The sequence below is a fragment of the Notechis scutatus genome, chromosome 5 (genome assembly GCF_049901735.1).
Source record: "Notechis scutatus isolate UNSWTSFEM ecotype Mainland chromosome 5, rNotScu1.2, whole genome shotgun sequence".
In the NCBI taxonomy this organism is placed as follows: Eukaryota; Metazoa; Chordata; class Lepidosauria; order Squamata; family Elapidae; genus Notechis; species Notechis scutatus.
The window spans coordinates 93,499,682-93,788,039 of record NC_142013.1 but is presented as its reverse complement, the minus strand read 5'-3'; the positions used below and the strand labels follow the sequence as shown (position 1 = coordinate 93,788,039).

The following is a 288,358-nucleotide window of genomic DNA, read 5'->3' as shown; positions in this document are numbered from 1 at the left end:
AAGACAGACCATTGATCTGCTAGTACAGGCGTTCCTCCATAGCCATTTTTCCCTTACAAGAAACCTAGGGTTATAATATTGCCCCCCCAAACTCCTGTGACAATGCCATGACAACATGAGTTTGACACCCTTGCACTAGAAGTTGGGGAGATAATAGAGTACTGGGAACAATCAATTGATGTGTCTTGGAAGGTAGAAGCAGCCATGAGGAAAAACCAGATCCTGAAAAGAAATAAGGTGCAATCATTGTTATCATCAGGAAGCCTGTGAAAAGCAGGAAACCAGACATGAAGGAGAACCTTGGATATAATAGTTCTTGAGGCAGGAAAGAAATCTGACTCATCTGTCTTATTTTTGTTTCCATATCTGTTGATCCAAGAAAACATGAATCTTAATTTTGCTCTGTACAAGATGAAGATGGTATTAGGTTAGAAAAGGTTGATTGCAGGGGGAGGTCAAAAAAGTCAATATGGAGGGAGCAAGAAGTATAAAAATGACAGGAGCAGGGTTTCATTTAGCACAGGGGTGTCAAACTCATGTCATCACAGAGGCATCACATCACATATCGGGACTGTTTTCCCCTTCGTTAGACCGGGCATTGGCATGGCTGGCACGTGACACATCCGGCCTGCGAGCCAGGAGTTTGACAGCCCTGATCTAGCAGTTCCTATCTTGCTGATTTGACACCATCTCCGGATGGACCTGGTTGAGCAAGGCTTTGAGTGAGATGCCAGGAACCATATCCTGTAAAGTATCAGGTTTTATTCCTATCTAAATATAGTATATAAAATCATACATTACAATATCCTACCTGCAAATGAATACTTCAGCTTCAATCATAACAATACAAGAGCACACAATAGATGTGTAACCTATACTCAAGGTTAACCACACCAAACTTGACTGCAGAAAATACGACTTCAGCAACAGAGTGGTCAATGTCTGGAATACTCTACCTGACTCTGTGGTTTCTTCCCCAAACCCCAAAAACTTTAACCTTAGACTGTCTACTATTGACCTCCCCACCTTCCTAAGAGGCCTCTAGGGGGCATGCATAAGCGCATCAATCGTGCCTACGTCCCTGTCCTATTGTTTTTTATTTTTCATATAAGTATCTATCTCATATATTCAAAACTATATTTATTCTTATACCTGTATCTTGTAAGCGATTGACAAATCAAATAAAATGTAAAAAAATGTAAAATATAAAATTACTAGCTCGATACCCATGCTTTGCTACAAAATATAAATATAAAATATAAAATGCATAAGTGCACCAACATGCCTACCGTCCCTGTCCTATTGTTTCTTTTTTTCTTATTCGTATCCATTTCATGTATTCATAACCATGTTTATACTTATATTTGTTATCTAATAATCGCTTGACAAAATAAAATAAATAAATAAATACAATATGTGGTCGGCCTTAGTTTTTGGGGAGATAAATAAGGGTGAAAAAATTCTGCCTCTGCCTACCAGCATCCATTGGTATTCATCTGGCTAGCGTCCTGTTAGTGACTGAGAGAGTTAAGGTCGGTCTGGAAACTGAAACAGTATTTGCTGTGTGAGTAAGAAGGAGACCACAAGGAGCCTGGGCAGGGCGTAGATCAATTGTTCTGTACTAAAGCTGCTTGGTGCTGTGAAACTAAAAGTGAACTTGAAACTCCTCTCCTCTGCTTGTGTTTTGCATTTGGAAGAGATTTCTTTTCAGGTGGGGAGGGGGAGTAGAACTACTTAGCATCAGAGCCTGTTAATAATAATATAGGAAATACTAATGCTCTGATGGTCATTTTAAAAAATCCTTTCTTAGTGAGCACCTAGAAGCTAAGAGGAACATACGTGCCAAATTTCAAGTTTGTAGGCTTTTTCAGTTCTGGAGATTTTGTGATGATGCATGAGTGGTATTTTGCTTTTATATATATAGATTAATAATCCAGGATTTTCCAAATTCTACATAGACTTCACTGGTTCGATATAACCATGGTTGCATCTGAATATATGTTTGCAATACACTGAGAACACAAAAAAAAACAGTATGAATTTCTCAATCCTCAGGTTGCTCATTTCTGCTGTAGGTAACACCCAACAGGTCGGGGAGAAAGTAAAACCAGAATTATTTTCCTTGCCAGCTAATTTCACATAGACAAGGAGCTGTTTTTGTAGTTCTGATGCTGCACTTGCTGTCTCAAGTGCTACAGTCCATTAAAAGACTTATCAGACAAACCTGTGCTATTCATTTAACTGGCTCTCGTCTTGTGTAACACACATGCCGGTTGCATTAATACATTATCCTAACTAAAGTAAAAGAACAAAGATTCATAATAGGCAGTTTCAGGTGACGAAATGCTTGATGCAAGCCTTGAAAAGGATTATCCAGTGTTCCTGTAGGGAAAGATTTCCCAAGGAGCTTTGCCATTTAATTAATTTTCTATATTCCATCTCCATAATACCGCCTTAGGTTCATTTTAAAGGAACTCTGAGTAACAGCCAAGAGAAGCATTTTCTATCTTGTCTCTCCTAACTGTACTCTACTCATTTATAAAGCCGAATGACCTTGACGTTTAATGCTCCAGCCTCTGCACTACTCCATTTTTTTTTTAAAAAAGGAAACAGTTTGCCTTTTAAGGTCATTTGTCAGACATCAAAACAAAAATGCAAAATTCAACTGCTTTGATAACACAATTTCAAAATTTATAAGACTATCCTTTTTCTCGATAGTTTAAATCATACATTCCGTTTTTCAAAATTTAATCATTTTTGTTACAAAGGCTGAAAACGTCTTTCTGTTCATTTATTTGAACTGTCTCTTGCATGTACACAGCTGCATCCATTGACTCCATCCTCCATCGCTGATAAAATTGTGCAGCTGAAATAAAAAGCAGTTACTGAAATTATTTCATCTGGCTTTATGCTGACACTTGCCTTTAAAATCTTAAATGGTTTCAGGCCCAGATCTCACAGAAGAGGCTATTCTCATGCCAGTCAGACCATGGTTACCCTCATATTGAGTCTTTATAATTTCATTGTGCCCTTCCACAATTAGACTGGATAGTCTCTTATATGTAACTGAGATGTTCCAATAAATTTGGAAATTTTTGCAATTGTTGTCAACTAAATAAAAACACAAAACATCTCATCACAGGACTCAGAAGACGCATCTGCTAATTGTACCAATTGATAAACTGTTTTCTTCTGATAGATTTTACTTTCTTCTGAGTCTTGTAGGCCAGAATGAGTCTGATTGCCTTCCAGATAAACAGATTTCCAGATATTAGATTGTCTGTTATAAAATAAGATAAAATATTCCTCACTAGAGGCGAGTTCAGTAGAAATAAAATTAAGGAGCCTTCATTATGTTCTATTTTTTAAAGTATCTTGCCCAGAGACCTTTATCTGGTATCACTTTAGAAATGTTGTTCTGGTAGATCTTTTATGTTCTGAAGCTGGTACTTTTCTGAGAAGAATGATTTGTTCTGATTTGAATTGCTGCTCTTTTCACATTTATATTATTTAATGCCCATCTTTTTGTTGTATTTCCAATTAGCCTGAATTATCTATATATTGCAGGGTGGCATATAATATATGCAGTGGAGGGATTCAAATAATTTAACAACTGGTTCTCTGCCCTAATGATTTCTTCCAAAAACCAGTTCACCAAACTGCTCAGAAAGTTAACAACCAGTTCTCCTGAACTGGTGAGAACTGGCTGAATCTCACCACTGAATTTATGACTTCATGGTAGACAACTGATCAAAGAAACACACAACTTTTTTCATTGGACTTAAGTTGTCTTCAGTGTCACCCCATTGGGTTGAATTGGCAGGAATATTCCATTCAATATGTGACTCCTGTTTCATTGAGTCTCCCATGTGACTCATCTAAGATGAAAGTTGTACTGAAGAAAGCAGCAAGTGGCACAGAAGACTACCAACAGGAAGCTAGACTTTGTTTCAAATGTCTGGAGAAAATGTGAAATATTTGATAAAATTCTAGAATTGAGCAAGTGAAGAAGAGAACAAACAAGGGTTTGCCAGGGGAATTTTATGGGATGTTTATGAGAAATTGTCCCTCCAAGTCCAGAGTTTGCCCTTGAGTGTCATGAGCAGGGGTGGGATTCTACCTGGTGGCACCAGTTCTATAGAACCAGTTGTTACGATTCTGTGCAGTTCGGAGAACTGGCAAATCGCACCATTGGCTGGCCCCGCCCCGCCCTGACCTGCCCAGTCACTCCTTAGCTGGCATGCGCGCCCTCCAACTTGCCTAAGTTGCTGTTTTTCCCTTTTCCCCCCCGACCATCAGCTGTTCCGACCATCAGCTGTGCCAGGAGATTTAGATTAGCTAGAAAGCAGGAAATCAATGGATTTCTTGCTTTCTAGCTAATCTAAAAGCAGAGCTGAACCTTCCTAGTTTCTATTTTTCAGTGCAGACTCAGGCAGCAGATTGCAGAAAGGTAGCTCTCCAAGTAAATCTGTGATTTGTGAAAAACTCAATCTGCCTGCCTGCTTTGGCTGATTTGGGGTAAAAGTTGCTCTCTTTTTTTAAATAAAAAAATCAATATTTACATAAATATTTACAATATTTACATACAAGCCACGCCCAGCCAGGCATGTGATCACCAAGCCATGCCCACAAATTAGGCCATGCCCACAGAACCGGTTGTTAAGAAATTTGAATCCCACCCCTGGTCATGAGCACCTGAGATAGAAACAAAAAGAAATACATTCTGGTAATTTATTAAAAAGCAAACATGAAGAAGAGTGGGCAGCAATGTTCAGCTTTGAGCTGTAATGCTTGTGGGCTGTTTCTCTTCCAACCTAAAAGCTAGCATATATTTGCAACAAATTCAAACTCACAGAAAAAAGAAATCAAAATATTGGAGCAATGAATAGCCCCAGATCAACTGAGAAGAAAGGAGGAGGATTTCTCAGTACAGTACATAAAAGGTTCCTACAGGCTTTATAATAGAAATTGACCTTGGGAGCAACTCTTCATAAGGAAGAGAAACAGAAGAGCAAACCCACTGGACGAGAGGAGAGGCAGAAGCAAAACAAATAGGAGATATCCTGCATCATAGATCTTAGAAACAGTTTTCAGGACTTTACAGATGGAACAGGCTCTGAAGATCTGAAGCAGTCAAAAGAGACACTGTGGAATGGGGACAGAATAAAGGATAGAAAAGATATTCCACTTCATAGTAGGTGAAGATTAACTACTACAGGGAATTTGCACAACTGCATACCCACCAATTCAGGTTGTTTATCAGAAGCATGGATCTTCCAGGTCTCATGGAATTATAATAATTATAATTATATAATTACTTCCTACTAATGTGTGTGGATATGTTGTTGGGGGATTCCTGATCTAATCATATATCTGTGAAAAAGAAGGAAAGTGTTAATTGAACATGAACCAGCAGTATGAGGGGACACAAAAAGGGTAAATATTTTTAGGCTGTATCAAGAAATGTAAGGTTATGGGGAAGAAAATGGATTTGCGTTGCTAAATTTTAAAAAGGATTCAAAATAATTGGAATGGGTTCAGAGAAGAGCAACGGGCATGATCAGGAAACTGGAAATCAAGAAACTGAAGGATCTGAATACATTTATTCTTTAAAAAAAGATAGCTGGGGTATTTATGGATCTAAAAGGATGTCTTTATAGAAGATAAATAATACCTATTATTTCTCCATACACAAAATAGATCTGGTTTTTCAGAAAAGTTGATTCCAATGGAAAGTTAGAAAACACAAAAAGCAGATCAATAGTGGGAGCAATTATCCTGAAATATGTTGACCCTTCATGTTGTCTTCAAGCAAGGGATACTCTCCTGTCCTTAATGCTTTCATTTGGACTCCTGCCTTTATGAGAAAGGACAAACTCAGTGGTTTAACTTTGCTCAAATTCCACGTTATTGATTCTGTGATTCCAAAAGAAATAGGAAGACTTTTTATTATGAAAAATACATTAAAGAAAGCTTTTTTCCCCTCAACACTTTGTAGGAATGTTTAAATTTATGACTATGGGATTATGGAATTAGCAAAAGGCCACCAATATCTATAACTTTTTAATTTTATAATTTCTTGACTTATATTGCTAAAGAAAATACGATTAGAGAGAAGTAATTGTACAGCAGAAAAATCTAGTGAGGACAAAAACTTTGTGTCACATATTTTTTAAGCTATGAAAATCACTCAAGGTTTTTGAAATAAAGACCTATTTATTTAGAATATATTCTCAAAAAACCCAGTTTAGTTGCAATAAATGAAACATTCCAATGAAACAGTTTTAAAAGTATCATAAAACTTCACAGAATAAATTGTGTATTCTCAGTCATTTCTTCTCTCTGTGATTCAACTGCTATCTTTGTTGGCCATATGAATGTTTCAATAGAAATTTGACCAGGTAATTTCGCCTGGATAACCTTGCATGACCTTGAAAAATCTGAACACGGTTGAATTCTTTAGAGAATAGATAGGAAAATTAGAACAGAAGATCTATATATCTACTGAGAAGTTAAAGGGGGGAAAATCAAAAGGAGACAATGGTAAGCTATTTTGGTATCATTGCCAAGAAAATAACTACAGTAGATCTGTCACTGTAGTCACTAAAAATCCAGGATGACTTAAGAGAGCCTTTATCATTACCTTTATTGAAGAGATAAAATTACACCTGATGGATGCAGCCTCATTTTATGCAATCACATTAACAGAGAATTATGTCAGTAAAAATTGCAGCTCAGGGGCGGAACCCAAACTATATACGTCTAAGACTGGTCCAGATTGGTCCAGATTGTCTACTAGAAAGTATGAAAGTTTAATCTGAACTCTCATACTTTCTAGTAGACAATCTGGACCATTTTTATTTATTACAGGTAGTCTTTGACTTACGACCACAATTGAGCCCAAAATTTCTGTTGTTAAGTGAAACATTTGTAAAGTGAATTTTGACCCATTTCTTGCCACAGTTGCTAAGTGAATCACTGCACTTGTTAAATTAGTAACATGGTTGTTAGGTGAATCTGGCTTCTCCCATCACCTTTGCTTGTCAGAAGGTCTCAACAGGTAATCACATCACCCCAGGACACTGCAATGGTAGTAAATATGACTCAATTGCTGAGTATCTGAATTTTGATCACATAACCAGGGGGACACTGCAATGGTCGTCGATGTGTGAAAAACAGACATAAGTCACTTTTTTCAGTGCCATTGTAACTTCAAATGGTCACTAAATAAACTGTTATAAATCAAGGACAACCTGTACATAACACATACATACAGTACATACAGTATGTGTGAATACTGTTTTTTTCCACAAAATATCACAAGGTAGTTTAAAAGCATCATATAATCTATCCCTATCTCTATCTATCTCTTCCTCACACACCTCAACAGCCTACACCCCAAAATACAATTCACCATGGAAACAGAAGCTAACAATCAACTTCCCTTCCTAGATGTCTTGGTATACAAAAAATCCAATGGCTCCCCAGGACACACCATCTACCAGAAGAAAACACATACAAACCGCTATCTACACGCACTCTCACACCACCACCCAGCACAGATCAATTCCGTAGCCGAGACACTCATCTCCAGAACAAAATGCTTAGCCGACAAACAACACCTAAAAACCGAACTACACATTCTCACCAACGTACTAACAGCCAATGGATTCCATAGAAAGAAGATTACCCACCTAATCCAAAAAGAAACCCCAACCAAAATCCAAGACAGAGAACAAGAGAACGGCAAAGCCCTCCTCCCATATACAAAAGGCACTACAGACAAAATCAGCAAGATCCTCCAAAAACACAACATTAAAACAGCATTCTGCACAAACAGAAAAATATCCACCATCCTAAGAAACCCTAAAGACAAAATCGAGTTAGAAAACCAAGGAGTATATGAAATCCCTTGCACCGCCTGCTCCACCACATACATTGGACAAACTAACAGAAGAATAAGTGCACGCATTGAAGAACATAAGAACTCAATCAAAAAAGAAGAACCGACCTCCTCTCTGGTCCAACACCTCAAAGCCACAGGATATGAGATTGACTTTAAAAATATTAGAACTATCGCCAAAACCGAACACTTCAACAACAGAATAATCAGAGAAGCCATAGAGATAGAAAAACGCCCACACAGCATGAATAAAAGAGATGACACCTCCCGCCTACCAGCCATTTGGAAACCCGCCCTCATGAACAGACGAGTGCCTAACATGAAGAATGACACCAGACCCACACCCATGAGAGCCACACAAGATGCCACCACCACACTTCCACGTAAAAAGCAGACTCACACCCACACAGAAGATGAGACACGACCACGGACCAGAAGCCGCACTGCAGCTACATCACTACCCACTTCAAACCCCTCCGAGCCATACATGAAGCGAACTGACCCCCACCATGAAGATGCAGCACGACCACGAACTCGAAGCCAAACAGCAAGATCACAGCTCACCAGCTCAAATCCCCCAGCAACTAAGACTAACCTGAGCACAACCAAGCCCCCACCTGAACAGAACACACCTCCAGCCAATTAGAACACGGCCAACCCCCCACCCAATCAGAACACAGCCAAGCCCCCACCCAATCAAGTCACACCCCCACTAGCAGTTAAAAGGAAGAAGCAGCTGCAAGCTCACATCACTCTGAGAAGCACAGAGCTGAAGACACAAGCCTGAAGATGATGAATGAGACTTCATCGAAACGTTGCCTAGATACTTCCAATCTTACGCGGGAGAAAGCCCGAATAACCAAAGATCCACATACAAATACCCGCGAGAACCTCAGAAAACAAATATTGTACCTCTACGGGGAGGAAATCCACCATCTGACCAGGACTTATGAAAAACTTGAAGTCCAAAGAGCTTCCATTTTATGTGACCTCGCATTCCTATGCAACTGCCGAGATCAAAATTTAATTCCCACAAGCTTCCAATTGAAATTCCACACCAACACAGCAGCCACCAAACGCATCCTAAAAAGAACAGAATTGGCCCTAATTAGAAATGAACTTCACACAAAAAGATTTCTCCTAGACCAAATCAACAAAGATCTCCTCACACTTCACCTCAGACTCAGCAACAAGATTCACCCCTTACTTTGGGACAAATCCAAACAACTCGCTGTCTGGAGACCTGAAACACAGACCACCCTCAAGACAGACACACACACCAACAAACTCAGAAAACTACAACAACGCCAGAAACCAACTCCTCCCCCCTCACAGCCACACATGAAACAAACAGTGCACAACATCTCAGACAAGATCCTCACCGAAGCCGAAACCAAGGTCCTTTCAACAGGATTCAACTTTGCTGTCGCTCCCAAACACATCCCCACAGAAACCATCATATGCAGAGTTGAAACCAGCCTGACCAAAACCAACCCTAATGATGCTAATAGAATCAGACTCGAAATCACCAACATCCTCTGCACTAGCAAACCACCCAAAAGCAACTTATCCAAAGAAGAACAAACTGCACTACTTAAACTGAAAGAAGACACCAGCATAATAATCCTACCAGCAGACAAGGGCAATGCGACAGTGGTTATGAACACATCTGACTACCAAACCAAGTTAACCAACCTACTCCAAGACCCCACATACAAACCCCTAAAGACAGACCCCCACCACCTACCTAGAAAAAACCACCAGATCCAAAATAAAAGCCTCCCCCATCAGTGAAGAAATCCAGCAAAGAATCATACCCAGAGAGAAATCATCCAGATGCCCTAAGCTTTATGGTCTCCCCAAGATACACAAAGAAGGAACCCCACTTAGACCAATAGTCAGCTCCATAGGCTTACCTCTACAAAACCTAGCCAAATTTCTCGCCAAACAACTACAGCCCTATGCAGAATCCATCAACTCACATGTAAGAAACTCATTCCAGTTCATTGAGATCATAAAGAAACAAAACTTACAACCCAGCGACCTACTAGTGAGCTTCGATGTCATATCCCTCTTCACCCAAGTGCCAATAAAAGAAGCCTTGACAGCCATCCAAAACAAATACAACCCCCCCCAAGCACATCCTAGATCTGACCAACCACTGCCTATCCAATACATACTTCACCTACAACGGACAAAAATACAAACAAATAGAAGGAGCACCCATGGGATCACCCCTCTCACCTGTCATCGCCAACCTCCACATGGAACACTTTGAAACACAAGCTCTAGAAAAATATGATCACAAACCCAAACTCTGGCTCAGATACGTAGATGACTTCATAATCTGGCCACATGGGAAAGAAAAACTGAACAACTTCCTCACACACCTCAACAGCCTACACCCCAAAATATAATTCACCATGGAAACAGAAGCTAACAATCAACTTCCCTTCCTAGATGTCTTGGTATACAAAAAATCCAATGGCTCCCCAGGACACACCATCTACCAGAAGAAAACACATACAAACCGCTATCTACACGCACTCTCACACCACCACCCAGCACAGATCAATTCCGTAGCCGAGACACTCATCTCCAGAACAAAATGCTTAGCCGACAAACAACACCTAAAAACCGAACTACACACTCTCACCAACGTACTATCAGCCAATGGATTCCAAAGAAAGAAGATTACCCACCTAATCCAAAAAGAAACCCCAACCAAAATCCAAGACAGAGAACAAGAGAACGGCAAAGCCCTCCTCCCATATACAAAAGGCACTACAGACAAAATCAGCAAGATCCTCCAAAAACACAACATTAAAACAGCATTCTGCACAAACAGAAAAATATCCACCATCCTAAGAAACCCTAAAGACAAAATCGAGTTAGAAAACCAAGGAGTATATGAAATCCCTTGCACCGCCTGCTCCACCACATACATTGGACAAACTAACAGAAGAATAAGTGCACGCATTGAAGAACATAAGAACTCAATCAAAAAAGAAGAACCGACCTCCTCCCTGGTCCAACACCTCAAAGCCACAGGACATGAGATTGACTTTAAAAATACTAGAACTATCGCCAAAACCAAACACTTCAACAACAGAATAATCAGAGAAGCCATAGAGATAGAAAAACGCCCACACAGCATGAATAAAAGAGATGACACCTCCCGCCTACCAGCCATTTGGAAACCCGCCCTCATGAACAGACGAGTGCCTAACATGAAGAATGACACCAGACGCACACCCACGAGGGCCACACAAGATGCCACCACCACACTTCCACGTAAAAAGCAGACTCACACCCACACAGAAGATGAGACATGACCACGGACCAGAAGCCGCACTGCAGCTACATCATTACCCACTTCAAACCCCTCCGAGCCATACATGAAGCGAACTGACCCCCACCATGAAGATGCAGCACGACCACGAACTCGAAGCCAAACAGCAAGATCACAGCTCACCAGCTCAAATCCCCCAGCAACTAAGACTAACCTGAGCACAACCAAGCCCCCACCTGAACAGAACACACCTCCAGCCAATCAGAACACAGCCAACCCCCAACCAATCAGAACACAGCCAAACCCCCAACCAATGAGAACACACCCCCACCCAATCAGAACACAGCCAAGCCCCCACCCAATCAAGTCACACCCCCACTAGCAGTTAAAAGGAAGAAGCAGCTGCAAGCTCACATCACTCTGAGAAGCACAGAGCTGAAGACACAAGCCTGAAGATGATGAATGAGACTTCATCGAAATGTTGCCTAGATACTTCCAATCTTACGCAGGAGAAAACCCGAATAACCAAAGATCCATATATAATGTGTGTGTGTGTGTGTGTGTGTGTGTGTGTGTGTGTGTGTGTGTGTGTGTGTGTGTGTGTGTGTGTGTGTGTGTGTGTTTTCTTAAGTTTTCATATATATATATATATATATATATATATATATATATATATATATATATATATATATATATATATATATATATATATATCTATATATATATATATTCTATAGATGATAGATAGATAGATAGATAGATAGATAGATAGATAGATAGATAGATAGATAGATAGATAGATAGATAGATAGATAGAATCTGTCTATCTATATCAGGGGTAGTCAACCTACCGCCCACTTTTGTATCTCGTTAGTAGTAAAATTTTCTCTAACCGCCCACCGGTTCCACAGTAACAGTGATTTATAAAGTAGGGGACAAAACCCCTACCGCCCACCATGAAAGTTGGAATGCCCAGTAGTGGGTGGTAGAGACCAGGTTGACTACCACTGATCTATATCTTTACACACATGTACACATACAGCTGATATCAAATTTTATTATAGGGCAATATAGAAAATTATATGGGACTGTATAAGAGCAGTGTTCTGACCAAGGCTTCCTGAGACCGAAATTAATCATATATTTAGTTCAAAAAAATTTCCTTTTATTTCAACAACTGGGAATTATGTTCATTCCCAGCCTGTAATGAGTCCCAAACACTCTCTCAATATAAGCATCCACCTTTATCTCCTTTGAATTGCTGCCAACAACTAAAGTGCCAAATTAACTGTAAAAAGCCAAATGGAGTCAAAGTCCACACAGAGCTTCAAGGTTTAATCTGAACAGAGCAAACAAAGTTACTTCCTGCAAAGGTTCCTGTCCCTTTGCTCCTCCTTATGTCTTATGGGAGGGGCCAATCATCTCCAAGCCTTACTCCCAAGTTGCCCCTTTTGTCTTAACTGTTCTTGCCTTCTGGCAGCTCTGTGCACATGCGCACCAGGAACAGGCTCCCCTTGTTCCTCTGCCTTGCTGCTGTCAGATTCTGGAGAGTCCGGAGTCAGCGCATAATTCCCAGATGGCCCTGGCCCCATCTCTGTATCGGACGCAGGACCCTCATCTGAGTCCTCCCCAGACTCCCAGACTGGCCCATGTTCCTCCCCACTGTCTGACTCCGCTGCTGTCTCCACAGGCTGCTGGTGGACCACAACACACAGCACTGTTGAGGAGTTCAGAATTAACCTTGCAAAAGCAATGCAAGAGGGGTGGTATAAACATCAGCTTACGTCTGAAAGACAGAAGGAGTTCAGAAGCAAACTCAAGATGACCCCATTTTGATTCTCTCTGATAGAAGAGAGGGAAAGAGAAACTTTGCCAGGCTTCCAAGTTTCTATTATGATATCCTGAAGCAACGAATAAAAGCTTAGGAAGCCCTGATATATCAGATTTAACACAAACAAACACTGACAAACATTAAATATGCTACTTATCATTGAAAAAAAGGCTAAATTTAAACAACACCACACATTTTAAGAATGTTTAAATTCTTTCTGGGAGCACGAGTGAGAGTTGGTATGAACTCTGAAGAAAAATATTCAAGTGTGCCCATGGACGGAGGTCAAGGGTACCCATAAACAACCATAAAAATATTATACAATTTGGGGGTGACACACTATTGCTACCAGGAAGCCAATGGCTTAACCCAGAATAAACTAGTATGATAAGCTTATGACTTGGTGTCATATATCATAAAGCATTTAAATAACCTTTATTTGAAGATTACAGGATAAACGAGAAAAGAAAAATAGCAATTTGTATTTATAATGATTAATAAGATGATCTAGTAATCTCTCCATGTAGTACTCTTGGTAGCAGCTCATACTCTACTTAAAAAAATGTTTGTGTATGGAGATATGCCTAATACTCCCTAGTCAGCTTCCAAATGATTTACTTTTCAGGCTGCAAATTACATTAATGACATAATTAATAACTCAGATATTAAAAACTGAGTATGTCAGAGCAGTATGTCATGTAATCAATGGCTACAAATCGGTTTGTCTCATATTTAATGATTGGCCGGGAAGGAGGATGAATCTATAAAAACAGAGAAAAGACAATCAATGAGGAGGTTGCATATATTGTCTCCCTTATTTGCAGAGTTGGAAACTGAAGTTTCTTTATTGTTTAACTGTTAGAGATTGGAAATCAATTCTGGAATATAAACAGAAGAGGGAAATATATTAATGGTAGGAGGGAAAATCTTATCAAGTGATCACACTTTGGAGTAAATGCTGAGCCTAGGAAATGTTTCCAGAAACAATCATTACCTACACGGAAAGCCTGAAAGTGAACAATGCTTTGAAAAATTACAGGAAAGTGCTATTTCTTCAAACTAGCTAGGAAGCTCCTGTAAATCAGCAAACTCTTTCGACAAGTCCAGTCCATTCTTCTTCATCCTTTGGGACAAATAAGACATTATGCTAAACATACATTGCCTCCCCCCAAAAATCTCCCAGTAGAACTTACTAATGTCCTGACATCACAGTCTTCTCAATTTCTACATCGCCACTTCACCTCTTTCACAACTCTTGACAAGATGTGGAAATACAGACCATAATAATTTGTTTATTTTATATGAAAGAATAATGGGACTCTTTTCCAGTTACCGTTAACTGTTTACAGGGGCTGTGAATACAGTTTTCAAAAATCAAACCAAATTTCATGCCACCAGGTCTGTGATGACAATAGTATTTCATAGAATGGACACAATCCATAATAATCTCATATAATGATTATGAAGATGGAAGAGTGAATAGTTTAGTACAGTATTCCCTTGAGCTACTAACATTTAGTAGATCAAGGGAATGCTGTATAAATATACTGTAGTGTATCTGAATTTCATAAAAGTGCTTGAAAATGTCTGTTATGATATTCTTCTTCATAAAATAATGACGTATGGGCTAGCTCAATGGTTCTCAAACATTTTGGTCTCAAGATGCTTTTGCATTCTTAAAAATTGTTGAGGACCCCAAAGAACTTTCATTTATGTGGGGTTATATTTATTGATATTTACTGTATTATAAATTAAAATGGATAAATTTTAAAATATATTTTATTTATTTGACTTCCTAGACCCCCATAAAGGGTCTTCAGAATTCTCTAGGCACCTCTAGATCATACTTTGAAAACCACTGGGCTAGATGGTGGTGCTATCAGGGGGATTCAAACATAGTTGAATCCATCGTGTAACATCCAAAGAGCACTCATAAATGTTTCTACTTCAGCTTGACAGAAACTTATTGGCATTATTTGGAATTAGGCAATGCCTAAATCAAATAAATTAAATTATTGAATACATTGCCAAAGGGCTCTATCATGTTGCCTGTGGTGTTGAATATTTTTTAAATCAATGATTGGCTAAGTGAGTTGAGAGGATGTTTAACAAGTTTGCAGAAATCAAGAACTTGGGAGCACTAAGTAACACTTTAGAAAGGGAAGAGTCAAAATGATCTAGACAAGCTTGAAATAAATAGGCTCTAATTTAATAAGGGAAAATAAATTATTGTACCTATGTAAAAACAATTTGAATGTCTTTGTGGGTTTTCAAATTAAACCTGAGCCATGAGTATGATGCACTTGTTGGGAAGACAAATGCTGACCTGGGAAACATTACCAAGAATTGAGAGCTCAGATCATGAATTCTTCCACTTTATTCTGCTCTGCCCTGTTCAGTCTCTACTTGGAATATTGTGCCCAGTACCAACCAACACAGTTCAAAAAGAACAGAGGGAAATTGGAATGAATTCCAAAAAGGACTGCCAACTTGGTGAAGAAGAGTCTCAAACCAAGTCTATGAGGGACTTTTAAGAATCCGGGAGTCAGAAAATGTAGCTGAGAGCACCTATGAAAAGACTTCTCCAATATCCACCCTGGTAGCTGGGATTTGTCTTATGGGACAGGCAGAAAAATTCTTGTGGTCAAATGTTTGTGAAGCCTTGCAGAACAATCATTAATCTCTATCAGTGCTCTCATTTTTAGTACACAACAATGAAGAGAATATCATCCACACTTTGGTTATATTACAAACGTTGTTATTTTTTACTGATTAATTACTGTATCATGCAAAGATAAGATCCCATTTTTACTCATTTACATGGTTCCCTTTTAAATTAAAGAGGAGACTTTGCTGGTTAGTGTACCATTTGGTGCAAAGTACAAATATAGTTCCTGTGACCTACTTCTAATTAGTACAGAATTGCCAATTCTATCCAAATTAGCATAGTCGCAGTCTCTGTATATGGTTATTTAGAAATAAATCCTACAAGGCTTAATGGGAATTACCTTCAAATAAATACTGTATGAAAATTTTTAACTCCAATTCAGTCAGTCTTATTTATTTCCCTCAGAATTACCACCAACTGACATCTGAGCAGCTAAATGTAATTTATGTGGCCTTGTACAGTTTGCCAAGCAAAGCTTTCTCATTGTTTTGAGCAGTTTAATACAAGGGATGCTTGCTATGGAAATATGCTATAAATTAAAATACATTTTGACACTAAGCAAGTTGATGACATTCACCATTGTCGGCTATATTTAAAAATGTAGACATTTAAAAGAATTTGAAATCCAAATATCTATTTCCTTCACCCCTACCCATCTGCAGCTCTCTCAAACGTCCACTCTATTATTTGCCTGGAATAATAATGGCGTATGTGTTTTCACTATTATTTGCTTGCCTGGTGTTCCAGATGTTATATATTTGATTGGCTAAATGGACAATTTTGTGTGTGTGCATGCTTTCTTTTAAAGCTGATTTTTTGTTGTTGTTGTTTTACATTTCTGCTATGAGGGCTGGTGTATGCGACTTGCTAAAACAGCTTTTACATTTGTGGATCACACACTTTGTTACGACACAATCAATGGGCCAAGGTGAGAAAAGCAGAGCTAAATCAGAACGGAAAGGTCAGGCTTAAAAAAAAGGGGGGGGTGAAGAGAGGCAACCATATGCCGCCAGAGCCCAGGGCGGCCCAGGATCAGTTACACACTGAGGCCTTAATGATCTCCCCGCATCAAAAGGCCTTGGCATCGTTCCTGTACCTCAAAGGCTCCTGACCTAGAGGATAATATAAGCGTCCATACAATCTCCTCTCCCTTTTGTGCCTATTTTCAATGCAGAAAGGAAGCAGCAGTGACTTTGGTATTAAGTGTCATCTTGAACAATACCTGACCGCAATAATGCAACCTTATTTGTACAAAAGAGAGAAGGAAAACGGGGGGCTTGCTCTCATTTATTTGAATGGGGAGCTAATATATTTTCAATGAGATATGGGTGGGGAGGGAATCTATTTTTCCCCTTCCTGTTTTGTTTTGTTTTTTTGAGTCCTCCCCCCCCCCCGCCACTCTCTCCCGCATCTGTAGAGCGTGGGAGCTTTTCAAAACACTTTGCAAATCAGTCCTATCCCCCCCTTCCTCATTTGTTGCATGAGCAGGTATTTACACCCGGCTTTATCTCCCTAAACCTCTTAATATAAAGAGTAAACTAGTTTGCCTGTGAGTTGCATTGACGGTCTTAAGAATGGCGGATTGTGTTCCAAAGGAGCCAAGGCCTCTAATGTTATCACTCAGCAGGAATGGAACCCATCAGAAGGCGCATGGTGTGCCATGACGTATAGCCCGTCTTAGGCCACAAAAGCAGACTTTTCTCTGTGAATTAGACAAACCACACAAAAGGCAACAATAGCTAGCATAAACACTATTTAATACTATTCATGGGCTATTGAAGAGATGGGCGTTGACTAAGAAGCACAGCAAAGCTCGTACATTGTTGTGAGATGAAAGGACGCTTAATGAACAGGAAGCATCAATTGAACAGGCTGACAGTAACCGTATAACTGAAGGATTGTGGGACTGGCATTTACCCCATGGGCCTTTACAGTCAGAAAAATAAAGAGAAATTAAAGCATAAGGAATCCTTTTTTGTGGGCACTTAAAGCCATGAAGCAGCACAAGGAAGTTTACAATTGTCTTTTCAAGATTGGTCCATGCTTTAGATTAATTATGAAAAGGGAACATTTGAGGAGGGGGAGAGAGAGTAAAGGGGGAGAGAGAAGGAACACTGGCAAGAGGTTGTGTTCCACATAATAGCCATTTTATGGACAATGCTGCACCCCGATTCTGGGCAAATCTCTGCCTTTATTTTTGTTTTTGTTGGGTGGTTTCTTTTTTTTTTTAAAGCCGCCCTTTTTAGGTAGCTCAAATGGGTTGAACTGAAACCCTGGCCTTTCAGCTGCCTCCGCTGAAGCTGCTGTGGTGAAGTTGTGTGAAAGAAACAATGCAAAAGATTTTCACAGAATTTCCAGAGGAAGCACAAAAAGGCAGCGAAGGCTTTGGATGTGATCTCCCACCACAATTTTATATCGACTTTTTCCCCCACAGCTGCAGGTTCTGCAGTTAGGGAAAAATATATATATATCTAAACTTCCTTTGGTTGTTCCAATCTGATGTTTAACATTTAATTTCTTCCTGCATGTTGTGTCTTAGCATTATAATAACAAAACGATGGACCAAGATATGCAAAGCAGCTTTCCTATTGATCAATTTACAATCATATTTCTTTTTTTCTTATGTGGAAAGTGATGTATGGTGGACAAATCTACTTCCCAATGATCTTTGTGGCCCAGGTCCTTATGTTTTCCAACACCTTCCCTTTCTGTCCTTTTATTGAAAGGAGGATCCTGGAAAGGTCTCCTCCATTCGCAATTTGAAAGGGGAGATTAGGCTATGCAGAATAGCTTAGTAGAAAGAAATAAAATTCAAAATGATTTTGATAGGTTAGGAAAAAATGGTTAAAAATAACACACTGAAATTCAACATAAATAAGTACAATGTTATTTACTTTGGGGTTAGTAAATTGAATTTTACTTAGGAAATTGAAATCAAATACAATTGTTGGGTGCAAGCTACCTGGCTTAGTTACAGCATTGGCGAAAAAATACTCAAGTATTAGACAAATATGAAACTCGATCAATGCGGTGTGATGGGCTGCAGAGAAATTGCTGCTTTTAGGTTGCATTGGTAAAAGTCTGGTTTGCAAATACTGGAAAGTAATAGTTTTCTCTACTTTGAACTGTACCAACCCAAATGTTGAGTGCTTTAGTTAAAGAAGTCAAATTAAAATGGATTCAGAGGAAAGTAACAAGGATAATGGGCGGGGTGGTCAGTAACTAAGTGGTAGAATTTGGAATGTTTAACCTTGAATACAGAAGTTTGAAGAAGAATATATCATAGTTACATATTAGTCAAACATGGTAAAGATTTCACACAGCACATTTATTTACTTAAGAAAAATTAAATGGCTATCCAATACACTCTCAGTGACTCTGGGCAGTTTACAATGATAAAATCCAATACAAAAATCCAATACAAAAATCCACAGTAACAACAATCACACCAGCCTTTTTTTTTAATTTTAAAAATAAACTTTATTAAACATTAAAAAAAATATATACATGATACAAAACATTTCATAAAATACGAAACCAAAAAGTTATACATAACCAATAAATGTAAGAACATAAATATTTCTAATTGCTTAGAAGGTGTGTTTTTATCCAACAATGTTCCAATACTTAGTTCTTATATCTGGTATATACTCCTATCATGATCTCTTCATATTTTCTCTTGCCTATCTGTTTACTTACAGGTTTCTATTCTTTATCCAATTATACCAGTTTTCCCAAACTGTAAAATATTTTGAGTCTTCCTTATCTTTTAACTTTTGGGTGAAATTATCCATTTCTGCGCAGTCGTAGATCTTCTGGATTATCAAATTATCTGTTGGCATCTCAGACCAGTCATTTGATGGGCCCAATATCGCTTTAGCATCCCCAGGTCTTTTGACAGAACAATGTCTTTCAGGGCCTTGTGAAAGGGTTCAAAGTGGAGACAAATCTTAGCTCTTCAGGGATGATGGCATGGAAACCATTTGAGTTGCTGGAGAAAAAGTAGACATACAACTAAGTACGTAAATAACAATAGCACTTAGACTTATATACCGCTTCACAGTGCTTTACAGCCCTCTCTAAGAAGTTTACAAAGTCAGCCTATTGCCCCCAACAATCTGGGTCCTCATTTTACTGACCTTAGAAGAATGGAAGGCTGAGCTGGTCAGAATCGAACTGCTGGCAGTCGGCAGAATTAGCCTGCAATACTGCATTCTAACCACTGCTGCCACCACGGCTCTTATATCTGCTAAATATGCAGGTTTTCCAATCTGTTTACTTTAGTACATTTTACTGGTTTCCACAAGGATCACTTGCAGATAATTATGTATCAGGTTGTGGTTTCAGCAATGGTTCTAGCAAAGGTTTAACAGAAAAAAATTAATGCAAGCAGAGGATACCCCACCGTGGCCACAGTACAGGAGAAGACCGTAAAGCCTCACCATCCAGTGGTGTTGTGATGGCACCCAATGGATAAACTAGGGTTGTTGCTCTTTTTGAGCTTGGATGCCAACACTGTTCCTTGTTCGTACAGAGGCAACAATGAATGACCTGAGCCAATTCGATAATAATTGCTCTAGCTCTACCATTTACCAATCAGGGAAGGTGCTTAGCAACTCCTAAGATAAAAGCCACAAAATGGACTGGTGCTTGCAATCATAAAGATGGTGTACAGCCTGTAGGAGGGGCAGAGGAAAGAAAGAGAAGAATTCTGAAAAGCGCCCAGAATGCATGACAATGGAGATGAAATATAAAGAGCCTAATTGGTATAGCAGTGAGATCCAATGCCACAAATAGCCATTCATAATCATATGCAATTAACATATCAATAGTTCCTTTTTAGAATTACAGTCCATAAGCTAACTAAGCTTCATTGTAAAGAAGCTTGGCAAGACAGAGTTATTAATTAAAATCCTTTTGAAAATCTGGTGTTGCACTCATTCATATCCTTTTCGGCCTTTTTTTTTCAGCCTGGACTCCAAAACTCAGGGCATGCTAAGCAGGGGGAAGGGGAGAACGGAGACAAGAGGAGGTCATTTTAACCACAAATTTAAAAAAAAGAACCATTAAAACTTGAACAAAACATATATTTATTTATTTTATTTTCTCCAAAATGTTAAGGTTGGGTATAGGTCATTTAATATCATTATATTAAACCCAGCCTTTTTTTAGACTGAACTAGTTATCTAAAGCAGGGGTCCCCAACTCCCGGTTTGTGGACCGCACCGGGCCACGATATGCCAGGAACCGGGCCGCACAAACAAGTAAAGCCCCATCTGCGGGATACAGGCAGCATACAAAACCACGTCGTCTCCCGTCCACAGAAAAACCTGTCTCCATGGAGCTGGTCCCTGGAGCCCAAAAGGTTGGGGGCCACTAATCTAAAGTATCACAGTGAAAAAAAATGCAAAATAAAAATGAAATTCAGAAAAGGAAATCCCAAAACTTCTAAACTGTCAAACTAGTCCTCATATAACCTTGATCTTATAAGGCCGTGGGTCTCTACTACAGGTTTTCGAGCTGTATTAGACTCCTGGCAATTATATGGCCAAATGCTCACCTTCTTAATCTCTCTCCAGTGATAATGTAAGGGGCGTGCATAAGTGCACCACTGTGCCTACTGTCCCTGTCCTATTGTCCCCATTTATTCATACCTATTTCCTGTATTCTTACTCATGTTTATACTTATATCTATTATCTTGTAAGCAATTGACAAATCAAATCAAATAAATAAATAAATAAAAGTAAATAAATAAATAAATAAAATAAACTTGTAGCTCTCCCAAGGGCACTTCTATTTTATTTTATTTTTAAATCCCACCAATCTTATCTATTGTCTCCTTCCCTCAAACATGCCATGCATAGTCATTTTTAATAGTCTATCACAGGGGTCTCCAAACTATGCTGGCTGGAGACTTCTGGGAGTTGAAGTCCACAAGTCTTAAAGTTGCCGAGTTTGGAGACCTCTGGTCTATCAAATATTTGCATCACACACCCAGAACACCTGATCAAACAGCTTATCAAAGGAGCAGTTTCATACAGGCATCAATGTGTCTTCTTGCAATTGGCTGTACAAGTCAAGTTTTTGGGCAGCTGACTCAGAGCACGAGTAAGTGTTTTCCCAGGCACAAATCTCACCTGGGCTTCTTAGCAAGGTTTATTGTAATGAAAGAGACAGGATTACAAACACTGCAGCGGTTGAATTATTTCGCATTAAAACTAATCTATTTCCTAAGATGTTAAAGAGAGCTCCTTGGCCTTAACTAACCTGAGAACTGGTGAGCAGGCAGGCCTTGTTACTAATAATGGATGAGCTTGCAGGCGTCTATTTATTTATTAAAGTTACAGGAGACTCTAGGCAACTTGCAATCAATAAAACCCCAATGTAAAACATCAAAACAATAAATACTAACACTAAAACTGGTTTAATATTGACAAAGATGGGGAGCATAGGAGCAAGATCCATACAGGGAGAACGTGGGGTCTTATCTTAATCCATTAAAAATACTCCAGAATGACATGCTTCCATCGGGGTCCCAAACCAGTTGACAAAGCCAAGTCTTCGGGTTCTTTCAGAAAGCTGAAAGGATGGTCGTGGCATCTGGGGCAGAGGGAAGGGAAATGATGTTTCGGAGGGACACACACAAGGAAGCCATTTGCTGAGGGCTTCTCAGGCTAAGAATGAATTCTTACTGCAGCATAACGTACCCTGTTTAAAATACGACCCCAACCAATCCATAATTTGAAGGCCTCTTCCTTTTTTTCTCATTTTCAAGGTCTAGCTTTTTCAGCCCTACATTACTGTGGCTTTGGCTATTTTGATTTTTTGTTGCTAAAGAACGGGGGTCGCCAACCTGTGGGCCATAGTCCACTAGCGGGCCGTAGCCTATTTGCAACCGGTCCACGTGAGTTCACTTAACAATTCCAGTGATTCACTTAACAACTGTGGCAAGAAAGGTTGTAAAACGGGGCAAATGTTCACTTAACAAATGTTTCACTTAACAACAGAAATATTGGGCTCAATTGTGGTTGTAAGTTGAGAACTAAGCTGGAAGAATACTTGTATTCTTATAATACCATATATTCATTATAAAAGTTAAACAGTTATGTGAAGAATATATAATTTCCTCTATGTATTAGCATTCATTCGTTCCTTATAATTTTTGTGGTTGTTGGTGTTTAAGTGAGATATTGGCATTTAAATATCATGTGTCTTTCATCTAACCAAAACTTTAATCTTCCATTATTTATTTATTTACTAGCTTGATACCCGTGCTTCGCTACAAAACTATGTGGTCGGGCTTAACTTTTGGGGAGGAAAATAAGGGGGAAAAAATCTGCCTCTGCCTACCAGCATCCATCGGAATTCATCTGGCTAGCGTCCTGTCAGTGTGTGAGAGAGTTGAGGGCTGTTTGGAAACTGAAACAGTATTTGCTGTGTGAGCAAGAAGGAGACAGCAAGGAGCCTGGGCGGGGCTTAGCTAAACTGTTCTATACTAAAGCCACTTAGTGCTGTGAAACTAAAACTGAAACTGACACTCCTCCCCTCTGCTTGTGTTTTGCACTTGGTACAGATTTCTTTTCAGGTGGGGAGTGGGACTAAAACTCCTTAGCATCGGAGAGTGTTAATAATATACAAAATACTAATGCTCTGATGGTCATTTCAAAAAAATCTTTCTTAATGAGCACCTAGAAGCCAAGAGGAACATATCTGCCAAATTTAAAGTTTGTAGACTTTATGGTTCTAGAGATTTTGTGATGATGTGTTAGTGGTATTTCACTTTTATATATATAGATTTGGCTATTAAGGCAGCTTGGAGTTTTAGGGGATTTTTTTTTTTTACTTTTAATTTCACAGGGTTTATAAAATCTTTAATATCTTTTTGCATAGAAATGTACTGAATCTCTTCTTTACATTGATTTTTTTCCTGATTGTATGTTCTTCAGATCAAATCTTCATGGTGCCCCTATATGCTCTTTAATTGTTTTATGATATCTAACACAAATAATATACAGTCCACTTCATCTGGAAGAGTCCTGGCTGACTGATTGCAGCAAGTCTATAGCTAGTCCAAAAGTCAGAAGGCACTTGTAGAATTGGAGAGTCTATTCAGCCATATTACCTAAGGTGTAATTGTACTTTAAGCTGACATTGTAAATTTTTATTAAACCTATATTTTGCAAGCTATATTGCAAGTCATACTCATTAATGATTGATCCTTGACTGGGACTTTTTGCATGCATAAAATGACAAACTCTACTGTTCTCTATTGCATCCAAAATCTACTAAACCAAAGTTTAAGTACAAAGTTTACCCTACTAAAGTTGAGTAAATCTTGCGTTTATTGGATTTGCATTAAATTAACTGGTAGTTGCTTATATTGTTTGTACAAGCACAGCGAAAAGAACAATGTAACATTAAACATTGAGGGATATAACTCTCCCATTGCTGTCTGGTTCCTTTTATCAATCAATCAATTAATCAATCAATCAAATTAGATAACCAATTTACATACACACTTGCCATCAAAACATACAACTGATTTATATATTTTAAATTGTTTGTTTCATCTAGCTCCTTGTCTTCTGGCTTTTTCTAAGGTCTTCTGCCCTCCAAAATAAACAAAAATCTCATTTTCCCCTCTAAAACTCTGTGACTGATTTATTTACATTTAAAAAATGCTTTGTCAGTTCCTTTACCTCTTGACTTCCTTCTTCCCTCAAATTACCATCCCAGAGCTGCAGAAATCCAAACCATCACTCAATAGCACCAAGGTGCGATTTCTCCCACCCCACTACTTTAGTGCCATCTAGAGTTTATCCAGGTTTTTGAAATCTAGTACCTCCAGATTGTAGACAACCGTACCTCAATTGAAAAACGCAATGAGCATTTAAATTGCCCCTTTAACAACTTTATGAGCGATTTGTGCTATGTAATAATAGTTGTGCCTCATTCTTAGTTCCTGGTTCTCTTGTCTCCATCACCAAAATGTTCTACTATTCTCTTCAACAATTCCTTCCAATTATTATTATTTTCATTCCACCTTATCCTCTAGAGCAGTGTTTCTCAACTTACATAACATTAAGATATATACATGTCAACTCCCAGAATTTCCCAGCCAATTCTGGTCAGGGAACTCTGAAAGCTAAAGCCCACACATTTAAAAGTTGCTAAGGCTGAGAAGCAATAATCAGCTTAATCCTGATTATTCATCCTCTCTTTGTCCCACCTTACAATCAGTCGAGATGCCTATTGAACTGCAATATACTATATATTGTACTACAGTGAGTACAAGTACCCTACCCCTGGACTGAGTTTAGCTGTTCTAAAGCAGACTGCAGACGTATAGTTGGCAAATATTCTAAGAGGAAAAGGTCTCAAGAGAGCATTTTTCAATCATAGTCATATATAGAATGTTCTAGACCAGGGCTCTCAAACTCCCGGCCCATGGGCTGGATGCGTCACACGCTGGCCACACCCACGCCCGGTTTAGCAAAGGGGGGAAAAGTCATGATACATCACATGATGCCGCTGTGATGACATGAGTTTGACACCCCTGTTCTAGACAGACTTGTTGTCTCAGTCAATTTGAGTCATATCAGATAATCAGATAATCAGAGTTGGAAGGGACCTTATAGGTCATCTAGTCCAACCTCCTGCCCAAGCAGGAGACCCTACTCCATTTCTGACAGATGGGAGTCCAATCTCTTTTTGAAAGTCTCAAGTGATGACGCTCCCACAACTTCCGAGGGCAAGCTGTTCCACTGGTTGATTGTTCTCACTGTCAGAAAGTTTCTCCTTATTTTCAGGTTAAATCTCTCCTTGTTCAGTTTCCATCCATTATTCTTTGTCTGGCCTAGAGGTCAGCTTGATCCCCTGCTCTCTGTGGCAGCCCCTCAAATATTGGAAGACTGCTATCATGTCTCCTCCGGTCCTTCTCTTTATTAGACTAGCCAAGCCCAGTTCCTGTAAGCGTTCTTCGTATGTTTTAGTCTCCAGTCCCCTAATCATCCTGGTTGCTCTTCTCTGTACTTTTTCTAGAGTCTCATCATCTTTTTTATAATGTGGTGACGAAAACTGGATGCAGTACTTTAGGTGTGGTCTTACTAAGGCTTTATAGAGTGGTATTAGTACCTCACTTGATCTCGATTGTATCCATCTGTGAATGTCAATATCAATTGCAGGCTGAGCCCAGGATTTATGTTGCTAAGTGAGAAATTTGTTAAGTGAGTTTGGTCTCATTTTACAACTTTTCTTGCCACATTTGTTAATTGAATCATCGCAGTTGTTAAGTTAGTAATACCGCTGTTGTGAATCTGGCTTCCCCATTGGCTTTGCTTATCAGAAGTTCCCAAAAGGTGATCACATGACCCCAGGACACTGCAACTGTCATAAATATGAACCACTCGTCAAGCCTCCAAATGCAGGTCACGTGACCATGGCCATGGGGATGCTGCAATGGTCATAAGTGTGGAAAATGGTCATAACTCACTTTTTCCAATGCCGTTGTCATTTCAAACTGTCACTAAATGAAATGTTGTAACTCGAGGTCTACCTGTAGCTAGAAAAAAACAGATTGGGGAAAAAGATATTTAGAAAGGGCGCTTCCCAGCTACCTCTTAGCTCTCTGGGCCTGAACTGCACTTTTCCATATTTCCTGGTAGGTAGCTAATCAGATTCTGATTCTAGTGATGTTTTTATTGTTTAAAGGAATAAATGCTCTCTTTGCAAAGTCTATTAACTTTGCTCTGTTTCCTCTTTAGTAATATTACACACTTTCTCTTGATGTTGCATTTAGGGCCCCTTGCCATAATTTCTCAATGTTTGCATCTGTAATTTTAGTTACAGCTGTATAACACTGATGTCCATCGTATATCTATTAAACCTAATCAACAGGAACTCCTAGCATGTACTAGATTGCCAGGCATGTAGAATGTTCCTTGAGCATCCATGCCAATCCAATTTTTCCTATAATATCATGCTCATATGAATTATTACTCACTCCCCCAATGACAGTTTCATGTGTGAGTTGGATTCTAAATTTGTTTAGTTCAATGTCTCAAATAATCTATATTTTATGCTATGGGTTTATATTTCAGTTTTAGAATATCAAACACAAACGTTTATGAATTAAGGCATCAATATAAGGGATTGTTTTTAGGTGAATAATTCTTTCAAGGTCCCCACTTGAAGAATTATGGCATCTGGAGTGTTACAGTGCACTTTTGTTCCTATTTACTGCTATAAAATCTTCAACCTACACACCTTATTTTTTGTCATACCATCATCAAAATGAAGGGGAAGAGAAACAGATAATTTGATTAGTGGCAGCAGAGAGGCAAAAGAAAGTTGTTCATTTTCTATTATTATAGCTGTTGTGCCATTTGCTAACCCAGGGCTGTCCAACCTTGGCCCCTTGAAGCCTGGCGGACTGGCTGGGGAATTCTGGGAGTTGAAGTCCGCCAGGCTTCAAGGGGCCAAGGTTGGACAGCCCTGTGCTAACCTAAACTACAGCACATTATCTACACTTGTGTTCTGACCAAGGCTTCCTAGACCGTAACTATGCACATGCTTGTTTTAAAAACAAGACTTATTTTATTGCAAAGCTGGGAATTGTATCTGGTGGAAATTGCGTTCAAATAATAACAGCTACCTGTCCAATTGTAACCCTTTAGGAAGACTCCATTCCTCACCCAGAGAAACGAAATAAATGAGTTTCCCTCTAATCAATGGGGTCAAGAATAGTTTGCAAGGTAAACTTAAATAAAACAATGAAAACTTTAACCAAATGGTCATTACCTGATGCAAAACAGGTTAATCCAATTTTTAGAATACGTTGGGTGTTATTATTCTGCTTTTCACCATGTGGGAGTGCCAGAACCGATGAACAATTAATGCTAGTCAGTGAAAGGTGCTCAATAAGGCAATTTTTGTGTTCTTCAAGCTCTAAATTAAAACATAAAATTCTAATTTTGTTTTGGAAGACATCTCCCATAGTTTGTCTGCGCTATCCATCCGTACTGTCTGCTTTCAGCAGGCAAACTCTTATTGTTCCACTTCCCTCCCATGTCCCTCTTTTTACAGATAAAGATCTTGATTAAATAAAATAAAGTGGTACGTTGCAGCTGAAAATCTTTACAATTTAATGACCAGCTTTTTGAATTTGTGATTAAACCGTCACGTACCTATTGATGAAATAAAATCACAAAAGGACAGTCAAACAATAGGTAAAACCTAACAGTTTTTAAATCAATACATTCAAAAGTGTAAGCTATTTCACATACAACATATGCACACTGTCCTTCTACACCAGGGGTGTCAAACTGACAGTCCGTGGGCCAGATGTGTGGCGCACAGGCCACGCCCACCCCAGCTCCGCAAAGGGAAAAAACATCGCAAAACATCACTGATGTGGCGAGTTGGACACCTGTATTCTACACAATGTTCTGATTGGCAAACATTGTGATGTCAATCATACCGAGCCAGGAACTTACATCTCACAACTCATTGTGTTTATAGAACAATAACTAAGAAACTGCAGGTAAGATTGTCCAATGAGAGGGTGCCTAAAAGTAATTCGAACTTCTGAAGAATCCCAGATACAAAACACTTTTCTGCGATTCAAAAGTTGAAATTCAGAAGCCACATGTTATCCAGAAAGATCAAAATGAAATTGCAAATCCAAGACTGAGTTGGTTCTAAGGCTCAACAGGCAACATTTATTTTGCAGCATTACATGAAGGTTTATACCTCACCTCCATTCCAACCCTTCCCACTCACCCACCCTGTCTTAGCATTTTCATCTCATAATCCTTTTTCTTTACCTCTCTAGATCCATACTAGTTGATCTGCCATCCTAGTTTCCCGCCACACCCTGGTACTTCGCTCTTTGGCAAGAGAGGAATAATAATTGGTAGTTTTTCTGGAAGGGAGGAAGAGGGGGAGGGAGGGAGGAAGGAGGGAAGGAGGGAAGGAGGGAGGGAAAGAGGGAAGGATGGAACGATCCCTTTTCACTATCTATTACTCTCCTTCACAAGTCATCCCACCTCACCATAATCCTCATGAAGATGCAACAACGTGTTTTTTTTAATTTCTACCTTCTACCCTTTTCTAAACTTTTTATCTTGAAGAGATCAAGTGAAGGGCAGAGGAAACTGCTGCTCTGTTCCCAACCTCAGGCATTGGCCTGGACTGTTAGGGCTATTGCTCAACTACAATGGAGTCCCTGGTAGATAATTGCATCCTCCATGTTGCCTTACTTTGGATACATCATACGAAGACCTACCTCTCTGAAGAAAGCTCTGATGCTGGGAAAGATGGAAGGAGGAGAACAAGAAGATGATGGCCATGAGCAGAAGTGGATGAACTCCGTTACAATGGTGATAAGTTCACCATTGGAAGACCTGAAGAATCAGGTTAGGGACAGATATTCATGGTGGAAATCTACCTATGTGGTCATTCAGAGTTGAAAGTAACTTGATGGTGCATAATCAATGAATCAATCAATGAATCAAACAAACAAACGTGTTCCCTAATTTCTCAATGAACTTTTATTTTAAAAAATCCTGTTCATATGTGCCTGATAAAATATACAATATATATAATTTGGGGGACGCGGTGGCTCAGTGGCTAAGACGCTGAGCTTGTTGATCGTTGTCGGTTGACAGTTCGGCAGTTCGAATCCCTAGCACCGCGTAATGGAATGAGCTCCTGTTACTTGTCCCAGTTTCTGCCAACCTGGCAGTTCGAAAGCATGTAAAAATGCAAGTAGAAAAATAGGGACCACTTTGGTGGGAAGGTAACAGTGTTGCATGTGCCTTTGTATTTAGTCATGGCCATAGAGATGTCTTTGGACAGTGCTGGCTCTTCAGCTTTGTAACGGAGATGAGCACCGCCTCCTAGAGCAAGAAATGACTAGCACTTATGTGCGAGGGGAACCTTTACCTTTACCTTTACCTTATATATAATTTCAGGCCATATAACTCCATATAACTAGGTCTAGGGGATAATTATCATCGTGGGCAAAAATGAAACAGGAGTTATATTAAAAGGTGCAATCTTGCAAAGATATTTTTTTCACTTCCCTCCCTCTTCATCTTAAATGTGTTGGCTAGAAGTCCATTTCCTCAGGTTGTTTGGGATCATGGCTGTCAAGCAGATTGCTCAAAGGAATGAAATTCCCTGCCTTAACTTGTCGTTTCAGACAGGAAACCTGCCACTGGCTTTATTGGCAAGGTTTCTAAAATCACCTAATTGATATTCTTCACTAATTGATATGAACAATACTTTGCAATGATAAATGATAACTGACATTTTTAAAAGTTAGTTAATGTGTCATGCTTTGTACTCTGATCCAAGCATTTTTGTTCATCGCTGTCAAAAGATTCCTCCCATAAACAATCTGGAGGACTGAACAGAATTGTTTCTCTTTGAAAAACCTGGCAGATCTGATGTTCACAAAAGATACGTGTGCAGCAAGAAATGTGTGTTTAGAGACAAGAAGAACAGAGGAGAAAATCATGCAAGAAAACCAGAGAAAGAAGAGCTGACATTATGAAGCAGATTATTTAGGAATGAGTGTATGGGAACAATGCAGCCAGAGCTCTGGATTTATTTTTTGATTCATATAAACTTAAATTATTATTGTTGTCCTTCCCATATTTACTCTTCATTTCTGCCTTGTGTTGTTTTTTTCTTGTTTCTAAGGTTTTAAACGATTTGTAAACTATCCAGAGTTGAATGTCATATAAATTTATTTGTATTAGTATTTCTGTTACTATTGCTATTAGTATCGGTATTATTTGCAAATGTTTCAAGCGTTGTTTTTCTTGACATAAAATTTGTTCTTTATGCCACTGCTTTATTGTTCCATATAAGTAAAAGAGTATTGATGTTCTATAGCACAAATTATTTACTCTTTTTACACATTTTTTTTAAAATTATCCTACAACAGGAGGTCTAAAGCAATGTGCAATAAAAGCAGAACGATAAATACATGGATGTAATAAAACAATAAAACACATGCTAAAATTACTAGAACCACAGCAAAAGTACAGACTATTAAAATCCGGAGATATCAGAATTCTTAAAATTATTCGGCCACAATATCTGAAGAAATTTATAGATCAGCATTTGCACTTGGAACAGGTCCTGCAAATGAATTAGGAACCAGTAAATGTCACGTTACACTCACCTTATACGTTCATCCTGCCTAATATCAGCATTATAGGTACAATAGTTTGTACTGATTGAAGCTTTCTTCCCCAGCTAGTATCCTTGTACCCAGGTGTTAAGTTTTATTTTTATTTTATTGTACTTTATATACTTTATTATTTTATTGTAAGCCCAGTATCACATAAAAGTGAGGTGAGTGTCTGTATAAATGATTAAATGAATAATTTTCAGAACAGATTGGTGTTGGCTGAGGAATACTGGTCTGTATATCTTAAGGTTGTCGTGTTTGAAAAACACTAGTATAAAGTGTGCAGTGATATGAAAGAGAGATTAAAACATAGAGCATAGAATAATAAGGTTGGAAGGTATCTTGGAGATCTCCTAGTTGAATTTCCTGCTCAAGTAGGAGGCCATATTATTTCAGTTGTGGTCTCACCACTGCAATATAAAAAGGTACAATCACTTCATATGTCCTGACACTATCCTTCCATTAATGCAACTTAAGACTGCGGTCATGCAGGCCACATGACCATGGAAGCATCTTTGGATAATGTTGGCTCCTTCAGCTAGGAAATGGAGATGAGCACCCCACCCCTTGAGGACATGACTGGACAGGGGAAATCTTTACCTTTATTATTATTTTTTTAAGGACTGTGTTATAGCTTTTTTTTTGGCAGTGCCGCAGCACATTGCTGTCTCATACCATGGTTCTATGATAATTTTTTGGCCTTCACAATTTCATAACAGCACCAGCAGGCAGATAAGGTTACCGTAGAATTTTAATAATACTTTGCTGTTTGATTGATTGATCTATTATTAAAGTTAGCAAGAAGGACTTTCTAAGCAAACTCCGAGCGCAGAACTTATTGGAGAATTCAAGGCTACCAAACGTCGGATGGAAATCATTTTTGTTGTTCAAACCACTGATGGCTTTGATTTTCTTTCTTTCTTTTTTGTTTGACAGAGATGGCAGAAAGTAAGCTCTCCATGTCTCTTGGCTGTCGTCTAATGGATTTTCTGCATTTCTGCAGAGTAGGTCTATTGAAAGGATAAATCAGCAATGAATGATGAATCTGGAACATTTGGGCACAGTTTCCTTCACTCAACACCCTTGATTTGAACAATTGCTGCAGATAAGTCTCTCCATTGCTTTAAAAAAACTGTATATCTTTTTTCTATTGTGCCATTTTGGAAAGGCTGGAATGGGATATGATCAGATATGCAAACCAAAAGCCCGAGATCAGTTTGTCCTCCAATCTTTTGGAAGGGTGGGGAGGAGAACAGCTGTCTTCTAACAACTTCAGACACTTTTAAATAATGGCTAGAACTATAAGATTCTAGCTTTTGAGTTGTTAAAGGAAAAGGCATCTTATAACCTTTAAGCTGTACTTTAAAAAAACTGTTTGCATTTCAGTGGCTATTTGTTATAGGCAATGTTATAAGATTATAAAGAGCAGAGATTTACATTTAGAAAGTATGGTATAACAGATTTGCAGAGTTTATTGTAACTGTAGAAGAAACTGAAATAATAGACAGACAACCATCAACAATGGTATCCAGAACTTCTTAAATATGGTTGCCTGCCTATGGGATGCATGAAAAAAAACAACGTGTAAGGACACTGACAAATGCTGGTTATTTTAAGGTTAACTCCCTATCCTATCCTATCCTGCATGACAAGTCTGGCTAAGCCAGAACATTTATCATGCTGTTATCACTTTGGGCTGCTTTTTATTCTAATGTAATTTCTGCCACCAGCCTATTTACCAAGACTAAAAGGTCACCCTGTGTAAGGCATGCTGAACTAGCCCCAAAACAAACATTAAATAAATAAACAAATAAACAGGTCTGAAGGAAAAGTTGTGGAGATCAAATAGCAAATAACTTATCAAGTGTACGTATAGGCATTATGTTAGCAACCCACTTAGATGGCTTTACACACACACACACACACACACATATATGCACACACATGCATATGCACATACACACAAACTCTATCTATCTATCTATCTATCTATCTATCTATCTATCTATCTATCTATCTATCTATCTATCTATCTATCTATCTATCTATCCCTCCATCCCTCCATCCATCCATCCATCCATCCATCCATCTATCTATATATCTATATATCTATATATCTATATATCTATATATCTATATATCTATGATATACTGTATATCTCCCCTCTTATGCTTTAGAACAAGGGTCTTCAAACTTGGCAAGTTTAAGACTTGTGGACTTCAACTCCCAGAATTCCTGAGCTAATATGACTGGAGGAGGATTTCCTGGAGTTGGTCCGCAACTCTTAAACCTGTGAAGTTTGAAGACCCTACTTTAGAACAGGGGTGTCAAAGTGGATTTCTTTGAGGGCCAGCCAGGGTGGGAGGAGATGGGGCAGACGCCTCCTACGGCACTCTGCAGACCAAAACGGGGCACGGGGGGGATGTGCCACACCCCATGCCTTGTTTTGATTGGGAAGGTGCTGCAGGAGGCTGTTCTGGCAGAAAATGGGGCATGGGGGGGGCGAGTGTGACCGCCCCCCAATGCCCCATTTTGGCTAGTAGAAGCACCACAGGCTGGTCTTTTGCTATTTCCAGGCTGAGCCTGTGGGCCAAATTTAAGCACCCTGTGGGCCAGATCTGGCTTGCAGACCTTGAGTTTGATACCCCTGCTTTAAGACATGACTGCAGTAGAATGATAACTTGCAACAAGTTGCCAGGGTCAGCTCTACAAAACTGAGCCCTTTTAGGTACCACCTAAGACTTAGTTTAAAAAAAAATGACAACTTTGTGAGCCCTATTTTGAACTTACAGTAGTTTACCCTTCCTTGTCTTCTGAAATTGAGCCTTAAGTCTGGGACTTCTGGTTTGCAAGGTTTCGGCGGCGGCAGGGATTCGCGACACCGCGCGATCCCTGCTGCGTTCGCCGCCAAGGTTCCCCCGATCCGTTTGGATCTGGGGGATATAGCTGCCCCGTAGAGGCAGCTGAAGACAGGGGGGAGCCGGAAAGGGGTTTGGGGGTGTCGCAAAAAACCCCTTTTCCCGAGGCGGAGGAACGGCGGTCAGCAATGGCTGCCACGAAGAAATCTGCAGCCGGACAAGCAGGTGCAGGAGGGAGAAAGTTTGAAGAATTGTGAAAGTTGCTTTCACAAGGTAAAAGAAAGTGACCTGGAACTTTGAAGGCTGCTAAGTATACATTGTTTCTAGTGAGAGTAACAAGCTGCGAATATTCTAAAAGGGAAAGTTTTTTTTTTTTTTGTTCCACTCTCCTTCCTAACGTGATAGCGAATGGAAAAAACTCTTTTGGCTGTGAGTGGGAAGGGAGAGGGGGAAAATATTGGAGCAAAATTTGAAAATAAGAAGATTGCCTAGAATTTTAAAGAGTTACTAAACATCAATAAGACTTCTAAAAAATATATTTGAAAGGGAACTTTGCGATTAAACTTTAACTCCAGAAAGAGAAAGTGAAGAAGAAGAAGGTATTTAAAAGAAACAGACTGTTTGGATTGTTTGGTGATTTTGGAACTTTTGAGAATTATTTCTGATTAAAACATCTGGGTGGTTGTTTGGAAAAACTTTTTCTCTACACAATGGCATCATCTGTGGACGGACTGAAACTTGTATATCAAAAATATGAAAAAGAAAAGCAAGAAGGGAAAGATGTTTTTGGCACTCTTTTTCAATTTTTAGAAATGGCGGTTTATACTTATGTGAAGCAGAATGAGCAACAGGATGATGGGGACAAAGAAGAAGCCATCTTTGATGAACAAATAACTTTGGTTGGAGAAGGGAAAAAGAAAGAGAAAAAGGAAAAGAAGACTTTAAGATCTGGAAAAACAACCCAAAAAGAGAAGAATAAGGTGAAAAAGGGACATTATGTTAGGAAACAACAGAAAGAGGGAAAGCAGAAGAAAAGGGAGGTGGAGAGACAAGGGGTTAAAGAGGATAAAGAGAAGAAGAAGCAAGGGAGAAAGGAAGGGATGAGAAGCCTTAATGGTGGGGAGCAAGATGTGAAGAAGCAAAAGTTTTTTTGAGGTAATGGATAAAACTTATTGAAATTGGGATTCTAGAAAGGTACATAAGATTGCATTTTTATATTTGTATTTAGAAATAACCATAGAAAATTGGAAATAATATGTAATTTAAAATGTGATAAAATATTTAATATAAACTAGTGAAATTTTTGTTAAGAAAAAGGGAGAACTGTAATGAAATATGATTTAAGATATGTGATATGGGGGGGGTTGTAATAATTTTTGGAAAGCATAAGTGTTCCCACAAAGGCATGCTATTTAATTGAAATGGATAAAATGTTTAAGATATAAATGATTGTTAATATTAATGATTAGATTATGGTATATTAGCGAAATTTTTTGTGAAATGAGAGATTTGAAGTAGAAGAAGGAGGAACATTGTAATGAAATAATGAGCTATAATATGTGAGGTGGGGGGGGAATAACTATGGAAAATAGGTGCTCCCATAAAAGTATGTGATTTAACTGAAAAGTAATGTGTTAGATGTTTAAGATATAAATGAATATCAATATCAATAATATTTGTATTATTTTTGATAATATAGTATAATTTTAGAATGTACCAGATAGAATCCCAATGTAAGTTATGTGTTTTATATTAAGTATTATAAATATAGGGGAAGGAGATAAAGGCATCATACTCCATTTAGTGTACAGGAGAAGTTTTTCTTCTTTTTTAAAGAAGAAAAATAAATGGATGGTTAGAAATAGAACAGACAAAGAATAATAAATATTATGATTCGAATTGAGAGGAGATAAATAAAATAAAAGTGAGAAAATTTAAAAGTGAGGAGAAGTTATATAGAAAATTGAAAACGTTAATAAGATATGAAATGGTATGTAAAATGAATATGAATTTGAATTTGTGTCTGTACCAAGAGTTATAACCCGGGACTAAGCAACTTTCAGAAAAGAGATTTTTTATGCTTTTATGTTTTGTGTTTTTGTGTATCTATGTTTTGTATCTTTAAAAATTAATAAAATTTGGTTTAAAAAAAAAATTGAGCCTTAAGTCTCATGTCCTGCAATGCTGGCCTTATTTTGATCCTTTCTAAGGCTCTCATTAAGTAAGTAGATTGCATTCATTCCCTCTTTATCTTGTAAACTCATGGACTCATAGTGATTGAAGATTAGAACATTCCAACTCCCTGCTCAGTGCAGGAATCCAGGCCAAGCCATGGCTAACAGGTGAATGTACAAGTAAACTTTGGGTTATGGTGGCAATTGGGACTGGTTTTGCCACTGCCAAGCAACGTGAGATCAAAAAACATGACATCACAAAGCTTCATTGCTTAGTGATGGCAACCCCAGTGATTGCCATTGTAATTCCGGAACCATGCAGGTCATTAAGTGGAAAAGGAACAGACAAGAAGTGTAGGAGTACCATTCAGAATAGGGGCGGGGAGGAGGGTTGTTGCTGCAGGACAGGGAATTCCTCCTTCAGTCATGTTAGCTCAGGAATTCTGGGAGTTGAAGTCCACAAGTCTTAAAGCTGTCAAGTTTGAAGACCCTTGCAGCAGGGGCTTGAATGTCATGGCCTGGGTTGGGGAGGGCATGGAGGGGGAAACTGCTGCAGGTGAGTACACACTATAAAGAGCAGATTGATGTGGGCTGCTATGGAGCACACTTCCTAATGGGATCCTTGGGGGGAAAAAACGGTAGGAGCAACTTAGTGGGACAATTTACAACCTTCTCTATTGGTTTCCCCACTGAATTTATTTGTGAGAAGCCAGGAGGGAAGTTCAGAAATGGTAACCACATGAGTGCAGCTCACTGCAGCCCAGGGGTGGGATTCTACCACCTATTTGCTAGAACCGGTTGTTAACATTCTGAGCAGTTCAGAGAACCGGTTGTTAGAAGAAATTACTGGCCTAATCCTGTAAGGAAGGCAGGAAGGAAACATTCTGGTGTTGCTTACAGAAACTGCCTCTCCATTAACCCTTATTACATTCTTGGCAGGACTAGACTTCCTGTCTCTGGAACTTCTCTGGAGTTTTTTTTCCCTTCCTTTGCTGGTACTTTGCTTGTGTGGCGTGACCATTCAAAGTTACAATGGCACTGAAAAAAGTGACTTATTACCATTTTCCACACTTACGACTGTTGCAGCATCCCCACAGTCATGAGAGGTCAGGCGAGGAGATGCGTGCCTCAATGTGAGTGATATTGAGTTGGCCACACCCAGTCAGTCACATGACCATCAAGCCATGCCCACCACCTAAGCCACGCCCGCAGAATCGGTTGTTAAAATTTTTGAATCCCAGCCCTGCTGCAGCCTCATAATTGTGAGCCCGGATCACAATCATGTTGTCACAGGGCTATTGCAATGGCCAGATGTTTGAGGGCCAGTCATAAGTACACTTTTTTCAGTGCCCTGTAACTTTGAATGGTCACTGAACAAATGGACATAACCTGAGAACTACCTCTGCTGAAATACATCCAGTAAGTGGGAGTTTACCACTTCTCTTAGTAATTATTTCTCCTGACAAACTGTTGTTGTGATTAAAATTCTCCTTTTAACAGTCAATCCTTAAGCATAAATACTGTACATCATTCCTTTATTTGGAATGACAGAGACTAGAGCTTGATAAATATGTCCAAGTTTTCAACCTTAATCCATAGTTTCTATTGGACCACTATTTTTCTCTAAACCTCTTCTAGTTTTATCTGAATTGTTGATAATGAAATGCAGTATCCAGAACTGGGCATACTAGTCAAGGCAGATGTGACTGAACCAGTAGTGGGTTTCAAAACATTTTCCTACCAGTTCAGTGTGAGAGCGCATGCGCCAAATGTGTGCTTTGTGCGCACGCAGCATTTGCAACTCACCTTTTGCTGCAAGCCCTGTGTGTAAAACAGCTGACGCGGGGCAATCGGCTGTGCCGCATGAAGCAGCTGAGGTGGAAAAGCAGGAAATAAAGGTCAGTATAGAGCCAGGGTTGGTAGGAGGGCCCAGCAGGTGATCCTCGGAGCTACCAGTTCAGTCGAACTGGGCCGAACCGGTAGAATACCACCACTGGACTGAACCATCTTGCCCATCTTCTTCATTCTTTTTAAGAGTGATGAGAAAGAAGCAATAGCTGTAGAATACTAATGTATCTATTTTAGATGTGAATCCAAAATTGCTTTAGAAATCATTGAGCAATGGAATTTGTGCTGAACCTACCACAAAAATGTTCCATTTCACACAGAAGTTGGAAAACCCATCAATTATATTATATGGAGGCTATATCATATTTATTATGTGATAACAAAAAGTCTACGTTACATAACAGCACCATTATTTTAGTACTGTACTGCACAGGTACAGTTCCCCCTCATATTCAGGGATTCCCCAAATGGGAACTAACAAGAAGGTTTTCTAACATGTGTGATAAACACAGATGGTCGCATGTGCCCACAGCTGTAATGACTCCCTTTTCTTCTTTGTGCTTCAGTGCCATCACTACCATTCTCTCTTTCATCGTGACAACCTCACCGTACAATTAACTTCAATCCCGTAAGATAAAAATAGGCTGGAAACCAGTGTTTGAGCAAATCCCATGAAGTTCCTTTGTCTGTGAAATCTCCATGCCATCTCCCTTCTAAAACCTTGGATTCCCTAAGGCTATCCGTGTTTGCCTTTGCTTTGTCTATCTTTTTCACGGCTCCCTGCCAGGCAGTTGGTCAGATTTATGCTTGTCTGTTTTTACATTGATCAAGAGCCTTTCATTTTGTGGCATCCTACCTTGCTTTTACTGATACCCTTTTGCAGGTGTTCACAAGGATAATTCGCTTTCACCTGGAAATGTTTGCTGAGTGTGTCCGGCTTTTGTGTCCCTACTTTCCTTCATTGGGAAATTCATCCCTTCTTATAGGATTGGAGTATATTTTGAAGAACAGACACTCTACCTTCTGAATGATCTAGCTTTGCTGTTCTTGTTGTTGTTTGTAGATTCTTTTTAAGAGTTAAGAGCTCCGATGGCCATTTGGTGCTATGGTTGAAAGACATATATCCCGGCCTCCGTTTGCTCCTTTCTCCATCTCTCCCGGCCTCTGCCCGTCTGCTGCTTGACTCCCAGGCAGAAAATGAATTTCAAACATCAGGGCTGGGAGACAGGGAAGCTGCAGCTGCTGAGTTGAATGTCCCTTCTGCAGCCCTGGCCAGCAGTTCTGACATCCCCTCACAAAGTAATCACAGATCACAGCATTTAATCACTGAAAACAAGCACTCCAGAGGACAGCAGTGTCAATATCCTACTCTCTCATTATCTGTTTGGATTGCACATCCACACTGTCAGATAAACAGAGTGGAAAATTAAGATTAAAAATATGGTAATTTCATTTCAGGCAGCAGGCACCACTCACTGCCCCTATTATGCTATTGATTACCTCTGAATTCAATTTTTCTTTCAATGCAAACTTTAATCTGTTTGCTACCCAGCAATTCAACTCCCCAAGGGCTATTTGAGAGTAAGTAACCATTTAATCTGATGCTAACTGAAAAATCACCGTCCTTAATGAATTGTGTAAATCATTCAGCTCTGAAGCACCTTTGACTTCCATTTCATTTTTTATTTTCTGCTCGATATAGGAAGGGATCTGCGTGTGAATAATTACAAAGTAGCAAGTATTTTTAAATAGAGCAAATATGATAAAAACCCTATTATAGTGGGGCATGTGTAATGAACAGTACTTTTTAATTTCAAAATAGCTATTCATTAAAAAAAGAATGGAAGATTAAAAAGAGAGGCTCAAAGCTCAAGGTAGAAGTTGATAGACATTGTAATTACATGGTTAATTTCAAAGATTTATATGCTGTTATGATTTAAAAGGAATTTTTATGACCTGACATTTTCATTTGAGGAGATTTTTTTTTATTTAAAATTAATCTTCTAGCTTCTATTCTTAATTATTTCTTGGCAAGGGATAAATGGGAATACAAAAAAATGCCCCATATCATATTTTAAGCAGAATAAATGAATGTGGATAGTAAAGCATCTCTCCTCACTCAGCCGGAATCCTTCTGTATCAGCATCTGACTTAAAAATGAAAAAAAAGGGGGGGAGAGAAGAGGATGGCAACATTTCAGCTGCAGCTTGGCTTGCCAGAAAACCTTATCATATATCTATATATCTATATTTCTATATTATTTTACAAGATGGGTAGCCTCCCAATTGAACCAGAATTACCGTTCCCCTTTTCCTGCCCACAATACTAACAATTATTCATAAGCGGCGTTAGGCCCCATCTTACAATGTTTTTAAAATGAGTTTTACCAAGCTGGCATTTGGGAAGGGCTTAAAAATTTAAGCAACCCTCCGATGCCTACAGGAAGCCTAAATGTGAATCAGGCCGAAGGAATGCTCAAGTGGTTATTTACAATTAAGATACTATGGGGTGATTCCCGTCATAAGCATGCATGAGGTATGCCAGCCAAGCAGCGAGGCCTACGGGGCTTGTTAACAAACCCTCACGTGAAGGCAGCCTCCTCTGTCTCCCTCTCTCTCATTTTTTTTTTAAACCCCAAACACAGGTTATTTAGTTTTGCTCTCCAGCACAGACTTTTTGCACTTAAGGCTGAGGAAAACATTAGCATTTATTATGACTGCACCTGAGCAGAGGGGAAGGCTGTTATTACGGCAGCCCCAGACCTCTCTAATTATCCTGTAATGGGTACCTGGGCAGAGCACGGCAACAGCCAAGGTGGCCCCACTGCCAGGCCCTCACTGCCATCCGAGATTTGCTGAAGCCCAGGCATTCCTGAGAAACTCCCCATGGTGCTTATTCAGCAGAGGGAGGACCGAGCAGCCGTTGGAGTTCTTATTAGCGGTGGCAGGAGGGAGCGAAGAAGGGATAGAACGGGGAAAAAAACAGGCTGTTGGTTTCTTCTTTTCACTCATATGTGGTGCCTGTTTACAAGAACTAGCATTTCTCCTCTCCTGGACTTTCCAGTTGTACATTATAAAATTAGGCATGATGGTGGGAGGATTTGCCGTGATTTGCTTTCTGGGCTGACACCACATGCTCTGAGTTGTAGCTCCTCCCCAAACTTTTAGCGGGAGTGGGGGAGCCAGTGAGGTGCAGGATTAGGGGATTGGACCCGGTCTGCAGAGAATCAGGGTCAGCCTCCGTCATGGAGGTTCACCTATATATTCTCTCACAGCCCAGATAACCTCAAGGGATCAAGGCTGAGAGGATAAAAAGAAAGAAGGAGCCCCAATGTAAAGTTAACAAATAAACCGCAAATTCAGTTGTCAAATTAGAGCTAAATGCAAGGGCTGTTTTAATTAAAACCCCAAACTCTGACTTGCATTCTAGAGGTAGAGGGTTTGGTTCCCTCTTTCATTACCACCAGCTATGGATTGATGGGAATTGGGCAGAGGTGGTCTTCAGCAGGTTCTGACCAGTTCTGGAGAACCAGTAGTGGAAATTTTGAGTAGTTCAGAGAACCGGCAAATGCCACCTCTGACTAGCTCTGCCCCCATCTATTTTCTGTCTCCCGAGTCCCAGCTGATCAGCTGGATCTTCTTTTGTTGCCCTGCACAGGAGAACAGAGCTGGAAAGCAGGTTAGTGGGGTGGGGAGGGAATGGGATCTTGCAGTAACCTTCCCCCAGGAGTAGGGAGGGAATGGAGATTTTGCAGTATCCTTCCCCTGCCACACCCACCAAGCCACACCATGCCCACCAAGCCATGCCCGCAAAACCAGTAGTAAAATAATTTGAATCCCACCACTGGAATTGGGGTTCCAAACCATTGTGGTGCCCCATCTTCCTCACTTCTGCTTTAACCAATCCATGCAGTTGGGTGGCACCGGAAGCTAAGAAGCAATTGTGACAAATTAAACTTGTGACTTTATGCATTCAAACACCTGTGACTTTTGCTCAAGGATTTCCCCAGATTTTCTTTTACTCTCTTTATTCTCAACACTACAAGCTGGTGGTAACCAGGTACTTTGGGGAGGAAGTGTGGGAAATTGGAGAGGCTGGAAAAATCTTGGAAGGAATATTAGAAGCAATTAAGGATACAGTCCAGGTAATGAGAAACTTGAGAAGAAACTATTCCCATCATAATGAAAACTCCACCTTAATGTACTAGCTGATAGATAAGAATGGATAATTCCTTTTGCAGTTTCCAAAAATCTGTATTTACTTCTAATACCAGAATTACAGACACCTGACTAACGTCTTACAGTCCTTCCTTCTTTAAACTTATCCATCTGGGTAGGGCTTGGCAGGTAGTTCTTTAAATTTAAAAATTACATTTGTAACTTTTTTTTAAAGCACAAAGTCACCGCATATAGACAACTACATACAGATAGGTATATGTACAACTTACAACCATATTTTTTTGGAACTGCTTATGTACTATGTGCTTAAGGTGGGGGAAAATGAAACTTTGAATCTGGGTTTTCCACTTAGATAGGTTTGTTGTTACAGAAATAGCTAGTTTGTATTATTATATAAAAGTAAAAAGTTAAAGTTTGATGCTATTATGTTGTTCTAATGCACCAAAGAGGGATGCGGTGGCTCAGTGGCTAAGACGCTGAGCTTGTCGATTGGAAAGGTCGGCAGTTCAGCGGTTTGAATCCCTAGCACCGTATAACGGAGTGAGCTCCCGTTACTTGTCCCAGCTTCTGCCAACCTAGCAGTTCGAAAGCATATAAAAATGCAAGTGGAAAAATAGGGACCACCTTTGGTGGGAAGGTAACAGTGTTCTGTATGCCTTCAGCATTTAGTCATGATGGCCACATGATCACGGAGACATCTTCGGATAGCGCTGGCTCTTCAACTTTGTGACGGAGATGAGTACCGCCCCCTAGAGCTGGAAACGACTAGCATATATGTGCGAGGGGAACCTTTACCTTTACTTACTGCCCCAAAAGAAGTCAGAAGTAAATGCTTTTTCTTTCTTTTTTCCCTTTGCCCCACACATTTCCCTTCCCTTTTTCCTCCCTTATTTTCCTATTATTTTCTTTTGTATTTTTGCATTTTATGTTAATAAATGTTTAATTAAAAAACCATAATTGAGCTCAGAATTACAGTTGTAAATAAGCTATTACAGTCATAAGTTGAGGCATTGCATGACTGGATTTCTTGTGATGGTTGTTAAGCAAACCAAGTGGTCTTTAAGTGAATCCATTTTCCCCGATGGGTGGTTTTTTTGCCAGAAAACCAGAAGTAAATGCCAAATGGGCAAAAAATACATTGCACATTGTGTTCACATGACTGCTAGATGCTACAAATGGAGAGCCAGTTGACAAGATCCCAAAATGCAATCACATAACTGCCGAAATCTGTGTTGCTATCATAACTCTGAAAAGAGGTCTTAAGTAACTCTGGAGAGAACTATCATAATTTCAAATGACTGGTAAACAACTAGTCATAAGTCAAGGACTCCTTCATATTGCAGATAAAAGCACACCCTCTGTGATATCAAGGTCATTACTATAGTATCCCAGGGTCCTTTGTATATGTTAGTTGCCAAGTACTCTGTTTCTCCAACAATACGGCCTCCCCCAATAGGAAGTCCCAGCATGTTTTATAGGCATGAAATGAAATTAAGCCCCTCCCCCCCAAATTAAGGCCTATATTAAAACATGCGAAATGGGGGGGATGGTGGGGGGGCTTGCCGTTAGGAAGTACATTTGTTGCACACCCGGATATGGTGCTGCCTGCGTTGACCCCGATACTAAGTGCCTCACCAACGCCGAGGTCAACATCCAAGCCATCGCTGCCCGCCCGAAGATGCAAGGGGCGGGAATTAAGTCACCCCCGAAAAGACGGCCTAGCCATTTTTTCGGGGCTCAAAAAAAAATAAGACCCGGCCTTATTATATGAGAAACACGGTAGTGAATGGAGGGGCAGCAAAGAAGTTATTCCAACCAGATCCTACTCGTTCTCACCATAAAAGATAAAGGTAAAGGTTCCCCTCGCACACATGTGCTAGTCGTTTCCAGCTCTAGGGGGCGGTGCTCATCTCTGTTACAAAGCCGAAGAGCCAGTGCTGTCCTAAGACGTCTCCTTGGTCATGTGGCCTGCATGACTAAACGCTGAAGGCGCACGGAACTCTGTTACCTTCCCACAAAAGTGGTCCCTATTTTTCTACTTGCCTTTTTGCATGTTTTCGAACTGCTAGGTTGGCAGAAGCTGGGACAAGTAACGCGAGCTCAGTCCATTACACAGTGCTAGGGATTCAAACCGCCGAACTGCCAACCTTTCTGATCGACAAGCTCAGCGTCTTGGCTATTGAGCCACTGTATCCCTTATTCTCACCATACTTATTTTCTATTAGGATGGCATTCAGCCAACTGATGCAGGTCCCCTCCCCTATTTTCTGTTGAACACTAACAGTGCCAGGCATCTGGGCCATTCCAGTGCCCATGTCTTCTTTCTGGGCTCTGACTGTACAATGCAATACAACCCAACACAAGAGGACATTAAAGATGGGACACCCACTTCTTTTCCAACTATCACATGCTTCGGTAGGTTTGTACTTGACTGCAGATGATATCATATGCAGTCAAATTAAGAAACCGTCAGCCTTCCCAGGCAGACCAGACGGAAACCACATGAGCTAATTCTACTTGATTGTAAGGCTACATTAACAGTAACTTGCATGTCTACCAATCCCCTTTACTGTGGGACAATTAGGGAAGGGTCCCTTCCGAGCCCCTTTCTCCATCCATTATGCAGCTGCAACTATGCCCTCTCTTAACTGATAGTTCCCTAGGAAGCATCTTTCATCCCCATCTTCCAAGGTTATTCCCTCATACCATTCAGTGGTGGTATGCTTCCAGTTTGGCCTGGTTCGGCCGAACAGGTAGTAAAAATCACTCAGTTTGGCCTAACCAAAGCCTCTGACAATCAGCTGAGAGGATAAAAGACCGAAAAGCACATGGGAGGGTGGGAAGGTCACTCCTAGTTTTTCATTTCTTCATCCTCTCAGTTGATTGGCTTGTTAGGGGCGCGTGCGTTAGGGGCGCATGCATGCATGTGCAATCACACACCGAACCGGTAGCTACTAAGGTAGGATCCCACTACTGATACCATTCCAGAAATCAAACTATATCCCAACTATCCCACAGGCACATGCCCTATATTCCCCCTGCCACACACACACACATACATACATATACACATACATACAGAGATTCAAAGCAATATTGTAGCTGCAGTTTATCTACTATGCCTTTCTTAGTAATGTTCCTTCCTTGATCAGAAAACAGTTCATCAAATCTTTGTAATACTGTGTGTAAAACCTGGAAGTGCAGCAGACATCTTATCAGCAGTGTCAATTCCTCACCCCAAATCACTTGCACATTCAGGTTTACATTATAGGAAGTCCTTAGAAGACCAAAATCAAAGTAAGGCTTATCAGGACTAAAGATAGGAACTATTTCTACTGAAATCACTTTGTAGAAGAGATGTTGATTCTCCTTTGTTATCTGGGGAGACATGTAGCCATAAGCCCCTTTCCATCAACACATACATTTTTCTGAATGGGCAGTGGAGTTTATAGATTGGCAAATCAAATAGATCAAGCCAGATCCCAGAGAATTGAATGATGGTCCCAATGCATAAAACTTTCACCGCATTCCAAATATATATTATTTTTGTTTTGGGGAAAGTGCGGTTGAATATTTTCAAGAGACAGACTCTTTCTGTGGAAAGGAGATAAATATCTATTCCCTGTAAATGTTAGAATTGCTTGAGAATTGGTCTATATTGCCTTGAAAGAGTAACCCCATCAAGATACATTTCTGGGTGGGGTTTCTTTTTAAGCTAAAAGAAATAGTCTTGCATATGTGTGTACTAAAAAAAATCACTTATAATCTTTTGAAATTGTAATTCTAACAATTCTATTCATATTTCATCTTTTTTTTTCTTGCTGGATATTATTGTATTATTGAAGTGAAGAAGACTATGTGGAAAATAAAAGTTACTGAAGTCTGATTTTATTTGTTCACCTTGGAAACATCAGCCTTATAGAAAGCCATTTATCATTGCAGTAATCAATTTTGAATTTCATTTCCTTATTTTAAAAAGTATGTTACTGCACAGTATAAAACAATTTGTTGTTCTCCAAGAATGTTCAAAATACACAAGCATCTAAATACAAGTGTTGCTTTATATTCAAGGTCTCAGAAATAATTTCCTTTGAATTAAGTACTTACATGATGCAGATAAGAGTACATTATTGGAGCCTTAAAGAATTGATGTTAATGCCTCTATATACAGTATTAACAATAGTTACAACTTCAACTACAGCACACTTAACAATTATAAAATCATTCAGTATTTCAGTTCAGGTACTGTATAATGTGGATTTATACTGTACTTGATTTATCATCAAAGAACAAAGTTCTAAGTAATTCTCACATGGCTACAGGGTGTTATTTTGACAATTAACAATAATATTTGAATCAATTTAAATATAAGTAAATACAATTTGGATAGGATGCACAATAGTTAAAAGAAATTCCTCTTTTCTAAACTACATAAATGCAAATGTGGGGTATAAAACAGTTACAGGAAAGATGTGAATAATTACCCTTAAAACTATATATGGGTAGGGTTATGCTATATATATACATATATATGGCATTCGGCTTTGTTCGGGTATTTTCCCACGTCATTGTAGTTGTTCTTTTAAAGTTTATTTTATTTATTTATTTATTATTTATTTATTTTATTTATTTGATTTGCCAATTGTTTACAAGATAATAAGTATAAATGTATACATAGTTGTGAATACATGAAATGGTTACATATAAGAAAAATAAAAGAATAAGAGAAACAATAGGACAGGGACGGTAGGCACGTTGGTGCGCTTATGCACGCCCCTACAGACCTCTTAGGAAAGGGGTGAGGTCAATAGTAGACAGTCTAAGGTTAAAGTTTTTGGGGTTTGGGGAAGAAACTACAGAGTCGGGTAGAGTATTCCAGACATTGACCACTCTATTGCTGAAGTCGTATTTCCTGCAATCAAGTTTGGTGCGGTTTACTTTGAGTTTGTATCTATTGTGTGCTCTTGTGTTGTTATGGTTGAAGCTGAAGTATTCATTGACAGGTAGGACATTGCAATGTATGATTTTGTATACCATGCTTAAGTCAGACCGAAGACGCGTAATTCAAGGTTTTCTAGTTCTAGAATTTCAAGTCTGGTGGCATAAGGTATTCTACAGCGAGTAGAGGAGTGGAGAACTCTTCTTGTGAAATATTTCTGGACTTTCTCAATTGTGCTAATATCAGATACGTAGTGTGGGTTCCAGACTGATGAACTGTATTCGAGTATTGGTCTAGCAAATGTTTTGTATGCTCTGGTTAGTAGTGTGATATTACCAGAGAAAAAGCTACGTAGGATTAGGTTAACAACTCTTAATGCCTTTTTGGCTATGTAGTTGCAGTGTGCTCTAGCACTTAGATCATTAGAGGTGAGTATTCCAAGGTCCTTTACAGAGCTTGGGTCATCAACAAGATCTTGACTATTCAGCTTGTATTTTATTTTCTGATTTTTTTGCCAATATGTAAGACAGAGCATTTATTTGTTGAGATTTGAAGTTGCCATTTGTTTGACCATTCGGATACATAGTCAAGATCTTTTTGTAGGGTAGCAGTATTGTCTGTGGTATTGAACAGCTTTACATCATCAGCGAAGAGAACACAATTGCTCTTAATATGATCACAGAGGTCGTTTATGTAGAGTATGAAGAGAGTTGGTCCTAGAACACTGCCTTGGGGAACACCACTATTGACAGGTACTGGATTTGATAGGACGCTCCCGATTTTGACCATTTGTTGTCTGTTTGACAGGAATGCTTCTATCCAGTTATTCAGTTGTCCAGAGATACCATAGGATTTTATTTTTAGGAGTAGTTTGTCGTGTACCACTGAATCAAAGCAGAATCTCATCTGCCATCATCAGGCTTCTGTATAATGTTCGTCTTTGAGTCAGACTTTTACAGTGGTTTCAGATTTAAATTTGGGGCAGCCTATTGCTGTGCCAGAATGGTTTTTTCTTCATCCTGATTGGTTGAGAGTCTTGGTCTGTGTTTATTGGTCTCGGAGTTTGCTGTGTTCTGCTTGATTGGTGTCTCTAATATCTTCTGTCTGTTTTTTGGCTCTTTTTGTATCTTGATTGGCTGGCAGCATTGTGTTACTTTATTGGAGGCCTTTAGTGCAGCTTGGCTTCGGGTGAATGGATGGCTATCATTAGTTAGGAAGCTGGGTTTCATCTGGGTGCCTGGTTGGGGTGTGTTTGAGCTGGAGGTATCAGGGAAAATACCCGAACAAAGCCGAATGCCATACATGTAAGTACCCGCGAAAACTTAAGAAAACAAATATCAAACCTCTACGGGGAGGAAATAAACAGCCAGATCAAAACCTACGAGAAACTGGAAATTAAAAGAGCAGGAATACTATGTGACCTCCAATTCCTATGCACCAGACAACAATACTACACCAACCTGCTTCAAATTAACATTTCATCAAAGCACAGCAGCCACTAAACGTATCCTGAAAAGAACTGAAATGGCTCTACTAAGGAACGAGCTCCACAGTAAGAGATTCCAATTAGATCAGTTAAACAAAGATTTGCTAGCACTACACCTGGAACTGAGCAGCAAAATCCACCCTCTACTTTGGGACAAGATAAAACATCTTACAACTTGGAGAGCTGAATCTGAAGGCACTTACAAACAGGAAAAACTCTTGAAAAAATTAAAGAAATTAGAACATGACAAGAAAACCCCAACAACTCACAACAACACCTGAAACAATTAGTGCACAATGTTTCCAACAGAGAACTCACCAAAACAAAAACAGATGTCCTAACCAAAGGATTCAATTATGCTATAGCACCCCAAAAAATCCCACATAATCCATCATATGTGCAGTAGAATCCAGCCTAACTAAATTAAATACAGATGAAGCTGATAAAATAAGACACCAAGTTACCAACATCCTATGCACAAGCAAACCACCCAAAAGCAACTTGCAGAAAAATGAAATTAAAGCGCTACAAACCCTGAAAAGAGATAGCAGCATAATCATCCTCCCAGCAGACAAAGGGAATGCCACTGTAGTAATGGACAGAAAAGACTACGAAACAAAATTGACAGGCCTACCCCAAGACTCCACATACAAACCCATAAACACAGACCCAACCACATATCTGGAAAAATTAACCAAGAAGAAAATTATAACCAGCCACGTGAGCAAAGAGATCCAACAGATGATCATCCCAAGAGAAAAATCTTCCAGATGCCCCAAACTATATGGCCTCCCAAAAATACACAAAGAAGGCATACCTCTCAGACCCATAGTCAGCTCCAGAGGAGCACCACTACAAAACCTAGCTAAACACTTAGCAAAACAGCTACAGCCCCATGCTGAAACAGCAGCTTCACATGTACAAAACTCATACCACTTCTTGGAAATGATCAAAGATCTACATGTGGAGCAAGAAGATCTGCTTGTAAGTTTCGACGTGGTTTCACTATTCACTCAAGTCCCGATAAAAGAGACCCTTGAAATCATCAAAAATAAATACCAACCAGCTAAACACCTCATGGAACTAACAGAACACTGCTTAACCAACACATATTTCATATACAAAGGACAAAGATACAAACAAATTGAAGGAGCCCCTATGGGATCACCACTGTCACCGTCATTGCAAACCTGTTCATGGAAGAATTCGAATCCAGAGCCCTGGCCAATGCCATCCACAAACCCAAACTATGGTTAAGATACATCGATAACACATTTGTGATTTGGCCCCATGGAAAAGAGAACCTAAACAATTTCCTAACATACCTAAACAGCACACACCCCAAAATCAAGTTCACCATGGAAACGGAAACAAACAAACAACTACCATTCCTAGATGTACTAATCTACAAAAAACAGATGGCACACTAGGACACACCGTATACCAGAAGAAAACACACACTAACCGCTACCTCAACGCCCAATCCCACCACCACCCAGCACAGATAAACTCCGTGGCTAAAACACTAATTACCAGAACCAAATGCCTGGCAGACAAGACACACATTAAGACTGAACTATGCACCCTGACTAAAGTACTGACAGCCAACGGCTTCCACAAAAGCAAAATCACCAGCTTGATCCACAAAAACACACTGAAACATAATAGAGACCCAGAAGATGAACAGACCTATGGAACAGCTGTCCTGCCCTACATAAGAGGTACTACAGACAAAATTAGTAAGGTACTACACAGACATCACATCAAGACTGCCTTAAAAAAAACAGACAGAAAAATAGCAGCCATCCTTAGCAACCCCAAAGATGAAATTGACCTGGAAAACCAAGGCATATACGAAGTCCCCTGTGCATCATGCCCAGCCACATACATTGGACAGACCAATAGAAGAATAAGTACCCACCTGGATGAACACAAAAAAAATGCAGTCAAAAAGCTGGAACACACTTCCTCACTAGTCCAACACATGGAAGCCACAGGTCATAGCATCAACCTTCAATGGCACCAAAACCCTAGCCACTATAGAAAACCCTAGCCACAGAATCATCAGAGAAGCCATAGAGATTGAAAAAAAGACCAGAAAGCATGAATAGAAGAGATGATTCCACCAGGCTGTCAATCATTTGGAAGCCTGCACTCACAAACAAAAAAATCTCCACACCACAAGCCAGGCAAACACCTGGGCACAAACAGATCCCCCTGATACCTCCAGCTCAAACACACCCCAACCAGGCACCCAGATGAAACCCAGCTTCCTAACTAATGATAGCCGTCCATTCAGAAGCCAAGCTGCAAGCCTGATGATGGCAGATGAGATTCTGCTGAAAATAAACACAGACCAAGCTACAACTTTAAAAGAACTACAATGAAAAGTCGTGAGAAAATACCCTGAACTGAAGCGTTGCTACAACTTTAAAAAGAACACCACATATATATATATATATATATATATATATATATATATATATATATATATATATATATATATATATATATATATATATATATATATATATATATATCCTACCCACACAGACACATGCTAGATAAATAAACATGAATGCTTATAAATGTTGTGCTGCCCACATAGCTTCCTTTGTAGTAGTTTTATGGTTTGCATCTATCCATTCACAAAATATATATTTACCTATGTAAGCTACATGCATTATGAGTTGTGCTATCAGAAAAAAATAAATTATCTGAGCGGTAAATGAAACTCTTCCCTTTTGTGCATTTAATGCTCTCTAATAATATGGAATGCAGCCTATTCTATTTGAAGGAAGGTGAGCTTTTTAATCAGGTCTTCCAGCTTGCAAAGAACCTGCTTTGCTGGTGGAAGGAACAGGTTGCTGACCAATTTTGCAAAGTAATTGTCTTCTGAATTCAGAGTGCGTAGCAAATGCTGCTTAGAAAAATGTGATTTTCCTGCCAGCAATATTTGCTTCTTTGTCACTTTGATTTCATGCTTCTTTCATCAGCCTTTCTTCTTACCTATCCTCCTGCTACTTCAGTTTTGAACAGCCCCCAAATAATGTTTGATTTGTGCTTTCTGCACGCATTTGCCTATTCACCCCTTTGACTCTCCAAAGCTGAGCAGCAGAACCTCAGAGAAAAGCAAATTGGGCTGGATTCACTGGCGCATTCTGCGCCTGCAAAGCAGCGGCAAAGGCTGACCCAGAAGGCATTAGAGGGCACCGTCTCCCTCAACGTGCTTTAGATGTGTAACATCTAACAAGTTGTGTTCAAATGGAATTTTCCATCCCACCATTTTCTCCACTTAAGAATCTTTTTTTAAAAAACGGTTACTTTTACAGTACACAAAACGTTAAACTCAATAGAATTAAATGTTCCTAAACATAGAATTTGCACAGGGGATTTCACAGGCAGAAAAATGGCAGGATTAATGATTTCTGTATGCTTAAAAAGGGTTCAAACCGCACTTGAAAATATAAATGGGACATAAAAATAAATAACAGAAATCTGCACAGACTCTCAGAAGCAACCCAGCTCAGAGATGTCTTACTCACGACTAAAGTTCTTATTGCAAATTGTTAACTATTGTTTGAATCTTCTGGGTGCAGCGAAATCTTGTTTCAATGCACTAATTGGGGTAGGGTCTGTTCGTGAGTTCTAAAAGTCTACAAGTACATAACTGTGGCAATATTGTTTACAACATTTAAAAATAGGTGTTCCTGTGTAGGTCGGTAGATAGATAGATAGATAGATAGATAGATAGATAGATAGATAGATAGATAGATAGATAGATAGATAGATAGATAGATAGATAGATAGATATAATTCTACCTAACTTTATTCTTTATTGGCCAAGTGTGATTGGACACACAAGAAATTTGTCTTGGTGCATATGCTCTTAGTGTACATAAGAAAAGATACATTCATCAAGAGTCAAGAATCATAAGGCATAACATTTAATAATAGTCATAGGGTACAATAAGCAATCAAATCATACTAGGAAACAGTCAATATAGATTGTAAGGATACAAGCAACAAAGTTACAGTCATACAGTCACAAGTGGGAGGGGATGGGTGATAAGGATTGATGAGAAGATTAATAGTAATAGTAGTGCAGACTTTGTAAATAGTTGGACAATGTTGAGGAATTATTTGTTTAGCAGAGTGATGGCATTCGGGGAAAAAAACTGTTTTTGTGTCTAGTTGTTCTGGTGTGCAGTGCCCTATAGCGTCGTTTGAGAGAAGGAGTTTAAATAGTTTATGTCCAGGAAGTGAGGGGCCTGTAATTATTTTCACAGCCCTCTTTTTGACTCATGCAGTATATAGATCCTCGATTGAAGGCAGGCTGGTAGTAATTGTTTTTTTCTGCAGTCCTGTGGCCACTGCAGTTCTGCAGTGTAATAGCAATAGCAATAACACTTAGACTTATATACCGCTTCACAGTGCTTTTACAGCCCTCTCTAAGCGGTTTATAGAGTCAGCATATTGTCTCCAACAATCCAGGTCCCCATTTTACCAACCTCAGAAGGATGGAAGGCTGAGTCAACTTTGAGCCTGATGAGATTCAAGCCATCAAATTGCAAGCAGATGGCAGTCAGTAGAAGTAGCCTGCAGTACTGCATTCTAACCACTGCGCCACCATGGCTCTTTGATTATAATGACATTGTTATATAAATAATGTAAATCACAACAATATATTGATAAAGTCAATTAAATATGACATTGAAAACTTGAAATTCTAGACCTAGAAAACCTAGAACTATGCAGCCTTCAGTCCGATCTAAGTATAGTATATAAAATCATACATTGCAATGTCTTACCTGTCAATGAATACTTCAGCTTCAACCATAACAACACAAGAGCAAACAATAGATACAAACTCAAGGTTAATTGCACCAAATTTGATTGCAGGAAATACAACTTCAGCAACAGAGTGGTCAATGTCTGGAATACTCTACCTGACTCTGTGGTTTCTTCCCCAAACCCCAAAAACTTTAACCTTAGACTGTCTACTATTGACCTCACCCCTTTCCTAAGAGGTCTGTAGGGGACGTGCATAAGTACACCAACATGCCTACCATCCCTGTCCTATTGTTTCTTTTATTTCTTTTATTTTTCTTATATGTATCCATGTATTCATAACTATGTTTTTTACTAATACCTATTATCTTGTGAGCAATTGACAAAAATAAAAATAAAAAATAAAAAAATTGCCATAGATGTGTGCTGTAGGCCACCCAACCAAGCAGAAGAAATAGATGAATTTTTGGCTAACCAGTTAACAAATGTATGTAGGGAACACACCACAGTAGTAATGGGGGACTTTAACTACAAGTGGGAGATCGAACAGATTCCTGACCAATCTTGTTGAAACTTTACCATCCAAAAACTAGAGGAGGAAACTAGACGGAGAGCTATACTGGATTTAATCTTTAGTAACAGAGAAGAGAGGGTTGAAGTTGCCAGAACTTTGGGGAAAAGTCCCCATGTCATATTCAAATTTAATATAATGCAAACACAAACAATAGAAGATAATCAAACCAGTATCTTAGACTTTTAAAAAGTTGATTTTAACAAACTTAGAGAAAGCTTGAGAAGGATTCCATGGATGAAAATTTTAAAGGGGAAAACAAATCTAGCAACTTGGGAAACTCTGAAAAATGTGATTTGTCAGTCAGTTATAAATCCATCTGGCCACAAGAAGAGGGCGGGGGGGTCAACCTAATTTCCAAAGTACCAGAAGGTAAAGCAAGAAATAATGGATGGGAACTAATCAAGGAGGGAAGCAACCTAGGAATAAGGAATGGTGAGAACAATTAATCAGTGGAATGGCTTAGACAACCCATGATCCATTACAGCTGCACTGGCACAGTAGTTAGAATGCAGTACTGCAGGCTACTTCTGCTGACTGCCATCTGCTTGCAATTTGGTGGTTCGAATCTCACCAGGCTCAAGGTTGACTCAGCCTTCCATGCTTCTGAGGTCAGTAAAATGAGGGCCCGGATTGTTGGAGACAATATGCTGACTCTGTAAACCGCTTAGAGAGGGCTGTAAAAGCACTGTGAAGCGGTATATAAGTCTAAGTGCTCTTGCTATTTCAGACATTTTCTTTCATAACATTCACGTATGTTCCTTGACTTTCACCATACTTTTCTCTCATCCTTGTGGATCCCCTCGCGACCTCTGCAAATTGCACAGTGTCTCTGTCATATCTCTGTGCACCCCACAAACCCTCCTTAACCCAAATGGCACGTGCACCCTTGCAAGCCCTTGCAAGCCCCAAGACGTACACTTCTGCACATACTGCAATTCCTCTCACGCATCTCTGCGCACACCTGCATGTCCTCTTTGATGAGGAGGGGACATTCCTGGAAAAGACATGTGGGAATGCACAAGAAGCACCATGCGGGTCAGGGAGGGCATGTAGGGGAGGGGTGGGTGCAGGGGTCCATGAGAAACCAGCATAACATGAGCACAGAGGTACTAGGGAGATTATACCAGGGATATACTAGGATGTACACAGATGTTCTAGGAATTGACCAAGCTGGCAGGGAGCATGGACAATAATGAAGTTGTCGGTGAGCATTAGAAATTATGATCACATGAGCAAAAAAGCGGAGGTGCTAATGCAGCTGCTGAAGTGACCACTATTTCCCCAAATTTCATTCCCATGGAAGTAATGGGTCATAGCATTTTGCAAGTTAACACATTTGAGGTACTTCAGTTCAAAATGTGTTGCCCTCTGATGCAGTTTTGGTAGTATTTAAATCTGCATCACTACTACGTAGGGTTGTCTAGTTTCAAAGTTCCATTCAGATTTCCAGCAAAGTGCAGAAATAATTCCTTACTTTGAAGAAACCCACATGGAATTTTCCAACTAAAACTGAATTGTTCAGGAACTGGGCCATTGTGTATTTACTCTTGGGCATGCCGAAGATTAAGACCCATGCATTTTAATTCTATTAATACCGTATATTCTTCCCTTAAAAAGCAGCCTCTCTGTTCAAAACGTGGTGAAGAATTTGGAAGGCAGCCATTCCTTTTACTGCAATAGTGTTTATTGTTGTTCTTTATCCTGTTCAAGACTAACAACAACTTGGCTAAAGCTGATCCACTCTGTAGGAATTTGTCAGCTGGTAAGAGGGTATGCTTGGAACTTCTTGTGCCAGAGACTTAGCACCATCATTTACTAGCTCACAGTACTATTTCCTTGGAAATGGAAGTATTTTGCATCAACAATCAATTTGATGTCATAATCACTGCAAAAACTGACATGTTTATGGGGATACCATCTGGTTACAGAATCAGTGTCAATTATTGTAATCATAAAAAGTAATCCAGATGTATATTTTAGATTTTTGCCCATGACTGGCTGATAAAAACTAGCAGAGTGGTCTAAAATCCCGAAATAACTTAGCTTCAAATCCTTAAATATCTTCAATATTTTAGTTTGCCTGTTAAGATCAGCTTGGCAGGCTCTGCTCAGAGTCCTACAGGTTTCTCTCTTATTAAGCCTCTATTTTGAAATTTTCTCTGGCCCAATGTTGTCTTTGTCCAGAAAACAACTACATCCAGGTACATACAGGACACCCTCAATCCCAGGAACTAATCAGCCTTTAGATTAGATTTACTAGATTTATTTTTTTAATGTGCCTTGTTTACATGTTTTAATTTTTTTCCAAGGCCTTTTCAAGGCTTTTGTTTTGTTATAAGTCTGTCGAGATTCTCAGTCATCCAGGTCATGGTTGTCCCAAAGGTGCTTTTTCAGGAGGCAACTAGACTTTCTTGTTTTGTTTTGTTTTTGTCTTTGAAGATGTTTCACTTCTCATCCAAGAAGCTTCTTCAGTTCCGACAAGACAGTGGGGAATGGAAAGATTTATATTCCTTTGTTTCGTTATGTTTTTCATCAACTCTGTGAATTTTGTAAAGCGCTCTATACTCTCTTGTATTTATTATTCTATCCCTACTAAGGGCCACCCAGATATTTTACAGAGATTTTAATCAAGTTTTAGACTCTTTGATAGATTGCAACACTATTCTGAATAATTTTAATTCTCATGTATGGACAAGTGTTACAAGGTCATATTTTCGAGTTTAAAATAGTGTTATATATTAAAATAGTGTTATATATGGCAGCTTTTCGTTCCACTACAAGGCTATGCTCCCTCCTCCCCCTAGTTCTATATCAGACTTGATCCTGTGTTCATTATTTCTGAGTGCTGTTTTTTAATCTGTTATTCTAATCTTGTGATAATATTCAATAAAGCAGTGATTCTCAGCCATGACATGGCTGACTGGGGAATTCTGTGAGTTGAAGTCTACACATCTTAAAAGTTGTCAAGGGTGAGAAATACAGCACTAAATAAATCTGGAGTCTCATGATTCAAACAATCATGTATCCAATTATTCATGTCTTTTCATATAGAATCAACATTTTATAGCGAGCACAGGTTAAAGATAATGAAGGTGCAGTGGAAATACATGTGAAGTTCTTGTCAATTCAGTGAAGATGGTGGTTGTAGGGGGAAAACGAGATGATGGGTAGATTTCAAGAAATGTAAAGGACAAGATAAGCAAATTTCTACTTTGGTTGCAGCAGAGAGCTGTTCATCCTTGCTGTTTACATCTTGATAATGTAAAGTTCCCATGATATCTTGTACAAGAAGAACATTGTGGGGTCTCTATAGACAGGACTCCATCCATGCTTGGCTAAGAACTAGATTTTAGGATTTTAACAGCTGCCATGTGGTTTATTACAGCCATTATAGTACTTGGGAAAATTGTGCCAGATAGATAGATTAGAAGGTGGGAAGTGACTAGCATTTGGGGAAAAACATTTTAGTCAATTAGATAGCTAAATGTATAGGCCCTGTTGTGGCATCCAATGATGCTTCACTGATGCAACAAATTATTATGAAAATTATTCATCCTTTTTTTCCTCCAAGTTGGTACTTAAGTATTGTTTATTTTTAAATAATTTATTTTTATTATAAAAAAAGAAACAAGAATTGGAAGGTGTTTTTTTTTAAATTAACAAATGTTCTCTAGACTTACTGGTTATCTGGATTTTTTTTTAAAAAAACCTATGCATTGGTTATATTCTTGTATGTGGTTTATGGAAAGAACAATACTGAGAAAGATAATTTAGAAAATGTTAAACTGCAAAACTCTCTGGTTTTAATATTTGTAAGATGTCTCCACAACTATGCATGAATTAAAGCCTCATAGGCAGAATTGCAAGAACACGTATCTTAAGAAGTTAGGCTAATAGAATATCATAGAATAACAGAGTTGGAAGGGACCTTGGAGGTCTTCTAGTCCAATCCCCTGCCTAGGCAGGAAACCCAGTTCTTCTCTCCCTCCTCCAGCCAGGCCACCAAGCCACAAAGGTTGGGGACTACTGTCATAGACCATCTAGTCCAGGGGTCACCAACCTTTTGGGCCTCAGGGACCACCAAAATCATAATTTTAAATCCCGTGGACCAGAGACCCTGGAAAAATCCCAGAAAAACTCTGCAGGAAAATTCCCCACCCCATTTTCCTACCAATCGATCGTTCTTTATTTGGGATCGCAGATAGTCTCCAGCTCCGTTCTCGGGGGAGGGAGAGACTTTTGGCTTCATGCAAGGAAAGCAGCAGAAGCAGCTGAAGTCTTTCTTTCTCTCCCCCAAACTCTGCCAGAATTGCACAGCCTCTTGGAGCAGGATGCCTTGCAGGGTCCCAAAGACTCATTTCTGGTGGAGTTTGGGGGAGAGAAAGAAAGAATTTTGCTGCATGCAGCCAAAAGCAGAAGAAGAAAGAAGCAGAAAGAAGCATCCCGGTGGCCAGGTGAGGTATGTAGCGTGAGTGGGGCAAGTTCCCCCTCCACCCTTTCCCCCTTCCTCTCATTACCTAGTGTTGTTCGCAATGCAAGCGACACAAGCCTTGTGTTCCCGTGGGCTATGTTGGTGGCACAGCCTTGTGTACCCATGCAGCCTGGATTAATTGCTTTGGGGGTGACATTTCTCTGCAGACCACCAAAATTTTCTCGTGGTCCCCGGCCCACTGGTTGGCGACCACTGATCTAGTCCCATATTCTTTGTTTTCTGGCCTTGCTCTAGCCATCCCACAAGTACAGTAAAGCTTTTAATTCTCATAAATTGGAAAGTAACTCTTTTGTATTCTTGCTACAGAGTACAGGTGGTCCTTGATTTAGCACCGCAATTGTAAAATGCATGGTTTAGCCTTATGGTCATGAAGTGGAGCATTATTTGCTCATTTTATGACCTTTTTTGCCACACAAGAAAATCACTGCAGCTATTAAAACAGTAGTGGGATCCTACCTTAGTCACTACCTGTTTGATGGGTGGTCATGCATGCGCGTATGTGCGTGCGCACCTAACAAGCCAATCAGCTGAAGGGATGAAGAAACGCTAGGAGCAACCCGCCCACCCTCCCATGTGCTTTTTGGTCTTTTATCCTCTCAGCTGATTGTCGGAGGCTTTTTTCCCCCTCCTCTCAGCTGATTGGAGGCTTTTTTTTCCTCCTCTCAGCTGATTGGAGGCTTTTTTTTACTACCAGTTAGGCCAAACAGGTAGCGACTTTTATTACCGGTTCGGTCAAACCGGGCTGAACCAGTAGCATACCACCACTGTATTAAACAAGACCTCACATAATCACAATTTGCAGCTTTACTTGCCAGCTTCCATATTAACTCACCAGTCATCATGAAGTAACCTCAAGATGCTGCAACCAACATAAATAGGAGCCGGTTGCCAACTGTTAAAATCATGGGACCATGGCACGATATTAATGGATGGGTCATAAAACATTTTTTTCAGTCCTCAAAACTTCAAACCATCATTGAACAAACAGTCATAAATCAAGGCCTATTTTTTGCATAAAACAAAGATATTAGTGACAAGGGAAGAGATTATAAATTATTTGTTTTTCAATTGAAGCAGCAGCCACAAAGTTAATTGGACTAATCAAGTATATAATAATTTAAATTTAATAAATTAACCTTTTTAAAATTGTTAATATTTAGCCTTAAAATGCTGGGCAAAAGGTTACAGAGAAAGAAGCTTTTGTTTTAAAACAATATAGCTCTTCCAGCAATTGCTCATACCAGTAGCTAAGCTTTTTATTTACCTGCACCGTTACTGCAGGAAACTATCAATATTATTTCCTGGTCCTAATAATGTAGCTATCTGATTGAGAGGGAGGGGGCATTTGTTCTTATATTATTGGAGAATTATAATGATGTTTTATGACACGAGTTTTACAACTTCTTTCAATGCGGCTTATATAACTGATCTTGAAGGATGATAAAAAGTCAAGTAATTGCTCAATTCATTAAATGTTGATGCTAATAACATTTTTGTGCTGACTTGTATTATGTTTGTATTACTGTTAGCAGTATTCTTTTTTATTACAAATTCTGTACATTCTGGTTGCATAAAAAGGCAAGAATATTAAACTCCCTATGGCTACTTTAGATATACAATAAAAAAAGGGCTAAAAGGGGCTTCACTGATTCAGAAAAAGGCCTTTGATATAGTGGAATTGACATGTTTGACACATTTTGCCAATTATAGATTTCCCCTACATATAGGAATAATTATCTCAATAAAATATTCTGCGTGTAAATTTAAACATTTCAAATAGTTTATTTCAGATTAATAATGGTGTAAATTGTTTAATATCATCTTGAATTTATGGGAAGAGATTGAATCTTGTAGGAGATTCATATTTCTACTTAGTGGACTATTTCAAGAGGATTTACCAATAATTAACAAATTTTATGAAAAGGACAAATCTCTAAATCCCTACTAAATCATGTAATTTGATTATATAATGACAGGGATTTTAATTTCCTGACTTTCAATTTTATTACATTTGATTTTTATTTCTCTGTGGAATCCAAGTGATCAAAACCAAACACCATTACAGATACAAATAAAAAATTAATATGTGACTTCTGACATCAGGAAATGGATTTATGTATTTGTTTGTCAAAATTCTACTGTATTTCTACTGTTACTTTCTATAAGAAACAGAAGTGGTGTTCAGCAGGTTCTGACCAGTTCTGGAGAACAGGTAGTGGAAATTTTGAGTAGTTCGGAGAATCAGCAAATACCACCTCTGACTGGAGATTTTACCGTATCCTTCCCCTGCCATGCCCACCAAGCCATGCCCACCAAGCCACGCCCACCAGGCCACACCCACCAAGCTACGCCCACCAAGCCACGCCCTCCAAGTCACGCCCACAGAACCGGTGGTAAGAAAAATGGAATCCCACCACTGATAAGAAACATATTAAGGTGACAGCATATTTTTGAGCCATTATGAGGCTTGCTTTCAAGATAACTGGATTTCCTTAACTAACAATTATGACTCCTTACATACTATAGTGTATTATAGGTGAGGACTCAGGGTTCCCCAACTTTCGGGCTGCAGTCCACTCCCAGTCCATGGCCTATTCACCAACAGGCCATACAAGCAGCGGACAAGCACATGTGTGTGTGCAGTTTGACTTCTGCAAACGTTGGGCTGGCATATGTGCAGTTCAATTCTTGCTGTCTCTCCCCCTCTCTGGCCACCAAGTGGCAAAGATTGGGGACCAGTGTTGGAGACGATGTTCTAGCAATCATTCTGTTGTATCACTATTTGGAATTCTGGGCTAATCTCACACCAAACCCTTTGTACTGTTAAGGCATTTTAGAATTATGTTAACAATGTCTTCCTTTTACAAAAGGGGCAGTTGAGAGCATTTATCCAGAAAGATTATGTCATCTCCATGGTAGGATTTTTATTTATTTATTTTGGCACTTTCATACTTTGGATGTCACAATATCATTTCAGGATGGTACTGCTTCCTTCCTTCATCTCTTGAATAAGGAGATTTGGCTCATAGCTGTAGCTCTGTAAGATTAATAAGCTATCTATGGTTATTATTGCTTCTTTCTCAGTTTTAAAATTAATACATTCATCCACCAATTTTGTATTTTACAAAAACAGAAGACTTTTCTTTTGCCAAAACATTTTTTAAAATAATACCACTTGCATATTCCCATGTCAAATTACCATTTTATATTATCCAAGCCCTTCTGCTGCTCCAGTGCTCCACCTCTAAGCCAGTTATGAAAGTCTTCCCGTTCTCTCCCCAAGTTATGTATCTATGAATTGTAACTTCACTTTTAAATATATTTTAAATAAACATTATTTTGTAAATGACCCAAGCAGTGACTCCTTTGACCATTGTCAGCCTTCAACCAAACTGATGGGTTTTCTTAGAGTTGCAGCTCAACACTAATGAAAATAATGGATGAGAGGTGGGACATCTGAAAGCTTCATTCTGAAAAAGGAAAGGAACTGGTAATACAATAGGTAAGGATTTCAACGGTGTTTAATACATTAGGTGATGTAATTCATTACTCCACCTAATGTATTAAAGGTATTAGATAAAGCTCTTAATCAGTTACAACATTGCTGAATCCCACAATTTCTTGGATGTTCATATTGAATAGAGAACTTGGAGCAAGACTACATTTCCCCTTCTAGCTTTTCCAGGGTTTACTGACCAAGTTTTCCCAAAGGAAAGGAGTTTCAAAAAACAGTAATTGTTTTCTTCTCAACGGACTTCTCTAAGTAGGCACTGTATCTGCATTGGCCTACCACATTATTAGGGATGTGGTGACTCAGTGGCTAAGATGCTGAGCTTGTTGATCAGAAGGTCGGCAGTTCAGCGGTTCGAATCCCTAGCGCCATGTAATGGAGTGAGCTCCTGTTACTTGTCCCAGCTTCTGCCAACCTAGCAGCTCGAAAGCATGTAAAAAGGCAAGTAGAAAAATAAGGACTACTTTGGTGGGAAGATAACAGCGTTCTGTGCGCCTTCAGCATTTAGTCATGCCGGCCACATGACCACAAAGACGTCTTCAGACAGCTTAGAAACTGAGATTTCTCACTGCCCCTAGAGCCAGAAACGACTAGCATGCATGTCAGGGGAAACCTTTACCTTTGTCTTACCACAGTATTACAGCCTTAGGCATAGGTTGGAGGCTATTTCAGAACAGCTGGCAGTCCATTATAAGCTTGGCACCTTTAGTGCTGGCTGTGAACAAATAAAAAGGTACACAATTTTGGCTGTTTTTCTAAACACTCAAGATGATTTGATGCCTAGTACTTTTGGAATAACAGATCTGAAATATGTAATTCCCAACAAGTAATCCTTGGGAAGGCTGGCTTCACAGTGAAATGGTCAGACTTTTTTTATGGTTGTAGAATTCAAGTCAGTGGTGAGATTCAATTTTTTTTACTACCAGTTCTGTGGGCGTGGCTTGGTGGGCATGGTAGGGGAAGGATACTGTAAAATCTCCAGCCAGAGGTGGTATTTGCCAGTTCTCCGAACTACTCAAAATTTCTGCTGCCAGTTCTCCAGAACTGGTCAGAACCTGATTGAATCACCTCTAATTCAAGTGAACAATGATTTCAATCATCCACATTAGAGATGTCTATTGCTCTCTTCTACAGTAACTTTGGCAGAAGAATAGACCTTCCTTTAGTCCCATCTTAATGACAAGACACCACAGGCATTATATATATATATATATGTATATATATTTCTTTTAGGGGAAGAACTGATTTTTTTGTAATTCTAATTGAGGTTAGCCTTTTAAAGTTGAATTGGGACTTCAGACCCTTTCATCCTCTGAACGAGTTTCATAATCTTATTGCTGGAGGCTCATATATGAAATTCCTTTAGACTTATTTACATGTAGCCTTGTAACACTCAACATCTTTGCTTACCTCTGAAGGTCACATCAAAAGAACTGAAACTTAGATAGCCAAGGGTTGGTTGAAAAATGACTTTGAATGATTAGGTTTATTTCAGAAGCCCTTCTGAGATCAACCTTCATATTTAGATGACCATGAGTTATATGTTGCTTATAGTGTTAAATTAAATGTTAAATAAATAGGGACATGGTGGATCGGTGGTTAAGACGCTGAGCTTGTCAATCAGAAAGGTCTGTGGTTTGGCGGTTCAAATCCCTAGCGCCGTGTAATGGAATGAGCTCCTGTTACTTGTCCCAGCTTCTGCCAACCTAGCAGTTCAAAAGCATGTAAAACTGCAAGTAGAAAAATAGGGACAACTTTCGTGGGAAGGTAATAGCGCTCCGTGCGCCTTCAGTGTGATGCCGGCCACATGACAACGGAGACGTCTTTGGATAGCACTGGCTTTGTAACGGAGATGTTCACCGCCCCCTAGAGCTGGAAACAACTAGCACATCAGTTCATCTTGATAACAGGGTTCAGATATTACGCAAGCCCCAAATCTTATTTATGATGTTGGTCTAACTTTTTTTACATGCAGGATATCAAAAATAATCTCAGCTTGGCCTGGACCAGGGATATCAAACTCATGACCCATGGGCCGGATGTGTCATGTGCTGGCTACACCCACCTCTATTTTAGCGAAGGGCGGGGGGAAGTCATGATATATCACGTGATGACAATGTGACGCCATGAGTTTGACACCCCTGGCCTGGATTGTGGCTAGTAAAAGTATGACTTCCTCAATGATCTTTCCCCCAAGTTGGAGAATTGTAACTCTAGAGAAAAACATCCCACATCACTTAGTTCCAGGTGACAACTCAAATCATATATTTCCAGTGATTTGTTGGGTAAAGTAATTCCAGGAGTAAGTCATTAGGATTTCAAACTGGTTTTAAAGAAAAATAAATACTAACTTTTTAAACTTTTTTTCCTGTGTATATTTTATTTTTTGTGTGCATATACTACTGTGGACTCTGGGGGAAAATGCAGTATATAATGATATAACAATCATATATGGCACACATACACACACATTTTTTTTAATAAAATAAGGAAACATTAATGGAACCCAATCTCTATTTTTTCAAAAAATACTATGCCAACACACGAGTTCACACACCTCTGACTTGAGAAGTAAAGGTAAAAAAAGACCTGTACAGCCTAGGGCCCCTACAAATCAAACAGATACATATCAATTTTGTCTTCCAAAATTATAGCACATTATGGTTAAACTAGTTTTCTAAACATACGTAAATCCCATAGTTTGAGGCTTGATAAAGTAGTGAACTGTCTTCTCATTTCCAGGAGCTGATCAAGAGAAAAGGGCTTTTTCCCAAATACTCCCTCATCCAAGATAGAAGGCCTACAGGAGTGAAGTCATTCTGGAATCTCCTGCTATTTAAGGAGATGTCCTTTCATAAAATGAGAAGAAATAAATTACTTAACAAAACATATAAAAACCAAACAAGTTGCCTACAGTCATGCAAAACAGAGTTAATAAGAAACTCTGATTCAAGAGTTTTGTTATATTCTGGGCATGGGTGTAAGTAATTGAGACGAGTCAGTGACTTAGTGAACTTCAACTCTTTATTAAGGATCAGAAACAAAGAGCCAAAACCCTTGGGCAGCAGTAGCCCTTTTATAGAGCTAGCTACTGATCTGTTAACCAATGACCTGTGTCCACATGCTTAACTTTTGGCCAATGAAAGATGTTAAACTAATAGCCAATCAGGTTGCTCCGTGAGGACCAATCCCAGTTTGCTATCCAAGGGCCAATCCAAAGTGCAGGATTTCAAGCCTGCTTAACATAATGTTAATAAGTTTTATTAAACGGTTTTTTGTTAGTTCATAACACCCTCCCCCTAGGTTCCGTTTGAGGGTGCGGTAACATATTCACAGTAGATATGCAGGTTGTTTCACCTGCCTGTTTGATTTTGCAGTTCCACCGGTTTTTGTCTGCAGTCCGATTCCGTGGGAACGCTATCAAGGGTTTCTGGTGCGGCTAGTTCCGTTTCCGCGCGGAGGACTCGGCGCGGCTCTCGTTGTTGTTATCCCAGTCTCCTAGGCTTACTTCCGGGTCCCGTGGGCTTGCCTCCCTCGTGCTATTTCTGGGCGGAGATATCACCCCGCTCCCTGATTCTTCTTCAGGTTGCGCGTTTCTTCGGTTAGGTTGCTGGGTCCCCGTGATTATGTCATCATCTAGCCCGTTTTCAGCCTCCTCGATATCTCCTCCCCCTTAGTTTGTGAATTATGGAAGTCACGGGAGGTGGGTGCCATTCTGGATCGAAGTTGATCTATATGGCGTTTCCAAAGCCTCCAGTCATTAGTCTGTAGGCGGTAGGATCTGGGGCTGGTGGGTTGGGTAATAGTTGCAGGGACCCATAATGGGTCGCCTGAAAAGTTTTTAGCAAACACCAAGTTGCCTACCTTGAATTCGCGGCACTTCCTGCTAGATCCACAGGGTTTTTCTGGTGAATAAGAGGGATGGAGGCGGTCGAGGTGAGAGCGAAGTCTCCGCCCCATTAGCAGTTCGGCAGGCGTCTTATTCGTGATGCTGTGTGGGGTGATGTGTTGGAGCAGGAGTATTCGGTTGAGCTTGTCATCGATGTCCCCAAAGTCCATTTTATGTAGGGTTTTCTTGACGAACTGTACCATTCGCTCTGCCCTTCCGTTAGCCGCAGGCGAGGTGAGCGCGTGGCGGATGCCCCAGTCCGCTAGATACTGTTCAAAAGCTAGGGCCGTGAACTGGGGCCCGTTATCAGAAACTAAAACGCCTGGTAACCCATGCTACGAATAATTTATTCAGTTTATTAATGACTGACTCTGTTGTGGTTGTCTTCATCTTTTGAATTTCTAGCCAGTTTGAATAGGCGTCAACTGTTAATAAAAACGTGTGTCCTTTGGTGGGTCCCGCAAAATCAACGTGGATACGGGACCACGGACCTCGAGGGTTTCCCACTCGGTTGGTGTCGCTTTAGGTGGGGCGTTGCTAATGTCTTGGCACTTCTGGCATGTGGTTACCCAGTCTGCAATCTGCTTATCAATGCCCGGCCACCATGCGTAGCTTCGTGCGAGCGCCTTCATGCGCATGATGCCCGGATGTCCCTCGTGTAATACTTTTAAAACAGTCTGTTGTAGCCTCTCTGGGACGACTACTCTATCCCCCAGAGAACGCAACCTCTCTGGGAGAAAAGCTCGGTCTGCCTATTCTTGAATGGTGCAAAATCGTCGTGGATTTGGTCGGCTGGCCATCCTCGATCGACCCAGCTGAGGACTCGTGCCAGGACAGGATCCCGTTTTGTCTCGATCACGATGTCTCTTGCTGTTAGTGGCGGCTAGTGCAGCATTTCGATTTGGAGCGTCGTGAGGGTTGGAGCTGGGTCGCGACGGCTTCTGGAAGTGGAGAACGACTCAACGCATCAGCGTGGGGAATGGCTTTCCTGGACGATGTTGCAACACGTAATTGTAGGCAGCTAGGAACTCAGACCATCGAGTCATTCTTGGCGATAATATATAGGGGTTGGCTTGTCTCCGCTATAATACCAAGCAATGGTTTGTGATCTGTAACTATCGTAAATGCTCGTCCATACACGTACTCGTGAAAACGCTTCACAGCAGACACAACAGCAAGGGCCTCCTTATCGAGTTGGCTATAGTTCCTTTCGGCCTTTGATAATGTTCGTGAGAAAAACGCAATAGGTGCTTCGCTTCCGCTTTGGAAGTACATGGCTTAAGATTGCTCCCACTCCAAACGGTGAAGCTCCGCAAGTAATAGTTAAAGGTAAAGTCTCGTTGTACTGCATCAAAACAGCGTCGGAGGTTAGCAAGTCTTTCACTTGTTGGAAGGCGCGTTCTCTCGACGTCCCCAGACCCAGGTAGCTCTTTTATCAAGAAGTCTGTGTAAGGGCTCCGCTACAGTCGCCTTCTGGGGCAAGAAAATGTTGTAGAAGTTAATGAGCCCCAGAAAGGCTTGGAGGTCTGTTCTATTCTTGGGCGTTGGGGCATTTTTAATCGCTTTTAGCTTGTTATCAGTGGGATGGATTCTTGACTATCGAGAAGGTATCCCAGAACTCCACCCTCTCAGTACACAGTTGACATTTATTTTTTTAACCTTCAGGCCGGCGTCTTTAAATTTCTTTAGAACCATTCTGAGACGCTTTTCTAAGATGTCTCTATTAGGGGCGGCGATTAGCACATCATCAAAATATGGTACGACCCTTTTATGCCTTGTAAGAGTCTCTCCATTAAACTTTGAAAAATTCCCGGAGCTACGCTTACTCGAATTGGAGTCTATTGCGCTTAAAAGCGCTTCTATGCGTAACGATAGTTTGTGCTTCCGTAGTTTCCGCATTAACGGGCAACTGTTGGTACGCTTGTGCCAAATCCAATTTAGCGAATATCTTTCCACCACCCAGGGAGTGGAGAAGGTGTTGAACCATCGGTCCGGGTAAGCACTTTGTTGAAGTGCATGGTTCAAAGTGGCCCGATAATCCCCACAAATTCTTAACGATCCATCTGGTTTAATGGGTGTTACAATTGGGGTTTCCCAACAGGCGTGGTCGGTTGGTTCTAAAATGCCCTGGGCTATTAATTTATCGAGTTGCTCGTCGATCTTTGGTTTTAGTGCAAAAGGCACCCGACGAGGCTTAAGGCGGATAGGAGCTACTTCAGGGTTGAGGTTAAACGATATTGGGGTCCCCTTGTACTTGCCTAGTCCGTCTGAAAAACGTCCTGGAATTCTTGGACGAGAGACTCCTCCCAGTCGTTGCTCTCAGCTCGGTGGACGCCGGCTACCTCGATCCCGAGCAGGGCGAACCATTGTAGGCCTAATAAGCTAGGCCGATCACGATCGACGACAGTCAGCGGTAGTGATGCGATATGGTTCTTGAATGAGACTTGACTTGGCTGGAACCAACAACTGGGATTCTGTTGCCCTGGTAATCCTTGAGTATGATCCTTTGGGGCTGAGGTCCTGTCGACGGATGGCCGGGATTAGTTGCTTGAAGGTTTTCCAGGAAACCATTGAGAGGGACGACCCGAGTCGACTTCCATCACGCAAGGTTGGTTCTCGATGGCGACCTTTACCGGATCTTCCTTGCGCCTAAGGATGTAGCGTGGCCGATGGTAATGGTTTGGTGTGCCTCTTCCGTCTCGTTGAAGAGGCAGGTGCTTTATTTCTGTAGGAGTGGTTGTTCCATTGGTGGTTCGGGTGGTTCCGATTCACGGGTGCGAATCCCGAAGACTGGCTGCAGTTATTCTCCCTGCGCTTGGGACTGGACCTCGCTTGCTTCTGCAGACCTTTGCAATGTGGCCTCTTTTTCCACAGGAACGGCAGAGTGCGTCAAGGAATTTGCAATCGGATCGTGGGTAGTTTGCCCCACAACCCACGCATTGTCACGGGAATCGTTGGTTTTGTTGGTCTCATTCGACCGAGTCGGTTGACCTCTTCCTCATCACTTTCTGATGGGGATTCCAGGTCTTCATGATGCGCCGTTGTTGAGTGCCTCTCGGGCGAGGCGAGGTGTCATTCGCGAGTTGATGGAGCGGTGCGTTGGTGCGGCGCATTCGAGCGGCCGACTTCCTGGTTGCTTCTGCTGCAGTAGCGTCTGTGATGGCATCGGCAAGATCGATGTCCCCTTTGGCCATGATCTTGCTTTGCACCGTCTGGTCATCTAATCCCAGAACTATGCGTTCTCGCAAAGCTTCTTCGAGGTTGGAAAACCCACAGAGGCCTCCCAAATTCCGGAGGTCAGCGATGTATTTGCCAGGTCAAATGGAGTGGGTGGTATAGCACCGCTGGCCATGTTGCCGTCGTTGGTGCGTGTTCAGCCACGTGCTCTGTTTGGCGCTCTTTAGTGTTCAGTCAGCTCTATCGCTTTCTTGCATCCCATCCTCGTCGCCAGTGTTATATTCTGGGCATGGGTGCAAGTAATTGAGACGAGTCAGTGACTTAGTGAACTTCAACTCTTTATTAAGGATCAGAAACAGAGAGCCAAAACCCTTGGGCAGCAGTAGCCCTTTTATAGAGCTAGCTACTGACCTGTTAACCAATGACCTGTGTCCACATGCTTAACTTTTGGCCAATGAAAGATGTTAAACTAATAGCCAATCAGGTTGCTCCATGAGGACCAATCCCAGTTTGCTATCCAAGGGCCAATCCAAAGTGCTGGATTTCAAGCCTGCTTAACATAATGTTAATAAGTTTTATTAAATGGTTTTTTGTTAGTTCATAACGTTTAATATCCAATCTCTCTCTCTCTCTCTCTCTCTCCCTCCCTCCCTCTCTCTCTCTCTTGGTTTCATAAATATTTTCTCAACCATGGCTCTATGGGAATTAGATGTGGGCGGCGCAGCCTTGTGGTTTAATTGCTTTGGTGGGGGTGCTCTAGGGGTGAGATTTCTCTGCAGCCCACCAAAATTTTCTCATGGCCCACCAGTGGGCCACGGCCCACCAGTTGGCAACTGCTGTTGTAGTCCAATCCCCTGCTCAAGCAGGAGATCCTATACTATTTCAGTCAAGCAGCTAGTCTCTTCATAAAAGCCTCCAGTGATGAAGCATCCACAACTTCTGAAGGCAAGCTGTTCCACTGGTTAATTGTTCTTACTGTTAGGAAGTTTCTCCTTAGTTCTAATTTGCTTCTCTCCTTGATTAGTTTCCATCTATTGTTTCTTGACTTGCCATCTAGTGCTTTGGAAAATAGGCTGATTCCCTCTTTTTTGTGGCAGCCTCTCAAATATTGGAACACTGCTATGGTGTTATACCTAGCCCTTCTTTTCTCTAGACTAGCCATAATCAATCCCTCCAACTGTTCTTCATATGTTTTAGTCTCCAGGACCTTAATCATGTGCACTCTTTCCAATCTCAACATCTTTTTTATGATATGGTGACCAAAAGTTGATGCAGTATTCCAGATGTGGTCTTACTAAGGTTTTATACACCATTAGTTATACTTCACAAGATCTTGACTCTATCCCTCTTATTTATGCAACCAAGGATTGCTTTAGCTTTTTTAGCTGCTGGTTCATATTTAATTGATTGTCCACTAGAACTCCAAGATTCCTCTCAATTACTACTGTACTATTGAGCCAGGCTTCACCTAATCTGTACTTGTACATTTGGTTTTTCCTGCCCAAGTGTAAAACCTTACTTTTTTCAACATTAAATTTTGTTTTGCTGGATAAGGCTCAATTTTCAAGTCTGTCAAGATCCATTTGGGCTGTTGGCTATTCCTGCCAGCTTAGTACCATCTGGTAGTGATTCTGTCCATCTCGTTTTTACCAAGAAGTAGGTTGTGTTCTACTGTTGAATATCTTACTGAAATTCAAATATACTATGTCCACAGTATTTCGCTGGTCCACTAATTTAGTCACTTTGTCAAAGAATGAAATAAGATTTATTTGGCATGATCTATTTTCAATAAACTCATACTGGCTTATGGTTAAAACTTTGCTTGCTTCTAGGTGTTCACAGATTTGTGGCTTGATATCTTTTCCAGGATCTTTCCAGATATTTATGTCAGGCTAATTGGTCTTTAGTTTCCTGGATCTGTTTCCCTTTTTTGGACATGGGAACCACATCAGCTCTTTTCCAGTCCTTAGATAGTTCCCCAGTACTCCAGGATCTTTGAAATATATTGTTTTGAGATAACATCTGCCATCTCCTTCAGAACTCTAGGATGTAATCCGTCGAGTCCTGGTGATTTGAACTCATCTAGATCTGTGTGCTTTCGGTGTTTAGTCATGCCAGCCACATGACTACAGAGATGTCTTCGGACAGCGCTGGCTCTTTGGCTTTGTAACGGAGATGAGCACAGCCCCCTAGAGCTGGAATGACTAGCACATATGTGTGAGGGGAACCTTTACCTTTTAGATCAGACAAGTGTTCTTTTACCATTTTTTTGCTTATAATATTCTTGTTAAAATGAGGGGTCCTTGATGCTCTCTGAGCCTGGATATTTTCTTGCAGATGTTTCATTACCCAAAGTAGGCAACATCATCAGTGCTACTTTGGGTAATGAAATGTCTGCAAGAAAGCAATCAAGCTCAGAGATCACCAAGACGCTGAAAATCCACTCTGTTTGCCTGTGGACATTTGAGTTACCATTTACTTGCTTGCTCTAGAGTCACAACTCTCTTTCACAACACTGCGAAGTTACTAGGAATATCAGCAACTTCAGTTGTCAGCCAGAAGTTTGGATCTAAGCCATAGCGGTCACATTCCTTAATTAGAAAGAAGAAAAAGTAATAAAAATGTAAAATTTAAAGCACAGAGAAATGTTGTTAGCACAAATATCATTTGTTGGTAGTCTCCATTTATCTTTCAATGTTTTTCATTTTGGTATATGTTACATTGGTATCAGTTGCATAAAGCCACAATTATCCTGTCAAAACATGTTGAAACAGCACATTCAGCATTTTCATAGATACTTTACATATTTGTTAGCATTCTATAGGCTATAATATTAAATTTAATCAGGTAAGTCAGAAACTCTAATTTTTATAACCTGATATAGCAAGTCTAGATGTCCTGATAGAAGGAAAGCTACTGAAGGCAATCACTCTGATTTTTTTTCCTTCCTGGATTAGCAAATTTGACTTAGAATCAGTCTGAAGTACAACTGTTCATATTAAATATCAATAAACCACAACATGCACATGTTCTTATTGCTGAAAAATATTTAGGAACAGTCTCAAAGATGTTGTTATTTATCAAAGATGTACTTTTTATTAAAATATGCAGACGGAGGCATTTATAAATTATTTAATAAATCTGATCTTAAGTGAATACTTGCAAAACAAAACTGAAGTGATCCAAATAAAGTAAGATAAAGGCAACCTCCCCACAAAGAATCAACAACTTGCTTCCTATATTTTCTTCCATTTTATACTAACATTTAACATTAATAACTATGAATATTCACATGGAGATTTCAGTAAAATAAAAGATTAGCCTTTACTGACTAAAATTTTGACTATTGTCTATGGTCAATTAAATTTTTATTGAAGAAAACTGATGCTTAAATTTATAAGATGAAGGGAATCAGGCAACCATTGTTGTTAGATATAATTGTCATCTATTCTAGACTACAGTTATGTCTTACTATTTCTAATTACAGCAAAATAGGTTACATAACTTAGTGCTCTTTGCTATGTTTTATTCATATCTCCACAACTTGTGATCAATTAACAATTTAACCTGGGCTTTTGGAAGATTCACTGACTAGATCATTTGAAAATTCATCTGAACAAGCAAAAAAAAAAAAAGAGCAAGAATAAGATGTAAAGAAGAATGGAGAAACAGAAGAACATTATAAAGATCAAGTAATAATTCTTTCATCAGAAGGCCCAGATCAAAATAAATAATTCTTCATTTACTGGAAGGTTAATTAATAGACAGCATATTTCCTGGCAGGTCATAAACTGTGCAGATCTGATATCTTACACCAGTAATCAATTAAGCCACACATTCTCCAGACAAGTAAATAAATTTGGTAATCTGATTACAACTGGGCAATATATAACCTGCCCATGGCATATTCCATTTTGTTATTAAAGGCAGTATTTTATGACTTTGTAAATACATGGTACAAAATCTTATGACATCTTAAAGACAAATGTGTTTATTTTGGTGTTGGAATAGAATAGAATGAATGAGCTGGAAGGGACCTTGGAGGTCTTCTAGTCCAGCCCCCTGCTCAAGCCGGAGAACCTATACTATTTCAGATAAGAGGCTGTCTAGAGTCTAGACTCTTCTTAAAAACATTCAGTGATGGAGCACCCACGATTTCTGGAGGCAAGCTGTTCCACTGGTTAATTGTCTTCACTGTTAGGAAGTTTCTCCTTAATTCCAGGTTGCTTCTGTCCTTGATTAGTTTCCATCTATTGTTTCTTGTCCTGCCTTCTGGAGCTTTGAAGAATAATTTGACCTCTTCTTCTTTATGGCGGCCCCTCAGCTTGAGTTTCTATGGACTAGTTCTCTCCAGCCCACACATATAACATGTTAATTTTTCAGAGACTGCAATCTCTTTGATGATTAATTTTACTTTAAGCAAGGTGGCCCATGCTGGTTTTCCAGCTCTTGCAAATAGCATGAAACTGTGGGGTTCTTGGGATTCTCTGAACTTGGTTGGGATGCACCAAGAACTTCTTACTTCAACCTTGAGCTACATGTATTCTTTTCCATTGGAACTTCAATACAAAAATGCAAGTCTCAGCAATAAAAAGTATTAGAGTTTAAAAGAACACTGCAGCATTTTATAATTTGAATACAGTGGCAACACAAACTATTTTGTGCTGCACTGCATTAAATTATTAAAAGTAGAATCTGCAGCTGTAGTTATATCACACAATAGGAACACCAAAGGAGATTTTTATAAACCTTGTAACTCCAGCCTACCTGTTCAACTGGCAGAAGTGATTAGTTAAATACCCATCTTTCTGAGTATCCATCTTTCTTGCAAGCAGATGAAGAACTTCAGATCCTGTACTTCCGTCCACATTCTTATTAGCCTAACGTGAACACTCAACTATCAGTTAACAGACAAATGCCTGATAGCTCTAGTTGAAAATTGGCTAGTTGCAAATTGGCTTCTAATGAATGTGGTCCAAAGAACAGTGTTCTAATGTGCCTATATTACCTCAGCACTCTTCTAGGGTACTAGATTATTACTGTCCATTTGTGCAGTTTATATTTCATTTATGCATAGAATGTAGAATTCACCCTAAATAATTCTACATGTGCCCTATTCTCTATAGAATACAGAATTCGTGTTACAAAATAGCACAGGTTGGTTTTGTTTGTTGAAAAAGTAATTTTTGCTGTACACATTCTCATTGTTTGCCTTCTGTGATGTGTCATCCTCCCATGCTTCTCAATCAACATAGAAGGGAATGCTGGAACCTGCACCCCAACTCATTTAGAGCAGCGGTCCCCAACCTTTGTGGCTTAGCAGCCTGGCTGGGAGGGAGTGGGGAACTGGGACAAGTGTGGCAGGCCAGTGTGTGCATGCAGCTCGACTCACGCAAGTGGTGGACTGGTGCGCATGCCCACAAGTCCTTACTGGCCCACCGCTCACACAGGTTGAGCAGTGAACATGCACATACACGCATACTCCAGCCAGCCATTCACACAACCCAATTCTGAGTGGCCTAGTAGTGGGCCGTGGGCCGGCGGTTGGGGACCCCTGATTTAAAGGGTCCCAGAATGATCTAAATAGTTCATTAGCAGTAGCTTATAGTTGTATATAATGCACTCTAAATAAATCAAACTCACAGAGTGTCTTTAAATTAATGTATTTTCAATACATTTGGCTTGAGATTCAGTAAGGCACAATAAATGTATACAGTGCACTGATGACAGTAGATTCAGAATTGAACTTTTTACATATTTCAGTTGGCAAAATATACAAACAGAAATTCTACTGAAAAGAAATACTTGTGAAGCATTGCACAGAATTAATATCATCTTCTCTTACCCTGATTTACAGGTAGATACCACTACAGTTATTTCACATTTTTCTTCTAGTGGGATTTATCCTCTGGAAATATCCATGCAACCAGTAGAAGTGAACTACTGTTGACACCAGTGCTTTGTCTCTGGTAGCATTTTACTCCCTGTATTCAAGCTATTAAAATTTAGAAAATTAACAGTGCCGGATATAAAATAGTTTGTGGTACTGAGATTATTTCCCAATTAAAGGTAAAATAAACATTGCAGTGAAGGACGTAACTCTTTTCTTGTAATAACCAAGTTGGAAAGCTCTCATTTAAGCATAACTGGCCATGGATTTACATGTTTTAAGGTACCATGATCTTGCTCTTCCCCAACTTGTTCTTAATGTGCAAAACTAGAAAACTACATTTCCCCCACCTGAGAAAGGTGTCCTAAAACTATAAGAGGTGTCCAGCATCAGGGGTTTCAATGTGTCAAGGGTACCACAGCAGTGAATAAAAATATGTATGCCATGTTTGATCTCTAAATGAAATATGGCTCACTGGCTATCATTGCACAGCAGAGGGAGGAGATCAAAAACAGAGGACAGATATTATATGGGTCTGGGCAGAGGTGGTATTCAGCCAGTTCTGACAGGTTCTGGAGAAGCGGTAGTGGAAATTTTGAGTAGTTCAGAGAACCAGTAAACACCACCTCTGGTTGGCCCCGCTCCCATCTCTTCTCTGCCTCTTGAGTCTCAGTTGATTGGCTGGTCCTTCTTTTGTTGTCCTGCATAGGAGAACGGAACTGGAAAGCAGGTTAGTGGGGTGGGGAGGGAATGGGATTTTGCAGTATATCTTTCCCCTGGAGTGGGATGGAAATGGAGATTTTACAATATCTTTCCCCTGCCATGCCCACCAAGCCATGCCCATCAAGCCACACCACACCCACCAAGCTACGCCCACAAAACTGGTAGTAAAAAAAATTGAATATCACCACTGGGTCTGGGTAGTAGTTTTTGGTGTTAAAACATCACAAACTTATTCTGCTTCTCCTTTAAAGACTGAGCTTCTAGAATACAGCAGATTTGGCTTTAAGATTCTCACTCAGGGAAGCTGATTCTGGTGAAAGTTTGTACTGATCTAAAAACAGAAATTAATTGCCCAACTACATGAATACATTTCTCTGCCTCTGCATAACAAAGCTACACTATATAAAGGACATAAGTACAAATCAGACCATGGATGATGTAACAGCAGCACATTCAGGACTCTTACAGTGCAATGTCTCTCCATTATGGCATCATTAGAGCAAATGAGGAGATTGTGAATTCCTGAGAAAATTGATCCATGGTAGAACTGGGCTTCAGATTTTGTGGAACAAGCTCCTTTTTTGCTAAATCCACAAAATTAGGCACTTTCAGATATACAATTCTTTAAAAATTTCTCAACAATATTGTGTGTAAATATAAGGAGCAAGGACTATTTAAATATATATGTGTTTTCTTCTGTGTGACAATCAATATTTCAGTGCAAAAACAGTGTGACTGAATTGGAAGATTCGTCTGTGTTTTGATAGGATTACATTTAGTTAAAGGACAAGAAAAGAGTGCCTGCCCCTCCCAATTATTGCATAAGATCATAGTGCGGTCTCAAAAATTATTAGTCCTCGAGATTCAGATATTGATGAACTGGTGACTGCTTGATCACTTGGAGTAACTTCAGGATAATTCTTCTTAAAATAAACCTAAGAAAGAAGATATTGTATGTTAGATTTATGTGGTAGCTTATTCTGAAGCCTGTCACTTAAGGATATATATCAAAGGTAAAAATACACATTTCAAATCCTTTTATTTCTTTTTTTTAAGTAATAAACCTGCCTTCATTTTCAGCAAAGCATACATATTTCAACATATAGGGTCGCTATCCCACTAAAAGTGCTAATAATTCTGATCAACAGATAACTATCATTTGACATTAAACTGATAAATAAAATCCTTTTACTGGCTCAGAAACAGAGATAAAAACAGGGTGACAAAGCTGCTTCGAAATTTAGTGTCTGCGCAAGGGCTTTCCATTTTCACACATAAAAATAAGCACAATAGATTTGGATGTGAATATCAAGGTTGTAATCCCTGCATTTTACAAACTATGATTGACAAGCATTGAAAGTTCAGGATAGATGTATGAAATATCCCAGCATTTAATTTGCAATGTGGCAGAGTCACAGAGCTTTATAGAAATGTGATCTGGGGAAAGGGTGCCACAATAATGAAAGGGAAAGGAAAAACAGGAACAATGGCTCGAGCAAGCAACTTCTCTAAAATGTAAGATGATACCAAATAATAGAATAGTTCTTGGCTGAGCTTTTCAGTTCTTGAATTCTACCAATTTCGAGCTGAACTGCCAGAGATACAGGTTTCCCGATAAATGTATAATCAGAACATAAAGGAAATGAAATCCTGTCAAGTTTCACTGTTCCACAATCATCCATGTTCAGTAGTTGTATCATATCTCGGCTCCCTGACAGATGTGGGTAACAAAATGAAATAATGTCAAGACTTGCGTGCTCTTATCGGAAAATGTGTTTGGGTGAAAAGGGGCTTCAAAGGGTATTTTTTTCCCAGAAAGGAGAATGTCAAAGTTTTATTTAAAACACACAAAATGCACTATCTTCCACAGAGCCGACATATGTTATGAGTTAGGCTTAATCAGGGGTCAAACTTTTTAACAACCAGTTCTGTGGGCATGGTTTAGTTGGTGGGCGTGGCTTGGTGGTCATGTTATTGGTTGGGCGTGGCCAACTCAATATCACTCACATCAAGGCACGCATCTCCTCACCTGGCCTCTCATAACTGTCGTAAGTGTGAAAAATGGTCATAAGTCACTTTTTTCAGTGTCATTGTAACTTTGAATGGTTACTCCACACAAGTAAAGTACCAGTAAAGGAGGAGAAAAAAACTCCAGAGAAGTTCCAGAGACAGGAAGTCTAGTCCTACCAAGAATGTAATAAGGGTTAACGGAGAGGCAGTTTCTGTAAGCAATGCCAGAATGTTTCCTTCCTGCCTTCCTTACAGGATTAGGCCAGTAATTTCTTTTAACAACCAGTTCTCCGAACTGCTTAGAATGTTAACAACCAGTTCTAGTGAATAGGTGCGAACTGGTACAATCCCACCCCTGGGCTTAATATTTATGCTTTCTGCAATACAGTGCAGGGAGCCAGTTTGTTTGTAATTTATATCGCTCGGTGATGCTCCAGGCAAAGTTATAAATAAATTGTTCTTCTCATATAAAGAGATGGGCCACGGTCTAATACATGGTCTTTTACATGTATTTGACTGAGACATGTATGTTATGCAATTTCACTGTTGTTAGAAGTCGCCTTTCCACATCTTTAAGATGAAGGCTGCATTTAAATTCAAACCAGCTTGCCAACTTTTGGTGTGTTTTTTTTCCAGGATCTTATAAGTGATAAAATTACGAGAAAGGCCAAACTATTCTTCTCATCACTAGATTTATATGGCACAATAAGGTTTATTGCTGAAATGCCATTTCCAGAACAGTTCTTTTAGGCACCGGCCCTATACCACAATGATTGGCAAGCTCAATTGCAAAATCATCTTAAGAGTGTCAAACCTATTCTGATGTTCTAAGATCTTGAGAACTGGTATTGTATGTCCCTCAGAAAGATTAAAACTAATTTTTTTGTATTTCTTGTATATATGATTTATGAGCAAGATGTTCCTAACCTCTTTAAAAGAAATAAGAATAGTGTAAATTGATGATGACAGAATGTGAGGTGTTTTTTCTTTTTTTGGAAGAAGTTCTTACTGAACTTGAAATTTAAATTTTGCCTTACTGAATTGTGTGGAATCTAAGTTTGGTGGGAGTGGAAAATTTATTTCAAATATCCAGCACTTTGAACCAAACATCTCTTGTTCTAACCAGATATCTGTTTTTCAAATATTACCAATTTCACTGAGACTCCAGAAGAGTTATTATAGTTTATTTTATTTTTATGCTATTGTATTCTAACATATTTTGGCTTCATTATACTAAAAATCAAATAGTCTTATTTTCATTTTGTGTCTTGTGTTAGTTTGCTTCAGATGGATTAAAAGGCCTAGGAGAGTAGATTATAAAAGTGATTGGAAAGTGATATTCGAGGAATATTAGAATAACTCAGGGTAGCAGACATAGTGTAGGCATATATATTCTCAGATATGATCTTAGCAGATAGGTTGTACATTCAATATTTTGTGGTTCATATGATATCTAATTTAGAGAACCTGGTTTGGTTTTACCTGAAAGGAGTATTTTGTTGGGGTAAAATAATGTGTTTTCCTTCTTACTTTCTAAATGTGTCTTTCTAAGCAATCATCTTCACCACTTCCACTCCTGCACTTTCCTTTTTTTTCCAGGAATAAAGCTGACGATTGCCTATCCTTTGTGTCTGATTTTTTTTATCATGATGTCCACCATTCTCTTAAAATCATATGCCCCAATGATTGGAGAGTCATACTGTTTATTTAGAGCCAGTTTGATATAGAGATTAAGGCATCAAGCTAGAAAGCAGGAGTCTCTGAATTTTAGTACAGCCTTGAGCATGAAATCAGCCAAGTGACCTTGGGCCAATCACTTTCTCTGAGCCCTAGAAAGGAGACAATGGCAAACACTTCTAAAGAACCTTGGAAGAAAACTATAAGGCAGTTTTGTCCAGGTAGTCTCCTAGAATCAGACACAATTGAACAGAAGAAGAAAAAATGTTACACCTAAATAGGTAGGCTGCTTTAATGGCACAAATACAGTAGCATCAGAGTACTAAGAAATTGCTAGAAATAAATTTACACAAATATATATATTATTGAATATTTATAATCAGTAAGAATTTTTTCCTTTAGTTTTCTCTGTCCGTGCACAAAACCGCAAATTTATTCATCAAATTTGATTTCATTCATCAAATTTTCCTCTGCTTGTGTACAAAAATGAAGCTTTATTTATCAAAAGCAAGGGAGCTTGATGGAGCTTCACTAAATAATCCTGGATTTACTGAGAGGGAAAAGTAAATGAGTCCAGCACCACAACTGTGTATCATCTTCTATACAAATACAAAAGCAATCCCCAATCTTTTAGTGTACTGCATCTTACTGTCAAGTATATCCCCAAGTACTTGATCTTATTCGTGACCTGAATTTTCAATAGGTCTGCCAGTTCTTCCTTTTGTCTTGATAGCATATTCTTTGTCAAGATCTTTGTCTTATCTTTATTTATTTTCAAACCAGCCACCTTTCCATATGTCTCTATCTTTTCTATCAATTTTGATGCTGTTTCTAGTGGGTCTTCTAGAATAAAAACCAGATCATCTGCAAATGCTTGCAACTTAAATTCTTCCTTTTTAATTTTCATCCCTTTTATATTCTTTTTATCTCTAATATTTCTATTTAGCACTTCCAAAGTTAACACAAACAACAGAGGTGACAGTGGGCACCCTTGTCTTGTTCCTTTTCTTATATCAATAGAGTCTGTCAGTTCTCCCTCTATCATTACCTTTGCCGTTTGCTTATGATATATAGCTTCTATTGCTTGAATAGATTTTCTAGCAAAGCCCATCTGTTCCAACAGTAACAACATGAATCACCAATTCACATTATCAAACGCCTTCTGTGCATATAGAAATATCAAGGCCATTTGTTTTTCAGGATGTGCCTCGTAATATTCCAAAGTGTCCAAAATTACTCTCATATTGTCTTTAATTTGTCTCTTTGGCAGAAATCCATTTTGATCAGGATGAATAAAATTATTTAAGTATTTTTAAAGTCTTTCTGCCAATATTGAAGCAAAAATTTTATAATCTGCGTTTAGTAGGGAGATAGGTCTATAGTTCTTGATTTGTAATGGATCGGCCTCCTCTTTTGGAACAAGTGTAATATAAGCTTCTGACCTCTTCTATCCTCTTCTTTAACATAACTTCATTCATAACTTCTAGCAATGGAAGATTCAACGATTCTTGTAATGTTTTGTAAAATTCTGCCGGAAGTCCATCTGGGCCTGGTGCCTTTCCATTATTTTGCTTCTTGAGTGCTTCATTTAACTCCATCATCGTTATATTACTTTCTAACATTGTTTCAATCTCTTTAGGTATCTGGGGTAACTTAGCATTCTGTAGGTACTGTTTGACTCTTTCCTCATCAATATTCTCTTGTGTGTATAGTTTCCCATAATAGTCTCGAATGATTTCCTTCTTCTCTTTACTACCATAGCAAACTTGGCCTTGATCATCTATTAGTTGCAATATTTTCCTTGATTCTTTCTCCTTTCTCAATTTATATGCTAACCATCTACCTGGTTTATTTGCATCTTCAAAGTAATTCTGTTTAGCACCTCTAATTTTCTGTGCTAATTCTTCTTTTTCTATTAGACCCATTTTATGTTTAGTTATATCCATTTTTAACTTAATGTCCTTTTTCTGTGGCATTTTCTGTAGCTCTTTTTCAAGTCCTTTATACTCATCCTCTAATGCCTTAGAGGCTAATCTTTTCATGGTATTTCTTTTCCTTGTATAGTCTATTATCAAGCCTCTGGCATATGCCTTCGTTGTATCCCATACATTCTGGATATATCAAACTTAAACAGCAGATAGCGCTAGATTTGGTGAAATGGGAAAATTTACAACTGTCATTAATAGGGAGAATATCAACAATCAAGATGAATATATTACCCAGAATTTTATATTTGTTTCAAACAATTCCAATTAGGCTTGGAAAAGACTATTTTGAAGATTTAAATAAAATTGTGTTGAAATTTATATGGCAAAGTAAGAAAGCGAGAATAAAGTTAAAACTTTTGCAAGATGCTAGAATAAGAGGAGGATTTGGTTTGCCTAATTGGGAGTTGTATTACCAAGCTTCAAATTTGATGTGGGTTAAGGAATGGATAACATTAAGAAATACTAGATTGTTGACATTAGAAGGACATGATCTGTTGTTGGGGTGGCATGCTTTTCTATGATATAAAGGAACTAAAACACAGGGGTACTTTAGAAGACATTATATACGGGAGTCTCTGTGGTTAAACTGAGAGAAGATTAAAAGACAATGTTATTTGAAAATTCCAGTCTGGCTATCAACTATTGAAGCATTTTCTTATCCTATAATATACAAAAAGGAACAAACAGTTAGATATGGTGAAATATTGAATGAAAGGGGTGAACTTAAATCGATGCAAAAACTAGAGGAACAAGGTATAAAGATGAATTGGTTTTCATATGCGCAAATACATTCAAGGTATGATAAAGATTTTAAAACAGAAAGTTTCTATGATAAACTGACTGATTTAGATAAGATTTTGACAGGTACTGATTAAAAGGAGATTAAAAAATTGTATGGATATTTATTAGAAATTAAACTAGAAGAAGAACAAGTTAAAGAAACAATGATTGCTTGGGGGAAGAATTTTGGATATGGGATTGAACTAGAGAAATGGCAAAAATTGTGGTCTCAAAATTATAAAATGACAATGTCAACATCATATAATGAAAATTTGTATAAGATGTTTTACAGGTGGCATTTTTCCCCGACAAGAATAGCAAGAATGTTCAAGAATAAATCTGAAAAATGTTGGAAATGTCATCAGACACCTGGCTCATATTACCATATGTGGAGGACTTGTGCAGACGCTAAAAAATACTGGACTAAAATCCACACGTGGTTGGAAACAATGACAAAAAATCATATAGACTTGAAACCAGAGATATTTTTATTGGGAATTTTACCTGAAATATATAGTAAAGATTTGAAATACCTGATTGTAAATGTATTAACAGCGGCTAGGATTGTATTTGCTAAAAACTGGAAAAATGAGAAAATATCATCACAGGAGGAAATTATTAAGAAAATATTGGAATGTGCTGAAATGAGCAGATTGACATTTGAAATTAGAGAACAGGATGATAAACAATTTCATAAAGTTTGGGATCTAATTCTATCAATGGTTAGACAATAAAGTATAGTAACGAAATATGTAGACTTTTAGAAAATACTAAATATATAAAGATGTATTCTTTTCTTATTATATTTACAAAATGTTTTTAGGATAGATTTGGGATGATAATATGAATTGTCACAAAACAAATTAAGTAAAATATTATTATTTTCCAAAGCATGAATGAATAAAAGTATAGTCAAATGATTGATTAATAATGATACCAATGTATTTAACATTGGATTGAAAATATAAGATCATATACAATCTAATTGTAATTGAAGACTAAAAAATGAAAGCACAAAACAATTTGTAAACCAACCGGCACACTGTATGTATATATATGGAAGATGGCCTGATGTTTTTATGTTTTGTTTGTTTATGTTTGTTTTAAAAACCAATAAAAATTTTATAAAAAAAACCCCAATCCCCAATCATAGCTGCTTTCTGCGAATGGGAGCATATGATTTTCCACTCTGGGTATCTATTATTCCAAATCCCAGTAATAAAGAATGAAAAAAGGCTTTATAATTGAAAAGCTACAAGAGCTTTAACTATAGTGGAGAAAGTGGGATTTTCTGAAGCCCTGAATATGCTGCCTTGTGTGGAAAGTCAATCTTGAGACAAACTTAATTACAACATTTTGTAGAGGAAAAACGAGGGTGGGGAGGGGGGAAAGTGAAGAAAGGGACGTGCCTTACCTGTTTGGCTGTTTCTAGGATGGAGAGAGCTTCAGCCTTACCCAGTTGTTGAACCATCTTGTAAAACAGGCTCTCCTTTTCTTGCAGCAAAATGTATGGCTCATCATATTCTTTCAGGCGTCCCAGATCTAAGACCTGATGAGTTGGCAGAAACAAGTTGCTTAATAAAGGTGAATTTTGGCAGCAGCAACAGGCGTCTTCATTCCACTTGATTTGCTCCGACTCTAGCACATATTTACCTGGGCTCGGTGGATACTTAAGCTATAATTAATAGGGGAAGTAAGGAAATGAAGATTCTCTATTTTTAAAAAAATTATATTTCTACAGTGGCCAGTATGCTTTAATTTTTGTAAAAAGAGTGAGGTTGCTGGAAAGGAGAATGAAGGCCCAAATCTTCATTGACAAAGTTTTGATTAGGAAGCGGAGCTTAAGGAAATACCACCAAGGTCTTTTTGACAATACACAAAGACTTGTACAACACAAAGAGACTGGACACCCAGCCAGTTGTTAAGGAGACTCAAGTGGCAATCACAATAGTCTGCAATCAAATGTTCAATCTTTCTTTTTTCAGGTGTATCTATCAAACAGTTCTAACTACCCACATTTACCCAAAAATAGGACCAGGTCTTATATTAATTTTTGCTCCAAAAGACGCATGAAGGCTTATTTTCTGGTTAGTTCTTATTTTCAGGGAAATTCCGTACTACATGTGTCCATCTTGCTGACTATCTTAACTGGGACTTATTTTTGGAGTAGGGCTTATATTACGAGCATACTGAAAAATCATGCTAGGGCTTATTTTCCGGTTGGGTCTTATTTTGGGGGCAACAGGGTATCAAGCATACCACCAATGAACAAGGAAATGCTGTTTCTCAGATGTGTAAGATTATCCCCATCCGCCACAACTTGTATGGTTAAATGCAAGAGTTGTTGAAATTATCCAGCATTGTGGTTCTGCTGCAGAGATTCTGTGCATGTTCTCCAATAACTTCCAGCTCTTAGGATGCCATCTAAAACTCACTTTTTTTTTTTTGCTATGGCCTATGGAATATAACTTCTCTAATTGAAAATCCTCACTATCACTGAATCAATACGATACTGATTTGCTTGCATGCATTGCACAAAAGTCTACAACACAAAAGTCTGTGAGGAGTAGCGGATCAAACCAAAATTACACACATTTTAAAAATTAGCCTATTTGTTTAGAGGTACCTGATATTCACTCCTTTTTGGGGGTGGTATCTTCATGGCTACCTTACCTTATGAAGCCCCCCATGGAAATGTTAGTCTCATTCATAAACTGGCAATGTTTCTAGACACCATTGTGAAGGAGTGGAAATGCCAGGAAATTCAAGGTCAGGAAACAAACATTTCAAAATCATTAAAAAAAAAACAATATAAAAGTGCTACAAAAATGTTCAGAGGTTTAATAACAGAACCTTGAATTCTGTCAAAGTTTTCATCTGCCCCATCTTATAGCCAACAGAATCAAGGCAGAGTTATTTTAAGTTGTTTCTCATGCTTTTCATTTTCTTAAGACTGAGTTAGTGTTTCTCCTCCCTTAATCATCCATTCCTTCCCTAATCTCTGCTCAACAATCAACATGTTGAAAGGAAGACTTAGTGATTGCCCTGTTTAGTGACGTAGTGATTGCTCTATTTAGGAACTGCTCAGTGTTACAACAGTGCTGAAAAAGTATGACCAATCATCTCTTGACTGTTGCAGTGTCCTCACAGTCAAGTGGTCAAGATTTGGGTACTTTGCAATCTGCAGGTATCTGCGTTCATTGCAGTGTCGCACAGTCACATAATCGCCATCTGTATGTTTCACAACTGGCTTTCAACAACAGAATCAATGAAGATGCTGGCGGCCAACTTACAACTTATGGTTACGTGTTGTTCTCAAAGGCCCATGAGGACTTGCGTAATGACTGAATGGGAAGTAACATCGTAAGTCTGTGTGTACAAGTGATGTTTCACTTATCGACCATGATGCTTAGTGATAGAGTTAGCAATTGTGGATGGTAAGTGGAGACTACCTGTAAATGCTTCTGCCTTATTTTCCCCGCAGCTCCTTCATGGAAAGCCCGCTCACGCTGAACGGAGCTCCAGAAAGATTAACTTGCTGGAATAAATGTGTAGCTTCGCCCATGTGATTTTGAAAATATATGACACAATTTGCCTTCCCCCAATGAAAATAAGTTGCTTGCAAAAAATTAAAAAATAAGGATGGTTTTCTGAAGACCCATGAATGGAGTTATGGTCATAAAAATTTAGTAGCACTTGACACTTCTTTTTCAATTACGTTTTAAAGAGAGAGAAAACAGCCAGTGAAACAGCAAAAGAGTCCATTGGAAATAACCCCCACATCCTTACACACCTCACAACAATATTGTAACATCCACACAATCCTACATATGCTGATGTGAAGTAACTCCCATTGTTTCACCTGGCAAGTGTGCTTAGAATCACAGTCTAATTAAGGTTATTCATTTAGCAATCCACTTTAATATTATATGACACTGCAAATATTCTTGTAATCTCAGGGCTACTATTCTCGACACAGATTTAAATTCCTTCTCTTTATTCTGTTTTATTTACACATACAAGAACACATTACCAATCTTAAATTCATTGCACCCTCATTGACTATGTTTAATTATAATTAAAATCACCTTTCTGAAGGGTTTAAAGATAACCGACTTTCATCTGCAGGGCATCAGCACAACAATCAAGATGTCCTATAATTTTGCAAGCCAATTTAGATGCCTTGAATGTGTAATTTAAAAAGCAAAGCCCTTTATTGAATAACCACTCCCTTAGAAATGAAAGGGGGGAAATCCAGGCTTTAAATATAGGCTTCATCTTTCCAAAGAGTGAAACGTTTTCACTTTGCATTAAATAGAGCATAACACGCTTTGCATGAAAATAAGCCTCTGTGTGGCTGCAGTGGCCACCAGTTCCTATATACATCTTTCTTAAGCTGTGCTTTAAAAAAAAATCCTGTCCTATTATTTTTGTGTGAGTGTGTTGTGCTTTCAGCAACAAAGGAGCAATGCTATTAATTACATAATATGTGGCCATATGCCAGCCTGCAAAATTGCAATAAAACAGAAAGGAAAAATATTAAACACACAGTAATCACGGGATCACCCAAAGCCTGAAGGTCTTCAAGGATATACAGTGTGAATTAGATTAACAGAGTTGGAAGGGACCTTGAAGGATCCTTGGAGGTCATCTAGTCCAACCCCCTGACCAAGCAGAAGACCCTACACCTTTTCTGACAGGTGGCAGTCCAGTCTCTTCTTGAAAGCTTCCAGTGATGAAGCTCCCACAACTTCCGAAGGCAAGCTGTTCCATTGTTCTTACTGTCAAAAGATTTCTCCTTATTTCCAGTTTAAATCTCTCCTTGTTCAGTTTCCATCCATTATTCCTTGTCTGGCCCTCAGGTGCTTTAAAAAATAACTCCTAGCTTTTTGTTTCTTCATCCTCTCAGCTAATTAGTGCATTAGGGGTGCACACGCATATGTTAGGGGCACGCAAGCATGTACATGCTCAATCACCCACCGAAATGGTAGCGACCAAGGTAGGAACCCACTACTGCAATTAACCATCCATTTGGTTTAAATTTAATTGTGATTATGATCAGGGGTGGGATTCAAATTTTTTAACAACCAGTTCTATGGGCATGGCTTAGTTGGTGGGCATGGCTTGGTGGTCATGTGACTGGCTGAGCATGGTCAACTCAACTTCACTCACATCGAGGCATCTCCTTGCCTGGCCTCTCATGACTGTGGGGATGCTGCAACAGTTGTAAGTGTGAAAAACGGTCATAAGTCACTTTTTTCAGTGCCACTGCAACTTTAAATGGTCACTCCACACAAGCAAAGTACCAGCAAAGGAGGAAAAAAAACTCCAGAGAAGTTACTGAGACAGGAAGTCTAGTCCTGCCAAGAATGTAATAAGGGTTAACGGAGAGGCAGTTTCTGTAAGCAACACCAGAATGTTTCCTTCCTGCCTTCCTTACAGGATTAGGCCAGTAATTTCTTCTAACAACCATTTCTCCAAACTGCTTAGAATGTTAACAACCGGTTCTAGCGAATAGGTGCGAACCTGTAGAATCCCACTCCTGATTATGATGAACATTGAGGGAATTAGGTATGTCTAGTCTAACAAAGAGAAGGACTGAGGGTGATAGTTTAGTACTTGAGGAGAAGAATGGCCTGACTTATTCTCCAAAGTACCTGAGGGCAGGACATGGAAGTAATGGGTGGAAGATCATTAAAGAGAGATTCAATCTAGAATTTCCCAAGAGTGAGAACAATTAATCAGTGAAACAATTAATCCAGAAATTGTGGGTGGTCCTTCCCTGGAGGTTTTCAAAAAAGAGACTGGACAGCCATTTGTCCAAAATGGTATAGAGTCTCCTGTTTGAGCAGGAGTAAAATCCCAATTCACCAAGTAGATATAGAGGAGGAGGAGGAGGCTATTCAGGGAGCTGAATATATTTGCAGAAGGAATTATGAAATGGGCCATTAAAATGGTATTGTTTATTTGAAATTGATTAGGATATTAAAAGAGCACAAAGGCACACCACACAGCAGGCACAATGTGCTATTTTCCACATAGATATGTTTTTAAAATAAAAATATGTATTTTCAGAAATATAATTTTGGCTAGCACTTTATTTTTAAGGATTAAAACATTCACAATATTTGGCATATTTTGCATATTTGTTCTGGCTGGCATCTTGTGAGTGTAATTCTGTCAACTCTTGAAAGTAAAGTTGCTTCTATTTTATGAGCCCAGGGATTTTTAGGGTTTTGGGTATGCATCAATTGACAATAAAAGCTCCCCTCCTCAAATTCCTTCCCACACCTTGCTAACTGTAAACTTCAAAATCTTATTTTAGGTATGATATCTGCAAAACACCTATCATTCTTAACATTTAATGTCATAATTCATGAAGGGTAAGCTAGATTTGACTTGGTGAATTACATGTTTAGTTGGTGCAATTTGCACATAAACTGTTCAACTATAGGTATTTTTTTCTTCTTATCAGAAGATGTAAATTTGAAGATTACAGACAGAACCTTAGAAAACACCCTCACAGATGAAGTTAGGAGGACATCTGAAGATATAAATGAAATCTTATTGATGCTTAGGTTCCCACACTGGGAGAAAGGGACCCCAGCTTAGGTGAGCTAAATTGATGACTATTTTTCAAGGATATACCTATACATAGAGCATGGAACAGTTACTGCTGTTGAGCCAGGTACCATCTATTCTACATCTCTGCATTTGATTTTTCTTGCCTAAGTGTAAGACCTTACTTTTCTCACCACTTAATTGTATTTTATTGGATAAGTCCCAAAGTTCAAGTCTGTCAAGATTGCTTTAGGAACTTGAGTTTATCTTCTAAAGCATTGGCTATTCCCCCCCAACTTGGAGTCACCTGCAAATCTGATGAGTTTCCCATTTACAGCAATATACTCTGCCTTATTTTGAAGATCACCATACACATCTTAAAGGTCGGTAGTTCGGTGGTTCGAATCCCTAGCACTGCGTAACGGAGTGAGCTCCTGTTACTTGTCCCACCTTCTGCTAACCTAGCAGTTCGAAAGCATGTAAAAAGGCAAGTAGAAAAATAGGGACCACTTTGGTGGGAAGGTAATAGCATTCTGTGCACCTTTGATGTTTAGTGATGCTGGCCACATGGCCACGGAGATGTCTTCGGACAGCGCTGGCTTTTCCACTTTGTTATGGAAATGAGTACTGCCCCCTAGAGCCGGAAACGACTAGCATGTACGTGCGAGGGGAATCTTTACCTTTTATACGCATCTTAAACAAACAATGAAATACTGTAACTATGCTACAAAGTAAGGAAATCTGTCTTGAACAATGTACAGTATTTCAATTCCCTATAGATTTGTTCATAGTGCATAGTTTATTTTGCTTCAAAAATTTAGATTCAACAATATACAGGAAACCTTGCTAAAATTTAAAATAGATAACAGCAAACATGCAAATTTTAGTAAAGAATATGGATCCTAGAGAAAATTGTACTGTTCCTTCAAATATTATTGACAAACACCATCCAAGCACTCTTGGAGCTCAGTTCTGAAGAACTGCACAGCCCGACTCAAGCAATTTGTGGTCCACCAACCCTAAAGCAGCTCAGAACTACAACTCATGATTTTTCCAATGCTCGTGGGACCTTCACTTCCCAACAAGAATAAAAAAACAGGATTTATCACATAAAATTCCCGGCCTTTTTCATTTTTTTATCATTCATAATTGTGGGTCAGGGTTTTATTTTTTATAGCCATTCCACAGACAGTATGAACAAATGTACCTGTCAACAGTGGTGTCCCCCAAGGCAGTGTTCTAGGACCAACTCTTTTCATACTCTACATAAATGTCCTCTGTGATCATATCAAGAGCAACTGCGTTCTCTTCGCTGATGATGTAAAGCTATTCAACACCACAGACAATACTTCTACCCTTCAAAAAGACCTTGACTATGTATCAGAATGGTCAAACAAATGGCAACTTCAAATCTCAACAAATAAATGCTCTGTCCTACATATTGGCAAAAAAAAATCAGAAAAAAAATACAGGCTGAATAGTGAAGACCTTGTTGATGATCCAAACTCTGTCAAGGATCTTGTAGTACTCATCTCTAATGACTTAAGTGCTAGAGCCCACTGTAACTACATAGCCAAAAAGGGGTTAACCTAATCTTACGTCGCTTTTTCTCTGGTAATATTACACTACTAACTAGAGCATACAAAAATATTTGCTAGACCAATACTCGAATACAGCTCATCAGTCTGGAACCCACATTACACATCTAATATTAACACAGTTGAGAAAGTCCAGAAATATTTCACAAGAAGAGTTCTCCACTCCTCGTTGCAGAATACCTTATGCCACCAGACTCAAAATTCTAGACCTAGAAAACCTAGAACTACGCCGCCTTTGGTCCAATCTAAGTATAGTATATAAAATCATACATTGCAATGTCCTACCTGTCAATGAATACTTCAGCTTCAACCATAACAACACAAGAGCACACAATAGATACAAACTCAAGGTTAACCACACCAAACTTGATTGCAGGAAATACGATTTCAGCAACAGAGTGGTCAATGTCTGGAATACTCCACCTGACTCTGTGGTTTCTTCTCCAAACCCCAAAAACTTTAACCTTAGACTGTCTACTATTGACCTCACCCCTTTCCTAAGAGGTCTACAGGGGGCGTGCATAAGCACACCAATGTGCCTACCGTCCCTGTCCTATTGTTTCTTTTTTTTTCTTATGTGTACCCATGTATTCATAACTATGTTTTTACTTATACCTATTATCTTGTAAGCAATTGACAAAAATAAATAAATAAAAATAAAAATAAATAAATAAATAAATAAAATAAAACTTGCCAACATGAACCTATACTGTGAAGAGACAAGAGCCAAAGAGATCATGTGATTTTCTTCAATGTATTTACATAAACATAAAGTTCAGCAGAAATTTCCATCCTCTGAGAATTGTTCTGAGGTCTGCATATCTTTTGAAAATAACTCGCTGGAATGAAATGGTTAAAGAGAAGAAGGTGGGAGCAGGCAGGCTGTATGAGCAACCTATGTGAGGTCACATCACAGATGTTGAAGAAGAGCCTTCGGCAAGGGATAGGTACTTCTATTCCAACAAATGCATATATAAATTATAATCAAAAGCTTAAACATCAGCCAAGTTTCTGACATTCTTGCTTAGTCTGAGAAAAAACTTAGTTTCAGGAACCAAAGCGATGAGAATGAAGGGAACCTACCTGTAACAACTGTTGTAAAGTGAAAAAAAAATGGGGCAGAATCCAACCATTAACTATTTGTATTTAATTTCTTTGTCATCAAATTACACCTAGATGGGAGGGCTCATATCTTCTGCACAACTTAATTTTTTGTTTCAGTAACTGCCACAGAATGCAAAATCTGCTACATTCATCATACAAATGACACCGTTCCTGAGATACAAGATGAGACAAAAATAATCTGAAATGATAGGAAGGCAGTAGTATTCCAACAGAGAAGCTGAACCAGAGAACATGATTTGAGTACTGGATTTCACATAAATGGTGTGACCTTTTCCTGAAATATCGATTAGGCTATTCACCAAATATGAACAAATGAGTCTTGAACATGAAAGTACTTAGCTTTCTCACTTAGCTGCTACCTTAGCCCTCACTTTTGGCTTCTTGCAGCTTATACTAAGAGAGCTTAATCAAAACTTAAAACAGTATCATCAGAAGGGGTGATTTAGGAAGCAAGGCTGAGGTATGCAGGTAGTGATTTCCCCTCCCTATCCCCTTTGTATGAAATGAAATTTCTCTTATAGTTATTATTGTACATTTGTCAATAATTATGAAGTCAGTGAGAGTGGAGAAAAAATCCACTTCCTTGAACTTATAGAAGTGCTTGTCCTGCCAAGAAGTTTAAATGGTCCAGTTGACTAAGCATATCTATAATTTTATAGATAATGTTTACAGAGATAAGAGTTCAGAGCAATGTTTCTCCTTCCCAGTTCAGGATAGGGTAATATTCAAGAAATTCTAAACGCCTTTGACAGCATAAATGGTTAAGCAGTTAAGATAAATTCTTATGACAGAGGTAGTTGGTACAACTTGATAGTCACAAGCTAAGCTATACCCTGAGAGGGAGGTTTTTCTATAAATCATGGGAAATTTTTTGCTGCATTGACCTCCCCAAAAAAGTAAATATATTTTTTTTTCTTCTATGACTATTTTTTTACTGCAGAAAAGTTTAATATACCTATTTTAGAGCAATAAACTTCCCTATGTCTTTCTAACCACGTAAAAAACAGAATTTTTGAAAGGTATAATTTTCTTAGGTCATTCAATCTTTGTAAGAAATTGGTGGGACCTCTGTTGTATTCCTGTGTGAATGTGATAAATTATGAAATGGAATGAAGAAAATTACATGTTTTTGTCTATTTTGTGCCAATGAGCTGTTATTCATTAGAAAACTATAAGGCTGGTTTTCTTTAAGAGGCCTGTTATTCATAAATACACAATTGATGAAAGTAATGTAGAGCCTTGATTTCAATCAATCTGAAGTTATCTATCCAAATAGATCTTTGGAGTGCTCACATAAAACACAGGAGTCTGATTATTATACTAGAGTTTTTTGTGCATTATTCTATAAGTACATCTTTAATATTATTTTTCTACATACTTACAAACTGTAGGTACTGCACCTTGAAATAAATTTAAGAATAGTATTTTTTTTAATGCAATTCTTTGATAGGAATTGGATCTGCTCACCCTTGGGATGATCTATGATTATCAGAGCAGCTTTTCGTCTTCAGTTTAAATCATTTCCATGCTAGCCTCACAGGATACAAAAGAAACTGCTTGGAAGAATAACAACTGTAGATTATCAGCCTGTGGATTTTCAATTTCTAATATCTCTAAGATATCAGAATATCTGTTTGGTTAGTATAGTTACTCCCACACAAAGGATGCTCAGGCCATAGAGTTGGATGTTTGTTTTTTAAAGTATGCATATACGATCCCTTAAATTAAAAAAAAAGCCTTTCCTGTTTTGAAATTCCACTGAAATTTGTTTAATATTAGCAATTGCTATGGGGACTAAAGCAAGATTGCAATATACCTCAGTGATTGCTACAACTGCTGCAATCCTAGAGGTTTCTCTGTGTTAGGTAAAACGTTGAGGAAGAAATTCTCCAGTGAGTTAATCAGCAAAATCCAACACAGATTCACCACACAAATTCTTTTCTTCTAGCCAGGAGATGTTATCAAAACTAGGGTAACTCCTGGGTACACCCTTCACAATATCTGTAAACCACTTCTTCTCATTCACATTCTGTGTTTATTTATAGATTTCCTTCAAATTTTATAATGTGGTTAAACTCTAGAATTTTCCTCCTTAAATAAGTAATAAAATGTGGTAGAACAGACGGGGTTTTGTTTTGCTTTGTTTTTTTGTCATAGCATAAAGGTAACAGGCCTATAACAAAATTAGTTCTGATTGAGCAACCTATCAGCCCAGCACATAAATAATAATGATCCTTGACACAACCACCAAGCTAAAATTGTGAGGAAATCAAAGGTCATCCAATCCACCAAGGCATTCCAAAAGCTTGATATAAAAAGACACAATTCGACTTGGTAGTTAAAACTATAATGAAATGTAGTTCACTTCAGTAAAATACATTCCCCAGTGTAGGCATTTCCCCACAAGGCACCTGGCTCAGAAACAGGAAATCAAATTTGCCATGTGTGCAAATGAGTCTAAACCTCTGGGCAAATGAAGAAAATTCAGATCAGAAGAGAACACTCCCCAGGTATTTAACAGGTATTTAAAAGAAACTGAAATCATGAAACTAGAAATCAGATTGTCAGTACAACCAGACCAGAACTGGAACAAAACAGCTGCTCTGAATGTATAACTGAACAGTCCAACTGGACAGTTGATTTCCATCTACCCTAGTCTGTGAAAAGAAAAAGATCTTAATGGTCCCATTTGCACTGATGACTTTAATTCCATAATATTTGCTATCAACTCAGATCAGTCATGTGACCAAAACCTAAACAAGTAACAAGTCTTGTCTGGAAGGTATCCTGTTCTTATAGCTGTCTATAAGCCACTGTGGGTAATCAGATACCCCAATTACTCTGCCCTCTAAAATAAGTTTCTTTTCCTCTTGCACAACTTGGCATTAGAAGGAAACCCTTATTCATATGTACCTCTGGTTTTGGGCTTTGCAAATTGCAATACACAAGCAAAGGGGAGGAATCAATGCTAACAACATAAAGATGATAAGGGATCTGGAGGTGAACTCATATGATGAATGGTTGAATGAGCTAGCCTATCAAAGAGAAGGATTAGGGATGACATGATAACTGACTTTCAGCATTTGACAGGCTGTCAGAGTGAAAAGAGGATTGTTTTATTTTCCAAAACACCAGAGGGCAGGACCAGAAGTAATGTTGTTAAAGAGAGATCCAACCTACTGTAGAATTAAGGAAGAAACTTCCTGACTAAGAGAACAATTAATCAATGGAATAGCTTGCCTCTTGGAGTTCGGGATATTCCATGGGTGAAGTTTTCAAAAATAGACTGGACAATCATTTGACCAGGATGGTATAAGGTCTCCTGCCTTGGGCAGGGGGTTGGAGTAGAAGACTTCCAAGGTCCCAGCTGTAGAGCTAAAACCACACCTAGAGTACTGCATCCAGTTTTGGTCACCACACTATAAAAAAGATGTTGAGACTGGAGACTAAAACATATGAAGAACAGTTACAGGAACTGGGCATGGCTAGTCTAGTGAAGAGAAGGACCAGGGGAGACATGATAGCAATGTTCCAATATTTGAGGGGCTGCCACAGAGAGGAAGGGGTCAAGCTATTTTCTAAAACACCTGTAGGCCAGGCAAGGAACAATGGATGGAAACTGAACAAGGAGAGATTTAACCTGGAAATAAGGAGAAACTTTCTGACAGTGAGAACAATCAACCAGTGGAACAGCTTGCCCTCGGAAGTCGTGGGAGCGCCATCACTTGAGACTTTCAAGAAGAGATTGGACTGCCATCTGTCAGAAATGGTATAGGGTCTCCTGCTTGGGTGGGAGGTTGGACTAGATGACCTATAAGGTCCCTTCCAACTCTGACTATCTGTTATCTGTATGATTCTATGTATTATTATGGAAACAACAAATAGTATACTCAAGCTCCCAGGAAAGCAATGGCATCATGTTGAGCAACCTTGAGCAAAAATAAAATCACTGCTTTATATAACCTTGGTTTAGTATATTACAAAGGCATGGCATTGCAATGTTGTTGATAAATACATATGGATGACCTTCTTATTTTTCCCTTCCTTCTAGGTTGGCATGTTAGCCTGAGGCTGCATCCCCTAATTAGTTTATAGATATTTTGATTGCAAATAGCATGCTAAAGTCATGCTAGCATATTCAGGCAGGGAAAAATGTGTAATGGGTTTCTCTGGACCCTTTTAAAAAAAATTGAGGTCTTCCATGAAGAGCAAGCAATAGGATCAACAATGATATACGAATGTCCCAAGAAAGGACACAGAAAATTAAATTGGAGATACCACCTTTTGTCTCAAAACATGTTAAGAACAGTTTAAGATGATATACTCAAAACAGCAATTTTAAAAAAAAATCAATTCAATGAAAGAAAAATATTCCAGTAATATTAAAAATGTGAATTTATTAGTTGTTTCAAATTAAATCAATAAGAGAGCATGTAATTTGCAGACGTTACTATGAAGGGCTGGAAAAGAATTGTACTGGAAACTTTTGGAAGATGAGCTCCATGTATCTAATTCCATATACAGTATAAAACCAAGGTTTGACTTTATATAATATCAGCCTAAGCTGTTAAAAACACAGTAGGCAAGAACAACTCCAAAAGTTTAATCATAAATATCTGGATCAAGGAATAACCCATAATAATGGGCTCTTCAAAACAATTGTCTCTCTAGCAAAACAGAACACTTCAACATCTTAATCTGACCACTTGCACATTCTAGCAGTTTGTAAACACTACTTTGAAGAGTGAACAACATGCTACCTTAATGAGGTAATGCATAATGTCAGAAAGATACATAATTTGTTCTAGGAACTTTTGGAAGATACTGATTATATAAACCCACATCAGCAAGTGCTCAGATTAAATATCTGTGTCTGAAGTTTTTTTAAAAACAACAACAACAAAAAACCTCTAGACCTCTTATCAAGTGTTGAAACAATTGTCTACCAAGTTCAGTGGAATCACGTCATGAAAGAATGGCTGGGTTGTCAGTCATTGTTTTACAGTTATTCCATTCTGAATGTTGGTAGCAAGATATAGTGGCTTGGGCTCCACGATCCTTGAGATCCAACTTTGACCTCAATATTTTTGAATCAGATAACTGATCTGTTACGTTTGGAGAATAATGGAGACCAGACATCTGACCAGTGACTTGTTTAAGGACCAATCAGGTGTGCAGGCTTTCCAAACCTGCTTTGCATTTGGGCCTAGTTACTTTTTATTGATTCACAACATGATCCATACAGTGACAATATCTCACTCACTTGACAACTTCTTTTGCATCAAATTCAGCTGAAGAGGTCAGTTAAATGAGTGCTTGTCTAAGGCTAATAAACAGAAGTTCATTCAGAGAAAGCAACTGTTCAACGCAGCTCTTCAGGTGCCACAGTAGTGACATTTCCTTCTCAAAGTAAATACACTAATGGGAAAGATGCTGGAAATGTTCTTCAAGTTAGAATTAAAGTTCAATGAGCAACAGCCATTACAAAAAGTTGACATCTTTAGATAGTGAACTAACTGCACTCTCCTATAAATCTAGTTAGTAACATTTTTGTCTAGTCATCTTTATATTAGATTATTAGAGTATGGATTCTTCAGGTCTATTGCTGATAACTGTTCAGACTTAAATGAAAAAAAATTACATCCTCCACTATGTGACACTCAAAATACATTTCATTAAATTGTCTTAAACACCCTCAAATTTAAAAAAATGTCATTGTTCTCTTCAGTGATCTGATTCTGATATGTATTAGTAAATTAATTCTCTGTTCCACAATGCATGTTTTGTTGAAGTGAAATATATGAGATCTGGGAATACATCTTAATGGAATGTACTTTCAAATGGAGATGCCCTTATTTCAAAAGTCCTTTGTCAAATAATTATATACTGTGGTACAGATTTGTTTTGCTGATATTACCATTTTGTATAATAATAATAATAATAATAATAATAATAATAATAATAATAATAATAATAATAATAATAATAATAATAATAATAACAACAACAACAACAACAACAACAACAACAATAACAATTTGCCTGTAACAAAGAACTGGTGGGATCATAAGCCTGAAAAAGTGGTCGAAAATGAGCATGAAAAACTACTGTGGGACTTCCGAATACAGACTGACAAAGTTCTGTAACACAATACCCCGGATATCATGATTGTGGAGAAGAAAAAAGTGTGGATCATCGACATTGCCATACCTAGTGACAGCAGAATCGATGAGAAACAACTTGAAAAAGTCACCAGATATCAGGACTTGAGAATCGAACTGCAGACACTCTGGCATAAACCAGTGCAGGTGGTTCCAGTGGTACTCGGCACACTGCGTGTTGTGTCTAAAGACCTAGGCAAGCACTTAAAAACAATTGGAGCTGACAAGATCAGCTGCAGAAGGCCACCTTACTAGGATCTGCTCGCATAATCCGCCAATACATCACACAGTCCTAAACAAGTGGGAAGTGTTTGACTAGTGATTTGTGATATGAAACCCAGCATGGTTATCTCGTCTGCTGTGTATACTGTCATTTTTGTGTATAATAATAATAATAATAATAATAATAATAATAATAATAATAATAATAATCAAAAATGAAGGAAGAAAGGAAAGGAAAGGAAAAACAGGTTATAGTTGGATAAATAAGGAATATGTAAGTGGCACATAAAGTAAGGTTTTTACGTATTTAATTGATTAGTTCTAAATGAGTATATATGATATTGCTTTTAAAAACTAACAATTAGAATTAAGCGCAATAGAATATAAATATCAGAAACAAACTTATGGAAACAAATACAACTTGTTATGAATCTATAAAAGTAACTAGCATAAAATGCAAAGTAGGGTTTGAAGGCCTACACACCTGATTGGTCCTCAAACAACGAACAGGGATTGGTCAGGATGAGGCCACTCCTGATTGGTTATTATTTGAACTTATCACAAAGGTTATTGGTTAATAGGGTAGCAGCCAACCCTATAAAAGGGTTACTGCTGCCCATAGAGTTGCTCTGTTCTATTCCTATTCCTGTTATTATTAAAGAGTTGAAGTCACTGGTCAGATGTCTGGTCTCCTTATTCTTCGAACATAACACTGGCGACAAGGTGGGATGCGGAGACCGAAGAGCTGACTGATCTACAGAGCAACCAACAGAGCACATGGTCGAACACGCACCATCAACGGCAATCATGGCCAGCGGTGCCGTACCACCCGCTCCATTCAACCCAGAAACCGAAGACTGGGAGTCATACATGGATAGGTTCCAGATGTTTTTGGAGACCAACAACTTGAAAGATGCAACGGCCAGCAAAAAAAGAGCTGTTTTTCTAACCCACTGTGGGCCTACTGTGTTTAAAATGGCAAAGTCACTTGCCAAGCCAGCCGAAGTAAAAGCAATGGACTGGGATGTCCTCGAGCCTTTGCTACGGGCCCACTACGCGCCCACCGTGCCAACATTAGTCAGAAGGCACGAATTTTACCAGAGAGGCCAGCGGAAGGGCGAAAGCCTTGCCAACTACGTCGCAGACCTTCGAAACCTTGGAGGCCTCTGCGAGTTCTCCAACTTAGAAGAAGCCCTCCGGGACCGCCTAGTTCTGGGTTTAGAGGATTGCACAATCCAGAGCAAAATCATGGCTAAGGGGGACATCAGCCTTACCGATGCCCTTAAAGAAGCCTCGGCAGCGGAAGCAACTAAGAAGTCGGCAGCACGAATGCGCCGTACCTGACATACTTTCAGACAGGCAACTAAAATCACTTAAATGAAATGGGTGGTGTAAAATATGATGAATAAATAAAAGTAAAAACTAAAACAATGCAATCATGAATGTTTAGAAAGTGAGAATTTGTTCTGCAACTTAAAACAATAAAAACTTAGTACATAATAAAAGCATTGTTCTTGAAGATAACCAAAACAGCCCAACTTCTCTAGAAATTCTGCTGCGGTAAGTTTGCACTTTTGCACCTAGAAATTATTTTTATATCCCAATAGCGGAAAGTAAACAAAACAAAACAAAAATCCTTAAGACAAAACCAAAGCAACTTGGTCAAAAAATCATTATGATATCTATTCCTCTATATCCATCTATGGATCGATCCAGGGGTGGGCTTCAAAAATTTTAGCAAAGGGTTCTCTGTCCGGTTGCTGGGTGGGCGTGGCTAGGGTGGGTGTGGCATAGTTGGCCTCCTGCAACATGGCAGGTGGGGGCATTTTTGCCTTCCCTGGGCTCCGGAGGTTTTCCTCGAGCCTCCAGGAAAGGGAAAACGGCCTCCCTGGGCTCCGGAGGCTCTCTGGAAGCCAGAAACGGGCCCATTTCCACCTTTCCCAAACTTCTGGGAGGCCTGTTTTTTCCCCTCCCTGAGCCTCCGTGTGCATCTTGCACTTACCTGAATTTAAAACGGGCTGTGTGGGGACTCCTGGGAGGGGAAGGTCGGAGCTAGCCAGAAGTGGGATTTGGGGGTTCTCCAAGCTGCACAGAATCTTAGCTAGGGGCTCTCCCGAACCCCTGTGAACCCCCAGCAGCCCACCCCTGGATCTATCTATCACCTATCACATGGGTGTCAAACATGCGGCGTCACGTTGCCATCACATGACGTATTGCGACATTTTTCCCCTTTGCAGAGCTGGGGTGGTGTGGCCTGCATGTGACACATCCGGCCCACAGGCCACCAGTTTGACACCCCTGATCTATCATAAAGTTATTAAGAGATTACTATAAAAGTATTCATAAAGGATACTGTATTAAAACTGTATTAATCTAAGTCTTTCTAGAAGTTATGTCATCAAACTGCAGCCAGGCAGGTGTTAGTGGCCAATTTTGGCAGAAGCTGTGTGCAAAGTCAGACCTGAATATCCCATCCCATCAGACTGGGAAGAAGGCAGTGGTGAACTTACTTTAGAACTGCTGCCAAGAAAATTACAAGCTTGTCAAGTTCAACAGAAAAAAATATTTGTTTTCTATACTGCCATCTTAACTGGCGTAGCCCATTTAATTACTCCGTATGAAACTTTTTCAAGAGATCGGAAAGATTACCCCCACAGCTTTCTTAACAATTAAGAGCCCTATAAGCTATCTTGTACATTTTCCTGAGAACATATGAAATCGACAACGCAAAACAATTATTCATTTTTTGTGGTTAGCCACTAATTATATTCTAGCAAAACAACGGAATAATAAAAAAATATCTTTCTTAAGATTAAAGGTCCTAGAAGTGTAGAAAATTCCTTTGTCTGAAAAATTAATGGAACAGCACAGTTTTGAAGAATGATTTAATCCCTAATGGTTTGACTATCAAAGATGATTAAAATGATGTATTTATGAACTTTCTCTCACTAGTAAGGGAATACAACCACTGATAGGAGGGGAAAATCCCTTTAGAAGATGTTTAGGCTTTAAGACTAACCATATTTAATTGGAAGTACTAATAGCATGCTTCTTCATGTTCAAATCCTGGAAAGTATTATTGTCCTATACAGTCTGTATAATAAAATATGAATATGGCTTAATTCCATATTACAGGGGTGTGCATTTCACTATATACAGGTAGTCCTTGAGTTACAACAGTTCATTTAGTGACCATTCAAAGTTACAACAGCACAACATTCTGACAAGCAAAGTCAATGGGGAAGCCAGTTACACTTAACAACCGTGTCACTAACTTAACAAAAGCAATAATTCACTGAACAACGGTGGCAAGAAAAGTCATAAAATGGGGCAAACTCATTTAACAAATGTTTCACTTAGCAACATAAATTTTGGGCTCAATTGTGGTCGTAACTCAAGGACTACCTGTACTGTAAAATTTATTATTTACAATTATTTGAATGTCCCGTCTTCTCTTGCAGTATCCATAAAACATGATAAGCGGTTAAAATGACTAAATACTGATGAATAAAAGCTAGTATAAATACATCATTCCCAAAAGGCTGATCTTCATCACCCTTCCAAAAATGACCGTCTTCACCATTTGATGGAAAGACATTAGAATAGTATTCTATCTGGCCACATAGTGGGTGGGGGAGCTATTTTTTATTTATTTATTAAACAAATTTATATGGCCACCCAATTTATACATGGTGACTCCAGAAAGTTGGAACTGCTTCTGGGAATTTTATTCTCCAGGTCTCACCATCCATTCATTCAGTTATTCAATTATTCAATCAATCAATCAATCAATCAGGCTTTGATGCTGCTCAACTCTGAGTCATTTTTCTAGTGGAAAAATATATGGAGTAATGCTGGAAATTTAGTCAATACATCTGGAAGATCTTAAGGTAGAGAAGGCAAAACATAGCTATATGCAATTTATTTGATTGAAATTAACATTATGTTTATTGAACAATATTTATTAAATGATATGCCAGACAACTGTATGTACCCCCAATTTCAACAGAAACAATCTCACTGGGAATCTGAATATATTCAGTATTAGAACTCTTTCAGTCATGTTTGCTGTCAAAGCAACTGAAGTCAACAAAAGCTTCAGGTCTGCATTGTTTGTGCCAACCACGATAATCAAGACTTCATCATTCATTCTTGCCAAATTCACTGAATCTACTAAAAGACTCAAAAGTTTTTCTTTTCTGAGTTTAGGAGTGCTGATGGCTTCTATAAACTGTGAAAAACCAATCTTCCATCAGGATTAGGCTACTATGGATCAAATTATTTGCAGTTCATAAAAACTAAAGTTTGGAGGGCACAGTTGATGGAGGCTGAAATAAAACAGTATTAAGGAATTACAGAAAATCCAGACCAAATGCAAATTTGCTAACAAATACAAACTGCCCTTAAACATTAAAACCCTTAATAACCATGGTCTAAAACAATTAGAATTGCAATTTTTCATACAGATTCTCCCTGCAGGCCCCAATATTTTCCAGAGACACCCAGCCACTTATAGCACCTTAACTTAAGGGGATAGCCCTAACCCATCTAGCTTTTAGAAAGCAAGTTGAATCAATACTATTCCAACAGGTTTTAAGGCCCATACTCCCCTTCAGATGCTTTCCATAGCTGGTTGAATGTCATTATTTAATTGTTTCTTTTGTGTTGTATTTTGCATGCTACTCAGAATCCTTGTAGACTCCGACAGTTTAGAAATAGCTAAATAGACTAAATAAATAATGTATGATCCAGATTAATTACGTTCCTCTGTTGTAATATTCTTGCAAGAGGATTCCCTTTTGGGAGCAGCTAGTTTGGCCAGAATTTTTTCTTTTAACTTGTTCTAATAACTTCAAAAAAAACAACTAGTTGAAATAAATAATCATTTTTTGGGTCATAATATAAATTTGGATGAGTGGGAAAAGACTTGGACCGAGAACTGGAAGCTGACTTTGTCGACGGCATTCAAAGTAAATCAATATAAAATGTTTTGTAGATGGCACTTAGCGCTGGCACGACTGGCGAAGATGTATCCAACCTTGAAGCTAGAATGCTGGAAGTACAAACAAAAGAAAGGAACGTTTTTCCATATGTGATGGCAATGTATAGAGGTCAAAAATACTGGAAGAAAATACAGAGATGGCTTTTTGAGATTACAAAATATAAATTGAATTTGGAACCCGAAACATTTTTGTTAGGTATGATCAAAGGGAATTTGAGTAAAGATAAAAGATACCTTATTGTACACATCTTAACTGCAGCAAGAATCACGATAGCACAAAATTGGAAGAGTGATAAAATACCACCAGATGAAGTTTTTGATTCAAAAAATAATGGGCTGTGCTGAACTAGATAAATTCACTATGGAACTGAAAGGCAAAGAGGATCGAGAATACTATGTGACATGGGAGAGGTGGTACGAATGGGTGAAGGATAAGGATAAAAATAATGTATAGTCACAATATAAGAAACATGTATATACAATGACACAGTAACTGTTAATGGAAATGAGATTCTTGTATTTTTTGTTTTTAAAGAATAAAAATTATTAAAACAAAAAATAATAATAATCGTTTTTATATCTGCTTTCTTTTAGTGAATTGCTAGTACCGTACATTAGGAACCTCCGAGATGAAAAATGTAGGCTAAAATAAGATTTTAAATAAGTATTGCTAACTTGGCATTTGGCTGTCGTCCTGCCTCAACTTGTATATCCTAAACTTATCCCATGCTGATCCTATAACCATTTTTCTTAAATTAATTAATCCCTTTATGTTACATAACTCCAATTATTTGCAACTGATCGATTATTATTTTTTAGATCTTTTCAATTTGAATTGCCACATACAAGCTGCCTTCTCTTTCTTTCTCCATCTACCCATCTTCTTTCCATTTTTTTTTTCTTCAACACTCATGTTGAAAATGAGAGGCCACAATGAAAAGGTCTGCCTTAGGAATAGCAGAGCCAATTGTGTAAGGGCATGATCTGTCCTTTGAATGTATTGCAAATCTTATTTTGTCTCTTTGGTTAAGTGCTATTTCAAAGACCGATTCGCCGTTTCACGCATAGCCTTTCAACATTACAAGGACAAGGGTGTGGACCTGCCAATTAGGTGTTTTTTTCTGGTGAAGTCAGATTCATTTCAGGCGTCCCACTGAAACTCTGAGGCTGACGCTTTCTTTAGGGAAATCTTTTAGTGGTGCCAATTTGTCTACAGTACAAGGTGTGGCTTATACTTGGCAACACAAATAATCAATCCTAATCCATTTCCCAGCTGAGCTGAAATCTTATTGCCTCCTTAGGGAATGGATGCTCTATTTCTCAGTAAGGTTTGACACTTCACGGGAGAGTTTGATGATCAGGAAGCACTTTTCTGCACTTCACTTGGCCAACCTCTAACTCTCTTCGAAGCTTTGGCTGTGCCTTTTCATGGCGTTGTGCTGTTGCTGGGGAGAGCAGCTGCGCAACTGTAGGAAAAGACAGAGTTGCTTTATGGAGTTGCAGGAAGATCTTGCACACTCCAAAGAATCGTTTGGCTTTGAATTGTCGTAGTACTGCACCATGCAATATGGAAACACAGATAAATCTGCCCCAAAAGCCAACCAATGTTGTTCCTCATTTCTCTTTTTTCTCAACTACAACAGTGGCCAGAAGAGTTGGGAAGGCCAGTTCTCAGTTCATAAACTCCAATGGGTCTTGAGCATGCTTGTAAACAGGCTCCACAGTTCTCCATTAAGGTGGCTTTGGAGGTCCACCTGCTTATAATAAAGCAGCTACTAATGCTATCTTTCCAGGGTCCCTCATACAGATGTGGTATTCAGCCAGTTCTGACAGGTTCTGGAGAACTGATTGTGGAAATTTTGAGTAGTTCAAAGAACTGGTAAATACCACCTCTGGTTGGCCCTGACTCCATCTATTCTCTGCCTCCCGAGTCCCAGCTGATCAGCTGGGTCTTCTTTTGTTGCCCTGCACAGGAGAATGCAGCTGGAAAGCAGGTTAGTGGGGTGGAGAGGGAATGGGGATTTTACAGTATCCTTTCCCTGCCATGCCCACCAAGCCATACTCACAGAACCGGGAGTAAAAAAATTTAATACCACTACTGTCCTCATAGCCTCAGATGCCTGCAGGAAAAGCACAAGAGCAATAGCAATATAAATTAGACTTATATACCGCTTCATGGTGCTTTACAGCAATCTCTAAGTGGTTTACAGAGTCAGCACATTGCCCCCAACAAGTGGAAGAGGCATTGAATGCAAACTCTTCCCTTTTGTGTATTTGCATGTGATATTCTGATGCAGCTAGTGCCATGATATCACAATGCACAAATTGCCTGTAGCCACTATTGGGGGGCTAATTAATCAGGATGGAGAAAGTGAGAACTCAGAAAGGCCTTTGAGGTCTGATAACTTTCTAGGTAATTGACAAGGTTTCATCAACATTTCCAAGATTGCATGACAAAATGCTGAATATACTAGAGAGTTCTCCATTTAAAAAAAAACTGACAGCATTGCCTATGGAAAATAATGAACAGTTTAGAATATTTTACCTCAGTTACTAAGTACAGGTAGTCCTTGACTTACAACAGTTAATTTAGTGTCCATCCAAAGTTATAATGGTGCTGATAAAAAGTGACTTATGATGTTTTTCACAGTTACGACCTTTGCAGCATCCCCATGGTCACGTGATCAAAACTGGATCATATTTATGACGGTTGCAACCTTCTGACAAGCAAAGTCAATGGGGAAACTAGAGTCACGTAACAACTATGTTACAACATTAATGGCTGCAGTGGTTCACTTAACACCATGGCAAGAAAAGTCGTAAATTGGGGCAAAACTCACTTAACAAATGTCTCACTTAGCAACATAAATTTTGGGATCCATTGTGGATGCAAGCAGAAGACTACCTGAATTTAAATTCCACAACATCAACAGTCCTGTATTCTAGAAAAGCACTAGCAGCACCCAAGCATTATTAAAATAACTCTATCTTTTCTAATCCTGATTTTGATAGGTCTATAATTCTTTCCCTATCTGGCAAGGATGTCATGGACTTTTAATTAATTAATTAATTAATGTTTGTAACAAGATTTAAGATTCCCAGATGAAAGGCAGAGCATGAGAGAAAAGTGTTATTAATCATTGGTGTGATTGTCTTAGGACAGTATCACCTTACACAATACAGATCCTCTCAATGATTTCAAGTTGTTTGAAGTTTGATCTGCGTACTTATAATTAAAAGAAGGATACTGTGGAGATACTCTCTTCAAGGCGTGACTGGGATTGTGAAAGCTGAAGGAGGAGAGAATAAACTAGAATTAAACAGTTCCTTAGGCCAATTCTGTCTGCAGTTGTGTAAAGAGCATTCTTTTCTTTCTTTTGTTCTCAGGAGACTCCTCTCATTCAGGGAAAATAAAACCTGATTTTTTTATTTTTTTAAAAAAAGGAAGGTGAATTGTCGCTCTGATTCATGTTCACTCACCACACATTTGCACACACATTCACACTGGTGCTGATCCCTTTTTATACATTTGCTCATGGGTTTCTCATAAGGAAAAAAAAAAAGAAAGGTGAAAAGTTCCTCTTTCAGCCTAAAGGAAAAAAAAGTAAAAGTCATCTCATCTATTTAGCTAGAGGTGTGCACTGATGCATCTTATTTACCAGTCATCAGCATAGAAATGCAGGTCCCTCTAATCAGTTGATACAAGAAATATTTCGTGAAACCAAGTGAGAGAGAAGAAAAAATAATTAGGACCAATCGGCTTGTCTCTCACCTCCCTTAATCTCTATTTGAAGTGCAGGGGCAACCATTTTAATTGGACTATGGCTGAAAAAGAGACTTCCTTCCATCCCTGTGTATTAAAATCCAAGGGAACCTCCCACAGCATCTGGGATTAAATTTAAAAGAACAAAACAAATTTATATGACAAAGATGCAAGCCACACAATTAACCTCTATGTTGTAATCCCTCGATGGCTGCTCCAAGAACGTTAAATCGCAGTGCCATCTCAGAAAAAGTTCTGCAACATCTCTCACTTGTTTTCACAAAGGAATCTTAAGATTAGATCTGCTCACACAGAGTATTCATTACATCTCAAAACAATGGCAGACATTCTGGCTTCTGTGCAACCTACTTTTCTGTTCTGATCATTAAGAAATACATATAAGTGTAATACAAGGCTGGAAGAAAAGTTGGCCCACCCATTGCTAAATATTGCTCAATTTTTGAAGACTGTCTTCTGAAAGTCAAGATGCTGGTACTTCAGGTTTTTCAGATTCCATGTTCCTGGTTGATTTAAGATAGTGCAGACTGACCAGAGGACTGTCCCGTTGATTCTCCTATTATATGGGCATGGCTAGTCTAGAGGGGAGACATGATAGCAGTGTTCCAATATTTGAGGGGCTGTCACAGGGAGGAAGGGGTCAAGCTATTCTCCAAAGCACCGGACAAAGGCCAGACAAAGCATAATGGATGGAAACTAAACAAGGAGAGATTCAACCTGGAAATAAGGAGAAATTTTTTTGACAGTGAGAACAATCAACCAATGGAACAGCTTGCCCTCGGAAGTTGTGGGAGCTTCATCACTGGAAGCTTTCAAAAAGAGATTGGACTGCCACCTGTCAGAAATGGTATAGGTTCTCCTGCATGGGAGTGGGGTTGGACTAGATGATCTATACGGTCCCTTCCAACTAACATATATACCTCTGTAATCTGTATCCCCCGTCCAAAATAACAACAACACCCAATATGCCATGCTTCTTTACAAAATCTTTACAAAAAGTAAATTGCAAGATCTAATCTGGATCAATCACTAACACCAGAGGTTTAATCTTCCAAGCTACTGGACTCATGCTGGAGCTCATCTTCAGGGAACTTCTGTCTACTGGTATATGTGCTTTGGGATATTCTATGCTTCGTACTTATGTGGTGCATTCCCATTGGTTGGTGTGTTCATGGCAGATGATTGGTTGTTGTTTCCTTGTGCTGCTAAACCCTCATTTTCTAAGAACCTGATAAGCTGGTAGTAAACCAGCACTCCTGTTGAATGACAAGAGGCCAACTTCCCAGGCTTCAACCATTTCCCTGACTATCTTTATGCCTGCACAGCCAACAAACTTAATAGCTGCAAAATTTAATTTATGTCCTTGTTCATTGCAGTGTGAGGCTACCAATGACTTTGGGTCTCCTCGTCTCACCACTCGTTTGCGTTTTTTCAGTCATGTGGTTAGCTTCTTCCCTGCCTGTCCTACATAGTCACAGGGGTAATCTATGGAGGGAATCTGGTAGATTACATTAGAAATATCTCCCATCTCCAAGAGATCTTTGCTATGCATGATTTGTCCTTGTATGGTAGCATTGTAGGGTAGTGTGCGATACCCACTTGCATATATCGGAAGCTGTGTTCTACTGCTTCCGAAATATTTTTGATGTACGGCAGGGTGTACCATATAGTTGGCCTCATGCTTTCTTTTTTCCTTTATCCCCTTTGCAAGCATCTTGTAATAAATGCTTGTGGGTACTCATTCCGCATGAATTGTTCATGTAAGTACCTTCTTCCCAATTGTTTAGCTTGCTAGGTACTACAGTGCGTTCTCACCCTGCCATATAGTGTTCTGACACAGCACTTTTTGTGTGATTTTTATCCTATGCATGGGGTTGCAGTAGATGGTTTCCCAGGATTCCTTGCAACTCTTAAATTCCATAGTTTGCCATGACGAAATGAAAGAAAAACTCAGCACAAAAATTCAGTTTACATCTTTATAAACAAAGATGTGACTTCTTCCGAATCCCTTCTGGCTCTGTTTCATAGTTTATTTATTTTTATTTTATTTATTTTTATTTGTCAATTGCTTACAAGATAATAGATATAAGTAAAAACATAGTTATGAATACATGGATACATCTAAGAAAAATAAAAATATATATAAAAGAAACAATAGGACAGGAACGATAGGCACGTTGGTGCGCTTATGCACGTCCCCTACAGACCTCTTAGGAAAGGGGTGAGGTCAATAGTAGACAGTCTAAAGTTAAAGTTTTTGGAGTTTGGAGAAGAAACCACAGAGTCAGGTAGAGTATTCCAGACATTGACCACTCTGTTGCTGAAGTCGTACTTCCTGCAATCAAGTTTGGTGCAATTAACCTTGAGTTTGTATGTATTGTTTGCTCTTGTGTTGTTATGATTGAAGCTGAAGTATTCATTGACAGGTAGGACATTGCAATGTATGATTTTATATACTATACTTAGATCGGACCAAAGGCAGCATAGTTCTAGGTTTTCTAGGTCTAGAATTTCGAGTCTGGTGGCATAAGGTATTCTGCAACGAGTAGAGGAGTGGAGAACTCTTCTTGTGAAATATTTCTGGACTTTCTCAACTGTGTTAATATTAGATGTGTAATGTGGGTTCCAGACTGATGAGCTGTATTCGAGTATTGGTCTAGCAAATGTTTTTGTATGCTCTAGTTAGTAGTGTAATATTGTCAGAGAAAAAGCTACGTAACATTAGGTTAACAACCCTTAATGCCTTTTTGGCTATGTAGTTACAGTGGGCTCTAGCACTTAGATCATTAGAGATGAGTACTCCAAGATCCTTGACAGAGTTTGGATCATCAACAAGGTCTTGACTATTCAGTCTGTATTTTTTTTTCTGATTTTTTTTGCCAATATGTAGGACAGAGCATTTATTTGTTGAGATTTGAAGTTGCCATTTGTTTGACTATTCTGATACATAGTCAAGGTCTTTTTGAAGGGTAGCAGTATTGTCTGTGGTGTTGAATATCTTTACATCATCAGTAAAGAGAACGCAATTGCTCTTGATATGATCACAGAGGACATTTATGTAGAGTATGAAAAGAGTTGGTCCTAGAACACTGCCTTGGGGGACACCACTGTTGACAGGTACATTTGTTCATACCGTCTGTGGAATGGCTATAAAAAATAAAACCCTGACCCACAATTATGAATGATAAAAAAATGAAAAAGGCCGGGAATTTTATGTGATAAATCCTGTTTTTTTATTCTTGTTGGGAAGTGAATATGTTAATATCTGATATGTAATGTGGGTTCCAGACTGATGAGCTGTATTCGAGTATTGGTCTAGCAAATGTTTTGTATGATCTAGTTATTAATGTAATACTACCAGAGTTATTCAAGAATAGTGTAGGTAGGTCCAAGTAACTGGACTTGGAGATGAGCATCAATCATGAGGGTAACATGAATTGTTCCCAGAAAAGACGAGATTAGTGTTTAAAATATATTTGACATGAAGAGACAAATGACGTTATACATGAAGTACACTATAAGCCAAAGTATTTCACCAACAGAGTTATTATATATTTAATAAGGATGAAGAAGAAGAATGTTTTCAAAGTTTAGGCTGTAAAACGCTTCATAAAACATTTCCAGTAATCAGAGAACAAATAATAAGAGATGAATGGAGAGGTCTAATTCATCTTTATTCTGCAGTAACTAAATCAAAAAAACAAACCCAAATAATTATGTATCATTAAGACTATGCCATTTTAATGAAAATAAGAAAACACCCTTATTAAGGAAAGGATTTTTGATCTTGCTTGTTTATTGCACATTGTTCCTCTTGTTTTATTAATGAGTCAAAACTTGAGGGAATTCCTCTGGAACCAAAAGATTATTCATATTTCCTGACAAAGGTTCAGAAAAAATACATCTTCTTTTTGATTAGAAAACCCTTTTAAATATATGATATAATTATGTCTCCTAAATAATCTCTGAAATATGGGTGGCCAAATACATACTTGTTTCCTAATAACAAGGCATCCTTTGGACACCTTGCCTCTCTCTCATATATCCTCAATTTCTGCACAATTTTTTTAAAACTAAAAACTGCACTGCAAAATTGGAAAATGTAGACATCACAGTAGAGTCTTATTCTGTTTCATGAATAATTGGAGGTATAGTATATATTTGGGTAAATTCGATTTAAATCACAAGCTGAACAACCTCAAATGTGATAAATAGTAACAGGTAACGTCTTTATATATTACAGATAAAAGAAGAAACTTCAAGACACTAAGATAAAAAAATCTATAGGAAAGGCTGAAAGCCAGTAGGTTGCTAAACATGGCTCATATGGGCTCCTCTTTTGCCATCGGCCAGGTCCCTTGCCCTCATTTAATTTTTTAAAAATAAAATAACTTTTCATATTAACATATTGAAAGCATGAGTCTCCAAAATCATCTTCATTTCCAGCACTTGGATGCCACATAAGCTTCATAGTTCTTCCGAGAAGCTAAAGAAGGAGGACAACTCCAGCCCATTGCTTTCTTTGTACAAGTGCACTGCTGCCCGGAAAAGGGGTAAAGGTTGGAACTGACAGTATCTACCTTCAGGGGCCAGATAGCATGTATCCTGAGACTGCGGTAGCCATTTTGTGAATGCTCAAAGTGTCGTCCCCCCATCATAAGCAATTCCCCTGAATGATCATATCATGGATTTTCTAATTTCAAATTGACTCACTTGCCCAAAAAGGGCGAGCAATCAGCACTGAAAATGGTGTTAGAGACAAATAAGATAATTAAAGGGGGTAGGGACACAAAACAATTTAGATTTAACAGGTCACCTGGATGAAGGAGGCTAATAAGGTATAATTGTGGCCCTCAAATTAAACATTCTGCAATCAAGCCAACAAGGTTCTTCAAATCAATTTAGCACCAAATTACTACATACTACATGGGATTATGCACATTCACAGTGATGAGTTGTGGTCCTGTGGGATATCAGGCACAGCATTCCCCCACCTTTTGTAACCTTTTAAATTAAAGGTGTCAAAATAGAACATAAAAGATTTCTTAGCTATCCCAAAGCTGCTTAGAACACCTCTATGAATAACGAACAGTGGTGGAATTCAATTTTTTTTTTACTACCGGTTCTGTGGGCGTGGCTTATTTGGTGGGCGTGGCCTATTTGGTGGGCGTGGCTTGTGGTCATGTGACTGGGTGGATGTGGCTTAGTGTTCATGTGACTGGGTGGGTGTGCTTGATGGTCATGTGACTGGGTGGGCATGGCTTGGTGGTCATGTGACTGGGTGGGCGTGGCCAACTCAATGTCACTCACATCAAGGGGTGCCTCACTTGGCCCCTCCCCTCCCAGCCATTCCTTGTCACCCAATCTCAACTTATCTATAGTTCTATAAAAATGTTGTTCACCTTTTTTGACTTTATTATCTGCATACTATAGATGTACTTTCCTGGACCACTGAAAGGAGGAAATGGCTCACATGCTTTACTCAAGAGTATGATAGGCAACAGGCTTTTAAGGGGCTGCCACAAAGAAAGGGGGACAATGTATTTTCCAAAGCACCAGAAGGCAAATAAGAAGCAATGGATGGAAACTAAACAGAGAGAAGCAACCTAAAACTAAGGAGAAACTTCCTGACAGTGAGAACAATTAACCAGTGGAACTGCCTGCCTCCAGAAGTTCTGGGTGCTCAATCACTGGAAGTTTTCAAGAAAAGACTGGACAGCCATTTCTCTGAAACGGTATAGGGTTCACCCCAAGGTCCCTTCTAAGTATTATTCTGACACCTTTCCCAGGATTTCTACTCAGAGTTTGGCATCCTCCGTTTTCTTGCCTGAGCTGGGGGTTGGACTAGAAGACCTCCAAGGTCCCTTTCAACTCTTGTTAAACACATGTGTATTTTATGCTCTGGACTATTGACATTGAATGCATGTAAACCCTGAAAAATCTGTGGTAGCCCTGGGCAAAAGAAAGGCAGAAAAATCACTCTAGGTGTAGGGACCGTGTAAAATATTAACACGTGATAAATAATGGAACACTTAAAAATAATAGCACAGAGTTTTATCTCTCTCTCTCTCTCTTCCTGTTTTTCTTTCTTTCTTTCTCTACCTCCCCCCCTCTCTCTCACTCTCTCTCTCTCTCTTTCTTTCTTTCTTTCTTTCTCTCTCATACACACACACGCACACACACACACACACAGAGAGAGCACTTAACAGACAAGCATTTTGGAAGCAGCACTCCTTTCAAATTTAATCTCCAAGGCTTGGAGTGGCATTCCCTCCACCACCCCCCCCTCTGTCAGACCGCACTCCTTCTCACTCCAGCACTTTAACTCACAAGGGAAAAGCAATACTTGCAGCGTCCATGGGGAATCCTTGGAGAAGTTTTTAAAAGACCTGCTTCCAAAATGCATTTCTTTTACGTTGCAAAAGTGCTCCAAGGCTCGATTCACCCACCCCCCCTCTGTCAGACCACACTCCTTCTCACTCCAGCACTTTAACTCACAAGGGGAAAGTGATACTTGCAGCGTCCATGCCTTTCTTCCTTTTCCCCAGGGAGAAAGAGGACGTGGGGAACGGAGAGCTAGCAGAGCGATCGCAAGTGAGCTACCGGGCGACCAGGTTGGGGGCGTGGCCAGCCAGGGATTGCCACCGGTTCGACGACCCATGCCAAATAACCGCTACCGGTTCGCCCGAATAGGTGTGAACCGGTTGAATAGCACCTCTGATAACGAAGTTGGGCTGGACAGTTTGTATATGGATTCTAATTTGACTAGAAAATCTTCAGGATCAAATTTGGGAGATAAAAAAACTGTATTTTGGATAAGGTTGAGGAATAAGCAACTACAGCAGACCAGGCTTTTGAAGTGAGGAGCCCTATTGAAACAGAACTCTTCTAGGGTAAGAAATAGTAAGCCAAAAAAAATTAAGGCATAAGGTAAGAATAAAAAATTTCTGTTGCTAAACATCTGTAGCTAAATATCTGTGGAGAAATGCCCTTCCTGGTTATACTCCATGTCTTTTTTATCTCTTACCTAGAAGCCAATCTTCCTTCTCTTGCTTCCATGTATGGTTTGTATTCCTCTTTCAGGTCTTCCTCTTCATCATTGTGATAAGTATAAGCGCACAATCGTGCCTACCGTCCCTGTCTTATTGTCCCCAATTATTAGTTCCCATTTCTTGTATTTAAACTTACATTTATTCTTGTTTCTGTTGTATTGTAAGCTTTTGACAAATAAATAAAATAAGTAAATAAATAAAATAGATTAGATAGATAGATAGATAGATAGATAGATAGATAGATAGATAGACAGACAGACAGATCATTCCACTAAACATTCTTCTCCACATCTCCCACCAGCTTAACACTCTTCTATGGCATCCCGTAACATCAATTTTTTTTTCATGCTGTTTCAAGCAGCTGCTTTATCCTCTTTCCTTACATCTGCTTTCATTTCATTCTGTTGTGAGATTAGTCAACCTTCTAATATTTTTTTCATGCAGGGCTCATTTTTTGCAGACATTCTACTTTTTCCCTAGTTTCATTACTTCTTCTCTTCTTTTTCTGTGTTTATTTTTTCTCTCTCAAGGTCCTTTCTGGACATTAAAAAAATGGCCTGTTATATGTTCATAACCTCTCATTCTTTGCATCTTTCATTAATTCTCTCAACTTTCAATCACAAAATTGACATTAATTTCATGCATACAGATATTTATTAAATTTATGTGCCGCCCTTCCTTTCAGAGATGACTCTGGGTGGCTTACAAACATTAAAACTAAGTTGACGTTAATGTCCAAAACAAACATTTTCTAGGCAGATACTCACTGGTCATTATTCTAATTTACTTTGGGGTCTAAAAAATGGTTTATTAACTTTTTCTGCCTTTCCTAAATTTTTCCTTACCCATTCATGCCATCTAATTGAAGATACATTCTTTTACTTCTGGAGTGAATATTACACAATATTTCTACCTGGTTTCCTTCCTAATTTTTCTATTTATACAATCTACCATATTTTCTGGCCTATAAGACACACTGCCCCCCCCCCCAAAAAAAAGTGGGTGGAAATGTCTGTGTGTCTTATAGAGTGAATATTGCGGCAGAAGAGGGGTTGGTGTGGTGGCGCCTGGGGAACGCTGGAGTCTTCACTGCCGAGCAGCTGATTCACAGTTGGATCAGCCTCCCGGAATACCACCGATCAGCTGTTCTAGGCAGCAGGGATCGCCGCCACCAATCACCACCACTTAGAACATCTCATCAGTTGTATTCTGGGAGGCTGATCTAACCACCAATCAGCTGCTTGGCAGTGAAGGCTCCAGTATTCCCGGCAAAGGTAGCAGACACAGAGGAAGCAGCAATGGCAGCATTTCCAGCCAGCCAGCCCACTGATCAGTGGGGCTACAGGAAGCTGGGATCCAGCTGTTGCTCAGCTGACCAATGGTGGGCGCAATGGAGTGAAGCCCTGCCAAGCCACGTGCTGGGGTTGCGATAACATTGCTTAAGCTGACCAGGCTGTTTGCTGTTTGCTGTAAAAGACGCTAGCCAGATGAATACCGGATGGATGCTGGGAGGCAGAGGCAGATTTTTTTTCCCCTCCTCTAAAGCTAATATGTGTCTTATGATCTAGAGTGTTTTATAGACTGAAAAATATGGTAATTCATAGGAGCATAATATGCCGCTATCTTAAGGATTCCAACTTTCATACACACCTATAAGAACCTAGATTACACTCATTCATATTTTATGACATACATTTCAAAATTAAACCTACACCTTTTCTTCCCTGCAGGTAGACCTCAACTCAATTCCACAAAATCAGTCAATTCAATCAGATTTATTTTATGTTTCATTTATCTCTCAACTTCACAAACATGCCAATTTTTTAATTTCTTTCATTTATTAGTTCAAAGGCATCCATTCATTTGATGTCACAGCCCTGTTCATGTTCACAGATCCAGAATTAGCCAAAGAATCCATGATCCCATTCCTCCACAGCACACCTGACTTACCCAAATACACAACAGTTAAAACACCCAGGATTATGAATCTCATAAACCTCTGCCCAACCACATACTTCTAATTTGATTCACAAATTTACTAGCAAATTAAAGGTACATTACCAGATCACTGCTTTCAAGGTTTAGAGTGGAGGTCATCATGCAATGTCTTAGAAGCATCACACTGCCACAAATACAACTCAAAATATGGATCAGATATGTAGGCGACATCTTCACCATAATTAAAAAGTACCAATTATAGAATTTCCACAGAACCATCAATAACATTTTTAAAGGATTCCAGTTTACTAGAGAAGATGAAAGCAACAATTCGCTACTCTTCCTGGACGTCCTGATCAGACAGACCACAATGGCAAACTAGAAACACAAGTGTACAGAAAAACCACCCATACCAACCAGGTGGTCCATTACCAAACCAACAACCCAACTTCCCACAAGAGAAGCTGTGTAAGGACTTTATTTAGATGAACCCAAACGCATGCAGAAACCCAGGACAGCAGAAAAAGGAAATGGAGCATCTATACAACACATTCCAACAAAATGGATAATCACACAACTTTATCAAAAAGTGTCTGACCAGCCAACCCAATATAGCACAACCAATATAAACCCTAAAAAGAATTAAACTACCATACATCAAGAACATCTCAGAAACCACCAACAGACAGCTACAGCCATATGGGATCAGTGTAGCACACAAGCCAACTAAAGCCCTTCAAAAACATCCTAAGGCAACCAAAAGACCCAGCAACCCCATAAGAAAAAAACAGGAGTGACCCACAACATACAATGTAATGACCACAGCAACCACCATGTAGGACAAACAGGCAGAAGATTGGCAGAATGCATCCATGAACACCAATTAGCAGTCAAAAGATATTAAAATGCTTTAACGTCACAGCATGTAAACAGATTTAACCATAGTGTTACTTGGGAAAATGTGACCATCCTTGACCAAGCCAAGTCCCAAAATGTGAGAGAATCTCTAGAAGCCTGGAATTCTGACAAATTAGCCATCAATAGACACATAGACATTAACAGCATGTATAGACTAAGGGAACAAAAAGACCCAAGCACCTCTCCACCAGCAATCAGCACCCAGGTCTTCATAGATTAACATCAGACCAATAATCAACTAAACCAAGGGTCTTCAAACTTGGCAAGTTTAAGACTTGTGGACTTCAACTCCCAGATTTCCTGAGCTAACATGATTGGAGGAGGAAATCTGGGAGTTGAAGTCCACAAGTCTTAAAACTGTCAAGTTTGAAGACCCCTGAACTAAACAATACCCCAATCAAGAAACTGCCAAAGAAGCCATCAGTAAACAGCCCAACCAAAGAATATCTAAGACAACCCCCACCAACACTGACAGGGCAAGCCACTAGAATATAAACTGACAGCAAACCACACCCCTTAATAGCACTGATGATGTTACCTAGTTTGGGTAATGAAACGTCTACAAGAAAGCAAGCAAGCTCAGAGATCACCAAGGAGCCCTCATTTCAACCCTGAGCTACAAATATTCTTTTTTATTGGTATTTATTAGTTCATTTATTAGTTCATAATAATTTATTCTTTGCATTCCAAGTCAGTTTTTCAAATCCCACAGTTGACCTATATCTATATCTATATCTATATCTATATCTATATCATCTATATCTATATATATTCACCTCAACTGCCCATAAATATCTATCACACTTTCCACAATAAGCAATGTTATGCAAAACAGAAAAAAAATTAAACAGATGAAATAATGTGTGAGGACCTCCACTGCCTGTGGCTCTGTATGTCATATAGTACTTTTTAAGATGATAAGAAAAGCAGACTAGGTTACCAGATCTCGTTGTAACTATGCCACATGCAGAAATCTCTGTTCTGATGAGGGCAGTAAATAGTGTCTTTTGATACAATTTTGCCAAAATGTCACAAATGCAACCAAACCCCAGATTTACCCTTTTGCATGCTTAAGATTTGCAAACCTACATTCCTCTGCCTGTGTCCGATTAGTTATGTAGCTGTGGAGAAAACAGGTTGAAGAAGCAACAAATTACAATTTACAATTTAAATTAGGATATTGTTTAGTTTAACCAGGACTTAAAATCATAATTTAGAACAGGTGTGGGAACTTTTTTCCTGTCTTCCATCTTTGGAGACTTGGCAAGGGCTATGGTGGGCCAAACCATGTCGTAAACAGGCATGGACAAACTCAGAATTTTTCTTTTTGCCTTTATGCCAAATCTATTTTTATAGTATATACTGCAATGTTTTTCTACCTCAAAATTGTGAGAAACCATGCTATGGAGTTTGATAATTAGATAAATCAGTGGTCCCAGAGCCACTAATGGCCTCAAACTTCCATGTGTGGCTGATGGCAATTGGTGCTGAATAGAAGGATCTGCATTCAGCAAGATTTTTGATACTCTTTTCCTCAATTGAAAAAGAGACATAGCAAAACACGCTTCTCCAACTTAGTATTTAGATGCCCTGAATTGCCAGCCTGCATGTTAGGTTGAAGTTCAACCTAGAGGAGATGAAATTGGGAAAGATATTTGATTTAGTTGTTCATTTGTCCCGATAATTTTTTCTTCAGTCTCTGACTATAATTCTAGAAGAACTTAAATTTTCCTTCTTAATTCAGAAAGGTGATTTATGTCACATGCATCAATACTCATGTGCATAACTGAAAATGAACAATTTGTGTCTGACCACACATATTACGTATACCTATATTTATAAACGTCTTTGACCAAACTTCTCAGTGAACTCAGTGAATTAATAAGGAGAGTCTGCATAAATTTTTTTGCCATTTCAGCTACTCTGGGATCATACTTTTCCCTTAATGCTCACCATAATCCTGTCACTGTCGATGATGGTGTTCAGTCTGTGTGCAATTGTCAAAACAGTGCACTGGGCAAACTTTTCACGGATTGTCTTTTGAATCAGCTCATCTGTTCTGAAATAAACAACACAAGTAATGTGAAGAGATTATGCAACAAGCAAAACAGTTTCTGCTTCTAGGCACTTTGTTTTTTTACATTCTTTGGCATAGCTCTATGTCAACATGTTTTAATAAACTGTAGCAGCAAAGTGCCTTTTAGACATGTCAAAGTGTTATGTTACACTACAACACAGCCTGTTATAGCCCTTTGCAGGCAGTTGTTTCTTAAGTGGGGGGGGGGAGAAGGAAAATGAGGATTGCATTTCCTTGACTGAATCTAAAAACAATATGCAAAATGCGTGTCACTGACAAATGGGCTTTCCAGTTCATATAACCAAATTCTGTAGTGTTCAGACCAAATAGTATTTGCTGACAGGTATAAACATACAGTAATGTTTGTTAGGAAATTTGTGTAGGGTTTTGGTTTGTAATTAAGGAGAAACTTCCTAACAGTGAGAACAATTAACCAGTGGGAAGCTTGCTTTCAGAAGTTGTGGGTGCTCCATCACTGGAGGTTTTCAAGAAGAGGCTAGACAGTCACTTATCTGAAATGTTTCAGCAGGGGGTTGGACTAGAAGACTTCCAAGGTCCCTTACAGCTCTATTCTGATTGACTAAGCAAATCTGAGGCCAGAGTAGGGTCTGAAAGTCTCCGTTCTTTTAATGAATCATACTCATTGCGTGAAAAGTTGATTTGGTGGAAAGACAGTTTACATCAGACCTACCACAATCTTTTGAGTTAAAATTTCTATCAGCCTTGGAAGCCACATTTACTCAGAAGTGCTGAGGTTACCACAATTGGTGCCTGGGAATTTGGGAGGGGGGGATTTCATAGAGTGGTGGAAGATTAGAGTCAACAACCCTCTTTCACAGGAAGTCAAGGACATGTCACCCTGTACCTGAAGGGGAGTGTTTTGAGGAATGTTTCCAGTTGGGACAACGGGTGATTGGACCATGTGATGGATGGTGGGTGTAGGGGATGTATCTTTGATTTTCTTTGCAGAGGGAAAACCTGGAACGCTCAGTTATGCCAATATGACTTCTCTAATAAATTCTTACTTGGATGAACTTTGTTTTTAAATGCTGAATGGGGAGTTTCATTGGAACGCTGACAATTTCATTGTGGCAAGGAAATGTAAGAATTCTGGCCCCAAACACTCCAAAAGCATCATTGCTTACCATAAGGCTAGCTAATGCAATCTGTACAGTCTCTCAAATAATTCATTTCTCAATGCAATGCTTTCTCTTCCTTCTTTCTCTTTGGTATATTTAGCCCCTTTTAAATGAAACTCAGTGTCCATAATTTGATGTGTCCCCAATTATATCAAATAAGGCACATTTCATGGAGAGTACATTCATAAAGAGTTGCTACAATTGTCATTAAAAATCGACACTAGTCTTTATATATTTCATATTCACTATTAAGTAGATAGCTAGGAATTGAGCCAGCTCTAGGAATAAGGGTTTTTTTGCATCTCAATTATTAGTGATGAATGTTTCAGTTGAACTACCTTTCCATAGGTCAACCTTAAATAATATAAACAGTATATAAAATAACATCAGTAATATATTGAAGCAAGTTTCTAAATGTTGAAATGATTTTAAAAATTAATCATAAGTACTAATGACACTAAAGAACTTTCCAGTGGTCTTAATTAAATAGAATTCTCAATCAGATTTCCTCTAAAGGAGAATAAGCTTTCTTTGTTACTGTCTTGAATCTACAGAGAACTAGAATTTTTCTTTGCTCTTTTAACTGTAATTTACTGGAGACCCATCTTTTAATTATGGTTCATTGAATGACCAATCTATATTTCTTTAAAGCACTGGATAAGATTAACTAAAATTTGATATTGATGCCATAAAAATAAAATATCATACATAGAAAAAGCATCCTTTAAAAATATTTAAAATAATTATTTATTTTAAATTACTACATTTAAATGTGCTTTATTCATTAAAAAAAATCAAATTAAATCACAGAGAATGGAATTTTGTCTTCTTGTTCCATAAACCATTATCAATGTATTCGGTTCTTAATATAGTACAGGTAATCCTTGACTTACATCTATAATTGAACCCAGAATTATTGTAATAGTAAATTGTGCTGGTTAAGCAAGTCATCATATGGCCAATCAGATTTTATGACATTTTTTGTGGCAGTTGCTAAACAAAACTGCAGCTGTTAAGCAAATGCCATGGTGATTAAGTAAATTTATTTTTCACAATAGGCATTTTTAGTAGAAACCGGAATAAACATTTTTCTGGCAGAAAAAGTCATAAATTGCAGTCATGTGACTATGGAACACTGCAACCACCATAAATGCAAGTGCCCAAAAAGCAATCAAGTGACCATGGAAGGGAGAGGTAGCATCAGAACTTTGAATCTGGATTGTTAAGTACCTTTTTTGGGGTCCCTTGTCCCTAAAACTACTGAGTGGCTGGTTTTAAGTTGAGGACTACCTGGATTAGAAATATATTTTTTATGCATATTCTTAAATCATTTCCTGAGATGTAGAAAGAGATGATAGATAGATAGATAGATAGATAGATAGATAGATAGATAGATAGATAGATAGATAGATAGATAGATAGATAGATAGACGGATGGATCGATGGATGGATCAATGGATCGATGGATCAATGGATGGACGGACAGACAGACAGACCTGATGAGAGAAGAGGATCCAAGCAAGGTCCATTGATAATGAACATGATATTTTGCCAAAATGAACATTTGATTACCCTAAGAGTAATCAGCTTTTCTATTTGTGTTCATCTCTAATTATCTACTTATTATTTTTATAATTATTAACATTGTTGTTTTTATAATAGATTTTTGCCATTGCAGTAGGCATTTTTGTATGTATTTTTCATATCAGACACTGAGATTCTGTGTAAATTATAATGACATACAACTACAATGGATCAATATCAGAGATAAATTGTACTTCCTGTTTACCTCGAGTCAACATTTGCAGTTGCTTCATCGATGATCAGTATTTTATTCTTCTTCAGGATAGCCCTGGCAAGACACACCAGTTGTCTTTGGCCAACGCTAAAATTAGATCCAGATTCTGCCAATTGTGTTTCCAGTTTGTCAGGTAAATCTTCTATTGCTTCTTTCAATTGGACCTATAATCAATTCATAACATTAATTCTAAGTTAAAAAATTTAAAGAGACCATTAAGGTGCTTCACATCTAATTTCAAAATATCCATACCATCTTATTTTTAAAAAAGTGCTTCAAAATAAGCAGGTCATAGTTTATTATGGATTTATGCAGAGGTGGTATTCAGCAGGTTCTGACCAGTTCTGGAGAACAGGTAGCGGAAATTTTGAGTAGTTCGGAGAACCGGCAAATACCACCTCTGACTGGCCCCGGCCCCATCTATTCTCTGCCTCCTGAGCCCCAGCTGATCGGCTGGGTCTTCTTTTGTTGCCCTGCACAGGAGAATGGAGCTGGAAAGCAGGTTAGTGGGATGGGGAGGGAATGAGGATTTTGCAGTAACCTTCTCCCAGGAGTGGGGTGGGAATGCAGATTTTATAATATCCTTCCCCTGCCATGCCACTAAGCCACTCCACACCCACCAAGCCATGCCCACAGAACCGGTAGTAAAAATAATAATAATCCTACCACTGGATTTATGACATTAAGAGAGAGAGAGACAGAGAAAGCCAAAACTCATTGATTGAAATGAGTTAACAAGATATGGTCATAGCCTATATGATTAGTTCAATTTGGGGTGCATTACCAGATGCCCGTTGTACATACTGAACTCTTCCATCAGTAGCAGCTAACATGCTCACTAATGAGGGACCAGGGCATTTGTAATCCCAAATATTTGAAGGACATCAGATTTCCTGCTCAAGTTAACAACATTCTAACTTACCATGATGTTAAAACAAGGCTACAAAAAAAAATTAACAGAAGTCTTCTGCATATTAGAATACATTGGAAAGCATTGTTTTCCAGAAAAATTACCTCTTCTAAAGAATTCCACAAGTCTTCATCACTATATTCATTGAAAGGATCCAAATTCTTCCTCATAGTCCCAGTAAATAAAGTTGGCTCCTGAAAAACAAGACATTTCCAGGCAAATTATTTTAATTAATTAACCTTGATGTTTCTATAACAAAAGTTAAAGTCTCTTCGCATGTTTAGGATAACTAAAAATAGAATATGACAGGAAGGCATGTTCAAACAGAAATGTGATAAAGTCCCAACAGCTATTTTTTTTCCCCAAGGCAAAATTGTGAGATAGATAGACAGAAGAATATCGTAGAGGTGTTGAGAGAAAATAGAAAGAAATCCTAATGGTTTTCCTTCCCAACTATTTTTCCATAAGCAACTTTCTCTTCCCAAACATTTCCACTCTGAAGGATTACTAAAATGTATTTGTCTTCCATGTCTATATCTGACATCCTTTGGGAGAAAAACAGATAAGCAGGAGATACAGAGCTCCTATTTAGTTTAGCAATGTCATTTTACAAAATTGCTTGAAATAAATGTTTAAAATTATAAGAGTATAACATGCAAATTCTTTGCTAAATGCAAGTTTATTGCTACCCAATTCTAATCTTAGAACATAATAGTAAAATTAAGCTTTATAAGGGAACTGTGTCTGTCAGCATTTGCACTCTTTTACCCACATTCCTTTTAATCATTGATTTTGAAGGCACAAAAAACTGTGAACTGTTGTAAATCGAGGATTACCTCTATTTTATTTCCTTATTACAGATTCCTGATAAAACAGCTCTCAACAGCCAGGGATCCTGAGGTACATAGGACAACACCAGATTGTAGAATGTTGATATATTATACATTTCACAATGTGGATTTCACTTACTGTAGATCCTTCCCTATTTGAAAGAGGGGGGGGGGGACTTCAGCCTACAAATTATCAATCCATCACTAGTGATGGAGATGTCTAGTTTCATTCCATGGTGAAACTAAAATAAAATGTAGATTGACTAGAGTTGGTGGCTCTACTTCAGCTAAATCAGGCCTGTCAAACTCCCAGCCCATGGGCCGGATGCGTCACTCACTGGCCATGCCCACACCCGGTTTAGTGAAGGGGGAAAACGTCTCAATACATCATGTGACGCTGCTGTGACGATGTGACTTTGACACTCCTGAGCTAAAGTAAACACTACATTTTGTTGAAAGTAGAGTGATTCTTAGGTTAGTGACAGAACAGGAATATGACAAGTGTGCCACAGTGATGGCCTCCTGCAACCCTCTGCCAGCAAAATTGGAGTTCAGGCGGGCCGCCTGTGGCCCTCTTGAGCTCCGTTTTCACTGGCAGAGGCATTGCAGGCCAGTCCTTTTGTCATGCCCCTGTTGGAGTCTGAATCCGAGGAGGAAGATGAACACCTGACAGGGAGTGGGAGTGTGGCTCCGTTGACTGTGGAGGAAACTGAGGAAGGGCGAAGTCCAACTGGGCAGAGCAGGGGAAGAGGTAGAACAAGGGAGATGGAGTTCAGAGGAAGATCCAGGCCCACCCCCTCTTCATCCTAGGGCACACAGGGAGGAATGGAGAAGAGAGCAACATGGGTTGCGTGGCTTACGGGGGAGGAAAGGGCCCTGATTCCCTTCATTAGCCACACCTGGGAAGAGAGTTTAAAAGAGATGCAAGCTGAGTGCAGCGTCTGCTGGGAACAAACATGAGTTTTTCTTGTGTTGACTTTGATTATCTGTATTCCTGTCATCCTCCCAACCAGGTTGAATTGCTGCCATTTCTTCACGTCTGGAATTCCTTCTCCTGCCCTGCCAGACTAATTACCTCATCTTGCCTTGATTGGACTTATGGTTACAGTTTTTTGACCACGTTTTAGACTTGATTCTCTGCAGCCAAAGGCTGTTCCTGGGTGAGTTGTTCTCCAGCCAGAAGGTAACCAGGACACTGGGGGCAAAGTTGGAGCTAATAAAGGGACTCCTACTGATTATCTGACTGTGTTGCCTTTGTGTCACGCCCCTTTGGGTCATCACACCTTTGCTGTTTCCAGGATGGCCCCGTGGACCAGATCTAAACACCCCACCTTGAGTTTGACACCCCTGTTCTAAAGTATTGGCTTTAATTAGAATTATCTTATGATTTAATAAGAATTATTATAGTATTAAATACTTATTTAATTATTAAAATTAGAAATATCTCATTCAGATCAGCTACTGTTTTGCCATTTCAGCCACTTTCCGTATCCACTTTTCTGCCTCCTATAAGAAGCTAAATTTACTTCTGTAAATCTCAGAGTTCACGCATAGGTGAAGATATGTGCACAGAACACATGAGCATCTACAGCCTTGTCACATCCCAGTTCAAAATGCTACATGGGCGCACTAGTCAGGGCACATTATGACTTGTTTAACCAAAAGATAGATCTTTTTGATGTCTCTTACACATTACAATAATATCCCAGTCTTATAATTCAATTAAATTTAATGCCAGCTCCCCTCCCAAAATAAATAAAATGGGGCAGCGACGGAGAGGAGAGATTGCCTTGAATAAATGCTTCAAAGCCACTTACAATAATCAGCAATAATAATTATAATAACACATTTGTAAAATTAAGCCCAAAAGGTTCAACTATGTACTTCCAAACTGCAATTTGCCCCATAGGTGACTAGTATACTTGTGAAATGACTTCAGTTTCTTCTGACAGGCTCACTTAAAGATACACATTGCGGCTTAGCATAATAGTTCAACATAGCCTAGAGGTAATTCAACTGTCCTGAGTGTCTTTAATCGTTTTCATAAGAAGCATATACACAGGTAAAGAAAGAGCGCGGTGCAATGATTAACTGCCAACAGATTACAACCCATGAAGCTATTTTTATTTTAATGGGGTAGTAAAGTATGCCAAGTTGCAAAGCTCTTTGGATAAAATATTTTCAATGCATTTCTGCCAAGTTATAAGGTCCGTAAAATCATCACAGGCAAAAGAAATGTGCAGCATAATATGGTTTTGTACTCCCCTTTAAAATACAAGACAATGAAATAGTCATTTCAAAAATGGCAATTCCTGCCGTATAATTTTAATTACAAAAGCTTTTGATTAAATGGGTTCAATAAAACATTAAAAATGCTGACTTTTTTAAAATATAAAAAAATCTTATTTTTTTTTTTTTTTAAATCTATCAATGGTATTAGATGTACATTTCAGATATTGTGGAGATGAACTTCCATTTCAATGTTTTAATAGTTTAGCAAAATGGAAAATTTCAATTCATAAAATCTTTATAACTGCTATAAAATAGTAGGAGCACATGAGTATTGCCGAAGAAGATAAGGATAGTTTTAATTTCAACTCCTGGCAAATAGTTATATAAAAATTGCCTGTTTCATGAGAGGAAGCTCATAAGCTAAACCTATAAAAATGATAAATTATAGTCAGAGAAATAGATATTTTTGCCTCAAAGGACTGGTGTTAACTAATAAAAGTTTCATGAGGTAGCATCTAAAGCAGCCTTCCCCAACCTTTCCGGCTTGGTGGCCCGGTGTGGGGGAGAGGAGGGGAAGAAGGGTTGTTTTGTGTGTGGGGCAGTTGGACACCCAGCTCGTGCAAGTGGGGCTGCGAACACTGGCCCCCGTCACTCACATGACTTGGGCTATGCGCATGCACATGACCTGCCACTCACACAGCCCAGTTGCAGATAGTTCATGGCCCCATAGTGCGCCATGGCCCACTGGTTGAGACCTCTGATCTAAAGAATCAATCAGACCCATATTTTTCAACTGTGGCAACTTTAAGATATGTGGACTTCAATTCTCAGAATTCCCTAGCTGGCAAGCTGACTGAATAATTCTAGAGGTTGAAGCCTACACATCTTAGTTTCAAAGCTGAATATGTCCGTGAAGTTTCTCTGCGATCCAGGTAGAGTTTTCAGGAAGATGAGTCATGACAACTGGATCCCTTTTTTGGTTTGAAACATTTCTCTATCCTTGGATAAGTAGCAAAATGTTTTAAACCAAAGAAAAAAAGAAGTCCAGTTGACAGGATTCAACTTCTAGATTCCAAGGTTAAAAAAACACCAGCATTACAACTTCTGGAACATTATTAGCTCAGTAATCATTGTAAGTATAGATCTAAGAAACCACTACAATTTGTGATACATATGACTATCTTTAAATGCCACTTGGTTGGTTCAGAATACAACAGTTCCAGTGTTACCTATCACACATTATCTGAGCTACATTACTGTGGAGTTGTTGATCCTGCATTGACTTCCAATAGGATTCTAGGGACAAGTGATACTCTTATTTTTATCCAATAAAGCCTTTTATGGCTTGGTACTACAATTGCTTCATAGTCACTTTCTCCAACCAGAATCAACCCATCCAATAGGTTTATCCTGAAAAATACTATTTGTAGTACCCTAATTTCAGAAGAGGGACGCAGTGTCTCAGTGGCTAAGATGCTGAGCTTGTCGATCAGGAAGGTCGGCAGTTCAGCGGATCGAATCCCCAGTGCCGCGTAATGGAATGAGCTCCCGTTACTTGTCCCAGCTTCTGCCAACCTAGCAGTTTGAAAGCATGTTAAAATACAAGTAGAAAAATGGGGACCACTTTGATGGGAAGGTAACAGCGTTCCATGTGCCTTCGGCATTTAGTCATGCCGGCCACATAACCACAGAGATGTCTTCGGACAGCACTGGCTCTTCAGCTTTGTAACAGAGATGAGTACTGCCCCCTAGAGCCAGAAACAACTATCATGCATATGCGAGGGGAACCTTTACCTTTACCTTTAATTTCAGAAGGCATTGGCAATTAGAAGCACTTCTGCAGAATCTCATAATTTCTCTTTTTTTCTTGATGGATTCCCCCTTGCTCTCTTCTAGTTCTTTCTTTCTTTCTTTCCTTTCTTTCTTTTTTGAAAATCAAAAATAGCATAGTAAAAATTGCCTAAAAACATTATTCGAAACTTAGATTTTAGGACAAACTATGATTAGCATAAGCCAAGATCTGGAGGGAGAAGCCGCACTTGAGAGACAAGGATGCCCAAGCATCTTTGTGATTCAGTTTGTTCAAATGAGAAATTGTTTTCAAAAGATATTCCACGAAAACTAACCAGGCTTCTTATCAATAAAAATATCAATAAATATATTGATATTATATCAATAAAAGATGGACTAGCTACTAGGAAAACTCAAATGGACAAATCTAGCTGTTTTTCTAAGGCACACTTTGAGTAATTCATAAAATATTGCCTATAAAATCTTCACAAAAATTCACACACAGCCACAGACATATACATGTGAGTTTTCACCCAGAGAAAAGCCCATGTACATTTTAATCAAGTGTTTGTATGCTATAGCCCCTTAGAGTTGCTGAGACTCATGCAATATTTAAATCTAATTAATTAATTAATTAATTATTTTCCATATTGGACATGTTTTGTATATCCATTTTTATTATATAATTACACTGCAAAATTTGGAGAAATGTAACAATGTATCTGTTCTGGTTCATGTAATCACTCAGAAGGTCAAATTAGATTGATTTATACTAAAATGCAACAAAAGGCAATATTTATCTGACTCTGAATTGAATTGGGTGGTCAGAAGCAGGTTTTATGCATAATTCTACCAGCGTATTCATACTTAGAGATGCATGAAGGAATGTGATAGCAAAATACATTAGCCTTCCCATCGCATCCACGACAGTAAAGTAGAATGTATGGAATTTTTATTGAACACTGCATTATTTGCATTTTAAGGTTCCTTGAAATCAGCATAAGAAGCAGCTAATAGGTGGGAGCTAGAAAATACATCCATAGGTTTGCTTTTCAATGGGAGAGATGAGGATAACTCAGTTTAGCAAACAATGTTATTTTAACGGTTTATCCCGTCTTTTGAATTTAACTGGTGTGTAAGGTGCCTTACATGAATGAAATCAACCAACTAATCAAAGCTGAACTCTATAATCAACTTCAAAATATTTTATTTGGATGCAATAATAAATATTGGGAAATCTTATCCCAAAACCTTAAATCTCACTTGTCAATCAAATTTAACCTGTCAAACGAATCAAATATCTTCCAAGCAGCACATACACACATCAAAACCATGGTTAACATTGCAAAAATTGAGGCCGAATTTGTGCAAAACAGAATTAGAAAATATACTGCCTATGGTCCTATTATGTAGCTGTTTTCAACACAAACACAATAACCCAATGTAATTTGTCATTGGTATTATCAGCATCTTCCAAGCCCAAACTTACAACTCTGTGGACTTTTATGCTCCACTGACAATATGAAAAAAGCCTCCTTTAATGTGAAAAATAAGTAAATACGTTTAGACACATGAAACTCTCCCCCATGAATTTAATTAAATCTTGTTTATACTGACAAGATGATAGACAAGGCACTTTTTGTTTTATTTTGAAGTGCAATTCTTATGCAAGGAATTTAATATATCGATCGTGTATGTAACAATAAATAGGGTGGAAAATAAAATTAGGGTAGGAAAATATCCTACCTTCTAAAAATGTATGTATTCCCTCCCCCATGGGGAAAAAAAACCCTCCAGTATTATACAATACGGTCTCCACCTGAAACAACTAGGAAAGCTTTCAAAACCTTGCAGCTATTGAATGAACAGTTCGTCATCTGTTTTCCAGAGAAAAGAATATTGTGCAAACACAAAGGCCGAAGAATTTAAGTCCATGTAAAGTTCTCTTAGGTACAAAAGGGTCATCAAACTTCACTCAGCAGCGCTACTGTGCATTAATGAAACCTTCAGCATCCAGGAACAAAGAGAGGGCTTGCATTAGGCCACAATCCAATTGTATTTATTTCCTAGTAATAGCATACCTACTTCTTTCTGTGTGCTTTCTATTCTTCGAGCAGAGGGGCAAAAGGAGGATAAGGCAACGAGGGCTTTTAGAGAACCGTGCTGCTTGCCTAACTTTTTTTTAATCACGGTAGTTCGAAACAAAAAGCAAAAGAATTAAAGAGAAAAGGGGGGGGGAGAGAAATCTCACAGAAAGCCCTCCAACCCTCACACGCACCATTCCAGGCATCATGTAATTTAATATGGGTTCATCAGCCTCAGGTCCAGGTCAGGTGAAACAGTACACAACTCAACAAAGGGCAACTGGCCGAAGCTCCCTGTTCCAGTTTTTGAGGGAGAATGTGGCTGTCGCCACATGTTTGCTTGCTGACTTATGTTTTGTGTTTTAGTAATGTTTAGCCTTGACACTCAATGAAACTCAAATCCTTTGGCCACCTCAAGAGAAGGAAGGACTCACTGGAGAAGAGCCTAATGTTGGGAAAGATTGAGGGCAATAGAAGAAGGGGATGACAGAGAATGAGGTGGCCAGATGAGTCACTGAAGCATCAGGCGTGAGCTTAAATGGACTCCAGAATATGGTAGAGGACAGGAAGGCCTGGAGGAACTTTGTCCATGGGGTCGCGATGGGTTGGACATGACTTCACAACTAACAACAACAATCTAAAGTGGGAAGAAAGAGAAAGCCTTGATAAGGAAGACATTACAGGGCGGAGGGATTAGAGACCTACCCTACCCTACCTCTGAGTCTTCACGGGGACTGATAGGATTGTTCTTCAATCTGAAGAACATAGTTCACAGAAAAAATGGCCAGACACATTCCTTTAAAGGGATGCACTGCAGCTTCTTTGAGGCAATGGTACTGCTCAGTGTGTTTATATTGTGACATATTTAGAATGGCACAAATGAACCTGGGAGATTGGAGCTGATAGCTGTTCAAAGCAAAAACTGAGTTAATTTGCTACATTTCAGAACATATGAGGAAAAATGTTTTAGCTCCAAATAGTCATTTTGAGTCTTCCAAGGCTGCTGAGAATAAAACATTCACATTCTGGAATATCTCAAAAGCCAAATAAAAATTATCAATTTTCTACTAGCTGAAATTATATTCTCAGTCTAAAATGCCAGGAACAGGCTCTGATTCACAACACCCCAGTCCATAAAATCTTGTTTGTTTTATGGTGTATATTTGAGAGGACAAAGACATTGGGTGTGCGCGCACACCCACATATGCACGTGCACAAACATACTCTCTTCTATTTGTCAGAATAATTTCTGCTCTAAAATAATTTATGTCCACAATACAGAATGCATCATTCCAGTCTTTAAACTAAATTCAATCTGTAGTCATAACTAATGGCTGAAAGAAAGCTGTTTGGGCATGACAGAAACATAGATAATGAACCTCTTAAAATAGTCATAATAATTTCACTTCATTTTCAGTCATCATTCAAGAAGAGAGGATTAACATGCACAGAGACATCACGCTACTCTATAAGATTCCTGGCATATAACCAGCAGAGTGCAAAAGAAAGATAAAGAAAAATTTACAACCCTAAGGTTTCTGGAGAGCGCTGGATGGACTTCTAAAATAGGCTGATACTCAGAGCAGACCAATACCTGAGGTATGATTGAAATTTTCTTCCTCAAGTCATGAAGTCCTAGTTCTGATGTCAAATATTTATCAATCCAAATTCTTCCTTGGGGCTCGGCCAACCGGAAAAGAGCCGCTATTAGAGAGCTTTTGCCAGCTCCTGTTCTTCCCACTATTCCAACCTGAAAGACAAAAAATAGGAAAAAAAACATATACTAGGGGAAGAATGCATTTATAAAGCACTACTTCTAATTATCTTATTTTGCTTCTTGTAAGGCAAGATGAACAAGGTAGACATTAGGCAACAAAAGATGCATAAATGTTGTCTTTAAAAGGAAGATTTACACAGCATTTGAATGATGTAAACCTATTGTTTGATAATACAGTGATTTTAGTTCATTTTCCTTGTGTGAAGTAGTAATCAAACAAATATTTTCCCTTAGAGCACATGTGAAAGAGACAGCTTATTAGGATTTTTACTCTCACCCTTAAAGCACAACTGTCTGATTTCAGCTGTTTAAACTGAACTTGGGCCTGGGTAGCTTATAAAACATTATTAACATTTGCTTTCAGATAGGAATAACAAGTGATTGATTGATTAATCAACTGATTAACTACCCTCAAGTTGGTGTCAACTTTTATTTGAGTGACAGACCAATTCTCTCCAAGATGATCTGTCTTCAAGTTGGCCTTTTAGTTCCATTCATTGCTGCTGAAAACTGAATCTATCCACCTTGCTGTCAATCATCCACTTCTTTTCTTTCTTTCAACTTTTCCCAGAATTATGGGCTTCTCAAAGGACCTGTCAAAATATTACAGTTTGAGTCCAGTCACTGATGTCTTGAGTGAAAATTCTGGATTGATTTGTGATTTTTTTTTCTAGTTATCCATCATATTCTCAAAAGTCTTCTCCAACATCAAAATTTAAAAGCATCAGATGCTCTTTCTATCTTATTTTTTCACACTCCAGGTTTTGTAACCCTATGGGGTTATGATGAACAATTCTAATCTTTGCAAATACAGTCAGGTCTGGACATCTAAACATTTTTTCTAATATTGTCCTCTTTAAATTCAAATAACTATACTGAAACTGAATTAGACTTTAACTTCATAATTAAAGTATCAAAATTGTGCTTCAAATTACTCTGATTTCCTAAAATACAGGAATGTTAAAATAGATATTACACTTTAGAATTTTTATTTTTTAAAAAACCAATGTTATCCCTGACATTTGTGCCATATTAGAGGAAAAGGAAAAAGATCAAAAACAAGATATGTAAACCTAATAATTTTTTTTTCAAGTGAGCTGAGAAGTCAACAAAGTTAATTTCACCTGATGGAAACCATTTAGTCTCATTTCTGCATTAACCCTCAATTTTTTTAAAAAAAGAATTCTGAATGCATTTCTCATATTACTTGCATCTTTAATTGGGAAATGCTGCTTTTTATCTTCATCGGTATTTTTTTTTTAAATCAAGAACTATACTGTAAAGTCAGGAGCAGTGACATTCTGAATTCACATTCAGTAGGAGGTGCTACCTAGCATAAGATCACAGCAACACTCTTCAAACTTCCCTCTCAGCCACCAAAGCCCACCAGCTGTTTTTCTTCACTTGGGGCAACGTGATTTACCTTCCTCTTTGCATCGACAGAATAATTGGAGAATTAGTTGAGACAAACTCTCAGCAATCTCTCTTTCAGTTCTCTTAATCGCTGCAGATGGAAGCTCCTGAGGGAACCTTGGCTAAATCACAAAAACACTAAACAAAGTCAGATCTATCTTTTCTTAGAAGGGAAACCACAAGAAGATCTCAGAAGTGTAGCCCAGACTGTAAAAGTCACGGAATACATTCCAAAAGCAGCAGTGGCAAACCACTTCCTTATTCCTACTAAGAAAACAGCCCAGGTACAACAATTAAGCAACATATTCCCTCTCTTCCTAGTCATGTTCATTTGGTTTGTTATTTTGCATGGCATCTGAATCCTTATCTGCTATTAGAAGAGTGTATGACTACTGCAAGAGTTGACCCAAAGGCAAATAAAAGTATGAAAGTGGTAGAGATATCCTGCATAAATTATTAAAGGCTTCCGCTTCCCCATTAAGTCATCTCTGCAAAATAAAAGCCACACTTTTATATAGTAGGTTTACATAAATACTAGTTTAATAGTGGAATTATTCTTTCTGAAATTAACCAGGAATTAGGGGGAATGAAGCAGCATTTTATAAAATGGGAGGTACATCTGAGAAGAGAATTGAAGAGACTCATAACCTAACCAGAAACCTAACCTCCCTCTCTAATTGCTCATTCAAGCTGTTTTATGGTATTTTTAAAACCATCCTTGCAAATCCTCCAGTGCTTCAGGTAGGGCAAACAATCCTGGGCTGAATTAATCCAAGGTTTCAGATTTATTATATTTCTGTACAGGACCAGCCTAGGATAATATTTAAAACTAGATAATCATGAATCTTTCCAAACCTAATATCTACTGTATAATACAAACTATAAAAAGGTAATTAAAAATTAAATTTATAGCCTAGACCTAGAAAATCCATTTTATAAGGCTTAAATCTACAAAGTACAACTAAGTAACATGATTCTTATTAAGCATACATACAGTAACCTATCAAAATTAATGTATAAGCTAATCATTGCAAACTATTATAGAATTAATAAAGTGTGATACAATATTATTCTACACGATCTATAAAAAAAATAAAAATATGAAAGTAGTAAAATATTCATGCTAATAGGCAATAAGACTGTTTAATACTGTTAACCAAAATGACTAGAAAATAGAAGACAGAAATAGCTAATACAATTACACAAGAATTTTATAGACTCTATTAATAGTCAGTTCCTAGAAGATTTCACAAGCTGCTGCAGAAAGCATAGCAATGCAGTATGTTGGAATTATAAGCAAAAAGAAGTGAAAAGACCTAAACGGTATCATTATGAACAGCTTGTAAATACTGAGGAAATGAGAGATTGTCAAAAGTCTCTATAAAGTGGGTGCTAAAGAAAGCCAATTGTTTCAGTATGTTAAGATTCAAAGGAACATAGGTGGTTGCTCTTAGCTTTTAAAATTTCTCACAGTCTAAGTTTCCTGAGAAACTGGCCCCAATCACCCAATGAGGATGAATTTGAATGTAGGTGTTCCCAGTCCTAGTCTAACATCCTAAGTATTACATCAGACTATCATATTAATATATTATTAATATAATAATAGAAATCATTTAACAATATTATTATTCCAAAATCTACTTAATTATTATTCAATGAAAAATCAGATTATGGATAAAACAAAGACAGACGTTTTCCAATTTCTCAAGTCAACCAAAGTTGTTTTGAGTAGTAATTGCAAGACAAATACACATTATACTTCATCTCCTCTTTAGACTCTAAAACAGCTAAAATGAGAGACCAGAATGAGAAATTTGATCTTTGCCCAAATGACAAAGAATTGTAAATATAGAGAAGAGATGGGGAAGGGCAGAAAAGAAGTTCCCTGAGACTAACATTACCGATCCTTCTAACAACAAAATAGAGGTAGTCCTTGACTTACAACTTTGTTTAGCGACCATTCAAAGTTACAACAATGCTGAAAAATGTGACTTATGATTGAAAGTTGTGACCCCATGATCATGTGATCAAAATTCAGATGCTTGGCAATGGGTTCATACTTATGACCGTTGTCCCAAGGTCATGTATACCTCTTTTGCAACCTTCTGACAAGCCAAGTCAATGGGGGAGCCAGATTCACTTACCAACCGGGTTACCAGCTTGGTAGGTCAGCAGGTTCTGACCAGTTCTGGAGAAGCAGAAATTTTGAGTAGTTTGGAGAACCGGCAAATACCACCTCTGACTGGAGATTTTACAGTATCCTTCCCCTGCCACGCCCACCAAGCCACGCCCACAGAACCGGTAGTAAAAAAAAATGGAATCCCACCACTGGGCAAAGCTCACTTAATCTAATGTCCCACTTAACAATGGAAACTTTGGGCTCAATTGTGGTCATAAGTTAAGAACTACCTGTATGCCACATGTGAAATCAAGAATATGGAACCCAACCATGATTAAGGCTCATTTTACCATTCTGACTCAAAAGTAAAATGAACACATACATACTTTTTCTCTAGATTTAATTAAAGCAGACAAATGTTTCAACACGAAAGGACTATCTGCACTGTAAGCAAAGTTCACGTCATCAAATGCGATCACTCCTTCAGCTGGCCACTCCACTGGTGGACGTTTGTTTGTATGGCATGGTGCTTCCTGTTCCAACTCGGTGTATTCCATTACTCGTTCCACTGATATCATCTGAAAAAGAGAAAGAAATGTTGATTCCTAGGTATATATCAGGGGTTAGCTATGCTGGCTGAGGAATTCTGAGAGTTGAAGTCCACAAGTCTTAAAGTTGCCAAGTTTGGGGACCTCTGTATATATTGATTTACAATACAATAATCATTTGAGGGTTAATTTTCAGGCTTTAAGTAGAATCAGATTCAATACTTGCCACAGCTATTTCTACCTGAATAGATAAGGCTTCTGGGGAAAAGGGGAGGAGCATAAATCAAATCAATAGGTGAAAAATATTTTGAAAAAAGTCTTATTTTTATATATCTGTAACAAACTTTCAATATATCTTAGTGTTAATCTGTGTCTTCTACATCTGAAAACAACACACCACAGCTGTGGGACTTATAAACCTTAATTATATCCCTCTTCAGTGTGCACTGACTTAAACGACAGCAACAAAATATACAGTGAACCTTTTTCTTTACCGGTGTGCTACACTGCATATCTTAAATATCCTTGTGTTAGTAGTGGACAGCTGGAAGCTTGCTTTGTGAAGCTGTTCACAGTGTATTAGTTGACAAACATGAAATAGAACATAGAACATATAATAATAGTGTTAGAAGGTACATCGGGGACCCTCTCATCCAGTTCTCTGCTCAAGTGGGAAACCTTATATCACAGATCTCCAGTCTCTCCTTGAAAACATTCAGTGATGGAGCTCCCACAACTTCCAACAATAAGCCATTCCACTAATGAATCATTCTCACTGTCAGGAAAGTTCTCCCTAGTTCTAGGTTGAAAATCTCTTTAATGATCTTGCACCCATTACTTCTCGTCCTGCCTTCATAGCAGATATTTTATCTTTGTGACCCTGGAGAGAAACATCTGCTGCTACCTAGGATTGAAATTTCAATCTTCCAACTGGGAAGTGTCTTCACCACTAGGCCACCATGCAGCTTTGAATAATTATATAATAACATATATATGTATTATTTATATATTAATTATATAATATTGTATAATAAAATTAAAATTAATTATATAATGGTAATAACATTATAGATAATAATACTAATTTAATATATATTGTAATAATAACAGTAATTTAATCAGGGATGGGATTCTAGCAGTTCGCACCTATTTGCTAGAACCGGTTGTTAACATTCTAAGCAGTTCGGAGAACCAGTTGTTAGAAGAAATTACTGGCCTAATCCTGTAAGGAAGGCAGGAAGGAAACATTCTGGTGTTGCTTACAGAAACTGCCTCTCCGTTAACCCTTATTACATTCTTGGCAGGACTAGACTTCCTGTCTCAGGAACTTCTCTGGAGTTTTTTTCCCCTCCTTTGCTGGTACTTTGCTTGTATGGAGTGACCATTCAAAGTTACAATGACACTGAAAAAAGTGACTTATGACCATTTTTCACACTTACGACTGTTGCAACATCCCCAAAGTCATGAGAGGCCAGGTGAGGAGATGCATGCCTCGATGCGAGTGATGTTGAGTTGGCCACGCCCAGCCAGTCACATGACCACCAAGTCATGCCCACCAACTAAGCCACGCCCACAGAACTGGCTGTTAAAAAATTTGAATCCCACCCCTGAATTTAATGTATGTACACGTTCATCTCTTTCTTTTCTCATCTCACCATGCTGGGTTTACATTACGTTCTCTGTATAAAAGACTAACATGACCTGTAAGAAGGGGTTGTTATCTTTCTTTTCCTTCATGGAAAGTTCTTTCATAATTCTCAACTGACTTTTTTGTCATAAATGAAACAAATATATGTGTCCCTGGATAATGTTGCAAGATCCAATCTGGGTCGGTCACTAGGATTGACCCAGAGTGGACCTTGACTTTTTGTATTCAGAGTAACTCACCTCCTCACAACACAAAAGGAAGGAGGCAACATCAGATGTATTAGAGAAGAGGGGCAAACCTTGCGGCCCACAGGCTGAATGCGTCATGTGCAGGCCACATTCCATCCCAGCGCCGCGAAGGGGGAAAATGTTGTGATACCTCACGTGACTGCAACATGATGCCACGAGTTTGAGAGCAAGGAAACCAACAGGGCAAAATGTCTTTGGGCTTCCAATGTAACAGGGTTTTTGCATACTTTAAAGAAACAACTGTTTATTACCAGATTTTCAACTTCTGCACTTTGCCGAACTCCCCACTGGAACATTCCTGTGAGAGTGATTGCATAGGATAAAGCAAGGCCCACCTTTCCAGCATCAAGAGCTGCGAGACAAGAAAGTAGGCAAGTGTAAATAATTTTGAATGAACAATTTTAATATATAAAGAGCATATAAAGAGAATCTGTGTAAGATCTTTTACAGGTGGCATTTATAATATAATAGCAAGAATATTTAAGAACAAATCGGGGAAATGTTGGAAGTGTCATCAGATACCTGGATCATACTATCATATATGGTGGACACGTGTTGAGGCTAAAAGATATTGGACTAAAATCCACACATGGTTAGAAAAAATGACAAAAAAACACATAGATTTAAAACTAAAAATATTTTTATTGGGCATTATCCCTGAAATATACAGTAGAGAATTGATATTTTTGATTGTAAATGTATTAACAGCGGCTAGAATTGTATTTGCTAAAAACTGGAAAAATGAGAAAATTCCAATAGAAGATGAAGTTATTAAGAAAATAATGGAGTGCGCAGAAATGAGTAAATTGTCATTTGAAATTAGAGAGCAAGAAGATAAACAATTGTATAAGATATGGGATCTATTTTATCAATGGTTAGATAAAAAAAACAGGGAAATGAAATATTTTATAATACTCTATAACATAAGTGTAGTAGAATTGTAGAGATAAAACAATGTAAGGGTATATTACTATTGAATTGATTAGTGAGATGAAATGAATGTTACAATGTAAGTTAAATTAAAATGGTGATTAGCTCGCATAAAATGATGGAATGTCTAGTAAGTGATTAACAATGATAATAATATAAATATAGAAAGTTGATTGATAATATGAGGATTAATTCAAATCAGAAGGGAAAGACTATAGAGATCATGCACAAGAGATTTGTACCAATCGACACGCTGTATGTAACTGAAAGATGGTTTTATGTTTTATGTTTATGTTATGTTTAAGTCTATGTAAAAAATAAAAAATAAATTATTTTTTCTTTAAGATGAATGAATGAATGAATGAATGAATGAATGAATGAATGAATGAATGAATGAATGAATTCTTTATTGGCCAAGTGTGATTAGACACACAAGGAATTTGTCTTGCTGCATATGCTCTTGGTGTACATAAAAAGAAAAGATAATCATCTAGTTTATGAAAATTGAAAATATAAAACATGTTAAATTACGCAAATTAAATACATATGCACATGGGCTGTGTATGTGCATGGGGAATATGTTCTCGGGGGGGGGGATATTCTTAAATAAAGAATTGTAACAAAGAGGAATCTATTGTTTATAAAAAATAAAGAACATTAAGAGGAATTGTGTCTATTTATTTGTAGCAGCACAATATTTACAGAAATTAAACTTACTGGTTGATTTAATTTATTAAAATTTTACATTGCCTGATTTCCAATGATTGGGCGGTTCACCAGTAAAAACAAAGAAGAAAAGATGGCACAGTTGGAGAACAATCCAAACAAACCACATTACCCAGAAATTATCTGGAGGAAGTCTTGTCTCATTACCAGTAACTGGCTTGTGAAAAGAATGTATTCACTTGCTCTCAATAGCATAGCTAGAAAAATATGAGAAGCCAAACGAGAGTAGATAATAGGATAATAGTATGATGTTTTCCAACAAGTAAACTTACCCTGTGCAAGTAGCAAAGAGCCAAAAGCCATCACTATCACAAAGATGGCACAGATGGCATCCAAGCGTACAGCCAACCAGCGAGACGTAGTCAGAAATAGGAACCAAGCTTCTGAAAGCAAAAAGAAGAAAGGGAAATTGTTGCCACAAATACAACATTAGCAGGGCTGAAACAATTGGGTTATATAAATTCAGGCTTATCTTTGAAACTGATTTTGGAAATTCAGGAAGGAAACATATTTTTCAGAGGCAGTTCCATCTTACCTCTAAAGACAAAATATTTCCCCTAAAAGGGAAGTAGAAACTCAAAGGAGGCAGAAGTTCACCCTCCCACACACCTTTGTTAATGGGTGGGCCATTAAGGCCTGGGCCAGAGTATTCTACATAACAAAGGCCTCTGCCCACCTCACCACTTGGCCTGAAAAGATTGCATCAGCCAGCACTCAGGTGAAGCCATGTGGGAGTCTGACAGCCAATGGGATACATTTCTTACACAGGAACAGGAAACACTAAGGTGGAGCCCAACAGAGGGTATATAACTAAGGGTTTCTCAGCATCTTGCCCCTTTCCTTCTTTTTCTTCACCCAACATCTTGAAACATGTGGTTGTCCTTTTCACTTTAGAGCTCCAAACCATGTGGTCCTGTCCACAATTAAACCATCTTTCCAAACAGCCTCCATGTTTCCAGTGTCTTTTTCCCCACTTGGAACTGAACCCAGAAGGATATTTCTTTCAACAATTTCCCACTCCTTTAACCTCAAACTATCCACTATTGACCTCACCCCATTCCTAAGAGATCCGTAAGGGGCGTGCATAAGTGCACCATTGTGCCTACCGTCCCTGTCCTATTGTCCCCATTTATTCGTACCTATTTCCTTTATTCTTACTCATGTTTATACCTATACCTGTTATCTTGTAAGTGATTGACAAATCAAATAAACAAATAAATAAATAAATAAATAAACATACGGTGATACAGGACTCCTCAACTTATGACTGCATTTGGGACCAGCATTTATGTTACTAAGCAAGACAGTTATTAAGCGAATTGCGCCCAATTTTATGATCTCTTTTGCCACAGCTGTTAAGCAAATCATTGCAGATGTTAAGTGAATCAGGCAGCCCTTAAGCGAATCAGGTTTCCTTCATTGACGTTCCTTGTTAGAAGTCAACTGGGAAAGTCTTAAATGGTGATCCTGGGATGCTACAACCCTCATACAGGTGAAACTCAAAAAATTAGAATATCATGCAAAAGTTCATTTATTTCAGTAATGCAACTTAAAAGGTGAAACTAATATATGAGATAGACTCATTACATGCAAAGCAAGATAGTTCAAGCCGTGATTTGTCATAATTGTGATGATGATGGCTTACAGCTCATGAAAACCCCAAATCCACAATCTCAGAAAATTAGAATATTGTATGCAATCAATAAAACAAGGATTGTACATAGAACAATACTGGACCTCTGAAAAGTATAAGATTGCCTATGTACTCAGTACTTGGTTTGGGCCCCTTTTGCAGCAATTACTGCCTCAATGTGGCATGGCATGGAAGCTATCAGCCTGTGGCACTGCTGAGATATTATGGAAGACCAGGATGCTTCAATAGCGGCCTTCAGCTCTTTTGCATTGTTCAGTCTCATGTCTCCCATCTTTCTCTTGGCAATGTCCCACAGATTCTCTATGGGGTTCAGGTCAGGCGAGGTTGCTGGCCAATCAAGCACAGTAATCCCACAGTCATTGAACCAGGTTTTGGTGCTTTTGGCAGTGTGGGCAGGTGCCAAGTCCTGCTGGAAAGTGAAGTCAGTATGACCATTCAGCTCGTCTGCAGAAGGAAACATGAAGTGCTCCAAAATCTCCTGGTAGACGGCTGCGTTGACCATGGACTTAATGAAGCACAGTGGACCAACACCAGCAGATGACATGGCTCTCCAAATCAACACAGACTGGGGAAACTTCACACTGGACTTCAAGCATCTTGCAGTGTGTGCCTCTCCATTCTTCCTCCAGACTCTGGGTCCTTGGTTTCCAAATGAGATGAAAAAGTTGCTCTCATCAGAAACGAGGACTTTGGACCACTGAGCAACAGACCAGTTCTGTTTTTCTTTAGCCCAGGTAAGACGCTTCTGACGTTGTTTCTGTTCAGGAGTGGCTTGACAAGAGGAATACGACATTTGAAGCCCATGTCCAGGACCCGTCTGTGTGTGGTAGCTCTTGATGCACTGACTCCAGCCTCAGTCCACTCCTTGTGAAAGTCCCCCACACTTTTGAATGGCCTTTTCTGACAATCCTCTCCAGGCTGTGGTCACCCTGCTGCTTGTGCACCTTTTTCTTCCACACTTTTCCCTTCCACATAACTTTCCATTAATGTGCTTTGATACAGCACTTTGGGAACATCCAACTTCTTTTGCAACTACCTTTTGAGGCTTTCCCTCCTTATGGAAGGTGTCAATGATGGTTTTTTGCACAACTGTCAGGTCAGCAGTCTTTACCATGATTGTGATTCCTACTGAACCAGACTGAGAGACCATTTAAAGGCTCAGGAACCCTTTGCAGGTGTTATGGCTTAATTAGCTGATTAGAGTGGGACACTTTGAGCCTAGCATATTGAACCTTTTCACAATATTCTAATTTTCTGAGATTGTGGATTTGGGGTTTTCATGAGCTATAAGCCATAATTATCTCAATTATGACACATCACTGCTTGAATTTTCTTGCTTTGCATGTAATGAGTCTATCTCATATATTAGTTTCACCCTTTAAGTTGTATTACTGAAATAAATGAACTTTTGCACGATATTCTAATTTTTTGAGTTTCACCTGTAAATACAACTGCTCAAAAAAATAAAGGGAACACTTAAACAACACAATGTAACTCCAAGTCAATCACACTTCTGTGAAATCAACAGAACACTGATTGACAATCAATTTCACATGCTGTTGTGCAAATGGAATAGACAACAGGTGGAAAGCATAGGCAGTTAGCAAGACATCCCCAATAAAGGAGTGGTTCTGCAGGTGGTGACCACAGACCACTTCTCAGTTCCTATGCTTTCTGGCTGATGGTTTGGTCACTTTGAATGCTGGTGGTGCTTTCACTCTAGTGGTAGCATGAGACGGAGTCTACAACCACAGTGGCTCAGGTAGTGCAGCTCATCCAGGATGGCACATCAATGCGAGCTGTGGCAAGAAGGTTTGCTTGTCTGTCAGCGTAGTGTCCAGAGCATGGAGGCACTACCAGGAGACGGCCAGTACATCAGGAGATGTGGAGGAGGCCGTGAGGAGCGCAACAACCCCGCTACCTCCACCTTTGTGCAAGGAGGGACAGGAGGAGCACTGCCAGAGCCCTGCAAAATGACCTCCAGCGGGCCACAAATGTGCATGTGGCTGCTCAAACGGTCAGAAACAGACTCCATGAGGGTGGTATGAGGGCCTGATGTCCACAGGTGGGCAGCCCAACACTGTGCAGGACATTTGGCATTTGCCAGAGAACACCAAGACTGGCACATTCGCCACTGGTGCCCTGTGCTCTTCACAGATGAAAGCAGGTTCACACTGAGCACATGTGACAGACTTGACAGGGTCTGAAGACGCCGTGGAGAACCTTCTGCTGCCTGCAACATCCTCCAGCATGACTAGTTTGGCAGTGGGTCAGTAATGGTGTGGGGTGGCATTTCTTTAGGGGGCTGCATAGCCCTCCATGTGCTCACCAGAGGTAGCCTGACTGCCATTAGGTACCAAGATGAGATCCTCAGACCCCTTGTAAGACCATATGCTGGTGCAGTTGGCCCTGGGTTCCACCTAATGCAAGACAATGCTAGACCTCATGTGGCTGGAGTGTGTCAGCAGTTCCTGCAAGATGAAGGCATTGATGCTATGGACTGGCCCGCCCATTCCCCAGACCTGAATCCAATTGAGCACATCTGGGGCATCATGTCTCGCTCCATCCAGCAAAGCCACATTGCACCACAGACTGTCCAGGAGTTGGGGGATGCTTTAGTCCAGGTGTGGGAGGAGATCCCTCAGGAGACCATCCACCACCTCATCAAGAGCATGCCCAGGTGTTGTAGGGAGGTCATACAGGCACGTGGAGGCCACACACACTACTGAGCCTCATTTTGACTTGTTTTAAGGACATTACATCAAAGTTGGATCAGCCTGTAGTGTTTTTTTCCACTTTAATTTTGAGTGTAACTCCAAATCCATACCTCCATGGGTTGCTAAATTTGATTTCCATTGATAATTTTTGTGTGATTTTGTTGTCAGCACATTCAATTATGTAAAGAACAAAGTATTTAATAAGAATATTTCATTCATTCAGATCTAGGATGTCTTATTTTTGTGTTCCCTTTAATTTTTTGAGCAGTGTACATGCCGGTTGCCAAATGCTCAATTTTTGGTCATTTGACATGAGGATGCTAGTCATAAGTACAAGGACGGGTCACTTTTTCCAGTGGCGTTGTAACCTCAGTCACCAAACAAATGCTTGTAAGTTAAGGACTGCCTGTACAGGTAGCCCTGGACTTACAACAGTTCATTTAGTGACCGTTCAAAGTTACAATAGGGCTGAAAAAAGCAACTTAGGGCCATTTTTCAGAGTTACAACCTTTGCAGCATCCCCACGATCATGTGATCCAAATTCAGATGCTGGGCCACTAGGTCATACTTATGACCATCCCGGGATCATGTGATCACTTGTTGACAAACAAAGTCAATGGGGAAGCCAGAGTCACTTAACAACCAGCTTACTAGCTTATCAACTGCAGTGATTCACTTAACAACTGTGGCAAGAAAGGTAATAAAATGGGGCAAAACTCACTTAACTTCTCACTTCCCAACATGAATTTGGAGCTCAATTGTGGTCGTACGTTCACCACATTATAAAAAAAGATGTTGAGACTCTAGAATGAGTGCAGAGAAGAACAACCAGGATGATTAGGGGACTGGAGACTAAAACATATGAAGAACGGTTACAGGAACTGGGCCTGGCTAGTCTAGTGAAGAGAAGGGCCAAGGGAGACATGATAGCAGTCTTCCAATATTTGAGGGGCAGAGAGGAAGAGGCCAAGCTATTTTCTAAAGCGCCTGTAGGCCAGACAAAGAATAATGGATGGAAACTGAACAAGGAGAGATTTAACCTGGAAATAAGGAGACATTGACAGTGAGAATAATCAACCAATGGAACAGCTTGCCCTCGGAAGTTGTGAGAGCATCATCACTTGAGACTTTCAAGAAGACATTGGACTCCCATCTGTCAGAAATGGTGTAGGGTCTCCCACTTGGGCGGGGGGGGTTGGACTAGATGACCTATAACGTCCCTTCCAACTCTGATTATCTTTTATCTGTTATATCTCAATGAGATTTTTGAGGAGACATCGAACACATGCCTCAGATGAAATATTGCTTCATTCTCCTGCCTCATTCCATTACTCAATTAGTGAATTCAGTAGTTAAGGAAATAGTATACTGCAGGAAGAATCTTTCTTCTTGGTTCTGCTGAACTGGAAATTAATTACCTTGATCTTTTTTACAAACCTGAGTGTAGATCTTGGTGTGCATCAAATAATTCTTGGAATCTTTGCTGTGCTTGAAAAGCACGAATAGTCCAAAGTCCCTGAAGAGACGATGATAAATGAGAAAAAACTGGGCTTCGAGCTGCAACATGAAGATTAAAAGATGTCATATTTCAAGAAAACTCTTTCATTATGCTGACCTTTAGAAGTACATGAGATATTATCTGAATCAATGTGTAATATTTATTACTGATACAACAAAAACAGTGTTTGCCTAAAATTATTTTAATGCTCATTTAAAAATTATTATAAAATTACTGCCACCCAGAGTCATTTGAACTGCAAGATGGGCAGCAAATAAATTTGATAAATAAATAAACCAAAAAATAAATAATGCAGAAGTTGCAGGGAGTGATGTTCAACTGATGTACATACATCCATGGTTAGGTTATCTTGCTCTTGAATTGTTATAGTCAGTAACAAGATTCAATCAGAAATATCTATGTGATTTACAATGTATTCCACTGACATCTTTCACAGTGAAACACACAAAGCAGAGGTTAGAATAAAGTAGAATAATGTTTTTGTTTAACCTAACGATTTTTATTGACTGTTTCCTTGTATGATTTTTTATAAATATGATTTTTTTTTTTTATAAATATGATTTTATTTTATGCATTACTATTACTATTAATCCTCCTTTCCTTTCACCCATCTCCTCCCACTTATGACTGTATGACCATAACTTTGTTGCTTGTATCATAATGATTTTTTGACTGTTTCCTAGTATGATTTGATTGTTTATTGTACCCTACAATTATTATTAAGCGTCGTACTTGATGATTCTTGATTCTTGATTAATGTATCTTTTCTTCTATGTATACTGAGAGCACATGCACCAAGACAAATTTCTTGTGTGTCCAATCACACTTGGCCAATAAATAATTCTATCTATCTGCGCTATCTATCTATCTATCTATCTATCTATCTATCTATCTATCTATTCATACCTATTCAGCACCAGTCTGGCACAGAGGCTGATCAGGCAATATTCTGAGACAGGTAGATAGAAATGCTGACTAGTGATAGAAAGGCAGAGTTGTGGTGGTGGGTAAATGAATAATGAAGAAAATGTAGTCTTTATGCTACAGTTATTCTGTACAATCATTTAGCAATCTATAATATACAGTATTTAAGTAGGTTGCAACTTCCTAGCATCTCCTCTGCTTCTTTTGCAACAAGAGCTGTGGTGGCACAGTGGTTAGAATGCAGTATTGCAGGCTAAATCATTGCTTACTGTCAGGAGTTCGATTCTGACCAGCTCAAGGTTGACTCAGCCTTCCATCCTTCCAAGGTTGGTAAAAAGAGAACCCAGAGTGTTGGGAGCAATATGCTGACTCTGTAAAACTGCTTAGAGAGGGCTGTAAAGCACTATGAAGAGGTATATAAGTCTAAGTGCTAGTGCTAACTCCATATTTTCATATATTTTCATTATTAGGAATAAGGGATGTGTCAATTATAATTCATAGCTGAATTGTTGAAATAGAAATAAAGAGAAAAGAGAAAGCAGGACAATTTTTTTTCAAAAAAATCAGAGACAGGCAACCTTTTGATGTCCAAGAGTCACATTCCTTTTTTTTTCAGTCTCCAATGGTCACAGGGCTCATCCACCTCTTTTTGAAGTTGTTCGTTTAAAACAAAATTGGTGCATTAAGTACTGTGAGAGCTGAAAACATTTCCTTCACTTTTTATTTCAGCAAATTTCTCAAGCATTCCTAATGTCAAATATAGGCAAAGCACATGGGAGGGTGTGCTCAGTGGGTGAGAGAAAAAGGGACATATATTGTGTCTATTACTGAGAGCAAGAAATTAAGAGGTTTTGGGGTCCTGGAAATGGAACAGTTTATATGTGCTGGAAATGGATTTTTATACGTGTCATGAAGGGCTACAAGAAGGAATAAGCCAAAAGAGTGTTCAAAATCACTACCAAAATACACATATACCAGTGTAAAAACATGCTAGGGCTTATTTTCAGGACAAGTCTTATTTTGGGGAAATAGTGTATGTACGGGAGGAAAACCAAACCTGCATGTGAACAATTTGCAGCAAGGACCGCAACCATCCCCAAATTGTTAAAATTAAAAACACATACTGGTAGATTCCAAACGTTTGATATCTCTTGATGTATCCAAAAAGTAGCGTCGAAGAAATATGAAAACAATAAGAAGAGGAGCCAATGGGATGAGAATCCAGGGTATCACTGCAATCGCCACGCCAACCACCCCACACACCTGAAGAAAGGTCTGCCAGGAAAAAAAGTAAACAGGAATCATCATCAAACATCTTAGTTTTCAAAAGTTCTTCTGAGAGCCCTACACACCACATACCAAGAGATAGTGATGTTCAGAATAGACCATCCCAAAGTCCATACAGTCATATAAATGAACATAGTATTTGGGAAACATTTTCTAATGATTTCTACTAACACCCCTAAACTCATTTATGGTCCTTTCACAACATGCCCGTTTTTCTAATTTTACAACAAAATCAAAGGGACAAAAAGTTTGGCAAATCACTAAGTCCCACTTGCTGTATCATTTCTGCTCACCCCAATCTGCAGGGTACTGATGTTAATGAACTAAAGCAGGGGTCCCTAACCGCTGGTCCGTGGACCGGCACCGGTCCGCGGAACAAGTCTTACCGGGCCGCTGGTTGCTGAGGCCGCCATCTTTTTGGTAAAAAGCTTCCGGTGAGCTTTTCCGGTAGAAAGCTCACGGAAGCACTTTTCATCAAAAAGATGGCGGCACTGCGCTCGTGAGCTTTTCCGGTAGAAAGCCATTTCTACCCGAAAAGCTCACCGGGCGCTGAGCGCCATTTGACGAAAAAGTGCTTCCGGTGAGGTCACCGGAAGCACTTTTTCGTCAAAAAGATGGCGGCGCCAGTTGATGCTGGTACCGGGCCGCGGCGCCCAGCTGATGCCGGTACTGGGCGCGCGGCCAAAAAGGTTGGGGATCACTGAACTAAAGGGCAACAGTAAAGATGGCTGAAAGATACTTCAGGAGCTTAAAAAAAAAACAGTAACTAAATTCCAGAAGCCCACAGCTGAATGCAATATATGAAATTGCCACCACTTTTTATCGATCTTGCTTGTCTCCAAATAAGATCATAGAAATCAAGCAGAGTCAGAAACACCAAAATTCTTTTCTCCTAAACTAGGTTCCAAAATTTCCAAGCCTCTGTCTTCTGGTCTTAACTCCATAAAGCTCCCTAGTCTTTTGGTTTCCTTTCAGCAAAGCTTTTTGTGATTCTGGGGCTTATCTCAACTTTCACGTACTGGGCTATTTTCTCCCAGTGCTTTAACATTATCTCTACCACTATTGCCTATTTTTTGGAGGGGAGGGTGTTCTACTTTTTTAGTGTACTGCTTAATTAATCTCTTCTTACCTTGTTTTTTTATTTGTCCCCAGAACTATAAAATGGCCTCATCAAAGCTTTATTTATACACAGGCCAAATTAACCATTATGCACCTGTTTGATGTATGCTTGAAGTGAATGAATTAGAGAACAAATTTTCCCTTTAGTTTCAGGATCATGTTTAGCTACAACCTTAAGAAACAAAATCTCTCAGATGGGAATATGCCTGCCAAAGTGCAGAGAACAAAACCTCATCGTGGAAGGAAAGTAAAAGAGAGGGGATATTGTTAGGATGATGAAGTTCTGACACACCATTGTCTGACACACATCCTATCTTTGGAAGGAATTTTACAGAAGCCTCATTAACATTAAACTTATGAAAGGGTGGGTCATTCTAATATCATGCATATGAAAAACTCAACTTGCATGCAAATAAACTGTTAATGAAATAGTCTCAAAAAGCAGACACCTTATTGCACATGCAACAACCAAGCCCTGTACAAAGAGAGAAGGCATCTGATTTCCCAACTTATGCAAACTGAACAATATCCTTGGAAAACACATGGCCATTTCATAATGAATTAAACTTTACCTCTCCCTTTTCTTTCAGAGCCACCTTTCTTTAAACTATCATTATGAGGACTGCAGTTTCTACACAGAGGGGGAAGGAGGTGAATCAAGCTGATCTAAAGTATTTGGTTTGATGTTTAGGCAGGGTGGAAAGGGAGCTAAAAAGGGAGCAGGTAGAGGGTTTGGTGGACTGGTGGAATAAGAACAGCTTGGTTCTAAGTGTAGAAAAAAACAAAAGAGATTGTTATCAATTTCAGGAAAGACATGCGCAGCCATATACCTCTGTGCATTAATGATTCAACTGTGCAGATGGTGAGCAATATTGAGTTTCTGGGTTAGCTTGGCCACTCAACAGTGAGACCCTGGTGAAGCTTGCACAGCAGCACCTGAATTTTCTCTATCATATGAGAAGAGCCTATCTTCCTTCCCTTATCATTGCCACTTTTGTATTAATACAATTTTAATAAGTAATTAAGTAATACAATTTTCGTATTGTATTACAGTTTGGCTTGAAGGTATTACTACTTTGGACAGGAAGGCTGAACAGAGAGTGGTGAGGACAGCAGGAAAAAAAAACAATTGGAAATTCACTTCCTTCTATCCGGGACATGCCCTATATAAGCGCTGCTTGACCAGGGCCTGCAGTATTGTCTGGGACGCTAGACGTCCTCTCCATGACTGGCTTTCTTTGTTACCTTCTGGGAGGAGGCCTCGCAGTTTCCAAAGCGGAACAACTAGATTCCATAATAGCTATGTACCATATAGTATCAACCTTGTTAACTCTTGACTTTTTTTTTTGGCTATACTTCTTTTGAGAGAATGCATCCGAATTTCATTGTTAATGTGTGCCAGTGTTTATACAGAAAAAAAGTGGTGGTAAAGGTTATCTTATCTGAAATACATTGCCCAGGTTTTAAAATAAACTCTCCTCCAGTTGACAAGGACTGACCAGGTAAAAGAAAGATTACTCTCCCAGCCCCCCTTGGCCCACCTCTCTCTATGCAGTTTCTCTTTTATCGAGAATCAGGGTGTGCTATCTTTGCGACCAGCAAGAAAAATACTTTCATATGTTCATTGGCTTGATTTACACATTGCCTTTCTACACTAGTAAATATTTAAGAGGACTAAGAACATGTAAGAAGTAAAAAAAAATAGTTTAAAATATTAAATATTAAAAGAAAACCAAAACAGGTAACAAGATGTTATCTCAAGAATTTTTCCTGCAGACCTTAATGGCTAAACAGGTTAGCACTGCAAAGGGAATCAGATTCCTTGGACAATCAGGTTCCAGAGTATTCAGGGCTTTAAAAGCTGGTATTTGGTGAATTACGTAGACACATCCATGGGGGATTTGGGCACAATATGGATTTACCTTGCTATTACAGCCGATTCCCAGAACTTTTATTAATGTTCCAGTTTAGCCTACAGCTCTGGGCTTTGTGTAGCTTTCTAGATCCATCAAGGTTGATTAGTGCTGCCACCTAGCTGAACCACACTGAAACTTTACATTGTGCTCAGTAAGATATAAATCTTTAAATCTCAACGAAAGCATGTGTTTAAAGCTATACAAATATTTTACAAGTCATACCCTCAGATTCATTTAGCTTACTTATATTTATCCCTTGAGAGCCAATATTGATAATGTACACTGGTAATTTTACTTCAAAAAAACCCTCCCTTTGAATCAGAAAATAAAATCTGAGATCTGAGATTTATGCCAAACAGGGGGGATTTGTTTATAAATACATCCATAGTATATCAGTAGTTTAAGGCAATGTAAAAGATTTGTACTTATCACCATTTAAAACAGGATTGTTACACTCTATGAGTGACAGGGGAATTAAAAGATTTGTAGTAGCTAAGAAGTTGTTAGAAATGTTAATGGAATCACTTGATCTTTTCTTCCTTCTGCCACAGAAACTTTTTCCTGCCAGGAAATTGTGTTACAGTGTTCATAGAAATGTTTTGAAGGGATAAAATCATAGCCTTTTATAAAAAGAAATCAGAAATGTAGACAAAGAAAGATGGAGCAATTTAGAAAAGCAGGAGAATGCTTGACTGGCCTATGGGAACCCTGGGTTTAAGGCAACTCCATATTCATTGTTGGCATGAGAAGATCAGGAGACCAACAAATGCTGAAGAGCAAATGGCCCACAGGTTCTTAAACATTACTGATGCAAGCCACGTTCCAGGATATGGATATGAGACCCAAATCTCTATAATTAAAGGCTGCCTCACCAAGGTTTTATTTAAAGCTTTTAAGAGAGCAAAAGTGGGAGAACAAGATTATTCCCCTGATGTGGAAAGACCATCATATCAAGAGAAAACAGGATCTGCTATTCCTTCTTGGCCAGCAGCAATGCTAGCCTCATCCTATGGCTGGTCTACAACGTCCTCTAAGGCAGTTCTCAGAATTTTATTTTGGGAGGTGACTGTGATACCACCCAACTCCTAGCTTCAGGAATTGTTCTTTGATTGTAACCATCTAATTAATTAATGCCTGTGATGTGTGGCCATGGTAGACATAAAACAGCTTCTTCCAAGTCCGTAGAGGAGACCCAATTTGTTCCCTATCCTGGCTTCCCATTCATTTTATTTACTGACAGCTGCTCCTAAGCCTTGAGGTTGTCTATCAGTCATTAATATCATTCATTATGACAGCAGTGATAATAATGTACATTTTTGAAATGCAGGGGTGGTTATGTCAACCCCCCCAAGTTACAATTAAAGGGAATAATCTAAATGTGATTGATATTCAAAGGTGTTCACCCCTCTAAAATGCAGACATGCAAGCATTTAATTTAGCACATAACCAAATCCCAATTATGGTATTATGTAAATCAATGTCTTTGTTTTAGTGTTGCATTACCTCAACTGTGGTAAATGCTACCAGGAAAGTAGTATCACACAGTTTTAAAATGCAGTGGTGCAATTTAAAGCAAAAAGAGAACTAAGAGGACATGAAATCTTTATCGAACTTTGTGTTTTGCCATCAGCCAAAAAACCAGGGAAACAATGGCTGGTTGCCACTGCAAACAATGCAAGCAAGAATTGGAAAATGCAAAATGCAAGAGTGCAAGAGGAAGAAAAGAATAATTGCCAATCTTTCTTTCAGATACAAATAGTTTATCTAAAAAAAAACTTTTAGGAAACATCAACATTCACTACCTTCAGTGAACATCAAACCTGGGATAGAATTTTGAATATTTTTAAACATCATGGAATTTTGTTTTTCTGCAATTTGGAAACTCCTTCTTCTGCATATTGCATTAAAGTGCATGAAGTCAACATAAAGAAATTATATGGTCCACATTGTGAATTCCAGATGCTTATAAAAGAATGCAAGACCCTTTTCATATACAAAATTACTGCAAATGTTTTTTTAAGGGTATCAGTAAAACACCAACTTCAATCACATTGTTTCACAAAGAATATATAAAAGTAAAAATGTGTAACAGTGTTCAAAGAGGTCTGGGTGGAGACAATACAATGGCAGCCAGGAAGAGGTACTTAACACGATTTTCAGATGCCAAAATAATTTGATCGGCTTAGCTTCAACAAGGAGCATCATCTATTTCTGTTTTGGGCAGCAAAATATTTTCAGTCAGTCATACCTTGCCAGACTGACAAGGCAAAGAAGGCCAAAGGGGTTCTTCACTACCACCAACTTCTCCTTCTTTCTTATCCAACTTGTCCAAACTTTCCCCTTGCAAATGCTGAGAAGCTACATGGCAGCAAAATTACTTTATGCACAAAAATGGAAGGACATTTTCATTCCAACAATGGACAAATGCCTGCAAAAGCTGATAAGAGTTCACAGAGATGGCTAAATTCACTGCTTTGGTTAAAGAAAAAAAGACAACTACTTTTGTTTCTACTTGGAAACCTCTTCTGGACTTTGTGCTTGAGGTGGAAAAAAACTGCAACTTTGATTTTGAGTTTTACCAATTGGATAGATTTGTTGTTTTTAATAGAAATGGCTAGTTTATACTATTATGTAAAAGTAAAAAAAGTTGAGGCTTGATGTTATAGTATTCTCCTGCACCAAAGGGAGTCAGAAGTCAACGACTTTTCTTTTCCCCTTCTTTTCTTTCCCTTCCCCATTTTTCCTATTTTTTGCTTTTGTATTTTATATTATAAACTAATTAAAAAATACAAATGCTAGGAAGTTAGATCATATCAACAGGGGGACCCTGCTCTTTGATCACCACTGCCATCAATCTCTCTTCTTCTTTCGGGCTACAGACTCTGCCCTGAAAGGCCCTTGAGTTGTTATGGGGACATAAACCTAAATAGGTATTTCTTCTATCAGCCCATAATCATTGGAATAACCCATAAAACACAGATATGGGTGAACCATCATAAGCTGAAACAAGAGTGCTCTGGAAAAAAATACTAAGTGTATACTGGATTTTGATTCAGTTTTTAAATTAGAAACAAAACAGAGAACTGACAGTTTATTATGGAAGATAAAAACAATCCATGGAAGTCTACTTTGCCAATGAATTGTGGTGAAGGAAGGAGACAGATGGGAGAGGCCCTTGAGCATCTCAAAATGACAACCACATTGAAAACTAAAGATGCTGAAATGTCTTCGAACACACTTTCCCTGACATTTCCACACAATGAAATGTAAGGGTCAATGGTATTGAAACAAACAAGCAGTTTCACTCATTTGCACCTATGAAAGCAAGCGACCCTAGCCATTGTTGTCATTTTAGGCCCTTTTTGTTCTTAATATCCAAACACAGCAGCCTTTTTTTATTTTATTTTGAAAAAAAAAATTACTGCAACCACCGCACTTGCATTTTCCTTTTCTTTGGCATTTTCACTTCATAAAAGCTGCAGTCAATGTGTTTTTGTGTGAGGTGAGAAGAGATGACATTTCCAGTGGTGGTCTTGTCCACATTCTACATTGGTGGCTCAAGTAGTCTCAGGATTAGGTCTTTGTGTGCAATGAAAGGATATGAAAAGTCAGTTATTTAAACTCAGTCAAGCTGTTGATTTTGGGGAGGGAAAAAGGGGCTTTTCAATTCACCAGCTTCAATAAATCACTGGCCTTTTCTTTCTCATCCAAGGGCAGCTGTAGATAGCACACAATGTTCCCCTCAGAAACAAAACAAAATCTTAAGATTTTTTTTTTTAATGCAACATTTAGAAGGGGCAGGAACATAAATTAAAGTTAACAGGTGTATATTTCCAAACATTCTACCAAACCCTGCAGTCGGTCTGCTGCATTAAAGAAAATTTGAAAATGCTTTTTGCAAGACAATGTTAACACTTTTAGAAAGAAACATACCCATACAGTGTTTAAAACAGGAAGTGAAAAAGAAAGAGGGAGGAAACTGTGTGTGTATAAAAAAAAGAAATGGGAAAAAACAAATTTTGATTAGCACATTTGGCATAATTTATCAGGGATTTTTTTTTTAAATGGCAGTATAGAGTCAAAAGGATTGCTGTACTCTCAAATTTCTACAACTCCAGTTCTTTTAAAATAAAATTTTAAGTTTTCAGTAATATATATTATCATTAAATAAATCCCACTGAAAACAAATTCGCACACTTTCAAAGATACTGGTAGAAGGTGACAGCAACATTCTAGTATTTACTGCAGAGTTGGGTGATGGGAATTTTTTTTTCCTTCAGTCTACATATAGATATATTCCTGCAAAACTAAAATATTCAACTGCTAGAAAAGCAGGAAAAAAAACCCTGCAATGCTTCTAAATGACCCTACCACATCTTGGAAAATGAACCACTTCTTCAATGCAAATCGTCTCAAGAAAAGCTTCTGCACACAAAGTGTGAAGAACTGGTTACAGCATTGTTTATCGAGTTTCACTTGATTCCTCCTGACAACCATTTGAACAATGACTATTGGGAAATGTCTCTCAAATTGTCAACAACAATAGCAAAGGCTCAGTGCTTTTATTCTCAGTTAATACTGATTCCCCCCCCCCCTTTTTTTTTTTAAGAAAGAGAAAATATTTCTTCCTGAAAGGATTAGAGGTTCTCTTATAAAAGACACCTGCAAACAAAACAAATGACAAAAGATCTTTATCATATTCAGTAATAGGGATCCATTGTACAAAGCTGGGCTTCTCCAGACACAAATAAACCAGAAACCCATCACAATTCAACTAAAACGCTTCAACTAAATCAATGCTGCCCACAATTAAGACAGGGAAATTTTTTAAGGACGTAATATATAAACTGAAAGCTGGTAACATCCCATTTACTTTCTCACACATCTGAAATCATTTCAGAAGTATGGTTACAAAGGAGAAGATTTAAGAATTATTATGTTTTTCACTGACAAAAAACACCGGGAGGAAACTGAAGAAATTCACCCTTGTCATATCTATTCAAAGCCCTCTTTAAGCGAGTAGGCTAGACATGTAACTGTTACTGATCAGTCTACACTTTTTTAAAAACTACCTGAAAATGATTCCTCACTAGCATAAAGTCTGTGGGGTCTTTCATTACTTTACCTGAGGTAAATAAAAAAATAAGGATTTTGTGCTAGAAAAAGGAACACGGGATTCATTTTTGATCTTTTAATCTAGAAAATCACTTGGTCCTTAGGTTGATGGAGTAAACTGACTAAAATTAATAGGATTAAAATTAGCCTGGCACTAATTGTTCAAGTATGCACTGGATCATTAAACCAACTACACATCAGGAAAGTCAATTCATCAGAAGACAAAACTAATCCTTGCATTGTATCTTAGAGTATAAAATACAGAATTGCTAATGGTAGGGACTATTGCAGTAGTGGGATTCAATTTTTTTTATTACGGGTTCTGTGGGCGTGGCTTGATGGGTGTGATGTGTCTTGGTGAGCGTGGTAGGGGAAGGTTACTGCAAAATCCCATTCCCTCCCCACCCTATTAACCTGCTTTCCAGCTCTGTTCTCCTGTGCAGGGCAACAAAAGAAGACCCAGCCGATCAGCTGGGACTCAGGAGGCAGAGAATAGATTGGTGGGGGGTAGCAGTCAGAGGTGGTATTCAGAACTACTCAAAATGTCCACTACCGGTTCTCTGAACTACACAAAATTTCCACTACCGGTTCTCCAGAACTGGTCAGAACCTGCTAAATACCACCTCTGAACTATTGGCATAAAAAATTCAGGGGCTCCTTTCCTAAATATAATGTTTTTTAGGATTGTTGCATCATTTTCCAAGATTGTAAATTTTTGAGGAGATACCAATATGAAATAAAGTAAATTATGCCCAACAATTAGTAAATTATAAAATTAGTAAATTTACAATAAAGTAAATTATGCCCATTCATGTGATTAAAGAGATAATTTGGCCCTACGGACTAGGCCTTCTTACCACATAATACTGTACTATCACGTCTGAAGAAGTCCCATATCTGAAATGAAATAAAATGGCCACAATCCATAGTTCGCTGCAAAGGGATTACTTTCTTGTATGTTTCAATATATGAGCTTTAGAGTTCAACATATTGTGTTATGACCATTCAAAAAGAAAAGGAGCTTATAAGGCAGATTTCTACAAAGGAATATTTTTCTAAAATCTGCTGGACTGGAGCTTTAGAAAGCAAAGCTAAAACTTTCATAAAATGTTGAACTTTTTCCCCTCTTCTATTACTGTAGACACAAAACTAATTTTATTTAAAAACAAGGAAAAGAACAGAGGTCAAGCCTCAACAGATTGCTAGTAATGGCCATGAATATGTAACTATTCGATGCACAAACAATTTAATCTGTCTTTTGAATCTATTGCTAGATTACTGGCTAACATTGGAAATAAATGTGGTAATGGAATAAGTGTTAACTTTATCAATGCAACTACACTCACCATCAATATGGCCCACCCTTCAGATAAATATAAACATATACTACAGTAAGTAAAACATTGTCTGGACACATGGTAATATCTTGATGTCACTAATAAACTCTCCATTGAGTTCACTTAATTCCTGATAAGAATATGTCCATGTTTGTGTTATCTTGGCAGCAATATGAAAATGGTTTTCCATTGCAATCTTCAGGATTGATTTCCCATCCAAGAGTAATTAAGTTCAATCCTGTTTAGCCTTTTGAGCTCAAGCACTAGGCTGCTATCACTAGCTGAGGGTTTAAGAACTATGAATATCTTCCGAATAAGACCATATCATAAGTGAGAAAGTAAATTCATGTGTTGTACTTCCTACATAGTTTCCAGAAAAGACATTTGAGACTCTGCTGAAACCCAGATATTTTGCCACAAATTAATCCATTAACTACTTTATACTTAAGAGGACCTTTTTGTATTTATAATACTTCTTTCTTTTGTTTCCATTGAAGCTATTATTTTTCAGAAGTATTATAACTAATCTCTTCTTTGTAAATAACCACACCTATTTCAATCCCAAACAGCTATAGTAAACATTGGCTTCTTTGAGGAAGTACATGCATAATTAGGTTAATCAGTGCTATCTTTTCATGTGAGCTGATTGTTCCTTTACTGTGGATATGTTTCATAACATGCAGAAAGCTTGCCAAATGTCTCAAAGGCAAACCAGGTACAACTTACCAAGTATTAAACTACTACATACTGAAACCCTGACATAATGGTAAACTGTTAAGAGCCACTCCTACCAGCCATTTATTACTAATTTCTTCTCCCCAGTCACTACGACTTGTTCTATAGTTTTGGACCACACCCTTCTCAAACAAGTACTTTCACTAAACTCATTATACACACATACATACACACACACACACAACGTCAAGACCTAGGATACCCCAAACCTAAATCTGCAAAAGTTTATTCTTAGATTACCTGTACAAAGTCCAAGAATGTTATTGGCAACAAGTCATCCAAATGGCCAATATCTTTGGAGAAACGATTTAGGATTCTTCCTATAAGAAAAATAAAACAAAACTGAGGGTTATTTGACAAAAAAAACCAGGGGAAAATGTTTGTTTTTCATAATTTAAAAAAAATGAGAATGGAGAAAAGAAATGTGAACCTCAACCTGAACCTTAGCTTGGAAATACATCTCACTGTATTTGCTCCTGAGAGATGTCTTCAAGTCTAAAGACTTACAGAAGTTCAAGTCAACCTGACAATCAAGTCAAATAACAATTCCAACTGCTCCAAAAGAATCAGGACACACATGTAATAAATACATTTTCAGCTCAAACTAATTTAAATCTGTGCAGAATAATACATTTTGTTCAATGGTCTAAATCAGGGCTGTCAAACTCACATCGTCACAGTATAGTCAAGTGACGTATTGAGACTTTCCCCTTCGCTAAACCGGGCGGGGCGGGGCCAGCACGTGACACATCTGGCCTGGGGCCCACAAGTTGACACCCCTGGTCTAAATTATTTAACATTTCAATAATTAATGTTTATAGTAATCAAAATTTTAAGATAATTATGAAGTAAGAAAACACATTATATACCTACTTTCTCTTTTGGTAGTGATAGACCTTTTAGTAAATCTGAAGATATTTATATTTGAACATTGTATAGGCAGCTAAACTGTAAGGTATACCTCTCTAAAAGCTACAGATATTTTTGAAATCATTTTTATTAGTTTGATTAATGAAAATAAATTCCAGGAATAAATAGATATCCAACCATGCAAGTCCAGCTCAACTAGACTAATGAACTAATGGATTTGGACTAATGGACTTGGACTAATCTACTATAAGGGCATGAAACACAGATTTCTTCTGTGAATGAATAACTTGTCTGATGAAATTAGAAGCCCTTATTCATTAAAGCTACAATCCTATTTTTAATTGTTTGGAAATATTCCTTTAAAGTAGGGACGTGGTGGCTCAGTGGCTAAGACACTGAGCTTGTCTATCAGAAAGGTCGGTAGTTTGGCAGTTCAAATCCCTAGCGCCATATAACGGAGTGAGCTCCCGTTACTTGTCCCAGCTTCTGCCAACCTAGCAGTTTGAAAGCATGTAAAAATGCAAGTAGAAAAATAGGGACCACTTTGGTGGGAAAGTAATGTTCCATGCGCCTCCGGCATTTAGTCATGCTGGCCACATAACCACAGAGATGTCTTTGGACAGTGCTGGCTCTTTGGCTCTGTAACGGAAATGAGCACTGCCCCTTAGAGCTGAAAACGACTAGCATGTATGTGCTAAGGGAACCTTTACTTTTATTCCTTTAAAATGTTTATGACAAAGTGGAACTTTGGAGAAGCATGTTAACATTTTGCAAAGCTATGCAGGTCTCTCAAAACACTGACTGGTTAATACCAAGCTTCATCTACATGGGTGGTGAGCTCTCCCCCTCATGTTATTTGATCAAGCAGAGGTTAGACAACCATCTGGTCTGGGATGATTTAATCTGAATTCCTGGACAAGCAGGAATTCCCATTTCAACCCCTGAGCATGGAGTTGAATCCAATAATCTAGACAGCCTTTTCCAATCATACTTATACCAGGGAAGTGCTCAGAGAACATACTGCACACAGGTGGTATTCAGCAGGCTCTGACCAGTTCTGGAAAACCGGTAGTGGAAATTTTGAGTAGTTTGGAGAACCGGCAAATACCATCTCTGACTGGCCCCACCTCCATCTATTCTCTGCCTCCTTTTTTTTTTTTTTTTTTTGAAATTTTATTTGGGTTTTCACAAAGAAAAAAACATAATACAAATAAAACATGGTTTTTTGAAAATAGCATGGTCCCGGGTTATCACTTCTTCATACAGACACAAACTCAATTTCATGCTCATTTTTGTGTTCTATTCCATATCTTATTCCTGTTTTACATTTTGTACATAGTTTTTCCCCTCTTTTAATTTTCTCAACTTTATTTTGATTATCTCATCTCAATTCAAATCATTATATTATATTTTTGTCTGTCCTGTTTCAATTTCATATTATCTTTTCTCATTAAACAAATTTTCCCCTGTAGTTACTAATTGGAGTATGACACCTTTAGATCTTTTAATTTTATCCATTCAACTCTTATTTAAGCTTCAATGTATACCTTTAAGATTATAACATTCAATATAATACATAACTTCCAATCAAATTGCTTGGTACATTCTTAAAATACACACTATATTCTTTTAAAAAGGTTTATATATATATATATATATATATATATATATATAAATAAAGCACTCATTCCATTCCAATTCAGTTCTATCATTAATATTCATTAAAATCTTAACATCTTCATTAATAATAGTTAAAATGTTCCCATCCTTTTCTAATTTAATTCTCTCATTTACTTTATTTCATTTATTTATTAACAAACATTCCACTAGATTACGATAAATATTTTATCCATCATTTTAAACATATTTTATAAAATTATTTCTATTTGTAATATAACAATACTATCTTATGTACCTTTGAAGAATCCCTTTTACAATTAAGTTTTCACCCATTGTCTCTAAACAGGTTTATACTTTCAATTCTTATACCTTTTCTCTGTTTCTCTATATCTTGTTTCTGTTCTTTATAACTTATTTTCCTTTCCTTCTTCCCCCTCTTCTTCTCCCTTCCCTTTTTACCTCCTTGTCTCTCTACTTCTAATTCTCTCTTCTGTAATCCCCTCTTCTGTTGCTTTCTAATATTATACTTATTTTTCAAACTATTCTTTTTTTTGGTTGTTTTTTCAAATCTTAAACTTTTCATTCTCTTTCCCGCCTTTCCTTTTTATCCCCACATCTATTCTCTGCCTCCTGAGTCCCAGCTGATTAGCTGGTTCTTCTTTTGTTGCCCTGCACAGGAGAACGGAGCTGGAAAGCAGGTTAGTGAGGTGGGGAGGGAATGGGATTTTGCAGTAACCTTCCCCCAGGAGTCAGGAGGGAATGGAGATTTTACAGTATCCTTACCCTGCCAAACCCACCAAGCCATGCCCACCAAGCCACGCCCACACAGAACCGGTAGTAAAAAAATCTGAATTCCACCACTGATACTGCCTCAAAATTATTATGACTTAATAAGAAGACACTAAAGGAGCAGTTACTTGTGTCTGTGTTGACCGTTTCTCCCAACAGTGACATTTGCTGTGCACATGGTTTTTTCAAGTTGGCCATTCTTGGGGAGATTTGTATTGTCTGAAAACTCCACCACTTCAATTGGTGGTGCCTCAAAGCTCTAGGAAGATCTTCATTTTCCCCCCTCAATGACAAATGATGTAACTCACTCTGATGGAGCTAACCAACCTCTGTGAGGTTTATGCAAGGACAGGACTGGTCCAAAACAGACCAAATGTTTAACTAAGTGTTCACCCAACTGGTCTTTTGTTATCACTCTGAATTGAATAAAAGGAAGTCATCATGCTGACACGTAGCATATTAGATGACTTGGTTTATGAAATAAGTGAAATGTTGGTTGCTTGTTCACTCAGATTCCCTTTATGTATCAGTAGAACATTCAAAGAATCTGAAATATGACACAATATTGTTGCACTGAATAAATAATAATTATGAATGGACACAATATTGTGGAAAGGTTGGGAGAAGAAGTTATGTTCAAGACATTTTTCAGAGAAAGTACCTACAGGATAGTCTTGCAATGTCAGGTAACCGATTGCAATGGAATACGCACAGTTGCCACAAAGACATCACAAAAAGATACAAAAGACACTAAAAAAAAAAAAAAACTTAGTACATTCTTTCAGATTTAGAACAGCTATTCTGATTAATTCCAGATCTGATGAATTATTTAAATTGCAAAACTTAAACGGAGAATAGGAATTTCATGCCTTGAATTTCTTGACAAGGAATTCAAATTCAAATGTGAGTTCAAATATCAATCAATTGAAAACAATTCAGACAACCAACGAAGGCTTACTGAGACAACTAACATTATCTCTCTTTAAGTTGCATGATGAAGAGTGCACTCTAAAAAGCAAAGTTAGAACAAAGAAAAAAAACAGTACCATTTAAATTTCATTTAATTAGATTTAAATTTAATCAAATTAAGCATATATAATGAAATGAAGGCATTATATGTATCTTACATTTACAGCCTTCCTTTTCTGATACAGTTAATATAATTAGAATCCATGTATAATTCTTCAGTTTTCATTTTCTTCTGTTCCATTAAAAATGACAATTCCTCATCTTTTGCAAAGGTTCTAGACCCACACAGATGATAAACCAGTCAGATAGTGGGATTTTTTTTTCTGTTACTCAAATGTTGTGCCCTCTAGATGTAGGGGTTACAACAAGATGAATTCCTAGTCATCATATTTGGAAATTCCAGTTCTGTAATTTTTGTTAGCATGGTACAGTAGATATATGCCAACATTTCTACTATTTAGAAGATTATCACCTCATAGCTAATGGTACGGTATGGCACATTATAAGCTGATTAGTCTTCATATTAGCCTGAGGTTCTTACTTTTCATGATTTCAAAATTTTAAAAAACCCAACTTTTTCAAATATATGAATTTGTTGACTTCACTAATGTTTGCTGGCATGCGTAAGACTTAATCTGCGTCACTTTAGGCATAAACACTACAATAGATAATAGTGATGATGACTGTCACCATAATCATCTTGAATTAATCCACTCTAACAAAAGGCCTCTTTATTGAAACTTATGGGATGTCACGTACACTCTGATCCAGTGGAGATTGGTGGATAGACTTCCCAGTCTAGCAATGAGAGTGTATCATCGTCAACAACAACTTTTAATGATTCCATAATCCCTTGCGGGGTAAAGTCTGGGCAACTGAATTAGAGTTGAGTGATTACTGGCCGGATGCCCTTCCTGTCACCAATGCAGAGTTATATTCAGCAGATATATTCTCATCTTGCCCAGAGAGAGAAATATTAGCCTCTACCTAGTATCGAACTCATAGCCTCCTGATTGTGAGGAGAGAGCTCCACCTCTAGGCCACTGCACCATCCTAGCAATGAGAATGTAAGATTGGCCCAAATTCACTCACCCAGCTTCCATGCTAAGGGAGGACTATAATCTGGATCTCACTGCTTTTACTCCACATATTAATTACTGTGGGACAGAAACACACACACATACATAGACACACAAAACAAACATAAGGACTAAAAAAGCAAAATAATAAACATTTATAACTTTATAAATCTTTGGGATCATTTCTGTTTTCTTCCTCTCTGTTATTCATGCAGGTCAGTAATATATAACCAGCTGTAATACAATACACATATATATTGAATACATATATATTTCATATTGTTTCTTGAGATGTATGGAAAAACTGTATGCAAACCACAAGCTGGCCTGTGGAATATGGGATAAATATTCATAATGCAAAACATGTCAGGCTTTGTTTCCAATTTTTTCACAAGGTCCGGTTTCTTTCTCCTTTCAAGGAGGATGGGATTTTTTTTTTCCTTTACAAGTGTATTAGCTCCTCCATAAACTTTTTAAAGCTTGCAATAAATACAGCTTACGAGATAAACACTGTAAAACCTCTGTCTTGGCTCTCTAACCCAAACTAGTATGGTGTAAAGTAACATCTAAAGTTATGAGAACTGCTAATGAGTGCCAGAATAATATAATTTTGCTTCAGAGCCAAGTGAGTATCCACCCTAGCCAATAGCTGTACTAATCATTGCAAAAGGAAGATTATTTATATGCAATATTCCCATTTTAAAATGACTACTTAGTTCTCATGGGTAATCAAGTTGCTAATCAAGTCCAACAAACTGTAGCTTTGATGTCAGGCTTGCAATGTTTTGTTAAGCAATGCAGTATTTTAAAAAGAATGTTTGCCAGAAATTCTAGTAGGGAAAAATAGTTTTGCTTTAAAAATCAAGGGAATGGAAGTTATTCAGCCTAGAAAAATGATCCGTTAAAAAAAAAGTGAACAGCCCTTTTAATCTGACTAATTCACGTGTTAATTTTTGGAATGATGAGTAGAGGCATATGATTTGGAAAGGCCTGGTACATGAGCACAATTATAAATACGAATGTAGCAGGGATTCAGTGATACATCATTCGGAAAGCTTCGCTCTAGAGCAAGATAACAATTTTGAAACTGTTTTGCGTTACAAAACAGGCCTATCTTTTGTAAACTTGCAGCATGTAATGAAAACTCTACCAAGAAGACCATAGGCCTTTCTGAAATTACACCGCTTAGCAGAGAGTGGTGTCCAAGAGAGTACATTTATTCATTTCTTAAACATACTTGAATGTTGCTGCAATTAAAAACAAATATTGTTGGCACACATAAAATATGTGTCATGCCCCTGTCAGAGTCTGAGTCCGAGGAGGAAGACAAACAGCTGATGAGAATGGGAGTGTGGCTCCGTTGGCTGTGGAGGAAACTGGGGAAAGGCAAAGTCCAGCTGGGCAGAGCAGGGGAGAGATAGAACAAGGGAGAGGAAGTTCAGAGGAAGACCCAGGGCAACCCCCTCTTCATCCTAGGGCACGCAGGGAGGAACGGAGAAGAGAGCAACGTGGGTTGCGTGGCTGATGAGGGAGGAGAGGGCCCTGATTCCCTTCATTAGCCACACCTGGGAATAAGAGTTTAAAAGAGCTGCATGCTGAGTGTGGCAGCTGCTGGGAGCAAACGTGAGTTTATCTTGTGTTGACTTTGCTTATTTGTGTTCCTGGCATCTTCCCAACTGTGGTGAGTTATTGCCGTGCCTTCACATCTCGAATTCTTGATCCTACCCTGTTGGACTAATTATCTCATTTTGCCTTGATTGGACTTATAATTACAGTTTTTGTTGACCATGTTTTGGACTTGATTCTTTGCAGCCAATGGCTGTTCCTGGAAGAGTTTTTCTCCAGCCAGAAAGTAACCAGGACATTGGGGGCAAAGTTGGAGCTAATAGAGGGACTCCTACTGATTCTCTGTGCTGCCTTTGTGCCATGCCCCGAGTCATCACAATATGTAATAAAAATCCTGTATATTTTTAAAAAAAACTACTATAATGCTATTGTAAAAAATATTGGAACAGCACCTCAGATCAGAGGAGGGCTCTCAAAAGATTCGATCTTTAGAAGCTTTCAAAAAAAATAACAAAGAGGGAGTCATTCAGCCTGATCTTCACAGGGAGCGTATTCCATAACATTCCTCGACTTACAACCATTCATTTAGTGAACATTTGAAGTTACAACAGTTTTGAAAAAGGCAACATATGACCATTTTTCACACTTACCAGCATTGCAGCACCCCATGTCATATGATCAAAATTTAATTTGCTTGGCAACTGGCATGTATTTATGACAGTTGCACTGTCCCAAGGTCACCATTTGTAACCTTCCCAGCTGGTGTCCAACAAGGAAAGTCAATAGGGGAAGCCAGGTTCACTTAACAGCTGCAGTGATTCACTTAAGAAACGAGGCAAAAATGAATGTAAAATGGTGCACAACTCACTTAACAATTGAAATGTGTTTGAATATTAGCAGTTCAGTTTGGTAGTGAGGTTGTTGGTTTGAGCTCCGAGCACGGCAATTTGGTTACAAACGTTTCATCACCATTCAAGGAGACATCAAATTGGGCTCGTCTGTCAGTGTTTAAAGACCTGTATTCTGACAGACAAGCACAATTCAAAGCGCACTCCAGGTACAGTCATTTATCGTAGTAGCTGCCTAGATCAGGGGTCCCCAAACTTGGCAACTTTAAGACTTGTGGACTTCAACTCCCAGAATTCTCCAGCCAGCATAGCTTGAAGTTTGAAGACCTCTGGCCTAGATTAACTATAGCAGTGCTACTCAACCTTGACAAGATGTAGGGATTTCAGTTCCCAGAATTCTCCAGCCAGCAAGGTTGAGGAACATTGATCTACAGTAGTGGCCCCCAACCTTTAGGGTACCAGGGACCGGTTCTGTGGAGAGGTTTTTCCGCAGATCGAAGAGGGCGTGGTTTTGCATGTTGCCTGCATCCCACGGATGGGGCTTTACTTGTTTGTCTTAACAGCATGCTGTGGACCGGTGCCGATCCATGGACTGTGTGTTGGGGGCCTCTGGTCTACAGAACACCACCAAGAGACCTTTGATGTTTATATATGTTATGATTTTGAGAAAGCGTAATGCACCAAGAGAATATTTATTATTCAATGGGTTAAAACAGAATATATGAAATGGTCATCAAATGTTGCTACAACATTTCACCCGAGGATACAGTTCATCTGTGCCCCCCTACCTGTTTAATATAATGTGACATACTAAAGAGAGTCAAAATCCTTTTTGGTTCAATCCCACTCTATTCTAGTGATCCAGTGGTAAGATTCAAAATTTTTTACTACTGGTTCTGTGGGTGTGGCTTGGAGGGCATGGCATGGCTTGGGGGGTATGGCTTGGTGGATGTGGCAGGGGAAGCATACTGTAAATTCCCCATTCTCTCCCCACCCTATTAACCTGCTTTCCAGCTCCATTCTCCTATGCAGGGCAACAAAAGAAGACCCAGCTGATCAGCTGGGACTCGGGAGGCAAAGAATTGATGGGGGTGGGACCAGTCAGAGGTGGCATTCCGAACTACTCAAAATTTCTGCTACCAGTTCTCCAGAACTGGTCAGAACTGCTGAGTACCACCTCTGTAGTGGTCCATGAAAAATGAAAAGGGGAGATCACATTCATCACTATGACTTTACTGTAAAGGATAAACAACACATCGTTTAATTATCAGAAGAAGTTCTCTCAGAATCAACAGTTTTCACATTTCACATTAGTACAGATTACAATTACGAATATGTAAAGAAAACATGCACTTCAAGGAGGGTGGACTGAGAAAAACTCTTCATTTTTATAATGGAGAAATTATCATTAAAATACTTGTTTGCCATTGACAACACAGGAGATGCATATTGCTCTTTAAAACTATAGAACATTTGACACAATTTATGAAATTATTACAAAAAGAACTCTGAAGTCAGGAGAACTATATCCCATTACATTGCAGTGTGCTTAATCCCAGATTGTATACATTCCTAATACTTTTAGGGTATTTTCAAACTCTTTGCTTCCCTTGTACAAAGAAAGTTAGCTTTTACAAGGAATATATTAATTCCAGAGACTTTAATACTATCACAGTAAATAATATGGCTGGAACACACACACATACCGTACACACACACACACACACACACACACACACACATTTGAGATTTCTACCTAAGTAATTAAATACCTCTCCAATGTCCATTAATCATAATTAAATAAGGATCTGTCAGCAAAGTTCTATGTACATATTTGGGACTATTCTACAGTCAAACACTTCGCTGTATCTAAGTTAAACAATGATTCATTAAACCTCCCTCTCTATATAATAGTTTGGGCAAACTTGAAGTGAAAGGATCAAAACGCTTTTGTTCTTCATAAAGGAGACAGTATGTGATATTCTTTTCTTACAAGCTCTGTAAATTGCTTTAATTGCTGGAATCAGAATGTGCTCAGGTGATTTCACATCCATTCCTGGCTTTTGCAGCTGTCTGTTGACACTCAAGAGTGGATGCACATCACAATCCAATCACCTACTTCAAAATGTTCATTCATGCTTTCTCATCAAGGGATCAAACAAAAAACAAAAAAAAACCCTACCATTCAACTCTTGAGTACTAAAGTTTAGAAGTGGAGCAAAAGACCCATCAAATGATCAAATGTGCTCCAACAAACTACACCCAGTTTTACCATTTTCTTCTTCCCTATGTCCCGTTTGTCACATCAGCATTTTCGATAACATTAGAACCTGTTGGAAAACGCCCACCCAGGCAGGAGAGAGGCCTCAAGCACAGAAGTAACATCCAGTCCTTGTGCAGTCACAAGAAATCCAGAAGTGACATCCCCTTCTCCAAGTTCCATGAAACCTTATCTATCTGTTCCCAGGCTGGGGCTGCCAGTCTGGGAAGATTCCTACATAATAGGCAGAATACAATAAAGTAGCAAGCATGGACATGTATGGCCTGGTTGCTTTTAACTCACAGAACCATATACTCTAATATGGTTGGAATACTTTCTCCAAATTTATACTAAAAAGTAGGCTTTCCCTAACCAATTCAATAATATTAACAAAATCAATTCAGGTAGACTTCTCATTCCAGATAACTATGCTGCCCACAGTCGCTAGGGATAGTGAGATAGGCAGCATATAAATTTAATAAGAAAATAATAAACAAACCAAGGTTAATGGAAGATATGAAAGCATAGGTGCCTTTACTTCTACCAACCTAATATTACATTACAATTATTTTTGGCAACACATATGTCACAATATATGACTAAACAGGATTTTTTTTATTCCTGAAAACAGTGCTCAAAAATTAGGGAGAATTTATTCTGAGTGTCTTGTTCCACCCACAACCCAGCTGTGGCCTAAACTGCCTTTAATCTGACCCCTTGATTGTCCTGGTCATACCCACCTACCATACCACATACTTACAATAGTAAGTATTGCATTTCCTTATTCTGGTGCTCCTACCAAACTGGAATTAAAATTCCCAGAATTCCCCAGCCAAGTCAGCTACATCTGGAGATGATTCCAGATTAGGGGGGGTTGGTTGCAGAGGAACATTTAAACAGTTTTTTCTACTGTATATCCATTCTTCTCTAAGAGAAACTGGTGTGGGGGAGGGCTACATCACTAAAATGTTTTTATTGCTAGTTTAAGCATTTTCCAGTTTTCAAGGCAATGACAAATAATTGAATTTGTCCATATCAATTGCTGACAGAAAACACACCCCACAGCAATGCTAGTGAAGTTCAACGCAGTACAATCATTAAACCATCAAACCATTAAAATTGGGTTTCAAGCAATGAAAGGAACCAAGTTTCGTTTCCGGAAAAAAATAGAGAAAACTAAAAATATGTATATATGTATCTTGAATGGTTGACAATTACTGATCTATTCTAGTTTCCGTTCCATGTTCTTATAAATAAATGCTTATAGAGGCATCTTATCTTTTTAAAAAATATGTTACTAACATCGCCTGTCCATACACACTACTATGCAGTTATTACTGGATTCGCTACAGGGATCCTCAAAATACAAATAAGAAAAATACATGCAGATTTTCTCTGTTTCCTCCCCCACCTCACAATATGTGCCAGAAGACAGAAAGTAACAAGAACATAATCACTGTCCTGACTTAATGGTACTGAGCCGTTTCAGGACTCAACAAACCCATTTGTAGTGTTTTATATCCTCAATTAATTTATTATTTGAACAAGATTCTCAGTCACACAGGATGCCAGTCACAGGCTGGGAAAAGAAAGGTTTGAATGTTATGTTATGAGGAGAAAGGTTGTTCAAGAAAACCCAGTTCAAATTATGTCCCATATTTGGCTGTAACTCTAGTACTCCTGGGTTTTTTTAGACAGTAATTAATATTGATACTTACAATAGAAAGCTACTACAAACTAAAAAAATAATAAATAAAAGGTACAGAGAAGACATGGAAAAAATAAAAAATATGAATAGTCAAGAAAAAGAAATATATAGAGAAATGACGTCCCCTTCAACTATAATTTTAGTAACTTATTACCTTCTCTTAAAATATCATAACCCAGAGGTCTCATTCTCACTGCCCGCGGGCCAATTGCGGCCCACAGGACAATATCCTGTGGCCCCCACCGTGATATGAAAGTATAATATTAGTGTATGATATAAATATAAAGTATAATATAAAGTATAATATTATGCGGCCCAGCCTCACCCAAACTCTGCCTCCAGCGGCCCCCAGGTAAATTGTGTTTGAGACCCCTGTCATAATCCCTTCTTCCCATGTCTCATTTTTTATCTATAAACAAAGCTATAAAACCTGGCCTTTTCAAATTTTGATGTCCAAAATACGTCCCTTCACCTCAGAGAATTAAATTATAGTTTTCTTCCAGTCTCCTTTGTTCTCATTGTGCCTTGCAATGGGTTGGGCCTCCTAGCACTATACTACTCTTAATTAATCTCTCAATTGGTACTCAATGATATTTTGCTCTTAAACACAAACCATTCCTCTTTTATTATGGGAAATGCATACTACAAATGAAGTACAACCAATACAGCTAATTGGGCTTTGAGTCCTTTTGGAGTTTAGTCAGTTGGTGCTACCATCAAGTAAAAACTTGCTATTCAAAATCAACCTTGTCAATAGCAATGAAGCACTGGGTTAAAAAGGAACTGAAATGTTTTGCTAAAATTATAAACAACTGAGGAAATTCCTCAGGGGACTGACTATCCATTATTCCACTGTTCAGGTAGTCCTTGACTTACACCCATTTGTTTAGTGACTGTTCAACGTTACAACAGTACCAAAAACAGGTAACTTATAACCATTTTTCACACTTACGACTGCTGCAGCATCCTCATTTTCACGTGATCAAAATTTGGACAACTGGCACGTATTTGTGACAATTGCAATGTCCAGGATCCTTTGATCACTTTTTTGCAACCTTCTGACAAGCAGAGTCAACGGGGAAGCCAGATTCACTTAATCATGTTATTAACTTAACTGCAGAGTTTCACCTAACAACTGTCTTGCTTAGCAACAAAAATGTTGGCTCAACTATGATTGTAAATTGATTACCTGTTTTCTTTATTGGATTAGCAATCTCCAGAAGAAAGCAAAAAGTTATAATATTGCAGATTACATCTCAGTCAAAAACACAACAGAGGAATGAAGCTTAAGCAAAATGATTAGATGTTCGCAGGTTGGAATAATGTCATTAGCTCTTTCACATGATTTATTGAGGGGCTTTCCCCCTTTTACTAGTACCAGCAATTATACAAGAATTAGGTACTATTAACCGCAGCACCCATTTTTATTTTGCTTTATTTTGTAGGCTGCTTAGACAATTGCAGTTTACAAAGTAATTAATAGTATAACAAATAAACAACTCAAAATTGCTATGCCTGACATCAGACAGACATGCACCACTTTAAAAAAAATGAGGCATAATGAACATCTGACAAGGTTATTACAAAGGGAAGCAACTGAGGAAGCAATCCTGCTGAACAAGCAGTCCCAGGGCAGACCAAGAAGCTCAGGCAGAGACAGGTACTCATTTGCCTTGAAAATAATGGTTGGGAAGAAAATGGGCTGAAGGTAGCACATACCTGAGACCTGTTGTGTCGCATGACAAAAAAAAACTTAGCTTTTTTAGCCCAGCCAGTTCTCCAGATGTACCCCAAAGTAGCTATCCAATTGCCAATGTACACAGAGGTGATGTCCATGTGTCAAAAGGTTAAATTATATTTGACACACAACTGTAATCACACATTGCAACTTAAATACTAGTGGAAATGCGGGGAAATCTAAGGTTTACGATGCAGCAATCTTGCTGAAGCTAACTAAGCAGGTTCAGGATTGGCCATCCTTTGTTCCATAAGTGGACAGCAAAAATATCAGCGAAGAAGTACGTAAAATCACCCAAGGAATACACACAGAACGGCACTGACTATATCTCTAACTCAACTGATTGTATTCACATACTTAAAAAGCTGACTTGAGAAGCAAAATGGAGGCAAGGGCATTCTTCTCTCTGTGGGGCCTCAAATATATTCCCAAACCAACACCTGGCTGAGGAACATGACTGCAAAAACACTCACTCACCACTTGATGAAAACAGCTGGAGAAAAGGCAAGGCAAGGAATTCTTCATTCCTCCCCTCTGCTACTTTCCTCCAACTGAAACAATATCAACAGCTTAAGTCGCACATCTAAATGTAATGAGATCCTCTGGCCCCAAGTCATTGCTAAAAGCAGTTTGATTTAAACAGAAAAGGATATTGAAGATAAAATAAGAGTATGGAGAGGCAGCCACATTTGGAAGCACATTGAGAATGACGAGATCCACACGTGTGCATACAGACACACACATACAGACAGAGAGAGAGAGACAGAAGAGAGAGAGAGAGAGAGGAGAGACTATCTGTCTGGTACAACCACGTCTGTCTTACAAAACTATCAGCCTCAGGCATCGAAACACTGTTTTGCTTCATCTTCAATCCACCACAGTTTTGTCATTATGAGATTTAATATTCTTTGTTGTCCTACCTAGAATACTCAGGGAAGCATATGAGCTTTTTATAAGGCCTTTTGATTCTATTCCAGCTGTTTCCTAAGTCATTTGGTTTTCCTCCAAACAATTAGAATAATTTATACTCTAAAAGGAAGTTTTACTATCAGCCCTATTTCTGGGCTTATTATGAGGAGAAGGAGTGGAAAACGGGTGGGATTCAGCTGGTACGGACCGGTTCGGGCAAATTGGTAGATCCAGCAATCAGTTGGCTCTGCCGACCTGCTACTGCACTAGTCTGTCCTATATTTCCTTTCTTTGAAGCCAAGCTGATAGGCGCGGCAGAGCAGATTGCCATGCCTGATTTTACTCACCGGGGCTGCACTAGAAGGTAAGTTTCAGAGCTGTTTTCAAATGCACCCCGCATGTGAGCTCACCAAACCAGTTGTTACACCGGTAGAATCCCACCACTGGTAGAAAGTCTAAGCTGTGTAGTAGAAGAAGAGATTTCTGGGTATGGGTGATCCAAGCCTCTTTCTTTGCTCTGACTCTCTGTGTCAACTCATAAAATATTTCTCTGGTCTCATCATGAGTTTCATGCAGAAAACCCAACCAAGCCTGGGGGTGGTTCGCAACCCTAAGTCCTATACCTGCAATAAATTTATGTTGTACAGGTCACCTTCAAGAAGTGAGGGGAGCCAAATGTCAACTCATAAAATATTTCTCTGGTCTTTTAAAGTTGCCAACAGAAAGGGAGGGGGGAATAGTGTAGCAGCTTGCAAAACCCAAACTGCATTCCATAAATGTTTTCATAGATAGTTTCCAGGCAACCAAAGTTTCTGCCCTGCAAAATTCTAACTGGAGAGTATGACTTTGTCTATGCATATGTCCCATTGGAAATATGAATTATGATACACCCAGGGGGTGGGGAAAACCAGGGTCAAGGGTGACAATGAATGATATGTCTCAGAGTCAGCTACACCCAGGCAGCACAAGCATGTCTTCTCCTAATAAATCTTCTTTAAGCTTCGAAAATCTGGCTAGAGACTCATGATTTAAATGGGGGTAACTACAGGAGCCCTGATATTCTGAGGAATAACAAGGGTGAGACTCAGGGCTTATAAAGTTCATAGGGTCTAACAGACACTGGTGTATCTTCCTCAGTGAAAATACATATCATGATACTGCCAGGTCTATTCAGGTAGCCATGGGTAAACTATAGGTAGCCCTTGACTTACGACCATTCATTTAATGGCGGTTTAAAGTTACAGCAGCACTGAAAATAATGAAGGCTGGCACGCCTTCAAGTGGGATGGAAAATCTAAACAACATTCATATTTCCAAAGGCACCATGTCAGAAATGTGTTGTTCAATATCTGAGGAAAGATTAAAAAAAACCACTACCCAAAGGTTCCACTGTGGCTATCTACATTGGAAGCAGTCACATATCCAAATCTATTGGATTATGAAAATATTGTCAGGTATAAAGATTTACTATATGATACTGGAGAGCTTAAAAATAGGAACCAAATACAAATTCAAGGAAAGGAGATAGTATGGTGTCCCTTTGCACAAATACAAACCCATTATAAAAAAGATAGAGAACAATTTGGCTTTAATATGACCCCACAAAAATTAGATAAAATATGGCTAAGAGAGGAAAAGAAAACAATTAGTAAAACATATAAATATCTTTTGGATTACAAATTAAAAGAAGAAATAGTCACAGAATCTATGATAATTTGGGCTAAAAATGTGAGTCATAGTATTGAATTAGATAAGTGGGAACACATCTGGCAAACAAATTACAAATTAATCATGTCAGTCTCGTATAAAGAAAATTTATACAAAATGGTTCATCGCTGGCACCTACCTCCTGCGAGACTGGCGAAGATGTTCCCCAACCTACCACCCAACTGTTGGAAATGTAACTACGCACAAGGAACATATTTTCACATATGGTGGACTTGCTCATGTGCTCAGAAGTTTTGGAGGAATATTAGAAATTGGATTTTAAATATAACAAAACAAAATTTAAAACTTGAACCCGAAACCTTTCTGCTAAGTATGATAGATTTAAACATGGAGAAAAAATATCAATATTTAATTTTGCACATTATAACTGCGGCCAGAATAACCTATGCACAAAACTGGAAACTGTCTTTCATTCCTTCAGAGGATATGGTAATTAAAAAAAATACATGAATGTGCTGAGATGGATAGCCTAACCAAATTGTTAAAAAATAAACAAGATAGTGACTATTATGAAATATGGAACATTTGGTATGATTGGTTAAAGAAAAGGTAATATTTGGTATTTGGATAAGTTATGGAAATGACAGAAGACATGCATTTAATTATAAACTATATAGATAAATTAAAACATTAAAAGAACGAAGGAGTTATTGTAACAAGGCAGATCACATCAATGATAAAGATAAAGAAACAAAAATTAACCATTGCTCAATATATGCTGTAAAATGTATATATATATGTATGTATGTATGTATGTATGTATATATGTATGTGTGTGTGTGTGTGTGTGTGTGTGTGTGTGTATATATATATATATATATATATATATATATATATATATATATATATGTTGATTTGTCTGTTTTAATTGTATGTCAAATAAATATTTTTTTCTAGAATAAAAAATTTTTTAAAAAAGATTTATGACTAGTTTTTAGTTATGATCATTGAAGCATCCCCAAAGAATCATGTGATCAAACTTTCGGTGCTTGAAAGCCAGGTATTTTACAATGATTGCAGCATCCTGGGATTGTTATTTGCAACCTTCTTAAGGAGTTTCTGACAAGCAAAGTCAATGGGAGGAATCAAATTTGCTTAACAACTGCATGATTCACTTAACAAATTTATTGATTTCTGGAAAAAAAGGTCATAAAATGGGGCACAACTCATTTAACAACTATCTTGCTTTGCAACAGAAATGTTGGACTCAATTGTAAGATGATCCCTGTAAAAGTTCTCTGGCAATGGCATATTGTACCATCCTTCAGGAACCACAAAAGTATTTGTCAGTGGGAATCCTACTGGAGAACAATATAATGTCTTGCTTGCCACCCACATCACCAGTGAACTTAATATTTAACAGAAAATTGAAATTCCAGCTTCCCACTTTAACTATATGGATCAGCCACAGTGGTTAGAGTGCAGTACTACAGGCTACTTCTGCTGACTGCCAGCTGCCTGCAATTTGGCAGTTCAAATCTCATCAGGCTCAAGATTGACTCAGACTTCCATCCTTGCGAGGTGGGTAAAATGAGGACCCAGATTGTTGGGGGCAATAGGCTGACTCTGTAAACTGCTTAGAGAGGGCTGTAAAGCACTGTAAAGCAGCATATAAGTCTAAGTGTTATTGGTATTGTTCAGAAATGGCCTCTGGTTCTTTGATCACAGGCATGCTTTTGTTCTTCTACGCTTTCAAATTGAGTTTCAGATAACAGATAATCAGAGATGGAACGGACCTTGTAGGTCATCTAGTCCAACCCCCTGCCCAAGCAGGAGACCCTACATCATTTCTGACAAATGGCAGTCCAATCTCTTCTTGAAAGCCTCAAGTGATGGCACTCCCACAACTTCCGAGGGCAAGCTGTTCCATGGGTTGATTGTTCTCACTGTCAGAAAGTTTCTCCTTATTTCCAGGTTAAATCTCTCCTTGTTCAGTTTCCATCCATTATTCCTTGTCTGGCCTAGATGTGCTTTAGAAAATAGGTTGACCCCTTCCTCTCTGTGGCAGCCCCTCGATTATTGGAAGACTGCTATCATGTCTCCCATGGTCCTTCTCTTCACTAGGCTAGCCATGCCCAGTTCCTGTAACCGTTCTTTATATGTTTTTTTCATATGTTTTACGGCTACTTGCTTTCTCCTATGTGTTTAATCATGATGTTTCTTTAACCACCTGCTTTAAGATTCTTTATATACGAGAAGTAAGTACAACAAATATATAACGCAGATGGGCCTTGTTGCTGATGATGATATTGCTAATAACAAGACACCAAGCCTACATGAACTGGTAGGTTAGTCATTGAAGTACTCAAAAATGACTAAAAATATTACCCCTCGAATATCAAAAATTCTAGGAATTTTTTTTTTTGCAAGGGCTATAAACATGAATTACACTGTGCCTTGGCCACCCATTATGTCTTTATTCAAGTAAAGAATGAAGAACATTGCATAGAAAAATGTTCTCTAGCTTTTGGCCCGCAGCAAACAAACACCAAGAAAGTTCCTTCACCTCACTGCTGGAGTTAGCAGGACATCATCTCTCCAAAGTCTCTGGCCTGTAGCAAAATCAAAGCAAAGAAGCAGGAAAACTTTCAACCTCCTCTTCCAAGCCACTTCACATTCTAAAGGTGACCCAGACGTATTTACAAAGTAGCTGATGACGATGCTTGCCTAGTCTTGCTTTGCTGAGCCAAATAGATGTCCTTGTGTGGCTGTAAAACAGCAGCCAGCTTCTGTTTGAACTGAAGACTGACCTCTATATCAAAGGTCGAATTCAAACACCCTGTCTGCCACACGGTAGGATCTCAGCCAGTTTCTTACCGGAGAAAGATTTGGATGAAGAATCTTTCCCTCTTTCTTCTCTACTTCTTTCTCAGCTCCTCCAATTCTTCTTCAATGAGGTCTTTCTGGTTGGAATGGAGGTCTTCCACCTCAAGTAGCAGATCTTCATGGCTTTCTCTACAAATGCTGGTGATCACTTCACCCTTCATCCATGAAAACAGATGCAGCAGATGGGGACTGTTCTGCGACACCTTTTTCCACATTGATCTCTGCAAAAGCTGCTGCAATAATTTCAACTTGCAATGTTGTAGCCCCTTCAGAAATCCCTTGGTGACAGAGAAGAATCTTCTATGTGATCCAATTTAATGTTGAAGGTATGATAAGTGTAGCATGACTTGAAAGTCACCATGTTCCTTGTCTGGAGGTGGTGTTGTCTAGTGGGCAGGAGCAGGCAGGCTAAAGAATGACCAGAGACATTGTCAAGCAACAGCAGGGCTTTGATAGCAAATTGAAGACAAGTTACTTTTGCATTTTTATAGACAGCAGCTGTTGATGCATTCAGAGAAAAGGGCTGCAGTTTGTCTCCTATTGACTCTCCAGATGCATGTATTGTGTTTAATGAGCTTGGAACACAGGTTTAATGGAATGATACTCTGGTTCATCTATTATGAAACCAATGAGATCTTCAACCTAGAACAGTGGTGGCTAACCCTTTTGGGCTCCTATGCTGAAAATTGCACTTGCATGCCAGGACCCAGTAAGCAATGTGCATTTCCCCCTGCGCATGCACACGCAATCCCCCCACTGCCCCCTTACCTGCACTGCACATGTGCACGCCTCCCAGCTGATTTTTGGCCCGTTTGAGGCCTTTTCGGCCTCCCAGAGGCTCGAGGGAAGCTTCTGTAGCCTTTGGAGGCCGAAAAATGGGCCCATTTTGTCACTTCCTGTATTTCCGGAAATACAGGAAGTGACAAAAGGGATGTATAGATCATTGAAAGAGGATACTCATGATGTAACTTTATAGAAAGAGGTACATTTATAACTATAATTTCTGAAAGAAGATTGGAAGTCACTTCTTTGTGTCTTCTTTCTTTCTTTTCTATTTTTCTTTTTCTTTTTGCATTTAAAGCATTTTTTATTTTTATTTTTTTCTTCCTTACTTTATATTAATTTGCATGAGTTTTTGCCTTTAAAAAAACCTTTTAACATAATTAATAATTTTAAAAATTGGGACAGGACTCAGCAAATGTTTGACATCAGAATTTAGAACTAGATTCAAAACCCAGTAAAAGATTACAGCTTGCCTTAAAAATGTATATTTGATTATCTGTTCCAAGTAGTAAAAAAGTCTATCTTTAGGAAAATTAAAAATCAATAGTGATATTAAAACCTACATTCTTTTTCTCAATTCCCTCCCATTGCAACCAAAAATCAACCAAATTACAATATATGTTTCTCAAAACTCCAATACTGTTTCAATATGCCATGCTAAATATATCCTAAGAATTTAAGATATTATCTTAACTAAGAATCACTCACATTCAAAAAACAAGATTTATTTTCTGACAAACTCCATCAAAACTTCTTGGCCAACCACATTTAGCAAATGGAAAGGAACAGGCACATTATGGAATCAAATTGCTCTATTGACTGTTTTTGGCAGAGAAACACTATAGCCCAGCTTTCTCTATATTTATTTTCTCTTCACTAGTAAGACAGATTTTTTTGCTGAAACACAACAAAATGGATAAATTATGTGAATATAAACATTAATGTGCAGCACATATCTGACAATACCCAAAAGCTGATGTAATGTAGTCACTCATGTGTTTATAGTCTACTGAAGAACAAGTACTTACATGTTTGTCCCTTTTTAAAGACAGGAAAGTTTTACTACAGTTTGATGCCATAAATGCTTTTGCATGCAGCTCATCAGCCCATAAATAATGAAACATGAGCTAAACCAGCATGTAATAGCTTTACTTCATTTTACATAATTAGCCTCTGTGACTAGAGTTAAGTCTAACTTATAGCACTTTCTTATATATTTGTTTAAGTGTGCAGGTCCCAATTAGTCACACTACCATTACTAGCTGGTAGTGCAACCAAGTCTGCCTTGGCCAAAGATTCTGCTTCTGCTTGAATTTGGACTTGTGCACAAGGATTTGACTCAGTTGCAGAACAAGCCCCTCATCGCTCCGTATCCACTTCTATGAAATGCAGGACAGTTTCTCAGCTCATAGATGTGAAAAAGAAAGAACAGGGGAAACATCTGACGAGTGCTCTGCATCGGAGGCAGAGATGGGGCCATGGCCATGTGAAAGTTATCAGCTGCCTTCGGAGTCAGGCATCAGTGAGTCAGAAGAACAGCTGGAGTCTGTTCCCAGTGTGTGCATGTGCAGAGTTGCCAGAAGAAGGGAACAGCTAAGGAACAAGGGTCGATTTGGGAGTAAAGCCACAGGTGGATGGTGAATGGCCCCTCCCATAGGGAATAAAAGAGAAGCAAAAGGGGAGTGCAGGAGACAATTAGTTCATTCCTGCATTCTTGCCAAGTATTGCTCTGCCTGAAAGATATCAGCCTGGCCACTCCCCAAGCCTGCTAAAGGTCTGTAATTGTGAACTATCTTAAAAGACTGTTGGCTGGGACTTTGCTGGAGTGGAATTCATTGTAAATTAAATAAAAGGGTTTTATCGGGATGAGGATTTGGCTTTGTGCTGTTGGAGAAGCCTAAGTCAGAACATTTTGTTCCATATAGTATCGACCTTGTGAACTCTCAAGTTTTCTCTTTCCACTATGTATTCAAAATGGACAGTGATTAATCTATATGTATGGGTGTAGGTACATACAGTATGTATTTAGCATATGCATATGTGTGTTAGGTATGTGTATGGGTAGACATATACTTTCTTTTGAGAGCAGGCAACAGAACTTCATTTTTTAATGTGTTCAAGCGTGTGCTCGCAGTAAAAAAATGACAATAAAGATTATCTTTATCTAAAGTCTTTCCTCTGGACCACAGCACAGGATGATGATGTCATGACAAAATGGATGCAAAGTGTATCACTTGCACCATTTATGGAATTAAGGTATTTGTGATACAAATAAAAACAAGCTTTGATAGCTTTATTGTGGCTGCCAACTTGAATTTTTTTAACCATACTCTGCAGATAAACACAGAAAACAATGTCACAATATGCATCATGTCATTGTATAATCTACAGAACACCTATGGCTGTACAGGTTGAGCCCAACATTTCTGCTGCTAAGCTAAACATTTGTTAAGTGAATTTTGCCCCATTTTACAACCTTTCTTGCTGTAGTTGTTAAGTGAATCATCAAGCAGTTGTTAAGTTTAGTAACAGGGTTATTAAATGTATCTGGTTTCTCCATTGACTTTGCTTGACAGGAGGTCACAGTTGCACGACTCCAAGGCACTGCAACTGTCATAAATATGAGTCAGTTGCCAAGCATCTGAATTTTGATCACATGACCATCACATGCACCGGTTGTGTGAAAAATGGTCATAAGTCACTTTTTTCAGTGCCGTTGTAACTTCGAACAGTTACTAAATAAACTGTTGTAAATCAAAGACTACCTATATATGTTTGGGAAGCAACCATTTTAAATTATAGGGCTCTGTAAACTGTCAAAATGTGAAATTATCAGCTATGTCGCACTTGAAAGTTCAGAGAGTTGTGGATATTTAACCATTCTAAAACTCTGTGCATCTACTCTCAGCCAAGGGCACCTCACAGGGTTCTTGTGGGGAAAATAGGAGGAGGAAGGTGTTTTGGATATGTTCTCCACCTTGAGTTATTGTAAACATAATAAAGACAAGATACAAATAAATAAAAATCTAGGAATAAGCAAAGATACTATGCAACAAATCCTTGCGTTTTACACTGGATATAGATTCACAATATGCCTTAATTTGATAAAACGGAGTAAACTTTGTGCGCTAAGCTATTTTTTACACAGAGTTGTAATTTTCTAATAGCATTTTGGTCAGAATCTTTACAATGAGTGAACTGGCTCATATCTATCACTCCAATTTCACAATTTATATCTTCCCATCTTACATAGTCCTAGTTCTTCACTCTTCTCATTTACGGAATGTGTTTGGGTTCTCTCAATCTAAGAAATGCTTTCGGGGAGGGAAAAAATTTGAAGATTCTCCTGAGCACAAAAACACTCCACATCTGTTACGTAATCTGCCAGGTGCATGAAATCTGCCAGAAGCATTAATTCATCCAGATGCTACAGCATAGATTACCCTGGATCATCTGGGAGAACGTCCTCTCTGCATCACAAAAACAACTATTAATGAAGTAAGTTTTAACTGTAAGAGGTTCAGTGCATTCCAATTCACAACTGTTTCCAAGTTTCAGAACTGAAGATGCTGCTTTCATGAGTAGTAGTTGTACTTCCCTCACTTTGGGGCTAATGGAGGAATAGAAAAAACTCACACACAGCCTTGTATGTTTCCTCAATATTTTGCTTATCCTAGTACAGGGGTGGGGTTCTACCAGTTTGCACCGGTTCAGGCAGAGGTGGTATTCAGCAGGTTCTGACCAGTGTCTGGAGAACCGGTAGTGGAAATTTTGAGTAGTTCAGAGAACCGGCAAATACCACCTCTGACTGGAGATTTTACAGTATCCTTCCCCTGCCACGCCCACCAAGCCACGCCCACAGAACCGGTAGTAAAAAAATTTGAATCCCACCACTGGGTTCAGATGAACCCCTTACTCCGAAGATCAGCTGACAATGAACTGATTCACTATGCCAAGCATGTGGGCCCGCTTGCCCGCCTCTGCTTTTTCCTGTGCCTCATTTCCTTTTTTTAGAGCACAGCTGATTCACACAGCAGAGCAGTTTGCCGTGCCTCAGCTGTTTTATTCACAGGGGCTGCAATTGAAGGTAAGCATTAGAGCTTTCTTAAACGTGGAGCGCGTGCGAAGTGTGTGTGTGTGTGCAAAGCATGCAATCACTGAACCGGTCGTTATACCTGTGGAATCTATCAGAGTATATTCATGAACTGGAATAGAGCATGGTAACAAGGTCAGCCAATGAATAGGCCTAGCAACTAAGTCAGCCAATGAGGACTGTTTGGAAACTGAAACTAGAAGTAGCCGAGGCGTGGCTCTATATTAAGCTCTGCAGCACTGAAGTTCTGAGTATTAAAAATGAAACTGCTTCTCTCCTCTGCTTGCCTGCCGAACTAAAGTGAAGCTGATGTCTGTTTCTGAGCTCCTGAGTTGCTGTTCTGCTCTGAACCTGTAACATGTCTGCTTCTGTTTGAGTTTGCTCCATGTTGAAAAAATCTACAACTAGTATTGTAAAATTTACTTTATGTGTTTATAAAGAAGTTAAATGAAGCCTCAGCCATCTGTGTTTACTTTTCTGGTGCTGAATTTACTCTGCAATACTCTGAACAGAATCTCACCGCTGCCCTAGTATTTCAATAATTGGCTAATTGGGGGGGAGCAGCAAATGAAATTTCGTTAGGGCCCACCTTTAATATAAATCTTATCCAGGTCTAAACCTTGAAACTCTGACTACAAATTCCTGACAGACACAATTCAGAGAACACAGGAGATCACTTCTGTGCCTGGGAAACCGATGTACACTAATCTTACATGTATGAAAGAAGATTAAAAGAGCCCAGGTCCACTTAGTCCTGCATTTTGTTTCTCATGGAAGCAGTCAGATGTTCACCAGGAGGAAATGGGGACAACCCCCGTCTCCCTGCAGAAGTAACATTAAGCTTTCAAGACAAATACAGGTAGTCCTCGACTTACAACAGTTCATTCAGTTACCGTTCAAAAGTACAACAGCCCTGAAAAAAGTGACAGATGACCATTTTTCACAGTTACAACTTGATTTGACACACCCCTGCCCTAAATCAAGACTATTTTAATTTAATTTTCAATGAATACGAAAAAAAGCAAAATACAAAACGATTTATGAACATACATACAATATCAGAGAAGAGAAAGGCACATTAAAAAGAATAGTGAGGTGAATGTATTAGAACTATATTCTGTACGAACTTGAATATTTGCAACATATACATTTTAAGTATATATAGAATTGTGTGTACTATTTACAATGACATACCGTGGCTTTTTCTTTGTTTTACTTCTTTCACTTTTAAGACTGTTTATAAACAAGTTAAAAACTCAGTTCCTTGAAAGACTTCAACTCTTTCTTTACATTGAGAAGATGCTGAGAGTTCCTTCACAATAACCCTTTTCAATCAGGCCATGGGCGAGTCATTCAATAACGGATGTGCCTTGACAATATTACTGTCTCTTACTGCATTGGCAGAGTCCAATGTCAAGATCTGTCATTTAAAAATGACATACTGAGTCCCAAGCATCTTTTACTGGAGGGCATGCCTAAATCCTCTGTGTCTTTCTTACTGGGTTACATACCTCATTTTCAGCTGGCACCGGGTGGGTGGGGCAGATCAAATCCTGGGAGATGACAAAAGCCTCAGTCTCAATTCTCGGAAAGAGGAAGGTAAATCTTAAAGGAGGGAAGGTGAGTTGATCTGTTGCTTTTGTTCACCAGATTTCTTTCCAACACTCTAAGCTACCATAACTGCAAGTCTACAAAAGGTCCTTACTGCAACCTTTGAAAACTGCCACTGCTCCAAAAACAATACAGAGAAGAATGCAAGGAACATGTAGGAACATATTCTTCTCCCTTTTTTTTTTTTTTTTGGAGAGTTTAGATTTACAGGACCCAGAGCTCCTCTAATCTTGATACCTCTCCTGAAAGCCCAGGAAAATAAAGGCAGCGACTCAGCTGGTAGCCTTATTTTTCTTCCAACTCCCTACTTCACACTTCTATTGGGACCAGTATGAATAATCTGAAATAGGCAACTATTCTCCTTCAGACTTTCCCCCCCTTCGCATGTGGGAGGAGAATCTGCACTGGGTCACCTGAATCTGCAGCCCCAAATGCTTTTCTCTTTCATTGGGACCGCAGGAAACTTATGAGGTCAACCCAGTTCTCTGTCTGCTCTGCTAGTCTTTCTCTGGCACGGAGAATTGGTGTGGCCACATCATGGCTTACCCATAGTTCAGTCTCCTTCCTGAACATCAGCAGTGGGATCCTACCGATTCCACTACCAGTTTAGTGATTGTGCGCATGCACACATGCGCACCTAACACATGCACGAGTTTTCCCCACACTAGCTGAAGCCTATAGCACCAATCGAGATGATAAAGAAGGGGAAAGCGCGAGGGCAGGTAAGAGAGACAATCCTGCACGTTTCTCTTCTTTCTCACCTCAGCTGAGGGTTTTTTTTTAATACTACCGGTTCAGGTGAACCGGTCCAAACCGGTAGCATACCACCACTGCTGAACATCTGACATGGCTGTTGTTGTTGACAAAACTTTCAGAAAGAACACAGATTGGAATGTTTGCCTGACTTGGGAAGGGTCCAAGTTTCAAGCAATTAGGCACACCGAGCAAAGGGTCTCAGCCTCTTGTGTGTGGGTTTGATGCATCCCATGTTGGGTTGGTGGTGCAGATGGAAAGGAAATGCTCCGCTCCACACAGTCGTTTTGTATCGGATGCACACAGCTCTGTAGCTGATACAATCTGTACTTCACATCTCGGAAAACAAGTGTTTTGGCATAAAAAAAGAGTCCGACCCTATGAATAGATAGTTAGTACACACAAAGCCTGAATGCATTATTTGTCTTACTTTAGCCAACTCCTAGAGCAATCAGCTTTACAAAGGATTGCTAACAGAATCACAAGAGTTATAATCAGATAGATGCATGGGTAAGTAAAGCTATTTAAACTTGTAACAAAAGCTATTATGATACAAATAGCTGTAACAGAGCAACTCCCACAAAAATAATTCAGTATCACACCCTGATAAGGTTAAGGTACACAGAACCATTGTTGTATGAAAAGAAAAAAAACATTTAAGGTATTCTTTTTGCTTTAAACATATGGCAGCCAAACAGGTTTAATTACCACACCTTATACTTCAGCCTACTAACTGTTTCAAGAAAACACCCAGGAATAACATTTAGAATATTAGAACATGGAATAAGAGAGTAGGAAGGGACCTTGGAGGTCATCTAGTCCCAACCACCTTCTCGAGCAGAAAAGTCTATTCCATTTCAGACAAATGGCTGCCCAGTCTCTTCTTGAAAGCCTCCAGTGATGGGGCACCCACAACTTCTGAAGGCAAGCCGTTCCACTGAGTCTAACTTTGTAAGGTATCGCTTCCATTAGATTCCTATTAATGGGAGGAGTAAACTTTTGCTAGGCAATGAACACTAATATATAGTAAAAAGATCTGCCTACAGTTAAGATACACAGTCAAATGAAGTAGAAATAAAGCCATCAGTTATTTTAAATGATCTATGAGAGAAACATGCAAACCATCAAGCCTCCAGACATGCATTTTTCATTAAAAGATAGATATAAATACATATTAAAATACATCTAGTTTCCCAAAAAAAAAGAGATACCAGTTTGGTAATTCATTCTGGACAGACATCACACTGATCTTTTGGCAATGTCCCTAAGAGCTTATGTGGCTGATGAATGATATTGCCAATGGAATATTTTAATATAAAGTTGTAACCTGTTCATATGATCCATCAAAAGTACTAGCTGCTTTTAAAATTACGTGCCTTCCAACCAGTATTTCTTCTTTAAACACATTGTCTATTTGAGAAGAATTACTTGGGTGAACAAGCAACGATTGCTAAAAATTATGGTGAATGGTCTCACCATTCAATCTGGCCAAATTGTAGCTCAAACTTCCTTCTGGTACTGTATTCCTTTTTAGCGAGCTCAGTTGGTCTGCTCCTACTTTTTTTATTTTGGTTTGTTTTGTTTTTTTGAGAGAAAGAAAATAAGCCCACGGGCCTTGCTTCTTGACGTGCACTCACTTTTAGATACTTTTTGAATTAATCCCGTGGGAAGTTCTCAAGCAGAGCCCCTAAAAGGAATGCATTCCACATGACTTACGTAATAAAACTTTAGGTTTGATGAACACTGAAAAGAGTGAACAAATAAACAATGCACCATGCAATGGTCTTAAGTCAAATTAGAATTGTCAACATTTCATTCTAACCATTAAGAATTCATATAGTTGCCTGTCCTATAAGATATTGGATATGAATATGAAGTTGCGTTTTTCTTTGGTCTATTTAACTCATCATTGCTCACACTAATTGGTAGTGTGTCTATAGTCCTTCAGGGCCCGTTACATTCAAAATAATGGAGGTCAGGTTTTCGAAATTTTATCTACATCCACACATTTCGCTCCTCAAAACATGACACTAAGAACAGTCAAGACATATTAAAAGGACATTCATTGTAAAGCGAGGATAGAATAAAGCAGCTCAGGCTGCCCTCTTGTGCTAAAAGAACAGAAGACATAATTATTCAAGTTGCAACTTATGCAGCTGTTCTAACAGTCTTTTCTTAAGGTGCCATTTTTCAAAGACCAGATCAACTTGGTAAATCAAATTCTTACCAGCAGTTTGCCAAGAGGCACTTTGCCAAGATTAAGAATGGGTGTTGCACACTCAGCTTGCTTAGCTGGAGCAGCAATTGGCAGCGCCAAAAGTGCTTTTTCAGGAGGTAACTGGACTTTCTTGTTTTTACTTTTGAAGACGTTTCGTTTCTCATCCAAGAAGCTTCTTCAGGTCTGGAATGAAGAAGGATGTATGTTCCTTGCAGACAGCTGGTAATTTGCATCCTTTTAGAGGGTCGTTGAAGCACTTGGATTTCCAGAGGGAAAGAAAAAAAAATTGCAGACTACAGGAACCAGGAGGACATAGATAAACCTCTTATTTATCTGTGACCTTAAGGACACAGATAAACCTTTTAATGCTTCAATGACCCTTTAAAAGGACGCAAATGACCAGCTGTCTGGAAGCACTATAAATCCTTCCATTTCCCACTGTCAGACTTGGATGAGAAGCAAAACATCTTCAAAAGAAAAAATAAGAAAGTCCAGTTGCCACTTGAAACACTTTGGGACAACCATGACCTGGATGAGTGAGAATCTCTACAGACAACTAAGGTTACAAGGAGCTAGTAACCTTAGAAGGAGCTTAGTTACAAGGTGCACATCAAAAAGATCTACTTAATGCTGCTCTTCCTACCATTATTGTGACCAATAAAAAATGTGTTATTTATTCACCTATTAAATCTCTCAATCTCTCTCTTTCAGGCATTCAGGGTGGAGAGCAGATGCCTAGTAGCACTTTTTTTCTCTTCTGACACTCGCAACAACTTATACCTTTTAATAAAATACCGTATATTACCCCACAAAAGGAGCTACCAGGAACCTTCTGATCTCTCACCCCACCCCTACCCACTCCTGGTCACATTTTCTCATTTTTACATGGTTCATATTTGCTTTGTGCTGTGTGCCACTAAGATGCTGAGCATGATGGATGCTCTAAGAGTTTAAATAGAACACTGTAATTGGAAACTCAGCACACGTCAGAAACATGCTGCAGCATGCCCAGTGAGGTTTGGCCTATAGAAAACACAGGGAGATACTAGCATGATACTCTTGTAAAAGCAAAAGGACCAGAAAAACTACTTTCACTGTGCAATGAATGAAACATTAACCAATAGTCTTGGTTAATGTCAGAAATACTTTTTGGCTTGATTTTATGGTCTTTAGTAAGCCTCTAATATTTTTTTTCTCTTCCAAGTTCTTTGTGGGTGACAGAACTCAAGGGAGGAAGGAGACAACTCTTGACAGTGAAAGAGGCTTTTAAGGAAGCGGAAGTTGCCTTTTACCCACAAAGAAGGTGAGGAAAGATCTCAAATTATTAAGAGCTGTCTGCTATTAGGCATCTCCCCTCAGTGGCAAGTCAGATGAGTTATCCTTGCTATGTACACTCTGGGTTCAGGCAATCTTAAGATTTGTAAGCCTCTTTCATGCCATGGTTTCATGTGCTAATTTGAAATCAGTCTTTAACCAGACTTAAAATTGAATTATAAATAAAAGGAAACATATGTGAATTAAGACATACTATACATACCTAGATTCAGGGCATACAAGAGCTGAGATACACTGTCTTTTTTATACTAATGCTATGAAACTGCTAGTTGCCTTTAAGTTTTGATTTTCCAGTGCAACCACCTTGAGGTCATTTTCTCTTTAAAAAAATGTTAGGTGGTAATATTTTCAGACAAATAAGTGAGAAAAATGGAGTTAGGTTAACATTATTCGAAATGATGTCACAGTTTAAGAAAAAAAACACTTAAATCATAAGCATGCTCCCTCTCTGGCAATTTGGACAATGTGATTTCGAGGCCTACCTTATGCACAAAGCCAGCTGGGTAATGCTGGACCAGTCTGACTCTCTCAGTTCTAAGAAGAAGGCAATGGAAAACCACTTCTGAAAGCTTACACAGAAAACTGCAAGGTTTTGTCCAGGTAGCCAATTCACTCACAAACACATATATACAAAAAGTAAAAGAATAAGACAACCAAAATACTCAGTGGGATACAACAGCTTCACTTTAAGGAACCAAGTAATGGCTCTTTTTACTTTGGAACAAAGATGGTTAAAGAAAAGACATGATTGAGTTTTATAAAATTATTCATGGCCTAAAATCACAGGACTCTTTGTTATATTACAATGTTCTGACTAGCAGTTTAAAGGCTTCTGTTATTAGAAAATAAGTTTTTAGAAAATTCCCATAGAATAATTACAGCAAAAAGATAAATCTAGTATAGAACTTAATTGCATAACTTTTTCTGCCATTTTGTTTTACATTACAGTAGTCAGTGAATCAAACCAATTCATTTTTCATTTACTGTTTTGGTTGACAGACCTAATAAAATAATGTCAAATATTATATCCACAAAACAGCTAAAACTATATGTGCACACACTGTATGTATATACTTATGTGTGTGTGTGTGTGTGTGTGTGTGTGTGTGTGTGTGTGTGTATAATATATATGGTATTCAGCTTTGTTCGGGTACTTTCCCACATCATTGTAGTTGTGCTTTTAAAGTTGTAGCAACGTTTTGGCAGAATCTCATCTGCTATCATCAGGCTTCTGTGTTGTGTTCGTCTGTATTGTGTTTGTCTGTTGTGTTCACAGATGAACACAATACAGAAGCCTGATGATGGCAGATGAGATTCTGCCGAAACATTGCTACAACTTTAAAAGCACAACTACAATGACGTGGGAAAATACCCGAACAAAGCTGAATACCATACATGTAAGTACCCGCGAAAACTTAAGAAAAATATATATATATATATACACACACACACACACACACACACACACACACACACATACATACATACATACATGTTGGTATATATGTGTACGTATGTATATGTGTGTGCATATGGGTTATAAAGTCGGCAGTAACTATTCCTGAGAAGATGCATTGGATTTTGGATGAGGGGAACTGAAACCCAAAACCTCTGGTAAGTACCAGGTTAGGAAAGAAAAGATTCTGAATAATACTCACAGAGTTACGCAAAGAAGAATTTATAATCTACTATATTGCTTACATAAATTTACAACCAATATATGAAAAAACAATAGCGACAATGTGCCTTTATTGTCTTAAAGCAGAAATTAACATAGAACAACATGTATGACAAGATGATACAGTATCAGCTTTCCACAGCCTGCCTTGAAGAAGCATTTCGGAAACTAGATTGGACAAAAGATGGAATAAAAATCAAGATGCCTATTTATACAACTTAAGTTTTTCAGATTATGTTTTTCTCTTCTTACAGGACCCAAAAGAGTTACAAAGACACATACAAGAGCTGTACAAAGCAGGACAACCATTTGGCTTAAAAATAAACCCGAAAAAGGGCCAAGTTATAATTAATAAATTCACCACAGAAAGAAAAAAAATTATATCTGGAGAAGAACTAGACATAGTAGACCACTACATATACCTTGGTCAATGGATCTCAATGGAAAGTGATACAAAAAAGAAAATTGAAGAGGATGTTAAATGTAGTAGGTGTTCAAGAAGCTAAGCACAACCTCCCTCTATGCCTGAAGAGAAAAGTTTTTGATCAGTGTGTGCTACCTGCTCTAACATGCAGGTAAAACATGGACACTAAACTCACAGTCGATACAAAATCTACGAATGGCACAAAGAGCCATGGAAAGATACATGCTCAGCATCACAAGACAAGACAGAAAGACCTGCATGTGGATTAGAGAACAAACTAAAATATACGGTGCTATCAAGAGTAAAAGAATTGAAATGGAAATGAGCTGTGGACCAAGGCATCATAGAATGGATCCCACTTGATAAAAAGCATCCACGAAAGAGATCTAAAGCAAGATGGATCGACGACATCAGCAAGTATTGAAAGCCCAACCGGTAAAGAAAAGCTCAAGACCGTATTGGTTGGAAACATGCAGAAGTGGCCTTTATTCTGCAGTGGAAAGACAATGACTAAATTATGATGATGATATTACGAATAAAGTAAACTGAACATCTTATCCTTTTTGGCAGTAAGAAAACAAGCAGAGTTTACATAGTAAGCTAAGTTGTTGCAAGTTGAACCATAAATTAGAGGGTGAAAATATGTTTTCTCTGTGTCATCTAATATATGTGTGTATATGCATAATTTTGTATTTATTTATATATTTATTTATTTTGATGTGTTTATGTAGTGTATATTGGAGGTAGTGATCCTTTGAGAGCTGTATGCAACAAAATACATCATTTTAATGTATGCCGATTATTGTACATTGAAAGTGACGATAAAGTTATTCTATTATTCTGCACTTTCTCAATCAGTGAACTTTTAAGCATATGCCATGATGTCAACTGAAGAAGACATCACTGCAAAAAATTGCCAGCTACACTAAGTAGACATTAGAAATGTGAACGTTCTGCAGATATCACTTAGCTGAAAAGTGGCATAAAGGGGGAAAAAATATTTTCATCATTCATACAAGAGCTGTGGTGGAGTAGTCATTAGAATACAGTATTGCAGGCTAATTCTGCTGACTGCCAACAGCCAGCAGTTTGATTCTCACTGGCTCAGGCTTGACTCAGCCTTCCATCCTTCTGAGGTTGGTAAAATGAGGACCCAAGATTGTTAGGAGAAATATGCTGACTCTGTACACCATTTAGAGAGGGCTGTAAAGCACTGTGAAGCAGAATATAAGTCTAAGTACTATTGCTATACATCAAAAGTGACATCTACAACCTACCAACAATGATGTCAAATGGATAATATACATGCAATTAATGTCATCATTCAAATGGTGTGATGACTTTCTTGAATCACATATCATTTACTTCTTCTTTCCCATCCCTAGAATAGCCAGCAGTATTCCATTATTGTAAAGTGATAGAAACTTACCAATAGGGTTTCTGTCAAAGAACAGCACTGGAGTTCTCAAAACCGACTGAAACATTTTGTTATGTAAAGACCGAGCTGCATTAACCAAAATGTGAAACATAAGTAGGCTCCTCAGTATACTGAAAAGTATCGTAGCCACAGTGAGACCTGTATTTAAATTAAGAGCTGCATTACATGATGTAATCTATCAACTTCAAGAATCTATTGACAAACTTTTTTAAAAAAAATGTGATGCAATGATAATAGTTTGACATTAATTTGTTTAACATCAAATACTGTTAACCGTTAACTGTTAATTTAACAAGCCTTCTGTAACAAGAAAATAAGTAATTCTGCCCAAATTTCTTACAAGTTATTTGCCTCTAGCTTAGGTAACTGAGGTACATGTTGACAAAACAAGTAGTGCAAATAGCTTTTTGTATAAGCCCATGATCTGACTTAAGTTCATCATTAAAGTAAATTTAGTAAATTTATTTATTTATTCATTCATTCATTCATTCACTCATTCATTCATTCATTCATTCATTCATTCATTCGTTTATTTTTTTATTGGATGCATGTAGTGCCCAGCTCGTCTGGCAGTAAGTCTGGGAAACTCTTCCTTATACTTTTCCCGAAAGAAAGTCCTCTGCTATTTATCCGTTTGTTGGCAAGCATACATAAAATAACTAACAGAGGTGCATTCATGGACCTACATTTCACTGACAGCCAATTAACAAAGGATCCAGCCAAACAATTCAGGCTTGTACATTCTTTGTTTTTCTTTGTTTTTAAATATTTTTTGAATGTTTTTAAATGTTTTAATAATTTAAATATTTTACACAATTGTAAGCTGCCCAGAATCACTGGGAATTCAGCAGCATATAATTTAATAAATTATCATTATATACACAACAATGTGAATTCACAGCAGCCAATTCTTTAGCTAATACTGGGCTTTGTGTGCACTGAATATTATAATAATTGCTAATATTATTATTCTATGAGAACTGATCACAGTCCTGTAGTAGAATAGGGTGAACAATCTTTCTGTAGGGCTGTCCTTTCATTTTATTTTTCTCTTTTTTGCATGTGGCGAGATAACAAGGCCAGTGAGATTCTGAGCAGGTAGATCTGTGTGCTATGGGGCACACTTTGGGGATGGAGTTGTAAAGAAATTAAATGAGTCTATTAAAATACAGTTTCATGCAATAAATGTCTTGTTTTAGGAAAAAAATGTTCAGCTAAAAATGGACGACTTGCCCCAGATTTCAACAGGGTTGCTCAGTTACAAAATGACTACAGGGCCATCTGTATTCTGCAGAATGCTTATCCCTGGCATACACAGTGATTCCTTAAAAGTCCAATGAAAGGCTAGATGAGCCTTGGTGGTGCAGTGGTTAGAGTGCAGTACTGCAGGCTATTTCTGCTGACTGCCGGCTGCCTGCAATTTGGCAGTTCAAATCTCACCAGGCTCAAGGTTGACTCAGCTTTCCATCCTTCCGAGGTGGGTAAAATGAAGACCCAGATTGTTAGGGGCAATATGCTGAATCTGTAAACTGCTTAGAGAGGTTTACTTCCCAGTAAAGCACTGGGAAGCAATATATAAGTCTAAGTACTATTGTTGCTATTGCTATAGACAGATAATCTTTATTATAGACACTGATTAATCAACATATAAACTGCAAAACACAGAGAAGAATAAGATAACACATATTTTAACAATAGCTTCTTAAACCTCAATTGGGTTTTACAAACTATATCTCTATTTAAATAAAAAAATTGCCTGAAGGCAAACATTTTTAAAGTCGGTGTTCTGGAAATTTTAATATGCATTTAAAATGGCTGAATACTATTTTGTGCATTAACCATAGGCTGGTGACAGACACACAGATCCTGCTGGTCATTAGGTGGATTTAGTGTAGCATGTTTAGGGCAGTTAAGAATTAGCAGCAAGAGAAGGCCAAGAATATTTGAATATGAGTAACCAATTTCTTAGAATGGCTGAAGTGATCGTTCCCCGTTTTATAGCCTGTGATTTCTTAATTCCTTATAATATGGAAAGAAAATATATCCAGCTTTTAAGGGTTGGAGCTTCTAAAAGCAAAAATGAATCAAGCATAGCCAAAGGAGGACCAATTTCAAATTTCCTATATACTACTGAAACCCTTCAGTCTCTTTGTAAACTTCAAATGGTACATCACAGGGAAGCCATTTTTGAACCAAGGCACCTTACAGAATTCCAGGAGCCATTATACTCATGGGAGTGAAATTTGGGCAAAGTGTGGCTTTTTGCAAAGTGATCTCGACTATGTGTCTGAATGGTCATATATCTGGCAACTTCAAATTTTGATTAATAAATGCTCTGTCTTACATATTGGTAAATGTAATCAGAATGTCAAGTATAAGCTTGATGGCATTGAACCAGCTGATGACCCTCACTTTGTCAAGAACCTGGTGTTCTTTTCTCTGACGATCTATGCTCCAAAGTTCACTGTAACAGCGCTGCTAAAAAAAAAGGCATTAAGTGTTGTAAATTTAATTTTGTGCAGTTTTCTTTCTGGAAACATTATATTGCTAATTAGAACTTAACAAATTATGCTAGACCAATCTTAGAGTATTGTCCAAATGTTTGCAATCTGACATCAGTACAATTGAGCAGGTTTAGAAGTATGACAAAAAAAGTCTCGCATGCTTCTGTACACAGTAGAATTCCCTATTTATTTATTTTATTTTATTTATTTGTCAAGCATGTATTAGATAACAGATATAAATATAAACATGATTATTAATACATGAAATGGATATGAATAAATGGGAACATTAGGACAGGGTCGGTAGGCATGTTGGACCCGTTAAAGACCTCTTAGGAATGAGGTGAGATCAACAATAGACAATCTAAGGTTAAAGTTTTTGGGGTTTGGGGAAGAAATCATAGAGTCAGGTAGTATATTCCAGGCTTGAAATTCTCAGTTTAGATAACTTAGAACTGCATTGCTTGAGGTCAGACCTAGATATTGCATACAAAATTAAACGTAGTAATGTTTTGCCTGTAATGACTATTTTTGTTTTAATCACAATAATACATGTGCTAACAACAGCTTTAAACTCATTGCACATTGTTCTAAACTTGACTGTAAAAAATGTGATTTCTGTAATGGAGTTGTCAAAGTCTGGAATGCTCTACCTGATTCAGTTGTTTCAACTACAAATTTTCACAGTTTCAGTCACAAATTGACTTCCGTGGACCTTACATCACACTTAAGTGGTTGGTACAGGAGGCGTACATAAGTGCACCAACGTGCCTATTGTCCCTGTCATTGTATTTTTTTATTCTTGTTCTTGTTTTTGTTTGACAAATTCTAATAAATGAATAAAATAAATAAATTTCAGTGTTATTGTGTTGCCACTGCTTCAGCACAGATGCATTGTTACAGTCAGAGCCACGTGATCGTCATTTATGTTCCCTGATAGCTTCCCACAAGTCAATGGGGAAGCCGGCAGGAAATGTAAACTTGATTGTTGATTGCCAATGCTCCCGGCCAACTTCTCACAATCAAAGTCTTTGCTTATGGGAAACTGGCAGGGAGCATCAGCAATGGGGAAGTTGGTAGGAAAAGTTTGCAAGCCCCCTCTACCTTGATGTTCTCCAGCCTCTTTTGGGTGCTCCGCACACCCTTCCTGACCAACACCACATCGCCACACACCCAATATTCAAGGCAGCTCCTCCATATACTCGTGTAACTTCCCAATTCCCGCAACCCACACTTGCACACCTGGGCCTGACAACCTTCCTGATCTGCACTACATTCCTGCATACTATTCCTGTCAGCACTACACAAAATGGAGGATGCAAGAAGCAGTGTGCAGATCAGGGAGTATGCACAGGGTGCATGAGAGATGCCACATAGGTGAGAGAGGATTCATAGAAGTTGTGGAGTTGCACACTAGGAGTTGGGAAGAATATGTGGGGATGTACCAGCACACTTACATGATAAGGAAATATTGCTAGAAAATGACCCAATGAGACACAGGTTGTCTAGTAACATTTAAAAATTATAGGAAAATTTCATGTTTTAGGATCATGGCATAGATTTTTGCAAACTATGGTGACATTTTAAAGATTTTTACCTGCATATATTCCTAAATACCAGGGAAGATCCAGGTGTTTTGTGATATTTTGTCCACCATATTCCATTCTAGTGACATTTAGCATGACTTGTTGGTTTGCCCTGTGGATACATGGAAAGAGGATATTTCAAACAAGTTTGCAAGCACATGAGAACACATTGCTTGGAATAAATCTCAGGTCTCTCTCTAGGTTTCAGAAAAGTTGAAACAGCTCACTTTGCAATGCATGAAACAACAGTCCTTCTTCAACTGTACTCTGTAATTTCTGAAATAATAAACCATATGTGGACTTCTGCTATTGTATGTTTTATTTATTTATTTATTTATTTATTTGATTTGCCAATTGTTTACAAGATAATAAGTATAAATGTATACATAGTTGTGAATACATGAAATGGGTACATATAAGAAAAATAAAAGAATAAGAGAAACAATAGGACAGGGACGGTAGGCACGTTGGTGCGCTTATGCACGCCCCCTACAGGCCTCTTAGGAAAGGGGTGAGGTCAATAGTAGACAGTCTAAGGTTAAAGTTTTTGGGGTTTGGGAAGAAACTACAGAGTCGGGTAGAGTATTCCAGACATTGACCACTCTATTGCTGAAGTCGTATTTCCTGCAATCAAGTTTGGTGCGGTTTACTTTGAGTTTGTATCTATTGTGTGCTCTTGTGTTGTTATGGTTGAAGCTGAAGTATTCATTGACAGGTAGGACATTGCAATGTATGATTTTATATACCATGTTAAGTCAGACCGAAGACGCGTAATTCAAGGTTTTCTAGTTCTAGAATTTCAAGTCTGGTGGCATAAGGTATTCTACAACGAGTAGAGGAGTGGAGAACTCTTCTTGTGAAATATTTCTGGACTTTCTCAATTGTGCTAATATCAGATACGTAATGTGGGTTCCAGACTGATGAACTGTATTCGAGTATTGGTCTAGCAAATGTTTTGTATGCTCTGGTTAGTAGTGTGATATTACCAGAGAAAAAGCTACGTGGATTAGGTTAACAACTCTTAATGCCTTTTTGGCTATGTAGTTGCAGTGGGCTCTAGCACTTAGATCATTAGAGGTGAGTATTCCAAGGTCCTTTACAGAGCATGGGTCATCAACAAGATCTTGACTATTCAGCTTGTATTTTATTTTCTGATTTTTTTTGCCAATATGTAAGACAGAGCATTTATTTGTTGAGATTTGAAGTTGCCATTTGTTTGACCATGTTAAATAAGAAAGAGGAACATCAATGTGAAATATCACCTGCTTTGGCAATGTTACGTATTTCATAACATTTAGTTTTGCCTTGGAAGTAAATAGTAAAAATCAGAGTTTGTGTTAGGAATGTAAGTCACCTAACAGTTATTTGGGTTGGAAATATATAAACTAGGATAGACAGTTTAATACTATGTCTTTAAGAGAATCCTAAAACTGTAATTGGGCGTGGTTTCTCAAATGGCCATAAGATGGAGCCAGAAACCTGGGTTGTTTAGTCTCAGTCTCTCTGTTCCTTTCTGTTGGAGAGAGTTGCCGTTCCTCCTAATGACTGTTACTGATCGTTGATGTAAGTCTGTTACTGAACTGTTTTTGATATTGGACTTTGATATTTGGATTATCCCTGAACTGAACACTGACTGCTTTACCTGTGAATGACTTGAACTGCTTATCTTAGACTTTGCTTAAACATTTATGAGAAGTAAAAACCTACATTTACTGTGTGCTGTCTGCGTATTATTTTTCACTACTCTCACTACGTCTTCCTGTATGCACTCATTCTCCTAACGGGGAATTACCTCAACAGTTTGTTCCAAATTATGTTGTAATTTAATAAAAACATTTGCATTATCTTTCAACAAATAACAATGTACGGTAGCATAGAGCATAGAAATATAATTACCACCACTGATGTTTTCTTTAAAAAACAGTAGAGTATCATTTAGAGTTTAAAATGATAAAATATTTAATTCTATCCAAATCTGGGATTTAAGTTTTTCAAACAAATGCCAAGGCTCTTCTTTACTTGGACTGTTTTAAATTTGGAACACCCCATGATGGATTAGAATAGATGGCCTCTATGAACAAAATTTGTGAATGTAATATTTTATAAACTGCATAATTCACTCACAGTAAATTCATTTAATTGAATCAATGACATATAGTCAAAAAGAAATTATGGTAAATGTAATCCAATCGTTAAAATATGCATGTTAAGGGTAAAGGTAAAGGTTCCCCTCGCACATACATGCTAGTCGTTTCCGGCTCTAGGGGGCTGTGCTCATCTCCGTTACAAAGCCGAAGACATCTCCGTGGTCATGTGACCAGCATGACTAAACGCCGAAGGTGCACGGAACACTGTTACCTTCCACCAAAGTGGCCCCTATTTTTCTACTTGCATTTTTACATGCTTTCGAATTTCTAGGTTGGCAGAAGCTGGAACAAGTAAGGATATACAAAAATCTTTAAAGATTTTATACCGGTACAGTGTTGCATTTGTCACCAACAATTTCATTAACTGAATTTTCTCTTACATATTCTGTATGCTTTGTTTTGATGTTTCAAATGTATTTTTTAACTTTGAATGTGTACTTTATTTCATACATTATTTCAAAAATGTGTCTATTGTATATACATTTTTAAATCCAGAGTTTAAAATTGTCTTCCATTAAACCCTCTCTCATTTTATTAAGAATAAGATATATCTATTGAAATTGAAGAAGTAAGGTTTTCAAAAGTGTAAATTACACACTAGGAAAATCATAGCTAGTAAAAGAGTAGTCTCTGCTTTATTTTACAGTAAATGAAATAAATACAAAACTACAAAGTGGCTTTTTATTATCAGAGAAAACTTGTTGATATAGATACTGATTGCTCTGCTAGAAGTCTCATGCAGTCATTAAATGCTGTGAAAAATCATGGTTTATCTGAATGATCGCACAGAATTCATCCAAGAAGTGGAATTCTGGCTCTCCTAATTGTTATTTTGTACAATGCTTTCTTTTATTTTATACTAATCAGCTGCACATTTTTAGATTTTCAAGAGAGAGAGAATTTTGGAATATTTTTAATGGAAGGTAGTAAAAACACAATGCACAAAATAAAAATGAAATAATGGTTTTGGTGTTGTGTAAAGCGAAAGGGTGACTGCATTTTTTCATAAATTCAAACTATGCTTCCCAAAAATACTATGATGAAGAACTCCTATATGGATTCTCAAAGAATAACAGTATTTTTGTCCTGTTTTTGAAAAGAATAGGGATCAAAAGTCCTGATATATTCATTTGCCGCATTCTTAAAAGTGATCATTTACATGATTTATATAGAAACAATCACTCACCAGTAAGAAAGCCACCAATCCTGAAGTACATAAGTAACCTAAAAAAATTAGAACAATTCTTTTAGCATTTATTTTGGATTATATAATGTCTCGTGGTTTAAATTCAAAACATGATTCAAGTATTATAAACTATTATTGAGCTTTTTCTTTTTAGAGGTACACACTATTCAAAAAATAAATACATGGATGCACATACTTGTATGCAAAAATTTTACATTATTCTAGTCAAGGAAGTCCAGTTGCCTTTTTAAAAGGCATCTTTGGAACAACCATAACCGGATAACTGAGAATCTCCATAGACAAATATATTTTTGTGGCCTTCAGAGCCCTTCTGTCTGTTTTAAGTTGGTATTAAGTTGGTGACTTGGTATTAAGAATTTTGTAGGGAGATTTTAATATAGTTCAGTATTGTGATATCAACACTAGCTTTGTGCTATTTTTATCTTTCATAAGATTCAATGTTATTATTAAAATATCTTGTGCTAATCTATGACCCAAATAAAGATTTGATGGATTGATACCTCCAAATCAATCTTGAATAAAGGTAAATATTTGGGAATGGCTTTCACAGTCCTCAACACTTGAATATTACTGAAGGTATTCAGAGAAGTCTCAAACATGCAGTAAAACAGCACAACCTTCTGAAGGGTTCCCAAACTTCTGCCCTTGACACGTGCACTGTTCTTACTCTCAATCTGTGCACAACTGCACATAAACAGTAACTGCGCATTCAGATTTTTCAGGAAAATGTGATATTTAACTTTGTGCAATGTTGTGTCAGCTTCCATTCATTAGGGATTAATTTAAACATAGAATTTGAACTGGATTGCCTAATTTTTTTAAAATATACTTTAACTCAGAGGTGTCAAATTCAAGGCCCGGGGGCCGGATCTGGCCTGCAAGGTGCTTAGATCTGGTCCACAGGGCTGCCCTGGAAACAGCAAAGAACCAGACCGCAGCCTTCCCAAGCTCTGTTGTCATTGGCAGAGGGTTGCAGGAGGCGGTTGCAGCTGAAAACAGAGCTCACGCGAGCTATGGACGGTCCTCCCGAGCTCCGTTTTTGCGGTCAGAGAGTTGCAGGAGGCAGTCACAGCCGAAAACGGAGCTTGGGATCCTGGTTTTCGCTGGCAGAGCACTTGAGTCACCACAGGCGCCCCTGACATGAGTGAGGTTGAGCTGGCCATGCCCACCCTGAGCACATACACCCTGCCCCCCACCCAGGTCTAACACAACCCTGATGCAGCCCTCCATGAAATCAAGTTTGATACCCCTGCTTTAACTGCATATGCTAGAAATGCACCAAAAAGCATTCTGGATTTTCAGACATCCTTGACTGCCAACTTCATTTTATTTTCACTTCAGCTCTACTCAGATTGTTCTGAACAGTCTTTTTTTTTTTTTTTTTTGAAGTAGACCAGCCATCTTTTCTTTCATGACTTAAGAATGAGCAGGATCCCACTATCTTTCTTTCAATAGAGGTCAGCAGCCAAGAAACCTCTCTACCCATAGCAGCCCTGGGAAGAAAATGACTATCTGCTTCTATTTTAATCTCATACAATAATGTAACACCTTAAAGAGATTGCTCCTTGCCATGTATCTTACTCAAGAATAGAAGATTAGTTGATAATCCTCACAATTCTCAGCATTTTCTTAACAACATTGCCTCACTCTCTGTGGTTGGGACTCTTCCTTTCTCAAAACGGTATTAAGCTTTTTCAAGCTTCCTCTTTCAGCTAGTGGTAGGAGTAGTACAAACAGAAAATATAAGCTAAGTAACAGTAATCCAAGCTAAGCATCTTATCTGCAATCTTACCTCACAATAACTGAAAGTTACCTCATCAACTATGACTACATGGTACATTGGACACATCGTTACATATTGTAGGAGTTGTGACATCCAAATAAAGAAAACTCAAGAATGCCCAGTAAAAAAAATTCTCAGTTTTCCATCAAGCAGTTATCAGCATTATCTAAGAACTAAAATGGAATAAATTCTAAAGCAGAGATTCTCAAGTGTATTGTGTATTGAAAATATTATAGAGGGGAATCATGGGGGACTCAGAATAAGACTTTAATTGAATCTTAAATTTCCAGATTGGCACCCTGAAAAGGTAATGCTGCCAAGAAAATATTGGTTTTTTTTCACTATTATAGTGCAAGCATGGTAATACAATTCCTTGAATTTAGTTGCATATGACTAAGTTTATTCATTATTCTTTTTAATTTCACTGTATTATTGCCAGGTCTGTGGAAGAGACTGACTGAAGTTGTGAAATCACTGAATCAATAGCTTTAGCCCCTCAATATCTCACAAAGTTACCAAGACCTGGAGTGGAATGGAAAGCCACTAAATCAAAGCTTATACCCCTAAACATCCCACTACTATCTAGAAGTTAAACAATTCATAATATTTAAACATTAATTTATGCTAACTACATATATTTTAAAAGGTATTTCCCTATAAACAGAAAATTCTACTGCAATGTTTGAAAGACTAATTTCAATCACCTTTTTTCTTTTTATAATCAAATAAATATTGTATGGAATATTTTCTTTTGAAATTCTGTGCAAACAGATAGATCACTGCTCCATCCTTACAGAAAATGAATCTCAAACTCACTTGCAATCTGACCACTTTATTTCAAAGAGAAAAATATCTCTTTTATGCATTAAAATTTTGCTACTTCACTTCATACATACAGAATAGGAAAGTGTACGTGCTAAACTATTAACAACAATTATCAGTAATATTTTCCTTTTGGATCCCTAAAAAAGCTTACCTGTGCCAAAATATTGAGAACTAAAAGTATAAAAATTACAAAATAATTTGCACCAGCAGAAAAGTACTTCTTATAAATGGTAAAGCCAATTTTTCCTTCAGATCGACTTTCTTCTGGCAGTGAGGTTAGGAGTGGTCCTGTCTACAATACAACAGAAGTGAAAATTAAGGAAAAGGATTTTGTTAACAAAAAATATGTTACTAAAACAGATTTTCTAATTCTTTAGTCACCTTCCCCAATTGAGGAAATAATGCATCTAGGTTAATTTGAAAGATCAACATTTGATGTGGGCTATTAATTACATAATTTAAATTCTTACATTTTTTATTATTATTTTGATTAGATTAACATAATATCATATTACAAAATTTATGCCTATTTGCATAGCACACTGCAAATATGCACAGATCATGCATATTCGCATATTAAAAATTATGTGCCAGAATATTAAATTTAATATAGTTCAGAAGATGTTCTGCTTATTATAAAAAGAAAGGACAACTCTTTCCTACTTTCCATTCATTCTTCTCAATCTTTAATATAAAGCAATTAAATGCCTGAAATTAAATGTATACTCTTAGAGTACAAATGTTCTTTGCTATTCATGCCAAAATGTGCAAGTTTAAGTATCATACTCCACAGCAAAAATGTTTATGCCAATGGAAAAATGTTTCACAAGACCACGGAATATGATACTTAAACTCGCACATTTTGACATACACAAGAAACAGTTTCTTATCCTACAAATAAAAACAACTTTCAGACTGTTTTATACTTGTGTCATTTACTCACAGCTGGTGATCCAGTAGTTCCATCTTTCTGTGACTGAACCAAAGACTCTATCGACCCCAAGGAAGATTGAGAAAATGTACGAATCCTAGTCAGCTGGTGGCTGGGTGTTCCTGGAGATGATGGTAGATCATCATCCTCATCTTTTTTCAAAAGGGAAGCAAAATCTACTCCAGACTTAAGGAAATCTGAGAAAGTACCTTTCCCTACCTCCTTACCCTAGAAAGAAAATGCATAGAGACTATAATGTGCAGAATGGTTCTAAAATAGCCAACTATACTAGTAATTTTTTTCGGATAACTGTCAGCTGCAATCCAGGCTCCACTTCCACAAAAAGAAGGAAGAATCTTTTAGTAAATGTCCTCCTTTCTCTGCGACCATTTATGCTTTCCAGCAACCTGTTTTAAATGATTAAGATACATTTCAAGGAAGTGTGGGATCTACAGAGAGATGACTGAATAAACCATACTTATCCCTCTTGCTGACACTGAGATTTCATCAGTTATACCTCTATTCTAGCCACCTGTCCACCCTTTAGTGGATGGATGTTAAAATGTGGATCCAAACATTTTATTAATAATAATCAATAACAGAGTACCTTAGACATTTCATACCAAAAGTATCATTTCTTAACATTTAATTAAGTCATCAGTGTATTATATTTCCCTGAGTTCCTCTGATTGTAATGAATTATCATTTATTTCTTCATTTTTTTTGTTGTTAAAGTTATATCCTGTCTTTCATCCAGAAGCTTAAGATGAAGTACATACTGTTCTCTCCCCTTTATTTCCCCACATAGGATTATTTCTGTCAACCAGGTAGGGCTAAGAGAGAGTGGCTCACCCAAGCAGCTTCTGTAGTTAAGAGGAAACCGAACCTGGAGATCTCTGGTGCCAGAAATCTACTAACTAACTACTACACAATACTGGCTCTCTCAATTAAGTGAGTAATTGTCTAAGTAAAAGTCCAGGCTGAAAATTAAAAACATGATTTCTCATGCTAGGAATGAAAAATACAGCAATAATGCATATATTCCCTTGATATTTTTCTCCTTCTCCAGAAAACTGATGAGGAGATGGAAATGTACCCTTCTGGTTTTGATTAACCAACCATACCCCCATATTGTTTCCTTAACCATGCTATAGAAGTGGTCAACTGTTGCTTTCTTCCACAACATTTCTTCAACTTCCCACTCTAGTCTACAGCCTTTGCTTAGCTCTTTTGAGACCAACCCTTTTTGGCTGGACGTTGTACATCCGAGTTGTTTGTAACATCTTAATTCTAGAACATCTTAGCTATATATTTCATAACCATGGTTTTGAAGCAAACATTTCAACAAATCATAGTTAAAATTGATCACATTTTAGAGTCTGGATGCAACTATAACTGACAATTACATAAATAAAACAAGAAATAAAACTTTCAGCACTCTGACTATGCTTTAAGCAGAAAGAAGAAAAGGAGTATTCTCTTTTAATAAGCAAGGGTTTATCTTGATGCCCAAAGCAACTGACTGAATTATTCTCATTAAGGTAGCAATAGAAATAGGTGTCCTATTAGTTACTATTTATTTCCTGGCTTTTTTCCTCTAATCCCAAAAGACATATAATACAAGTCAGTTGGAAAATGCTAATAATATAATAGAAGGTTACTATCCTACTTGTCAATCCTCCCAACTGATAAATTTCTTCTCCACAATCTTTTTCTGAATAATAGTTGAAGAGAAATATAGCAATCTACTTTTAATTTTATTTTAAAGGAGAACGTCTTTATGTTCAGTAAGCCAGAACTGAAGCTAGGATTCATTATTGGGTGAATCTAGTTAATGGGTTACTTCAGACTGAGTTTGTGATCTAAAATACAGTAAATGATGTGAAATGGGGCCATCAGTAACTTTGTTATTCATTCTTTTCCATTTTCTCCATAAAGATAGCCCTATGTACATTCAACATTTGTTCATCTGTGCAATAGATTAATTTAGGGAGAAAAATAAAGTCAGGCAAGAAGCCTGCCATGGAAGATTTTGAAGACTTCTCCAAACTAAAATATTTGCTTATGCAATAATCTAATTTTATTTCATTTTATTGATAATAAACTCTATTTTATTAAAAACTAGGTTTTTAAATGTTAGCTTTCGATTGTAAATTTTATGGGTGACTTGAGAATTATATCGTTTTGGAAACTGATCTATCTGAAAGTTTCATGCCATCCTAATCACATAAGTCTAGAGTGCATTTTTTTCAATGGGTCTCCCCATTATAGAAGGGATATCACACGATAAACAATTGTATAATAGAAGTAAATTTCATATGTTGGAAAGGTGGTAAAAGTCATGGGTCAACAACGTATATGTGATAGCCCAATTTTAGGATGACTTTTTAAAGGAAATTCCATAGTTATAATATTGTCCTCATTAATTACCAAATTATGTATAGATCAGAACACCTCACTGAAAAATAAAGTGTCAACAGGGCATGTGTTAATGGTAGCAAAGTTGATTGTTATTAGATATTGGTAACAGATGAATAATTAGCTATTCCTTTGGAAAGATGGCCAAGTTTTGATTAGCAAAAATAATTTCTTTATAAAATTATAAAAAAGTTATTATTACAAGTCTTGTAAGTAAATTAGAAATACATAATATCCTTTCTTATATCTGGTTTGTATAAGGACATATGAAACAATTAAAATGTGTTAAATGGCATTTATTCTAAGATAATTATAGCAAACAGGATATGCTTCTTAGTTAATTTATTTACTTTATTTCTTTCACAGGTTTTAATATAAATGGCACACTGCAAAGCAACATAACAATATTTTATTTATTAGTGATCTTAGAACAGAGGAATAGGGGAGATATTAGATTATGTCTGTTCAATCTTTATTGACTTTATTTGCAGTTTTATTTGCAATTCATTTAATTTTGGATAAAAGAGCAAACAACAGGCATGGAACATAAACAGTCTAGATTCAAGGTGCCTACATCTATTTCCCTGAAACTGAAAAGATTTCAGTATTAAATGTCTTATATGCTTACAAATTTCAGCTTTAAAATTTTATATTTGCAGCTGTAAAACAAAGACCATATTTTTCCCATGCTAGCAAGTAGGAAGTTCAGATCTCACTTCAGCTCTGCCTCTGAAGAGGACATCCTGCTGGTTCTAATTCAGTCTAGATTCACTTGGTCAATTCTTTGAAGCTCTGTCTCCTTTTGAAATGTAGCTCTTGAGACTCAAAAATCAAAGTCCACTTGAAACACAGTTCCTGCTCTTTTTCTAATCTAAACAAGTGCACGTTATTGTATGTATGACATACATGCAAAAGGATCAATGGGGAACTGAAGCCCCAAGAATACTGAATTAACTAATTTGAAAACTGTGGCTGAACATCTTCGACAGATATCTTTTACACTATCTTCTTTTAATTTTTAGTTAGGGGTTTAAAAAGTCCTGACCGGTCATTCAAAAATGGCATTTATTTAGTTCTGTAAAATAAATGTATAATTTTGTACGCCATGCAGACACATTACTTGTAACATTGCAAGGTTGACAATGCTATTCTGCTTATTTGTAATTCTTCAACTTTAAATATTAAGAATACAGAAAGCAAACTGAAACACTGCCAACCACCCCAAAGATTATTTTTATTTTCACCAACCTCTTTTAAAATTAAGATCTGGCTTGCAGCTCGTAAATATTGCAACTGGTGAGTCACTAAAATGCACAATTTTTTATGCAAAGTCTGACAAATACACCTGCAAAAGAAATGAAACTAAATGAAATGCTGACTTCTTAAAAACAGTAGAGCAAATTGCTTTAAAAATAATTTGTAAAGGCTCCTCTTTATACGATAATTAGGAAAGAACTAAACAGCACTATTCATCAGTATCTAATTTGAAACTATATTCTGGCTCTTGTTCTACTTAGTGATATTTAGGAGGGGGCGGGAGATGGAATGTAAAGATAGCATCAAATAATATCTGAGCAGAAGAAAAATTCCAATCTAGGACCCATTACAATGCTGAACAGGAGAAGAAATTGAAAGAAGGAGGGTCCTATGTTCTAAATCAGGGGTATCAAACTCGATTGAGGGCTGCATCAGGTTTGATCTTGGGGGCTGGGGTGGGCGTGGCCAGGATGGGCCTGGCCAGCCTGACATCACTTGTCTCGGTGGGGGGGGGGAGTCTGCAACAGTCTGAGTACTGCGCCAGTGAAAACAGGCTCCTGAGCTCCATTTTCAGCTGAGACAGCCTCCTGCAACCCTCTGCCAGCAAAAATGGAGCTGGGGGGGGGCACACACAGCCCTCACGAGCTCCGTTTCCACTGGAAGAGACACTGCGGGCCAGTCCTTTGCTATTTCCAGAGTGGCCCCGCGGGCCAGATCTAAGCACCCGTGGGCTGGATCTGGCCCCCAGGCCTTGAGTTTGACACCCCTGTTCTAAATCATTGATATAATTTTAGTAAAGCACTTTACTGGACAGTTTATGGGATGTTCCTGCTATACACTGTGCCTTAAACCACAGAGGAGAAGAATGGATGAGTACGAGTCCCAGGCACCAGATCTGTCTAGAATGTTCTCTTAAAGTTAGGCATAAGTCTGAAGCTCTGTTTCCTGGAGTAATCCCACAAGCCTTCCATAGGACATTAATTTCTTAATTTCTTAATTTCTTTGAAGAGAAGTGTTTCATTCACATTGTCACAACTGTAGTGGTCTCACAGCTCTAATATTCCATCTTAATTTTTTTAGATTTCAGCAGTATTTACTTATACTCCAATGTACATTTGCAATGGAAACTTATACAATAAGTATATAACTAATGAATATATAACAAATGTATGCAAACTTATATTAAGTTTGATGTCCATGAGAGAGTTTAACTACCAATTTTCCTGAAAAGCTACATCTGCATACTAGTTCATAGTGGAGAATTCTTATGGCCTAAATCTGACTCAAATTGAAATATACGATTGATGGTGTCACTCTGAGATATTCAAAGCTAAGTTTGGTGTCTCTTAGCACAAGGTAGCATTTAGACCCTGAATACAAATTAATAGCTGGATATTTACAGGCATTAAATTAAATTTGCTATAAAAACTTGCTTCAAAGTGTAATAAAATAATAAAAATGTCACATTAATCCCTGAAAAATGAACACACATACTCTACATAGCAATTAAAGCCTGGTTTTTCAATGTTAGAAGGTAATGGGTATTTTAAAAATAAGAAAGTCACAAGTATGGCACAATAAGGTATCGTATCCATTACAGCAAAGACTAAGCATGGGGACATTTATGCATGAAGGTTTCTCTTCAATCATTACCTACTTGCTTCTGAAAAAAAAATCAAGAATGTGACCCTAAATCCAGCAACCATAACATCTTATGCAAATGATATAACTCAGTTTACAAAGTGCTAAATAAAAATAATTAATTTCACAATTGCTCCCCTTCTCTGGCACTGATAGAATGCATTTTTATTGTAAATGGTCTTGAAGCTACAATAGTTTGGAATCTTCTTCTTTTTCTTAGCCTTATTCCCACACAGCAGGGTCTGCTTATCAGCAAAGGCACCTCCACTTGACTCAATCCAGAGCTTCTTCAGGGGTGATGTCCATGCAGTGCATGTCCTCCTTGATGTGATCCAACAATAGTTGGAAATATAAAATTTAATAATAAACACAGTTTATGGTGAAAGAGACCAAGAGACAGTAAAACCAGAAGTTTGGGATTATTCTCAAGATAATATAATTTTACCTAAATCATCTAACCAGTAATATTTGATTATGTTCCAGAATTGGATGATTTCAACAGCAGAAATCTAATTAAAAAATAACCACTTCTCACAAAGTACTCTGAATCATGTCACTGAACAACTATTGTTGCAACTGTTAATTCATAGCATACACATCTTCTCGATTATAATCTTAAATCCTATGTAAAAAAGATTAATTTATAAACCCTATATCTCAAAGTAGGGAATGACCACAGAACTGCAATTTATATTATTCCTACAAAAGACATCCACACAAATCTTGTTTGGGTAGAGAGAGGAGACATTAGAACGAAAACTATATGGCAAGATTATGTTGGGATAGCCTCTTCTGGGCTCACAGTCTATTGCACCTTCTCATTTCTATTGGCCACTAGAGCCAACAGAAATAGTCAACAATACTGTAGGGCAGTGGTTCTCAACCTGTGGTCCATGGACCCTGGGGATGTTTGATGTCATCACATGGGGTCCATAAAGGCCTGAAGAAATGTTATGATTTAAATCTTGGATTAAGTCTTGGTGGGGTCCATGGCCATGGTCTATGGCCACAAAAGGTATCTAATGAGGGTCCGTGATGCAGAAAAGGTTAAGAATCACTTTCCTTCCTTGGACAATTCCTCTATTACTTTCATTTCTCTCCTTAACCTGCATATTTTGCCCCATAAACTGCTGAATTCTGAATTGACTTCTTCTGTCAGAGTACAGTACAGGAAAACTGATATAAAAATGGCGGATGGAAAATTGTGCATTGTTGGTATATGACACCAGAGAAATTGTCCAGAATTGATATACTGTCCAGCACCTCAGATATATGCTGGAAATATGAACAACATGAAGGGACCATTTGGCATGCTCAACGGACACATTAAAAACTTGTTCTGTGTGCGAGATGGGCAGTCCCTAAGTAGGATAAATAAATATGGTAAAAATTTTGGATTCAAATATATACAGTGGAACCTCAAGTGATGACCATAATCTGTTCCGAGAATTCGAGCGTCACACGATTTGGTCCTCACCAGAAGTACATGGACATAAAAAAAATGGTGTGGCACAGAAGGGGAAATCAGCATGGAACAGCAAATCACCACGACTGTGTTTGGTCGCGACTAGAGGTAAGAAATTTTGGTCGCTAACCCGAATTAGTTGCGAACGGAAGCATTCGCAACCAGAGTACTTTGAAACAGAGGATTTTAAAGATTAATATGCAATTGAAGGCACAACTTCTTTTTTAGGATTGATGGATAAACAGTTAGAAAAGAGGTGTGGAGGATTACTTCAAACTATGATAACTGCAGTGAAACTATTATACGCACAAAAATGGAAAGATTTGACATTACCTACCCCATGAAGAAATAGTTGGTGAAATTGATAGAACTTGTGGAGATGGACAAATTGGCTTCTTTGATTAGAGAAAGGTTAATTAAACTTATGGACATTTTGCACGAGAAGGTAAATGATTTTGTGATTTGTGATTAGGAAGAATAAATTGTAGAAGGGAAATACGATGAAATTGGAGAGTAGTTTGATTAGAATTATATTTATGTCTTTTCTGTTTTTCCTCGCTCCTTTTTTTTTCTTTGACATACTTTGTTACAGTTTTCTCCCTTTGGATGTATTAAAATATTTTAATAAAAATATTATTTTTTAAATGGCAAAGGGGAAAAAACCCCTGGAACATAATCAAATCAATGGGCAAAGAAAGAATTAAGCAGCCTCTTCTGCCCCATAACTGTTTTTGGCAAATGCTCACCTAGTTTTCCTCTATAATGAACTATAATAACATAAAAAAAAGACAATTAACTAGTGCTTGTAGCTAAACTGGAACTGTGTCCTTTATTTTTATTTTACAGTACATATTATTAAATTCGTTTGCCACCCATCTCAGTTTTATTGTATCGTTTAGATTGCAAATAGAGCAAAAACAAAGAAAGTTGCATCAGCTGAAATCACAAGCTACGAATGTTCATAATATATGAGTGTAGCCTTAAAGCCTTTCAAAAGCCTTTTTAAATTAAATAATATGATAAATAATATCTGTCATTGTTTATTTTGCTTATTTTGAGCTACAGTGGCACAGTGGTTAAAGTGCAGTACTGCAGGCTACCTCTGCTGACTGCCGGCTGCCTGCAATTTGGCAGTTCGAGTCTCATTGGCTCAAGGTTGGCTCAGCCAGCCATCCTTCTGAGGTGGGTAAAATGAGGACCCAGATTGTTGGGGGCAAGAGGTTGACTCTGCAAACTGATTAGAGAGGGCTGTAAAGCACTGTAAAGTGGTATATAAGTCTAAGTATTATTGTTATTTTGGCATAGGATAAATAAAAGGTAAGTTGCCCACAGAGAAATGAATTCTGGAAACAGAGACTATTTAATTGCCATGACAAATTGAAAAGGCAAGTACTGCAGTAGTCAAATCCATCCTTCCTCAAACTGTACCTATTACAGCTCTAGGGGGCGGTGCACATCTCTGTTACAAAGCCGAAGAGCCAGTGCTGTCTGAAGACATCTCTGTAGTCATGTGGCCGGCATGACTAAACACCGAAGACGCATGGAGCGCTGTTACCTTCCCACCAAAGTGGTCTCTATTTTTCTAGTTGCATTTTTACATGCTTTTGAACTGCTAGGTTGACAGAAGCTGGGACAAGTAATGGGAGCTCACTCCGTTACACGGCACTCGGGATTCAAACCACCAAACTGCCGACCTTTCTGATTGACAAGCTCAGCGTCTTAGCCACTGAGTACGGTACTAGAATAAAATTAATTCATTTTTAAGCTTAGGCCAGCAATAGTTTGACATCACTAGACTGAAAAAGTTAAGTTTAATTTTAAGTTTATGCTGCACAGTGAACTTTCATTTTGCCTCTGGTTTACTTTTATTAATAAGCGTATATACAGGTAGTCCTCAACTTGCGACCACAATTCTGAGCCCAAAATTTCTGTTGTTAAGTGAAACATTTGTTAAGCGGGCTATGTCCCATTTTACGTCTTTTCTTGTCACCGTTGTTAACTGAATCACTGCAGTTGTTAAGTTAGTAACATGATTGTTAAGTGAATCTGACTATCCCATTGACTTTGCTTGTCAGAAGGTTACAAAGGGTGATCCCAGGATGCTGTGACTGTCACAAATATGAGCCAGTTGCCAATTATCCGCAGGGAGGTTTCAATGGTTGTAAGTGTGAAAAACAGTCATGTCGCTCTTTTCAATGCCGTTGTAACTTTGAATGGTCACTAAATGAACCGTTGTAAATCGAGGCCTAAATCGAGCAGTAATCTCCAGGATGATGTAGTCCACATATCCATAGAAAAGTTAAAAAAAATGAATTAACTTGTAAATACAGATAGTCCTCGACTTACAACAGTTATCTGATCATGTGATTCCCCTTTTGTGACCTTCTGACAGGCAAAGTCAATGGGGAAGCCAGATTCACTGAAGAATCATGTTACTGATTTAACAACTGCAATGATTCACTTAACAAACGTAGCTAGAACGGTCGTAAAATGGGGCAAGGCTCACTTAGCAAATGTTCTCACTTAGCAAGCAAAATCTTAGGCTCAATTGTGGTCGTAAGTCGAGAAGCACCTGTAGCTTGCTTATGCCATCATAAGTACTGTTTGTTAGGCTTCGATACCTGGAAAACTAGATCAGTAGTAAAAAAAACAAAAAACCATTCCAGATTCTTATACATAAAATATAATAGCAATTATCTGAGAAAAAAAGGTAATTCCAAACATGTATTTATACTGAATTATATTCTTTTATACTAAATCATATTTAGAGCATAAAGGTTGGTCTAATTTATGTGGTAGACAGGAAGATAGAAAATCAAATAAATGGATGTTCATCAGGGTAATTAATCCAGGTGAGATGGGCAGCACATAACTTGAATAAATATATAAAATAATTTTGAAGAGCAATAAATCAGAGTCATGGTATGAAAAACTATGCCTCGTTATTTAATCTGTCCAAATAAATTGAAATCATTTGAGACAGGTAGTCCTCAATTTTTGACCACAGTTCACCCCCAAATTTATGTTGTTAAGCAAGACATTTGTTAAATGAGTTTTGTCTCATTTTATGACCTTGCTTGCCATAGTCGTTAAGTGAATCGCTGCAGGTCATAAATGCCGGTCGTTAAATGAATTTGGTTCCTTTGCTCATCAGAAAGTCACAAAAGGGGTCGGCATGACCTTGGGACACAGCAGAGGTCATAAATATGAACCACTTGTTCAAGCATCTGAATTTTAACCACATCATCATCATGGGGATGCTGCAAAGGTCATAATTGTAAAAAATGTTTATAAGTCCCATTTTTCAGGGTTGTCGTAACTCCAAGTGGTCATTAAATGAACTGTTGCAAGTTGAGGACCACCTGTATATCTTTTAGGACTGGGTCCCTAACCCCCAGCCTGTATACGGGCACTGGCTACAGCATGCCAGAAACTGGGCCATGCAAACAGGCAAAGCCCTATCTACGGGATGCAGGCAGTATGCAAAACCACACACCCTCCATCCATGGAAAAACTTCCCTCCACAGAATCGATCCCCGGTTCCAGAGGTGCTCTTCAGCAGGTTCTGACCAGTTCTGGAGAACCGGTAGTGGAAATTTTGAGTAGTTCAAAGAACCCGCAAATACCACCTCTGACTGGCCCCGCCCCCATCTATTCTTTGCCTCCCGAGTCCCAGCTGATCAGCTGGGTCTTTTTTTGTTGCCCTGCACAGGAGAATGGAGCTGGAAAGCAGGTTAGTGGGGTGGGGAGGGAATGGAGATTTTGCAGTAACCTTCAGGGGTGGGATACTACCAGTTCTGCCCGGCTCTATAGAACCAGTAGCTCTGAAGAGCAGCAGACACCAAACCAGTTCTGTGTCTGCTGCTATTTGGTCTGCCTGGGCTCTTCCCTGTCCTTTATTTCCTGCTTTTTCAAACTCAACTGCTTTGCGCGGCACAGCTGAGGTTGAAAAAGCAGGAAAAAAAGAGGCTTTTCAAATGCTGCGCACCTGCACGCAGCACTTTTCAGCTGTCCAGGTGGCACAGGTTAAGTTATATTACACGCGCACGTAGCGTGCAACTGGCGCGTGTGCCCTGTGAAGTGCGCACGCACACGCAAAACGTAATCAGCAAACCAGTAGTAACACCGGTTGAATCCAACCCCTGGTAACCTTCCCTCAGGAGTGGGGAGGGAATGGGGATTTTGCAGTAACCTTCCCCTGCCACACCCACCAAGCCATGCCCACCAAGCCACACCCACAGAACCAGTAGTAAAAAAAAATTTCAATCCTACCACTGCCTGGTTCCTAAAAGTTTTTTGGGGGAGGGCACTGTTTTAGGATGTTTCACAAAGGCTATCATTATGGACTTGACTTCCAGAGCTTTAGAAATGAAATAATGGGCCTAAGTTTGCAGTGCTTTTCTTAAGCAAATCAGAATCTGGAAAATTAACACTGTCATCTGCATAGAGAAGACTGGATACTGATATATCAATTCCATCTTTATCATATGCAAGAATAACTATTATCTAACACTTAGGGAATACAGTACAGTATATGGGAAGAGGATGAAGTACTTGTAAAGGAGCATTAAGGAATGCTACAATTTCAAGAAGAAATCACCATTAATCAATATTATAAAACATCACCATAAAAGCCCCATGATTTTTCAAGGGACATGGAAAGCAACAATAATCTACAATCATAGTCATTAACTTTAACTTTAGGACCTCTTACTCAAAAAGACCAAAAGCCAATAGTGTGCAAATGTATGTAAGTATATATTCTTGTCAGCTAATTGCTTTAGCTACCATTTATGGTTCAGAATAACAGAATAACAGAGTAAGAAGGGACCTTGGAGGTCTTTTAGTCCAACCTCAAGCAGGAGACCATATACCATTTAATCAAAGAATTAATCAATAAAGGATAATGCAGGTAGCATTGGATAAGATTTTACTGAGTTCAGCAGCAGTTCCAAATAAACGTAGGATTGTTCTCTTTAATTGAGAAATATAACTCTTATATTATTATTCAACAAAAACATCCCTTTATAATCATGTCAGCTGTTCTCAGGACAGAAATACTGAGTCCCCTTCTCCCAATTTGTTTGAAATGTTTACATAAATGATTCTGATTTTCTATCGTTAGAATAAGATAGGAGCAATAATATATTCACCAGGTCACAAAACCCACTGAGGGTCTTTAAATGTTTCAAGTTAACCTTGTTTCCATGTACAGTTTAAGAAAGGAGAACCGCGGAAGAGAAATGTAAATGTTTAAAAGTGCACTGGGGAGTTACATACTTTTCAAATAAATGCCTGCTCACTTCTGCATCCACTGCACTTAATGGATCATCCAACAGATAGATGTCGGCATCCTGGTACACAGCTCTAAAAAACAGACAAGTGAGGAACAATTAAGTTGCTTCTGAAACAAGTGTGCATTTTTGAGCAGAAAGGCCTCATCCATACAGTGAAAGGCGGGATCTCTCATCTACTCTCGTTTCCATTTTCCTGCCCTGGTGCAGCTATTGGGTCATTACTGTTTCCATATCTATCTATCTATCTATCTATCTATCTATCTATCTATCTATCTATCTATCTATCTTTGGTTATTCAGGTTTTCTCCCATGTAAAATTGGAAGTGTCTAGGCGACGTTTCGATAAAGTCTCATTCGTCATCTTCAGGCTTGTGTCTTTGGCTTTGTGCTTCTCGGAATAATGTGAGCTTGCAGCTGCTTCTTCCTTTTAACTGCTAGTCGGGATGTGACTTGATTGGGTGGGGGCTTGGCTGTGTTCTGATTGGGTGGGGGTGTGTTCTCATTGTTTGGGGGTTTGGCTATGTTCTGATTGGTTGGGGGGTTGGCTGTGTTCTGATTGGCTGGGGGTGTGTTCTGTTCAGGTGGGGGCTTGGTTGTGCTCAGGTTAGTCTTAGTTGCCGGGGGATTTGAGCTGGTGAGCTGTGATCCTGTTGTTTGGCTTCGCGTTCGTGGTCGTGCCACATCTTCATGGTGGGCGTCCGTTCGCTTCATGTATGGGTCGGAGGGGTTTGAAGTGGGTAGTGATGCAGCTGCGGTACGGCTTCTAGTCCATGGTCGTGTCTCATCATCTGTGTGGGTGTGAGCCTGCTTTCTACATGGAAGTGTGGTGGTAGCATCTTGTGTGGCCCTCGTGGGTGTGGGTCTGGTGTCCTTCTTCATCTTAGGTACTCGTTTGTTAATGAGGGCGGGTTTCCAGATGGCTGGTAGGCGGGAGGTATCATCTCGTTTATTCATGCTGTGTGGGCGTTTTTCTATCTCTATGGCTTCCCTGATTATTCTGTTGTTGAAGTGTTCAGTTTTGGCGGTAGTTCTGGTATTTTTAAAGTCAATCTCATGTCCTGTGGCTTTGAGGTATTGGACCAGGGAAGAGGTCGGTTCTTCTTTTTTGATTGAGTTCTTGTGTTCTTCAATGCGTGCACTTATTCTTCTGTTGGTTTGTCCGATGTATGTGGTGGGTCAGGCGGTGCAAGGGATTTCGTATACTCCTTGGTTTTCTAACTCGATTTTGTCTTTAGGGTTTCTTAGGATGGTGGATATTTTTCTGGCATGGTCCCGGGTTGAACTTCTTTATACAGACACAAAAACTCAATTTCATGCTCCTTTTTGTGTTCTATTCCATATCTTACACTATTCTACATTTTCTATATAGTTTTTCCCCTCTTTTAATTTTCTCAATTTTATTTTGATTATCTCATCTCAATTCAAATCATTATATTTATACTTTTGTCTGTTCTGTTTCAATTTCATATTATCTTTTCTCATTAAACAAATTTTCTCCTGTAGTTACTAATTGGAGTATGACACCTTTATATCTTTTAATTACATCCATTCAACTCTTATTTAAACTTCTATATATACCTTAAGGTTATGACCTTCAATATAATACATAATACATAGCTTCCAATTGAGTTCTGCTTGGTACATTCTTATAATACACACTATATTCTTTTTAAAAAAAGATTATAAATATATGTAATTATAAGCCCTCATTACATTCCAATTCAGTTCTATAATTAATAATCATTAAAATCTTAACATCTTTAACACTTCTTTTCAATTAAATATCATACTTCCTTAAAGACACATATAATCTCCATAATTAATTTTTCCCTTATTTCTCTTCACATGTTTTGTAAATCATTAAATATTCATTTTGTTACATTTATTTACTGACAAGCATTCCACTGAATTACGATAGCTATTTTATCAAACATTTTAATCATACATTGTTTCATATTTTCTAAAATTATTTCTGTTTCTAATATAACAATACTATCTTATGTACCTTTGCAGAATCCCTTTTTCCATTAAGTTTTCACCCATTATCTCTAAATAAGCCCTGTTTCTCCATATTTTGTTTCTGTCCTTTATAACTTCTTTTCCTTTCTTTCTTCCCTCTCATCTTCTCCCTCCCCTTTTTACCCCGTCTCTCTAGTTATAATTCTCTCTTCTGCATTTCCCTCTTCTGTTGCTTTCTGATTTTATATTTATTTTTCACTCTATTTTTTTGCAGTTGTTGTTTTTCCCAATCTTAAACTTTCCATTCTCTTTCCCCCCTTTCCTTTTTTTTCCCCTCCTAAGATTACTTGTTCATTAAAGATGGGTTCTTCTTTGTCACAATCTTCTTGTTCTGCAGACATTTCTTGTTGTTTCTCATAATTCCAAATCTCCATTTCTAAAAACTGAAATACGAAGCCAAAAGAACCTCTCCTTTCTTGTGCATCTTCTTTGTACTTTTTAAGTTCCGTTTTCAGTTCTTCTAAAAGTGGAGCCATTTTAAACAGTTTTAAACAACCACCCGATTGATTTTAGTCATTCAAATACAATAACCAAAAATCCAGAAATCATCAAGTAATCCAAATAGTCCCAAGTTATTTCTTCTTATTTCTTTTTCAACTTTCTCTTCCTGGGGTTTTTGTTGCGATATTTCAGTTAGAATGTATCTTTTGGAAGTCTTGTTGAGATTTTGCTGAAAGTTCTTTTTAATTCCAGGCAGTCTCCTCCCTTCCAGATCCTGCCCTTTTATTCTTTTTCTCTCCTTTCCTGTTTTCAAAAGCTTTTGATTATCCAGAAATCTTTATTATCCCTTTGACTTTTTATTTTCAGCATTAAATGCCTATTAATGTCAAAGTGGATTTTTTTCCAATTTCTTGCTTAAGTCTCTTTGCTGTCAGTATAGGAAAAGGAGGGGGGAAAAACCAAATCTTTTCCCTTTTCTCTCTCCTTCGCAGCTTAAAAATCTTCTTAGGGAACAATGTTATTGTTTTTTTTAATAGTTTCAATTCCAGGGTACCTTATTTGTTGCTTTTGCTGTTTGACCCAGTCAACCAAAACTTTCTCTTCTTATCTTCCTCCTGCACATTCTTTTCCAGTCAAGTTCTTCTTTGTGGTGGCCATTTCTGACCACCGCTACAACCGCCTTCGGGAAAGGGAGTAATGGCCAGCTGGGGAGGAGAGATGCGGATCTCCTCAACCCTGTAGGCAGTCTCCCCCTTCTTCACCACCTCTACAGGGTGGCTTAGCCCCGAAACCAGCTGGCTCGGGGCGCTCCAGAGGCGAGCACGGATCGAAGCCTTGCAGAGACGAGGTTTTGTCTGTTGCTGAAGAAGCTCAAACCGGAAGTCCATAATCCCCCACATATATTTTTCAAAGTCCTATAAACATCCAACATCTGATCCAGTGGTGGGATTCAAAAAATTTTTACTACCGATTCTGTGGGCGTGGCTTGGTGGGTGTGGCAGGGGAAGGTTACTGCAAAATCCCCATTCCCTCCCCACCCCCCTAACCTGCTTTCCAGCTCTGTTCTCCTGTGCAGGGCAACAAAAGAAGACTCAGCCGATCAGCTGGGACTCGGGAGGCAGAGAATAGATGGGGGCGGGGCCAGTCAGAGGTGGTATTTGCCGGTTCTCCGAACTACTCAAAATTTCCGCTACCTGTTCTCCAGAACTGGTCAGAACCTGCCCTATACCACCTCTGATCTGATCACCTGAAAGATCATCTCTTTCACCTTGAAGACCATATCTTTCACAAAACCCATCATAGTATTTTTATTTTGTGGAGAATAAGGGAGAATGGAACTCCATACTAGTTACCATAAAGTGATAAAATTATGCTAAAATGTCTCCTTTTGAGAATGTCTAAATCAGAACAGGTAATCCTCAACTTACAATCACAAATGAGCCCAAAATTTTGGTTGTTAAGTGAGACATTTAACATTTGTTAAATGAGTTTTGCCCTATTTTATGACATTTCTTGCCACAGTTGTTAAGTGAACCACTACAGTTAATAAATTAGTAAACCAGTTGTTAAATGAATCAGGCTTCCCCACTGATTTCGCTTGTCAAAAGGTTACAAACATGATCTTGGGACACAGCAATAGTCATAAGTATGAACCAGTTGCCAGGCACCTGAATTTTGATCACAAGATCACGGGGATGCTGCCAAAGGTTGTAACTGTGAAAAATGTCACTTTTTTCAGTGCCGTTGTAACTTTGAATGGTCACTAAATGAACTGTTGTAAATTGAGGACTACCTGTAAAACGTAGCATTGTTTGCTCTTAGGACTTTGATTTCAACACTTTGATTTCTGTCAGCAGTTTGTTATCACTAATTGATGCAATTTTAATTTTTTACAGATGACCATGAAATGTACATAATTTCGATTTTAGTTTCACCAAATGCATTGATATCTGCAGGTTCAAGATGGTCTCATAAAATTCAAGTCCATTTTACCTAGCAAGATTAATCCTGGCTTTTTGTCCACCGCTCAAAGTAGCTCCTCTGTCTCCAACTATTGTTAAGTCTCCATCTTCCAGCTGCTCAATATCCTACCAAAAAGAGAGAATTATTTAAATAAAAATGTTTGCATTTGTCCTTTTAATGATATGAGAACCGTCGTAAATATTATTAATATGCACACATTCTGTTCAAAAGGAGAACTTATTAATCAGAATTGCTTTGTAAGATTTTCACTCACCGAAGAAGTGTGTTTATACAATTTATAAACCACTACAAATTAAATATGGATTTTAGGGAATGATGAGCAGTTTTCATAATGCCATACAAGATTATAAAAAAAAGAGACCAACTGCATTTTTAGAAAATGTGTTTTGCAAAAGGTTTCCAACTGTCTGCTTTTCATCCATCTTCAGCCTGCCAGTGGCATCATCAAATACCATGTCCTGGATTTGGTGTACAATATTTTTCAAGTTGCCAAACAAAATTATCTGTCTCTTGGCAATCTATTTTAATGTCCTATATCACACCTGCCAAATCAAAGATGAAGTTGAAATGTTCTGAAGGACATTCTCTGAAATACAACGGCATTGCAATTTCTGTCTTCATTCTCACAAGTACGGAATGTGAATGATGTTCTACCCTGAATTATTTTCTCCTAGGAGTTATTTTATGCCTTTTAAATGGGAAATAGATAAATCTTGAAGTATTACAGCAGGGTATACAACCCACAAAATTATCACTGAATTGAAAATTTTAATACGGCAATAGGGAAAAATCTAGTAAACACATATATGAATCATTACATTTCATTAAATTTAATTAAAATTAAATTAAATCAAGTCAAATTTCATGATGTTTTCTTTTCAGCCTCTGACCCCTTGTTTAAAATTGAGGCCTCATCCCAAAAAAGCTCTGTCTGCATAATTATTTATGGATCCAGCCAACTTAAATTACATTTAAACATGGAGCTATTTTGCACAATGCATGCCGTCCTATATTTCACTGGCATTTCATCAATTCTTAAACATTGTTTTATTTTGGATGTTGGGCTGGTTTTGGGGAATCCAAAGGCAATAAGGCTTCCACGAGGACCCTGTAATTTTCCATGCATAACGCTTTGCCAATTTTCACTGTCAAAAAATGAAAAACAAGATGTTCAAAATGTATCTAAAGATGTAGAACTTACTTTTTTAAGAGCACAGGCTCTTAAAACCTTCTCATATTTTTCCTTTTGATATTCCTTTCCAAAGAGTATGTTATTTCTTACTGTGCCAGAAAACACCCAGGGTTGCTGAGAAACATAAGCTATTTTTCCTTGAACATCCATAAAACCTCTGATTATAGACAGCTCGCCCAGGACAGCACTCAAGAGTGAAGACTAGAAGCATAGGAAGAAAAACAAGTATAATTATAAATACTGAGGTGCACAACACACCTAAGACTTTCCATTCTTTGTACACATTAGCAGAATTTATTTGTAGAACCAGCACTAAAGATTCCCTTGGTTTTCTTGTTCTGTCATATTATGGACCGTTGTGCTTTTTCTGTCCATATCTTCAATGGCTACAGTGTGGGATTAATCGTAGCTAATACTAATTTCTATGTGGACCTAATTGGAGTTGGCTAATTGTTTTATTTGTATCTGATCAGCTAATCCAGTGGTGTCAAACTGGATTTCTTGGAGGGCTAGATCAGCATTGTAGTTGTCCTCCACGGGCCAGCTGGGGAGAGAGGAGACAGGACGGACAGCCTTCTGCAGCACCCTGCCAGCCAAAACAGGGGCACGGGGGGGGGGGTGGATTTAAACGTTTAAAAAGAAAAAAAACCCACAAAACAATAAGAAACAAGAGTGACAGAGAAAACAATCCAGATAGGAACAAAGAAAAAGAGGAAAGAGTGGCTTTGGTCATGCTTGTCAAAAGTCTGAATGAAGATTCATATCTGTTCGTTGCGGATTCATGAATAAATTGATGCTTAAATCATATCTATTCTTCTGAATTCATTCCTTAACTCAGCTCAATTTCAGTCACATTCTTTCCTTTTCTATTCGTTGCACAGGCATAGATACACTGTTTTACCTTCTCCTATTTCTTTCACTAATTTATGTTCTTTACCATTTATTTTCCTTCGTTCCAAGTTGCAATCTTACCTCACTAGGTGAGCCCATGGATTTTGACTTCCATAAGCCATCCTGGATACATCCCTCTGCCCCATATTACTTTTTAGCAAGATGGATAAGACAGACAAGCCTTAACCACACACACCCATATAACCTGATAATGGGAAGGTCAGTATCGGTCAGTTACCTCATCATACTCACATACAAGCTTGCATCTCAACAGATTGAAACCCAGAGTGGACAAAATCTCTGTTTTCAAATGCTTCAGAATGAACACCCAAGGGACAAAGTAACAATAAAAAAAGTGAAGACTTGCCTTTCCTGCTCCCACGGGGCCAATCACGGTGAGCAATTCTCCAGGTTTGACAGTAAATGAAATGTCTTGAAGTGTTGTCATTTCCATGCTCTATTCATTTGGGAAGAAATTAATATGGTTTCACCATATCATTTATGCATTTATTTATTTGCTTTCATTAACTGAATACAAATAAACGAAGCAATGTACATGTTTATGAAAAAAATAAAAACTGAAGAAAACTAAACAAAAATATATTAATTGACTCTATTCATTGTTTTATGCCTTCGGTCATTCTTGGCTCCTGGTGACTACCTTTATAGGAATTCCACACAAAATTCATAACATTTTAGAAAATAATCTATTTGAGGGTATTACTTTTTCCCCCAGTATAAGGTTTAATTACTCCCATCTATCAAGATCCAAAGAATTAATTATCTGTGAAATATTACATGTGATTAAAAAATGCAAAATAACATATACATTCCTTATAGATATGAAACTGATAGTTGTTTATAAAATTAACAGGCTTTTTTCCTATTTATACTTAATTCATACCTAATTCTCTTGTAAACAAGAATGCCACCCCGCCCCCCCCAAAAAAATAGAAATAATATCAGTGTTAATCAGGCCATAAAGTAACATAAGCACCAAGAAATCAGCATGAGAAAATGTTATTCATGTTCAGAAATAAGAAACAATTGCTTCTATTGCCATTATATTAACTTTCTCATCCTCTTTTATTTGATACAGGTACCTTCTACGTTACTAAACATTAAACTTGATTGGATTTAAAGCAATAATCAAGATTCCAGTTAAGGTTGGTATTAAACATAACGCATTGTTTCTAATCCTAAAATACTGTTCCACCATTGGCCTTCTTAAACATTATGCTTTAATCTCCACAAGGTGGCGGAAATAGCTCATTTTTATTCCTTTTTAGTGCTTCTAAGGACTTAAACTTTCTGGTTATACAATCAAGGTTTTCCCTCACTTTGATCTTGCACTGACTTCAACAGAAACATTCCACTTTCAGCCAACTGCAATGTAACTTACATATAATTGTACAATCTGGAACATGGTTGTCAGAAAAAGGAAACGGAATATCATATGTGGTGGACTTGCTCAAAAAAAAAAAAAATTGGATGCCAAAGGAAAGCCAGATGGGCTTCTCCTTCCCTTCCCCCTGCACCTTGCCCCCCACTCAATCCTACTTCGGGACAGAGGAGAGCGTGCTGGAAACGTGTATTGGCATTTCCAACACGCCTTTCTCCGGCGCTCGCCCGCAATTCTTCGCGTTCCTCCAGGCCTGGATTGCTGAGTGGGGAGAGCAGCCCTGATGTTTCTGCTGCCCCCAGGAAAAGAAAGCAAGCAGAAACATAGCTCTCACTGGGGGGAAAGAGTGGAGATCGGAAGGCACGGGCAACAGAAAACGGCGCTTTTCAAAGGTGGCAGCTTCTATCTTCTCTTGCCTGTGGCTTTCCTCGATCTCAGCTCTTCTGCCCCAGCGAGAGGTATGTTTCTGCTTGCTTTTCCTGTGCTTTCCATGGGCAGCGAAGGCTGGGGCCGGGGGAGGACAGCAGAGCAGAGCACCAAGAGGGATGAGGAAACTGACGCCGAGGCCCCATTCCAGACCTCTGAACTGGATGGTGAGCGCAGACTTGCCCACTCCACCCCCTCTCACCACCAGCAGTCAGTACTTTTCCTGTCCTGGGCTGTCCCTACAGCCCGTGGCCATTGACGAAGAGCCCATACTGGGAGAGACAAACTGGAAGGTGCGGGAGTGCCGCGCAAATGCAAGTAGCATGGCGCTCCTGCACCTTCCGGCCATCTCCATCGCCGCTTCAGCCCGCCTGTGCCGCCAGCCCCCTCTTGCTGCAACAGTACCATTACCTCATCCTGGCCGGCGAGGGCTGCGCTGCTTTTGCAGGTTTGCGCTCGGCCGAAGGGTGGGGGCCAGCGAGTGGGCAGGCCATAATCCAGGGTGCAGCCTGGATTAATTGCTTTGGGGGGAGCTTTGGGGGGACATTTCTCTGCGGCCCACCCAAATTTTCTCACGGACCACCAGTGGACCGCAGCCCCCTAGTTGGCAACCACTGGACTAGATGACTTACAAGGTCCTTTCTAACTCCATTAATCTGTATCTAACAGAGCAGGATAGCATTATGAATTTCAATATGGGCATCAGCATAAGAAGTGGTGGAAATGATCTGAACAAATGGTTTATGAAAAGCCAGCTTGTCAGTTTGCGGTAAAGATTTCAAACAGAGGTCTTACCTGATGCCACCAAATCATATTGCTTACTGAAAGCAACATTCTTCATTCCATTACTGAATGTGTTTCATTTGGAAATGAGAAGAAAAGCACTTTTAGTCTAACAACAACCTGAGAGGGAAAACATCTGTTGCTTGTCCAGAGGATAGCCATCTCTATCTCCAAATTTTGTATCCTTTACTTGGGCTGTAAAAGTGAACCGATTCTGTATTGCCATTCAGAATAAAGGTGATTTACCTTGTCCCAGGTGCAAGTCAAATCGTGTACGTTAAGGAAAGGATTTTCACTGTTACTTTTGAGTTGTGGCCTAAACTGAGAAATTTCATCAAGGATTAGAAAGTTCTGCATCAATGGAAAGAAAAAAAAGAAGATTGTATAAACAACAAAACAGAAAAGACTCGTTTATTTTTTGCTGAAATACATTCACATAATCAAAGGCTTCCAATATATTCAAAGAGCGTATCCATAGGCAAACTGAGTTCATTTTACAAAAGGGCTTGAATAATTTTCTGACCAAGTCAATCTTTCTTTTTAAATAAATACACAGTGATCTAGATTTATAATTTTATTATTAATAAATAAATGATTAACTAATAATTTAGTTTATAGTTTACAATACTTCATGTATAGCAAATGAAAATCTGATATCAATAGGAACAAAAGGTGGTTTTCTAACTTTATTCTGTGTCTTCATATATCTAAGTAGCAGTTCTGGTTTCTGTTAGGAATGTAAGTCACCTAACAGGTATTTGGGTTGGACAATATATAAACCAGGATAAACATTTTAAAACTGTATCTTTAAGAAAATGCAAAATTTGTAATTGGTTGTGGTTTCTCAAACGGCCATAAGATGGAGCCAGAAACCTGGGTTGTCTTAGTCTTAATCTCAGAAGAGAGTGTGAGTCTCTATTTTTCCTAATTGACTGCTATTTATGGATTTGATGTAAGTCTGATACTGAACTGTTTTTGATTCTGGACTTTGATATTGGAATTATCCCTGAAATGAACATTGACTGATTTAACTGTGAATGACTTTGGACTGCCTATTTTGAACTTTGCTTAAACATTTCTGGAAGTAAAAAAAAACCTACATTTACTGTACAGTGTATCTGTGTGCTGTGTGTGTATTATTCCAACACTTCTCTCAAATACGTCTCCCTGTATGCGCTTATTCTCCTAACAGGGAATTACCTCAACAGTTTCGCTTCACACAGTCTTCTGCAAACATAGGCACTGAATCCTACCAACTTCATCCCATCCTCAACTGTGCACACCAAAAATAAGATTTAAAGAACTGCACTATAATATATAAGAGAATGACAGAGTTGGAAGGGACTTTGAAGGTCTTCTAGTCTAACCCCCTGCAGAAGGTGGAGATCCTATACTATTCTGGACAAATTGCTGTCCAATCACTTCCTAAAAACCTCTAGTGATGGAACACCCACAACTTCTGAAGGCAACCCCTTCCACTGGTTAATTGTTCTCACTATTAGGAAAGAAGGAATGGGTGGAAGATTGTTAGAGACAGTGGATCAATTAATCAATGAAACGGCTTGCCAAGAGAAGGTGTGGGTGCTCCATCACTGGAGGTTTTCAAGAAGACATTGGACAGCCATTTATCTAGAATGATCTAGGGTCTCCTGTTCGAGCAAGGGGTGGAACTATAAGAACTCCAAGGCCTCCAAGTTCAATTCTTTTATTCTATAACTTCTATTCTAAGCCATTAAAGTTCAGAGTATTATAATGGCCTTATAATGCCTGATACAATGAAATTCTCAAATGCAAGGCCTTCTCTTCCTCTGGTAGCCCTGGCATTGGTTTTCCAACTTCCTTTGACAAAGATCTGGTTCTCTTGTTAATTTTGCAGAGGTGCTAAATGTGCAGTTCCTGGGTTGAACAAAGGCTATCATCATTATTTAGCAGGTTTCTAATGCCTGATTACAATGTCCGCATCAAAATATTTAGTGGAATTGTTCCTAAATTTCATTACAGATCCAAATAATGAAAGTGAAGGAGACTTAGCAATAGAATCTATTTGCTGTTTATTGATCAAGGGTGTCTAAAAAAAGTCTTGCACTACTATTCTGTATTTTTTATTCTGTATTATTCCACATTATTCTATAGGGTTTTTTCTGTATTTTTCCATGTATTTCAAATTATCTGATAAAACGATACCGTGTTTCTCACATAATAAGGCCGGGCCTTATTTTTTTGACCCCGAAAAAACGGCTAGGACGTCTTTTGGGGGTGACTTATTCCCCCTTGCATCCTCGGGTGGGCGAGCGGCGACAGCTTGGATGTTGGGAGACCTTCCGCCACCGTTAATTTCCCTTCTCCCTTGCTGCCGTGGCGTTACAGCAACGCCGCTGCGTTTGGCGCAGCCACGTGCAGCCAGTCAGGGCTCCTCCCTGCAACCGGAGCCCTGAGGAGACGCTTGGCTTCAGGCGCCCTGTGGCGCGCCTTCCCTTTGCCTTCGATGGTAAAGTGAATTATTTTAAAAACCTCCGCTCATCCTATCAGGGCCGTGCGAGCTGAGCAGAGCCGGAAAGCAGCCGCGGGTGTTTCCTGGTTCTGCCCAGCCCGTGCGGCTCTGCCGCGGCCCTGGCGTGATGAGCGGAGGTTTTTAAATAATTCACTTTACCATCGAAGGCAAAGGAAGGTGGCCACAGGAGCGCCTGAAGTAAATGTCTCCTCAGGGCTCGGTTGCAGGAGGAGCCCTGACTGGCTGCACGTGGTGCGCCAACGCCGCAGCGTTGCTGTAACGCCACGGCAGCAGGAGAAGGAAATTAACGGTGGCGGAAGGTCTCCGATATGAAGTGCTCCACCAACGCAGGCAGCACCATATCCGGGCATGCAACAAAGTACTTCCAAACGGCAAGCCCCCCGCCATTCCCCCATTTCGCATGTTTAATATGGGCCTTAATTTGGGGGGAGGGGCTTAATTTGATTTTATGCCAATAAATCATGCTGGGGCTTCCTATTGGTGGAGGCCGTATTGTTGGAGAAACACGGTACCTTTATTCTTTATCCATAATCATTCCCATTACCTTGAAAATCATTTATACTCATTCAGTTAAAGATCCTGAGCCAATAAAAAGCACCATAAATAATCATCCACAACAATTAAGAATTGCCCTAGGGAATTACATAAGGCAAATATTTATGCATTCTCTTTCCCTAGCTATTAAAGACACAGGAGCTGCCTGAAAGGAAAAGCATGAGCAACCAACTTGTTAATTATCTCTAATGCTGCAACTAAATTCAATGGAATGTCCCCTTTGGATAATACCTTGATTCGTCTAATGCTGACCAGTGCTTCAGATACTTTCTCAATGGCCATCGGGAAGAATAGTGTGACTGTCAGCCTCACTGCACCATAGAGAGTGACGGCAACAAACACTCGACTCGCTGAAATCAGATTGCCCAGCAGCACGTAGGTCATGAATGTCATAAACACTGTGATTTTGCTGGCAATGAAGAAGGATGCCAAGTTCATTCCCCGAAGGAAAGAACTCTTAAGAACCACTGAAACTTCCTTTCTGAAATAAAAATTTTAATAATTTTGATAAAACACATAATGTATTGCAAGCACTTTTTAAACAACTTCAACCAAGCACATCTAAAAGGTTTAGAAAAGCTAAATAACAATAAAGCCCACATTATTAAAAAAAAATCCATTCAGCATCAGCGAGAACATCAAAACAAAAATAGCATATACTGCTTTATCGACTCCACAATGCCCTAAGCAGCCAGGTTCAACTCTGTCTCAGCTATGGACGCACAGGAACTTCCTGTTTGGATTATTTTAGTGCACTCCACATGGGGTTGCCCTTGAAGACTATCCAAAAATTACAACTGGTCCAGAATGCCACAGTATACATAGTATTGGGAACCTTTTGGTTTGCCTATGTAAAGCCCCTATTGACTGAGCACCTCTGGCTTGAAGTTTCCTTTTTGTTGCAATTCAAGGTGCTGGTTATAACTTTTAAAGCCCATGTTACCCAGGACCACCTCTTCCTGAGACCCTGCCCCTCTCACTAGGTCATATAAAATGGCCATGCTGCAGGTCCCTTTCATAAAACAGTGCCATCTAATGGGACCTAGCAAGCGTGCCTTTTCCATGGCTGCTCATCATCGTCATCTTTTAATGAGCCCAGGATCCCTTATGGGGTGGAATCTGGGCAACTGAAAGGAGCTGAGTATTTACTGGCCGGATGCCCTTCCTTTTGCCAATGCAGAGTTATATTTAGTAAATATATTTTTATCGTGCCGAGAGAGAGAAATAACTGCCTCTACCTAGGATCGAACTCACAGCCTCCTGATTGGGAGGCAAGAGCTCCACCTCTAGCCACCGCCTCACTCCTTTTCCATGGCTGCTCCTGCCTTATGGAAAACCGTCTCCATGGCAACCAGGCAGGCCTTCATCCTCTTAGCTTTCCAGAAGGCCATTAAAACCCTGGCTCTTTACCCAGGCACTGGGATAGAGGCTGTGGGGAGTGGTTGGGGCATCCTGGGAGATCAATTCAGGGAGCAATAGAAATAGCACTTAAACTTACAGTATATATTGCTTCACAGTGCTTCGCTGCAAACGTCTCTATGCAGTTTACAGAGTCAGCCTCTTGCCCCCAACAAACTGGGTCCTCATTTTACCCACCTCGAAAGGATGGAAGACTGAGTCAACTTTGAGCTGGTAAGAATCGAACCGCTGTCAGTCAACAGAATTAACCTGCAGTACTGCATTCTAACCACTGCATCATCATGGTGCCAGGGTTTTTAAGGTTTCTTTTTTTTAATACAATTCTTACTGTTTTTATAGTTATATTGTTGTTTAAGCAACCCAGAGTTGTTTCATGATGGGCAGAGATAGAAATCTGTTACATACATAAATGACTTGAGGCAATTCACTCCCTTAGCCCAACTTATCTCACAGAAAATGGGAGGAGGGAATGGATATATATTTACCCTTGAGCTCCAAGAACAGGGAATCCCAAACCGGAGGATGTGATTTACTCAGGGGCATGAACAAATTCCAACTGGGATGGCAGGATATGCATTTTGAAAACCATTATCAAGCATTAAAATTGGGAATTTTAAACTCTGAAGAATGGTGGACCGGAGAAGGCTAATGCGAAGGAAGGGATAGAAGCCCCTGCAAATGTTGATTTCTTTGCTTGTTTGTTTTAATCTCACTGTTATTACAGGTAGTTGTTGTGGTCCGCCGGTGCAGACAGCAAAGGTATCGGACGGTGAGGATGAAAGGGAACCAATCAGGGAGTCTGGCAAATACTTGGACGAGGGTCCTGCATTCGATGCAGGGATGGGGCCAGGATCATCTGAGAGTGGGGTGCTGCCTTCGGAGTCTGGCAGCAGTGAAGCAGAGGATCCCGGGGAGCCTGTTCCCAGAGTGCATGTGCACAGGGCTGCTAGAAGGAAAGAGCAGCTGAAGCAGAGGGAGTGACTCGGGAGTAAGGCTGGAAGGTGACTGCCCCTCCCATAAGGGATAAAAGTCAGCCCTCGGTGACGTGCTCTTTGCAGGAAGCAAAGAAGTTCATTAGATTCTGATTCCTCATTGAAGCCCTGCGATCTCTGGTTTGTTTTTGCTGGAACTTCTGTCGGTTTACATATTCTAATTAAGTGGACTTCTGTTTCTTGGCAGCCTTGTACAACCCTGAAATGCATGAGCTTATCTCAGAGAATTGTGTCTAATGAGTTTTGGCTGGGAATGCAAGAAATTCCCAGCGTTGCATTAAAATAGGTTTGATTTTACACTCAGTTTGTGTTTCCTTAATTTGGACGAAGCCTGGGTCAGAACAGTAGTCCTCAACTTACAACCACAACTGAGCCCAAAATTTCTGTTAAGTGAGACATTTGTTAAATGGGTTTTTCCCCGTTTAAAGACCTTTCTTACCACAGTTGTTAAGTGAATCACTGCACTTGTTAAATGAGTCATGTAGTTCTTAAGTGAATCTGGATTCCCCATTGACTTTACTTGCCAGAAGACTGCAAAAGATGATCCCATGACCCCAGGACACTGCAACCATCATAAATATGAGTCAGTTACCAAGCATCTAGATTTTGATCACATGACCCTGGAGATGCTGTAATGGTTGGAAGTGTGAAAAACCATCATAGGTCACTTTTTTCAATCATGTTGTAACTTCGAATGGTCACTAATGAACTGTTGTAAGTTGAGGACTATCAGTATTTTTATAACAACAACAACAACCCACTGAGATGAGTTGGGCTAAGTCAGAGCTGGCTTTCATGCCTAAGGCAGGACTAGAACTCTTTCTTCCCTGATTTCTAGCCTATTGCCTTAACCACTAGGCCAAACTGACATAAATATATGTTTTGGATAAATCCATAGGAAGCATGCAGAAAGATCAGGGTGATAAATTGATGGGCAGATTATAAGCAAATGGCTGATAAAATGAATGTCCAATGTATATTTTTTTTCTCAATCAGAAAACTGAATGAATTTAATATGCACTTGGGTGAGGAGACAGAGTTTCTAACATATCAGAAAGGGATGGGAAACTAAGAAAAAAAAATATTTTTTGAAACGTATTTTCAAATTTTCAGGGAATTAGACATGGAAGTAACATAGCCTTTTATTTTATGTTTTAGATTTTCAAAAAAGGTGATATATTTCAGTTCATTGCTATGCTAAATCATAAGCCTTACTTATTACAGGAAGGGGTGCTATATGATCAAGGGGAAAACAGGTTTTCTTTATCTCCATAACATTCTCAGATTCTTTTGTTGTGACTCAAAAAAATCCTGCATTGCAAAACACCACCTTCTAGTTCAAAATCAGGTAAAAAGCAACATAGGTATAGAATTTCTGCGAGATATAAAAACACCTTCTCATGTTGTTCACAAGTTCAGCAAATGACTTTTCCCAGGCATACATCTTTATTATCCGCATTCCAGTTATAACCTCATTCATAGTCCTGATTCTTGCATCTGTGAAAGCTGCAGTTCTGCTCCTGAAATAGATAATAGGAAGTTATAACCTTAAAAAACCTAATTCTAAATTCATAAAATAAGACATATTGATTTAAAACCAGAAATATTTCTATTGGGGATTCTACCTGAAAAATATAGTAAGGAAAATGCATATTTAGTTATTCATAACTGCTGCCAGAATTGTATTTGGAAAAAAAATGGAAGAGTGAAGAGATACCTACAGAGGAGAATGTGATTAGAAGGTATTAGAAAGTATTAGAATGAACAGATTAAAGCTGGCAATTAAGGAGAAAGACTAAACTGAATACAATATGGTATGGGATCAATGGTTAAGTAATAAAATGGAAGTTACAAACAGAGAAACAAAATAAAGAAGATATGTTAAAAGAGATAAGTAAATATTATGACTAGTATACTGAATATTATTATGTTAATATTGTAGAATTAATATGTGGAATATTATTATGTTAAATATTGCAGAATCAATATTAATTTAACAAAGGATGTTGTAATTTTGATTATTGTTTAACAAAGATATTTGTACCCAGACAACACATTGTTCAACTGAAGATGGAATGACTATATTAAAAATAAAAAAATATCATAAAAAAGACTATTATTCAGATAGACATTTTCATTTATCTATTGTGAGAATTTCTGTATTACATTCAATAATGAAAAAACATTCTCCCCCCACATACCTCCAAAGTAAAATTTAAGGACTACAGATATAAAGAGGTAGTGAACAAAACTGAAAACAAATATGTGAAATTAAGATGCTTATGAAAAAAGCTTAGTGGATTCTTTCACATAGCATTAATAGCCATACTGCTTTGAAGAACTGGAGATATACATAAGCAAGGATTGGGACTGGCCAATCCTTATGTATTACTCCCATAGACATCTATGGGATTATTACATCCTAATAGAACACAGGTGTCAATTTCATGGCATCACATTGCCGTCATGTGATGTATTGCAACTTTTTCCCTTCACGGAGCTGGGGTGGACGCGGCCTGCATGTGGGCCACCAGTTTGACATCCCTGTAGTAGAAGGTGTATAGGTGTAGAATAAATAGAAACAGGTAAGAGAACCTATTACCTCTTGCCCACTCTCAGTAATAAAGCCACAAGAAAGTGAGCAAGCAAAGGACTGTTCTGACCCAAGCCTTGTTCAAATTAAACAAACACAAATTGTGAAAAAAGCAAACCTTTTTTAATGCGGCGCTGGAAATTCTGTGCATCCCCAGCCAAGAGACATTTAAAACTAACTGTCCGATGTCAAAAGCAAGCTCTTTCAAGGTTGTTTTTTTTTTGTCAATTGCTTACAAGATAATAGATATAAGTAAAAACATAGTTATGAATACATGGATACATATAAGAAAAATAAAAAATATATAAAAGAAACAATAGGACAGGGATGGTAGGCACGTTGGTGTACTTATGCACGCCCCCATTGCGAAAGGCTGCCAAGAACAGAAGACTAATTACTGATTAAATATACACCAACAGAAGTTTCAAAAACAAACCGGAGTAAGCAGGGCTTCGACGAGAACTATGAGTCTAAATAACTTTTTTGCTTCCTGCAAAGAACACATCCCCGACGGCTGGTTTTCATCCCTTATGGGAGGGACCATCACCTTCCAGCCTTACTCCCAAGTCGCCCTTGCTGCTTCAGCTGCTCTTTCCTATGAGCAGCCCTGCGTGCATGCGCACTGGGCACAGGCTCCCCGGGGTCCTCTGCATCATTGCTGCCAGACTCCAGAAGCTCCCAAGGCAGCATCCCACTCTCCGATAGTCCTGGCCCTATCCCTGCATCACACGCAGGCCTGTCATCCGAGTCCTTGCTATCAAAGACCTCTGCTGTCTGCACCTGATGCCAGCAAACCACAACGGGGACAAAGGTAATCACTTGTTCACCATCTATCCTCCTTAAAGTTAACAGCAATAGCACTTAGATACCACTTCAGAGTGCTTTATTACAGCCCTCTCTAAGCAATTTACAGAGTCAGCATATTGCCCCAAAAATTTGGCTCCTCATTTTACCCACCTCAGAAGTATGGGGGGGGGGGGCTGAGTCAACCTTGAGCCTGGTGGGATTTGAACTGCAAATTGCAGGCAGCTGCAAATTTAATTAATGAGAGACTAATGATAACAACAAAGAACTACAGTCAGGTAACGGACTGCAATAACAACCAGAAATGATTAATGGCATAAGACATAATTTGGAATTTATGGAATTTGCATATAGATGGATAGATAAAGGTAAGATAATAGATAAGTCCATAGATGGAGTTAAAAGTTAAAATCCTTCAAGGATGAAGGATTTTCCAAACTTATGAACTCTGCTCTAAAGATTGGACATCCATTTGTCCAGGATGGTATAAAGAGATCTGCCTTGGGCAGAGGGTTGGACTCCAAGGTCCATTCCATCCCCATAGTTCTACGATTCTATGTTTTGTCTCTTGATGACTAACAACAACAAAGCAATCAACTAGTTGCAGTGGGGAAAGGTCATGGGTTATTGAGAAATGTCCTTTAATAGATAAACAGAAGACCAAGTTTAATATTTCACAGTGCTGAAATTCCACTCATGACTCTCAGGCTTAATACCAAAACATTTTATGCAGACACCTAGCTGAAAACGTAAATGTAGATATACTGATTTTCTTGTTTGGTTATTTTTTATATATTTACTATGATTAGCAATAAAAGAGATTACTGCAAAATGATAAAGAGTGCAAAGTTGAAAAGTCTTAAATTCCAACTTAAAATGCAAGGATTATGCATTTGACAAAATGCTGTAAATATTGATACAGTTATCTAATGCAATAATAATCATAATAATTTGAAACTACTGAAATGAAAACATGTTATGCATTTTAAAATCGCATAACTAAATGAAATGGCAAATTAACTATCATAAAGAATATGCCCTAAAAGGATGGAAATTCAACCAGGGCACTGTATAATCTGTTATCCTTAAAAACGTGAAGAAAATCTCCACTTTCTCAAAACATTATTGTTTCGTTACAGAATTGAAACATTCCACAGCCTAGCTGACCTAAGAGCCACACAAAATTCAACCTTGAAATACTTGTGGAAGCAACAGCTAGTTCCAGGGCTATATTTCTAATCTGAAGATTTGCAATTATGGAATATAATTGCATATTGTATACAATTACAGTATAAAGTAGTTCAGAAAGACCTATTTTGTAGGGGGGGAAATTGAGAAATATTTTCCACCTTCAGTTCAACTTCAGGTAATCTTTGACTTATGGCCACAACTAAGCCAAAATTTATTTTGCTGAGACAATTGTTAAATGAGTTTTGCCCTGTTTTGCCCCAGTTGTTAAATGAAGCACTGCAGTTGTTAAATTAGTAACATGGCTATTAATCTGGCTTCCCAATTGACTTTGCTTGTCAGAATGTTGCAAAAGGTGATCACGTGACCTTCCAACTGTCATAAATACATGCCAGTTGCCAAGCATGGAAATTCTGATCACATGACCATAGGGAATGCTATAATAGTTGTGTGAAAAACAGACATAAGTCACTTTTTTCAGGGCCTTTATAACTTCAAATGATCACTGAATGAATGGTTATAAGTCATTCTAATTCAGAACTACCTGTATTATCCTTGTCTTTCCTGAGTTCTATGTTCCTCTCATTTCTAGATTTTCTTCTTCATATCTGAGGTTCTACATCTCACCATATCTACCATTTTTATACCACAAGGCCTTTTTCCGAGAATCCGGCTAAACATTAAATATATAGTATCTTTAGAGGTTAGTTCAGAGCAGGGGTGTCAAACTTGGTTTCATTGAGGGCCACATCAGGGTTGTGTTTGACCTGGGGGGGCAGGATGGGCGTGGCCAGGGTAGGCGTGGCTAGCTCAACGTCACTCATGTCGGGGGCACCTGTGGTGGCCCGAGTGTTCTGCCAGAGAAAATGGGCTCCCAAGCTCCAAACTTTCTTTGTCGGTAAAATATAAATTTAACACCAAAAAGGTTTGTCACGAAAGCAACTGCCTGCGAAAACTCCTGGATAGGGGCTGAGAGGCGAAAGCATGCTCCGTCCCATATTTGAGTAGACCAGGTTGCCTTGATAGACTGCTCTCATGGGGAAAAACACTCATTCACAGAACAGTACATACTCCGCTAGAGAGAAGTTCCCTGAAGATGGGCTCCAGCATGAAAAGCTTGGAAGACAAAATGTCTGGTTAGATTGTGTCCTGCCCAGATTGTGTCCTGCAACTAATTAATAAATGTAATCAAAACTTACAAGTCATGAATTCTGCCCCTTTCTATGCTCCTTTTTCCAACTTCTGTAATTTTTTAAAAAATTCTGCTTTGTAATTTGCCTTAGGAAGAAAAACCAACGTTGGGTCTTGTGTATGTCTTTGAATGTATAATAAAGATGAAATTTAAAGAAAATCTCTACTCTACTGGTTCTAGATTTAGAAGATACCTGTTTTTGAACCTTTACGTTCAAAGTATATAACCTTTAAAAACCACAGGCTAGAAAAACTATCCATGTTGAGTTGAAAAAGGTTTTTTTTTTAAAATCACTCTGAAGGGAGAGGAGCCCAATCACTTACCTCAGAGCCGAGAAGAGTCTTCCAATGCAGGTTTGCAAGGGAAGGAGAATAATTAGCACCGCCATTCCTGCAAGGCAGGATGGGCCAATCTCAAGCCACAGAAGGACAGTCACAGCTATCGCCTGAACGGGACCAGCCCATAAGAAGTGCAAGAAAATAGTCACCTAGGCAAAAAAAGAAATACATATGAGTCGCGAAATGAATTGGAAGTAGAAATATCATGACAGCTACCAGTTTAGTCCACAGATTTCTTGCCTGCGTGGGGGAAAGTCTTGTGGGACTCAAAATAATCTATATCTGGATATGTTAGGTTATATATAAAAAAGTTGTTGTTTTCTCTAAATACCTTGGGAATTCTGCATGTCACTCGAGCTGTCCTGGAATTGCTTCTTACTAAGATGGGATCTCCAGGCCTCAGCAACTACCTACAACATAGCTTCTTTTTACTCTGACATCTCTGGTCATCTCCACATCTGAGGCACATGAGCCAAAACACTTCTATATCTTTAGTGTCCATGTTTTACTGTAACATTTACCCAGGACATTTAAGAAAACCTTCACATGACACAAGTTTCATGCGGTCTGGTTTGTGAGCGTTCGAACCCATATCTCGTGAAACCAGAATACTTACTTTTAATCTATACAAAATCATCTAGAACAGGGGTGTGTCAAACTCGATTTCATTGAGGGCCACATCAGGGTTGTGTTTGACCTCGGGGGGATGGGATAGGCATGGCCGGGGTGGGTGTGACCAGGTCGACGTCACTCGTGCTGGGGGAACCTGTGGTGGTCCGAGCGCTCTGCCAGCGAAAACGGGCTCCCAAGCTCTATTTTCAGCTGTGATGGCCTCCTGCAACCTCTGCCAGCAAAAATGGCGCTCAGGAGAGCTGCGTGCAACCCTCCCGAGATCTGTTTTCTCTGGCTGAGGTGCCGCCGGCTGGTCCTTCACTGTTTCCAGGGCGGCCCTGCGGGCCAGATCTAAACACCCCATGGACCAGATCCACACCCCGGGCCTTGAGTTTGACACCCCTGATCCAGGGGTGGGCTTCAAAAATTTTAGCAACGGGTTCTCTACCCGGTTGCTGGGTGAGTGTGACCGTGGCCTAGATGGCCACCTGTACCATGGCGGGAGTTGTTTTTGCCCTCCTTGGCCTCCAGAGGATTTCCCCAAGCCTCCGGGAGGGCGAAAACAGTCTCCACAGGCTCTGGAGGCTCTCTGGAAGTTGGAAACAGGCCCATTTCCAGCCTTCCCGAACTTCCGGGAGGCCCATTTTTCGCCCTCCCCAAGCCTCCATTCATGCCGTGTATTTACCTGCATCCAAAACAGGCCACGTGAGGACTCCTGAGAGGGGAGGGGAGAGGTTGGATGAGCGGGACCAGCCAGGAGTGGACAGAATCTTAGCTAGGGGCTCTCCCGAACTCCTACGAACCCCCAGCAGCCCACCCCTGCCCTGATCTACAGGCAGGGCTAATCCAAGAGAACTGCCCAAGATAAAATAATGAACTTCACACTTAGCTGATCTTGAATGATCTCAACTAAAAATAAGCACAGCAACACCTGGTTCATACTTTCTTGGCTACCATGAAATATCAGAATTATGCAAATTGAATTTGGGTCGATCACCGGAACCAGAGATTTACTCTTCCAAGCTCTTGAACTCATTCTGGAATCCAACTTCAGGGAATTTCTCTCTACTGAAATGCATGCGTTGGGCCGTCCTGTGAGTCATGTTTATGTGGCGCCTTCCTAAACACGACTCAGGGTTGTTGTTGTGGGAAAAATAGAAGGAAGGTGTTCTGGATATGTTTGCCACTTTGAGTTACTTGTAAAAATAATAAAGGTGGGATATAAGTAAATAGAAATAAAATTAATAAAAATAAACTCTCCACCTCTACTGCACCCACAACCCCAAAAAAGAGAAAGAGGGGGTAAAAAACAAAGTTCTCTTTAAGATTAGAGACTACTGTAATAAGTTATTCTTCTTATCACAATCCTCAATTCTAAAAAGACATCTGTTTGGAAATCATCTTTCACCGCAATGTATGATGTATTCTGGGAGTTGAAGTCCACAAGTCTTAAAGTTGCCAAGGTTGGACACCCCTGTTCTATATAGTCTTTTTATCCCCTGCATACACTTGTATGCAAACCCAAGAACTTTCATTCTATTTTGCTGTGAATAAAAAGAAAAGGCCACTAGTTAAGATCACTCTTAAGCTACATCATTCAAAATGTATGTCTCCCGCAGGGCTTACCTGATCAAATTTATTCACATCATTTGATAAAAGATTTACAATCTGACCAGTTGTGGTTTTTGACATGGCTGCATTACTCAGACGAAGCGCCTAAAAGCAGAAACAAACTTATTCAAATGTGACAGTCATACACTGAATCATATTTAGTCACAGCATTTTCCCAACTTAGGTACATTTTGTCTTTTTTTCAAAAATTCCTTTTTTTTAAATTACATATAGAATTCAAAAAAGTTTCCAAGATGCAATAATCACCTTATGTAAACAATGTAAGATAATACAAATTCCAAAAATCAGGATCAAACCTAAGATTCAAAAAAATTGAGTCACAGATAGTGAAAAAGAAGACCCTGACATATCATATTGAGTTACATTATGTGAATCTGTCCTTTTGGTCCATAAATCATGGTTTATGTCTACAGTGTTGTGTGAATCTAGATAGCTACGATTTACTGAGTTTACTTTTGTGTCGCATATGAACTCAACTTCTCCTGAATTAGCAGTGATTGTATCATTTGCATTTGTTCTTTGGATCAGAACAGCACTGTAATTTCTCTTTTCCAACATACATGATTCTACATTAAGTAAAATAATATAGATAATTATACTTAATGCTAAAGACATTTTTTTACAATTTGATTCTCCTTTTTAATAGCATTTAATTTGGTCTACCTTGCAAGATTGATTTACCTCAAGGAAGAAAGGTTTAATAAGTCTACTTTGCACGCCTCAATGCTTTATGGTTAAGAGATGATCTTAGGACATGGTTTTTCACTTTTCCCCAATAACTGCCAGAAAATAAACCAGGATGTTACTCTCATTCAAAGGCCAGGATTAAGAGGAAGGCACTCCACAGAAGACAGTGACAATGAAAGTATCCAGCTGCTATTCTAAGAGGCTGAGGCAGAGTTAGGATGCAATGATCAAGAAGATTTGTGGGAAAGGGAAATAGAGATCTCTCTCTATATAGTATATAGTTAATGGGAATTGGCATAGATAGTTAGGAATTGGGAGCTGTCCCTTTAAGGGAATGCATCATGGCAAATGCAGTTAAAGCATCTTGGGAAATGTAGTCCATATCATGTGGCCATATCTGTAATCCTGATTGGTCACTGAATTGACCCTTGGTTGGGTTGTGGGAGGTTCCGGCACTCTTGCCTGAACCCCAGCAGTGTGCTGGGTCTCGCCTCCTTGCTCCTTTTGCTCCTTCGATACGGGATGAAAGATTACCATCCTTTTACACCAGAAAGTCAGCTATGAAAAAAGTTGGACATTGAGATGAATCTCGACGTAACCGTGAATTATATATGAGGATGCCTGATGAACCAATAAAGAGACTTTGTATGGATGCCTTTGTGGAGTAAGTCTGTCTGCCTTAAATTCAGCTAGTAATTATAAAGGACAGAACACGGTTGTTAAGTGAATCTGGCTTCCCCATTAGCTTTGCTTGTCAGAAGGTCCCAAAAGGGAATCACATGACCCAGCAACAGTCTTAAATATGAACTAGTCGCCAAGCATCTGGATTTTGATCATGTGATGATGGGGATGCCGCAAAGGTCGTAACTCTGCAAAATGGTCACAACTCCCATTGTTCAGTGCCGTTGTAAATTTGAACGGTCACTAAATGAACTGTCGTAAGTCGAGGACTCCCTGTATCATCTTCTGCTCTAGAAAAAAACAGGCTAAGTCAGAAACTGAGGAAAGTATTTTGGGGAAATCTACTTCAGATAAAAGAAAGGAGTCAATTTCTCTCTGTGCCTTTCTCGTACAACAATGCTGGCAACATTTTAAGGACAGAACTCCTGTTTGTGTTTTTCCAAGTTGTGGTGCATTTTCTGATAATTACAAGCATAGCAAAGGTCTTTAAACAGTGGAACAACTTGTACTCACGCACAGTCCATGCTAACCCTGAGAATCAATTCACACAGTCAAATCATTCTTCGGAATCTTTGTTTTTTTAAAGATTTAATGGAAGTGTCACCCAATAGTGATATTCTGTAAAAAACCAGTTTTTCTCGTCTTGATAGAACTTTAACCCAGAGGTATGAAAAATACCTACCAAGCTCAGATGCATTAGATCTGATATCAGAAGCTTTGTCCTTGTTTTAAAATGTGCAAAGCATTTAAGTATATCAAAGAATAAAGCTTCTCATCAAGTAAATGGCAAGAAGGTGATGGGTGGAAGGGAGAAAGCAGAACCGCTTAATTCCTTCTTTGTATCTGTTTTTACGTAATAGGAAGAAGCAACCCAACCTATCTAAAGCAGAAATGAGAGAGACAGAACAGGTATACAAGTCAAAATAGGCAAGGAGAATGCCTAGCCACCCTGGATGGTTACAAATCAGCTGGGCCAGGTGGTTTACATCTCAGTGCTTGGAAGGAGCTGGCAGATGTAATTTCAGAACCACTGAATGTAATATTTCAAAGCTCATGTAGCACCGGGGAAATACCAGAGAACTGGGAAAAAGCTGGTCTGGTTCCAATCTCCAAAAAGGAGAAAGAATAGATCCAGGAAATTACAGGCTAATCAGCTTGACATCAATATCTGGGAAACTCCTGGAAAAGATAACCAAATGGAGGATTTGTGACCACCTAAAGATGAACAAGTTCAACATGGGTTTGTTAAAAAACAATTCCCTTTTTTGATAAAGTAACCAAATTAGTGAATCAGCAAAATGCTGTGGACATAATATAGTTGGACCTCAGTAATGCATCCTGAGTTTTTGAGGACAAAGTAGACTACAACCTATTTCTTGGTATGATAGAACAATGTAGGGTAGACAGTATCACCCTCAGATGGATTCACAATTGGCTGATCAACCGTACTCAGCAGGTAGTCCTCAATGGAACTACATCTACATGGAGAGGACCATGAAGGGGGACCTCAAGGTTCAGTTTTGGGGCCAGTATTCTTCAACATCTTCATCAATGATCAAATGAGGGGACAGAAGGGAACCTCATCAAATTCGCAGAGCTGGGAAGAACTGCTAACACTTTAGAATCAAGATTCAGAAGGATGAAGTTCAGTGGTGAGAAACGTAAGCCCTGCACTTAGAATGGAAAAACCAAATGCAAAGATATAGAATAGGTGGTATCTGGCTCAACAGTAGTAACTATGAGAAGGATCTACCTGTCCTAGTGAACCACGACTTAGATATCAGCCAGAAGTGTGCTACAGCTTCCAAAAAAGCCAATGTAATCCTGGACTGGATCAACAGAATGACAGCATCAAGACAATGGGAAGTAATAGAAGTGTATTACACTGTACTGGAGAAACCATACTTAGAATACTACATCCAGTTCTTGTCACCATAATACAAAACAGATGATAATACTCTGGAAAGTGTGCAAAGAAGAGCCACAAAGATAATGAAGTATCTGGAGGCTAATTGGCCAATAAAGAATTCTATTCTATTCTATAAACAATTGAGGTAACTAGTTATGCCTAGCCTGTCTAAGAGAAGGATTAGGGAAACATGATAATTGTCTTCCAGTACTTAAGGGGCTGTCACAAAGGAGAGGAGTGACTTATTCTCTAAAGAATGGGTGTCAAACTCGTGGTGTCACATTGCCGTCATGTGCCATTTTACAACATTTTTCCCATTTGCAGAGCTGGGGTGGGCGTGGCCTGCACATGGCACTTCTGGCCCGTGGGCCACCAGTTTGACACTCCTGCTCTAAGGCACCAGAGGACAGGACAAGAAGTAATGGGTGGAAGCTTGTTAAAGAGAGATCCAACCAAGAAGTAAGTGAGAACAATTAATCAGTGGAATAGCTTCCCTCCTGGGGATGTGAGGACTCCATCACTGGAGGTTATCAAAACTGCACTGGACAACCATTTGACTAGGATGATATAAGCAGTGGTGGGATTCAAAAAATTTGACTACCGGTTCTGTGGGCGTGGCTTGGTGGGCATGGCAGGGGAAGGTTACTGCAAAATCCCCATTCCCTCCCCACCCCACTAACCTGCTTTCCAGCTCCGTTCTCCTGTGCAGGGCAACAAAAGAAGACACAGCCAATCAGCTGGGACTCAGGAGGCAAAGAATAAATGGGGGCGGGGCCAGTCAGAGGTGGTATTTGCTGGTTCTCTGAACTACTCAAAATGTCCACTACTGGTTCTCCAGAACCGGTCAGAACCGGCTGAATACCACCTCTGGTCTTCGGCTTGAGCAGAGAGTTGGACTAGAAGACCTCTAAGGTCCATTCCACCTCTATGCTTCTATATTTCTAAAATGGTATTCATTGAAGTTTTCCTATAATGCAATCCCACACCCTTGTGAATAATGTAAACAAACATGTGGAGCTTAATCACAGTATAATAAATGTGTAGAAAATGATGAATTCAAAATACATTTCCCACAATGTGATTTCCATGGCACAACCTACAGGGCATAAAATACCGGAATAACAACATCTACTGTAATCAGAATAGGACATCAAAGGAACAAGCATTTCATTTTCACACACACCGAATGCTGAGTCCTTAAGGATAAAGTTATGTAGTAAATTAATTTTCCTTAAACCAAACATTAAACTTAAGATAAAGAGCAGCATAACACTTGGTCATTGTTTCACAGAAATATTATCACATACAAGAGTTATCAGAAAGACTATTCTGTTGATTTAACAGTGAACAGATAAACATTGTATCATTCTATCAATAATATACAAATCTTTCACTTAAGCAAAGAAAAAAACCCTTAAACCTAAAGGTGAACTACCTAAATGCTGTCTAAAAGCTCTAATGCAGAGTAATACATAGAGACAAATCCCTCTCAAATCCTCCCTATGGATTGAAAAAAAAATGTGGAAGTCCTACTGTCCTTGCAGTTGTCTTATTAATCAGAAGAAGAAAAAATTCAGGAACAGCCTGCTTATTTATAAATTAAGACTTTAAGGCTAACACACTATTTTGATAGACTGTGTTGTTGATAACTAATCATAGGGATAGGCATTCATATTCTGATGTCTATTGTTTGGTCTAGCTAAAGCAATGAGTGACTGCAACATCAAAGAATACTCGAACTAGAGCAGGGGTGTCAAACTTGAGTTCATTGAGGGCTGCATCAGGCTTTTGTTTGACCTGGGGGGACACGGGGCATGGTCAGGCTGGGCATGGCCAGGCTGGGTGTGGCCAGTTCAACATCACTTGTGTTGGGGGGACCTGCAGTACTCTGCCAGCAAAAACAGAGCTCGCAGCCTTCCTAAGCTCCATTTTCACAGGCAGAGGCACCACAGGCTGTTTCCAGAGCAGCCCCACAGGCCAAATCCAGAGGTGGTATTCAGCAGGTTCTGACCAGTTCTGGAGAACCAATAGCGGAAATTTTGAGTAGTTCGGAGAACCGGCAAAAACCACCTCTGACTGGAGATTTTACAGTATCCTTCCCTTGCCACGCCCACTAAGCCATGACCACCAAGCCACACCCACCAAGCCACGCCCACAGAACCAGTAGTAAAAAAATTTGAATCCCACCACTGGCCAGATCTAAGCACCCTGTGGGCTGGATCTGGCCCACGGGCCTTGAGTTTGACATTCCTGAACTTGACGGTTAGAATTAAGATTTGGATGGCACAGCTATTTATGGCATGATAGGGTTAAAGTAAATGTTGATTTAAACTATCACTTTGTTAGGCGTACCATCCTAAGAGTTTAGTGTAAATATAAAGTAATGGAACGTTTGGCTGCCTTCCCAGGAAGCTTGCTTTTTTTTTAAAAAAAGAAAAGAAATGCTGGTGAGGCCAGACTGGTGGACTTATGGTCAAAATATATATATCTTTTAATTATGGTGATCCTATCCTTAAATCTAAAGTGAAGCTGGAATCAGAAAGGCTGTATTTGCTATTGGCTTAGATATCTGCAACTGAAAGAAAGATTTAAACTAAACAAAAAGAACTATGGATTTGATTTTGTAAAAAATGAATTGGAAATACTATTGTGTGGTGGTGATGAACATATTAGGTTTATAAATTGTTGTTGAAACTGAACGTAGAGAATGAGTATGTATAGCATTGTATGATTCAATGAACAAAAACTTTTGATATAATATAATGCTTAAACAAATGGGAGAATACATGGATGAAAGGTCTAAAATTCACATTAAATTATACATTTTTTTTAAAAAAAATTATAAGATGATGTACTGTTGGTGTCCAAATTGTCAAGAATGTATAAAGGCACTTCAAATGAATGTTAAAAATGTAAGCATAAAGAAGGAACTTTTTATCATTTATGATGGACATGTCACATGTGACAAAACAAAGAAACACTGAGAAGGATTCACATCTTAACACAGAAGATTCTTAAATATAAAGATAAAACCAGAGAATTTTCTTTTAGGTTTAATGGATAAAGAACCTGAAAAAAAAATTGGAACCTTGATGGTATACTGTATATGTTGGTGACAACAAGAATACTTTATGCACAAAAATGGAAGGATACTTTGATACTCACAATGGACAAGTGGCTACAAAAGTTGAAAGGATCAGCAAATTGACTGCCCTGATTAAAGAAAATAACATAATTTTGTTTCTACTTGGAAACCACTTTTGGGCTTTGGGCTTCAGGTAAAAAAAATGAAACTTTGATTTTGGGTTTTGCTGATCAGATAGATTTTTTTTTGTTATAGAAGTAGTTAGCATATACTGTATTATCATATAGTAAAAAGTTGAGTTTTTTATGTTTACCTTATTCTGCTGCATCAAAAGGAGTCGGAAGTCAATGCTTTTTTTTCCCTTTTCCCCTTTCCCTTACATTTTTCTCTCTTCCCCTTTTCCTCCCTTATTTTCCCCTCATTTTACTTTTTTCATTGTACATCTCTATTTTATCTTTTGATAAACTAATAAAAATGCAAATTAAAAAAATAGAAGTTCCTAAGTTCAGGTTAAATAGCTATACTCAACATTCTAAAGGCCTGGGTGTTAAGTGCCTTCACGTACAACCCTGTATGTGGGTTTGTAGTTATATTTTTGTGAATCAAATGCTCAGTGCTTGCTACTTTATCCTCCCCAGTTCCCTTTTTCCAAAGTCACAAATTATACAAATCAGGAACTATCAGACTTGCACTCCAATAATTCTGGAGATAAGGCGACAGAAGGCCAAAGTCTAGGACATGATTTGTTATTAGTATTGTGTGATGCATTTCTAGGGGAAAATCTTCCAAAAATCTTCTGAATGAACACTTTAAGTTTCTTCTGTTCTCATTAGCCAAAATGAGCTGATTCAGGTGTAAAATGTCTCAAAACCACAAATAGCATTTTTTCAGAAAAAGACAAAGGGACAACATAGTTTAACCTTAAACTATCCACTATTGATCTCACCCCATTCCTAAGAGGTCTGTAAGGGGCGTGCATAAGTGCACAATCATGCCTACCATCCCTCTCCTATTGTCCCTATTTATTCGTACCTATTTCCTGTATTCTTACTCATGTTTATACTTATTCCTAGTAACTTGCAAGCAGTTGACCAAATAAATAAATAAATAAAATAAACAAGAGAACTGAGTTTCAGGCTGTGAAAGCTCACATACTTTTGATGGGGTCCTCTCTGGAGATCTATATACATGAAATTGCTAGATAGTTTACTATCTCCTGTATACACAAGTTATATATATTTTAAATAAACAAAATATTACAAAATTCCATGGGCTCCAATGATCACCTACTATTACGGTAGGGAAATGGAATAAGGTATCAGCAATGCATACATCACTAGAGAATAGAATTTCCAATTAACTTTAAAAATGTTTTAATATAAACTAGTGTGGTTCAATGACTTTTAAGCCTTTGTCACTTAAAAGTAGAAGAAAATATGCTGATTAACTGAGGCTTTGTGAATATAATGAAACTACCATTTCAATTCTAGTAAACCAGTTGGAGGAGGGACACACACAGTTCTTGACCACTATTTAATTATGTCCTCTGCAGCAACATTACACAAATTATATAATCTACATCATGGTAACACAAATAGAATGAGAATATCATCTATTTCATGCAAAATTGATTGCACTAAGATTCACTAAATTGTGCCTCCAATGTAATTTTCCATAACTGAAAAAAAAGTTAGTGATTTCAATGACTTCTGTAATAATGAGAGGTAAAATGGAAAAATAATTAGAAACCTAAAATAAAGAGACCGGAGCCTAACACGAACCAATAAGCTTTTCTCCGTTTCTTGTTTTTAGATGCAGCTTTGGTTGAAAAGCTTGTTTCATGAGTCCCAAAACACTCTGTAGAATATTATTCAGAATGACAAATTAATTCCCCAGAGATGACTTTATGCACAAGAAAGCATCCTACCTAATGACAACAGAAGTCCTAGGAGGCATCAGAAGAAAGAGTGTGCAGGCTGAAAAACAAACTTAGCTTTTCTACAAATGCATCATAGCAAAGATAGTACTGGCCAAAAGTCTTTGGCCACCACCCTCTTTGTTGTTTTAGCAAAGTTACAAATGACAACATCCATAATTATTTTTCAGTCTTGAGTACTACGTCTTAAATATCCAGTTTGTTTGTTGATTTCCCTTTCAGAGTAGCCTTGCTACTGTAAAAGTATGATTTTATGTCTGTCAAATTCTGTGATCTTCAGCATTTTGATTGGAATGATGTGATTGAAAGTGGCTCCCATTACCAAGCGTCCAACAAGTTACACTTATAAAACATGTGACTGCGCTGTATGTGATGCTCAAGCATGCCTTGCACAAATCTGGTATTGTACACCTGTTGATATAGCAGTCATTTTTGCATAAAATAGTAGGACACATACAGGTATTAGCAATGACTGTACTTAAGGTCCCATCCATTTAGGTTTATGGGAGACAAATATCTGCTGTTGTAAAGGGATAATCACACTAAATATTGACACTTTAGCCCAGCATTCCCCAACCTTTTCAGCTTGGTGGCCCAGCCCGGCACGAGGAGAGGGGGGGGAGCATGTGAATGGCAGACGAACGTGCACACAAACAGCTTCATTTGTGAGAGTGGTGGGTGTGTGCGCACTCTACTTGCGCAAACGGAGCTTTGCATGCCAGCGGAGGGTGCTTGTACCAACGCGCAAAACGCATGAGCGGCAGACACTTGTGGTCGTTGCGAAGCTCCACTCATGTGAGAGTGGTTCGGTTTCCAACAGGCTGTGGCCCGGTAGTGGGTTGAGGCCCGGTGGTTGGGGACCCGTACTTTAGCCTATGGAAGTTATTTTTTCCCTGTTTTTTTTTCCTCTTTTTTAATACCGCAGACTAATTGTCTGTATGAAATAATAGAAAAAAACTTGTAGGTCGGGTTTTAGATTTTAGCAGTGGTCTGCTCTCTGAGCTTGCCATTTAGCTCCCAAATTTTCTGTATTTTCTGACTGTATTCTAATACGGAGATTGAGACTTAATTATACATTAAAGGTAAAAGTAAAGGTTCCATTCCACATATGTGCTAGTCATTTCCGGCTCTAGTTTAGTTTAGTTTACTTTATTGTCATTGCACCTCGTACAATGAAATCAAACACCATCTTCAGTGCACATCATGACCATGACCATGAAAATAAACACAAACACACATCCTTCACTCTCCACACATTGAACTGAAAACCCCCGACATCACACCAACACTGCACTATACAGCAGAATTCAAAAGAGCTACTGCCCTGGGATAGAAGCTGTTTTTCAGCCTATTTGTCCTTGTTTTTATTATTCTGTACCGTCTGCCAGATGGTAATATTTCAAAAAAAAAAGAGTTCCCAGAATGAGATGGATCTTTGAGGATGTTCTTAAGGCAGCAGGAGCTATAAAGCTCTTCCAAAGAGGGGAGAGGAAAACCAATGATCTTCTGGGCAATGACCCTCTGGAGTGCTTTCCCATCTGCCACTGTGCAACTGGCAAACCATACAGAGGTGCAGTAAGTTAAAATACTCTCTATGGTGCAGCGGTAGCAGTCAGGGGGCGATGATCATCTCCATTACAAAGCCAAAGAGCCAGCGCTGTCTGAAGACATCTCCGTGGTCATGTGGCTGGCATGACTAAATGCCGAAAGCACATGGAACACTGTTACCTTCCCACCAAAGTGGTCCCTATTTTTCTACTTGCATTTTTACATGCTTTCGAACTGCTAGGTTGGCAGAAGCTGGGACACGTAATGGGAGCTCACTCCGTTATGTGCTGCTAGGAATTCAAACCGCTGAACTGCTGACCTTTCTGATCGACAAGCTCAGCGTCTTAGCCACTGAGCCACCGTGTCCCTTTCAATTATACATTATAATTATATAATTTTAATTATAACTATTTGGTCATTATATCAGTAGTGTGCTTCAAAAATTTTTACCACCAGTTTGGTGGGCGTGGCTTGGTGGACGCGCCTTGCGCACGCATGTCAAACACGTACTTCACGCAAGCACAGAGGCTTTCTGACTCCCCTCCAGCAAGCCTGCATTCTCCCTGTTGCTTCAGCAGCTGCCACGCAAAGCAGCTGCATTTCAGAAGCAGGACATAAAGGTTAATATGGGAGCCCGGGCAGGTGGGTGGTCCAAACAGCAGAGTGTCAGAGAGAAACGATTCGGTCTCCGCTGCTCATTGGCACTACCAACTTGGCAGAACTGGGACAAACCAGTAGAATACCACCACCGCACTGTACTATTGCTGCAACATATTGTTTCTTATCTGAACTACAGATACTCTCTGATTGTAGACTTCAGCCTTAAGTAAGAAGCTCCTGTGATGCATTTGCTAAGGGGAAAATCTGCAGACCTCTCATGCACTGTACGTATATGGTTTACTACAAGATCTTGCATGACAACACAGTTATTACTCCATCAATTTTAGTAATACATGTTCAAAATTTAACAAAATTGTCATATTAGCATACTGTTATCCTTCCAGTAAAAAAAAGAAACTATGGAGCCAATAGGAGAAAATGGGACAAAAATGTTCTTATTTATTCTAATCACACCGTACTTAACACTTGTATTTTAAATATTCCTTTGCATTTTGTATTTTTTTTCCTGCCAAATTCCAACAACTCCTACTGGCTTACATGGTATATAATATAGAAAAGTATTAAAACTTTCACAATATAATTAAAAATAGTTCTAAAATAAAAAGCATAAAACCTCAAACCAATTTTTTGCATTAAAAGTCATGGATAGAAGTAGCCATTCATAACGGCTTCCAACGTCTTTCTAGCCTGCTGCTTTTCCTGGAGATTTCAGCCCTTGTCCTGTCCACCCAGAACAGAATTTACATATGGCACATTGATGTAATCTTAACATTCTTTTCACGAAGAGCCACGTATTTCATCACCCTGCTAAGCTAATGATTCTAGAAACACTTGTTTGCTTCACTCACAATGCAAGACAAGCACTCACCTATGTTTGGGGTCCCTGTTTATTGAGATAAAGAAAAACTATTACCTACCTTGTGATAAATCATATGGCACATGGCTACTCTCAGCTTCATGCCAGCACGTTGTACATGATAAAAATACAGATGGTGAGTGATGGCCAGAATCAAAGTGCACACAGATAAGGCTGCAGCAGAGCCGTAGGTATAGGCCAAAGCATTTTCGTCAGCTTGTGAAGAACCAATCTTTTCAAAATACCCAATAATCATCCCCAGAAATACTGGCTGAATAAGTATCAGAACTTCCTTTAAAAGAAAAAAGAAAAAGAAAAGAAAATTTCAGTTAAAGTGGAACAATTGAAACAAAATATTCTTATTATTATTTTTATTCTCCTGTGTAGGCTGCTAAAGTGAGGTTGTGCAAAGGGTTACAAATGTTCTAACCTTACAGGAACGATTCCAAACTGCAGGCACCACAACATTATCCTGAACTCAAAATATTTTGAACTTGGAACTCTTCTGGAATGTATGCATGTATTATATTTCTATAACCGTCCGTATATAGTTGGTACGGTGGGATGAGTATTAGAGAGAGGTAAAGGGTGCCAAAAGAAGTATTGAATACATTTTCATTTTCCCCATTTCTTCTTCTTCTTCTTCTTTTTGCAGTTGCTTAAAATTTTCTACAAAACTTGTAACATTAAGCAGGGGGTAGGCATGTTAATATAACCATTTCACAATTTTTGCTTGCAGATTTTTTAAAATAGTACATCTCTTATAGTCTGTTACCTCAACCAATGTAAAACAACCCAGCATTAAATAAGATTTCCAGTAACAAAGTATAATTGCTTTTGTCAAACGTGGTGTTCTTGCTTCTTTTTCAGCCTTTTGCACTTCTTTATCCCAGTACCTAGAAATATAAGATTTAAAATTAGATGGGAGAAGTCAGAAAAAATTCAATATATCTTATCTGCAGGCATTTCTTATAGCTCATAATCAAGTCATAAAATAGTAACTTTACAGTGAGATATGGCCCAATATCAATCTTCATTCAAAAACAAACTCCTTTGCAACCTTGTATTCTTAGATATGTTGGCTAAGTGTCCCACATTCCTAAAAACCTATCTGAAGCATGTGAAGTTAAAGAAGTATAGAGGCAAACTTGTACAAAGTTTACACAAAGATTTCACGGCAAGTCCATGGTGCTTATTCATTCTGATAGTAGTCATAAGAAGTGACAGCTCCTAACTAACCTTGACTGACTTTGACAAAGTTTAACAGATTATAGAGCTGACTTTGGGATATGGAAGCAATGAACAAGCTGTTAAAGGAGGACTTTGTGGAAAAAAAAATCATAGGAGAGCATGAGGTAAAAAGTTCAAAATAACTCTGCCCTGATTTGGTCACTATAAAACAGGACAAAAATAAATCTGGACAGGCTTCCAGGAATCCCTATCATGCTCGTTTCTTGACTTTGCCTACCTGAAGAGCTGAGATAGATTCATATTTGCTTAGCATTTGGAAATGTGGCCAAAGGCTATAGACTATGCTGGAAACTCTGGAGAGAGAAAAAATCAATAAACAGGTGGTGGCAAAACACTTCTCTACCGTTGCCATTGGAAAGAATCCAGAAGTCACACTTTTCAGCCTATCACTGTTACACTTTCCAGCTCAACAGAAGTCACCATGAGCCAAGTTCAACTCAAGAAAATTCTACCTTACCCAGAAAGAAATAAGGCAAGATTTCAAGATTTCTCCTGGCATCATACTTGGATCTAGAAAGCGCAACCTCTGCAAAGGCACAAAATTCAAGTTGTAAAGTGATAACAAGTTAAGGGAAAAAAGAGGAACACAGCTTAAGGCAGGGGTGTCAAACTCAAGGCCCACGGACCAGATCCGGCCCCATCTTAGATCTGGCCCATGGAGGTGCCCTGGAAATAGCAAAGGACTGGCCTGCGGTGTTTGGGGAGGCTCCATTTTCACTGGCAGAGGGCTGCAGGAGGCTGTTGTGGCCAAAAACAGAGCCTAGGCGGGCCTCCCCAAACTCTATTTTTGCTGGCAGAGGGCTGAAGTAAGCCGCCGTGGCCAAAAATGGGTCCTCAGTGAGTGACGTTGAGCTGGCCATGCCCACCCTGGCCACCCCCATCCTGGCCATGCCCATACCGGCCACTACCCCCCGTCCCCCCCAGGTCAAACACAACCCTGATGCGGCCCTCAATGAAATCGAGTTTGACACCCCTGGCTTAAGGGTATCGTGATGGGTCATGTGATCAGGAAAGAGGAAGAACAGTGGAGTCACTAACAGTCCATGCAGTCACCTAACAGACTTACAGGGATAGGAGTGCATTGGTATCAGCTCTTCAGGGTTGTCCTGATCAGAAAGTAGATTCCATAGGAAAAATAAAATTTTATTTTGTTGAGAAAGGGTGCTGTTCTACCAAGGCTTCCTAGATCATAATTACGCACACGCTTAATTTAAAAACAAGTCTTATTTTATTGCAATGCTGGAAATTGTTTTCATTCCCAGCCGGAATTAATCTCAAACGGTCCCTCCAGATAAGCACCCACCTTTCTTTTCTGTGAAGTGCTGCCAATAACAGAAGTATCCAATGAACTAGAAAAAAAAAAAAAAACCAACCGAAGTACGAAGAGCTACAAGAATGAATCTGAACCAAACGAACTACTTTTGCTTCCTGCAAAGGTTTCATCATCTTTGCCTGTCCTTTATCCCTTATGGGAGGGGCAATCACCTCCCAGCTTTACTCCTGAGTTGCCTCTTTTGTTTCAGCTGCTCTCGCCTTCTAGCAGCTCTGTGCACACGCGCAGTGGGAACAGGCTCCCCTGGGTCCTCTGCCTCACTGCTGCCAGACTCCGAAGGCTCCAAAGGCAGCACCCACTCCCAGATGGTCCTGGCCCCATCTCTCCATCGGACGCAGGACCCTCATCTGAGTCCTCTCCAGATTCCCGGATTGATCCCCATTCTTCCCCACTGTCCGATTCCGCTGCTGCCTGCTCAGGCTGCTAGCGAACCACAACAGGTACAGTAACAGAAATGCACAACTCTTTTGCTTTCCCTTCTCTCACTCTTTTAGCCCAAGGAGTCGAGGGTCACCAGTCTGAGTCTCTAATAATTTCCTGCCACCTTGGGCTCAAAGCATGCTTATGTACTTGTCATCTTAATGGTTTTTGGATGGCTTCTCCAACATCCTCCCTCTGGTTCAAACTGGAGAAAGCTGAGTTGATTATTTTTTTCTTCACATCCCCTGCCAATTGAAATTTTTTTGAAACTTAGTCTTTCTTTTTCCCATACCAAATTTGGTTAGGCAGGGTCCTTCTTCTCTTTATTATTTTCCAATGTTCCATTGCGCTGAGAAGAATAACAAGTCCTTTCTTGTTTTATAGACCTAACCCCTTTGCTTGCAATGGCCATAACTGATTATTGTATTTTCTTTTAGTGTGTACATAGCCATACATGCACAATTCCACTCCCAGAGATTGATTTTCAACCTCAGTTTTTGTTTTGCTCACTTCTTCTTTCACATGGAATTTGGTCCTATTAGAACAGAATAGAATAAAAAGTTGGAAGGGACCTTGGAGATCTTCTAGTCCAACCCCCTGCTTAGGCAGGAAACCTGACACCACTTCAGACAAATGATTATCCAGGGGTGGGATTCTACCAGTTCTGTCCACCTCTGTAGAACCGGTTGCTCTGAAGAGCAGCAGACACAGAACCGGTTCTGCGTTTGCTGCTCTTTGGCCCACCCACCCGCCTGGGCTCTTACCTGTCCTTTATTTCCTGCTTTTTCAACCTCAGCTGCTTTGTGTGGCACAGTTGTGGTTGAAAAAGCAGGAAAAAGGGGCTTTTCCAACCGCTGCACACCCACACGCAGTGCTGCTCAGCAGGTTGTAAATTGCACTCATGCGACTGGCACATGCGCGCGCGACGCAGAGCAACAGAACCGGTAGTTATACCAATCACAGGGATCCCATCCCTGTGATTATCCAACATCTTTTTAAAAACTTCCAGTGTTGGAGCATTCACAACTTCTGGAGGAAAGTTGTTCCACTGGTTAATTGTTCTAATTGTCAGGAAATTTCTCCTTAGTTCTAGGTTGCTTCTCTCCTTGATTAGTTCCCACCTGTTGCTTCTTGTCCTGCCCTCAGGTTCTTTGGAGAATAGCTTGACTCCCTCTTCTTTGTGGCAGCTCCTGAAATATTGGAACACTGCTATCATGTCTCCCCTAGTCCCGCTTTTCATTAAACTAGACATACCCGGTTCCTGCAACCGTTCTTCCTAAGTTTTAGCCTCCAGTGTCCTAATCACCTTTGTTGCTCTTCTCTGCACTCTTTCTAAAGCCTCAACATATTTTTTACCTCGTGGCAGCCAAAACTGGATGCAGTGTTCCAAGTGTGGCCTTACCAAGGATCTTGATTCTATCCCTCTGTTTATGCAGCCTAGAACTGTGTTGGCTTTTTTGGCAGCTGCTGCACACGGCTGGCTCATATTTAAATGGTTGTCCACTAGGACTCCGAGATCCCTCTCACAGTTACTGCTATTGAGCAAGGTACCACATATACTGTACCTGTGCATTTTGGGTTTTTTTGCCTAAATGTAGAACCTTACTTTTTTCACCACTGAATTTCATTTTGTTAGATTTGGATATTACTTTTATTGACATTGGACTATCAAGAACAAAATGACTGAACTATCTGTACTGAGACATTGGGATTTACATACCATTGCAGTCTTTCCCCGAGCACCTTAGAGGAATCCTCAGTGAGAACTTTGTACATATCATCTTCTTCTAGTTTCCGTTTATGGCCAATAACGAATAAAGGGTTTAGCCAGCTGTCAAAAGAAAGATTACTCTCCATGTAATTATTGTACAAGACAGACATAAACTAACGTTATTTCTTTTTTCTTCTTTCCCTTTTCCTCTCTCCCTCCCTCTCCCTCTCATAACACACACCTACATCTCTTTAAAGAGATTTAACGTTAGTTCGCACAGTCAGAAAAATAAAAACACACTTTTGGAGAGGATGCCCACAAAGCTCCAATAAAATTCTAACACATGGAGCAGGGAGGACTTTAGAAGTTACAAATAAATTAGGAGGACAAAGTTTTTATGTGACGCCACTCTATATATATCAGAAATGTTCATCAAAACATGAAATGGTTAGCAATATATAAATAACAGTGGATTACAAACATAACAATATGTTGGATCTCAATACGATTCCTAATATAGTAACCTTCAGAGGGCTAGTGTTTTTAGAATAGCCACAGATCATTAATAATGCTAGTTGTTTTGTAAACATTTTTTTAATATTTCCCAGGGACACCAAGCTATATATAGTTACAACATGTTAAGAGTCTCTAGGACATGCTTGTTCTTTTTGTCCTGTTATGTAAGAACAGGCCTCGCTATTTTTTTTCCCTTTGTGCCGATATGTCATGAAAATGGCTGCATCTGTGAGGGGTTTGCTTATTGCCAAAACGGCTTAATGAAGGTGCGCCACATGATTTTCAGGATATTCTCAAGTGCCACAGTGGAAACTGCTTGTCAGCCTCCCAAACAGACCTGACAGTAAACTCAACCAGTCGCAGTAATTCTACTTTATTGTAAAGCTACATCATTGTAATCTTGCAAGTCTGAAAGGATAAATGCCACTCTCTCTTTTTACTGTCTGATTAATTAGGATGGGTCCTTTTTAAGTTTATTTCTCTGATGTAACTCAGTTGCTGGCTCCTCCCCATTATATCCAAGGCAGTATCTCTTCTCCTTGTCTTTCAAGATCACCCTCATATTCCTTAACTTCTCACACGCCATTATATTTTTATTTTCTGAGAAATGAAAGAGCTCATGTTAGTCACAGATATTCTTGGAAATAAAAGTACCAAAGGTTAATTCTTTGCTTTGTAGCCTGACAGACTAATTGGATGGATGGATGGATGGATGGATGGATGGGTAGGTAGGTAGATAATGGATGGATGATAGATAGTCAGTATATAAAGAAATGTGTTTGTGTATGTGTATACTAGACAACATGTGATCATCATTTCAGAGGTGTTTACCTACCAGATTCCTTGATGCCTTCAACAATGGCAGAGCTTCTGATGTAGTGGAAAAGTTATTAAAATTTGGGGGGGATATTCAGATATGTATCTGTCTTGAAAATAGCTCATGTTGAACCACCAGGTGTTGAGCACAGAAAATGTTTTATGACATTTTCTATTATGTCATAAAATGTTTCATGCGGGATCCTTGCTGCTCCCTGAGCTTGCTTGTTTCCTTGCAGACATTTCATCACCCAAGAGAGGACCACTGGTTTGAAAGAGGGGTCAAAGAGGCCATCTATGTCAAAATTGAACAGCCCTCTCCCAACAGAAGGGGAGGGATACAACATAATCTATCTCCAGTATACAACACAGTAGTTCCAAGAAGGCTCAGTTTATTTATTTTATATTTATATATATTATAATTTATGACCAAACAAAAAAACCCTTTTGCACTACTCAGGTGACCCTGAGAACACAGATAAATGTCCAAGTGGCCTCAATGACTCTCTAAAAGAATGCAAATGACCAGCTGTCTGCAAAGAGTATCAATCCTTCCATTCCCCACCATCTAGTCAGAGTTGAAAAAGCTTCTTGGATGACAAGCGAAACATCTTCAAAGAAAAAGTCCAGTTGCTTTTTGAAAAAAAAAAAGCATCCTTGGAACAACCATGATCTGGATGTCTGAGAATCTCCATAGACAGAAAAGATAATAAACAATACTGTTTCTGCTCCACCTCTGTCACTTTGGGGTACTGTATACATTACTAGTTAAAACAGAGAAAATGGTTACTACAAAGGAATTAGTATAAAATATCAATGGCTGCACCCAACACGTCCTCTCTAATGCCTGGCTGTCTCTGAAAAATATCCATTCGTCACCTGGACAATTTAACCATTTTTCCAACATGCCTTCTTGTCTCATACAAGAGTGTTAAGCAAGATTTTAAGTCCCTATCCTCAAAAGTATTGGATGGGAAATTGTCAGGCACAAGCAACCAGTACTACTCAAAAATAGCTGAAACATACCACTTTATTGTTCACTACCAAGATTACAAGAATCTTCCCAGATGCTTGTGTTCGTCTGGGAACAAGCAGATAAGATTGTGTGGATGGTAGGGAGGAGCTTATGCCTCTTGCAATGATGCAAGAACTCGAGGATAATTCCCTGCTTGATCCCACCTTCCAGCCTGGCTGCATTTTCCCAACAGAAATCCAAAGATGCCCCCTATCTGGATGTCCCTGTTCATACTTGGATGAAACCATCAGACATTTTTTACAAGTTTTCCTGTGCTGTTTTTTGTACTATGTCACATGATTTGGTGCTCTGAATTAATATTCCCCTTATTACCAGTTGATGGCCCAAAATGGAGATTATGCAGATCAATTTATCAAAATTTCTATTGAAGAAGCTAAATTTTAATCAGTTGCAAGTGTTGTTAAAAAAAAAAGAACGAGGTCTAGACTACACACATAGTTGCAATTGGAGCAGCCCATGGGGTTTGTAATTAAGTAATGCTTGGTTACCTATAATGTGCCTAGAAAGTTGATCATTTCAAATGTTTGACATTTGAAATGTCTCCCTAGGATGTTAGTTCCTAATTTGTTTTTGTCTGTTTGTTTCATTTTCAGTTTTATCGTGTTTTCTTTTGGCCAGACTACAAATTTAATAAACAGTAATAAATAAACTTGATAACTAAAGTCATTCCTGCTGTGCTCAGGTGCTAAGGAGAAGCAATCTGGGGAAGAGAGAAATGCTCTTCTGGTAGACCCAGACCGTGATGGCGAACCTATGGCACACGTGCCACAGGTGGCACAAAGAGCCATTTGTACCAGCACGCGAGCCGCAGGCAAACTTACCTCACTGCACCTGTGCATGCCTCACAGCTGATTTTTCGGCTGGTTTGAGGCCTTTTTTGGCCTCCCAGAGGCTTGAAAAAAGCCTCTGCAGGCTTTGCAGGACAAATAATAGGCCCGTTTCATCACTTCCTATAATACCGGAAGTGATGATACGGGCCTATTATTCGTCCTGCAGAGGCTTTTTTCAAGCCTCTGGGAGGCCAAAAAAGGCCTCAAACCAGCCAAAAATCAGCTGTGAGGCACAGTGCAGGTAAGGGGGTGGGGGTGGGGATTGCACATGCATGCGCAGGAGGTGTGGGGGGGGCGCATTGCCTTCTGGGTGCTGGCATGCGAGCGTGCACACAATTTTTGGCACAGGAGCCCAAAAAGGTTAGCCACCACTGGACTAAATCCAATCAAATGCCTATACTCAGCCTGTCACTGCTTCTACTATTCTCTAATGATTCATTAAGGAACTATGGACAAGGGAAGCCCCTACTTCAGTGACGAGATCTCAGCTACATTGCTCACTACTGTACATTATTTCATAATGTTCTATAGTGCCATATGGGTCCTCTTCCCTATTTCATAGAGGCCCACAAGTCATAATTTGAATTTGCAATGACCAAATAAAGGAAAAAAACCTGAATGAACTGTCCTTGCCCTTGAAAGTATTTAGGGTATCACTTAGCCAGCAAATACACTCAGCAAATACAGCTCTTAAAAAAAGAATAAATTCTGCAAATAAAAAGGTATAAAAGTATACGTGTGTGGCATAAATCGGTATTTTAAATGATATGAAGTAGATGCAAAAAAAAATTTTTTTTAATTTGGCTCAGGTCTATTCTTGAAAATACAAGAATAGATCCTTAAAGTGATACTGCCATTCAATTGGGAGAAGGGGAGAACCTCGAATGTGATTCTTTCTTATTGCCTCTGACAACTGCTATTTTATAACTTTTATCCTGGCACCTGAGGACCCTGAGATTTTTTCACCTTTTGGGGAATGTATTAGAGGGGAGGGCCATGTGGGTTGTTTCACTCTAAAAGCCAGAGGAAGATGGCCCTGGGAAGGCCTGCTTATCACAGGACAGCCATTACAATAACATCTTCACACCTGTGGATTTGCTGAATCCACATCGGACTAGAGGGAGGGGTTTCTAATGCCTTAAGTCTAACTGTATTGCCTAAGGGGATTTAGAGTCTGCTTTGCCTTTGTCCTGTTTTCACTTCTACTCAGTAAAAGGTTCCTTTTGAAATACTCAATTTCAGGAGTTTTTACTTTCTTGAGTTAGAAGGAGAGGCAGGTCCTTACAGTATATGGTGTTTTGTTCTTAGAGGCAAACAGAGACTGCACTATATTCCTGTGACTTTCATTTAAAAGCTTCCAAACTGAGGGATGGGTGGGGATTCAACTACTTATTATTTTCATCATGATATAAATTAAAGAAGTATGAAAATTTCACTTTGCATCATTTCTAAACCAGGGTCAGTTGACAGGTCACAACTACATTGTTCTGCAATCTGCAATCATTTCAGGGGTTTTTTTTTTTTTCCTTTAATTATCTCTGTCATAAATTACGCATGTTAACTTGGTTTATTGCCCAGACAGCTTTCCACAATGAATTACCTGAGAATTATTCCAGTAGCCATTTCCAGAAATGTATGCATAACCACACACACACACACACACACATACACACATACACACATACACACAACCTCTATCACCGAAGAAGAAAATCTATGCTCCTAGCATTTTTTCTAAGATCTGTAGAGAAATGGAGATCAATTTAGATGATAGCAATCTTGCCAGCTGCATCATCAGCCTTTAGTTAAAATTTAAGGGGGAATGATCTCCTATGGTTTCTGAGGCAGAACCCATTTTCCATTGGCTCAAAGGCTGTACTCAAAAGTGGGTTGATTTAAGCCACCTCCAGCCAAAATCCTAACTTCCCAAAAATGTTTTAAGGCTGGGCTGAATATTTGAGGACCTGCCCATTCTGGGGACCAAATATGGCTCTAGGCCAGGGATGTCAAACTCAAGGCCCGGGGGGCTGGATCTGGCCTGCAGGGTACTTAGACCTGGCCTACAGGGAAACAGTGAAGGACCTGCCTGCAGTGCTTCTGCCAGTGAAAACGGGCTCCCAAGCTCCATTTTCAGCTGCCATGGCCTCCTGCAACCCTCTGTCAGTCAAAACAGAGCTCAGGAGCCTGTTTTTGCTGCCAGAATGCTCAGGCCACCACAGGCACCCCCAACAAGAGTGACATTGAGTTGGCCATTCCCACCCCGGCCCCCCAAGGTCAAACACAATCCTGATGCGGTCCTCAATGAAATCGAGTTTGACACCCCTGCTCTAGGCTCATGCCCTGGCATGCTGAAGAGCTTTGGAGACCATAAGAACATGCACATACCTCCGGACTGATGCACATTTGGCACCCTGATTTATGAGCCCATCCATCCGGTGATCTTCCCTTATCCTCAAGACATCGCCCAAACTAACTTATGCATTGTTTTCTGTTTTCTCTACCTGCTCTACAGTAACATATGCCGGTGAAACATGGACACTAACCGCACAATCGATACAAATGCTATGAGTGGCACAAAGAGCCATGGAAAGATACATGCTCGGCATCACAAGACAAGATAGAAGGTGGATTAGAGAACTAACGGAAGTATACGTTGCCATCAAAAGAGTAACAGAATTGAAATGGAAATGGGCCGGTTGCATAGCAAGAAAAACTGATGGCAGGTGGACCAAGGCAGTCCTAGAATGGATCCAGGGGTGGGAATGCTATCGGCATAACAACCAGTTCAGTGATCGCCCACTTCGCTGCGCACGCATGTCCTAAGACTAAAGTAAAACGCCTGAGCCTCTCAGCTGATTAGCAGAGCAACCCACTCTGCCATGCCAAACAGCTAAGAGGATAAAAGGGACTTAGGACCACGGGCGGGTGGAAGGGCCCAACTGAAGATCCTCGGAGCAAGTCAGACCGAACCAGTTCTAGGACAGCTGTTCTTTGGAGCTACCGGTATGCCCGAACCGGTCCGAACCGGTAGCATCCCACCCCCTGAATGGATCCCACTTAATAAAAAGTGTCCCCAAAAGGAGGAGGAGGGGGGAGGAGGAGGAGGAGGAGGAGGAGGAGGAGGAGGAGGAGGAGGAGGAGGGAGGAGGAGGAGGAGGAGGAGGAGGAGGAGGAGGAGGATTGTTTTCTCTAAGTCACAGGATCTGACATTCCAGTGACTGGTACAGGACAGGAAGGCCTGGAGGAACATTGTCCATGGGGTCGCAATGGGTCAGACACAACTTCACAACTAACAACAACAATACCCTGCTCCCCTCCCAGCCAAGGCCTTGCTCTGAAAGACTCCACAGAGGAAGGAATTTTGCCCTGAGATTCTCTTCAAAGTCCCTCTTTTTCCAGCCACGTCAACAGGAAAGCAGCCTGAAGGACATGCTGGAACATTTGCCAGCTTCCGTGCCTCTTCTTGGGGGAAACCCTTCAATAAGTCATCAAAGCTACAGCGTTTTGTGTATCTACCCATCACCACGTCCTGAGGAGCGTTGCATATTGACAAGGAGAGAACACATAGTTCCACATAGTGCTGATTCTGAATATTCTGCCTACCCTCTGTCCCATTCTAGGTCACTCACACCAGCAATTAAAAAACCACCAATACAAAAAAACAAACAACAAAGAACAACTGCCATCCTTTTGCATCAACGTCCTCGATTCTTAGTAGTTGGATATCTATTCCCAGTAGTTCAGGTAGTCCTCAACTTACAACAGTTCATTTAGTGACTTTTCAAAGTTACAATGGCAGTGAAAAAAGCAGCATGACCGCTTTTCACAGTTACGACCTTTGCTGTATCCCCCATGATGATGTCATCAAAATTCAGGTGCTTGGCAATTGGTTCATATTGATGACCTTTGCTGTGTTCCAAGGTGACGTGATGCTCTTTTATGACCTTCTGACAAGCAAAGTCAGTGGGGAAGCCAGATTCACTTAACAACTGGGCCAGAGGTGGTATTCAGCCAGTTCTGACCAGTTCTGGAGAACCGGTAACAGAAATTTTGAGTAGTTCAGAGAACTGGCAAATCCCACCTCTGACTGGCCCCGCCCCCATCTATTCTCTGCCTCCCGAGTCCCAGCTGATCGTCTGGGTCTTCTATTGGTTGCCCTGCACAGGAGAACGGACCTGGAAAGCGGGTTAGTAGGATGGGGAGGGAATGGGATTTTGCAGTATCCTTCCCCTGTCACACCCACCAAGCCCCGCCCACCAAGTCAAGCCACACCATGCTCACCAAGCCATACCCACAGAACTGGTAGTAAAAAATGTTGAATCCCACCACTGAACTGGGCTACTAAGTTATCCACTGCAGCGATTGACTTAACAACTGTGGCAAGAAAAGTCATAGAAATGGGGCAAAACTCCCTTAAGAAATGTCTCACTTCACAACAGAAATTTTGGGCTCCATTGTGGTTGTATGTCAAGGACTACGTGCACTTGTTTGGCAATTTCTGTAGCCTGGGCAAACAGAATGTCTGGGAATTTATTTATTTTTTTGCAAAGTTTTATCCTAGACCCATGATGGTGAATGCATGGCATGTGTGACAAAGGTGGCATGCAGAGTCCTCTCTATGGGCACGCGTGCAGGCCAGCTGGTCTTCGTAGGTGCCAGAGCGCCAGAAAATGGCCCAAAAAACAGCCTGAAATGGCCAAAAAAATAAGTCATTTTTGGGCCATTTTCAGGCTATTTTTTTGGGCTGTTTTCTGGCCATTTTCAGGCTGCTTTGAGCGCAGTTTGGGTCTTTTTCAGGTCATTTCCCCTCAAAATGGCCTGAAAACAGCTCAAAAACCACCCAAAAAACTGCCCAAAAAACAGCCTGAAAACAGCCCGAAAAATGCCTGAAAAACAACCCAAAAATAGCCTGAAAACAGCCCCCAAAACGCCCAAAAAACATCCTGAAAAACATCCTGAAAACAGCCCAAAAATGCCTGAAAAACAGCCTGAAAATTTCCCCCAAAATAGCCCAAAACCAGTCTGAAAACAGCCCGAAAAATACCTGAAAACAACCCCAAAAATGGCCTGAAAACAGCCCGAAAACAGCCCCAAAGGCCCCCAAAACAGCCCCCAAAATGGCCGAAAACAACCTGAAAAATGGCCTGAAAACAGCCCCAAAAAAGGCCAAAAATGGCCAAAAAACAGGCCTCTGTATGGCACGCACATGCACACGCATTCTGGTTTGGGTACTCGGTGCCAAAAAGGTTCGTCATCACTGTCCTAGACTAACACACAAGAAGGACAAGAGGGGCATCAGCAATTCTGGCCTATGCATATTTGATGTTACAATTCCCCCTCCACACCTACCAGTATGAGAAACCAGTGTTGGAAACCTATATTGAAGGATCCTTAATGTTTGAGCTAAATGAAATATTTTAAACTAGCAGAAATATATGAATTGCACTTCTTTAAAACAGAACAAAAATCTGAAGTGGGATAGTTTTACTCGTTCCTTAGGGATGCACTACAATGCATCCTGTCCATGGGAATAGAGCAGTGGTGGGATTCAAATTTTTTTACTACTGGTTCTGTGGGCGTGGCTTGGTGGGTGTGGCTTAGTGGGCGTGGCAGAGGAAAGATAGTTAAAATCTCCAGTCAGAGGTGGGTTTTGCCGGTTCTCTGAACTACTCAAAATTTCTGCTACTGGTTCTCCAGAACTGGTGAGAACCTGCTGAATACCAACTCTGGAATAGAGGTGTATTAATCTACTCTAAAGCCCAAATTGATACATGGAAAATAAGAACAGGAAGAAAATATCTGCTTCTTTTAAATATATAACATTTTACTTTGCCTTTAAAGACTCCAGTTCAATGTAACACTTAGAACTGAATATCAAAATAGAACTGTCAAAACAACATGATAAATCAGTTCAACCAAGTTTTAGGATAAAGAGTTACTTGTTTAATAATAAATCCATTAAAATAGGGTAACGCTTTGCAAAAAAAAAACCACTGTCCAGCTAATCCTTTGGTTCTGTTTACAGAAATTATCACATGAAACAAGTATTACTGATAAGAATTGTCCAACAGTTAAGAAAAACACAAAAAAGTTCAGTGACACTCAGCAGATAGAAGCAGACATAAGAGTCAAACAGTTTGCATAACTTAAATAAAACTTAGCCTATTACGTGGTTTTCATGGTTTTCATGGCAGAACATCTCAGCAAATCCTTCTTAAAATCTTTCTCTCCACTAAAACAGCTCTTTAGATACTACTGCTAAAACTCAACTATAAAGAAGGACATATCTTATATACTCATTTCTATTTTAAAAAATCCATAAAATATTAATGAGCATATGCTATGTAGCTTGCCCTTTTAAATAGTTCATATATTGGGGTACAAGCAAACTTTTTTACTAGCTGTTGGTATTTTACGGAGCAAATTCAGTGAGACCCATAGATATATAGAAGGTTTGCCTTGTGACAAAAAAATATTTGGTTGGCAACAATTTTTACCTGCACTTCGATTAGTCGTTTAGCGCTACAATTTTCTTTCTGGTGCAATACCATTTATGAATGTTCTTTATAAAATCCTATGCACTTAATAGTCAGATAAAACAGTAATGTTTAAAGCCCTCTGATAAGCTATAAAAAGAGCCAGCTGTGTAATTCTTGGATGAGAATTTCACATGATTCTGCATACTACGATAGGCCCGCCTCACAGATCAGAATGGCAGGCCAGAAAGTGTTAGTTTATCTGTTGACTTTGTACTTGACCTTGAATTTAAAATCCATATGCAGATATTAAAGGTCAGTTGGTATTCTTCAAAACTGTAGAAGGGCCTGGAGTTGGAGTCAGTGTTGTAAGAGGCAGGCTGTTGAGCAGACCAAATATTTTTTGCTCATGCTCTTCCTGTTTAATATCAATGAGAAACCTCTGAGTTAGGTCATCCATCAAGGTTCAGCATCATCAATATGCAAAAGATATCCAATGATATCATTTGTACATTGATGCTTATTGGTATCGATATATTGTACATATTGGTACTCCCAACAATAGGTCAACATCCAATGAGAGATCAAAGGTTTTTAGAAATGAACTACTGGCTCAAGGGTTGGTGCCACCAAGAGAACTTTAGATTCATAGACCAAGGGTCTCCAACCTTGACAACTTTAAGACTTGTGGACTTGAACTTCAAAAGTCCCTCAGCCAGCAAAGGTTGGAGACCCCTGTCCTAAACCATGGTCTGGACTACCTATATTAATGGCTTCTGGCCAGGGATGGGCTGCACATCACAGGAACTGAGGAAAATGTTTTCAGAAAACAACAGGGTTAACTTATAAGGGGAGGAGGGGGGCTTTAAACTAAAAATGAGGAGGGAGGGTGACCATCTTTAAGGGTCTCTGGGACAATATTTAGGGTCTTTGGCACTTAATTCCAAGCACAAACCCAACACAACCAGCCAAACAATGAGGTTGAGAGTGACGGGAAGGATGAAAAACCCAGTGACAAAGTAGGCAATATAGGAAATATACTCAAGATCAGCCATAAAAAATATAGTATAATTGAGTTGGAAAGAACATTGGGGGTCTTCTAATCCAACCCTCAGCTTGAACAAGAGAGACCCTGCACTATTTCAGATAAATGATTGTCTAGTCTCTATTTGGAAGCCTTCACTGAGGGAGCATCCGCAAGTTCTGAAGGCAAGTGTTCCATTGGTTGATTGCTCTTACTGTTAAGAAATTTCTCCTTAGTTTTAGATTGCTTCTCTCCTTGGCTAGTTTCCATCCATTGTTTCTCATCTTGCTTTTTGGTGCTTTGGAAAATAATTTAGCCCCCTCGTCTTTGTAGGAGCCCCTCAAATATTGCAACACTGCTGTCATATCTCCCCTAGTCCTTCTTTTCATTAGAGTAAACCAGGGGTCTCCAACCTTAGCAACTTTAAGACTTGTGGACTTCAACTCCCAGAGTTCCTCAGCCAGCTTTGCTGGCTGAGGAACTCTGGGAGTTGAAGTCCACAAGTCTTAAAGTTGCCAAGGTTGGAGACCCCTGGAGTAAACATACCCAATACCTGTAACAGTTCTTTGAATGTTTTATCCTCTAGTCCCCTCTTTATTCTTGTTGCTTGGGCAGAATTGGCAGAGCGGAGCATTCCAGGTACCATTTATTAAACAACGTCATCTAGTAGGATCCCGGAAGCATGCATTCTATGTTATAACACCTGCTTTCCAGTGGTGGGATTCAAATTTTTTTTACTATCAGTTCTGTGGGTGTGGCTTGGTGGGCATGGCTTGGTGGGCATGGCAGGGGAAGGATACTGTAAAATCTCCACTCCCACCCCACTCCAGGGGAAGGTTACTGCAAAATCCACATTCCCTCCCCATCCCGCTAACCTGCTTTCCAGCTCCGTTCTCCTGTGCAGGGCAACAAAAGAAGACCCAGCCAATCAGCTGGGACTCAGGAGGCTAGTCAGAGGTGGTATTTGCCGGTTCTCCAAACTACTCAAAATTTCCGCTACCGCTTCTCCAGACCTGGTCAGAACCTGCTGAATACCAACTCTTGATGCCTTCTGGAACAGCATCCCCCCACGCCCAAGAGTTCCACTACAAAGGTTTTGGAAATATTTGAAATGTGGCTTTGCTCCCAGGTATGGGATAGATTGTTTTTGAGGAATTATTTTGTAGAGCAAAGGTTTTGTGTGCCCTTTTTCTATTCGATTGTTTATTTTTTTTTCCTTTTTTCCTTTTAACTATATAAGCCACTTAAGAGTTATTTGAGAGCCAGGTAGCCTTCCAAATCTAAATACATAAATTAATTTATTTACGTACTGAGTACTTACTTACTTTTGACCTTTTAGCCTCTCCCTAAGTTTTATTTTATTGTTTCTTTTTTTTCAGTTAAAGAAAATGAACATGGATGATTCCAAGGTTAACAGCTGTGGAAGACAATAACATCTCCAACGTGTAAAAAGTAAAGTTAAGAAAAAATGTAAAAACAGAACAAAAAGAATTTGGAATTTCAGAGATTCTGGACAAGAAGTGAATCTACTAGACTTCACACAGCCCCATATAAAGTATCTTCTGTAATCAAAAGATGAAACAAGTGAAACTGCTCTAATAATTTCTACTAGCAATTAATATCCTCTGGGAATCAAAAGAGTTTTTTTCTTTAGAGATCCCTACTAAATATGGAGGTAAAGAAGAGTCCTCTCCTAATCTAGCCATAGTCTTGGATCCATGTTACTAAAATTATCTACAGATAGCTCAAACTCAATTTGTTTTGTTTGGAGAAATATCCATCTGGTCCAGTTCCAGGCAGGGGGAAAGGCACTGGAGACAAAATGGAGGCTGGAGGCGGATTGGAAAAAGGTCCATTTATTGATGAAGCAGAACCACATGGGTAGTTCTGGGCAGCTGACCATATGGAGTTGAGACTAGAGGGGTTTTTCTACCTTCTCTTGAACTTCCTGTTCCTGTGCAAGAACATGTATTAAGGGGTCATACCTGGCTCTGTGGGTTGTCTGAGCTAAGTTTGATGGAAGTTTGGAGAGTATCCTTAGGAGATTGTGCAATGTGGTGAGCTCTGCTGCTAGATGATAGTGGGTTAATCTTACCTTTGTTCACACCTTGCTGCAGGGAGTAATGGATTACCAAATCTGCATTTCTAAAGCTGCCTCAGCTCAGTATCTGCTTGTGGGGAATCTGGGGATCTGAGTTTCTGACTCCCTTAAGATTTTTATTTCTCTTTTAGAGGAAATATTTTATCCTGCCTTTTTTTAAAAAAAAAATAGTCCTCAAAATATTTCATTCTATAGGAAAGAGATGAGCGCTAACTTTCCACAGTTTTAATTCACAATTAGCTAACCACAGTAAAATAGATGCACTCATAATTCTGGCCTGAGAATATATAACAATATAAGTCGTGCCCCTGTTATATCAGACCCTTGGCCCAGCTAGTCCAATATGAGTCAACACAAGGAAGCCTCCTGGTGTCCTAACAGATTGTCTTGAAAGGCAACCACACCGCCTAGAACAGGGGTGTCCAACCTTGGCAACTTTAAGACTTGTGGACTTCAACTCCCAGAATTCCTCAGCCAGCTTTGCTGGCTGAGGAATTCTGGGAGTTGAAGTCCACAAGTCTTAAAGTTGCCAAGGTTGGACACCCCTGGCCTAGAAGCTGTTGATTCCCATGACTTCCACTATCTGTTCCAACCTCTCTTTTTAAGACAAAAAGAACAGGAGAAAAAAGCTTCCCCTTGTTCTCCTTTATCCATACCATGCATAATTCTTTTATCTTTAAAAGAATCTTCCAGTATCTTCCTGGAACAGATGTTATGCTGACAGGCCTATAATTTCCTAAATCTCCCTGGGAACCCTTCTTTAAAAAATTGAAGTTATATTGGCCACCTTCCATTCCTCCCTACAGAAACTGAACGCAGAGGCAGGTTGCCTATTTAAGTTAGTAGGTCTACAAATCTCAGATTTTAGACCCTTTGGGTACATGCCAAGGGTTACGGGTTACGGGTACGGAATGTACTTTTAAAAGTAGCTGAAGCAATTTTAAAAAAAAGTTTTCAAAACCTTTTGAAGAAACAAATGACTGATAAACTCACAGTCAATACAGCTAGTCCTCGACTTGCAACAGTTCATGTCCATTGAAAGTTACAACGGCACAGATAAAAAGTGACTCATGGCCATTTTTCACACTTACAACATCCCCATGGTCATGAGATCAAAATCCAGATGCTTGGCAATTAATTGAACTGGGCTTGGCTAGTCTAGTGAAGAGAAGGACCATAATTCTGCCTCGTCTCATTCATCATCTTTCTAGATTGGGGGTGCCCAACCCTTCCAATCCATGGACTGACACCGGTCCTGGCATGGCAGAAACCAGCCCACACAAACACACAAAGTCCCATCCGCAGGATGCAGGCAGCTCGTGAAACCAGACTCCCTCCGGTCCATGGAAAAACCTCTCTCCACGGAACCGATCCCTGGTGCCCAAAAAGGTTGGAGGCCACTGTTCTGGAGGCCACTGTTCTAGATTAAGAAATAAAGCAACTTTTCCCCATAGGGAAGAAACTTCAGACCCTTAATCTGAAGATTTTAGCTGCCTTCCTCTGAACATTCTGCAGCTCACCGAGGCAAAGCACCAAGAACTCCACACAACATTCCAGATACGGTTGCACCTGTGATTTACATCTTTGTGGTTTCTAAGTCTGATAAATGAATAAAAATAAATAAAATTATCATATTGTATCTCTATCTGCAATACTATTTCTGATTATGCCTTAAATACTGTTGGTCTTTTTTGACAGCAGATTGTGATCACCTGGGGCATGGCACAAAGGCAAAACAGCCAAATAAGCAATAAGAGTCCCTTTGTTATCTCCAACTTTGCCCCCAACATCCAGGTAACCTTCGGCTGGAGAAAAACTCTCCCAGAAACAGTCTTTAAGTGGAGGAAATTCAGTCCGAAAACAAAGTACGTACAAAGTGTAATTAAAAATCCAAACAAACCAAGGTGCAGTAATTAACTTGACAAGGCAAGAGAAGGAATTTCAAACTTGAAAGCACAGCAAAACTCACACAGTTGGGAAGACACCAGGAACACAGATAAGCCATGATGATACAAGATAAATTCACGTTTGCTCCCAACAACTTGCTGTGCGCAGCTTCCTCTTTTTTCCACTGTGTTTACAGCTAATGAGGGGAAATCAGTGCCTTTTCCTCCCCCGTAAGCCACACAACTCATGTTGCTCCCTTCTCTGTTTGTCCCTGGGTCTTCCTCTGAATTGCTCTACCTCTCCCTGCTCTGCCCAGCTGGACTTTGCGCTTCCCCAGTTTCTTCCACAGCCAATGAAGCCACACTTTATTTATTATTAGTTTAAAATATTCCAGCTCTAGAATAGAACATAAGGAGGCCCACTAACTACATAGAATAGAATAGAATAGAATAGAATAGAATAGAATAGAATAGAATAGAATAGAATAGAATAGAATAGAATAGAATAGAATAGAATAGAATTCTTTATTGGCCAAGTGTGATTCATTGGACACACAAGGAATTTGTCTTCAGTGCATAAGCTCTCATTGTACATAAAAGCTACAATAAGTGATAAATCATGATCAGTCATCATAAAAATACATTCATCATAAATCATTAGATACAACACTTAGTGATAGAATCAACATAAATCTTACTACATCCTTCCATTGGGCAAAATTTCCATTTATTTGTTTTGCTTTTTTATTCTTTAGCCTTAGTTTAGCTTATCCAGTTTTATTCCATGGATGTTAAACTTACTGAGAAGTTGTTGATGAGGGACTTTGTCATAGGCTTTTTTGATCTAACTAGATTATGTCTCCTTGCTCACCCTTAACCATACATTTATTAACAGCCTTCAAATACTCTAGTAGATTAGCTAGACAGGACCACCCTTAATGAAGCCATGTTAGGAATTCTTGAGCAAAGTCAGTGTTTCATGTATCTGGTAATTTTATCTTTAAAAGAAACTTCCAGTATCTTCCTGGAACAGATGTTATGCTGACAGGCCTATAATTTCCTAGATCTCCCTGGGAACCCTTCTTTAAAAAATTGAAGTTATATCGGCCACCTTCCATTCCTCCAGGACCAGGGGAGACATGATAGCAGTCTTCCAATATTTGAGGGGCTGCCACAGAGAGTTTCCATCCATTATTCCTTGTCTGGCCTTTGGGTGCTTTAGAAAATAGCTTTTCTTGTCACATTTGTTAAGTGAGACTAGAGACTAAAACATATGAAGAACGGTTACAAGAACTGGGCATGGCTAGTCTAAGGAAGAGAAGGACCAGGGGAGACATGATAGCAGTCTTCCAATATTTGAGGGGCTGCCACAGAGAGGAAGGGGTCAGAAAAAACAATTACTACCAACCGGCCTTTGATCAAGGACTTGTATACAGCACGTCAAAAAGAGGGCTGTGAAAATATTTACAGACCCTTCATATCCTGGACATAATCTGTTTCAACTCCTACCCTCAAAATGACGCTATATAGCACTGCACACCAGAACAACTACACACAACGACAATTTTTTTCCCGAACGCCATCACTCTGCTAACGAAATAATTCCCTCAACACTATCCAACAATTTACAAATTTACTATTTACTATTAATCTTCTCATCACTCCTTATCGCCCATCCCCTCCCACTTGTGACTGTATTACTGTAACTTAGTTGCTTTTATCCTTACAATTTATATTCACTGTTTCCTAGTATGATTTGATTGCTTATTGTGCCCTATGACTATTATTAGGTGTTGTACCTTATGATTCTTGACTGTTGACGAATGCATCTTTTCTTATGTACACTGAGAGCATGTGCACCAAGAGAAATTCCTTGTGTGTCCAGTCACACTTGGCCAATAAAAGAATTCTATCTATCCATCTACATTGAGAAAATCACAATTAGTTCAATTGCAAAAGTCAGCTTTGCTTGGAGCAGCTTCCATCCTGCAACAATACCCTTAATATTATCAAACAACCTCTCCCTCTCAAACATCCATGAGAAAAACTCAACAGGTGGATAAAAATGCCAAATCCAGTTTAAAATCTGGCTGACTACACAATGAACCACAATAAAATAATAATTATTCAAATCGGCTTTAACTTTTCTTTTAAAAATGGGATCATCATTACCAATGTAATAATTCCCACAACACTGTCCAACTATTTACAAAGTCTGCATTACTATTACTATTAATCTTTTCATCACTCCTATCACCCTACCCCTCCCACTTGCAACTGTATGACTGTAACTTTGTTGCTTGTATCCTTACAATTTATAGACTGTTTCCTAGCATGATTTGATTGCCTATTTGTACCCTATGACTATATTAAGTGTTGTACCTTACGATTCTTGACGAATGTATATTTTCTTTTTATGTACACTGAGAGCATACGCACCAAGACAAATTCCTTGTGTGTCTAATCATCCTTGGCCAATAAAGAATTCATTCATTCATCTCTTCAGATAATTCACTTAGTCACAAATTTAAAAATTATTCTGTTTATTTATTCAGTAGATCTACATGACTGCCCAGCTCAAATACATTATTCTGGGAGCTTTGTTGATTTCAAATCACTTTCAAACCAGGTGACTGATTTCTGATCGTGGTGAGTGAAAGTAATTACATCATGCATTTCTAATCACTTCCAGCCTTTCAATCCTACAGCTGTACAGGTAGCCCTCAACTTAACAACCATCTGTTTAGCTACCATTCAAAGTTACAAGTGGCTTATGACCAGGGGTGGGATTCAACCGGTGTTACTACACGCGCATGTAAAAAAACTTTAAGCTGTGTGCCATCTGGACAGCTGAAAAGTGCTGCGTGCAGGTGTGCAGCATTTGAAAAGCCTCTTTTTCCCTGCTTTTTCAACCTCAGCTGTGCCGCGCAAAGCAGCTGAGGTTGAAAAAGCAGGAAATAAAGGACAGGTAAGAGCCCGGGCGGGCGGGCGGGTGGGCTAAACAGCAGCAAACACAGAACCGGTTCTGTGTCTGCTGCTCTTCAGAGCTACCGGTTCTTTAGAACCAGGCAGAACCGGTAGCATCCCACCCCTGCTTATGACCAGTTTTCACACTTAACAACCTTTGCAGCATCCTTATGGTGAAGCGAACAAAATTCGGCACCTGGCAATTGTCACATATTTATGACACTTGTGGTGTTCCAGGGCCATGTGTCACCATCTATAACCTTCCCAGTTAGCTTCCAACCAGCAAAGTCAACGGAGGAAGTGTTCTGTCTTTAACTTTCTTGGCTGAATATAAAGACAGTCAGGTAAACTCTACAAAGGCTTCCATACAAAGTTCTCTTTATTGGATCCTAGATTCATCTAATGTCCAATCTTTGCATAGTCATCTTCATAGTGTGAAAATATAGTTATCTTCATCCCATAACGATGGAGCAAAGGGAAAGACACCAGCACGATGCTGGGGTCTGAGCAAGAATAAAGGAAACTCCCCCAACCCAACCAAGGATCAATTCAGTGACCAATCAGGAATTACAGATGTGATCACATGAAATGAACTACATTTCCCATGAGGCATTAACTACATTTACCATGAGGCATTCCCTTAAGGGGACAACTCCCAATTCCTAATTAACCATATACTGTCTGGACAGCACAGGAAGTTAGATTTGCTTAACCACTTCATGATTCACTTAAATCATCAAATCGGGTCTTGCTTAGCAACAGAAATGATGGGCTCAATTGTGGTTGTAAGATGAGACCTACCTGTCTACAATATCAAAAAGAATCTGTTGTTGTTTCTGTCAAGGGTCACCAGAACTCCATTTATTCTAGAAAAAGCATTCTCAAATGCTTTTGAGAATTCCTCGACTTACAACAGTTCATTTAGAGACCATCCAGAATTAAAACGGCACTGAAAAAAGTGACTTAGGACTGTTTTTTTTTTTACGTGACTTATGGACCTCTGCAACGTTCCCATGATCATGTGATCAAAGTTGGGATGCTTGGCAGCTGGTTCATTATTTATTTATTTTTGCTGTGTTAGGTGATCCGGTTTTTTGCAACTTTCTGACAGCAAAGCCAATGGGGGGGGGGAGCCAGATCTACTTAACAACCAGGTCACTAACTTATTTTCCCTGCAGTGATTCGCTTAGCAAATGCGACAAGAAAAGTCGTAAAGTGGGGCAAAACTCATTTAACCGGGGGTCTCGCTTAACAACAGAATTATTGGGCTCAATGGTGCTCGTAGGTCGAGGACTACCTCTAGCCCAAACCGGTCAAAGGCTCGGGGGTTGGGGGGGGGTGGCGTTCGTGTTTCCCACCCGCTCGTTTGGCCTCCTGCGATCGTTCAGACGCGCTTCTACCGGGAGAGTCGAAGCCGAGCGACGCTCTCCGAAGCCGAGCGCCGAAGCTGCCCGCACCTGTTCTCCGGAGATTCGCATCTACCTTCCTTTCTTTTTTTTCTTTTCTTTTCTTTTCTTTTCTTTTCTTTTCTTTTCTTTTCTTCCTTTCTTTCTTTCTTTCTTTTTTTCTTTTTCCCCGGATGGCGAAAGCACCTTCCTTGCCGCCGCCCCCCAAATAATGGCCTTCCTGAGTCGGGGCGCTCCAAGCCGGCCGGCTGCCTCATTCATTCGCGGGAAGCGCGGCTGATTCGGAAGGGCAGCGGGGGGGCTGGAGAGGTGTTGAGGGGGGAACGACTCACCAGAAGAAAAGCCGCGAGCAGAAGTTGGCATCCCTCGAAGGGTTGGCTTTCTCGTCCCGGGAGGGAAGCGCCTCCATGAGGGCAGCCCTCCACGCCGCTCGCCGGGAGAAAGAAGAAGAGGGACCCGCGTGGCCTCGGGTGGCCAAGCTTTCTTTCCCTCAGGAAGAGACGGGCGAGCGAGCGAGCGGCGGGCAGAGCTGGAGGCTCTTCCGGGCAACCCGACACCCGGCTCACCCGCGGCGGCTGCCTCTAGAGGGAGCCGCCCGGCCCCGGCCGGAGAGAGCTGGCAGCCCGCCCGCCGCCGGCGCTAAGCGTCCGCGCCTTCCTGCCCACCGGGAAGGCTCGGCGGCGGCGGTGGGCGCCTGGCTCGGCTCTCCTCCGCGGAAGTCGAGCCTCGCTGAGTCGGACTGAGGACGCCGCCAACGCCGCCGCCTTCTAACGCCAGCCGAGAGGCAGGTCTTCTGCTGGGGGAGCCAAAAAAACAAAACCACCCTCCAGACCTGGAGCGCGCCTCGGTTCCTCCGAGTAAAATCAGCCGGCCGCGGAAAGCTCGAAGCGAAGTTTATTAGCCAGAGCGGGCAGGGTGACTTTGTGTTGTGATGACGAGGCAGTCGACTTGTTTGATCATGAACAATTGAATCATGATGATCTTTATTGGAGTCTAGTCTTGCATTTATACACATTTTTAGTTATCCTCCATCACTGGTTAACTTTGGTTACTGCTTAACTTTCGTTACTGTTTAGCACAGTAATCCATACAATTAATTATCTCTACTTAAAGTCTAACATATGTTTACTTCCTCTCTCTAATCCTCCTTTAGATTAGTGACTTTGTTTACCTGAGTTGTAACTTTCCTTGCCCCTAAGTCATAAATCGAGGAGAGAAGCAACCTTGGGATGAAGGAGACGTTTCCGGACGGACAGGGAGGACAATGAAGCCGGGGAACGACTTGCCTCTTGAAGTTGTGGGTGCTACCATCACCTGGAGGCTTTTAAAGAAGAGATTGGTTTGTCTGAAATGGGATAGGGTCTCCCGCTCTATTTTGATTATGATTGATTGATTGATTGATTGATTGATTGATTGATTGATTGAATAGCACCTGAGCCCCTCCCCCATTTTGGCTTGTCACTCCTGTCTGCAAAGGATAATAGCAGAATACCTTATGCCACCAGATGCGAAATTCTAGACCTAGAAAGCCTAGAACTACGCCGCCTTCCGTCCGATCTAAGTATACTATATAAAATCATATATTGCAATGTCCTACCTGTCAATGAATACTTTTATCTACAACCATAACAATACAAGAGCAAACAATAGATACAAACTCAAGGTTAATTGCACCAAACTTGATTGCAGGAAATACGACTTCAGCAACAGAGTGGTCAATGTCTGGAATACTCTACCTGACTCTGTGGTTTCTTCCCCAAACCCCAAAAACTTTAACCTTAGACTTGCTACTATTGACCTCACCCCTTTCCTAAGAGGCCTCTAGGGGGTGTGCATAAGCGTCCCTGTCCTATTGTTTCTTTTTATTTTTCTTATATGTATCCATTTCATGGATTCATAACTATGTTTATTCTTATACCTATTATCTTGTAAGCGATTGACAAATCAAATTTAAAAAAAATAAAGGATTCACCCTCCCGTCCAGGGATGGTTTGGGAGTAGTTAAAGACTTGGAATGCGTAAAGGATGATCGGCCTTATCTTTATAGATAAGCCAGGTCATCCGTTCCTTTGTAGGTATTCTGAAATTCTTTTCCCACCACCTGAACAGAGAGAGAGAGGGAGGGAGGGAGGGAGAGAGGGGGGGGGGGGGAGAGAGAGAGAGGAGAGAGAGAGAGAGAGAGAGAGATGGGATTAGAGCCATGGTGGCACACTGGTTAGAATGTAGTACTGCAGGCTAATTCTGCCCACTGCCAGGAGTTCAATCTGTACAGGCTCAGGGTTGACTCAACCGTCCATCCTTCCAAGGTCAGTAAAATAAGGACCCAGATTGTTGGGAGTGGGCAATAGGCTGACTCTGTAAACCACTTAGAGAGGGCTGTAAAAGCACTATAAAGCAGTATATAAGTCTAAGTGCTATTGCTGTTAAAGTTGCCTCAGGAAACACCCCTCCCTCAATGAGGCCTTGACTGCCTTCCAGATCCAGCTGACCGCCTCACCCCAGCTCAGGAGACACCTAAGCGAGCATCCTCTCTCCATCACAGTCCATCCACAAGGCAGAAACAATTCTGGATAACCTGGCAAGCCATTGCCTCTGTCTCCACCACTGACCTCATGGACCAGAAGTGTCAAAGCTATTGGCAGAGTGCAGCACAAAAGGTCACTCCCCACCCTCCACCCCCACGAAAGCAAGTGGTAACCCTAAGCAAGACAGACACGACACCCTGCTGGTTTAGCAGCAGTACAAAATGTTCCCCATAATGTTCTAGCTGCCCTTGTTGAGTTTAAGTTACACTGACATTTGCCACTGGATGGCCTTTTGCTGTTCTCAAGAAGCCAGGTGGTCCAGAGGTGGTATTTAGCAGGTTCTGATAAGTTCTGGAGAACCAGTAGTGGAAATTTTGTGGTTTTTTTAAATTTTATACAAATTATACTTTACAATAATTCCATTCCATTTCAACCGTGTGTCGACTGGGTATATATATCTTGTGCTTACAATTATAATTAATACTTTTCTTATCAGTATAACAGTAATCACCTTTTCTTATAGCTGTTATTTAAAATATCTTTTTTTAACAATCTTATCTTATTACTTTATATATTCATCTAATCCACTTTAATTTGTTTTATTTTCCAATCACTGATAAAATAAATCCCATACCATATAATATTCTGTTTCTTCTTTTTCTTTGATTACCAATGTTAATCTATTCATTTCTGCACATTCAAATATTTTCTCAATTACTTTTCCCTCTATTGGTATCTTATCGCTTTTCCAATTCTGAGTAAATACAATTCTAGCTGCTTTTAATGCATGTATAATTAAATATGTTTTTTCTTTACTGTAACTTTCAAGTACCATTCCTAATAAAAATATTTCAGGTTTCAAAACTGCGTGTTTTATCATTTTTTCCAACCATGTGTGTATTTTTGTCCAATATCTTTTAGCAGGTAGTGGAAATTTTGAGTAGTTCGGAGAACCAGCAAATACCACCTCTGACTGGCCCCGCCCCCATCTATTCTCTGCCTCCTGAGTCCCAGCTGATTGGCTGGGTCTTCTTTTGTTGCCCTGCACAGGAGAACAGAGCTGGAAAGCAGGTTAGTGGGGTGGGGAGGGAATGGGGATTTTACAGTATCCTTCCCCTGCCACGCCCACCAAGCCACACCTACCAAGCCACGCCCACAGAACCGGTAGTAAAAAAAAATTGAATCCCACCACTGAAGTGGTCCAAGAGAGGAAGGAGAGGCTCACAGGGAATGGGACAGCTTCCCACAGCCAATTTGCCATGGCCAACTTGCCACAGAACAATTCACTGCAGAACAATTTAACAATTCTTTTTCATTATTTAACATAAATTAAAATTATTTGAATTTTTGCCATTCACATTTCATCCGGTCCCTCCTTTTGCATCTTTTTTTTAATGATTCTATTCCACCATTTCTTTGATATTAATGTAATTCTTGTCCTGTGGTGAGTTGGCCATGGTGAATTATGATAGGACCCCACAGGTCTCTTTATATTTGGCAATTCTGGGGTTATGTCTTCAAAGACTTATAGATTTACAAGGGACTGGAGACTAAAACATATGAAGAACAGTTACAGAAACCAGGCCTGGCTAGTCTCGTGAAGAGAAGGACCAGGGGAGACATGATAGCAGTCTTCCAATATTGAGATGCTGCCACACAGGGTGGGTCAATCTATTTTCAAAGGCACCTGAAGGCCAGACAAGGAATAATGGATAGAAATTGAACAAGGAGAGATTCAACCTGGAAATAAGGAGAAATTTCCTGACAGAACAATCAACCAAGGGAACAGAAGTTGCCTTCAGAAGTTATGGGAACTTCATCACTGGAGGCTTTCAAGAAGGGATTGGGCTGCCATTTGTCAGAAATGTTGTAGGGTCTCCTGCTTGGGCAGGGGCCATGGACTAGATGACCTACAAGATCCCTTCCAACTCTGTTAATCTTCAAGACCTGCTAGGCACAACAGAAGACTTGCCAGATGAGCCTAGGACAGGATTAAATGGCAAATCAGCAGTAAACAAACGGGTGCACAGACCTAATAAGAAAGCTGTTCCTGTGTATTCTTGGAGTTAAGCCTGTGAGTAGATGTGACTTCTCAAATGAGAGACATCCTATTTGCTCGTATTTACCCTTCTATTGATCAGCAGGCAGAATTTTATCCTCCTATAAATGGGGTGGTTTCAACCTTTAGTCATCCCTCTTGCACTAAATCAGCGTTTCTCAACCTCAGCAGCTTGAAAATATGTGGATTTCAACTCTCAAGATGGCTGAGGAATTTTGAGGATTGAAGTCCATACATCTTCAAGTTGCCCAGGTTGCGAAACACTGCACTAAATGAAATACTACTCTGTCTGCACAATTTAGCTCTGAATATAGATTCAAGGTTTAATCTTTGGTGGTTTTACTTTCCATTTTTAGTGACGCCTGCAAACCAGCATTTGCACCTCCTGTGTTGAATAAAGAGAGCACATCTTTCTCCTTCTGTCCTGGCCATTTTTTACAGAGGCACGATTGAGAGCATTTAGGAGTGCCTCAAATAGAAAGTCCATACAGAGAGTGGTAAGCTGGTTTTCAGGAATCTGCCATGTATGTTGTGGGGGCGGGCAGATGTGGGCGATGCATATACATGCGCAGGGGGGGGGAGCACAGAGGGTCCCACATGCATGCTCAGGGGGTGTGGGGTGAGCATGGGGGTCACACATGCATTGCATTATGGGTGCAGGCAGACATGCACATACACACGTGCATGCACACACTTTTGGCATGTGACGACAAAAAGGTTAGCCATCACTGGCATATACTGAAACTTTGTATGGATATTGTCTTCTCATAGGTCTATCTCTTATTGGACTAAAAAAAATAAGTTTCAGATATTATGAAGTTTTCTACATTATAGCCCATGAACAAATTTTGAAAAATGAATCTTGAACTAGTTAAGATCCTTCGGTATCCATGAGAAGGGGATGAAGTGAACAGTGATGAAATACAATATATAGTATGATGTCACTACCCGAATTCTGCCGCCTTCATACTTGTACAATACTCATGCACGTAGGAAAAATGAACCTGGTGTCATGGCAGCATAATAAATGGTAGTGCAGTGGTTAGAATGCAGCATTGCAGGTTAACTCTGCCCGATGTCAGGAGTTCGATCCTAACTGGCTCAAAGTTGATTCAGCCTTCCATTCTTTTGAAGTCGGTAAAATGAAGAGCCAAATTTTGGGAGGCAATATGCTGACTCTGTAAACTGCTTAGAGACTGCTGTAAAGTACGGTGAAATGCTATATAAGCCTAAGTGCTATGCCATGTTGGCATCAATGTAAATTGGAATGTGCACTTATGTTGAAATCATATCTAAATCAGATCCTGTTCTTTTCAAATATCAAACCCCATTTAATTCTGTCAGTGCTAATATGCATAGGCCTAGTTTCTAGAAATACTAGAATTCAAATGTGCAGTCTTTTGAACAGAGGAGGAAGTACTTTTTTAAAAAAGATTTGCGGCAGGAAACACTTCCCTATGTTAGCAATATGGAGACAGCAAAACAAGATTGTTCATAGAATTGTTGAAAAAAAGCGGACAAAAATATGAAGATGTAGCCTAAAGCAGAACATCTGAAAAAAATTCATTTGGCATAAAAGCTTTGTGATTCACTGGCAAGAAGCTGGCTGAGAATCAAATCACCAGGTTCTCCATGATAATTATTTTTATATAAACTTTATTTTGATACTATGTAAAAAGTGATTCTCGTTGCCTCAATTTCAGAGGTGGCTGACTGTTAATTGCTGACCTGACATGACCCCGGCCCTTGTCATGACTCTGGTGTTTTCCCCAGATGCAACTCATTAATTGCCAAACAGGGAAACATAAAAGTTTATGAACACCAAGAAACACCTACACCTCCATGAAAAGTGAGTGTAATATTTCCTGTTAGCAGTTAATAGAATCAATAGATGATCAGTGCCCAGTGGAGTGGATCCAAGTTTGACAAATGTTTGCTAGCTCCCAATGATCAAGAAGGATCCCAGAGGCATCATACTCTGATTAGTGATTTCAGCAGAAATTCTTTTTCCTTTTTACTATAGGGAATGAGACAAATGGATAATAAAGAATGGACAAAAGATACAAATATAATGACTTAAATTAAAATGAATTAAATAAGATAGAATCAAGAAGAGTGAAATGTGTGGAAGCTAATTTAGAAGATATAGAATGGTAAATAAAATAGGTAATGGCATGTAAGATGAGCATGAACTTAACTGAAGTCCATATAGAGAGAGGTATCTGGGGCCGTTACTTTCCTAAAAGATGTCTTATATTTTTGTGTTTTGTGTGTTTATGTATGTGGGAGAATTAATAAAACCTTGCAGGAATGTAGGATGAGAATAATGGTAACCAAGTCAGAGAGAAATAGATGATAATTATAAATTGGATAAATATAGAGAAAAATAATAATAATAATGAAATTGAATAAGAGTAAAGAGAAATAAGGAGAAATTTGATAAGAGATATTTGTATGTTCATATGGAAATGGTCTAAAATAGAATTATGTTGTATAAAATAATGTTTTATTTGACTTGTAAAATTTATAATGGAAAGAGGTTTATGTATTTAATGGTTAATGATGGTTTGTTTGTCTTTAAAATTAATAAAATTTGTTTAAAAAAAAAGAAGGATCCCAGAGGACAAGCTGACCATCACTTCCACTGGTTTGGAAAACAAAACTGGGTTTATGCTTATTGAAGGTGGGAGATCTGTTTTCAGCTGTTGTGTAGAAATACCAAAAATAACTTTGGCATTTTCAATGATCTAAATCCTGTTTAATCCTGCAATGATTGAAAGTGCTGGGTTACCTTAACTTTTTACATGGTGTGGTTGTTCCTGCAATGGAGAGCAAGTTTCAGAGTTTGAGAGTGATAGGGAAACCCTGCATTGTATTGTCAGTGTAACCTGGCAAACTGCAAAATGTGCATTACTCTATAGTAAATAGGATCAAAACCAGAATCAGAATCAAATGTTTCAGCCTCCTTCCTTAATATTGTTGAAAGGTGCCAAAATGCCTTTCTTCCGAGGATTCGATTTTCCCGCTGGGAGAGCTCCGGCGCAAGGATACAGACAACTGCTTGAAAGCTGGATCTTTTTATTTATTCAGGAAGGCAAGAGATAGCGAGAAGTCTGCATTCCTGGGCTAGCTGCTTTCGTATGGTAAGTCCCTGATTTTTATACCCCTTTTCTCCTTTTGTGTGTGAGTGTTTGTATTTGTGTCTTAATGTTTCAAATCCTGTCAGGGTTTGTCTTATTCCCGCCAGAGGGTAAACTCCGCGGGGTGCGGAAGGCAAACTTTGCGGGTGGTTTGATTGCATTATCAGCTTCGTCCTAATCTCTTTTAGTTTTTAATGGTTTCCTATATTTGTTTTGTGGCAATCTCCTGTCTGTCTCCTTTGTAATTTATATATATTTTTGTATCTCCTGTCTGTTTGTTTTGCTGATTTGGCATGTCTTGTGTTTGTAAAGGTTTTCTTTTCTTATTTCCCTAGTTTTCTTAATTATTTGGGCTTTTGTCTAAAGGGCTTCTTTAATACCTTTTATTTGATTCCTTTTTCCTATGCAAGTTTGTTTTATGGCTGGCCTGATGTTCCCTTCGGGCTTTTCCTGCTTGAGTGACACCACTGTCCTCATGAAGTTCCCTTTCCACAATAGCTTCAAGGATTAGGATCTACCTGGCATTTATCTGTGGTTTTTGTTTTTTTTTAATTCAAGAGGTGCTCGGCATCTTGCCAGTAACCAGCTTGGGAAACCAGTCTCCCATGCTCCGATTTAACACTGATCAGAGTCAATTACAGGTTTAAAGGAAGAATATTGCAAAGTCAGGTGTGGGTTATAAATTAGAATACAGAACAACAGAGTTGGAAACGACCTTGCCAATCTTCTAATACAATTCCCTGATCGAGCAGGAGACCCTATACCAGCGATGGCGAACCTTTTGGGCACTGAGTGCCCAAAGTGCGCATGCGTTGTTCGGAATCTGTCCACCAATTAGTTGGGTTGGCAATATATAAACCAACAATGTATGTTTGTAGCTTTAAGACAAAGTTACTGTATTGATTTGTACTATGTTCCAATTGGTTGATTGTATTGTGAATTGCCATAAGAGGGAGCTAGAGATCATGGCTTGCTCTCTCTGACATTCTGTATCTCTGACATTCTATTGCTATCTAAGGTTCTCTCTTGTGCTTATACTTAGATACCTTTGTTTACTGTAAATGACAAAGGCAACCAGTAAGAAGACTTTGTAATTGGATATTCTTTGGACTGTTAAACGTATATGACCTGGACCATTTATTGGATGGTGCTGTTTCTTAAAGTAAACTTTAACCCAATTTAGTGTAGCTATGTGTGGCTAAATAATTATTCATAACTACTCTCATAAATGTTTCCATGTGCATATCCTTGTTACTCAAGGATTATTCTGTACATATCATAACACGTGTGCATATTCAAAATGTAAGGCATGTGCCTCCCCATGCATGCGTGCATGCCCAAAGGCCAGCTGAGGTGCATGCATGGTGGAGCTGAGCTGGGACAACAATGGTGCATGTGCCCACAGAGAGCCCATAGGTTCGCCAGCACTACCCTTTACTATTCTGGACAAATGGCTGCCCAATCTCTTCTTAAAACGCTCCAGTGTTGGAGCAGCCACTACTTCCAAAGGCAAGTCGGTCTATTCATTAATTGTTCTCCCAATCAGGAAATTTCTTCTTAGTTCTAGATTGGATCTCTCCTTAATAAATTTCCATCTGTTAGTTTGTCCTGCCCTCAGGTGCTTTGGGAAATAGGCTGACCCAGGAGTGGGATTCAAATTTTTTAACAACCGGTTCTGTGGGCATGGCTAAGTTGATAGGCGTGGCTTGGTGGGCATGTTATTGGCTGGGTGTGGCCAACTCAAAATCACTCACAACGAGGCACGCATTTCCTTACCTGGCCTTTCATGACTGTGGGGATGCTGCAACAGTCGTAAGTGTGAAAAATGGTCATAAGTCACTTTTTTCAGTGTCATTGTAACTTTAAATGGTCACTCCACACAATCAAAGTACCAGCAAAGGAGGGGGAAAAAAACTCCAGAGAAATTCCTGAGACAGGAAGTCTAGTCCTGCCAAGAATGTAATAAGGGTTAATGGAGAGGCAGTTTCTGTAAGCAACACCAGAATGTTTCCTTCCTGCCTTCCTTACAGGATTAGGCCAGTAATTTCTTCTAACAACCGGTTCTCCGAACTGTTTAGAATGTTAACAACCAGTTCTAGCGAATAGGTGAGAACTGGTGGAATCCCAACCTTGGGCTGACCTCTCTGTGACAGCCCTTCAAATATTGTAAGACTGTGATCATGTCACTCCTAGTCCTTCTCTTGGTTAGACTAGACCTGTGATGGCGAATCTTTTCCATGTTGTATGCCAAAAGGGTGCATGCATGCGTGTGTGTGTGTGTTCACATGCCTACACCCATGACGCAATGTGCACGCAACCGCCCTGCACCACACATCTCTGCACATGCCCATGCAACCCCCGCACACTGCATGCCTTTGTGCATGTGCACGCACCTCCCACATGCGTGTCTCCCCCTGAGCATGCACGGCAGATACCCGACAATCCGCTGGCTGGCGGGGACATGCAAGCATGCGCAGTGGGGCTCTTCTGGGCAGCCTCTTGCGTGCCGGCAGAAGAGGCTCTGCATGCCATTTCCAGCATACGTGCCATAGGTTCGCTATCACGAAACTAGACATTCCCAGTTCCTGCAACCGTTCATCATATGTTTTAGCCTCTAGCTCCCTAATACCTTTGTTGCTTTTTTCTGCACTCTTTCTATCCTACATTTCTTGTCTAAGTATAAAGCCTTACTTTTCTCACTACTGAATTGCATTTTGTTGGAAAGGGCCCAATGTTCAACTCTGTCAAGATCCTTCCAGATCTTGAGTCTATCTTTGCTGAGTCATTGGAACCTCCTGGATTTACCAAAATATATAACACTTTGGTTTGGTTACAATTTAATGAAAATTACACTTTTCACAATAAAATTGATACAGGAGTATCAGGAGGCAGAGAATAGATGGGGGTGGGGCCAATCAGAGGTGGTATTTGCCGGTTCTCCAAATTACTCAAAATTTCTGCTACCAGTTCTCCAGATCTGGTCAGAACCTGCTGAATAGCATCTCTGTGTAGATGGTCCCTGTTGTGGAACGGAACCAAAAGGAATCATTCCTTTCATAGGTTCTATCGCTGAAGGTATATCGAAATAACAGTTTGGAAAACAACCACCATAATTAAAATAGAAAAACATAAGACACTTCCTGACTGTACAAGCTGTGACTCCGTGGAACAAGTGGCCACTCAAAGTGGTGAGTCATATGTCTGGTGCAGGGTTTTTCAAATGTGTCTTGCACAACCTTAGGTTTCTAACAGAACTTAATGGGACTCCATAAGAGACTATAGAGAAGAATCCATTCATTAGAACTCATCAAATTTTCTATCCTTAGAAATTTGCCTCTTGAGCAGACTTCTGGGATGATGATGATGATGATGATGATGATGATGATGATGATGATGATGATGCCACTCACGCAAACAGAATTGCACACAGACATGCACACTTGCTGGCTGCTTGCGTGAACCATCCGCTCCCCACCAGAGTTGGTATTCAGCAGGTTCTGACCAATTCTGGAGACCAATTCCTCTTTGTCTATTATTTCCATTTGCTTGATTGCACCTTCAAGTTAGTAATATGGCAGATCATTACCAAATCTTTGTGATTCACCAGCTTCCTTACAACCCAAAGGCCCTTTTATCTATTAGGATGTGTGCCTAAAAAGAAGAGGTAAAGATGCAAATAGGTTAGCAAATGAGCTTTGAACTCTAAAATAAATGACTGATTAACTCTCTCCTCCCACTTCAGGACTTCTAAGTGTTTTGGCTGAATAATGTGTGATCATTAAGAGCTGAATGTAAGTGGCCAGGGCTCTGTGTATTGCTTCAAGTGTATGTGTGCATCAGGCACAGGAAATTACTGCCCAATTCTCATCTCCTTGGAGTTCTGCTTTGTTGTTTTTGTTTCTTCCACATCCCCTTCCCTTCTGAAGACTTTTCTCGTAATTATATTTCCACCACAGGAAGAAAAAAAAAAAATTTGGGATATTTTTTTGCAGAAAGAAGCATGCTTGTAACCTCAATATCCAGAGGACTCCTCTATCTCAATGCGTTTTGATCCAAAAAATATATATATTTATTTATGTTAACTCCTGTCTTGTCTTATGGATTCTGAATACATCTGCACTTATCTTCTTTTTAAAACATCAAGACTGCATCAGGTTTCTTGCAGAAGTCCTGAAGATACCCCATTTCCCACAGAACAAACCTCCAAGTGGCCTCAACGACTCTCTTAAAAGAATGCAAATGACCAGCAAGGAACATAAATTCATTCCCCACCATCCAATCAGAGCTGAAGAAGCTTCTTGAATGAGAAAGCGAAATCTCTTCAAAGATAAACAAGAAAGTCCAGTTGCCCCCTGAAAAAAGCATCTTTGGGATTTCCCACCTACTTTGAAAAATCTGAAGGCAAGTGAAATGGATGGCTGCAAAGATGAATCCCTTTTAAAATAATAACAAAACACCCACAACATGCAGGGAAGAAACAGCCAGAAGAAATGATTTTCTTAATAGACTTGGGATTTATCATCTTCTTTTCCTCAGAAATCTATGAAGAATCAAGCAAAACATTTACGTGAAAAGAAATGGCCCAAACTGCCTGAAGAATAGAACCAATTTAAAGAAACTGGCCAAGTGGATCCTATACAAAGACTACATTCAGCTAAAAGGACAAAGCTGTGGCAATGTTTATAACCAGCAAAATAATGTCTGTTATGGACCCACGCTTATATTTAATTATGTTATATTTAAAATTACATGAGGGGGTCATTGGCTTTTCAAAACTAGGGACATACACAGTGCTAGTTTACACAATTATGATATCTGGTATTAATGGCTTTATATCACCAATATACACAGGTGTTTTAAACTTGAGCAACTTAGAATCTAGCTTAAGAGGCTGCACACCTTAGTTCAGAGCTGTCAAACTCCCAGTCCTCGGGCCTGATGCATCATGCTCTGGCCATGCCCACGCCCGGTTTAGCAAAAGGGGGGAAGTCCCGTTACATCACACGACACCGCCATGATTATGTGAATTTGATACCCTGCCCTAGTTGCTCCAGTGGGTCTATGACAGCGATGACTAACCTTTTCGTCATCGTGTGCTGAAAGTATATGCATGCACATGCCTGCGCGTGCATGCCTGCCTGCACCCATAATGCAATGCATGCGCAACCTCCCCATGCCCCTGCGCATGCACAGGCAACTCCCAGCACTCCCCCCCCCCTGTACACGCACATGCATCTCCCACATGCACTCCACCCCCAGCACATGTGCAGCAGATACCCGACAATCAGCTGGCTGGCAGGAGGTGTGCATACGTGCACAGAGATGGCTCTGTATGCCACTTCCAGCAACCGTGCCATAGGTTTGCCATCATAGGTCTATGACATCAGGAACGGTGTTTAAGGGCCAAATGGAGACAGTCACCAATGGCGGAGAAGAACGGGCAGAGTTTGGGGAAGAAATGACCTTATGTAGCTCTCTTCTAGGCTCTACCAAGCTATATAGGATTAGGACTCTGTCCTCAAGATATTATCACTATCTCCACCTCAGTTACACAGTGAGGCCCTACTTTCCCCAGAACTAGAAACTTGAGCCCAAGGAGGTGATCTAATGACCATATCATTGAGGACTATTTCATATTTCATTTTTTTTGTGTGGTAAAGTTTTTTATTTTTAAATATGCATCAATATCATTGCATGGACAGTGTGGCGTCTGAGTGTCAATCATTTTGATAAAAAAAATAATATTAATACAAATAAAAACTACTGCATTAATCAAAACTTACATGGTTCTAATATTATTATACATATTTGTATAAGTACATAATCCTTCATTTTCTTCAAGTATTCAATATTTGCTGTGTCCTTCTAATTGTAATGACACTGTTCTTGAGCCCATCTCATATTTCCAATGGCAGTCTTCCAGGACTTGAATGGCTGCCATAGGGAAGAAGGGGCTGATTATTCCGCATAACACCTGAGGGCAGGACAAGAAATGATGGGTGGAGGCTTATCAGAGGAAGAGCCAAACTGGAAATAAGGAGGAATTTCCTATTAGTGAGAATGGTTAATCAAATTGAACAGCTTGCTTCCCAAAGTCATGGGTGCTGCCTTCCTGGAGGCTTGGGCAACCCTCTAGGCCAGGGGTCTGTAACCTTAAACACTCAAAGAGCCATTTGAACCCATTTCCCACAGAAAAGAAAACACCGGGAGCCACAAAACCTGGGTGGGCGTGACCATCTCAATGTCACTCCCACCCAGTCACATGACAGCCCACCACCACCATGCCTACCCAGGTTTTGTGGCTCCCGGTGTTTTCTTTTCTGTGGGAAATGGGTCTCCCTCCCTCCCTCCCTCCCTCCCTCTCTTTCTGTTTTTTGTGTTTTACCTTCTCAGGCCAGTTGAGGAGTGACTGGGAGGGGAGGGCGAGGGGCGGGGCCAGCCAGTGGTGGGATCACACAACAGGGAGCCACAGCAGAGGGCCCAAAGAGCCAAATGTGGCTCCAGAGCCGTAGCTTGCTGACACCTGCTCTAAGCAGTGGTGAGATTCAAATAATTTTACTACTGGTTCTGCGGGCGTGGCTTGGTGGGCATGGCAGAAAAAGGTTACTGCAAAATCTCCATTCCTTCCCCATCCCGCTAACCTGCTTTCCGGTTCTGTTCTCCTGTGCAGAGTAACAAAAGAAGACCCAGCCGATCAGCTGTGACTCGGGAGGCAGAGAATAGATGGGGGCGGGGCCAGTCAGAGGTGGTATTTGCCGGTTCTCTGATCTACTCAAAATTTCCGCTACCGGTTTTTCAGAACTGGTCAGAACCTGCTGAATACCACCTCTGCCTCTAGGATGGTAGATAGACTCCTGCCTTGGGCAAAGGATTGGATTAGAAGACTTACAAGGTCCATACCAGACAGCTCTATGATTCTACCTATCTTCAGTATAGGATTTCCACCTGCAACAGTGTCCTGAGTTTGATAGGTGCAACCTCGCAGAACTTCTCTTATGTAAGCTTTGGCTTACAAAGCCTTCTATTAAAAAATATTTAAACACATTAGGCCAAACAAATGCCAAATGCTAAACGTGCCCTTTGGACTCTGCACCTATTTGTTTCTTTCTTTTTTTTTAGTTAGAAATGTGTTGTGTTTCAGATTAACAAAAAAATATTAAGCATTAACTGAAGGCTAGGATACCAAAAACAGAAAAATATTAAAGAATAACATCCCAGAATTACAAATTAATTATGCTACATTTTAAATTGGGGGCTACAGCTGAAGGATCCCAGCATTTTGTATTCATTGTCTCACAGAGGTACTTGGCTTGTGGCGTTGGATATCAGTCGGATATGAAGAATGACTGCATTTACATTGGCCTTGCCACTCATTGAACACTTGTTCTCATGTAATGTGGTAATGTTATACTAGACAGGCACACGGGCTTGCTGCTCCCTGTTGCAACAGAATAAGCCACTGGAAGTTGATTGGCATCCGTGGAACATGTCGGGAATACAAATTGTTGCTTTCCTTTTCTGTTTCTGTGGGATAGGAGCAATTATCGCCGCCACGGCCTCAAACGAATGGAAAGTCACCAGCCGAGCATCTTCAGTGATAACAGCAACTTGGGTCTTTCAAGGCCTCTGGATGAACTGCGCAGGAAACGCGATGGGTGCTTTCCACTGTAGGCCTCATCTGACTATCTTCAACATAGAGGGTAAGCTACCGAGCAGTGGCGGATAGTCCTCCAACACTTGAGGGGCTCATAAATAAACGGAGCATGGATGTCTAGGAACCAATGGTGGTTTTTATTGGTGCCCTGATATTTGTAGGTTTGGAGCAGGAGAGAGCTCTGCAGGGAACAGAAGCTGGTTTCCAGAGTGTTTATCACTATTATTACTAACAATTTATCTACTATTAAATATTTTGTTCTCATAATCTTTAACTTGGAAAAACAGTGCAGCATAGGGCAACGATTTTTGAACCAAAAAATGTACAGAATCTATTCCAAATCCAGGCCCCATAACTCTGTGGAATTGAAATTTGGCAAATCTTATAAATCATTTCATGACATAAAATTATCATTAAACATTTTATGAATAGTACCAGGTGTCGTCAAACATTTTCTGTAATCAACTCCTGATGTTTGACTGTCTTATGCAGTTGAACAAGGGCTAATTTCAAGGCAATACATGTCTGAAGAACTTCCTGAAATTTTAGGAACTTTTCAGGTGTTTTAGAACCTCTGCCATTGTTGAAGGCATTGAGGAATCTGCTAAGGAAATACCTCTGAAATGAGGACCCAAAGGATCACCTGTTGTCTACTAACATTTATAATTTCTCCCGTAAAGGAAAAGCATATTTAATCTCTTGATCTATTACATTACAACTGTGTATTTTCTATTTTACTGCCCTGGGATTCAAATGTAAACATATTCAGTTCCAGGCACCCTATTATAGTTGCATAGCTTCACAAATGCATATAGCAGCTAAAATGTACCAACAAAAATACAGGTAGCTGTAGTAGAAGCACGTTGCAGTTTAAAAGGAAAAATTACATTCCTCCAAAGGGCTCCTTCTGGAAAAAGATTCCAGAATGCATGTGCATAATCTCATATAGATTCGTTCAAGGCTTTAGAATTGCTCCACCAATCATTGTACAGTAGTCGTCTTTGAAAAAATGTTAGTACAATAAACTAGATTACCACTGAGAATACATTAGGACAGGTGCTTTCATAAACCTTCAACAGAATGGAACCAAGAAAAAAAAAGAATGGAAACTCATTGCTTGAAACATTTGAACCCTTTCATTGCATTAAAAGTGTCGTTGAAGGACATAACATGTTTGTTCTGTAATCATCATATTGCCATACTACTGATAAAGAGTTGTCATTTTGTGAATCCAACAATCCTGTGGCACTTTAACATTTGACATAATTACAATTACTAATTGCTTTTGTAGATAAGAACTGACTTTGTCAAGTACATGTAGTGAATCAGAAGTGCTATGAGATGAAATAGAAGATGTAGATCAACTTTCCTCTCTCAAGTCAATGCGTTTCACAGGATTGTTGTAGTGGAGAAAATACAGGTAGTCCTGTATTTCTGTTGCTAAGTGAGACATTTGTTAAGTGTGACTTGCCTCATTTTATGACCTTTCTTGCCACAGTTGTTAAGTGAATCACTGTAGTTGTTAAGTTAGTAAAATGGTTGTTCAATGAATCTGGCTTTCCCATTGGCTTTGCTTTTCAGAAGGGTACAAAGATGATCACATGACCCCAGGACATTGCAACTGCCTTGGTTGTATAAACGGAGGCATAGAATCAAAATCACATGAAGTATTAATACTGCTTTATAAAGCTTTAGTAAGGCCACACCTGGAATACTGCATCCAGTTTTGGTTAACACATTACAAAAAAAATGTTGAGACTTTGGAAAAAATG

At 39.0% G+C, this 288,358-nt stretch overlaps 1 protein-coding gene across 3 annotated transcripts; it reads right to left on the bottom strand.

Annotated features, from left to right (window-relative positions):
* Nucleotides 1–74,463: 74,463 nt before the first annotated feature.
* ABCC4 (ATP binding cassette subfamily C member 4 (PEL blood group)) lies at nt 74,464–271,781 on the bottom strand. Of its 3 annotated transcripts, XM_026668980.2 has the most exons (31): nt 271,541–271,781; nt 252,160–252,270; nt 248,211–248,331; nt 247,497–247,727; nt 236,107–236,196; nt 233,854–234,017; nt 229,148–229,273; nt 225,574–225,823; nt 222,522–222,626; nt 220,032–220,121; nt 218,783–218,974; nt 217,591–217,685; nt 213,122–213,208; nt 204,727–204,823; nt 201,073–201,288; nt 200,281–200,421; nt 197,501–197,538; nt 194,179–194,279; nt 190,069–190,215; nt 157,075–157,154; nt 146,450–146,600; nt 144,320–144,439; nt 138,784–138,894; nt 137,107–137,207; nt 134,798–134,989; nt 130,697–130,852; nt 122,270–122,359; nt 121,247–121,419; nt 118,195–118,300; nt 83,298–83,432; nt 74,464–76,363 (listed from the first exon to the last, which is right to left on the bottom strand). In XM_026668980.2, exons 1-31 carry the CDS (start codon nt 271,615–271,617, stop codon nt 76,256–76,258), a joined length of 4,002 nt encoding a protein of 1,333 aa, XP_026524765.1. In that variant the 5' UTR covers nt 271,618–271,781; the 3' UTR covers nt 74,464–76,255. The 3 variants fall into 3 exon arrangements, with proteins under 3 accessions (XP_026524765.1, XP_087823502.1, XP_087823501.1); XM_087967376.1 differs by lacking the exon at nt 144,320–144,439; XM_087967375.1 differs by lacking the exon at nt 213,122–213,208 and having other exon boundaries at nt 271,541–271,746.
* Nucleotides 271,782–288,358: the final 16,577 nt, after the last annotated feature.

Bases quoted from the DNA above. Each gene is read 5' to 3' on its own strand.
- ABCC4 (XM_026668980.2), bottom strand. From the start codon at position 271,617: ATGGAGGCGCTTCCCTCCCGGGACGAGAAAGCCAACCCTTCGAGGGAT. The intron at 137,208-138,783 runs GTAAGTTTACTT...CTTGTCTCGCAG, and splicing joins CTCTTTGCTACTTGCACAGG to CTCTTGATGCTGGAAAGGTG. The intron at 130,853-134,797 runs GTATGTATGTGT...TTTGTCTTTCAG, and splicing joins TAATTAAATCTAGAGAAAAA to GTTGGAATAGTGGGAAGAAC.